This window comes from Schistocerca piceifrons, chromosome 9 (assembly GCF_021461385.2).
Source record: "Schistocerca piceifrons isolate TAMUIC-IGC-003096 chromosome 9, iqSchPice1.1, whole genome shotgun sequence".
Taxonomy (NCBI): Eukaryota; Metazoa; Arthropoda; class Insecta; order Orthoptera; family Acrididae; genus Schistocerca; species Schistocerca piceifrons.
Genome location: NC_060146.1, coordinates 65658034 through 65946391, shown reverse-complemented (window position 1 = coordinate 65946391; position 288358 = coordinate 65658034). Strand labels below are relative to the sequence as shown.

General features: G+C 41.8%; 2 protein-coding genes across 4 annotated transcripts; one reads left to right on the top strand and one right to left on the bottom strand.

The window, feature by feature from the left end:
- Nucleotides 1–48095: 48095 nt before the first annotated feature.
- On the bottom strand, nucleotides 48096–286117 carry LOC124716962. Of its 3 annotated transcripts, XM_047243560.1 has the most exons (7): nucleotides 285996–286117; nucleotides 223808–223952; nucleotides 204578–204826; nucleotides 143305–143472; nucleotides 137161–137409; nucleotides 53228–53524; nucleotides 48096–48686 (listed from the first exon to the last, which is right to left on the bottom strand). In XM_047243560.1, the coding sequence occupies exons 2-6, from the start codon at nucleotides 223899–223901 to the stop codon at nucleotides 53238–53240; spliced, it is 1047 nt and encodes a 348-aa protein (XP_047099516.1). In that variant the 5' UTR covers nucleotides 223902–223952; nucleotides 285996–286117; the 3' UTR covers nucleotides 48096–48686; nucleotides 53228–53237. The 3 variants fall into 3 exon arrangements, 2 of the variants coding, with proteins under 2 accessions (XP_047099516.1, XP_047099517.1); XR_007005686.1 differs by lacking the exons at nucleotides 48096–48686; nucleotides 53228–53524 and adding an exon at nucleotides 132984–133449 and having other exon boundaries at nucleotides 135429–137409; XM_047243561.1 differs by lacking the exons at nucleotides 48096–48686; nucleotides 53228–53524 and adding an exon at nucleotides 132984–133449.
- Nucleotides 83607–85531, top strand: LOC124716961. The gene is made up of 2 exons (XM_047243559.1): nucleotides 83607–84075; nucleotides 84347–85531. The coding sequence occupies exons 1-2, from the start codon at nucleotides 83789–83791 to the stop codon at nucleotides 85473–85475; spliced, it is 1416 nt and encodes a 471-aa protein (XP_047099515.1). The 5' UTR covers nucleotides 83607–83788; the 3' UTR covers nucleotides 85476–85531.
- Nucleotides 286118–288358: the final 2241 nt, after the last annotated feature.

Genomic DNA, 288358 nt, shown 5'->3' with positions numbered 1-288358 from the left:
TAGGTTTGCCTTTCCTTAATCTAGCTTCTAAGATAAGTCGTAGGGTCAGTATTGCCTCACGTGTTCCAACATTTCTACGGAATCCAAAGTGATCTTTCCCGGGGTCGGCTTCTACTAGTTTTTCCATTCGTCTGTAAAGAATTCGTGTTAGTATTTTGCAGCCGTGACTTATTAAACTGATAGTTCGGTAATTTTCACATCTGTCAACGCCTGCTTTCTTTGGGATTGGAATTATTATATTCTTCTTGAAATCTGAGGGTGTTTTGCCTGTCTCATACATCTTGCTCACCAGATGGTAGAGTTTTGTCAGGACTGGCTCTCCCAAGGCTGTCAGTAGTTCTGATGGAATGTTGTCTACTCCCGGGACCTTGTTTCGATTTAGGTCTTTTAGTGCTCTGTCAAACTCTTCAAGCAGTATTATATCTCCCATTTCATCTTCATCTACATCCTCTTCCATTTCCATAATATTGTCCTCAAGTACATTGCCCTTGTATAAACCCTCTATATACTCCTTCCACCTTTCGGCTTTCCCTTCTTTGCTTAGAACTGGGTTTCCATCTGAGTTCTTGATATTCATACATGTGGTTCTCTTTTCTCCAAAGGTCTCTTTAATTTTCCTGTAGGCTGTATCTATCTTACCCCTAGTGAGATAAGCCTCTACATCCTTACATTTGTCCTCTAGCCATCCCTGCTTAGCCATTTTGCACTTCCTGTCGATCTCATTTTTGAGACATTTGTATTCCTTTCTGCCTGCTTTATTTACTGCATTTTTATATTTCCTCCTTTCATCAATTAAATTCAACATATCTTCTGTTACCCAAGGATTTCTACTAGCCTTCGTCTTTTTACCTACTTGATCCTCTGCTGCCTTCACTACTTCATCCCTCAAAGCTACCCATTCTTCTTCTACTGTATTTCTTTCCCCCATTCCTGTCAATTGCTCCCTTATGCTCTCCCTGAAGCTCTGTACAACCTCTGGTTTAGTCAGTTTATCCAGGTCCCATATCCTTAAATTCCCACCTTTTTGCAGTTTCTTAAGTTTTAATCCACAGGTCAAAACCAATAGATTGTGGTCAGAGTCCACATCTGCCCCTGGAAATGTCTTAAAATTTAAAACCTGTAATTCTTCATGCTTTCCCGGTGATCTGTTGACATCTTGGATGTTCAGGAATCCAGCCGGATGTTCGCCTCATTCTCGCATGATATTTCAACAACGTGCCTCGCTGTCTTCTTCAGGTGCTACCTGAGACTGGTCCTTGGGTCGATCGAGTCCAGTATTTATGCCTGGGAGGAGCTGGGCGTTTCCTAATCAGTCCGCGCCGGGTTGAGTGTTCCATCTGTGGTCTGCACCCGCCAGACTCGGCTTCAATGGAACCCTCCAGTCGCGGATGTTCTGACTGCCGTCGGCGCCCATTCTGGCCATCCTCAACGGATGTGGTTGTCATCTGAGATGTGTCAGACCCGATCTGAGATGTTGGGTACTCTATCTCGTGACTGTACTATGATTTCCACTTCTGTTTCGTGCTGGGCGCTCCCTAATCGGTCCGCACTGCGTCGTGTGTTCTGTCTGAGGTCCGCGCCTGCCAGACGCGGCTACATTGTCCCTCTCTGGTCGCCAGTGTTCCTCCGCCGTCCGCACTCGGCCTGGCCGTCTTCTGAAGTCGAGTTCATGATCTGGGGTGTGTCAGATCTGGTCTCTAATGTCCGACACCTTGTCTCACGGCTGTTCTCTCGGTCTCCACTTCTATTTCTTGTAGAATCCCGGAGTGTCCTGCATTGAGTTTTCACAAGCTCAAGCGCTGGATTCCAGGCAGTGCTGATTTGGTATCCCGAGTCATGGTTGATGAGATTGTCTGTGACCTTAATCTCAATGGCTTCCTTAATGACACTGTCCCAAAATCTTGAGGTCTGTCTCACAATCTTGGTGTCATTGTAATCCATTGACTGACCAAGTTCCAGACAATGCTCTGCTATGGCTGATTTAGTTGCCTGCCTGAGTCTGGTATGTCTCTGGTATTCTTTACACCTGATGTCCACAGTTCTGGTGGTCTAGCCAATGTATGACATTCCAGACTGGCATGGTATGTTGTAAATACCTGGCTTGCATAGCCCCAGGTCATCTTTTACATTTCCCAGCATAGCCCCAATTTTGGTGGGTGGGCAAAATATGCTCTTGATGTCATATTTCTGGAGAATCCTGCTGATCTTGGCAGAGATAGGTCCAGCGTATGGCAGGTATGCCATCTTCTTTGCCTCTTCTGGATCCTTTGGCCGGTTGGCAGGTTGAAGTGCCTTCTGGATATCTCTAGAGGAGTACCCATTCCTGCTGAACACTGATCGTAAGTGTTCTATTTCTGTGGCCAAACTATCAGGATCTGACAGAGTTTGTGCTCTGTGGACCAGTGTTCTGAGCACTCCATTCTTCTGTGCCGGATGGTGGCAACTGCTGCCTTGTAGGTATAAGTCAGTGTGCGTAGGTTTGCGGTACACACTGTGTCCAAATGTGCCATCTGCCTTTCTCTTCACCAGAACATCCAAGAACGGAAGTAGTCCATCCTTCTCCATTTCCATTGTGAACTGAATGTTCTGATGGCAAGAGTTCAGATGTAGCAGGAACTCATCTAACTTCTCTCTACCATGGGGCCAGATGACAAAGGTATCATCCACATACCTAAAAAAGTACTTGGGTTGATATGTGGCTGAAGAGAGTGCCTCCTCTTCGAACCTTTCCATAAATAGGTTGGCCACCACTGGTGATAGAGGGCTGCCCATCGCCACCCCTTCTGTTTGTTCGCCCAGCTCCTCCCAGGCATAAATACTGGACTCTATCGACCCAAGGACCAGTCTCGGATAGCACCTGAAGAAGACAGCGAGGCACGCTGTTGAAATATCGTGCGAGAACGACGCGAACATCCGGCTGGATTCCCGAATATCCAAGATGTCAATTTAAAACCTGGTTCCTAAATCTCTGTCTTACCATTATATAATCTATCTGAAACCTGTTAGTATCTCCAGGCTTCTTCCATGTGTACAACCTTCTTTTATCATTATAAGTATGACAAATACAAAAGCAGGATGTGTACTAGATACACATGATTCAAAAGTAAACTGTGTATTGAGACAGCTGTTGTTTACCGTTTACTAATGAGGCACTTGAATTTCAGGCCCATTCAAGACTGAGCTCATGTTGCAGAAGGAATAAAGTGGACCATTTGACCCATAAATACAGGAATTTCCTTCCACAAAAAGCCACAGTAAACGCAGGAAACTGACCTCAGATGTATGAGCAACATGAAGCCAATCAAATGCTGTCCAAACCATAATGCCTCACTGTAAAAGAGCAACCCATTTGCAGCTTTTTGTGAGTACATAACTGACAAGTTGCTGTGGTACAGTGACAGTATTGTGACTGTACCAGATCACAGGTTGAGTTTAAAATCCGCAGTGTGCTGTGTGAAGAAGATTACAACATGTTTCAGAATAAAAGTGGTTCTTCCACTTAAGGATTCTGCATGCCTTCACCTAAAACAGTTTTTAGTGCATGTTCCAGTTCTAAATACAGGCATCATTGTAGAGGAATATCTACTGCAGTGAAGCACACTGATTTATTTGAAATTTGTTGTGAACTTTATCACATGTGTTTGTATGATGTCGAATGAAGATAAAATATAAATAAAAAGCTTATGTGATAGAAATCCTTGAGTCATTCTACCAAAGTATTCTGCATATTGCTTATTGATGAACAGTGCACTTTAAAGGCATACATTTAACTCAGCGAGTAAGTTTGCAAGTATCAAAATATGTGGCATAAATGGCCTTATCTTTTGACTGCACTGACTTGAAGTCATCATAAGCCATAGGCCTTAATATGTCACATAAATTTCAACGTAATATGCCTACCCATTCCTCAGAAAAGAGGTTTTAACAGACAGACAGGCAGCAAAGTGATTCTATAAGAGCTCTGTTTGTACCAAATGATGAGGTATGGAACCCTAAAAAGAAAGCACTCTCTTTCTAACTTTATCCTCTGTGTGACATAATGGAGGAGAGTCACAGTCACTTTCTTTAGCTTGCTTTTGCCCATTTTTTGCGATAGTGTGGTCCACTGTAAACAATTCTGGCTCCAAAATATCTAGCCATAAATGTTCAGAAGCAACAGTTTCAGGCAATACTGCCATACAATTAGTGTGCTGCAAAATTGCCAACATGTGTCTAGTATAGCCGGCATTATTGCTGGACAACATTTTTTGGCTATATTGTCAGTAATGTGCTATTTTTATGGCCCATATCAACATACATAAATAGGGCAGTTTCATTTAATGATCACAGGACATAAAACTGAAGCTCTGTTTGAGAAGTGAGTTGGATTGGCTTACAGCCTATCCCCAGCGTTATTCATTTTGTGCACTAAGCAAGCAGTAACAGAAACAAAGAAGAAATGTAGAAAGCAATGAAATTTCAGGGAGGAGAAATATGAACTTTGCAGTTTGCCAGTAACATTGTAATTCCCTCAGAGAAGTTAAAGAACTTGTAAGAGCAGTTGCTGAGAAAGGATAATGTCTTGAAAAGAGGATATGAGGTGTACATCAATGAAAAGTAAACAAGGATAAAGCTATGTAGTCAAATTAAATCAGGTGATTAGATTGGTAAATGAGACAATGAAAGTAGTATACGAGTTTTGCTATTTGGGCAGCAAAATAACTGATGATGGCTGAAACAGAGAGAGTGTAAAATGCAGACAAGCAATAACAAGAAAAGTCTTTATGTAAAAAGATAAATTTAAGTGTTAAGAAGTCTTTTCTGAGGGTATTTGTCCATAGTGTAACCTTGTACTCAAACCTAATGCCATAATCTTTCCAAACAACTCAGTTTAATGACTACAACATGTCAGTGCATATATTCCCTGATGTATTTTGTCGTAAGTAACACTGATCAGTATGATTCAGATTTCGACTACCATGACCACAACACTAGAACGAAAGGTGATTTTTACTCAGAGTTGAAGCCTGTGGTAAAATATGCTGGTGTTATACCTCCAGTGCACTGACAGATAATACCATAGGTACAAGAAGTAATATAGCTGTGTTTAAAGTAAATTTAAAGTTGTACCCACTTGATAAACCATTTTACTCTTTGAAATAATTCTTTTGCAGTAATAAATGAAACTTTTTGTATGGCTCGATCATGTTCCATGCAGTGTCAGCAAGTTTGCAAAGATTAATTTGTTTATTTTTGGTTGCAATGCCCAATTTTTTCTGTAGTTTTTGTGCTTAATTTCTCCAGAATAGTGTGTGCTGAGTCAGCCACCAGCTTTGGTAGTTTTGACAGAAGTGCAGGATCACCTCAGTATGCCTCTGTTTCTGAGGTACTAGTCATAGAATACTGCTCAAGTGTGTGAGACAAATATCAAATAGAACTAACAGGGGATATTGAATATACTGTATACTTAGATGGGCAGCACGAATGGTGACAGGTTTGTTTGACCCATGGGAGAGTGTTGGAGATGCTGAAGAAATTGGACTGGCGGTCCCTGGAAGAGAGAAGGGAACTGTCCAGAGAAAGCCTACTTACGAAGCTCAAAGAACCAGCTTTAAATGATTACTATAGGAATATACCACAACACCATACGTATCACTCCCGTAGGGATCATGAGGACAAAATTAGATAAATTAGAGCAGGCACAGAGGCATTTAAACAACCATTCTTCCTGCACTGCATACGGAATGGAACAGGAAGAAATCCTAAGAAGTGGTACAATGGGAGGTATCCTGTGCTATGAACTTCACAGTAATTTGTAGAGTATAGAAGCAGATGTAGGCAAATGAGTTTAAACAAAAATCTTGAAAGTTTTCATCATGGAATTTATATGTAGCTGCAGTCATGCCAATGTCAATAATTAAAATTTTCACTTTTTGAAAATTTTTCTTTTTTACAAAATTGGGGTATGTTTTTATTGCCTTATACTTGGATTGCTTTGTAAAGATAGTTATATTTACAGTGAAAACTGTCGAGTGAGTTTCCCAGAACAAAATGAGGAATTCTCTTCTGTATCCTGTTTTCTTAAGCTCGGCTCTCTTATGCAGCTGATTTTATCATTTATATCAAATCACAGTATTTTTTTCTAGTTATTGTGATTCATTATATGTAGGCTGCTGGAAAAAAATTAGTACAACACCCTTTGGAGGTTTTTAATTCACTCAAGATTTATCATTTCCACAATGCATATGGAGTACACATTTACAGATCAATAGCACAGGCGGTTCTCAGGTAGCCGGCCTCTATGGCTGAGTGGTTCTAGGTGCTTCAGTCTGGAACCACACTGCTGATATGGTCGTAGGTTCGAATCCTGCCTCGGGCATGGATGTGTGTGATATCCTTAGGTTAGTTAGATTTAAGTAGTTCTAAGTCTAGGGGATTGATGACCTCAGATGTTAAGTCCCATAGTGCTTAGAGCCATTTGAACCCTTTGGTTCTGAGGTACCAGATATCAAACCATGCTGGAACACCCATAGTAGTATGCAGTGTAGCCTACATTGGTGATAGTGGAGGCACTGACTCTTGCATCCAGTCAGTTGTGCTGAAATAGCCAAATAATACATGCAACTGATCATCTAAGTAACAACAAATTTGGCTTTATTCATAAACCTCAGAACAGTAGTAGAAATAGGCCTCTCATGACTCTACATGTAACAAAAGAAAAGATCATACAGATGGTGCGACATAAGCAATACACAGAACAAATGATGTGAACAGTACAAACTGAAAGAAAGTAGTGTGAGTGAGCCACAACTGCTCCATGCATATATAGGCACGAGTCACTGGTAGACGATGCGGTGGAGACTGTACTGTGTGCATGCTTCCTACAGGTGGCCTCTGATGGCTGGCACATGCTGTCACTGTTGGCAGTCGATTTAAATAAACATGCGTGGCAACACTACACTCAGTGCACTCACACTCGCAGGCACTAGTAGCATCGAATCTGGAGTGGCAGCAGCTGGTGCTGATGGCAGGGGTGAAACAATGTGAAAGGGGAGCACATGAACATACTGTATTTACTCGAATCTAAGCCGCACCTGAAAAATGAGACTCGAAATCAAGGAAAAAAAATTTTCCCGAATCTAAGCCGCACCTGAAATTTGAGACTCGAAATTCAAGGGGAGAGAAAAGTCTTAGGCCGCACCTCCAAATCGAAACAATGTTGGTCCATTGTAATATGAGACACAATTTAGGTCTAATGAATGACCATACAGCTACAGTAGTTCGGTTCGAGTCTTAAGCTTAGCAGTTAAGCTTTACCAGGTGCTCCATCTGTATTTACATGGGTACCCTTCCTTTTTCACGTGCTTCATCTGGTTTCAATAGATTGCTTATTTTTCTTTGATCTGATAAGTGCCGTTCTCTTTGTTATAGATGTTTATGTCACTCTAAGCTGAAAATGCGTTACTGTACTGTGTCATGCATTGTTTGTCGCATTCTGATAATGAGTGCTTATGGCCTGTTGCCGCTAGTGGCATGGCTTGCTTTTGTGTGCGCTGCCGCCGCTTACAATAAAAAAAAAAAAAAAAATATATATATATATATATATATATATATATATATATAATATAAAAAGAGAGGAATCGTCTCATTAGTGAAACAATGGCAAGAGACTGCTATTTGTTGTTACTTACACTGCTGCTTTCTTTGATGAACGAGAGTTAAGCGAAAATTTTCTCCGTTTGAAAATCTTTGCAGGTGCCTCTGTAGTACATTACATTCTGCACAGAAATTAGAGTCATCTTAGATTTAAAAATCTAGTCAGTTGCCGTGCTTCATTTCTGACTGTATCACTATTAGGCATAAGAATAATACGAATATAAACATGACATGATATGTATATCCTTCCGCGTTTGCTGTTGTCTCACTCTAGTTTCGTAGTTTATTAGGCAGACAGGATTTAAATGAGATAGCAGCAAACACGAAAGAATACATGGCAAAATGTTTATATTCGTGTTATTCTTATGGCGAAGAGAATACTGCATGTGATTCACAATTCATAAAAGTTCTTATCAGCAACCTTCTCTTCTCACAGGTAGGAAAAAATTCAGAATGTAAGAGTTGGCCATATTGGCAAACAACCCAAACAGTCTTTCCAGTCGGATTTTTGTAGTACATTGAAATGTTGCTACATTCGGAGATGAACAATACGGAATTTGTATTTACTTCGCTGGATAATGTACGAAAAAGTAGTGGTCGAAACTCGGGGCGGAGAAAAAAAGCTCGTATCCCACCTTTTTTTTAATTTATTTACTGACGCAGAGGTTTTGGCGCCAGAATTTATCTTCGTGCCTGCAAAGCATTCCTGTGTAGCGCTACCTATATTCGACGGCAGAAGTTAGTTGTGGCAGCACCTATCAATATTTTTCAGAACTTCCACTTACTTTGCACTCGATTCTAAGCCGCAGGCGGTTTTTTGGATTACAAAAACAGGAAAAAAAGTGCAGCTTAGATTCGAGTAAATACGGTAGGTCCAGAGTACACGGAGACACAGGGGTGCTGGAGGGCAGTGCATCCACGCGGTGTCCAACGGCAGAACCGGGCAAGGGGAGGGATGCCATCGCCATCTCTATAAATCATCAGCAAGCAGATCACAGTGCAGAGGAGACAGAGGTAGACCTAACAGGAGGATGGCTGAGCGGTGGGGGAGGCAGCTCCACTGGAACAGCAGGCTACGGCAACAGCCTGAAGTTAGAGATGGACTGGCTCCCAGTTCTGAGAAGCTGGAACCCCGGGGCACCACACAGAGAGGAGGGAGCCTGTAGGGCAAGGGTACCTCACAGCAGCAATGATGAGCCCAAGGATGAGGGTGGTTGGGGCGGGCTACAGTGACGGGGACCACACCCATGAGCCAGTAGCTTCTGGCCGTGGGCGGGAGTGCAAGTGATCAAAGTAATGCACCACCGGCCCATTGGCTACACAGACATCACAGTGATGGCATCCCTGGCAGGGGATGGCCAGTATCCACTTGGGCTGGCTACCAAACCCTCACGCTGCCACCAGTGATCCCAATGCAAAGTGGCTGGATGAAACTAACTGCAACAATTGTGTCGCAAGCTGCAGAAAGTGGGGGAGTGTGCATGGTTGCCAGCCATGTAGCAACTCAGCTGTGCTCTGCCCCTCCATAGGCATGAAGCAATAGGTGCTAAGAAAATGGAGAAGGACATCGACTGGGAAAAAATCCACAACACTTGTACATATGCACTAGCCATTCCACCTCGCCATTTCATTGAGGGTGGAATAGCAGAACGGTAACATAGCAAGTGCTGTGATGGGAACAAAACAGTTCAAAGGTGTGGGAAATGAACTTAGGCCCATTATTGGAAACTAAGGTACAAGCAACCTCTCAATAGAAAAAAAACCTCTCAAAAGCATACGAGTTGTGACCTCAGCGAACACTGACAAACACTGGAGATTGTAAGGAAACTGGAAAAATGCATCCACAACCAAGAGCCAGTAGGAATTCAAGAAGGAACCCACAAAGTCTATGTGACGGTGTTCCTATGGCTGGCATGGAGCGGGCCAGGGGGACAGAGACGCCCTGAGAACTGCCTGTTGTCGGTCACACTGCTCACGAGCTGTGACAAAATGGACAATTTTGACATCTGTCCCTGGCCAAAAACATGTCTGATAGCTAAGAGTTTAGTGTGTGGAACTCTCCAATGGCCCTGGTAGAGAAGGCAGAGAACCTTGCCCCATAATGCAGTGAGGATGACTACTATGGGAGAGAAGTCTTCTGTGGACAACAGCAAAACACTGTCAAAATCAGAGGAAATACCATAAGGAAAAATAGTTGTCAGGGGTCCGAGGTCTGACCTGGCAGTTTACCTGACCAGCCCTGCTGAACAGACCAAACCACCTGGCTGAGAACCAGATCAGGAGCAATGGCAGCTGCTATACACGAGCTCAAAATTGGGAAACCATTGCCTTGGCCTGCATTTCAGTATCCAGATGGAATCAAAGCAATTTCTCACTATCAAAGCGGGATCAGGGCCCACAGAAGGCAGGACAAGGCATCCGCATTGGCGTGTTTACACATAGGTTGAAAATGGATTTTGTAATTGTGGCAAGATAAAAACAGTGCCCAGCGTTGTAGGCAGTGTGCTGCCTTGTCAGGCAATGAAGTGTGGGGGTTAAACAAGGAAACCAAGGGTTTCTGGTCAGTAATAAGGCAAAATGTGGAGCCATAAGAAAAACACGAAATTTCTGGAGAACATAGACTACGGCAAGAGCCTCTTTTTCCACCTGAGAGTAACACTGCTGGACCAGAGTGAGAGATTTAGAGGAGAAACATCAGGTCATTCAGAACTGTTGGCATATTGGGTTGCTAGGATTGCACCAAGGCCGTACTGTGAGGTGTCAGTTGTCAAAACTGTATGCTAATCCAGAGAGAAAGTAGCTAAACAAGTGGCCTAGTTTGGATTTCAACATTTGAAAAGTGTGTTCGCAATCTGGGCTGCAGCAAGAAGAGAAATTCTTGTATAACAAGGCATGCAGTGGGTGGGCCAATGTGTTTGCCTGCCCCCCCCCCCCCCCCCCCCCCCCGGAAGGAATATGTGGTAGTAGGCTGGCTATCTTGACTAGGAAGGCCTGAAGCTCCTTCATAGATGGGGGGGGGGAGGCATAGACATAGCAGTGGAAATGTGGTCTGGCAGAGGTTGTAACCCATCCCAATAGAAGGTTGAAGAAACTGGTATATTGTGAGGTTACACCTTAAAGTTGTAGATTGTGAGGCAGAAAACAATTTGCGCATATTTTTCAAGTAATCAGCCATGGAGGAACGCATGACAACAATATCACCCAGATAATTAATGCAATCTGGGACAGGCCTAGTCAATTGCTCTAAAATTTGTTGAATACTAGCAGAGACACTAGCCACACCAAAAGGAAGGTGCAAATATTGATAGAGGCTAAAAGGAGTATTCAAAACCAGAACTCACCGAGACTCTTTATCCGCAGGAACCTGCAGGTATGCTTCAGACAAATCCATTTTAGAAAAATACTGACCATCAAATATTTTTGCCAACAGTATCTCCTGTTACGGGAGAGGATACATATCCACGATCGACTGTTCATTGACAATTCTACTGAAATCGCCATAGAAGTGAAGTTTCCCCAACAGCTTCTGAACTACAACAAGCAGAGATGACCATTCACTAGCCATAACAGTTTGCACCATCCCTAGAGATTGAAGTCTGTCCAATTCTCCTTTCACTTGATCTCTCATGGTGACAGAATAGGACACACATGACAGAAATTAGGCTGAGCCATGGATTTCAAAGAAATATGAGCAGAAAAATCTATAGAACAACATCTTCCAAAAACAAGTACAAAAACTTCTCACGCAGTCTTTGTAATTGAGAATGTGTTACCTAATCAGACAGAAGGTGAAATGCATCATTGACAGAAAATTTAAATGCCTGATGTATGTCCATCCCAAACATGTTCTCCACCTCATCATCAGGAACCACCACTGACTTGTAAGAGGCAGATGCCATAACCTGACCCAACAGCACAGTGTTCTGTTTGTTATAACTGACTGGATTCCATTAGACTGGTGTCAATGGCGGCAAGCCTAAGCTTGCATAGGTTTGAGAATACAATAATGTCACTGCGACACTTGTGTTGGCCTGTACCTGGAACACTTGACAAAAAACACTTAACTCAATAAACAACTCAGAAGAAGTCAAAAGCATGGGAGTCACACAGTTTACGTCCATGTCCATATGCTGAACAACCATTGGTGAACAACACATGGTAGCGATGTGGCTTTTCTTCTGGCAAGCATTACAAGTAGTCCAGCACTTAGGGCATGCTGAACATTTGTGGTGGAGAAAACAGAAATGACCATACAGAATCAGAGAACATTGTGGTGGTGGTTGTGGCGGGCTGGGCCAGTGTAGGTCTGCTCGCAATGGTCCCACACATTTACCACAACCACTGATGCTCCTTTGTGCAAGCTATCTTTTGTCATAGTGGGCACATCTTGTAACACTACTTCCACATTGCCCCACATTTCAATTTGGTCACCCACTGCCCAAGAAACTTTTAAAAGTTTGTGCTATTTGCAAAACTTCTGCCAACAGGGTTTTTTTACAGATTAAAGCCTTGTGGTGCACTTTCTTGTCCGGAGGTAAACAGATGATTGTATTGCACACCACAGAGTCTGCATAAGAGTCATTATGGGCATCAGTAATGAAATGACACTTAAATAGCTAAGACTGTGAAGTCAGGCTGCCCAGGCCCTGTATGACTGGCTTGGTTTCTTGCGGCATTGGTGGAATTCAATTTGCACCACTATGACGTCCACTCATTTGCAATGGTAGTTGGACAATAAACTGCACATGTCATCAAAAGTAAGAGCTGTCAGTTCTTGTGAAGGGACAAGCTTACACAGTAACTGATACACCTTAGGGGAAATCCATTAGAGAAATAAGGCTTTGCATAAATTAGAATTTGTCACACTGACAGCCAAAAAATGCTGTCTGAATTTCTTTTCGTAAGCTTCCTAATCCTCTACTGAATTATCATATGGAGGAAAATTGGGTGGATACATTGGTGGAATGGCACTCTGCCTGTTAATGGAAAATGACAAGGTGGTCACTGCCAAAGTAAGCTGTTCAATCAAGGCCAGAAGCATGGCACCTATAATGATTAAACCTGACATAACCGCACTTAAAGACTGGATACACGGAAACAATCCCATCATCATCACCAGTCATGTAGTAACCGAGTAAGACATGAAACCAATCCAAGTAACACAAATATGGCTTTATTCATAACCCTTTGAACAATAACAGAAATAAGTCTCATGACGTCACATGTAGTAAAACAGAAAAATCGTAGAGAAGGTGCAACATAATCAGTATACAGTACACATGATGTGAGTGGTAAAAACTAAAAGAACATAGTGAGGGCGAGTCAGCACTGTTCTGTGCATATACAGGTGTGAGTCACTGGGAGATGGTGCAGCAGGGACTGTGCGATTTGTACACTTCCTACAAGTTGCCTCTAGTGGGCGGCCCACACTGTACAGTTGGAGGTTGATTTAAGTACACACGTACAGCAACACAATGGGCAGCACATTCTCACTCACATGTGCTAGTAGCAAGATACAGCATGTACAGATGGTGAATACTGTCCTGGGGTATGTTATGCCACACCTGTTTGACCTGTTCACATAGCTCTATAAGAGTTTTTAGTTGCTTAGTAACATCTTGTCCCATCATATCCCACATGTACTCAATAGGAGACAAGTCTGGAGATTGTGCTGACTGGAGAAGTTGCTCCGTGCCTTGCAGAGAGGGCATGTTGAGTTTCAAGGGCAGTGTGTAGGTGAGCATTATCCTGTTGGAGCAACACATCACATTTCTGTTGCGGGAATGGCAAAAGGGCTAGTCTACCAACATTCAGTTCATACCAGGCACTAGATAGTATACCGTCCGCAGACACCGAAGGTGAATGAGAGTTGTAGTTTATCACACCCCAGGCCATAAGGTGTGTGGTGGGGCCAGTGTGTTGTGGACGAATGCACTCTGAGACAGTGCTTATCAGGTCTATGTCATATATGCAAAAGACCACCACTTACGTGCAGCCAGACTCTACTTTCATTTCTGAAGACTATGGTACACCACTCCATCTTCCAAGAAATCCTCTGATGGCATCAGTTGAGCCAGGCATGTCGATGCTGTGGTGTGTGTTTGGAAGACAGGTTAGAGGGTTGTGTGCCCATAATACCACTGCTAATAACTGATTCGCAACAGTTCATGTTGACATGTCTCGGCTCACAGGCCCTCTTACCTATGCCATGGTAGCTGTAGGTTCAGTCACTGCCGTCCTTACAACATGATGATCCTGATGGGTGTCTGTGCTGCATGGACGTTCAGAACCTAATCTACAGGTGTGAGAATGTTCACATGACCATTGTTACCAGCACCACTGCGCAACTGACGCAGCATGTCCAACTTGTCACAGTTCTTCAAAAGGACGATACCACCACTCGTTAGGCCACAATTTGATCCCTTTCAGAATCACTCAGTTGTCTGTAGGAACATGACTGCATGTCCATGGCATGGTTGCCTGCTTGTACCACACTGAGCATTCTATCAGTGAGCTTGTCCTGTTGGACACAGAAAGTGTTCTGACAGGTACACCACTATGCTATCTGCTGGGGGACGACATTGTAACTGTTATCAGTGTCATATGCCATCACTGGATCAAAATCGGCGGCGTGTTTTTTTTTTCATGGCAGTGTAGATTGAACATCATGATGCATTAATCACAAAAAACAGAAGATTCAGGTTTGAGCTATATTCCTTGCACAAGTTCTCAGTTGTCACTTTACATCTAAATAAACATCTTGCTTAGTATTAAAGACACCAATCTTTGCAAATGCAGGTCCTCATGTGCTAACCAATCTGTTGTTGGAGATGAAATAAATGGTTATAGCTCCATCATAAGTTGCACTGAGAAGTATCTTTTTTTATTTCTTGATGGTGTCTAGTTTTGGACACCTGTGTCCATTTTCAAACAATTTTGTCATATGCTATGTGATCAAAAGTACACGGACACCTGGCTGAAAATTACTTTCAAGTTTGTGGTGCCCTCCATCGGTAATTCTGGAATTCAATATGGTGTTGGCCCACCCTTAGCTTCCACTCTCACAGGCATATGTTCAGTCAGGTGCTGGAAGGTTTCATGATGAATGGCAACCCATTCTTCACGGAGTGCTGCAGTGTGGAGAAGTATCAGTGTTGGGTGTTGGTCGATGAGACCTGGCACGAATTCGACATTCCAAAACATCCCAAAGGTGTTCTATTCTATAGGATTCAGGTCAGGATTCTGTGCAGGCCAGTCCATTACAGGGATGTTATTGTCATGTAACCATTGTGCCACTGGCCATGGATTATGAACAGGTGCTTGATCATGTTGAAAGATGCAATTGCCATCCCCTAATTGGTCTTCAACAGTGGGAAACAAGAAGGTGCTTAAAATACCAGTGAAGGCCTTTGCTGTGATAGTGCTACACAAAACAACAAGGGGTGCAAGCCCCATCCATGAAAAACAGACCTCCGAATTTTACTGTTGGCACTACACATGCTGGCAGATGATGTTCACCAGGCATTCGCGATACTCACACCCTGTCATCGAATCGCCACATTGTGTACTGTGATTCGTCACTGCACACAATGTTTTTCCACTATTCAGTCGTCCAATGTTTACACTCCCTACACCAAGTGAGGTGTCGTTTGGCATTTACCAGCATGATATGTGGCTTATGAGCAGCTGCTCGACCATGAAATCCAAGTTTTCTCACCTTTCGCCTAACTGTCATAGTTCGTGCAGTGGATCCTGATGCAGTTTGGAATTCCTTTGTGATGGTCTGGATAGATGTCTGCCTATTACACATTATGACCATTTTCAACTGTTGGCGGTCTCTGTCAGTCAACAGATGAGATCGGCCCTTCATGTTTCCATTTCACTATCACATCGGAAACAGTGGACCCAGGGATGTTTAGGAGTGTGGAAATCTCGCATACAGATGTATGACACAAGTGACACCTAATCACTTGACCACTTTCGAAGTCTGTGAGTTCCGTGGCATGCCGCATTCTTCTCTCTCATGATGTCTAATGACTACTGAGGTTGCTGATATGGAGTACCTGGCAGTAGGTGGCAGGACAATGCATTTAATGTGAAAAACATATGTTTTTGGGGGTGTCTGGATACTTTTGATCACAGAGGGAGCGAGAGAGAGAGAGAGAGAGAGAGAGAGAGAGAGAGAGAGAGAGTGGAGAGTGTGTGTGTGTGTGTGTGTGTGTGTGTGTGTGTGTGTGTGTGTGTGACAAACAGAGGCGATAGCTATGTACAAAAACTGCCCCTGCACTGATCAAAGTGGCAGTATGGTTGACTCAACAACACTGAAATACACCACACGGGAGGGATGTTACAGATCTCACCTTCAGCATGCTGCAAGTTCGTAAATTATGAGGGGATATGAAAAAATTTTGGGACTAGCTTTTTTTTTTTTTTTTTTTTTTTTTTTTTTTTTTTTTTTTTTTTTTTTTTTTTTTTTTTTGCAAGACACTACATTACTTCTACATGTTTATGTATAGGCACTATCACCTTCATAATAGTCACCTTGTACAGCAATGCAGTGCTCACGACCTGGATATCTTCTTTTAGAAGTGTATCGAGCACTTTCTGCGATTTGTGCTGCGGTAATGGCAAAATGCCAACCTTTAAGCTCATTCTTCAATTTAGGGACTATGTCAAAGTCCACAGAAGCCAAAGCTGAGTGGTAGGGTAAGTGCAGCAGTGTGACAGCCTAGTTTCTGGTGAGAAACTCATATGTGAAGAGACCACAGTGATAGAGTGCTTTGTTGGTGTTATGCAACCAGTGTTTCATGTCCCACAGAACCCAGTCACTTAAGCTGCAAGTCCTCTCCTGGGTGCCTCAAACACAGGAACTAGAACTTGCTGTTGACAGTTTGGCCCTTGGGAATGGATTTATGATGCTTAGCTGTGTTAAAGTCAAAAAAGATCATGAGCTTGCACTCAGTCGTGCTATAACTTTGCCTCATCTTTTTTTGGTCATGGAGGTGATGGGTTTTTCCACTGTGAAGACTGTCTATAGTCATACCCATACACCTTATTTGTCACCCATAACGATATTTGACATGAAGGACAGATCATCCATCGTACATTGATGGGGTTCTCAGTAGACTTTGACACAGTTTTGCTTCTGTTCCTAGTCAGAAACCAGGGCATCAACTCAACAGTAACGCACCACATGTCAAAGTCACACATTAGGATTTCCTGTACTACCCCATTTGACATACCAATAACAGCAGCAAAGTTGTGGATTGTTCTCTTTAAATCCTCATGCACAAGTTATCGAATGGATTCAACATTTTTTTGTGTTTCACTCCTCGGAAGTGCATATGCCACTAGAAACACCTCATACGGTTCATTGCGGCACTGCCATGCATTTGCCAACTTGTATTGAGTGTGTCTGTGGTGGATTTTCCCCAGTTTCACACAGAATTTAACATTTGCTCATTGTTCTAACTTGTTGTCTATGCTGAAATAACAGGTGTTGTAATGATTGTGGTAAGAATAGTGCCAGCTGCACAGCTCCCAATGTAAGGATGCTGTCTCTTGACACACCGGCTTGTGAAGATTGGTGCTCACTGTGCTTACGCATACGTCCTTACACTGTCTTCTGTCAGTGTGTTAAAGGGATAGTTTTGAAACTTTTTGATATGGGAATTATTGAGATCTACAGTCATTATCCCTCTGAAATTACATTTCTTTTCATCCACTTATTTGTTACTCACAGCAGGGCCATGTTTAGGATGTATAGGCTCCTAAACTGAACCTGTGGTGCAGGCACTACCAGCAGCATTTTTTGATAAGTAACCTGCAAAAATATCATGCTGGAGCAACTTTTAGATTAAAAGCATTTGACATAGCATCTGAAGTTTAATTATGAGATTAAAAAGAAGAAAATGTGATAAAATATCAGTCTAATGTTTTGTGAAATGATTTGTCAAAATGAAGAAATAAAATAGATTAGAGAAACAGCTGATGCACCTCATTTCCTGTATTTGATTATCAGAGGAATATCAAAAGTTCCTCTGATCTATTATTCAAAATTCTTTTTTATTTCAAGTTTTCTTCAGAAGAGAATCTTGTTGACTCCTCATCCACATTTTGTAGTGTCTTTTGTTCTCAAAATGTCCTACATTTTGTACTTGATTCAAATGAACTCTTTTTGACTATGAAGTAACACACCAGTGTAATTTTTTGTATGGAAAATAGGTAGGCCAATAAGAGATGAACTTCTTGACACTTCATTTACATAGCTAGCAGCAGATATTCACCATTTACATAGCTAGCAGCAGCTATTCACAAAATATTTTAATTCTTCCTCAGATCACAGTTCTTCCTCATATCACAATTGTTCCTCAAATTCTAAGTTTTTTTTATAATTACCCTGATTAATTATAAGCAATTAAATATTTTTTGCAAACTTGACCTCACACTGGTCAATTTGATATTCCATTTATCCATTGGCCACTCTTTGTTTGGCTATGAAACCCATTGTGTAATACAGTAGACTTCAGACACTCTGGCATTTTTTTCCCCACCAAAATCCAATTTTATTATCATTTCTGACTTCTTACATAATACATGCTGGTTATAAGTGTATGTTGTGTAGAATGAGAGGCTAAAACAGAGCACTGCACATGCCCAAGTTCAGAAGTGCCAGTATTCACAACTCTAGCAGTCTGTGGAGCTTCAGCGTGGTGTTTACATTGTCAAATAGAAACACTATAAAAGTTAGGATAGAGTATATGTTGAGATTCATTGCTATTTAACTCATCATATCATTTCTTTAGAAATTCATTATTCGAACATGTAGAAATGACTGAAATATGAGAACTCCCTACTACAACAAGGAGTGTTTCACATCCATTTCAGTGAGTGAGTGGATAAGCTGATGGTTTACGAACATGAAGGATGAGCATTTGAATCTAACCAGGGCTAATTGACTTTTTTTAGACATTTTTAAGATATTTGTAGGTAATATTTTAAACCTCAATTCACTACAAACTGTGCAGTTGTAGGCTTTCTTAAATTCTACATTCTTTAAAAAAAATTCCATTGTATAATAGTCTAATCTTCAGACAAATGGTCATAGTAAAAATATTGAAAATAGATGTATTTATTTGTTTACTTTGTGTCTACAGCTTTCAGCTAAGAGAAATATATCAGCTGATTGGCATGCATTATAGGTGTGCTTCAAAATGGCTGACCTGAATGTTTGCAAGCAAATAATTGCTCTGTCTGAAAATTGTGTTAGAGCATCTGAGGCAGCTGGTGTTGATGCTTTCACTTCTAGGAGATGGATTAGATGATTTAGAGATAATGGTAATGGTGAGGTAGCAAGATGTACAATACCTGGAAGACTACAAGAAAGTATGGAGGCAAGACCAAGAATTGGCCAGGGCATCCTGAAATGCTCCTTTGTCACTCATATGGGAACTAAGGAGAGCTTCACATTTTCTGGGCTCATTGGGAACTGCTCTCAGAAGATTAAAAGACCGTGGAATCAGGTCCTGTCATGCAGTTATCAAAGAACCATTGTCTGATAAACAAGCCATGGATAGAATAACAATTGTGAGTTCCTGGGAAGATGTCGATTAGAGGAAAGTCATTTTCTGTGACGAGTTCACAACTGAGTCCATGAGAAGAGGTCCTTGCACTTGTTTACCACACAGATGGGCAACAATATGACTTGCGCTTCATTGCCACATGCACTAGAAGTGGCTGTATAAGTGTGAAGCTTTGGGGCTGGATGTTGTACATAGATGCAGGAAGTTTAGAATGTATTCAAAGAAAGTTCAATACAACATCCTTTGGACATTTCCCCAAAAATGGAATCCTCCCCAGGAGCTCGACATTGGTACCCAAAAGGACATCTCACTTACCAACATGATAATCATTCATCGCACACCAGAATTATGATTCAGGGCATGTTTCAAAGGATGGAGAATATTTTTCATTGCCTTCAGTGGGCTCCAAAGTCACCTGATCTCAATCTGATAGAGCACATATGGGTTCAACTTAAGAAGACTCTGCAAGACAATTGGCCAGACCCTCCTCCAAGAACTGTGAATGCCCTGTTCATTTTGGTTCATTCTTCATGGGAGAGTGTTCCATGAATAAGGACCTTTTCCATAGACTTGTCGGTTCTATGCCTCAAAGGATCCAGTGCTCTTCATTTTATTTCATTTCAGTTTTTTTTGCAAAAGGGCTACATAGTTATTAGGACAACAAAGTTTAATTTCAACAGATCTAACTGCTGCCATATTATTTGTATTTCTGTGGGAGGTCACATGAATATAGCCCTCAAAGGATGGTTATTTTTATTGTTTGGGAGGTCAGATGAATATTACCTTCCAAGGAAGATTATGTTTAGACATAAAATTCAGCTTGTGATTGTAAGAAATTTTTGAGGTGCTTGACAATGACAAGTAGTCGAAATTAGCTAATTGCACGATTAAATAAAAATCACTTTACAGCCTACTATGGACCATGTTTATGTATTTTAAACATCTGGAGGCTGTGGACCACCATAAATACAAAATTTTAAACCTACTAGAAATGCATGCTCACATCAACAGTGCTTTTTAACAGACTGATAAGGAAATGCTTTGCCAAACATGGGAAGAACATGATTATTGCCTTGATATCTGCAGAATCAGTATGGGGCACATATGGAGTACTAGTAATCTATAAGAAAAACTTTTTCAATTTTTTCTATGTGTGTGCAAAGCCTCATGACAAAATGTCAAATAATATAGGTACAGAAAATCCATGAAATCACTTCAGCCATTTATAATAACCTAGTATTTGAAAAAGCTGCTGCCGTCCGCATTCAAAATTGAGTGAAAAATATGAGCTTATTTTGATAAATCAGTTTGGTTTACGGTGTGGAAAAAGGACTATATGCAATTAACAAGTTTATTGACAAGATTAGCGTATCATGAAACAATAAAAACAAGATATTAGGAATCTTCTGTGACTTCACAAAAGCCTTCAACTCAGTTAACTGTGCACATCTTATCTATAAACATGAATGGTATGGAATGGGAGGTAGTCTTCTGAGTTGTGTTACTTCATACCCATTCAGTAAAAACCAATAATTGTCTCTGGAAATAGAGCAAACTATCCTTCCAAATAGAAAATAGTAATAAAAGATGTCCCTCTAAGTTCTAGTCTAGGACCTGTTTTGCTTTTTTTTTCCTGACATGAATTACCTGCCTATCAATATAAATGCCCCATCAGTTTTAAATGAAGATGATACATTTATTTTAATTGTCAACGATGAGTCAGAAAATCCCTGTCTGTATGCTCAATACAGTAAATCATCTAGAAACATGGTTTCAGACCAGCCGATTAACCCTCAACAGCCCGAAAACCCAAATGATCCAGTTCAGGATGAAACAGTCTAAATCCCAGGAAATTAAACTGCCATAAAAATCAAGAACTAGGAGAAATTGGTTCTGTGAAATTTTTAGGATTAAGCTTGGATAAGGATTTAAATTGGAATAAATATATTGAATATCAACTAAACAAATTACATAGCTTTACATTTGCAGTGCAAATATTGGCTAGTGCCACTGACATTGGTGGGAAGGAAATTGCATACAGTAGCTATTTTGAATACTGTGGGTATACTGACAGTTCTTTCCCTATCTGCAATGTATCTTTCAGTCTTAATAGTCTCAGTGATTTTTCTCAGTATTGTTGTTGGTTTATAAATAAACTATCAATGTTGGCAATGCTTCACAACTGCTAAGTATGTATGACAAGTCCTTCCCCGTCTCTCTGCCCATCTCCCATCCCCCCAACCCATTTCCATCCCCCCTTCCCCTTATTATTGTTGAAAATGAAACCTTCATTGGGAATTGAAGTCACTTGGAAAGAGTGGGTGCATCAGGTGGGATCATTGGTATATGAGGTATGAGATAGACCTAACCAGCTGGTGTATCTGTGAGGACAGTAGCTACAACGACAGTATTTTACATAGTTTTAATCTGCAGATTGGTAAAATTACAAAGTTTTGGGTGATTCAGATTCCATAGTGGTAGGACTGTTCTAATCATAAGCAACTAAGCTATAAATACGCCTTTCCTATTTTCTGTCAAATCAAGAGCAAGGAAGTAACCAAAACACAACATTGTTGTGTATACAATTACTGTTTCAAATTACATTTAAGGAGAAGGAATATACATATGTGAGAAATCTTATGTCTAATGGTTCACCTGCCTTGCTATCATACCTGAAACTGAAGGCAGGAAAGGTAATGAAACTGCACATTTTCACAGAACAGTGCATCATTTTCTTCTTCACAGTCAGTTTGAAAACCAAACCTGGACATTTATGAATAATATAGTCTATGTCAATCTAAATGTTTATTAGTATAGTGTGTAAAAATTTTAAGTAAATCAGTCAATAACTTTTCAAAATTTTTGCTAACAACATTTCCCATTTATATATTAGGTGTAAAAATTATATACATTAAATACATTAAAAAAAAGCCTATGTCTGTCCGAATGTTAATTAGAGTATCATGTAAAAATCAGAAGTAAGAAGTCAAGAACTTTCAAGACTTTTGACAGCAATTCTTCCCCTTTATATATTACATGCAGGGGGTGAATCACCAAACATTTGCAATAGAGATATTGCAGAAATGGGAAATGCCATTGATGTGTAGTTTTCACAGCATGGATTGGTAGTCATGGACTCGTATTGTTAGCCAACAAACAGATCGTAATAATACTTCAAAAGTGTATTTTGTGTGCAAACATACGCTTTTTGAAATGGAAAATGGCCTTTGACATTAACAAGCTAAATAAAAATAGAGTAAATTAGAATGTCAGTGGTGTTTGTTGCAGGATTATAGTGTGAGTCATTTACAAGATATATTTTGAAAAGTTTCCACTCCGGCACTTGTTTGTGCCTTTCAACCTGTGTAGTAGCTGGGTATGACATTGTTATGTTTGCTTGCTGTGTGCCAGTGTGGGTTCCTTGAGTGCACTGCAATCTGCTAGTCAGTTAGTGTGTAACAGTCCAAGACGTTCATCACGAGTGAATGATAGGATTTACCAATAAAGAAAAAGCTGACATGTTCATGGCTTATGGAGAGTACTGATACATGCAGTTCATTATTCTAGAGTGTTGGCTACAAGATAACTCCCTTCACATCAACTGTATTGCTAATTATTTATCAACCTCATAACCAGTTACATGAAAGTGGTTGTGTAATACTTACATAACACAACAGAAGGAAACACGTGATAACAGAAGAGGTCGAAATTAATGTTCTTGCTGCTGCTGCTGCTGCTGCTGCTGCTGCTGCTGTTGATACACACATGCAATCAGACAAGGAAGTAGCATGAGTCAGGCAAGTGTCCTGCGCATTCTCCATCGACACAGGTTCCATGCCTATCACATCTCTCTTCATCAAGAACTGCATGGAAACAATTGTAAGAATCTTGTTAACTCCTGTACATGGGCCTTAAGACAGGATACTTTAGATGTACTGTTTCATGTATCTTCTTCAGTGCTGAAGCCTCATTTACCAATCATGGCCAGCTAAAATGCTGACTATTGGTATGTTTACAATGCCCATCGGCTTCATCAGTTAGAACATCAGTTTCCATGCAGTGTAAATGTGTGGTGTTAGATAGTGAATCATCAGCTCATAGGCCTGTTTTTCATAGATGGAACACTGTACATGCACAAGTATCACAGCCTCCTAACAGACCGTCTTCCACAAATGTTAGAAGTCATTCCTCTGTAGATGAAGAGGAACCTATGATACCAAAATGATGGCTGTTCAGACCATAGTGCATGAAATGCTACAGCATGACTTCATGAATTGTATCCGAATCATTGGATTGAACACAGAGGACCAGTATCTTGGTTGGCCTGTTCCTCGGATTTGACACCTGAAGACTTTTTTCTGTAAGGAAAGTTGAAAGACACTATTTACAAGGACATGCCAACTACACTCAATGATATGTAATGATGTATTGCAGCAGCCAGCTAGGACATCCCCACTGAAATACTAACACATATGCAGCAGTCATTCCATATGCGACTAGAAGCGTGTATTGCCACTGCCGATAGTGGATTTCAATACAACCTTTGATGGTCAACTGTCTAGTTACTGGTCAGAATCCATATAACTAGTGTATGCACTTGTTTTGTTCTTTATTGTGTGCTACCACAGTTCTTGTACAAGTGTTGTTGTGGAAACTTTTCAAAATATAGTATCCTGTAAACAACTCGCACTAGAATCCTGCAGCCAACACCAGTGACTTTCTTATTTACCATACTTTCAGTTTGTTAATATCAATAGGTATTGTTCTAAATTACACTTCCCTACCCTCTGGCTTCTACCCTTGTAACCGCTGTCGGTGTAAAACCTGTCCCATGCACCCTCCCACCACCACCTACTCCAATCCTGTAACCCGGAAGGTGTACACGATCAAAGGCAGAGCCACATGTGAAAGCACCCACATGATTTACCAACTGACCTGCCTACACTGTGAAGCTTTCTATGTGGGAATGACCAGCAACAAACTGTCCATTTGCATGAATGGACACAGGCAAACAGTGTTTGTTGGTAATGAGGATCACCCTGTGGCTAAACATGCCTTGGTGCACGGCCAGCACATCTTGGCACAGTGTTATCAATAAATTTGTACCAAACTTTGGGTTGGCAGGCCTGGGTAATCAAGAAGGCTTCCTCTAAGCGACCCATGAATAGGTTGGTGTACGAGGGGGCCATCCTGGTACCCATGGCTGTTCCCTTTAATTGTTGGTGTGTCTGGCCTTCAAAAGTGAAGAAGTTGTGAGTCAGGATGAAGCTAGCTAAGGTAATGAGGAAAGAGGTTTTAGGTAGGGTGGCAGGTGATCGGCGTGAAAGGAAGTGCTCCATCGCAGCGAGGCCCTGGACGTGCGGAATATTTGTGTATAAGGAAGTGGCATCAATGGTTACAAGGATGGTTTCCGGGGGTAACAGATTGGGTAAGGATTCCAGGCATTCGAGAAAGTGATTGGTGTCTTTGATGAAGGATGGGAGACTGCATGTAATGGGTTGAAGGTGTTGATCTACGTACACAGAGGTACGTTCTGTGGGGGCTTGGTAACCAACTACAATGGGGCGGCCGCGATGATTGAGTTTGTGAATTTTAGGAAGAAGGTAGAAGGTAGGGGTGCGGGGTGTCGGTGGGGTCAGGAGGTTGATGGAGTCAGGTGAAAGGTTTTGCAGGGGGCCTAAGGTTCTGAGGATTCCTTGAAGCTCCGCCTGACATCAGGAATGGGATTACCTTGGCAAACTTTGTATGTGGTGTTGTCTGAAAGCTGAGGCAGTCCCTCAGCCACATACTCCCGATCAAGTATCACGGTCATGGAACCCTTGTCCGCCGGAAGAATGACGATGGATCGGTCAGCCTTCAGATCACGGATAGCCTGGACTTCAGCAGTGGTGATGTTGGGAGTAGGATTAAGGTTTTTTAAGAAGGATTGAGAGGCAAGGCTAGAAGTCAGAAATTCCTGGAAGGTTTGGAGAGGGTGATTTTGAGGAAGTGGAGGTGGGTCCCACTGTGACGGAGGACAGAACTGTTCCAGGCAGGGTTCAATTTGGATAGTGTCTTGGGGAGTTGGATCATTAGGAGTAAGATTAGGATCATTTTTCTTCGTGGAAAAGTGATATTTCCAGCAGAGAGTATGAGTGTAGGACAGTAAATCTTTGACGAGGGCTGTTTGGTTGAATCTGGGAGTGGGGCTGAAGGTGAGGCCTTTGGATAGGACAGAGGTTTCGGATTGGAAGAGAGGTTTGGAGGAAAGGTTAACTACTGAATTGGGGTGTTGTGGTTCCAGATTGTGTTGATTGGAATTTTGAGGTTTTGGAGGGAGTGGAGCTGGAAGTGGGAGATTGAGTAGATGGGAGAGACTGGGTTTGTGTGCAATGAGAGGAGGTTGAGGTTTGCTGGAAAGGTTGTGAAGGGTGAGTGAGTGGCCTTTCCGGAGGTGGGAAACCAGGTGTTGTGGACTGACAAGACAGCCAGTCCACAGTGACGGGTAACCGAAAGGCACGCGTTCAAACTCACGCAGGCTGTCGTGAGGTCTGAAACAGGATACGTAATGAATGCTATAAAGAAAAGTACGTAGCTTCTGGAATACTTAACTTTAATCCACATTTGTAGAACATCGCTCTTGATGATACATGTTATAACCACAATATATATAGCAAAGGATTATGGCGCCTTGCTAGATCGTAGCAATTGTAGCTGAAGGCTATGCTAACTATCGTCTCGGCAAATGAGAGCGTAATTCTCAGTGAACCTTTCCTAGCAAAGTCGGCTGTACAACTGGGGCGAGTGCTAGGGAGTCTCTCTAGACTAGACCTGCCGTGTGGCGGCGCTCGGTCTGCAATTACTGACAGTGGCGACACGCGGGTCCGTCGTATACTAGCGGACCGCGGCCGATTTAAAAGCTACCACCTAGCAAGTGTGGTGTCTGGCAGTGACACCACACCAGGAGATTGGATAGTTGTTTGAGGTGGAGGGTGGCGTGCTGTTCTAATTTGCGGTTGGCCTGTAGGAGGATGCTCTGAACAGCCGGTGTGGATGTGGGAGAGGAAAGATTGAGGACTTTTATTAAGGATAGGAGTTGACGGGTGTGTTCATTGGCTGAGTTGATGTGTAGGTGAAGGATTAGGTGTGTGGGGGCAATGGATTGTTCAGTTTGGAGCTGGTATAGGGACTGATGGAAAGAAGGGTTGCAGCCAGAGATGGGAACTTTAAGTGTGAGGCCTTTGGGGGTAATGCCAAATGTCAGACAAGCCTGAGAAAGTAAAATATGGGAGCGTAATCTGGCTAGGGCGAAGGCATGTTTGAGGAGGGAATGTAAATAAAACTTAATGGGGTCGTTGTGGGGGTGTTGTGAGGGTGACATGGTATTAGAAGGTGGAAAGTGTAACATGAGGCTGAAATGAAAATGAAAATAAAAGTAAATGGGGAGAGATAAAGGTGAACTGGAAAGTAACTGGAGATCTGGTGTGAAAAAAGGCGAAAAAGTGTTGGTTACAGCTGGGCTATGTTGGATTTGGGTTGGTAGACAACGATGTGCACAAAGGTTAGGTGGTTGTGTTGCCGCCAAAACACGTTAAAGGGTGGAGAAATTCGGGAAAATTTCGAAAAAACTGAGTGTAAATGTATTAAAAGGAGTGGTTTTGTGGTGGCAGATTATGAAAATGAGGCTAACAATTGTCTGACGAAGAAATAATGACGGTAAAACCTGTGGGAAGCAGCTAAAAATTATCAGTGATGTGGGAAAAACGGAAATGGAAATAAAGCAAAAATTATTACAGCTAGCCGAAATGATTGTTTAATTGGTGAAAGGAACTGTTTGTGAACTAGAAACAGTGGATTTTATAGCAGCGGTAGTGTTGAAAGCGGAAAAAAATTTTTTTGGTTATGGTTTGGAAGTGGGTTACGTATTATTGAGTATATATAGGCGGGATAAAATTGTATAGTAGATTACGGTAAAAAGGAGAAGGTGAATACAAAGTGAAACTACTGGCAAAAACAGAAAGAGAAAATAAGACTACAGAAAAGATTTCGAAATGCAACAGTGACAATAACAAACGTAATTGTTGGGTTCAAATTAATGATATGAATATAATAGAGGGAAACATTCCACATGGGAAAAATATATCTACAAACAAAGATGATGTGACTTAACAAACGAAAGCGCTGGCAGGTCGATAGACACACAAACAAACACAAACATACACACAAAATTCAAGCTTTCGCAACCAACGGTTGCTTCGTCAGGAAAGAGGGAAGGAGAGGGAAAGACAAAAGGATTTGGGTTTTAAGGGAGAGGGTAAGGAGTCATTCCAATCCCGGGAGTGGAAAGACTTACCTTAGGGGGAAAAAAGGACGGGTATACACTCACACACACACACACATATCCATCCACACATATACAGACACAAGCAGACATATTCAAAGGCAAAGAGTTTGGGCAGAGATTTCACTTGAGGTGGAAGTGCAGAGGCAAAGATGTTGTTGAATGACAGGTGAGGTATGAGTGGCGGCAACTTGAAATTAGCGGAGATTGAGGCCTGGTGGGTAACGGGAAGAGAGGATATATTGAAGAGCAAGTTCCCATCTCCGGAGTTCGGATAGGCTGGTGTTAGTGGGAAGTATCCATATAACCTGGACGGTGTAACAATGTGCCAAGATGTGCTGGCCGTGCACCAAGGCATGTTTAGCCACAGGGTGATCCTCATTACCAACAAACACTGTCTGCCTGTGACCATTCATGTGAATGGACAGTTTGTTGCTGGTCATTCCCACATAGAATGCGTCACAGTGTAGGCAGGTCAGTTGGTAAATCACGTGGGTGCTTTCACACGTGGCTCTGCCTTTGATCGTGTACACCTTCCGGGTTACAGGACTGGAGTAGGTGGTGGTGGGAGGGTGCATGGGACAGGTTTTACACCGGGGGCGGTTACAAGGGTAGGAGCCAGAGGGTAGGGAAGGTGCTTTGGGGATTTTATAGGGATGAACTAACAGGTTACGAAGGTTAGGTGGATGGCGGAAAGATACTCTTGGTGGAGTGGGGAGGATTTCATGAAGGATGGATCTCATTTCAGGGCAGGATTTGAGGAAGTCCTCAATCTTTCCTCTCCTACATCCACACCGGTTGTTCAGAGCATCCTCCTACAGGCCAAACGCAAATTAGAACAGCATACCACCCTCCACCTCAAAAAACTATCCAATCTCCTGGTTTCCCACCTCCGGAAAGGCAACTCGCTCACCCTTCACAACCTTTCGAGCAAATCTCAACCTCCTCTCATTGCACACAAACCCAGTCTCTCCCATCTACTCAATCTCCCACTTCCAGCTCCACTCCCTCCAAAACCTCAAAATTCCAATCAACACAATCTGGAACCACAACACCCCAATTCAGTAGTTAACCTTTCCTCCAAACCTCTCTTCCAATCCGAAACCTCTGTCCTATCCAAAGGCCTCACCTTCAGCCCCACTCCCAGATTCAACCAAACAGCCCTCGTCAAAGATTTACTGTCCTACACTCATACTCTCTGCTGGAAATATCACTTTTTCACGAAGAAAAATGATCCTAATTCTACTTCTAATGATCCAACTCCCCAAGACACTATCCAAATTGAACCCTGCCTGGAACAGTTCCGTCCTCCGTCACAGTGGGACCCACCTCCACTTCCTCAAAATCACCCTCTCCAAACCTTCCAGGAATTTCTGACTTCCAGCCTTGCCTCTCAATCCTTCTTAAAAAAACCTTAATCCTACTCCCAACATCCCCACTGCTGAAGTCCAGGCTATCCGTGATCTCAAGGCTGACAAGTTGAAAATATGGTCACTATTTTTTATAAACTTAAATTTGCCATATTTCGTGACAGTACCTTTTACATTAGACGTTTGCAAGCAAATATAAGTCTTGGCTTCAGTTGTCTAAGTATGATTGCACAATGCATCGTTGTCGGCTGCAGAAAATGACGTGGTTCAGCGTGTTTCTCACATTTTGGTGTTTCAAATACAGTTTCTTCCAATGTAGTTTCTTCTTTTTAGTTAATACAAAAGTAATAGTTAACATAATTCAAAATTATTTATGACGGCGACCTTCACATTGTTCTTCCGTCAACACACACCAAGAGTTAGCTTCCGACTCGGACTGACTATAGTCAAAGACTACTCCAATGTCAAAGATATTTTACACAATCAGTTTCTTTGCTATTCTTCGATACATTTTCTAATAGTAATCAATATGCTTTTACTCTAAAAAACAGAAGTAAATTAACATATAATAAGACAAATTATAATAAATTCTGACAAAAATATAAGAAATCATTTTCAATTCAGTATCGACAAATACGGTAAAAAAAAGTAACATCTCCCAGATCCATTACAAGGCGGAGCTTCAAGGAATCCTCAGAACCTTAGGCCCCCTACAAAACCTTTCACCTGGCTCCATCAACCTCCTGACCCCACCGACACCCCGCACCCCTACCTTCTACCTTCTTCCTAAAATTCACAAACCCAATCATCCTGGCTGCCTCATTGTAGCTGGTTACCAAGCCCCCACAGAACATATCTCTGCGTACGTAGATCAACACCTTTAACCCATTACATGCAGTCTCCCATCCTTCATCAAAGACACCAATCACTTTCTCGAACGCCTGGAATCCTTACCAAATCTGTTACCACCGGAAACCATCCTTGTAACCATTGATGCCACTTCCTTATACACAAATATTCCTCACGTCCAGGGCTTCACTGCGATGGAGCACTTCCTTTCACGCCGATCACTTGCCATCCTACCTAAAACCTCTTTTCTCATTACCTTAGCTAGCTTCATCCTGACCCACAACTTCTTCACTTTTGAATGCCAGACATACCAACAATTAAAGGGAACAGCCATGGGTACCAGGATGGCCCCCTCGTACGCCAACCTATTCATGGGTCGAAACTTCCTGGCAGATTAAAACTGTGTGCCCAACCGAGACTCGAACTCGGGACCTTTGCCTTTCGCGGGCATGTGCTGTACCAACTGAGCTACCGAAGCACGACTCACGCCCGGTACTCACAGCTTTGCTTCTGCCAGTACCTCGTCTCCTACCTTCCCAACTTTACAGAAGCTCTCCTGCGAACCTTGCAGAACTGGCACTCCCGATAGAAAGGATATCCTTTCTTTCGGGAGTGCTAGCTCTGCAGTGTTCGCAGGAGAGCTTCTGTAAAGTTGGGAATGTAGGAGACGAGGTACTGGCAGAAGTAAAGCTGTGAGTACCGGGCGTGAGTCGTGCTTCGGTAGGTCAGTTGGTAGAGCACATGCCCGCGAAAGGCAAAGGTTCCGAGTTCGAGTCTCGGTCGGGCACACAGTTTTAATCTGCCAGGAAGTTTCATATCAGCGCACACTCCGCTGCAGAGTGAAAATCTCATTCTGTATTCATGGGTCGCTTAGGGGAAGCCTTCTTGGTTACCCAGGCCTGCCAACCCAAAGTTTGGTACAGATTTATTGATGACATCTTCATGATCTGGACTCACAGTGAAGAAGAACTCCAGAATTTCCTCTCCAGCCTCAACTCCTTTGGTTCCATCAGATTCACCTGGTCCTACTCCAAATCCCACGCCACTTTCCTTGACGTTGACCTCCATCTGTCCAATGGCCAGCTTCACACGTCCGTCCACATCAAACCCACCAACAAGCAACAGTACCTCCATTATGACAGCTGCGACCCATTCCACATCAAACGGTCCCTTCCCTACAGCCTAGGTCTTCATGGCAAACGAATCTGCTCCAGTCCGGAATCCCTGAACCAGTACACTAACAACCTGACAACAGCTTTCGCATCCCGCAACTACCCTCCCGACCTGGTACAGAAGCAAATAACCAGAGCCACTTCCTCATACCCTCAAACCCAGAACCTCCCACAGAAGAACCACAAAAGTGCCCCACTTGTGACAGGATACTTTCCGGGACTGTATCAGACTCTGAATGTGGCTCTCCAGCAGGGATACGACTTCTTCAAATCCTGCCCTGAAATGAGATCCATCCTTCATGAAATCCTCCCCACTCCACCAAGAGTATCTTTCCGCCGTCCACCTAACCTTCGTAACCTGTTAGTTCATCCCTATAAAATCCCCAAAGCACCTTCCCTACCCTCTGGCTCCTACCCTTGTAACCGCCCCCGGTGTAAAACCTGTCCCATGCACCCTCCCACCACCACCTACTCCAGTCCTGTAACCCGGAAGGTGTACACAATCAAAGGCAGAGCCACGTGTGAAAGCACCCACGTGATTTACCAACTGACCTGCCTACACTGTGACGCATTCTATGTGGGAATGACCAGCAACAAACTGTCCATTCACATGAATGGTCACAGGCAGACAGTGTTTGTTGGTAATGAGGATCACCCTGTGGCTAAACATGCCTTGGTGCACGGCCAGCACATCTTGGCACAGTGTTACACCATCCGGGTTATATGGATACTTCCCACTAACACCAACCTATCCGAACTCCGGAGATGGGAACTTGCCCTTCAATATATCCTCTCTTCCCGTTATCCACCAGGCCTCAATCTCCGCTAATTTCAAGTTGCCGCCACTCATACCTCACCTGTCATTCAACAACATCTTTGCCTCTGCACTTCCGCCTCGACTGACATCTTTGCCCAAACTCTTTGCCTTTGAATATGTCTGCTTGTGTCTGTATATATGTGGATGGATATGTGTGTGTGTGCGAGTATATACCCATCCATTTTTAACCCCTAAGGTGAGTCTTTCCGCTCCTGGGATTGGAATGACTCCTTACCCTCTCCCTTAAAACCCACATCCTTTTGTCTTTCCCTCTTCTTCCCTCTTTCCTGACGAAGCAACCGTTGGTTGCGAAAGCTTGAATTTTGTGTGTATGTTTGTGTGTCTATCGACCTGCCAGCTTTTTCTTTTGGTAAGTCACATCATTATATACAGGGTGTTACAAAAAGGTACGGCCAAACTTTCACGAAACATTCCTCACACACAAAGAAAGAAAATATATTATGTGGACATGTGTCCGGAAACGCTTACTTTCCATGTCAGAGCTCATTTTATTACTTCTCTTCAAATCACATTAATCATGGAATGGAAACACACAGCAACAGAACGTACCAGCGTGACTTCAAACACTTTGTTACAGGAAACTTTCAAAATGTCCTCCGTTAGCGAGGATACATGCATCCACCCTCCATCGCATGGAATCCCTGATGCGCTGATGCAGCCCTGGAGAATGGCGTATTGTATCACAACCGTCCCCAATACGAGCATGAAGAGTCTCTACCTTTGGTACCGGGGTTGCGTAGACAAGAGCTTTCAAATGCCCCCATAAATGAAAGTCAAGAGGGTTGAGGTCAGGAGAGCATGGAGGCCATGGAATTGGTCCACCTCTACCAATCCATCGGTCACCGAATCTGTTGTTGAGAAGCGTACGAACACTTTGACTGAAATGTGCAGGAGCTCCATCGTGCATGAACCACATGTTGTGTCGTACTTGTAAAGGCACATGTTCTAGCAGCAGAGGTAGAGTATCCCGTATGAAATCATGGCGGTGAATTGAGGAAGTACAGTACATACTGACGAAACTAAAATGAGCTCTAACATGGAAATTAAGCATTTCCGGACACATGTCCACGTAACATATTTTCTTTATTTGTGTGTGAGGCATGTTTCCTGAATGTTTGGCCGTACCTTTTTGTAACACCCTATATATATAGGCGCTGGCAGGTCGATAGAAACACAGACACATACATACACACACAATTCAAGCTTTCGCAACAAACTGTTGCCTCATCAAGAAAGAGGGAAGGAGAGGGAAAGACGAAAGGAAGTGGGTTTTAAGTGAGAGGGTAAGGAGTCATTCCAATCCCGGGAGCGGAAAGACTTACCTTAGGGGGAAAAAAGGACGGGTATACACTCGCGCACACACACACATATCCATCCACACATGTACAGACACAAGCAGACATATTTAAAGACAAAGAGTTTGGCCCAAATATATATATATAATAGAGGGAAACATTCCACGTGGGAAAAATATATTTAAAAACAAAGATGATGTGACTTACCATACGAAAGTGCTTTCATATGGTAAGTCACATCATCTTTGGTTTTAAATATATATATATGGCATGTTCACACAAATATAATATTCAAGGATTGTCTAAAAATTTGAAGTAAATTGATCAAGTATTTTTAGATATTTTTGGTAACAATGTTAAACAACAACTTGTCTTTATATACTAGTATAGATTAAAAAAACACCTTAGTCTACTGTAGAGAATTTGGAGCCAGCACACAAAATTTGTATGAAATCCTGGATTCTAGTCTGTTATCTTGTGATCATTAATTTTTGTAAGGTTGCAGGTCTACAGTTACAGGTATTGTTTAAAGTTATAAACAACAAACAAAAATACTGCATAATATTAGTTTATTATTATTCAACACAAAACAAACACACATTGTTCTACTTCAGTATGGTGTTGTCAGTATTGACACCATGCTATTTGCTGGAGTCAAATCATCCAAAACTGTTGCTCCTGCCACTGGCCTAACTCACTGAAAACTCTCCAGAATTGCCCACAACTGCCTACCTTTGGCTAATATGGCTTTTTCTATTGTATGGGCTGAAGATGTCATTTTTATGTCATCAGCCAAACCCTACATTAGAAATATTAAGCGTCATGAGAATTGAATGATCATTTTTACAATTTCCAATGATTCTGAAGGCCAATTCTTAGTATGATTCAATGGACTAAAATAAAATTTGGACTTCGCTTTTGCCAAGGCAAAGTATCTTGTGAGTTATTGATGCTTTTGTATCTATGGTTTAGTTAATTCATATTATAAAAAATTGTCTTTTGGATAAAACAAATTACTCTTATCAGGTTTACTCTTATCAGGTTATTTCAGTCTTGCACATTCACTGTGATACTTCAGCTCACTTTTCAAAGAAGTGTCAAATAGTAAGCAAGTTAACTATCATCCACAGAACCCATTAATCCACTGCAAATAAGAGGCAGCTGTGCTTTCAAGCATTTTTATGTTGTGTGTCTGATACGTTACATCAGAGCCAAATTTTACTATGCAAAAATTTAGGTTATGATGAATGAAGAGCCTTCTACACCTACATCTGCAAAACTTACGTTCCACTACACTTAAAATGTGTTGTCAATCTTTGCACCACTTTGAAGCTATATCGAGATCGTACTGAATACTTGTGCAGCTTTTTTCAGACAGAATTTCAATATAGACAACCATATCATATGCAGAAAGTCTGAGTGTTCTATTAATATTGTCTGGCAGGTCATTAACAAACTCTAACACAAAGAAAACAATGCACTACAAAGGAATTATCCGAATAGGCAGAAATTAGTAGATGTGATGTCAATGTACAAACAAAAAAAAACTGTAACAATTTGAGGAAAATTGGATGATATTTTGAAGGTGTGGCGGTTATCGACTGTAAGAGTTGACCGCCTCATCGTTGATAACGAACTTCTTTGAAAACTGCTGATCTTTGCAAACTCCGAACTCTGTATTCGAGCGGATGTGTTTGTACCGACATGATCAAAATAATGTTAATTCATTATAAATGAGCAAATACTTAATGTTGGGCTCGATATTACCGTACGTAACATCTCGATCCCCATAAAGGAAAAGAGCTTCACAAATTGAGCAAGTCAGTAACATGTTGGTCTACATCTGGTCCTTATGCTAGCTGTTATCTGGCTCGGCATTGATTGATCGAATTGCCGGATGTCCTACTGAGTGATATCCTGCCAAATTGTGTCCAATTGGCATATTAGATTGTCAAAATTTAAGATGGTTGGAGGGCCAGGCATGTTCGTAATGCTCCAAATGTTCTCAACTGGAGAGAGATCTGGTGAATGTACTGGCCAAGGTATGGTTTGGCAAGCATGAAGACAAGCAGTGGAAGCTCTTACTGTGTGTGGGCAGGCATTATCTTGCTAAAATAAGCACAGGATGACTTACCGTGAAGAGAAACAAAATGTGGCATAGAATATCGTTGATGTACTGCTGTGTTGTAAGGGTGCTGCAGATGGTGACCAAAGGGCTCCTGCTATTAAATGAAATGGCATGAGGAACCATCACTCCTGGTTGTCAGGCTGTATGGTGGCTCACAGTCAGGTTGGTATCCCAACACCGTCCAAGTCATCTTCAGACATGCCTTTGCTGCTCATCGGTGTGGGACTCATAGTTGAAGACAATTATACTGCAGTCAGTGAGATTGCTGGCCAAAGACATGTCTGAAAGTGCCATAGACATTGGTGGGATACTAACCTGACTCTTACTCACCTTGCGGTTGGACGACCAGGAGTGCTGATCTGGGGTGAAATTTCTTTTTGTAGCATGACCCTTAGGTCGTCATCTGCTGCAGCCGTACAGCACAGAGGTACATTGACAATATTCTATGCCCAGTTTTGTTACTATAATTTGTAAACAGTGACCCCCTGTATTATTTTCAAATATAAGTGTGTTCTGTAAAGGGCAAAGAGACAGACAGAGAGAGAGAGAAATACATTTTGGACAAAATTAAAGTTATATGTGACCAAAGACACCCATATGATAGCATATGATAGTTTGTAACAGGAGGGAGTGTTAGCTTTGGGGGTATGGAGTATTTTTAATGTTTTGAAAGAGGGAAGGTTACTTGTAAGTAGCCATAAAAAAAAGTTCAAATTCTGACCCTGTTAAAAGCCCGCATAATACCTACTTTTAAATCGTGTACTTGAAAGAAAACCTCCTGACCACACTATCTTTTTTCTTTCTCTGATGGCTAGGGTTGGGGGCACGTGTAGCACTCGTTTGCCGCTAGGTATTGATGCTCTTGCATGTGACATAAATTGATCTCCAGAAGTTCAGCAGGAGAAGTAGAAGTTTATTGTCTCATAACATACAATTTCAAGCCATTGACTTAAAAGTACAGGAGACTCATCAAAACACAAAAACTGGTTTACAATTTTCCTTATAATACCACTAACATAATATACAGTACTGAATAATTAATTAAGCAGTTAATAATTTTTCTTCAAAAGTAACAAACTTTTAAGATTAACAGTCCTTAGTACTTGCTCTCTCCTGCTCAAATTTTCAGGTTGTCATTTATGAATTCTTCTACTGAATAGTAACATTTCTGTACTAGTTTCTCACATAAGGATGTTTTCAGTGTTTCTAAATTTATGCTTAGCAATTCTCTTCCTTTTACTTTGTTATAAATTTTCATACCCATATAATGCGGAGATTGAGCATAAAGCTTTAAACGATGGGTGGTGTTGTAATTGTGTTGAAAATGATTTGCTGCAAATAAATCAGGGTTATAATCAGCTCATATATGTATAATGAGGGAACACTTAGTATACTCAGATTTCTCAGGAGTGGGTGACATGATTTTCTTCGCCTTACATTGTGCACATTTCTAATGATGGTTTTCTGAAATTTTAGTATTCGACACATATGGCTTGAGGTACCCCAAAATTCAATTCCATACCTTATTACTGACTCAAAGAAGGAGTGATATACTATTTTTCTTATGCCCATACTGGTAGCATTGTACAATATTTTCATTGCATATGCTAGGCTATTTAATTTATTTGGCAAGTTACTGTATGTGTGACCCTCATTATAGATTTTTATATAGTTGCATTCCTAGGAATTTCCTGCAAATCCTGGTTTCTGTGACTGACATGAATATCATTTAATTTTGCTTGTTTTGTTTTAAATTGCAATAACTGAGTCTTTTCCATGTTTAATTTTAACCCATTTAAATCAAACAAGGTATCTAAGTTTTCTAAAGTACTTAATACAGTTTGTGGAATTTGGTTTGTAATGTTACTTTCAATGATTAAAGATGTGTTATCTGCAAATAAAACTGAATGACACTCAATATTAAGTGGCAGATCATTTGTGTAAAACAAAAACAGAATGGTACCTAAGACAGAGCCTTGGGGTACTCCTTGTGAAATGGTTTTTCATTTTGAAGTATAAGTCCCTCTCTCTGATGTATAAAAACAGTGCTGCAGCTATTTTACATAACACTCTTCCTGAAGGAGTTCACATTATTTTAGACTGAACAAGGAAACTTATTGCAGTGTGTGCTGGCTATGTGCCTCACTTTGCCAGGAGATTCTTACTTACACGTGAATCAGTCTCTAGATGTACATGCACTGGGCAGATAATAATTATACAGATGTCTGATGTCTGTTGTTTCAGACACATCTGAAAGAACAGACATCACATGACCATTATAATTATCCGGGCTGTTATGCCGTGGTCGGTTGATGAATTCTGAGGTGATTCCTAACGTTTCGTCTCCGACTGCGGGAGACATCTTCAAGGGAGTCCGTAGCTTGATGGAAGGTCCAACACACACACTGGCTCGCTACTGACTGCCGCTAAATTCTGTGTCCGCGCGCCCCCGCGACGCGGCGTGACGTCATGTATTTTGCAGGAGAGCTTCTGTAAAGTTTGGAAGGTAGGAGACGAGGTACTGGCAGAAGTAAAGCTGTGACTACCGGGCGTGAGTCGTGCTTCGGTAGGTCAGTTGGTAGAGCACTTGCCCGTGAAAGGCAAAGGTCCCGAGTTCGAGTCTCGGTCGGGTGCACAGTTTTAATCTGCCAGGAAGTTTCAACGTCAGTGCAATTGGCCGCTGTCCGTCGCCGTCGATCGCCTTTGCCATCACCCAGTAGTGGACGAGTGGTACACATCTTCTTTAACACCGGCATCCATATACCGTTTAATTTGACGCCCTCCTCCTTTCGGTTGAAATTATTTGGGTGTTTAGCGATTTCGATTGCCTCCCTGTAGAGCCTTTCGTAGTATCCGCTCGTGGCCGCTAGTACTTGCGTCTCCTCGAAACGAATATTGTGGTTCCCTGGCTGGAAAGCATGCTCCGCAACAGCTGATCTTTCCGTTTCCCCTCTTCTACAATTTCCCTTGTGCTCTTCCAAACGTTTAGAAACAGTTTTTTTGGTGGTACCCACATAAACATCACCACAGCTGCATGGGATCCTATAAACTCCAGATTTTTCCAATGGTTTGCGAGCGTCCTTGGCAGGCCTAAGGTATTCCTGTATCTTCCTGGTGGGCTTGTAAATTACGGTAATATTCCGCTTCGTCAAGATCCTCCCTATTCTTTCCGTTACATATTTAACAAACGGCAGGAAAACCTTAGATTTTGCAGTAGCCTGTACGTCAGTATGATTTCTGCGTGGCTGCCTCAACGCACATTTTATTTCGGCGGACGAATATCCGTTCTTCGTTAGTGCATTGTGGAGATGTTCCATCTCAGCGTCGAGCAACTCAGGTTCACAAATATTTCTAGCTCTGTCCGCTAACGTCTTGATAACACCCCGCTTCTGTTGTGGGTGGTGGTTCGAATCCCGGTGCAAATAACGGTCCGTGTGCGTGGGTTTGCGGTACACTGAGTGGCCCAAACTACCATTTTCGTTTCCAAACACAAGCACATCGAGGAAATGTTGTTTGCCGTCTACCTCCTCCTCCATAGTAAACTGAATTCTTGAGTTTATACTGTTCAGATGTTCGTGGAACCAGCTTAGTTCCTCCCTACCATGTCTCCACAACACAAACGTGTCATCCACGTATCGGAACCATACATTTGATTTCTTGCTGGCAGTACCTAAGGCCTGTTCTTCGAATTTCTCCATAAAGAAGTTTGCAATTATGGGACTTAGGGGGCTTCCCATAGCCACGCCATCCGTTTGCTCATAAAACTGTTCATTCCACTTGAAGTATGTGGTCGTCAAACAACACTTAAACAGCTCTAAAATATCGGCAGGAAAAATTCGATCCATCTGTTCCAATACATCATTAAGTGGAACCATGGTAAACAGCGATACCACATCGAAGCTGACCAATATGTCCTCCTGCTGGACCACTATGCCATTCAATCTGCTGATGAAATGTGTCGAATTCTTTATATATGAGTCCGAACGGCCCACATGTGGTTTTAACAGCGTAGTCAAAAACTTGGCTATCGAGTAGGTGGGCGAACCAATGGCACTTAGTATCGGTCGTTTTGTGCCCATGGAAGAAATTATAGCCAATATAGAAGCAGGAATTCGCAGTGTAGATTCTGTAACAGCTGAAGAAATCCGTATAGAAACAGTGAGAATATTAGCCAATGCAAAACCGCCGAAAAGTAATAGAACTGTGGGTGAGAGAAGAGCTCTAAAACTCCTGAATGACGACGATAGTATTTTGGTTCTCCCAGCTGACAAAGGAAGCGCAATGGTGGTTATGGATGTGGCCGACTATCAGAGAAAAATTTCGGATCTACTGGATCCGCAAGCATATAGGAAGCTGAATAAGGACCTCACTAACAACGTTCTCAGAACTGTGTCGCGGCTAATAAAAAAGTCCTCCATTGAAGAGAGTGTACAGAAAGGTCTCTGCAGTTCGGTTGCGCTACCACCGAGGCTGTATGGATTGCCCAAAATTCATAAACAAAATGTTCCGTTAAGACCGATATTAAGTGCCATTGGTTCGCCCACCTACTCGTTAGCCAAGGTTTTGACTACGCTGTTAAAACCACATGTGGGCCGTTCGGACTCATATATAAAGAATTCGACACATTTCATCAGCAGATTGAATGGCATAGTGGTCCAGCCGGAGGGCATATTGGTCAGCTTCGATGTGGTATCGCTGTTTACCATGGTTCCACTTAATGATGTATTGGAACAGATGGATCGAATTTTTCCTGCCGATATTTTAGAGCTGTTTAAGTGTTGTTTGACGACCACATACTTCAAGTGGAATGAACAGTTTTATGAGCAAACGGATGGCGTGGCTATGGGAAGCCCCCTAAGTCCCATAATTGCAAACTTCTTTATGGAGAAATTCGAAGAACAGGCCTTAGGTACTGCCAGCAAGAAATCAAATGTATGGTTCCGATACGTGGATGACACGTTTGTGTTGTGGAGACATGGTAGGGAGGAACTAAGCTGGTTCCACGAACATCTGAACAGTATAAACTCAAGAATTCAGTTTACTATGGAGGAGGAGGTAGACGGCAAACAACATTTCCTCGATGTGCTTGTGTTTAGAAACGAAAATGGTAGTTTGGGCCACTCAGTGTACCGCAAACCCACGCACACGGACCGTTATTTGCACCGGGATTCGAACCACCACCCACAACAGAAGCGGGGTGTTATCAAGACATTAGCGTACAGAGCTAGAAATATTTGTGACCTGAGTTGCTCGACGCTGAGATGGAACATCTCCACAATGCACTAACGAAGAACGGATATTCGTCCGCCGAAATAAAATGTGCGTTGAGGCAGCCACGCAGAAATCATACTGACGTACAGGCTACTGCAAAATCTAAGGTTTTTCTGCCGTTTGTTAAAAATGTAATGGAAAGAATAGGAAGGATCTTGACGAAGCGGAATATTACCGTAATTTACAAGCCCACCAGGAAGATACAGGAATACCTTAGGCCTGCCAAGGACGCTCGCAAACCATTGGAAAAAGCTGGAGTGTATAGGATCCCATGCAGCTGTGGTGATGTTTATGTGGGTACCACCAAAAAAACTGTTTCTAAACGTTTGGAAGAGGACAAGGGAAATTGTAGAAGAGGAGAAACGGAACGATCAGCTGTTGCGGAGCATGCTTTCCAGCCAGGGAACCACAATATTCGTTTCGAGGAGACACAAGTACTAGCGGCCACGAGTGGATACTACGAAAGGCTCTACAGGAAGGCAATCGAAATTGCTAAACACCCAAATAATTTCAACCGAAAGGAGGAGGGCGTCAAATTAAACGGTATATGGATGCCGGTGTTAAAGAAGATGTGTACCACTCGTCCACTACTGGGTGATGGCAACGGTGATCGACGGCGACGGACAGCGGCCAATTGCACTGACGTTTTCAAAACACGTGACATCACGCCGCGGCGCGGGGGCGCGCGGACACGGAATTTAGCGGCAGTTAGTAGCGAGCCAGTGTGTGTGTTGGACCTTCCATCAAGCTACGGACCGCCTTGAAGATGTCTCCCGCAGTCGGAGACGAAACGTTAGGAATCACCTCAGAATTCATCAACCGACCACGGCATAACAGCCCGGATAATTATAATGGACATGATATTTCCGGCCGTGAAAGTTTACATTTTAGCATCACATGGAATCCACAGCTGTGATACACAGTACATAAAATTGAGGTGGAGGGGGGTGAAAGGATAGAAAAAGGAAGGGACTATTGTTGTCAACTGCATTGGGACTTTATGTGGTATCAGCAGTGATAAGTAAAAATGTGCATAAAGTCTCGATGCAGCTGACATCAATAGTCTCTTCTCTTTCCTTTCCTTTTCTTTCTCCCCCTCCACCTTCAATTTACATTTACAGGTAATACTCCCATTTCTTTGAAGACTGACTTGGTAGGTTGTTTTTCTAGTGGCAATTGTATCATGGTCTTTACATTTCGTGTTTGCAAAACAAATATTTTTTGTGTATTGACTCCAGAAAAGACATCATCTACCTGGCTGGCTTGACCCACAGCTTTCATCCTGAAGCAAATGATTAGTACAGACTGCATGCTCATAACTGATCTTTGGGCTTAAGTACAGCTCTGTTGTATCCAGCTCTTCAGTTGCATGCTAAAGATGGTAAGTGCACGATAAACGATGGGTAGTGAATATGATGGATCGTGCGTTAGTTGTCAGTAGTTAATGAGAGTCACCAGATGTAATGTTTTGTTTTGGTGGAACATGGTCTGCATCTACGTCTACGTGGATACTCTGCAATAACACTTAAGTGCCTTTCAGAGGCTTCATCGAACCACCTTCATAAACAATTCTCTATTTTCCAATCTTGTACAGTAAGTGGAAAAAATGAACACCTATATCTTTCCGTGTGAGCTCCCATTTCCCTTATTTTATTATGATGGTTGTTTCTCCCTAAGTAGGTCGGCATCACCAAATATTTTCGCATTCGGTGGAGAAAGTTGGTAATTAATGACATTTGATTTTGATGTGGAAAGTGGGAAAAAACTAGATGTGCTGAAAGACTGACCTGTACAGCAGGTTGGAATGCACCAATTTTGTTGCGAGTTGGTGAAGCCAATGAATTAAAACACATAAACAGGATTGCCATAATAGCATAGATTGACATATATTTTTTTCATTGTAGTAACCTACTTGGATGTTTCATTTGTGATTTTGATGATAATTCTGATAATATGGTTGAATTTTTACCTAATAGAATGAAATAATAATTAACTTTATTTATGAACATTAGGAAATCATGAAGGAGCATTCTGACTGGCTGCTGACAATTGACTGATGATTTGTAGGTGTTCATTTCTCATAATTCTCTGAGCAGTTAACAGCTGTAACACATAACGGAAGAGCAGGTATACTTTAAATGCACTTTACTGATATTTCATTTAGAAAAACACAAGAATTCAATAGAACTGTACCACAGTGTGTCATTTATAATTTTGTAAATGTTCAGTGTTTGAAGCATGTGTAGATTGGATGAACTACAAGAAAAAGGCAAAGCATTTTCTCTACAATGGTTCTTTCCATGCTGCAGTCTTTTCTGGATAGAGCTTGAGTACTCTAACACATCCACCAGTCTTCATTAGCATTCAAGATAAAGTTTGCAGATATTCTCCCAGACGTGTTTCTCAGTTGTACAAAATTATTCGAAGACTGGCAACCATTTCCTTGCATTATACAGTTGCAGAAGTGCAGTTGGGGTATATGTGGCTCTTGCATTATGCTGCAGTTGCATAGAGAGTGAACACCATATGAATCTTAAGTTGGTTCTCAGTAGCCAATCAGAAAGCCTGTTTGTAATTTCCTATGGTTCATAAATAAAGTTAGCTATTATTTAACCTGATTAGAATTTAACCACATCATTGACAAAATTGGAAATAAGGCATACAGGTAGGTTATCAAACATATATCTCAGGCTATGCAACACATCAGCCTATTGCAATAATAATATTTTTGTGTTGAAAGTCGTTGCCTTTGCCAAGTGACAACAAATTTGTCACATTCCTACCTAATCTAGGCCTCAGGCTTCGCTACAAGTCAGCCTTTCAGCACATGTAGTTTTCTTCCCACTCTTCATATCAGAAGAGCCAAAAGAAATCATTACTTTCAGTGATTCTCACTGACTGCTGACAACTGGCTCATGAATCATCATGCACACTTACCAACTGCAGCACACACCAGAGGAAACCAAGCTGGGTACGCCATAATTGCAGTCTGTTAACATTACCTGTACCAGTGTAACACTTTACTTGAGTATGTCCTATCTCTGAATGATGTACCCAATATTTTGAGAGTTGCTGCTTTCTCTTCATCGTGAGACAATATGTGTCTTTAATCATTTGGCTGCTGCAGATGTGTTTGCCGCATGTTAATCTGAGTGTTGTGTCTTTATTGTCTAAGGCATCTACGTGCACTGAGGAGCACACAACTCGGCTTCTACCAATGCTGGGCCTGACTGGGTTGCCTGCTTCACCCAGTGCTGAATATTTCTGGAGTAGTTTCTGCAACGTCTCCTTCTGTCGCTCTTTAAGATTTGTCACCTTTGGAAGCAACAATGTTGTAGATGTAAAAATTTGTTTCTGACTTTGAGTGTTGGCTTCATATTAATGGTTGTTACAAATCTGCAGACATTTAAATTTAAAGATTGGCTTTTCCTTCAATAGCTTCTGATGCAATTTCAGTAACCCATTCTCATAGATAATATCACTTTCAAATCACATCAGTTGTTCAGTGCTTCTTCATAGCTATATCTTGATAATACAAAATTGTGTTCCATGTGTCTTTGTGCTATTAAGCAAAGAAATTAAGGAATTTGATTTTATTACAATGAAAAAACCAGTCCAAAGTTACAAATTTCACTTTTATTTTTTATTCACTTGATGACTAGTTTTAGGCTGGGACCCATTTTCAAATCATTGTAACATAGTCAAAAATAGTATTTCTGAAAATGCAAAGACCGTGTCAAAAATGTGCAAATGAACAGTTACAGTGCACGCAGATAAGTATAAGAGTTATGTGTATGCACTGTAACTGTTCATTTGCACATTTTTGATATGGTTTCCGCATTTTCAGTAATACCATTTTTGACTATGTTACTATGATCTGAAAATGGGTTCTGGTACAAAGCTAGTCATTGAGTGAATACAAAAAAAGTGAAATTTGCAACTTTGGAATGGTTTTTTCGTTGTACTGATTAACAGAAGTTGCTGACCCACAGCTATTTCAGTGTGCTGCGAGTTTGTAATTGGATTTTAGTTAAACAGATATTATTGGATCACACATTGTCAGCCACTTTTTGTACATGTACAGATTGTACTATTTTGTTGCACATCGGGGATGAAAGCTCTTAATAATAAAGTCCTCCTTTACAGTATTTTTGTAACCATAAGCGTCTGCTACTGTGGTGAAAAAAAGATACTGATTGTCCATAACATCATTCTCAGGTATTGGAATTCATTGCGAACCACATAAAAAAAATTGTAGTGACTTTTATTGTAGCATGAGACTTATTTAGCAGCTTCATGATCGATTTTTTGCTAGACTAAGAGGAGTGCTTAGTCACAGAGAATGACAGTTTCAGTATCTACAATATGCGTGAGTTTACTTTGTAAACATTACATCCATGAAACAGCTCTAATGCTGTTAAAAAATTTGGCAACGGTTTCTTAAATTTGTGTTAACATCTTGTCCCTTGGAGATGTACAATACAGGGCTCTCTCACACTGTTAGTAATATTTCATAACTTTGATATAATTTTTGAAATTGGGCATACATAATCCAATATGTTCATCCATTCTTGTTTATTTTCTGGCATAACAACTCAACCATAGGCAAAGACAAAAGTCAAGACTTGTATTGGCCTTAACAGTCTACTGAAATGCGCAGAAATGATACATTTTATGTGAAATTTTGCAATAAATCTTTTCAGGGCAATGGAAATCAAGCTGTACAAGTATTTTTTTGTTGGTATATCATAAACAGATGGAAACTTCAAACAATGGAAAATCGAGGATGGAATGTAACAATACCAGAGAAGGAAAGTTGCTACTCACCATATAGCAGAGATGCTGAGTCGTGATAGGCACAACACTGAGTCGTGATAGGCACAACAAAAAGATTCACACAATTATAGCTTTTGGCCATTAAGGCCTTTGTTGTCAGCAGTAGACACACATAATTCAGAATCTGTGGAGGAGTTATCACTTACGTTGATATTGAATAAGTCATTCTCTGTGAGACTCTTCATGTCACCATGATCTCTTCCTCAATAGAGGAGCTGATAAGAAAATCTGCCAGTCGTGATGAACAGTAAGAGCTAAAGTGAAGTCAAATACAGCAAAATGAGATCACAACAGAGAAAGTACTCAAACACAGTTTAGCAACCAGAACTGTGGAAAGCTACTGTGGTATGTGGCAGAAAATCCTCTGTATGCTTAAATTCGACAACAGCATATGTACGTAATGGGGTGGGTACATTTGTCATTAGCACTTGTGGAAAAGCAAGGAGGCTGAACTTAACTTGTCAGTAGCGGATAAGGAAAACCCAGAGGCAATGCTTAAACTTGTCAACAGTGTCCTGGGGAGAGGAGGAGCATGACAAGTTAACTCGTCAATATCTGTGAAAGAGTCAAGCATTCAATAACAATGTTGTTAGCTAAGGCAGTTATTCCCAGCCATCTTATCCAACAGTGAATTTTGTCCTGGATCTACAAGTATCTCCATGCACAATGTTCAAGAAAGCTGATATCAATCCCACCATTTTATTGCTAACATTAAGAAATCCCATAGATATATATGAGGCATGTTTTTAAGTAAGGTCTGTTTTGTTGTAGACACTAGTAGTTCGCTTGCATACCACAATAAGTGCATGCGTTGTGTACCGGCATGCCTCGAAAACAACTGTGCTCAGTTTCAGCTCTGTAGCTAACCTGTACGGTTCTGTTCTGTGCTTTCAAAATGTTTAAGACTATGAACTCGCCCACTGCATGTGAGGTTCACTCAGTGATACGGTTTTTGTCAGCAAGGAACCTGTCTGCTGCAGAAATTCATCCACAGATTTGCGAAGTGTACGGTGATACTGTTATGAGTGAAAGCAAAGTGCGTAAGTGGATATGAGAATTCAAAGGTGGCTGTGACAATGTTCATGATGAGGACCGCTCCGGTCGCCCTTCTTTGATTACAGATGATTTGGTGGCTTCATTTGAACTGAGGATTCGTGAGAACAGGCACTTCAAAATAACAGGTCTCTCAAATGAATTTCCTGATGTGTCGAGATCAGTGTTTTACAACATTGTTTCTGAAAATCTCAAGTTTAGGAAACTGTGCCTCCATTGGGTCCCGAAACTCATAGCAGAGGACCACAAAAACCAAAGATTTAGTGTGCGATGAAGTTCTTGACTCATTATTGTGAAGAAGGTGATGGCTTCCTGAGTCAGATCATAACTGGAGATGAAACATGGGTTTTGCATAATGTGGTGTCACCGCCAGACACCACACTTGCTAGGTGGAAGATTAAATCGGCCGCGGTCCATTTAGTACATGTTGGACCCGCGTGTCGCCACTGTGTAATCGCAGACCTAGCGCCACCACAAGGCAGGTCTCGTGATACGAACAAGCACTCGCCCCAGTTGTACGGACGACCTAGCTAGCGACTAGATGTACGAAGCCTTTCTCTCTCATTAGCCGAGAGACAGAATAGCCTTCAGCTAAGTTAATGGCTACCAACTAGCAAGGCGCCATTAGCCTTACAGTGATTGTAATTAAAGTCTCCTGTGTATAGTCAAGAGCGATGTACCACAATGATTGATTAAAGATAAGTATTAATCCCGCTACGTACTTTTCTTCATAGCATTAATTACGTAGCCTGTTCCAGTACTTCACGCCCGTCTGCGTTAGTCTAGCGTGCATTTTCAGCCATCTCTAGCTACAAGGTGTTGGCCCAGCTGCCGACACATCACATATCATGCCTAAATCGAAGCAACAGAGCATGGTATGGATACACGCACACACTTGCCTGTAAAGATGAAGGCCAAACAGACACTGTCCCAGCACAAAATCATGATGTCGGTGTTTTGGGATAGGCAAGTTGTTGGTCAAGTTCATGCAATTAGGAACCACTCACTATCAATGCAGAAGCATATTGCCCAACCCTGAGAAAGCTATGCAGAGTGATTCAAAACAAAGGACGCGGCATGCTGACAAAGGGAATTGTCCTTCTCCATGACATGTTTGGCTGGAAAGTTTTTGACCACCCACCTTACAGTCCTGATCTCGCACCGAGCGATTACCATTTGTTGCTGCACATCAAACAACACCTCAGAGGGTATTTTAAAATTGGTTGAGAGGTGTGATACATGTTTTAAAAAACTTGGCAACCAATGTTGTAAAATATAGTGAAGTATTTACTTTGTGAAAATAAATTTACTTTTTTGAAATAACTATCCATTGTGTACTTGTGTTCAAATGGACCTTACTTAAAAAACACCCCTCGTATTATCCAATTCTATCAGATCAGGGCTGATGCATTCCAGTAGCGAGATCTAAAAACTTGCTGATGTAAATTAGCATCAAAGACATTTTTTGAGCAGCTCCATTAACAAGGTCATAATGTTTGCCTGAGTCAAGAAAAATATATTTTGTAAATCTTCATAAAGACACCAAAGTTTATCTTTCAGTATGACAGTATTCCATAGTTTGTGGGATATCAAGCTAAGCAACAGTAAGATCTCACATCTACTCTATGACCTACTTTAATACAGTAATTGATGAGCTGTCCATTCTAATTCTCAACCCCCCCCCCCCTTTTTTTGTTATTACAGTTTTGCCTGAAAATGGTATGGACATAAAATGAAGAACAACAATTTTGAAAAATATTTTTATTTGCATTACATACAATAAATATGCAAGATATTTACAAAAATGCATGTTATACAGCTTATTGTATGCAGTTGTGAAGTTTCATAATGAAATAATACAATGAAAGCATGATATGTTAATGAATTAGAAAATGAAACCTGACAGAACTTATGGACATTTACTTACTGTCAATGTAAAATGTAAGTTTTGACTGTAATTTATGGTGCACATCATCCAGTCCCATTTCAGGACTGGTATGTACAGAATGATTTTTTGTGATGATTGTTTATTTGATCTTACCATGATTTTATGAAAAATATAAAATATAAGGATATTAGAAGAGGCAGTGCATTTTATATACATGGATGTTTCTGAATTTCTGACATGATGTTACTTTTCCATCAGTTCGCATAGATTATTGGGATAAAGCAACCGAAAAAAAAATAATAGGAGGCTGTATGTGACACAGAATTAAAAAATAATCACAGTTGGCGGTAAACACTGAGACTACCGATGTGATCAGGCGTGGAAGAGAGTTAACTGTAGTCATCGCTTTTTCTTCTTTCATCTCCTCCATGCAGAGTTTGTAGCTTCAGCTGTAATTAAAAAAAAAAAATAAATAAATAAAATATTCAGATACTTTTTATTGGTCAACAGTAAGACTCAATACTGATAATGATAATAATAATAATAATGTTTCTTGTCCTGTGAACCTTTTTATGTGCTAATATGACTTATCTCATTATAAAAGAGTACTCAAGTTCTTATCATTTGCCAGAAGTTAATATAAAAGGAGAAGAAACATAAAAACTATGATAGATGCAATAGAATCTGAAAAGAATTTTAATAATGGCAGCTGCATGTTCATAGTGTTGATAGGAATGCAAAAACCATGGCATTATCATATTCTTTTATGATGCATGGAATGACTTTCCATAAATGGTGTTAGCATTGGCGAATCTTCTGTTGTGAAGAATGGAAGATGAGACTGGTCTACAGATTTGTTTAGTCATCATGGATATTTACACTTACAGCTCAGTAAATATATTTGTTGATGGCATTTCTCACCAGTATCAGGGACAGTTTTCAGGTTACATTACATTAAGAGCCACCAGTTAAAATATAATCACAACTGTCGTAACAACTTTGCTTCGCTTCAAAAAATAAATGATGGATTCATGTGCTCTGAGATAAATGTTTCTAAGAAGATATCCTCCATTCTGAGGAGATTAATTACTGTATGCTTCCAAAAGAAGTGGGTGCCTTCATCATAGATATCTCTTTTTGTAGATTTGTTAAATTTTTGGCATTGTAAGCCATTATTACTCCATAACCATAAGAAGTTTTTGTGTTTGAATGAAAATTCAATAAATATTAAACTATTTACTACAAAGTGTATATGACATCTCAACTAACACATTTATGTACCAGTATTCATTCGTGCATTAATCATATCACACACTGTAAATGATTAATGGATTGTAGGAACACAAGCTTAGTGTGATCATGACACACAGGTATGCAAACAGTTTCCTTTTTAAGTAAAGTCTTTTCTCAGCTTATCAAAGTCAAAACTTGTATTGTAAGACCACACTTGTTTAAAGGTTGTATAGAGTAAGTGAAAATTTCGAGAAACTGGTGCAGCTGCAAGAAAGTAGACAAAGTTCTGCCTTGTAGAGATTATCTGGAAGCAAGCAGTTGAATAAGAACATCCAATCTTCAGGTCAATTACTACTTTTTTTTCATCAAGTAGAAACCTGAATAGTAATAACAGAGTAACTGAGTGAGAATGTAACACTATCAAAAGGAAAATTTACATGAGAAATCTAAAATTATGATACAGAATTTCTGGCTATTACTTACCTTCAGGTACATATAAAAATACTTAACTTTATTCTAATTTTCAGTAGTAATAGTTCCTTCCTCGGGAAGGAGAAATAGATTGGCAAAAATGAAAAAGGAAGAGCAAGTCAATTAGATCCCAGGATGAAAGGGACATTCCCTAGAAATTACACAATCGATTTTTGTCTGAAATTTCACAGCCAAATGAAGATTTGGAAGTGGGCAAATGGAGTATTACATTGACCAGAGTGTGGGCTAATTTTTCCAAAAAAGTTTTAATTGCTTGAAAGTCAGGGAAATAATGAAAAATTTAATTAGTGATCCGAGGGAAAATTTTTGTCTGGATTTTCATAACTAAATGAAGAAAGGTAAATGGACACATGGGGTATGAAACTGACCAGAGTGAGCTCTAGTTTTGCAAAACATATTTCATTGCTTGTAAGTAATAAAGGTAATTAAGAAAAATGTAATTATTGATATGGGAAAAAATTGAAATATTTCATGATCAGCTGCGACTAGCTATTGTAAATGAAGTGTCAAAAAGTTCACCTCTTCAAGACCTAGATATTTTGCACACAAAAAGTTACAGCAGTGTAGAAATTGTGCAATTCTTTCTTTCATATTGAAAAAATATAAAAAATATCAAATTATAGCATAAACCAAAACTTTCTTCTTTCTCTTGATCTGTATACTCTTAATAATTTAATATTTCAATATATTATATTTCGTGCTTTCTGAAAAAAGGATGGTGAACTGTTCTGTGAAATTGTTTGTCTAAAAGAGAGAAATGAAACATTTGACATGCCTCATTTGCCATACATGATTTTAAGCATTATTCAAAGGTGCATTAAATGTCACTATAATCTATTTTCTTAGGTTTGGACAAATCATTTCACACTACAGGTGACAATTTTTTCAGAATTTTTTTCCAACTTTTCAATGAGTCAGTCAACATTACGTGGAATTTTGCCTCATTCAATTTTGTTCACCTCACAGATCACGTCCATACAGTTTCTGTATGTTTGTTATGTGATATGTTAATATAATGAAGTAATGGTGGTCGAAAGAATGAGAGAACACTGCAGTTTTAGCAGCCATGAGATACAATTTTACAAAATTCATATATGAATGATGTTAATCTATGCTGAAACAAAATAACTATGATTTGATTTACAGGAATTCCAACAGATTTAGTTGAATGCATTCTTGTAAAGTACGGCAGCCAATTAATTATCTTTAAGATGAAAAATGTGTATATGTAAACATAAACTTGATATAACAAAGTATTTCAAATTATGAATGTATGGCACTACAGTGGCATATTCCATAAATATTTTGGCAACAAAGTATTAGAGAATACCAAAACCTGATATTTATATTCTGTGTATTGACTCATCGCACATCCAAGCTAATTACTTATACACGTGTATCCATGGAATACGTGTCCCACACAGAAATGTACTTTTTTTTACAAAGCCCATGCTAACTCCTCTGTTGTGTAACTTACCAACCTTAGGTCAATTAATAGCTGCAAAGTTTGTAAAAATATTGATAAATGACATGTCCCACGTTTTACAATCATTTTAGGCTGTATAGGGTTTAATTTTATTGGGTATCGGTCTCTTCATTGCATTGTGATATTAATTACTTCATTTCATAATTTTTGTGACTTTGGATTCAATTGGAGGGTTTTATCTCTCTTCTTGAAGTTGTTCTTATTTAAATAACACTTGTGTATGTATATCTGTCACATCCAAACCTAAAATACAATAATCATGATAATGTTGAGCACCACAGCTGATGCTAAATAATGATTAATGAACACCACATCACCTGTATTATTGCACCTTTATGATTTTATGACTGGCTTTGATTTTAGAACATCTTCAGGTTGCGGAGATGTGCTGAAGTCATGGCATAAATGGTCTGATCCTTGTATGTACTGTTAAAGACTAAATTGAGAAACAGTGATCACAAACACTATGTTGACTGGCTGGCACAAGTATGGTGGGCAGACATGGCATGTTCCATACTGTACACAGCATGCCACACCTGCTCGTCATACTTCTGCCAGGCGGCAGCAGAATGTTTGTGATCGTTGTTTCTGGATTTCATTTTTAACATTATATATGACAATCAGACCATTTATGTAATGACTTTAGCATAACTGAGCAATGTGAAGATTTTCTAAAAATGAAACCAGTGGTAACATCATAAATGTGTAATAATACAGCTGAGGCAGTGTTCATTAACCATTAAAATGTTGTACAATAAATTTTTTATCACCTTATAGAAGTGTATATATTTGAAAAAGTTTTATTTATATCTTATAATCATACAAAAATTTAAACTGTATGTAAATTACTTGAAAAAGACTAATTTTTTGAACCACTCAGTTCATATTTTTGAATTGTACTGAACTATTTTTGGCAAGCATATATATTCTGTTGAATCAATTTAAGTCTGGAGTTAGACTGAGTTGATTATGATGTTAAGTTACAAAGCTGAAACTAACATTTTATAATTAAAAAACATATCTGATAAAACTGAAGGAATTAATTCATAAAAAAAAAACAAAAAACAAATCATGTTTTCATTTGCAGCACAAAAATCTAGATGAATCTGGCACTATAATGGAAACTGCAAATCATCTATTTACTAAGAACTTTCACATAAATCAACAATATAAAAAATACCTTAGCCAAATAAATTACCCAAGCACAACTCAGGAATTGCCCTCACAACTTTACTTCAGCCATCACTTCTTCTCTTACTTTCTAAACTTGCCGTATGCTGTTGCTAAGCTGGTTTCCCTGCTACATCCTTTCTTCCTGACCTGCTAGTTATGCAAGACATGCAGGAGAACTTTTGAGAAGTTTGCAAGGTAAGAGAGGAAGTACCAGCAGAAAAGGTTGTGAGGGTAAGTTGTTAGTTGACCTCAGGTAGCTCAGTTGAAAGGCAACAGCCCTCATTTGATTCCTGCTCCTGCACACAGTTTAAACCTACTAGGAAGTTGCAGATCAGTGCACATGTTGCTGCAGAGTGAAAATTCATTCTGGATACAAAAGATAAGCAAATATATTTTGTGCTTACTGCTCTCAAATATTTCTAAAGTATTGCAACATACCTGTTATTTAGAGTCATATGCAATTAAATTTAACTTTAAATATTTAGTTGAAGGAAAATGTTAAACTTATAATATGGTACTCTCAGAAAAAATAAATATCATACACAAGAGTGATGGTATCTGGAGCAGATGGATATAATCAAGTCAAATGAATGCAATGGTACTTGCCTGCAGTGCTCTAGAAGTTATACCAGTCAGACAGCCAAGACCGGGACTTGGCCCACAGGTATCCGTATGACTGTCCATGGGGGCGCAGGGCCGGGTAGTCCCAGAGGAGGGGGGTGTGCAGCCGGTGCCTGGGGTATTCCCACGCCTCGGGCCTGCGGTACTTGGCACCAATCTGGGGGTATGGGTCCAGCAGGGGGTCACGGCGGTCCCACGACAGGGGCTCAATGGTGAAGGGGTCAATCATCACTGACAGGGGCCTCCTGTACAGCGCTCCACTTGGTGTGTAGAGGGGCCAGTCTGAAAAGTAAAAGCCAGGAGTCAATGAGGAATGCAATAATCAAAACTGCTGGCTGCAGCAGCTTGCCACAGCATCTCCATACATGCATTCTAGTTTATGTTTAGATTTATATTCTTCTTGGAATATATACTGAGGAGGCAAAATATTATGACCACAGGCTTAATAGGATTTATTAAAGGACATTTCTATATACCATGCGTTGCACTTGAAATATTTATTTGCCAAACTGGTATTAAGGTGTAAAACCCATAGTCAGTGGCATCTGATACAGAGAAACAAACAACTGTGTGTACATCAGTTTCTACTACATGACAACTGTGTATATAATAGTAGAAGTAGCAACTCTGTAGCAATGATATGCATGTCAGTTAATACAGTAGGATATGAAATCTGTCTTATCACATAGCATACAGCTTGTTATGTATGTTACTGCATTTAAATATTAGACAGAGGCAAAGTGTTGATCACATCTGACATAACTGTCACATGTCTAAACAAGTTTGCAGCTCGTGGTCTAGTGGCTAACATTGCTGCCTCTGGATCACGGGGTGCTGAGTTCGATTCCCGGCCAGGTTGGAGATTTTCTCTGCCCAGGGAATGGGTATTTGTGTTGTCCTCATCATTTCATCATCATCATCATTCATGAGAATGGCTAGATTGGACTGTGTAAAAACTGTACTGTGTAAAAATTGGGACTTTGTATGGGCGCTGATGACTGTGCAGTTGAGTGCCGCTCAAACCGATCATCATCATCATCATCACATAGTCTAAACAACGAACTGACAGGGCAATGTGTGTGATATGTATGTAAAACACAGTCTTTGGACAAATGGTATATGAAGGTAGAATACACAGAAGGTATAAAATTGCAAAATAATCCAACATATTATGTCAAATTAGACCATTTTACATTCAGGGTACGGAGGGACTCCAAACTAAACTTGTTAAGTTAAAACACTGTTGAACTTTTGTACATTTATCATATTCTGTAACTGTTCATTAAGTGTGTTGTCCGCTTGTTCCGTTGTATGTGTGTACATTTTAATTTCTTGTAGGATATTTAGTAATCTGCGTTTTTCTGCTTGATGAAGAATGGTATGTTTTCATTGATGTCACTGGCAGAATGCTTTCTGTAAGTGAGCACTGAATACTGAAGATTTGGTTTCACTAAGATTAATATATTGTCTAAATTGTGTTTTGATGTTTCTCCCTGTTTACCCAACATAAATTTTATCCCATTTATCATGTGTTATTTTATAGACACCTGACATGTTATATATTTGGCTCTTATATATATTCCGTATATTCTATAAATGTACATCACATATGTATACAGATATGATCTTAGAAATAACAAAAGACAGGTAATGTAGACCTTATGACCTGTAACTTCCATGTTTACACCTTGTGTCATGTCAGACATGATCAAGAAGTGTTACTACCTAAGATCTGAATGCAGTAACATACATGATAACCTGCGTACTAAGTGATAGGATGGATTTCATATCCTTTCGTATTAACTGACACATGTCATTGCTACAGAGTTACATAATACAAGTAGACTTATATTTTTGCTATTACATATACACAGTTGTAATGTTATAGAAACTGATTTACATAGAGCTATTTGTTCCTCTGTATCAGATGCTAATGAGAATGGGTTATATATATCTGAATACCGGTTTGGCAAATGAACATTTCAGGTGCAGGTAATGGTGCACAGAAAATGTCCTTCAATAAATATCTTACAGCTATAGATCACTAAACATTCAAAGTTTTGTAGTGTAATAGGGTTTCAGTTAACCTTTGAAACACAATGCAGTGATTTTGTATGGCAGATCTTTGTCAGCGGGGAGGGGAGGGGAGGGGGTGGGGTGTTGGTTTACTTCCAATAAATTATGGACTGGTGGTTTATGGACATGAAGCTGGTTTGAAACTTCCTGGCAGATTAAAACTGTGTGCTGGACCGAGACTCGAACTTGGGACCTTTACCTTTCGCGGGCAAGTGCTCTACCAACTGAGCTACCCAAGCACGACTCACGCCCTGTCCTCACCGGTTTACTTCTGCCAGAACCTCATCTCCTACCTTTCAAACTTTACAGAAGCTCCTGGTTCACAGGAGAGCTTCTGTTAAGTTTGGAAGGTAGGAGATGAGGTATGGCAGAAGTAAACCTGTGAGGACAGGGCGTGAGTCGTGCTTGGGTAGCTTAGTTGGTAGAGCACTTGCCCGTGAAAAGGCAAAGGTCCTGAGTTCGAGTCTAGGTCTGGCACACAGTTTTATTCTGCCAGGAAGTTTCATATCAGCACTCACTCTGCTGCAGAGGGAAAATCTCATTCATGAAGTTGGTTGATAGCATCCCAAATTTGTTCCATCGAGTTCAGAGCAGGTGCATTTGGTGGCCAACACATCACGAGTATACTCCTCAAACCAATGTAGCACAATTCTGGTCTTTTAACATGCACAGTTAACCTGTTAGAAGATGCCGTTGCCACTGTGGGGGACATTGAGCACAAAAGCATGCAGGTGATCCACAGTAATTTTTATGCAGTCGACAGCTTTAACGGTACCTTTGATTATTGCACAGGTCCCATTGAAGACCAGGTGAATGTCCCCAAAAGCATTATATTGCCTTGACCACCCTGCATCTGTCATGCAGGGCACGAATTAGGAGCCATTCTCATGGTTGATGACGTAATCAGACACAATCATGGGTCTGGTGTAACAACGAAAGTGATTCATCCAAGCAGGTGATACTTTCCAGTGACCCAATCTTGATGATCCCATGCCTGTCGTAATTAACGATTTTCTTGTGAATGTGTGAGAGCATATAGAGATTATCTGTTGTGGCACACCATGTTCAATACCATGTGCTCTGAAAAAATTATTCCTGGACCAGTATTGCACTCTATCATCATATCTGCCACAGATGACTGCCTATACTGTTTTCCAGAGCTTGACATCTACTTGTGGTTTCTCCATCCTTCATCCTCTTTCCAGAGATTGTCATGACAATAGCACATTAACAACTGGCTGGTACACCATTTATGAGCTGCTCATTTCCAGGCACCAGGTTGTGTCAGTGTGCTATTTGCCAAACTCACTTACATGAGTGGATTCCCCCATTAGCACCCGAATCATCACTGATAGAGAGAGTATACCATGCCTATATCCTTCTACTGCTCTTTTATCTACACACTCTAGTGCAGGGTGAAAGTTCATTGTGATGAAGCTATAGTTCTGCTCGATAACTGTGAAGCTTGGAAGCTAGAAGAAAATTACTAGCAGAAGTACAAAAACATGTTTTCCCTCACTCCATTTGCTTGTGGAACAGGAAAGGAAATAACTACTAGCAGCACAGGGTACCCTCTGCAATATACCATATGGTAGCTTGCAAAGTATGTTTGTAGATGTAGATGTAGAAGTAGAAGTGGAGTTGTGAGGGCAGGTCATGAGTTATGCATGGTCAGCTCAGTCAGTGAACATTACCTTCAAAAGTCAAAAGGTTATGGGTCTCAGTCCAGGTCCAGCAGAGGAAGTTTCAATAAATTTAATGAATACTTTATACAGGCCATTTGAAAGTAATATTAGCATGAAGCAGAAGAAAATGTATAGATCATTCAGCAGCTAATCAAAAGCTACAAGAATAAATGATCAGCAGGCTGGGATGAAGTTACTTCTTGTCTATTGATGAAATGCATGCAATAGCTAGCCAGATCATTAGAAAGAATCATGAGAATAAAATAAGATGCATTAGGACACGTACAGAGGTACACAAACAGTAATTTTTCCCCTCTCTCAATACACAAGTAAGGCCGACAATATGTAGTATTGGTATGATGGACCCTCCACCACACTCCATATTGCGGCTTGCGTAGTATATATGTAGATATACCTTAGTCTACATAATAAATTTGTGTTTGTAATGAGTATATTACCACTAACTCATAACTACAGACCAACTGCCTCAACCTAAATCTTAGCAAAGTAATCATGTTAAAAATCATAAGGAGCAGAGTAACACTATAGGTGATTTTCACCATGGTTCAGAAGTGGTCCCAAGAAAGGCTGTCTGCAACAGTGAAGTTCATCCACTGTGTGTTAGTGAAAATAAATGAGTGTTACCAAACAGCAGGAATATTTTTAGACCTCTCAAAAGCTTCTGACAGAGACTTACCAAACTTGTAAACAATGGTGCCTTTGGGAAGTTACCGCTTTTACTACAATCTTACTCAGAAGGTAGACAACAGTGTTTGGAAGATGTGGTGATAATGGAGAGGTTATTAAAAAATAGATTGAATACTAGAAATATAAATTTTGATTTGCCACAAAGCCCCATTTTGTGTCCTATCTAGTTTACATGCTATGTGAATGACTTCCCAAGTGTTGTTGACAGCAAGCACCACCTTATTACATTTACACTCGTGACATATCTGGAATATGCTAGGGACAGACTGCAGTTAGCCAAAATACTGCAGTACAGAATCTCACTGAAAAAGCAAGAACTCATCTTGAGTACCTTATTAAAATTTACGAGTTAAGTTTAGTGAAAACCAATCTCATTTATTTTAAACCAAGTATCATCATAAGTAAACTGCCTGATGAGAATGAGGATATTCGACACATGCCTGTTCTACATGGAAGTTTTTGAGAATATATATAATTGATACTTTCTAGTGGAATCAATAATTAGGTCATTTAAGTAGTAAATTAACATCTTGCTTGAATGTACTAAGAAGAATAGCTTCCTATCTTTTTATTGGATTTGTGTACCCCTTTCTGTTTTATGGAATTGTATTGTGGACTGGGAGCAGCCAAACTAGTTTGAGGAAGCTCATTTTATATCAAAAGAGAGAAACAAGAATTATGACAAAATTAAAGAACATCACACAGAAAACTGCTTGTTAGTTTTAATATTCTGACTACTATTGTCTCTGCATGTTACAAATCATTATGCTAATTGAGATGATACTAAAGTTACAATTGGGAATATGCAAATCCGTAGGTACAATATGTAACACACAACCCCCTCTCATATGATCAACACAAAGCTGAATTGCCAGCAAATAGCATATATTCCAAGAGATCAATTGGTTCATCATTCAGTGCCAAATGACTCGAAATCATTGTCTGGGATAAATTGAAAATGAAGATTAAACCATGGCATATAACATGGAAATGTCATGAATTTGTCTTAGAAATGAAATGATGTGTTGTTATTGTTGTTGTGGTCTTCAGTCTGAAAACTGATTTGATACAGCTCTCCATCTGTGCAAGCCTTTCCATCTCCAAATGGCTGTTGCAACCCATGTCTGTGTGAACCAACTGCACTTCTTGTCTCCGCAATTTTTAATTGTAACTGTAGTTAGAGTTAATATAGCAGAGCTTTTTCTTGGTTATATGAAGTTTGTCCTAGTTTTTTATATTCTTTTGTACCTGTTTAAATAGTGAACATGACATGAAAGTCTCAATGTCTGGATAGATGATGATTTGCACTCATTCATGAATGTCTGTGGGCTATGGAAAAAGGAAGAACTCTAAAATAGACTGTAACATAAAAGCTTAAGATGCAGTTGTATTAATCTTAATGTGGAGAATTTGAGAGATTATGGTCTTAGAATGAGCCTCAAGTTAGTTCATAATGGAAAATATATGATTTTTATAAAATAATAATTGTTTATTGTTTTGGAGACACTATGAGTGAGTCAACTTAAAGAGTAGGAAACAGAATTATGTAATAAAGTAACTGACTGGGATTAATTTTAAAAAGGATGGTACACTTGGTGATATACTAAACAAGAAACAAAACTATTTGTGTGTTTTTTTTTTTTTTTTTTTTTTTTTTTTTTTTTTTTTTTTTTTTTTTTTTTTTTTAAAAAAAGCCATACTTAGAATGTGTGGAAAGTACAGTGCTGTTATGTTTCCACTCTCATGTGTGAAAATTAGAGAAGTCTTTTTTTCTGGTATGAAAGAAGATGGTCGAGCTAAAGTATAACATCTATCATCCTAATCACAGCTTTTCATTTTAACACATTACATGAAAGTCTTCTTTGTACTACAGTTTTGAGGCACGACTACTGCTCTGTTCCTAACACAGAGTCCTCTATTTGAGAAAGTTGGCACTGGATTGGTAGCTATTTCTTTTTCTCACAAACAAGGAGAGCTATGAAAGTTTTGGTGTCAGTCAGAATATAGAGGCTGTTGTTTCACTCAGTGTTTTGGATAGCTGATAGTGATAAATCTCATACAAAAAGTAGTCTTCACCGTGTGACTTCATCAGTACATACAAATTACTCTCTCTCCCCCCCCCCCCCCCCCCACACTCTCTCTCTCTCTCTCTCTCTCTCTCTCTCTCTCTCTCTCTCTCTCTGTGTGTGTGTGTGTGTGTGTGTGTGTGTGTGTGTGTGTATATATATAAGGATTTATAACATCGAGGCTTAAAGTAATAAGATAGTGTTGTTAAAAGAAGAAAGTGAAAGGAAACCATAGCACAATGTGGTCCAAACATCAGATGAAGAAGAAAAGTTAGTAAAATAGATGTTTACAGGAAACAAATGAATTAGTTGTTACAGCCATGCCCATAGTTTGATCAGAATTATGATCAAGATTTGATAAAAAGGATCACAGGATATAAAAACCTATTAATTGTCTCAGTGGAAAATACGGTGAAAAAAACTGATAAATTATGGGATGGAATAGCAAACTGGTACTCACCTTCACACTTCTGTAAAATAAATACTTGTTCGACCTTAGTAGTATTGCCTCAGAAGTTTGAGTGTCAGCCATGCACTAAGTGAAAGTTATTATCATTCCCTTCTGCATGTCTACAGAATAAGAAATATTTGGAAGTGCGAAGCAGGAAGAATTTAGTTTTTTGGTTAACTTATACACATGGTGGGACAATTTTAGTTCATCATCCATCTGAGTGCTGAGGAACTTCACACACACACACAGACTCATCCAGTGTATGGTCACTGATGCCAATACTCAAGCATAAATATTATCCTCACAGATCCCAATGTAATGGGTGACACAGCTAATTAAAAAATATTTAACCACTTCCTTACATTTGGGATCATGCCACGAGTGACACTTCAGAGCTAATGGGCATTATTAGCATCAAGAAAAAAGGTAGCAGAAAAAAAGTGACAGATCTACAAAGCACAAAAGCATCAATAACAGAAATAACGAATGAAAGACTTCAAAAAGCCCATATGACATCTGCCTACTTTTCTAATATGGGATATATATATACATATATAGTGTTGGCCATTAGACATTATGTGAAGAAATGCAAGATTGGATACAGTATAATTTTTGTGATTGGAGCCACACTTGTACTTGGCTACTTATCACTGTCAGTGATGGTAATCCCATATACACAACAGATTATATTTCAGCACAGTTCATTTAAGAAAATGAAATGTTAAGATCACTCATTATATAGAGGGAGTATGCTATCCACGTAGCTGGCAGTGTAATGTAACACAGCTTAATTTTTTGAATCATGCCATTTATGACACTTTAGGACCAATAGGGATTACAGAAAAGAAAAGAACTAGAAACAAATATAATATAACATAATTTCAAAGCAAGAGCAGCTGCAGTAGAAGTAATAAATGAAGGACTTCTAAAAGCACAGATGACTTCTGCCATCTTTTCTACTACGGGATGCACCTGTGCGAGTAGTGGTGGGTACTCCATATTGTATGAAAGAATAAAAGATAGGATAGAGTATCATTTTCACAATGTGTAACGTATTTGCACTTGTCTATTCACCACTGTCACTGATTGTAATCCTGTATGTACATCAGATTATATTTCAGTAGAGAACATTTAAGAAACAGAAAAGTAGTATTCACCCATTACAAAGAGGGAGATCAGTAGGCAAGTATAAATGCTACCCACATAGTTGGCAATGTAATATGACACAGTTAATTTAAAGACACATTAGTACTGTCTGACATTTTGGATCATACTATCTATGACACTTCAGAACTGACAGACATTATTAGCGTCAAGTAAAAAGAAAAAAAAAAGTAGAAATAAATGCAATAAGATAGAACTTCAAAGCAAAAGCAACTGCAACAGAAATAAAAAATGAAGGACATAAAAAAACCACAGATGACTTCTGCCAACTTTTCTACTGTGGGACACACTTGTGTGAGTAGTTGTGGCCATTTCCATTACGTGTAGGAATGAAGGATTGGATACAGTATTATTTTCATGAAGTGTGACATATTTGTTCTTGTCTACTCACCACTGTATGAAAGAGGGTATCTCATGGTGACTGAACACTTGGGTGGCCAGTTGTATACTGCACACGTGTGAGCTGCTGGGGCTGTATTTATAGACTTGTTGTGGGAGGAGACCTCCCCCTCCTGATTGGCTGCCCTGACCCAATGCCACTAGTGGGAAGCCGAACTGTATCCCCTGAAGGTGCCAACAAAGGTTTCCACACAATGCCTGTGACGCAACTATTGTACCACTGGCCTCTGTCCGGCCATTTCACTAACTCTCCATGACTTTGGCACCAAAGGACTCCCACCGTGCCAGATTGTACGCCTGTCTAATTGGCTCTATATTGATCTCTTTACTTTAAAGATTTTTTTAACCATATTAATCCCTACTTCAGTTTCCCATTACGACAACCTATGAAATATACTCAGTAAACATAACATATAGCTTTTACATTTTGTGCTAAATGTTACAAGCTGTCAATATCTTTGTGTTGAAATTTCAAGCAGTATCAGCTTGTCATTTTATAGGACAAGAAACCAAGACAAATTTTTTATGTAAATAGTCACTTGTAATTTTTTCTCATGTAAAAATTAGAAATATGACACAATTCCTCCATATCTTGCCTGTATACCACTGCCATCCATCTATATAATAGAATGGACATATTTTACAATTAAACACTTAATTTCTACTCAGAAATCTAGATAATTACCACCATGACACTAAAATCAAAAAACAATTTTATTGTAACACATGCCACAAAACTAAAAATAAATTTGTTGAATGTGTGGAAAAAATAAAGTCACTTCCCAGCAAACATCAGGTCAGCCAATATTAAAGTAAAATATGATACAAAGTGAAACAACTTCTATTAAATAATTGTTTTTATTCTGTTGCTATATTTCTGACAAAAAAATTAATTTTCCTAAAATCACAGATTCTTCTTAATATATATTGTGTGTTCTGTTGCAATCACGCAGCTGTGATTATTTTTTTTTTTTTTTTTTTTTTTTTTTTTTTTTTTTTTTTTTTTTTTTGTGGTATGCTTACTTAATAAAGCAGACATATAAGAAATATCTGCCAGTATAGTTCCACGTATTATCGCCAGGAGAAATACTTTTGTTATGTGGTTGTGTTTCATGTGTGTGTGTTGTACTGAACTATCCCATAAAAACTGTACAAAAACTTGTACAGATTCGATCCACGTGGAAATAAAAAATGAAATGATGTCTTCTTGCTTAGGATAGCTGCAGTTTGTCTTTCAGAGCATCACCATTTAAGTCTGTAGTAATGTTATTTGCAGTCATCTGCACAAGTATCAGGGGTGTTGACACAACTAACTTAAAAATGGATATTTCATGAATTTATTTTTTCATCTGTGGATGCTTCACACATAAACAGCTATCATCATCATCCATTAAAGAATTTTACGCACGCAACACTTTCACTGTGAGAAGTAACTGTGATGTGAAACAATTACATTGTGAAAGAATGTTTAACATTTTAATTTGCAGGAGAGGAGAATTTGGAATGTTCCCAGAAATTCCTTATTTGCCTGTGAGAAACTTGAGAGGAATCTGGCTAGGCATTTGTAGTGAGTGTGCATTCTAACAATAGCTCTGAGAGTCATACATTGACCTTGAGGATTTTTCTGTAGACCAGTGTATTCCTGAAATCACAGGTGTTTACCTACATTTTCAGACACACCAAATAGCTCTGTGTCACTTCTCTAGCTAATTTAAGAAAAATAAAATACGGAAGCTGTAGTATGTGAGTGATGTTCCAACACTTTTATTCTCATTAGCTGCTTCTACAGAAAGTGAGCCCAACAGTTCCGGATGTGAGATGCTGAAATACTGATATATACTGACCTCAATATGCTGCCCCAGCAAGTCAATGGTATGCCGGAAATATTAAAACTATTATTGTCTGTCAGCTGTATAGTATTTTTAGTTTGTAAACAAACCTTGTTGTGTGGCAGAAGACCAGGTTTTGAAGTTCAGTATGCGATATGCCACATCTCACATTTTCTTTCATTATAATATCAATCTATTTAATTCTAATTTTGTATTGTTATTTACTTTACTATTCTAGTTAGTGAACAATGCATCTCTTAAGACATTTCTTATTCTAGGACAGCAAATGTGACAGAGCTATTTTAAATTCCAGAAACATATATTCCATTAACAGGCAACAGAATCATCCATTTTCTATGTGAATTGATTATAATAATCAATACTAACAGACATACAGCAACAGAAGAATCAAAAGTAATTTATTTCATGGAATTGCCTGGTTTTCTCTATATATGTCTATATATGGCCCCTCTTTTAATTATCAACACTCTCTCTCTCTCTCTCTCTCTCTCTCTCTCTCTCTCTCTCTCTCTCTCTCTGTGCACCACAGAGTAAAAATACAATAACATATTTAGTAGTATCCAAGTGTTAATAACTAAGGCAGAATTGACAAACTACTTGGACATACATGTTGATGAGGATCTGATCTGCAAAAATGAAATAAATTTGTTCTGGAGCTTGGAGCTCTTAAAACCCTTCATTTCACCCATTCTTGTTACCAGTCTCAGAGGGGTACAATCAACATAGAAACGTAATTTATTTTTATGTAGCAATGTGTCATGAAGTAACACTGTGAGGTGAATATATAAAATGATTGAGGTAACATTATAATTGTGATGTACAGCTGAAAAGAGTTGTTCTGTAACTCCCTCTGTTCTACAGAAAGATTTTTATTTTCAATTTTTTTATTTTATGTAGCACAGAAGAATCAAAGAGATACGTCTGTGAAAAACTTGTTGCTTGGTGCTCCACAGGTTGTATTTTCTAAATGACATATTGATCTACACCATGAGCTCCATGTAAAATATTTAATTATCAGACTACTACCCAGGCAGCTCAATGCACAAATACTGGACTGCAATTGAATATTTTTTTAATGCAGCTCTTGGTATAAGCTCTTTTAACAAAGAGCTACTTCTACTATTAAACTAAATATATGTCACTGTTTTATAAACTCATGTGTAAGAAGGCAGAACGTAACTGTGTCTGAATATCAGTTATGTTAAATAGTGTATAAATTGAGACCTACCATGTCACTCATAGATGTTAAACAAGTGATACAAGGAATATGTAAATAAGTGAATGTGTGTACCTGTACATTAAAAACAAGAAAAAAAAGACAAGTCTTTCCTTTGTGGTTAATACTGTGATTCTGTAGTTGTTCTATCAATACTTTGCTAACACAGTGGAAAACTTGTCCCACATTTTCCAGTTGTCTGTGGAAACAGTCCGTTAACAGTTCAATACTTCAGCTTGCTTGTTAATACTGATAATCAGGCAGACATTTTTTGCCAACCAAGCAGATCTTTTTTAAGTACCACACATATCTTAGTGTTCTCTAGTATTAATAGATGACCTTACCTGTCTGTCTGTCAGTGAAGTCTCATTTCTCATTGTTATTTTGGTGCTGTGAGATTTTGGATAAGCACAGTGGCTTGTGATATTTTAGTTAAGCACAGCAAGTTTCCTGGTGTTCATAATTTTGCTTATAAAAATATTTACATGACATTTACTATGAGGTTCCAAATAAACTAAGAAGGATATGAAATGTCTTTACTTTTAGCGTAATGTGTGCTATGTTCTTAATGCAATGAAAGGAATTGGCAAGGAGCGAAAGCTTTGAAGCAATCCATAATCTATGTCCAGCTGGGGCAATGGATAGAGAATTAACTGCCAATGTCTCCCTTTGAATACAGAATACAATTTCACAGTGTAACAAATATACAAATTTTCAAGAGTGAACCATCTGATATTATTTCCCTAAAATTCAAGCAGTCCTTGTGCCTTTTATTAACAGACAATAGTAAATGAATAAAAGAAAAGATAATCTACATCTTCATAGATACTTGTTCTTTTCTTCTCATCCTATTCGGTACGTCTTCCCAGACTTATGGTTCTGGGTGACTTTTCCGAAATTTACCCCTTTTCCAAGACATCTCCAGTCCTTTTCTTTCACCTCTCTTTCCTTCCCCTTTAACCCTTCTACTGGAAGAAGGAGCCACTGGCTCCAGAAGCTTGCACAAGTATAATCTTTTTTTTATGTGTGTGTTCTGCCCCCACTTGGTGAGTAGATTTTTTTTATCTATCCAATTACATTATACAGTGCAAAATGGAGGGTACCCCATCACTACTAGTCATTTCCTTTCCATTTGGCTTGCAAATATAGTGAGGGGAAAATGACTGTGTATGTATGGCTTGCAAATATAGTGAGGGGAAAATGACTGTATGTACCTCCATACGAGCCCTAATTTCTCATATCTTATCTTCATGATCCTTAAATGCAGTGTATGCTCGCAGCAGTAGAATTGTTTGGCAGTCAGCTTCAAATGCTGGTTCGCTAAATTGCCTCATTAGCGTATCTCAAAAAGAATGTCACCTTCCCTCCAGGGATTCCCATTTGAGTTCCTGAAGCACCTCCGTAACGTTTATATATTGTTTGAACCTACAGGTAAGAAATCTAACAGCTAGTGTCTGAATTGCTTCAATGTCTACCCTCAATCTGATCTGGTACAAATCTCAAACACTTGAGCAAAACTCAAGAATAGGTCACACTAGCATCCTATATGCAGTCTCCTTTACAGGTGAATCACACTTTCCTAAAATTCTCCCAATAAACCCAAGTCAACCATTCGCCTTCCCTACCATAGTTCTCAGATGCTTGTTCCATTTCATATCGCTTTGCGACTTTAGGCACAGGTATTTAAATGACTTGACTGTGTCAAGCATGAGACTACTAATACTGTATCTGAACATTACAGTTTTATTCTTCCTACTCATCCACATTAACTTACATTTTTCCACATTTAGAGCTAGCTGCCATTCATCACACCAACAAGAAACCATTCATCACACCAATGAGAAATTTTGTACAAGTCATCTTGTATCTTTCTACAGTCACTCAAGTTCGATGCCTTACTGTACACCACAGCATCATCAGCAAACAACTGCAGATTGCTGCTCACCCTGTCCACCAAATCATTTATGTACATAAAGAACAACAGTGGTCCTATCACACTTCCCTGGGGCACTCCTGATGATAACATAGTCTCTGGTGAACAATTGCCATCGAGGAAAACATAGCAGGTGACGGCTACATGATGACTTTTGCATGTATAATAAGCTTTATTAGGCAGCCTAGTATATTTTTAAAAGCTGTAGTGAACCTGAGAAATTTCTGTTAGTAATTAATATTTTTTCTGTTTATTAGCAAATATGATTACAAATAAAAACAAGTGTGATGACAAAAGTAAAGTTTTTATCCAACAAACATATAACATATAATGTGTTGAATAACTTAGCTTTTACTTTTAATTCACCAGCAGAGATCTTAAAATCAGTTTAAGGTTACATTCATTTATAATGTTCCCACATTTCTTTTTTATAGGTATTTTGATACTACAAACATTACTGCATACTTCACGAATAGATGAACATAATTTTTGCAGTATCTAATCTCACTATGCAACACCATGTTGAATCATTCCTTAATTCAAAATGTACTGTTACATCAATAACAAAAATGATGAAATCATAGACAAAATAAATTAATTATGGATTCATGTGCTAAATGAGGTCAATTTTACTTAGAATTTCAACAGTGTTATGAAATGGATAGATTGCTACTCACCATAAAGATGACACCTTGAGTTGCAGACAGGCACAATGAAAAAACTGTTATTTCTCTTTTCTGAAGGAGGATTTGGCTGAAAGCTTATATGTGACAGTCTTTTAACCATGCCTGTCTGCAGCTCAGCATGGCTTATTTATGGTGAGTAGCAATCTATCTTTTTTATAATATTGTTGATATTCCAATTTGCACTTTCCATTACCTAGATTTTCGCTTCAGTTAACCCGTTCCTCAGTTTTCTCATGCTGTTGATATGTTTTTAAACCAAACTACATCACTGCCAAAACACTGGCATCATTTAGAGGTAATTTCAGTGTTAGTAATGTAAGTAAATAGGAATGTGACACACACACACACACACACACACACACACACACACACACACACACACACACAGGGTGTTACAAAAAGGTACGGCCAAACTTTCAGGAAACATTCCTCACACACAAATAAAGAAAAGATGTTATATGGACATGTGTCCGGAAATGCTTAATGTCCATGTTAGAGCTCATTTTAGTTTCGTCAGTATGTACTGTACTTCCTCGATTCACCGCCAGTTGGCCCAATTGAAGGAAGGCAATGTTGACTTTGTTGCTTGTGTTGACATGCGACTCATTGCTCTACAGTACCTAGCATCAAGCACATCAGTACATAGCATCAACAGGTTAGTGTTCATCACTAACGTGGTTTTGCAGTCACTGCAATGTTTACAAATGCGGAGTTGGCAGATGCCCGTTTGATGTATGGATTAGCACGGGGCAATAGCCGTGGCGCCGTACGTTTGTATCGAGACAGATTTACAGAACGAAGGTGTCCCGACAGGAAGACGCTCGAAGCAATTGATCAGCGTCTTAGGGAGCACGGAACATTCCGGCCTATGACTCGCGACCTAGAACGACAAGGACACCTGCAATGGACTTTGTGCAATTGTCAATAACCCTAATGTCAGTGTCAGAGAAGCTGCTGCTGTACGGGAGAACCAGTTGTTTCCGTACCATGTACAGCGTGTGCAGGCACTATCAGCAGCTGATTGGCCTCTACGGGTACACGTCTGCGAATGGTTCATCCAACAATGTGCCAATCCTCATTTCAGTGCAGATGTTCTCTTTACGGATGAGGCTTCATTCCAACATGATCAAATTGTAAATTTTCACAATCAATATGTGTGGGCTGACGAGAATCTGCACGCAATTGTGCAATCACGTCATCAACACAGATTTTCTGTGAACGTTTGGGCAGGCATTGTTGGTGATGTCTTGATTGGGCGCCATGTTCTTCCACCTACGCTCAATGGAGCACGTTATCGTGATTTCATACGGGATACTCTACCTGTGCTGCTAGAACATGTGCCTTTACAAGTACGACACAACATGTGCTTCATGCACGATGGAGCTCCTGCACATTTCAGTCGAAGTGTTCGTACGCTTCTCGACAACAGATTCGGTGACCGATGGATTGGTAGAGGCGGACCAATTCCATGGCCTCCATGCTCTCCTAACCTCAACCCTCTTGACTTTCATTTCTGGGGGCATTTGAAAGCTCTTGTCTACGCAACCCCGGTACCAAATGTAGAGACTCTTTGTGCTCGTATTGTGGACGGCTGTGATACAATATGCCATTATCCAGGGCTGCATCAGCGTATCAGGGATTCCATGCGACGGAGGGTGGATGCATGTATCCTCGCTAACGGAGGACATTTTGAAGATTTCCTGTAACAAAGTGTTTGAAGTCACGCTGGTACGTTCTGTTGCTGTGTGTTTCTGTTCCATGATTAATGTGATTTGAAGAGAAGTAATAAAATGAGCTCTAACATGGAAAGTAAGCATTTCCGTACACATGTCCACATAACATATTTTCTTTCTTTGTGTGTGAGGAATGTTTCGTGAAAGTTTGGCCGTACCTTTTTTTAACACCCTGTATATATGGTGTGAGCATTTACAATTGTCTCATTCATTATAATCTGCATATAAAATATGCATGAAGAAGAAATTACATGGCTGTTGAATGAAGGTATTAGATAACACTTTCATATGATGTTCTAACAATTTAAGCCTTATTGCTAGTATGCTTTGTTTTTGCTTTAAGAGACTATAGTGAGTAGCTCATCCAGCAAGCAGAAATTAAACTGAGAGGACAGGTTGTGGAACATGCCTGGATAGTTGAGTTTGTAAGACCACTAAAAAAAAAAAAAAAAAAAAAAAAAAAAAAACCAAACACATTCTGCTGCAGAGTGAAAGATTCATTCTGGAATTTTTAACAAGTTTCGATTTCGTAACACTAAGACTAGTTTTCAACTTGCTGTTGATGATGACATTGGACACGAAGCACAAGACCAGATTTGGTATGGATGGACAGGGAAATCATCTCTGGGCTTTTCAAAGGAAAAACCCAACATTCAACTGAAGCAATTTAGAAAAATCACAGAAAGATCAGGAACAGAATGATCTGTCGAGGACATGAATCTTGCTCCTTGCTGACACAGTACCAGTGCTTTAGCAACAGAGCTACATCACTTTTTACCAGAGCTTTTGTTATGTCTTCGTGTCCACAAGACAGCACATAATGAGAACAGAAAATAAGAACAACACAAAATAAAAGTCTACAAGCATAACTTGTAGATGGATCAAACTGTTAATATTATCTTGCTTGAATTTATATATAGTGGAACTGAATTTTAATTCCATCAACAAAATTTATGAGTGTTTTGCTATATGAGATCTGCAGATTAATTTCATTTGTTTTTGCCTTCTTACCTCCATTTATTTTTGTATTGGACTGAAAATGTGCACAAGAGGCCAAATTTTGACAAGACGCGGTGTATGTCTTGTTTAGAAACAAACATTCCCTCATGATGCAAGCTGTTGACAACAGTAATGCCCATGTCATTATTTGCTATCAAGCTTGGATTCAGTATGTTCCATTCTGTCTCAGATTTGTTTTTCTGGTAGTGTTAGTTGTACATTAACAGTGGCACACAACAATATGGAACTGTTTACTAATGAAGAGTCTGCTAGCAAGTTCCTCAGCAAGAATTCAGTGAATGCAATAAAAGAGCAGCAAAATGGTACTATACTGAATCGTTTCCTCAGTGACGTCAATCACTTGTCAGTAATTTTGTACATGTCTGATGACTGTTGCATTACTGTGTGTTTTGCATTGTATGTTTAGGTGACTGCTTATTACATTCACTGTTGTGAAGGTGTTTTCAGAGGAACAAAGGTAAATGAGTTAACAAACAGAATAAATCATCTGATCTCTCCAAAAAGCAACTTAGGAGCACATTTCTTTTCACTCAGAGTATCCTGGGCTCAAATGTATTAATCAGTTACATCAAAAAGGCTATGACTTCCTAAAATCATGCCCTGAAATGAAGTCCATTCTGTCTGACATTTTTCCTATAATAGCTTTTGATCGCCCTCCCAACCTCTCCAATAGGCTTGTCAGATCCTATGCTCCTTCTGCACCCATTTCCCTACCCTATGGCTCCTACTCCTTTGACCATTCCCACTGTACAACTTGCCTTATGCACTCTCCTACCACCAGCTATACCAGCCCTGTAACTAGCAAAACATATACTATCAAATGACACACGTCATGTACCATAAGTTATAAGAGTTGAGAGTCATGAAAGGGAAGCAGTGGTTGGGAAGGGAGTGAGACAGGGTTGTTGCCTCTCCCCGATGTTATTCAATCTGTATATCGAGCAGGCAGTGAAGGAAACAAAAGAAAAGTTCGGAGTAGGTATTAAAATAAAAACTTTGAGGTTCGCCGATGACATTGTAATTCTGTCAGAGACAGCAAAGGACTTGGAAGAGCAGTTGAATGGAATGGACAGTGTCTTGAAGGGAGGATATAAGATGAACATCAACAAAAGCAAAACGAGGATAATGGAATGTAGTTGAATTACGTCGGATGATGTTGAGGGTATTAGATTAGGAAATGAGACACTTAAAGTAGTAAAGGAGTTTTGCTATTTGGGGAGCAAAATAACTGATGATGGTCGAAGTAGAGAGGATATAAAATGTAGACTGGCAATGGCAAGGAAAGCGTTTCTGAAGAAGAGAAATTTGTTAACATCGAGTATTGATTTAAGTGTTAGGAAGTCGTTTCTGAAAGTATTTGTATGGAGCGTAGCCATGTATGGAAGTGAAACATGGACGATAAATAGTTTAGACAAGAAGAGAATAGAAGCTTACGAAATGTGGTGCTACAGAAGAATGCTGAAGATTAGATGGGTAGATCACATAACTAATGAGGAGGTGTTGAATAGGATTGGGGAGAAGAGAAGTTTGTGGCACAACTTGACTAGAAGAAGGGATCGGTTGGTAGGACATGTTCTGAGGCATCAAGGGATCACCAATTTAGTATTGGAGGGCAGTATGGAGGGTAAAAATCGTAGAGGGAGACCATGAGATGAATACACCAAGCAGATTCAGAAGGATGTAGGTTGCAGTAGGTACTGGGAGATGAAGAAGCTTGCACAGGATAGAGTAGCATGGAGAGCAGCATCAAACCAGTCTCAGGACTGAAGACCACAACAACAACAACAACATGTACCATCTGTTATTAAACACTATTAGGCCTTTTATATTGGCATGACTACCACCAAGTTATCAGTGAGGATGAATGAGCATAGGCAGAGGGTGTATACAAGAAACACACAAAATCCTGTTTCAGAGCATGCTCTACAACATGACAGTAATGACCTCGGTGCCTACTTCACCACATATGCCATCTGGATTCTTCTCCCAGACACCTGTCTCTCAGAACTTCACCAGTGGGAACTGGTGTTACAACATGTCCTTGGTTTGTGTCACTCACCTGACCTTAATTTATGTTAATTTCTTCAGGGTCAGCATTTCTTATCAGTAACAATTCTGTTCGTCAATATTTCCCCACCCACAACTGCTACCATGTCTCCTCACCCCTATCGTAGCTTTCTGCTCTCATTAACTCATGCATGATGCTTTGTCAGTAATCTCTGTCTTTCATATTACCCTATCTTCCACCTTTAAGTTTCCAAATCCCATCTGGTGTGTCCACAACAATCAGTCTTTCCTTCTCATCCCATCCAGGAAGTCTCCCCTGACCCAGGATTCTGGGAGACTTTTCTGAGCTCTCCCTAATATCTAAACCTCACCAATCCTTTTCCTTGACCTCTCTTCTTTTCCCTTCAACCCTTCTGCCAGAAGGAGCAGCCACTGGCTCCAAAAGCTTGTGAATTTCAATGCCTCTGTGTTCTTCTGTCACTTGGTGGGTAGATTTTTTAATCTATCCAATTACCTCATATTTTCATAATAAATCATAATTACATTATTACTCGGTTATGAGCCACTGGAGACCACAAGTTTCTTATACAAAAATACTCTCAAAATATCCCTAAATGACATCCAAATTTTTGACAATGGAGTTCGGGTTCACTGATTATACCTACTTTACTACTTAATGCAAAGTGTATTGTTACATAACGCTTTTCACTATACATACGTTACTGTACACCCTTTATTTAGGTTTACAGATTGAATTAGGAAATCTCAGTTGTTATATTTCTCTGGTGTGATTCTTGAAATTTTCCCAGCAAAAGAGTATTCCATGAAGTTTCAGGATTGCAGCCAGATAATGTCAACATTAACATTGTGGATGGCCGTTTCACTTACAGCCATTTCTTTTACTGACATACAAAGCACTATCCATGCTGAAATATTATTACAGATTTTGTCTCAAAGGCAGAATTTACGTCGTGATGATAGAGTGGTCTGCAGTGTATCCTGAGATCTATGTTAGGTTGGATGGCGACTAGTTGTGTTATTGAAGGCAGTGAGCACGAATATAAAATTTAGGTTGTGGTGACAGACTGATTTGTTGTGGAGTGGGGTGTCCATGTTAACATAGAAGCTAATAGTTTCAGTTTTAATTATTTTCCATTTAGTCAAATCCGAAGTCCTATATATGCCAGTAACAGAAACACAAAGATTCAGCACAAGCAGATAACGAAAACTCGGTATTAGGTTATTTATTACATATTTGTGTGTCTTTGTCTCAGCAAACCAAATGATTTTCTCCCAAAAACTCAGTCTGATTGCACTTAGCACCCACTATGTTAAGGTTGTTCTTACACTAAGTACTTAATATTTCTCGTTCCAGCAAATTGAAAACATCATTACCTCATTGACTGTACAGAACATCTGTTTTGTCATCAGAACTTCCCATTACTGATTGCCATAGGTGTTATCAACACACACTTTGATGTTAGAGTGTGGGTGGTCCATTGTGAAGCTACACTGGCTGACCCGCTGTTTCAGTTTTCCTATTTGTTCTCCTACTTTTTTTGTTCAGGCAAGATATCTATCCCAGAGCTCCAAAGTTTCACCATTTCAAACTCTGCTGAGCCTGAAATACAGCTCTAATCTTCTTTGGGGCTACACTGTCAAGTAGTACATCTATGTCAATATTCCAGAACCCGACTGACCTACTGTTCCAAGCTCCCCAACTTTTTCAGTCAGTTAGAATAATAACAAAATATGGTCCTACTTGCCATTAATTATGAGACTGCTGTCTCTGAGCAAACAGAAATATGTTTCTGCATACTTTTGGCCAATTAGAGTTAAGAACTGATCTGAGAGACACCAGCAATTAGCTAAAACTTTTGTTCTAAAACAATATATTAGCACCACATTTACTTAAGCATATACTGCATTTCACGATGCAGGGACTTTATACAACTGTTACCGCCACTTATTATGCTTCATGCACGAATGAAGAATGGAGGAAACTACCGTGCCTATAACTCCATGTGTCTCATATTCTTTATCTGGGTTTCATACAAGATAAGCGACTGAGGTACTGGTAGTACAATTTTTGCCCAGTCTACCTTTAATACTAGTTCCCTGAATTCAGAAAGGATTTGCAAGAACCTTTCTTCTACTGAATCTAATTTCCTCCAGTGAGCACCTCTTTTTACTAACTTGTTACAATCCTAGCAGTGTGCTTCTAGATTCTTTCAACACCTATCAGAACCACAAACAGTCAAGAAGTACTCTAGAACAGATTCTACTAGTCTCATATGCCAATTCCTTAACACATGCATTAAACTTGTTCAGAGACCTCCTAGAAAATCTTTTTATTTGCATATCCTATTAGTGATCCATTTTACAGTGTTTCGTAGTGTTGTGATTACGTCTGTAAACAATGTGATATTAATAACTCTTCAGGCTTTCCCAGGGAGTATTTTCAGTATACAACACTACGGTCTGCCACCGGATCATGTTTTGTAAATCCTACAATATTTCTTCGAAGCAACTGCTCGGCATTTTGAAATGGGTGCCGCTAGTAAGTAGCAACTCCTGGTGTCCACAGTGTGAATATCATTTTAAGTATTTAATATTGTGAAAATGCAACCTGTTTGCTAGTTGATGGCAGGCCAAAACTAAATTGCAGCAGATAAAATAAATAAAAAAAGTCCCTTTTTATGAGATTATCTGACAAGTAAACACGTGTTGCTTCCCTTATCGCACAATCCCAGAAAGATAAAACTGAAGATATTAATGTTTCATTTTCTTGTACATCACATGATGCTACACTCTCCTATTTGCAGAGGACCTGGACTTGTATGACAACAGTGTTCATCATATCAGTCTTTTGCATTGGTCTTCCACTGCACCACCTGTCTAGCCAATATACACCATTCCACACCCACAAGAATCACATCTACACCCCATTTTCTAAGGCTGACATCTCTTTGATAGGACCCAACAAATTCTTTAGTTCTGCCAGGGGACAAATATACATCAAACATCTTTTTCTGTTGAGGACCCTTAAATATGTGAGGAAATAAAACCAAACTACAGGACAAAGGCTGTGACATAGGGTGCCTACATTTCTTCATTTTGTTCCCTCAGCTGGACAAGTTTTTGACAGGATGCCCAATGAACTTGTCATTCAGATTATCTGAATAAGATGGAAATCAGCAGATATGATGTACATTTATAGACAAACAAATGATTACAATTTCAGTTTCAGAAAAATTGGATGATTTCTTCAAGAGAATGAGCTCCACAAATTGAGCAAGTCCACATTGACATTGATTGAAACAGTTGTCTGATGTCCTCCTGAGGGATATGGTGCCAGATTCTGTCCAATTGGCAATTTACATCATCAGAATCCCAAGATGGCTGAAGGGTGCTGCCCATAATGCTCCACACATCCTCAATAGGTGAGGGATCTGGTGACCCTACTGACAAAGACAGGGTCTGGCGAACACAAATACAAGCAACAGAAACTCTTGCTGTGGGCAGGTGGGTATTACGGAACAACAAAACAGGCCCCAGAATATCATCGACATATTGCCGTGCTGTAAGAATGGCCTGAAGACAACCCTACTAGCTAGGCGACACTCAGGTTGGTATCCCACCGCTGTCCTGGGTATTTCCAGACACGTCTTTGGCCTGGAATCTCATCGAATGGAGTAAAATTGCTTTCAGTGATGGGGCCTGTTTCGAAGTGAGCCCTGATGACCAGTGAAGATGTGTCTGGAGATTCCTCAGACAGCGATGGGATATGCCTACCATACATCCCAACAACCAGGAAGGACTGTATGGGTGGTGCCATTTATTTTTAAGACTGACCCCTTTGGTTCTCATCTGCAGCATCCTTGCAGCACAGCGGTACATTGGTGATATTGTACACCCCGCTCTTTTTTGTTGCCCTTATTGGCAAGCTATCCTGATCTTTCAATTCAGCATGATAATGTCTGCCTGCACATTGTGAGAGCTTCTACCACTTGTCTTCGTGCTTACCAAACCCTACCTAGGCCAGCAAGGTCACCGGTTCTCTCCCCAGTTGAGAAGTTTGCAGTATTATAGGCAGGGCCCTAAAACCAGCACGGGATTTTGAAAATCCAGCCCTCAGGAGAGCATACAGCTACTCTGTCAACAATGCCAAACCTTCAGGGCCAGAGCTGAGCCAATGCATTACTGACTTGCAAGTTTGTAAATCTCTTTCTCCTGAATAAAACTTCCAATTTTTCTGAAATTGTAATCATTTGTTTGTCTATACGTGTACATCACATCTGCCAGTTTCCAACCCATGCAAGTAATTCCTTCATAGTTCATTTTTGGTTTTTGTCCTATTGTGTACCACTAAAGGCAAGAATGTTTTTAAGCTGCCAGCTGCAGTGCATTCTCTTCAGAATCCTCTACAAAATAATTACGCACCATGGAAATTCTGCCTGTTTGTTCAAAGTATGCATTATTGAAAAAAAAGGTATGTCAAAGCTGGCACACATTTAAAAAGTGACACTCAGTAGTAGCACCAGTGATCAGATGCACGAGTGGAAGGCCACAGCTCCACTCTCAGCAGCACGCTCCAAAACACGCTACTGTCACCCGCCTGCAATCGACTGAATTGTGCACAGGTGACTTCTGGATAAGATCTCCATAAGAAGACTGTCCATTTCTGTATGGACACTACCAGTTGCTGCTTGCCAGCAGTAACCATCAGCCGTCACCTGACAGTACTGAGAAATTATTTCAAAGAAGTATTATGAGATCTATAAAAAGTGTTACGGACGCACACACGAGAACTGAATACTGAAAGCGACACTGTTCTGTGTATTAAAGGAAGTAAAATGATCAGGCTGCATTTCGCTTCACAACACGTCTTCAGAAAATCGTACAGCTGATACGGGAGTTATCGTCATAAACCATTTGACATGCTTCACAATTGACAGTAATGCAAAGGAATGGTGCTCCTACGTGTCATTTAACTAATTTCAGTTGGAACATTGCCATGGACTTTTATCATCTCTCGGATTTCACCAAAACACTTCCTTGGCTTATCTGCCATTCATTTACCAGGCTAAATGACCTGGCCACCTTCATGTCACTTCCATTACAATCACATTTAAGTTTTCAATTTCAGTCCGTACTTTGATCCATTTTGTTTGTTTTCATGTTCCTCCCAGTAATTTCCAACACACACCTTTCTCTTGCTCATGCAGCCATCAAGTTTTTGATTTCCACATAAAAGTATAACTGCCACAAAACAAAACTAGTTCACTGATTCATTCATCATATTCCATGGATCCCATCAAGAGTGAACAAACAACAAGACAAGGAAACGAAAGAAAATTAAAACTGTATGCTGTATTAGGAATAGACTATCACCATACAACATAATGTTACTCGCATTTAAGAAATCTTGTTATAATCAAGTAAATTAGAAAGATTCCTGTTATTTTGAAATATCATGAATCTGTAATTTCAGTTCACCATGCGTGTCATTTAAAGTTTAATAGTGATCTCCCATGTGTCGAAAACATCTGTCAATGGTATAGTCAATCCAAAATGACTGTATGTGAGTGTAAAGGGAAAAGCAAAGGACGACCTGAATGTGTCAGAGCATCTTACCTTTGTAGTCCTAAGAAGTCTGCTCAGAATGCACGTCTTGAACTTCAATCACCAAAGACAACAGTGCAGAAGGTTTTAAGAAAACTTTGAAATGCATCCATACTGGTTAAAGTTGGTACATGCTTAAAGCAGATGACAATTGTCTACATTATAACTTCACCGATAAAGTGTTGCAGAGGGAAGATGACTTTCTTGATTACGTGGTATTCAGTGATGAGGTAGCCCTTCATCTAAATGAGAATATAAGAAGCTTGTCCTACACGTTGCCATAACTTGCCCTGTGTAAGAAGGAAACATACTACCTTCAACCAGCCATGCAGAATAAGGACAATTAACAAATATGCACTAATCATAACAGCAGAGCAGAGATTCTTTATAGATGTGGTAAAGCTCCAGCTCTAAAGCACAATTGTGGAGCAGCCAAACTAACTGCTCATCTCATTGTTCCAGAATGTCCCAGCAGGGCAAATCATGGAATTTTCAATGTATTACTGTGTATTAATACACAAAGGAGTTACAGACCTTGATTGAAATCAATGCGGAAAGTTGAAAATTTGTGCCCGACCAGGATTCAAACCCAGGTCTCCTACTTACTAGATGGATGCTCTTGCACTGAGCCATCTGGACACAGTGGTCATAGCAAATGCCTCCGCCCCCACAGAAGAGTGGAGACACTATATATGGGGGGGGGGGGGGGGGGTGTAAAGCTCCATCTCAAACACAATACCCCCCCCCCCCCACACACACACACACACACACACACACACACACACACATGTGCCAATGATCTATTCAGTACAGAAGCACACCAGACTCAAAATCTTATGAGAATCAGTGAAATGCCACAAGTAATGAGGATCATGGGCATGGGACACTACATTTGTAGTGTGTGGATAAGCTGAGAATTTGGGTCAGATGGGAGGCATGCTAGGGTAGTTTGTGCAATTGCAATGACCACTGTATCCGGATGGCTCTTCTGGTCAGAGCATCTGTCTAATAAACAGAAGACCCGGATTTGAATCTTGGTTTGGCACAAATTTTCAACGTTCCCCATTGACTCCTATCAATGCCCACTCACAACCAAGGTCTGTAATCCCTTTGTGTATTAGATTATATTAAAAATTTAAATGTCTGTCTGTAAATTCCATGTGCTACTGCTTTATTATTTAATATTGTGCTTTACAATAAGTACCCATGCTGTTGATATCTGGGAGATAGTGTGTCCTCATGAACTTGTAAAATATTAAAGTGCTTCCCCAATTAATCACTTTCTGCACTGTGCCCCGACACAAATGTAAGGACCACTTTTTTCACTGAAACTACTGTAACAGGGGTGGCTTACCTGAATATGTTGCAAGAATGGCCTTTCCCCAATTAGGTGAACCTGAAAACTTTATTTGGCAACAAGATAGTGCCCTTCCCCATTGGCATCTCTCTGTCTGAGAGTGACTGAATGTTGCAGACCCTGACCGTTAGATTGGTCATTAATAGTCAGTATGACAGAGCTCTTTCCCACTGGCCTTCACATTCACCTGACCTCACATCATATAATTTTTTCCTTTGAGGCTTCATAAATGATCAGGTCTACCTTCTGCCACTACCTAATAATTTGGCAGAGATGAGACACAGAGGTGAAGAGGCTGTTGCTTCTATTACCCCAGATTTGTTAACCAAAGTGTGGGAAGAACTTGATTTTAGGTTGGATGCCATATAAGTAACGGTTATATACTTAACATTTGCAAGAAAAACTAGGAAAAGTTTGTCCTCAATTCGATGTACAATTTATTGTAAATAGCGAAAATTAAAATGTTAAAATATACAGTGCAGAAGATTCTTTTACAGACACCCTGTACTATAGAACTTGTTTATCTGATATAAAAAGCTTAATATTTATTAGATTACAACTGTATTTTTCAAAGCAAACAAGTACCTACACATGTGAATACTGAGTTCTATTTGCAGCATGTTTGTTTTGCAGCTTTCCAGCAAACACTGCTACTTGCCATGTAGCTATAGGAATTTTTCATTATGTGAATCTAGATATTCATGTAATTTGCAGAAAGAGTGGCTAATGAGGTATGGTTTCAATTTTATTTTTAATTTGCCATGTTTTGCTATTTCTTGCTTTATATTGGACAACAGGAGTTTGTTGAATATCTTCATACTAGTAAATAACTCCACTCTGAACCACAGACCAGGAGACAAAGTCTACATGAAAATTCTTTTTTTGTTTTCCTCATATTGTGTTTGTGTAAACCATAACTCAGCTGAACTTGACTTTAATGAGAAACAAAAACCATTATGGAGTATAAGTATTGGGAGGTATATATAAAACTTCCAAGTATGCTTCTGCAACATGTAAGGTTATGAGCTTTACACAATATTCCTACTGCTCACTTTTGCTGAATAAATGCTTTATACATATGCTGAGAAAATGAGGTTGATAGAAAATGCCAAACAGTTCAGCAGGAATGGCCAGAGGACAGGCTATACAAGGAAAATGAACTTTAAGGCAATACTATATAAAAGGATGAGGATGTAGGTGAAGGTGAGACAGGAGAGATGATGCGAGAAGAATTTGTCAGAGCACTGGAAGACCTAAATTGAAACAAGGCCCCTGGAGTAGGCAACATACCCTCCCTCAGAACTACTGATATCCTTGGGAGAGCCATCTTTGATAAAACTACTACACCTGCTGTGCAAGACAAATGATACAGGCAATATACTTTCAGACTCCAAGAAGAATGTAATAATTCCAAATCCAAAGGAAGCAGGCGGTAACATGTGTGAATTTTAGCAAACTATCAGTTTAATAAGCTATGTTACAGGTAGAAGTCAACCTAACAGATGACGTTTGGGTTCTGGAGAAATGGAACAAATAAAGGTATACTCACACTATGACTTCTGTAAGAAGATGGGTTAAGGAAAGGCAAATCTAGATTTAGAGCATTTGTAGATTCTTTTGACAATGTTGACTAGAATAAACTTCGAAATTCTGAAGTTAGCAGCAGAAAAATACAGGAAGCAAAAGATGATTTACTACTTCAACGGAGACCAGATGGCAGTTATAAAGAGTCAAAGGGCATGCAAGGGAACCAGTGTTGGAGAAGGAAGTGATACAGGATTGTAGCCTATCCCGAAAGTTATTCAATCTGTAAAATTAGAGTACAAATTTTTAGGTTTACCGATGTTACAGTAGTCATGTTGGAGACAGGAAAGGACAAGGAGGAGCAGTTGCATGGAATGGACACTGTCTCAAAAGGATAGTATAAATGAGAGAGAGAGAGAGAGAGAGAGAGAGAGAGAGAGAGAGAGAGAGAGAGAGAGAGAGAGAGAGAGAGGGGGGGGGGGGGGGTGGAGGGGGGGCATTATATTTCAGCAGTTATTGAGAGATGAAGAGGCCTCCACAGAATACTGTAACATGAAGAGCTTCAACAAATCAGTCTTCAGACTGAAAACCACACGCTAATTCCATAAGACAACAGCACATGAAAAAATGCCAAACAAGCTAACACTTTTATCTTTAGATAAACACAATCAAAGATGCTTGTAGGTCACAACATGCTGAACTAAACTTTTTTAATCAGTCTATTTACACTAGAAATCAAAGAGTCTCCTCTTGCTTCTGTCTGATGGTCATGCAACCCACATGAATATAAAACTGACTGAGGTGCTTAGAGCAGAAAACACATCTCCATCACTAAATTGTCTCCACATTTTACATGTCTCTTGCAGTCATGAGATAAAACTTGCTTTGCACAAGCATTTGCCAGGCGCGGTGGCCGTGCGGTTCTGGCGCTGCAGTCCGGAACCGCGGGACTGCTACGGTCGCAGGTTCGAATCCTGCCTCGGGCATGGGTGTGTGTGATGTCCTTAGGTTAGTTAGGTTTAAGTAGTTCTAAGTTCTAGGGGACTTATGACCTAAGATGTTGAGTCCCATAGTGCTCAGAGCCATTTGCACAAGCATTTAATAGTATGACAGAGAAAGAATATTAAAAGTGTACCCAAAACTGACTTTAGTAATATTCTTAGAGTGGCAAGGAATAAAAGAATCTTCCAAACAACCCAAAATAAGCATCTGCAAATATGGATTGGGGTTAAGACTCAATTATTGTTCAAAATAGGGCATCATCCTCCCCTCACATTAGGTCCTACCGAAGACAACCATTCTGTAGTACAAGGACTTACTGTAGTAGGAGCTTGGTCTTCCACAGAACCTGTGCTTGCTGTTGTGCATTTATTGGAGTACCCAAATTTTTGAATAAACTGCTGACACTTCTGCAAAGAAGCCCAAAGAGCAGTCCTCAAGTTAAGATTCGAGGAACTTAAACTCCCTGAGGAAATATTGTCACTCTCAACATAAGGGGGGGGGGGGGGGGGGGGGGGGACGGACACCACGGGGATGAAACAGCAGTACCAATTAGCCTACAGATCTTTAGATGATTATGCTCAAAAAATGTGAGCTGGACATACAACCTGATATGACAAAATCTGAAATTAAAAAGTCCAAGACGGCTACCAAAACTGTTATGAAGAAGAAGAAGAAAAGCAAACATTACAAAATCAAGAAGTTATGCAGTGTTTCATGAAAAAAACATACTATTTGGGAAGGTGCAAAAGTCGTTCTACAATATGACGACGATAAAGATTTAATGGAAGTTGGGATGTGGTTTTTCAAGTGATTAGGAGCTGACAGATACTGGTGTCTATTGAAAGACATGAAGCTGTTGCAAAATCCTACTTGATTTTTGGACCAATCAATAGTGTGTTGATCGAAACCTTTAATGTTGAAGCCATTGATGATGTGTACCAACTCTACAGAAATGTGAGAAAGTATCACAATGAGCGCTTTAAAGAGATCACATAAAATTGTTTATAAAAAATATTTATCAGAATTATAGCGAAAGTCCCATTCTTGTCTGATGATCACACCATTTTTTAATGAAAGAAAACGTTCCCATGGTTTCTATGTACAATTTATCTCACCTTAACTACCTATTCGCAAAGATTTCACGATAGATGCAACGTTTACTGCCACGAAAACGGAGGCCGATTATATCAAAGCCATTATACAAATCGTAATAGCTTGGCAATTGAATATAATCCAACTCATAGTTCCGTATAAGTTACACAAAAGTTAGAATCGGTTATATCAAAGAGACTACACAAATCGTAATAACTTATCAGTTGAAAATAGTCTAATAGTTCCATATAAGTTACACAAAAGTAGTAACTGCACAAATCTGATGATTGTTTGCACCACAAACTCGGATATTAAAACTTTGGTTTTTTGAACAATGACGGTGCGTCGCATTTTGATACTACAACACATCATCTCCGTACAGAGAGCTGTAAATGCACGAGCTTGTGCAACCACGAAGTCGTAAACAGCTGCGTCTAACCTATAAATGTATCTGAGTGACAGTACAATGGTGAGACGTCCCATAATCGCAAAAATCGCCAAAGAACACACTCATTTGAAAAATTTTCTGTTACAGACATACTAGGATATTATTTTTGAAAACACTATTTGGTTTACGAAAACAATTATTCCTCAGTGTTTTTTTTTCTCCGTTCATATGCTCCATAAGGGTTTTTGTTGCTGATAAAAAAAAATCATTTTCAGCTGCACCGTGATCTACATAATCACGACAGAAGACACAAAAACAATTTTCAGTTACTGTTTGTTCACAACGTCTTGATCCAGACCTCCACACATCTTGATTGGCTCTCGGCGTACGGCACAGGTCAGTCGACTTCGGGGCGAAACTGTTTTGTTTTTGGCCACTGCCAACATTAACGGCCTAAAAACGCAGTACCTCACTCCTTAGTGTACTAAATAGCCATTAGCCACTACGAAGGAAGAAGGAATTGTTCTGCAACGTCGTGCTGAGTCGCAAGTTAATAATCTCTTAATGAGTAACGAAGTGCATCCTGGCCCGTCGCGAGCAGCACTTTCTATTCTTTCCATTCCTCGCATGAGCAGAAGATGTACTTTACGGGGTGAAGCCCGAAGAATAATTAATAACATAGTCGAATGTTGCGAACAGGAATGCGAAAGGAAATACCTATTCCAACCACTCACTCAATCGGCGAACCGAACAGCGACGTACACAGGAGCAAGCATCAGCACCGTAAGAAGAATTCGGAAATTTTGCATAGAAAATCCTGGGAAATTACCAGAGACTCCAGGCAAAAAGAGGTAAATCTCTTTCCAAATATTTCACTTCCAAAGATCACTTAAAGAGCCCGAGACATGTATGAATTTATTTAAAATGTGCCTTTTCCTTCTGTTGTTTGTGTGTGCAAAATCATCATGCTGACTGTAGGAACTCTTAGCATAATATCACCTAGTCCTGCTTTCTAACCATCCTTTTTGTTTTTTAAATTCTCTTTCACTACCTGTAGCTCTGCACAAAGCACAGTCTTGCTTTCTAACTTTTTTGTTTGTTTTTTAATTCTCTCTCACTTAGGCCGAAAGCTACTGGGAGAATCCAATGGAATGAATTTCATAGGAGTGTTGTGAAACAAACAATTGAAGACTTCTATTTGGTGCAGAAGATCGCTCCCAGTCTGCGGAAACTTCGGCCAATACTTAAGGAAAAGATTGGTTGGACGTGGTCTGTTACATCTTTGAGGAATACTTTGCTGTCCATGGGATTCATATGGAAAGATAGGCAGTATAAGAGAAGGTTATTGCTAGAACGTAGTGATATTGCTGGCTGGCGGTCGCATTTCATTGTACAAATGAGACATAGTAGAGCAGCAGCCAAAGAAATATTCTATGTTGATGAAACTTGGATAGACAGCAATTTAGTAGTTGGAAAATGCTGGCCAAAGAATGCTGCAGCAGGCGTTCCAGGATGGGGAACTTCCTCTAAAAGACTTATTGTAGGAAGTGTTGGATCGAGAAAGGGATTCATCAGGGAAGCCCAGCTAAATTTCTGGGCAAACTCTGCAAAAGGAGACTATCGTGGTCAAATGACTTCGGAAATCTTTGAGAAGTGGTTTGAGACCATGGTTCTCCCAAATCTTCCACCAAATGCAGTCATAGTGATTAACAATGCTCCATATCAGAACAGGCAGGTGGACAAAACACCCACATGTTATCATACAAAGATGAGGATGCTGCAGTGGCTCCAAAAGAGGCAGGTCCCTTGTAGTGAAAGCATGAGGAAACAGGTTCTGTTCTCATTAATTCAAGAACACTGCCCTAGTGAGAAGTCATTTGTGATTGACAAAATGGCTAAAGAGAAAGGCCACTTGGTTGTCCGCTTGCCACCACACAACTGTAATTTGAGTGCAATGGAATTGGCATGGGCGAAAGTGAAAAGATTGTTTAGGGAGCTCAGTGTTACAGGTGACTTGTTGAATGATGATCTGCTTCAGCTTGTCAGTGAAACCCTTCTGTTAGTTACTGCTGATGACTGGGAAGGGTACTGCACGAACAAACAACAACTGGAAGAAGATTACTGGAGGCGTGACGCTGTCGTCGAACATGCAATAGAAGACATCATGATTAACACTGCTGAATCGGACAGTAGTGACGATAATAAGGATTTATGCACAGATGATGAATACAATGAAAGTGATTCTGATTGAGTTATTTGTTTTTGCAATTCAGCATTAGAAATGTTAATAAATATTTAAATTTGTAATCATTTTCTTCGATGACACATCGTGAGTTTTACATCTGGCCCTTTTGAACATCAAATTTTCTATGACATTTGATATGGAATTGGTAGCAATAAGCACCACAATTCAACATGAACATGGCAGTTTTGATTTCACAAATCCTGCAGTCTTTTCAAGGACACATGATATAAAGCAGTACGCACATGTGTACGGTCAGGGCAATGCATGAGAAAGTGAGTTTTCGCCCCCCCCCCCCTCCCTCATCACCAACACACCACCGCTCACTCCTTGTTTATCTATTTGTCCAAAAGTGGGGGGGGGGGGGGCAGGGGGCCGACCTTGCTGACTCCACTCCCCGTATCCCTTAAGAATTCATTCAGGATTTGTGAAGAAACCATTGACTTTGCCTCCTTATCTAGAGTTCAGAGTAGAGATTTATACTTCGGTGCAAAGATATTCAACTAACTCTTATCTAATCTTAAGCTAGAAATTGACAGCCCTACAAAGGAAAAGTAAGGCTTGTTAGCCACTCTTCACAAATTACCCGAATATCTAGATCCAAAGATTCAAAAGTTTTGGTAACCACTAGGGCATAGCATTGTCCACTGTAAAAGTGCCTGATAAGTAATAATGTACTGTAAACAGGACTCATTATTTAAAGATGTGGGTAATGATTTGCTAAAAAACAAATTATGTATATCCAGCATCTTCTACATTGCTAGACTGGACTTAACCAAATTTGGTACACATACTGCTTCCTACACAAAAATCAGCATGGTCATTGTTAAAACTTCCTAGATCCCCTAGTAGCTGAGATATGTGTGCCTGCACGGCAGGCATGTTGTGTGGGTAGTATCAGCATGCCTTGTAGGGGCTACATGTTTGGAAGGACACAGCTGAGCGCAGATAGGAAGCTCGAAGTTGGATACTTAAGGGGGGGGGGGGGATGGTTACGAGATGGATAGAGAAAAGAGGGAGGAGAAGGCTAACAGACAGAGAGAGAGAGGGGGGAGATGATAGACAGACAGAGAGAGAGGGGGGGAGTATAAGATGGAGTGAGTGAGGAGGAGGAGGAGATAGATGGAGAGGGAGAGAGAGAGGAGGTGGTGAAGGACAGATAGACTGTGGAGGAGGATGAGACGGACAGAGAGAGAATGAGGAGTATATGCTGTAAAAGATGGGACAGACAAGATGGACATAAAGGTGGAGGAGGAGATGGACAGGTAGATGTGGGAGGAAGATGAGGCCATGGGGGGGGGGGGGGCGGGGGGAGGGAAGAGAGAGGAGACGTGCACAATATATGTGCCAACCATGGGGGAAAAAGGCTAATAATGATGTGAAGTAAATATTATACTGACAACAGGAGATGAACAATTGCTAATTAATGTAACTGAGAAGACGACATCTTCTTTCAATGTGGCAACATTTTTTTTGTAATTTACTTGGTTATATTTAGCTAGAATGAACACAAGTAATACTAAACAGTATAATGATAGTTTACTGTAAATACAATACAGGGATTAAGTTTCTATTCATTTATTCATTCATTGTGTTTTGTAAATCCCATCAAGGATGACAACTTTCATGGATGTAGACTGAGTCGAGGTATACTGTACCAAAATACAAGGAAATGATAGAAACTTAATCTGCATACAGCATTAACAATAAAATACCACTATAGTGCTTAATGTGTGTCATGCTTATACCATCTAAATTTAATAGATTCAATTATTGAGAAAGCTGCTACATTTATCTACTATAAGCAGCATAATATTTGCTCGATTACAAAGATATTTTCCAAAGAAAATATGTTTTACATCTGTAAATACTGAATCTTGTTTATAGTGCATCATTACTTGTCCTCCAGCTTGATAAACTGTGCTAGTGGCATGTATCTAACAGAACCTTAGAGTCCCTGAATCTGGATATTCAAGTAATTTGTAAAAGTAGTTTCCAATGAGGTACTGTTTTCTTTTTATTTTGAATTGATAGGGATTCACAGCTTCTTGCTTCATGTTACATACACACTTAATGAAACTCTTACCTGCAAAGTACATTAGTACACAGCTCCCTCCTGAATCCTAAGCAAGGAGGCAATGTCTACATGAAAAATTATGTTTGTGTCTTGTATTGTGATTCAGCTGAAACTGATTTTAATTGGGGGGAGGGGGGGACCATGATTAAGAGTATGATAAATATATTGGAAAGGGAGTGCAATAATTCCAATCCCTAAAAAGTGTTCTACAAGATGTACAGTTATCTGCTTTAAACAATATTCTTACTGTTCACTTCTGCTGAAGAAACACTTAATCTACTTTAGTTGCATTGCCACAGATGGTAATTCTATAAGACATCAAGATTAAAAAGATGCAAAATAATCCAATACTGTCGTATTTAGGCAAGCAGAATAAGAGAGGCTTCAAAGGACATAACATGCTGAACCTAGCTTCTTGATTGTTTTGTCTGTGTGTTCAGTCTACTTTAACTTTCCATCCTACTAAACCACAAGGAATTTCATGCAGTGCATTTCATGTAGTATGTGACAATTATTGTCTATTTTCGGCAATAACAGGTTGTTGCTATTGGCTTGGAATGGCATAATGTGCGCCTCTGTGAGACTAACACTAGAACTGGAGCTTTGAGAGTGGGAACCTTATCCTGTCCTGGGCGAGGTCTCAATGATGTGCTATTGTCTTCCTCTCACTTGGTATAATGTGTCCAGTGTGTATTTGTGTTGTATGGGTGTCTGTTATGGATGTCCATACAGGGGAAAGGGTGCTGACACGTAGCCTACTTATCTGCAAGGGGACTGCTGAACCTCACATCCCACATGACAGATGTATCACTATAGTGTGAACTACTAATGCACAAGATGAGATGTCTGAAGGCATTGAAAATATGGTGCTGGATAGAAAAGATCTTGTTGATAGCAAATCTCACAAATGAAGATATTCTGAGTAGAAAAAGTGAGTAATGATCTGTCTTACAAACTTTGCAGATAAGGAGAGATCAGTTAATTTACCACTTCCACTGAAGAAATAGTTTACTTGTTAATGTAATGGAGGAAATGGTTCAAGCAGAGAGTTAGGGAAAGACCTAGACTGCAATACTATAGGTAGATCAGAGATGATGTTGGAGCAGGCTCATATGAGGTATACCAACCAATCTTTGGATTGAGAATTAAGAATATGTCATATGTCTCCTTACCATGAGGTGACATGGAGAAGCTTGGAATTTAACCCTTGACATTGGCACAAAGTATGGTGATCAGGAACTGTATGCCATCTCTCTTTCCCCTTCCCAGACAAATACTGGCAATTCCTTCCACCACCAGGGTTAAAGACAGCTGTCTCTCGGGCAGGCACTGCTGCACGACTGAGCCTTAGGCACACCAGCTGCAGAGGTGGTTCTGTACTGCGGGAGAAGCAGTGAACAGTGATAGTAAGCTCACCAGATAAAATGTCTCTTCATTTTGGGGCACTGTAGGTGTCTTTGAACTGATACCAGACAGTCATATGACCATCCACCGCCGATGTAAGTATTAAACAACAAAGTTGACACTCAGCGTGGTGGCTGACTGGAGTGACTGCAAAGGCATTTCCCTTTTATAGCCGCTCCCATCAGCCAGCACACTGCATTTCAACTTTGTTTTTGCACATTTAATAATGACAGTCAAGTAGAGTGTATGTGGTGGTTGGTTGCATGGAATCAGCACAGTGAGATGGTCAGTGTGGGAGGTCATAGAATGCAAAAAGAAACTGTCATGTTTGTGCACCGTGCTGATGACCGCACCACGAATGAAATTGTCCAATTTGTTGGTGTATAGGTGCAAACTGTTAAGTTTGTTTACAAGGAATGGTGTACCACTCACAACCATATAATGCAGCATAAGAACAGTGATTTGGGGGAGGGGGGAAAAATCTATGTGACAGTGCCCAGAGATGAGTGTTGCACTTTGTCAGTGTCAGTCAATCTCAAATTGGAATTTCAGACATTAGCTGCCCGTGGGCATTGATTAATATCAATGGCATTCCATCTCATAGGGGAGTCATGCTGCGCATCCGGGATGACATTCATAGTCACATCCCCCTGACTACTCACCTACAAGGTGTTGCAATTAACCTTTATCTTCCTCCCTTTGTACCATTTACATCCCTCCATCATTTGGTGTCACCAGGGCAGACTGCCTCCAGCTTATTGGGTAACTCCCTCACCCCTTTCTGTCGCTTGGTGACTTTAATGCACACCATCCCCTTTGGGGAATCTGTTACAGAGGTGCCCTCTTGGCTGACCTACTCAATCAAATTAACCTCATTTGCCTTAACATGGGTGCACCCACATTCCTTTCAGACTCCATATACACCTATACCATTTGTACCTCTCCTTCTGCACTACCCAGCTTGCTCATCATCTCGAGTGGTCTGTTCTCCCTGACACGTAGTTCTCCCCGACACGTACTCGTGCGACCATTCCCCATGTGCCATCTGGTTGCTGACTCCTACCTCATCTATGTGCACACCTAAATGGGAGCTTTCTAAGGCCGACTGGAGGCTTTACTCCTCCCTGGCGAACTTTGACGAACAACATTCTCCACTTGCAATGACCAGGTGGAATATCTTACAAACGTTATCCTTACTGCCACAGAAAGTTCCATTTCTCGCACTTCTTCTTTACCATGCTGTGTCCCAGGCCCTTGGGGGACTGGGCACGCTGTGACGCCATTTGTGTGCAGAGATGTGCTCTCTGCATTTTTAACCATTATTCTATGATGGCAAACTGCATTCATTATAAACACTTGCATGCAAAGAGTTGTCGCGTTCTTCGGGATAACAAGAAAGCTAGCTGGATTTCATTCACTAGTTCTATTAACAGTTCTACTTCCTCTTCTGTCACGTGGGCCAATCTCAAACAGCTCTCTGGGAGCAAGGTCCATTCCCCAATTTCTGGCCTGACAGTAGCAGCTGATGCCATAGTGAATAGTATTGCTGTCTCCAACACCTTGGGCTGCCATTTCGCAGAGATTTCGAGCTCCTCCCACTATCATCCTGCCTTCCTCCATCGGAAACGAATAGAAGAGGCTTGAGTGATACCCTTCTCTTCTCCGAATCATGAGTGTTACAACGCAGCCTTTACTGTGAGGGAGCTAGAGTGTGCTCTCACTTCATCTCAATCCTTTGCTCCAGGGCCAGACGATGTCCATAGTCAGACGCTGTACCACCTTTCTCTTGTGGACAAGCACTTTCTCCTTCATGCGTACAACCACATCTGGGCAGAGGGCATGTTCCCCATTACCTTGCCTTCTTCTCCTTGCCTTCTTGTCCACCCTATGGTCTCCACCTCGGTGTTTGAGACAGTCTGTCCTTTCTCTCCCTCTCTCCCTTTTTTTCCTATTCTTCTTTCCTCCCTGTGTGTGCCTGAAGGCCAACCCACGTGTTCACATGCGTAGCCGGTGACGGGATAAAGCTTAATTCCCCCGCTCTGGGTAGAGAAGTAGGGCTCGTGCGTACCCCCTGGTAAAGCCCGGGCCCGGGGAGGGGTGATTGCCCGAGCTGACACCTTCCGACCATGCCGATTGGTCCCTCCGTCCATTTCTCCGGAGGTGTGACCTGAGCTGTTAACATTCACCTAAGGCGGGAGCGCCCTCTGAGAGGGTCCCCACAAGGAAGGAGCGCGCCATCGGAGACGCTGGCAATCATGGGGGATTCAACTGCAATGGATTTCTCTTCTTCTTCTCTCTTGACTTCTGCCCAAAAACGGAAACTTGACCAGCCACCAGTGACAAAAGTACTACCGCCTGCCCCAAAGTTCCTCATAGTTTCTAGATATGAGGACGGAAAGGATTTTTCATCTGTCAACCCTTTCGTTATTCAGAAGGGCGTAGATGCCATAGCCGGACCTGTCAAGTCTTGCACCAGGATGCATAACGGTACCTTGTTGTTGGAAACAGGCACAAAAACTCCTTCGGGCCACACTTCTGTACACGTTCCCTGCCCGGGTGGAGGCTCACCGCACTTTTAATTTGTCGTGTGGTGTGGTATCTACTAGATCACTTGACGGATTGACTGACGAGGAGATTCAGTCTTTCCTCGCTGAGCAGGGCGTGACGGCTGTCCATAGGGTCATGAAAAAGGTCGACCATGACCTTGTACCGACCCGGACACTTTTCTTGACCTTTGATAGTGTTCAGCTGTCGTCGCGCATCAAAGCGGGCTATGAGGTTATTTATGTTCGCCCTTATGTCCCGACACCTACGCGCTGCTACCAGTGTCAGCATTTTAGCCACACCTGCCCGTCTTGTTCTAATGCGCCTAAATGCGTCACTTGTGGCAGGGCCGCCCATGAGGGTGACTGTCCACCTCCGTCTCCTTGTTGTGTGAACTGTCAGGGTGACCATGCAGTGTCCTCTCATGACTGTCCCATCTACAAGGATGAACGCTGTATACAGGAAATTCAGGTCAAAGAGAAACTGTCCACCTCGGCTGCTCACAAGCTTTTTGCTAGTAGGAAGCCCACGCTGCTCCCAGTGGGGAAATACAGTACCGTCCTTGCCTCTCCTTGGTCTACCTGGGAGGTATCGATGCAGACATGCGATCTGACCTTTAGCACCATGGTCGTCCATTCGGCCAGTGCTAAGATCGCCCAGTCAACGTCTCCTCTTCCTCCCGTCACCCCTAAGACACAAGCACCCTCATCAGCTTCTGCCATGACTAAGACCCAGAAGTCAGATGCATGGGCCTTCAGGAAGGAACCATCCCATGAAGACTTCTTACGTACCCCGAACTCCCACCCATTGACCAGTACTTTGACTCAACGACCTTCCAAGAAGGCTCATAGGAAGAAAAGGTCTCCTTCTCCGACACGGTGCATTCCTTCTCCTGTGCCACCAAGCAGTTGCCGCCCCAGGCCGTCATCAGTTTCGCCTGGCTGCACCGCTGGTAGCCAAACATCTGGCCGTTCACCGGCGGAGGAAGCTCCCCCTCCCGACCATCTTAACATGGTGGCTGACGAACCTATTGATAAAATGGACGATGACTCTCCACCTATTGATAGCGGCAGCAGTGCTCGCTTGAAGCCGGGCCCTCAGCGGCCTTCGAGGTGACCCCTTCTTGCTTCTCCTTTTTCTTTTTCTTCTCACGATGGCACTTCTTCATTGGAATATTCACGGCCTTCGCTCCAACTGAGAGGACTTAAAGTTGCTGCTATGCTTGCACTCTCCGCTCATAGTAGCTGTCCAAGAAACGAAGCTACGCCCATGCGATCGTATTGACTTGGCACACTATACCTCTGTGCATTTTGACCTACCCCCTGTGGCAGGTATTCCAGCTCATGGAAGGGTTATGTTGCTGGTCCGGGATGATATCTACTACGATCCCATCACATTGCACACCGATCTGCAGGCAGTTGCCGTCCAAATTACTCTCTCCACTTTTACATTTTCCATTTGTACTGTTTACACTCCATCGTCTTTTGCCGTTACTAGGGCAGACATGATTCAAATTATTGTTCAACTACCTGCACCATTTTTGTTGACTGTAGACTTCAATGCCCACCATCCCCTTTGGGGCTCTCCAGCATCCTGCCCGAGAGGCTCCCTCTTGGCAGACCTTTTCAACCACCTCAATCTAGTCTGCTTAAAGACCGGTGCACCTACCTTCCTTTCGGATGCAACACCTACCTATTCCCACTTGGACCTCTCAATATCCTATCCAACTTGCATGTCAGTTTGAGTGGTATGCTCTGTCTGACACATACTCGAGCGACCATTTCCCCTGTGTAATCCATCTCCTGCATCACACACCTTCTCCACGTTCCACTAGCTGGAACATCTCCAAAGCTGACGGGGGGCTTTTCACTTCCCTGGCGACCCTCCATGATCAAAACTTCTCCAGCTGCGATAGTCAGGTCGCATACCTCATGGACGTTATTCTCACTGCTGCTGAATATTCCATCCCTTGTACTTTCTCTTCTCCACGTCGAGTCCCAGTCCTCTGGTGGACTACAGCATGCAGCAACGCTATTCGTGCTCATCGATGTGCTTTACGCACCTTTAAGCACTACCCTACGATGGCGAATTGTATTAATTATAAACAATTACATGCACAGTGTTGTCGTGTTGTTAAAGAAAGCAAGAAAGCCAGCTGGGCTGCTTTCACAAGCTCCTTCAACAGTTTTACTCCTTCTTCTGTTGTCTGGGGTAGCCTGCGCCGGCTATCTGGCACTAAGGTCCACTCACCAGTTTCTGGCTTGACGGTCGCAACTGACATCCTTGTGGCCCCTGAGAATGTCTCCAATGCCTTCGGCCGATTTTTCGCAGAGGTTTTGAGCTCCGCTCATTACCGTCCTGCCTTCCTCCCCCGACAACAGACAAAGGAGGCAAGGCCACCTAACTTCCGTTCCTCGAATCATGAAAGTTATAATGCCTCATTCACTATGCAGGAACTCGAAAGTGCACTTGCCCAGGCATGGTCCTCCACTCTGGGGCCTGATTCTATTCATATTCAGATGCTGAAGAACCTTTCTCCTGCGGGTAAAGGTTTTCTTCTTCGTACTTATAATCGCATCTGGGTTGAGGGGTCATGTTCCCACAAGCTGGCGCGAATCTATTGTTGTCCCGATTCCTAAGCCAGGGAAGGACAAGCACTTGCCTTCCAGTTATCGACCCATTACCCTTACCAGCTGTGTCTGTAAGCTGATGGAATGAATGGTTAACTCTCGTTTGGTTTAGCTGCTCGAATCTCAACACCTACTCACCAATGTACAATGTGGATTTCGTAGGCGCCGCTCTGCCTTTGACCATCTGGTTACCTTACCGACCTTCGTTATGAATAACTTCTTGCGGAAGTGCGAGACAGTGGCTGCGTTCTTTGATTTGGAGAAGGCTTACGACACCTGTTGGAGGGCGGGCATTCTCCGCACCATGCATTCATGGGGCCTTCGCGGTCGCCTCCCTCTTTTTATTTGCGCATTTTTGATGGATCGACAGGTCAGGGTACATGTGGGTTCTGTCCGGTCCGACGCCTTTCGCCAGGAGAATGGGGTGCCACAGGGCTCAGTTTTGAGTGTCGCTCTCTTCGCCATAGTGATCAATCCAATAATGGATTGCCTCCCAGCTGATGTATCAGGCTCCCTTTTCGTGGATGATTTTAACATCTACTGCAGCGCGCAGCATACGTGTTTCCTGGAGCATTGTTTTCAGCGTTGTCTTGACCGTCTTTACTCCTGGAGTGTCGCCAATGGCTTCTGTTTTTCTGCCGAGATGACGGTCTGCATTAACTTCTAGCGGTACAAAGAGTTTCTGCCACCGTCCTTACATCTCGGTCCCGTTGCTCACCCATTCGTGGAGACAACAAAATTTTTAGGTCTTACATTTGACTGGAAACTTAGGTGCTCTCCGCATGTGTCATATTTGGCTGCCCGTTGTACCTGTTCCCTAAATGTCCTCCGTGTTCTCAGCGGTACATCGTGGGGAGCGGATCGAACTGTCCTACTTCGCCTATATTGGTCGATCATCTGCTCAAAGCTGGATTATGGGAGCTTTGTATGCTCCTCTGCACGGCTGTCCGTCTTACGCCGCCTCAACTCTATACAACATCGGGGGTTATGTCTTGCGATCGGAGCATTCTATACTAGTCCCGTCGAGTCTTCATGCTGAAGCCGGTGAATTGCCTGTCGGCTATTATCAATGCCCGACCATCCGTCTTATCGTTCCTTTTTTGACGACTATCTCGACCCTCAGTTCGAGTTGTATGTATCTGCCCTGCTACACCATGGAGTCTGCTTTCGTCGCCTCCTTCAGCAACTTGATTTTCCACTCCCTGCAACCTTTAGAGTGGGCAAGAGCGAAACGCCACCTTGGCTCCAGGCTCAGGTTTGCATTCACCTTGCCCTCAGCTCGCTGACAAAGGAGGTTACCCCAGCTTCGGTATACCGTTCACGGTTTGTCGAACTTCATTTGAAGTTCATTAATACAATCTTCATTTATATGGATGGCTCTAAGACCAATGACGGTGTCGGGTGTTCTTTTATTGTCGGGGCACACAGTTTCAAATACTGGCTCCACGGCCATTGTTTGGTTTTCACAGCAGACTTATTTGCCCTCTATCAGGCTGTTCTTCACATCTGCCGCCACCGACATTCTGCTTATGTCATCTGCTCCATCCAGAGCCTCAGTGATCTGTATCCGGTTCACCCTTTCGTGCACTGGATCCAACGCTCTCTTCAGTAGCTGGCAGACGACAGTTCTCCGGTTACCTTTATGTGGTTCCTGGCCATGTCGGTATCCCTGGGAACGAAGCTGCAGATGCCGCGGCCAAGGCTGTGGTCCTCCAGCCTCGGACAGCTTCTTGTTGTGTGCCTTCATCTGATTTTAGCAGGGTCATTTGTCAACGCATTTTATCGCTGTGGCATGCCGATTGGTCTACACTTACTGAAAAGAAGCTTCGGGCCTCGAAACCTCTCGCCACGGCTTGGGTGACCTCTTCCCGCACTTCTCGGCGGGAGGAGGTCGTTTTGGCCCGGTTACGGATTGGACACTGCCGGTTCAGCCACCGCCATCTGCTGACGGCTTCGCCGGCGCCGTTCTGCCCATGTGGGCAATTGCTGACGGTATGCCACATTTTAACTTCCTGTCCGAATTTTAATACACTGCGCATTGATCTTGGCCTGCCGTGTACTCTGGATGACATTTTAGCGGATGACCCAGGAGCGGCTGCTCGCGTTCTTCCTTTTATCCACTTGACAAACCTGCCTAAGGACATTTGATTATGCTGTTTTCTTTTAATCCCTTGCCTGTTAATGTGCCTCTTATAGTGTTGTCCTTTTTAGTTGCTGTTTTAACATTGTGCCTCGCAGTTCATTCATAATTTAGTCTTGGCACTACTGACCACTGTAGTTGTGCGCCCTAAAACCACAAAAAAGAAACAAAAAAAATATCTGGCATGGTATGATTGATGACCTGGTGATAGGGCCTGTTTTCCTACCAAATTGCATGACAGCCGCAGTGTGTGGACATTTCCTGATAGAAAACCTACTTGCACTTTTGGAAGATGTAATGTTAGAGCAACAACAGTAAATGTACCTGCAACATGATTGATCACTGATTTGCTGTACCAGACAAGTATCGTAGTATCTTAATAACGTATTTCCTCAACAGTGGATTGGCCATGGTGGCCTGCCAGATCACCCAACCTACTCCCATTAGACTTCTGTTTATGGTGCTGCTTACAAGGGGATGTGTACACCAGGAAGGTGGATACACATGAAGAACTTGTTGCTCTCATCACTGCTGCTGTTGCCCGCACTAAAGCCAACCGAGATGATGTTCAGTGTGAAACACAACACACCCTCCAATGTGCTGGCAAGTGCATTGAGATGGATGAGGCACCTTCTGAACACATCAGTCATCTGTCCCACCATTATTCTGTCCACCATAGCATCCAAGCATTTTGATATTAATGTTCACACCTGTCTTCATAATCATTCATAGATGTCTGTAGTTTTCAACTTACTCCAGAGTTTTATTTTTTTATTCTCTCTCTCTCTCTCTCTCTCTCTCTCTCTCTCTCTCTCTCTCTCTCTCTCTCTCTCTCTCTCTCACCGAAACCGTAACTGACTGGCGGCATGTAGTGTGCTCTGCCAGGCCATGATTTTGCCTGTTTTCAAATGCATGGAGAGCCCAGTGAGGCATTTGACCTCAATGGAGGGTGAAATACTGGCTGAAAGAGGCTCTTTGATGTTTTTTTTTTTTTGCTTGGGCGCCCTCATATAGGTTACCATGATCATGACACATGATGTTTATTTCAGCATTCTTGGTGGTGAGGCATTGCCCTTTCTTGTTCATCTTCATGATGAGGATGCTGTGAACATTACCATTTTCCAAGATGACAACAACCATGTTCAGGGGTTGTTTGTGTTCATTCCTGGTTTCATGAACTCAGGCACTCCATGTCTATAATCTGCAAACCAGCTGTGAAGTGCATGACAGAGGGTATATGCCACTTTACTGGTTATTAGGGCTTTTCCCTGTTCCATTCACGTATGGAATGCAGGGAAAATGATTGTTTAAATGCCTCTGTGCGTGCTGCAAATAATGTAATTTTATCCGCAAAATCCCTATGGGAGCAGGGGGGGTTGTTGTATGTACCTAGAGACATAATTTAAAGTCGGTTCTTCAAACTTTGTTAGTAAACAATCCCAAGAAAGTCTGCTAACAAGCTGTCTTCAACGTCTCAGTGATGCTCTCCAATGTTTCAAACCAACCTCTGGCATGGAGATAAACCTCTGATACTTCATAATGTCCTGCTATGTATACATTCAGTATCCCTCACAATTCTTGTTTGGTGTGGATCCCACACACTAGAGCAATATTCTAGGATGGGTCACACAAGTTATTTGTAAGCAATCTCTTTTGTAGCATAATTGCATTTTCCTAGTGTTATACCAATAAACCAAAGTCTGCCATCTGCGTCACCCACACAGCCTATGTAGTTGTTCCACTTCATGTCCCTATGAAGTGCTCCGCCCAAGTATTTGTATGAGTTTACAAAAATGGTTCAAATGGCTCTGAGCACCATGCGACTTAACTTCTGAGGTCATCAGTTGCCTAGAACTTAGAACAAATTAAACCTAACTAACCTAAGGACATCACACACATCCATGCCCGAGGCAGGATTCGAACCTGGGACCATAGCGGTCGCTTGGCTCCAGACTGTAGCGCCCAGAACCGCACGGCCACTCCAGCCGGCATGAGTTTACAGATTCCATCTGTGAAACACTAGTATTATATTCATAGGATACTATATTTTTGTTTTGTTTTGTGAAATTTACAATTTTACATTTCTGTGCATTTAAGGCAAGCTGCCAATCAATGCACAAACTTTGAAATCTTATCAAGCTCTGATTAAATATTTGTAGAGCTTCATTCCATCTTTATTTCATTGTAGATAGCTGCATCATCTGCAAAAAGTGTGAGGTTACTATTAATGTTGTCCTCAAGATAATTAATATACACCCGAAGTTATTTTTACATCTGTCGATCACTCTCGATCCAAGATAACATGCTGCGTCTTCCCCACCAAGAAATCTTCAATCCAGTCACAAATTTCACTTGATACCTCATGTGATGGAACTTATGATAATAAGTGTAAGTGTGGTACTGATCCAAATGCTTTTTGTAAATAAAGAAATACTCCATCTGCCTGCCTGCCTTGATCCATGGCTTCCAGGAAGACAAGTGAGAAAAGTGTGAGTTGATTTTCACATGATCATGTTTGACATGAGGAGGTCATTCTGTTCAAGATATCTCATTCTGTTTGACTCAGAATGTGTTCCAAGATTCTACAACAAATTGATGTGAAGGATATCAGATGGTAGTTTCGTGGATTACTTCCGCCACCGTTCATGTAGACAGGTGTGACATGTGCTTCTTCCAACTACTGGACACAATTTTTTCTCAATGGATCTGTGATAGATTATAGTTAGAAGAGGGGCTAACTCAGCCACTAAGTGATTATAAAATCTGATAAGGATTCCATTGGGCCCTGGGGCTTTGTTCAATTTTAATGATTTCAGTTGTTTCTCAACTCCACTGACACTAATATCTATTTCACTCATGTTTTCAGTGGTATGAGAATTAATTTGGGGCAAGACTTCTGGGTTTTCCCTTGTAGAGGCACATTTGAAAACAGAGTTAAGCATTTCTGCTCTTGTTTTGCTACTCTCAACTTCAGTTCCTATCTCCTTCATGAGCGACTGGTGCCACTAACAACTTTTACATATGACCAGAATTTTTTTTTTTTTGGAAGATCATTTGACAATTTTCTTGTATGGTAGTCATTGAAGACTTCACACTTTGCTCTCATGACTGCCAAACATGTTTCATTCAGATAAACCAATTGATTGTAATGACTGGGATTATTTGGACCAGTGAATGAAACATATCAATCAATTTCCCTGCAGCTTAATTACAGGATCAAATCATCAATGAGGCACTTCAGCTGAATATCGAATTCCTGAAGAGACTTGCAGATTTTCTTCTTCGCCAAATTTAGGCTATTTTCATTGCTATGTGTGGTGTCTCCTTGGAATGACTAATTTTTTGTCTTTTGTGTGTGTGCAAATAAAAGTAACATGAGGTAGAACAAAGAGGAGAGGTAGATAATAGGCAACCACAATAAACAACATAAGATTGCCAACACGAGCAGAAACAAAATGTAAAACAAACTGCCACATTAACACAGTAAAGAGTTTCTAAATGATGTTGATATCTACTCAGTAATATCCTTGTGATTCCACTGTAATATTTTGTACTGGCTCTAGATTAACCACTTTCAACAAAATTTCCAGAGTACCCCAAGGAAGTGTGATAGGACTGTTATTGTTTACAGTGAATATAAATGATCTAGTAGAAAGCGTCGAATGCTCTTTAAGACTGTTTGCAGATGATGGGTTGTGTGCAACGAAGTAGCAATGCCAGAAGACAATACTGATTTGCAGAATGACTTGTAGAATAGTGATGAATGGTGCAGGCTGTGGCAGTTGACCCTGAACGTAAATAAATGTAACATATTTTGCATACACAGGAAAAGAAAACCAGTACTGTACAACTGTGCTATTGACAAGAAACTGCTGGAAACAGTATCCGCCATACGATATCTAGGAGTAACTATCCAGAGTGGCCTTAAGTATAATGACCACTTAAAACAAGTAGTAGGAAAAGCAGATGCCATACTGACAACAATGTTAGGAAAAGAATAGTTTGCTACTTAGCATAAAGATGACCCACTGAGTTGCAGATGGACACAAAAAAATGCTATTGCACATTCTAGTTTTTAGTAAAAGCCTTCTTCAGCAAAGGAAACACACACATTCACACAAGCAAGCAAGTCATGCACACATGACTGCTAACACCAGCAGCTCCGACCTGGGTCTTTTTGCCCTGATCGTGTCTTGAGTTGTGAGCAAATGCTCACACATGTCTTCAACCTATTTCATGGCCTTTGCTGACAGTGGTCTTTGACTACATGATTGTTTTATGACTGTACAAACCAATCCACACAATCCAAGGATGACTCCACAAAACCCACATCAATTTTCAACAGCTATGCTTTGCCAGCAACAACCAGTGTCTGCAAATACACGAGACATCCCTTACACTTCTGCCTGTGCATGATCAGCTCTGACAAATGTCACACACAACAGCAGCATTGGCACATCTAGCCACCCCTCCTCCCACCCCCAGTGCCGTCATCCCGAAAATGACACAACCCAGGGTCTACCTGTTTGCCATTAAGGCATGGCGCCTCGCAGCTACCTCCAGGTAGCTAAGACAGCCATTAAGAAAATATTGTGAGCAGGCATTGTCCATCCCTCAGACAATTAGTACTAAAAAAAAGAAGTTTTATAAGACTCTGTGGGACTACAGAACTTTTAATTCTTGCACACAAAATTTCACTCATTGATTCATGAGAGCTAAGGTTTTTAGTGTGATTGACTGCCAAAAAGCTTATTGCCAACTGCTGAAAAGCTTATTACCAGATTCCCATGCAGCTTGATGATCTAAGTAAGACAGCCGTCATTACACTCATTACACCCTTTGTCTTATACAAGTTCCTTGTAATGCCATATGGACTCAAAAACAATGTGCAGAGATTTATCGATGGAGTGCTTTTCAACATTGATAGCTGTTACGTGTACTGTGATGACTTCTTAATGACTTGATCTTCTCCACAGAGTCCCACAGCCACAAACAACAATTTGAACTCCTTCTCACTGTCTTGATGCAGGAGTGGTAATTAACAGAGACAGATCATAGCTATGGAAGCAGCAAGTTACATTCCTTGGACATACTCTCAATGTAGAGGGGTTAAAACCAGCACCAGACTGAGCCAGCTGCCAGCACCCTATCACAATCTTCACTGTTTCTTTGACATCCTGAATTTTTACCAGTGGCACTTGCTGCACACCACGGAAGTTCAGGCACCCCTAACCGAAGCCTTGGCAGGCCCACACACCCACGGTAAATGAAAACTGGTATGAATGACAGACATGCAAACAGCATTTGACTGCTGTGAAAGATGTCTTGCAACAGCAGGTTCATTAGCACACCCTATACCAGATGCTCAGACCACCATCACCATGGATGTTAGTGACTCAAGTATCAGGGCAGCTCTCCAGCAAGAAATGGCAAGTGATGATCAGGCTCTTAAATTCTTCTGCAGGAAGCTAACAGAATCCCAAACAAAATGGTCAGCTTTCAACCATGTGTTATTTGCTGTGTATGATCTTGTACACACTTCTGGGAAGACATAGCGGGATACCACTTCACCATTTACGCTGATCGCAAACCGCTCGTGGACACTGTACAACACCTTTCAAAGACAGACCATGACAATTCTGTCATCCTGACCTGATTGCCCAATGCTCCACTGACATTCAACAAGTGACAGTGCTATCACCTCGACCTGATTCCCCAGTACTCCACTGACATCCGACACCTGCACAGGGCAGGTAACATCATTGCCAACCACCTTTCTTCAGTGCAGATGATCTTCACACTTGGCTACAGCACACTTGCAGACAAACAAAAGTGGGACCCAACTAGCCAAGCCTTACTCAAAGACAGCTAAAAATTGAATGGCAATTGTTTCCGGTTTCAGAGGTCAGCATTCTTTGCGACATCTTACAGCACAGCATGACAAGTCTTCCCTGCACTGATGCCGTAGACAATCTTTGACTGACTACATAACTGTGACACTTTGAAGTGCGTTTCTCAGCTATAAATGGGTAACAACATTTGTGTCCAAAATTAAAGCAACAAACTGCTATTTCTCTGTCCTGTATCTAATTCACCATGTAATCATGCAGACAGTCAACAGATGTCCGTACGACCATGTTCTGCATGGAAGATGGCATCCCAGTCAATGGACAACCACTCCAATGATGACATCAGGGCACCTACCAAATGGGGTAGAGTTTGGTGGATGGTCCCATATCTACAATCGCTGTGTACACAGTCACATGTAGTGCAGTATGGCACAGAGAAGATGCCTACCAGACTTTCTGCGGTGGAAGGACATAGGAAGACTGGAAGCAGGACAGTCGCAAGCTAATTGTCCCGATGGCTTACTGCGAACAATTTTGTTCTTTTTCAGATGTGGCAACAGTTTATAGAGACTGGAACTGTATCCCGAAGACCAGGGCGGGGCCAACCATGTGTGACATCAGAGAGAGAGAGAGAGAGAGAGAGAGAGAGAGAGAGAGAGAGAGAGGGAGGGACCGTTATTTGGCTATAAGGGCACAATGGTACCACCTTAGTACTGCACGGCAACTGGCATCTGAGCTTGCAGCATCCACTGCCCTTATTGTATTGAGGATAATGGCAGAGTGGCTGTTATTGTCAGGTTGGATTAATAGAAGAGATAGACATGATCCAGCGAAAAGCAGCGCGATTCGTCATGGGGACATTTAGTCAGCGCGAGAGCGTTACGGAGATGCTGAACAAGCTCCAGTGGCGGACACTTCAAGAAAGGCGTTACGCAATACGGAGAGGTTTATTATCGAAATTACGAGAGAGCACATTCCGGGAAGAGATGGGCAACTTATTACTACCGCCCACATATATCTCGCGTAATGATCACAACGAAAAGATCCGAGAAATTAGAGCAAATACGGAGACTTACAAGCAGTCGTTCTTCCCACGCACAATTCGTGAATGGAACAGGGAAGGGGGGATCAGATAGTGGTACAATAAGTACCCTCCGCCACACACCGTAAGGTGGCTCGCGGAGTATAGATGTAGATGTAGATGTAGACCTGCTGTATCTGTGCCTCTGATGCGCCTTCACAGGGGGTAAACATCTAGAGAGAAGTCGTCAACATGGTTGAACAGTGGGTCAATGTTCTTTTCATAGATGGGTCCCAATTTGGTCTGGAGAGTGATTATCAATGGATTCGTGTCTAGAGGGAATGTGGAACATGATTTTGGGACACAAACATTGCGGGAAAAGACTGATATCGAGGAGGATCCCTAATGATGTGGGCGAGAATTATGTTGATCACTTGAACAGCCATTTGTGAAATTGTACAGGTGAATTAGCAAGATTTAACTGGTGTCAGATATTGTGACAAGATCCTGGAATCTCATGCGTTGTGAGATACTGTGAGCCCATGCTTTGTACTGATAGACGATAATGTTCAACTGCATAGAGCACAGGTTGTTGACTATTGCCTCAACATTAGACTGATAACATCATTGACAGCATGCCCCAATGGTGTCAGGCCTGCATTGTTGCCAGAGGTAGTAACATCCCATACTGAGGACATTACCCAGTTCTTGGAATGTGTGTGCAAATCTGTTAAGTTGGGAAAAAAAAGGTCCCAATGGATGTTTTTGTCTACCATTATACAAGTTGCAGTTGTTTATGTTCTATATTCTTTATATTGTTTCTACTATACTATCAACTGTTTATACTGTTTCGTGGCAAAATATTGCAACATTGCAAAATTTCATTTTGTTGCCATAATTTTGGACACCATTGTACTTGCCATAGAACAACAAACATTTGGATACAGCTGTTTAGCTGGACAAATTACCACACAATTCTGCATTGTAGAGACTAAATTAAACAGGGGATTGTACTCTGAGCTAGGTCATAGCCTTGTCACCGAACATGTGTAACTTGTTGGAAAGTGGTGTGCAAAACGTCACAGTTAATATCTTAAGTTTTAACCTTATAAAGACTCCTATTGTGTAGTTTCAAACAAGCAACAATGGTGTTAAGGGTCATACACTAAATTAGGCACAGTGTCCTCGGAGTCAGGCTGGTTAACCAGTTAAAAAGGAGTCAACACATGGATAAACTAATCAAGTGTGTTATGCCCCTAGAAACATCTCTCACTGTGAAATTTGCTGACTGATTAAAACTGTGTGGCAGACTGATATTCGAACTCTGGACCTTTGCCTTTTGTGGCCAAGTGCTCTACCAAGGTACTGGCAGAAGTAAAGCTGTGAGGATGGGTTGTGAGCTGTGACTGAGTAGCTCAGTTAGTAGAGCACTTGCTCGCAGAAGGCAAAGGTCCATAGTTTGAGCCACAGTCCAGCACACAGTTTTAATCTGCCTGGAATTTTCACATCGCCACACAATCTGCAGCAGAGTGAAAATTTCACTCTGGAAACATCCCCAAGGCTGTGGCTAAGCCATGCCTCCACAATATTTTTTTGTCCTGGAGTGGTAGTCCTGCAAGTTTTGCAGCAGAACTTCTGTGAAGTTTGGAAGACAGGAGATGAGGTACTGGCAGAAGTAAAGTTGTGAGGATGATTGTGAGTCATATTTTGGTAGCTCAGTTGGTAGGGCACTTGCCCATGAATGGCAGAGGTCCTGAGTTCAAGTCTTGCTCCAGCACACAGTTTTTTAATCTGCCAGGAAGTTTCATATTGGTGGACACACTGCTACAGAGTGAAAATTTCATTCTGGGGTCTCTCACTGTGTTGATATGAAGACAGGAATGTTGGCTTATTTTGCATATTTTCTCTAATAAAAATCTGTGTATTTTCCTATTATCTTTTATTTCTCCTTCTTAAATGCAAGATTCTTGTTATTTTAGAAATTTTTTCTGAATTTATAATATAAAGTGAAAGTAAGTCATAACCTCTTTTCATCTTCCTAAATTTCTATCTTCTTTTCATAAATTGTTAATTTTAAGATTTTTATTTCTTCATTACTTTAAAGTCTGTAAGTATTCAAAGTCATTATATTATTAATCCCTGTTACAAATAAGAAATATCAAATAAGTTCCTCATTCTGTACAAGTACAATTTCATATGGTGAAAATATGACCTGTCTTAGTAACTAGGTGGCAGGTCATTTGTAAATAGTAGAGCAAATAAATAAATAAATATTTTCTCTTCCTTTTGTCTTATGGAATTACTTTCTGGGGCAATAAATAAAGCATTTGCTTAGCAGAAGTAAGCAGCTTGGTTATTATATGTACAGACACAAGGAATGAGTAGAGGATGATAAAACAAACAATTAATGCTAATGGACTCAGGTCCAGAAACCAGCAGTTTTCCTAATGCAGTGTATGCAGTAATGCTAATTTTAAAATACTGTTAATGTCTAAGGCTATTTTTATTTTGAAACACCACTAGTGATGCACAAATTACAAAGTTCTCTTTTGATTTCATCATCATTCTGGATGCCTAAGTAGAGGTAAATATTGATGTGAAAACAAATGTGTCGCTCACAACTGGCCAGTACCGCAGCCTCTGAGGTCCCCTGACTTGAACCTGTTGGACTTTTTTTGTGTGGGGATATTTAAAAGCTTTGATTTATACAAGCACTGCTGCTGATGTCTGTCAGTGAACTTTGAATACATTGTCAGTGCTGTCAGTACATTCAAACAGGCCTGGAATTTTTGAATGTGTACAGCATTGATGGGGATATGTGCTGTAGCCTGCTTTCACCTTAATGGAGGTCCTGTTGAACACTTGTTGTAATGTATTCATGTTCCAGTGCATACGTGCAGTTTGGAACCTTAGGGACTCTGCTATAAGGTTTTCATGTACTTAGTCACAATGCATTGCTGGTTGGTTTCCCAATCTGTGTCTGTTAGGATTAATAGAGTGTTTTACTGTCCTCTAGTCACCTCTTTTATTTGCACATACAACAGTCAGACACCCTGTAAGCAGCTGATCTTTTGAAATTACCAGCTGCCTTACCAATTTACTAGTTTAAATTTAGATGCCACAAGTGTAACTAGCATTAACCATTAGAGAGACAGTTTAGTTTTAATATAATATGTAGATTAATAATAGTATTTAGAGCAAGTTTCCAAAACGTCTTCGTCTTATTGTAGAATATACTTAGATTTATTGCACAATTCTAAAGGTGGTTCTCCATCACATTTATTGCAGAAATCACATTTTTTTAGGTGAAAAATGATTATTTTATTGCCTGGGAGTTAGGCATGTCATGCTGTGAGTGTCATATGAACTGATATCTCAGTAAATGCCTCTGACCTAAAGCAAATAAATTAGTGCAGGCAAACCCACATTTCACTTTGAGATGTCAGGTGGATTTGATCCAGGGTCAGTGCACCTCCCTGTCCTGAAGTGTGCAATTTAACATGCTAAGCCATTTTGGCAGGTTTTCACGTGGTATATGCTACCTGCTTTTAATAAGAGATTCCAGTTCCATCCTGATCACAGGAGAACACTGGAGATTATTATTGCATACGAAGGTCAGCAGATACAGAGAGGACATTGCTAAGCAAGGGAAATTCTCTCAAGAAACCTACAAAATTATGAGACCGAACTGCTGCAAAATACTTCATTGCAAGGGTGTGGAACACCACTTCACAACACATCAATTATGACTTCTTAACTGACAGTCCTTTTCCCAACAAAATAAACATTTAACACTGCAAAGAAATGTGACATGAAGAAATTGTCCCTAGTTCCAAAAACTCCTGTCAATTGATATCATGCCTCTACAAGGTAATAACTCATTCAGAAATAAGTTAAAAGTATGTTTGTTTTCAACAAAAAAAACATTTTATTCCCTAGATTAATGTAATAGATGATGATACTTCCCATGTATTTCAGTTTGTATCTCATATGCTATTGTGTTTATTATATAATACACTTTGATTATGCTGTGTAACATATAACGCTACAAGGGTGGTTTGAAAAGTTCTCCGGACAGAATAGAGAAAAAGTACTTACATCACTGAAACTTTTTTTTAATTTTCAATGTAGTCTCCTTGTAGATTAATGCACTTGGTCCAACAATATTCCAGTGCCTTGAGTCCATCTCGAAAATGAGTTTCCTCCAGGCCTGTAAAATAGTTGTCAACTCTGGCTATCAATTTTTCGTTTGAAGTAAATCTTCATCCACCAAGAAAAAATTTCAATTTTTGGATGAGATGGAACTCTGATGGAGCCATATCAGGTGAATAAGGTGGGTGTGGCAACAATTCATACCTTAGTTCGTGTAATTTTACCATAGCGACAATAGCGGGCGCCATTGTCTTGATGAAAGATGACTTTGTTCCTTGCTAAACCTGGCCTTTTTTGTGTATCTATTCTTGCAATTTGTCCAGGAGGTTAGCATAGTATTCTCCAGTAATTGTTTGCCCAGTGGGGATATAATCTGCAAACAGAATCCCCTTTGCATCCCAGAACACTGATGCCATGACCTTTCCCGCTGCAGGAATTGTCTTTGCTTTCTTTGGTGGCAGAGTATCAGCATGCTTCCACTGCTTTGACTGCTGTTTTGTCTCTGGGATATAATAAGTATCATCTGTGGTCAGAAACTGGCACATAAAATCTTGTCTGTTTCTCCTAAAATAGGGCAAAAATTGTTCTGATATGTCCATTCTCACGTGTTTTTGATCCATTGTCAAGACTTGCGACACCGATCTTGCAGATAATTTTTTCATTTTTAATTATTCAGTTAAAATGTGATATAGTCTTTCAGATGACATCTGGCAAGTGTGAGAAATTTCATGCACTTTCAGTCGGTGATCCTCCATGACAATTTTGTGCACTTTTGCAATGATTTCTGGAGTAGTGACACATCTTGGCCTACCACTGTGCAGATTAACGTCTAAGCTCTCCTGACTGAATTTAAATTCATTTGTCCACTTGGCAACAATTGAATATGAAGGAGTGGAATCCCCCATTGTATTCTGGAAATCAGCATGAATGACCTTTGATTTCATACCCTCCTTTACGAAGTACTTAATCACTGCTCGAATCTTGATTTTTCCCATCTTTGAAAATCACTACACGGGAACAACAGAGCCACGTCACCGCCACAGCTCTCTTCCAAGAGCACTGATGTGGCACATATTCACAGGCAACAGTCCAATGAATATCATGTGAACAACTCGTTGCGTTATCGCTGACCTCTCATGGTGATTCAGAGAACTTTTCAAACCACCCTCATATAATACTATTCTTTCAGATGAGATAAACCAAATGGAATAGGAATGTGATCTCTTAATTATGTTCTACAACTTATAAGCAGGACACTCTTTATCTTTGTGTGTAATTACAGGCTGGCTTGTGGGAAACAAATGTTTTTAGAGTGGTTAGTACACCGCTGCCAGCAGTGAGAAAGAGATGGCACACATGTCATTCACTTCAGGACTGTTCACTGTTTCAGTAGTAATGGAACAGTGGACAAAAGGACATTCTGTGTCACATGCAGAACCTTTGTCCTAAGCGCTGGGTCTGTTATTGCAACACAGTAGATTTTAATCTAAGTCTACATCTATACTCTGCAAGCCATCCTACTGTGTGTGGCAGAGCGTACTTCTGGTACCACTATTTTGCCCCCCCCCCCCCCCCCCCCCCCGCCACCTCCCATTCCTTGTCCCACTCGTGGATAGCACCTGAAAAGAATGACTGTCAGGAAACATCCGTATGAGATCTGATTCATCTGCCTTTCTTCTTCTTGTCACTTCCATGAAATGTATGTGGGAGGAAGTAATAACATACCTAACTCTTTCCAGTATGTACTCTTTCAGAATGTCACTAGTAAAACTCTCTGTAATGCACAATGTGTCTTTTGTAGAATCTGCCACTGGAGCTTGGTAGATCTCTCCATAACTCTCTTTTGCACTGACTAAACAGTCTTGTGATGAAGTGCACCACTCTTCTTTAGATCTTCTCTGTGTCTTCTATTAATTCAACCTGGTAAGGGTTCCAGACTGAATAACAATACTAAAAAATCAGCTGACCAATTATTTTGTAAACCATTTCCTCTGTGGCTGATTTACATTTCCCAATGGATTAGCCTGCCATCCAATTTTCCTGCTGCTTGTTTTATGGGATTATTCCACTTAAGATCCCTCCAGATGGTTCCTCCTTATGGTAAGTACTGTTTCTGCCAATTTATCATCAATAGTGTAGTTGTACAATAGTGGATTTCTTCTTGTATGTAAGCGCAATATGTTAATTTATTTACATTCATAATTATAAATTTGAAAATGCCTGCCAAGAGTGTGATGTATAAGTCATATTATCTTCCAGTTTTGACCTGTGGATCAGAATGTTGAGCTTAAAAAAGGATCTGAGCTGAATACAAGCAACAGTGATGCTTTTTTTTATGAGAGATCCTTGGTAAGGTGAGAAAGGACAGGCTAAGGAATTAAGTAATATAAAACCCCATGCAGAGCAAGCCCGGAAAAGAGACTATGGAGAGTAATAGGCTTAAATGGTTTGGTCACATTAAAACAATGGGACCAGAAAGACTTCTGAGAAGAGCCTAGAATGGACAGAATCTGGGCGAAGACTAATTGGAAGACCACGAACAAGGTGGAGAAAACAAGTGAAGGATGATGTGAACCAACCTGCAATGATAGGAGTCGCTAAGTGATAGATTGTGGGTGAAAACAGAAGTTTGGAAGAGGCTCTGTAACAAACCGCATAAGCAGAAACATTCGAGGAAGAAGAAGAAGAAGAAGAATGAATTGTAAGTCCTCTGCAGCACTTCCTGTCTTTTACTATGTACTTATGACATTGAAACCTGTCAACATAAAACAATATTGTCTGAAAAAAGCCACATGGAGCTTCCAGTGTTAACCATCAATTCATTTATATACAGGATGTTTCATAATTCGTGTTACACATGGGGATTGTACAGGGTACTTAATAGATAAAGTTTTGATAATGAATCCTTGTTGAGAAATGTATTGTTTGGATATAAGGTAAGTTTGAAACGCAGATCATATTTAAATTTCCCACTTTACTCCATGCACACCAGCTGAGAAGAGGGTGTCATCATCAGTCCCTATCATAATTATGCCATCACATACCACTTTTATTCAACTATAACAGTGGCTCTTAGAAACATGTATGTTCATATCTAGGAGGGCTGACTGTGATGCTCCATAGGCATACTACACTCTTGACTTTGAACAAGATAACTTTCGTTATGTAGAACTGAAGCTAACAATGAGGACTTGAAATATTGCCCATGTACATCAACACGTACATACATACTCCACAGGCCACTATATGGTGGATAGCAGAGTGTAACTTGTTCCGCTACTAGTAATTTTTTTCTGTTCCATTCACAGATAGCGTGTGGGTAAGATGATTGTCTATTCACCTCTGTTTGAGCCTTAATTTCTCTTATCATGTCTTCATGGTCTTTATGTGAAATGTCTGTTGGCAATAATAGAACCATTCTGCAGTCAGCTTCAAATGCCAATACCCTAAATTTTCTGAGTAGTGTTTAATGAAAAGAACATTATCTTCCCTCCAGGAGGTCCCATTTGAATGCATGAAGCATGTCCATAATATTCACATGTTGATCTACCCTACAGGTAACAAATCTAGCAGCATGCCTTTGAATTGCTTTGATGTCTTCCTTTAATCTGACCTGGTGGGGATCCCCAACACTTGAGTGGTCACAGTCTCCTGCAGGCACATAGGTCAGAGCTCATTGTGTCTGCTGTATGTGTAGAGTAAAGCAAGAGATTTGAAAGTGGTCTGGTCTTCAATCTTATTTTTCAACGAATCAGTACATTTCCAAACATGGGGTCTTCATCAGAACTTTGTTTACTAAGTCCCCTCTAAAATCCCTAGAAATCTGTAATAGGATCTGTGAACCAACCTGTATTTTTTAACCAGTAATGACCCTACTACAGCTCCTTTGGGTACCCAAGAAGTTACCTTTACATTTGTCAGTTTCATCCCATTAAGAACAATATATTGAACAGTATCTCCTAGAGATTCCTGAATCCAGTTACAAATCTGGTCCAAAACTCAATTAAGCTTGTAGAACTATATCAGATGCTTTTCTGAACTCAAGAAACACAGTATCACCCTGGATGCCTTTGTCTATGGCACTTTAAATTTCATGGATGAACAGAGTGAGCTGAGTGTTGCAGGACCTATGTTTGGAGAATCATGTTGACTTTTATAGAGGAGACATTCATCCTCAGAAAATGTCATAATTTGTGAGCATAAAGCATAATTCTACAAAAGGTTGACTTTCAGTGATAATGCATGTTTGTGCAATCAACTGAACAAGTTTATGTTTGTTCTTTACCAGTTTTGATTGTTACAATCATCTTCAAGGAGAAAAACAATGTACATCAAGGGATCAACCATACATTTCTGTCATATATGAGCCATGCCAATGTAGAACATATGCAGGGTGATGGTTTCAGTTGAGATGTGTACATGTCCACAACTGCTGAGGGAGAGAGAAAAGTCTGAGTTGCTTGTCCTGATATGCCGTAGGTTAGACAGGATGATGTTACTACTTTTTGTGGGGAACAGAAACAGTACATTTCTGAACATAAGTTCCTATTCAAAATATTATGTACTCACTCCTTTCTATGAGTCCTAGAAGTTTTTAAGGGGAATTTTTGAACACCTTCATAATTGTCATAATAGTCTGTCTTAATACAGCCTTATATAAATGTGCCTAGTGCACCAAGTGTGCACTACTGCCATTGTGTTGAGGCACAAAAAACAAACACACACACACACACACACACACACACACACACACACACACACACATATATATATATATATATATATATATATAAAAACAAAGATGAGGTGACTTACCGAACAAAAGCGCTGGCAGGTCGATAGACACACAAACAAACACAAACATACACACAAAATTCAAGCTTTCGCAACAAACTGTTGCCTCATCAGGAAAGAGGGAAGGAGAGGGGAAGACGAAAGGAAGTGGGTTTTAAGGGAGAGGGTAAGGAGTCATTCCAATCCCGGGAGCGGAAAGACTTACCTTAGGGGGAAAAAAGGACGGATATGTGCGTGTGTGCGAGTGTATACCTGTCCTTTTTTCCCCCTAAGGTAAGTCTTTCCGCTCCCGGGATTGGAATGACTCCTTACCCTCTCCCTTAAAACCCACTTCCTTTCGTCTTCCCCTCTCCTTCCCTCTTTCCTGATGAGGCAACAGTTTGTTGCGAAAGCTTGAATTTTGTGTGTATGTTTGTGTTTGTTTGTGTGTCTATCGACCTGCCAGCGCTTTTGTTCGGTAAGTCACCTCATCTTTGTTTTTATATATAATTTTTCCCACGTGGAATGTTTCCTTCCATTATATTGATATATATATATATATATAGTTATAATAGAGGGAGACATTCCACGTAGGAAACGACCTGCCAGCACTTTCATTTGGTAAGTCACATCATCTTTGTTTTATATATATATATATATATATATATATATATATATATATATATATATATAAAACAAAGATGAGGTGACTTACCGAACAAAAGCGCTGGCAGGTTGATAGACACACAAACAAACACAAACACACACACAAAATTCAAGCTTTCGCAACAAACTGTTGCCTCATCAGGAAAGAGGGAAGGAGAGGGGAAGACGAAAGGAAGTGGGTTTTAAGGGAGAGGGTAAGGAGTCATTCCAATCCCGGGAGCGGAAAGACTTACCTTAGGGGGAAAAAAGGACAGGTATACACTCGCACACACGCACATATCCATCCACACATACAGACACAAGCAGACATAATATATTATTGGTCTTTAAATATGTCTGCTTGTGTCTGTATGTGTGGATGGATATGTGCGTGTGTGCGAGTGTATACCTGTCCTTTTTTCCCCCTAAGGTAAGTCTTTCCGCTCCCGGGATTGGAATGACTCCTTACCCTCTCCCTTAAAACCCACTTCCTTTCGTCTTCCCCTCTCCTTCCCTCTTTCCTGATGAGGCAACAGTTTGTTGCGAAAGCTTGAATTTTGCGTGTGTGTTTGTGTTTGTTTGTGTGTCTATCGACCTGCCAGCGCTTTTGTTCGGTAAGTCACCTCATCTTTGTTTTTATATATAATTTTTCCCACGTGGAATGTTTCCTTCTATTATATATATATATATATATATATATATATATATATATATATATATATATATATATATATATATATATATATATATATATATATAATGACAATTATGTACATTCTACATTTGTATGGCTCATATATGATGGAAATCCATGGTTAATCCATTGCTGTACACTGTTTTCCTCCTTGAAGATGATTGTAACAATTGAAGTTGGTAGAGAATAAGCAAAAAGTTGTAAAACTGATAGCACAAACATGCTTTTTCCAAATTATTTAAGACCTGCAGACAATCACCTGCTAAAAGTTCTCCCACCTATAATTATGCACATCTGTCCTGTGGTTCTTCCTGAACACAGGAATGACCTGTGCTTTTTTTCATTCACTACTCGAGTGACCTATGATAAACTACTGCTAGGAAATGAACAGGTTCTTTTACATATTTTATACAGAACATCACAGGCTTCTCATCAGGTCCAGATGACATTTCACTATTGAGGAATTTTAGTTGATTTGCTGTTTTCTCAGTCACTTATGGCAATATCAGCTGTTGTGTAATTACTGAAAGGAAGAGCTACATTATGATCTTCTGTGGCAAAAGATTTGTGGAATATTGAATTTAGTATTCCATACTTCTCTCTGTCATCTTCTGGTTTGAAGCCATTATGGCCACTGAGCAGCTGAATTGATTATTTTATTACTCTTACTGGCCTTATCTAAACCTCTTGGGCTTTATTGTCAGATTGTTTGGCGAACTATTTCTTTCAGATACATTCAAACATTGCATTCCTCTCCTTATTCAGTGCTTGTGGTTTCACACATGCTGAACAGCATTTTTTAATTTTGTCAGCTTATGCACCTTGTCTTCATCCTTAGAGTACAGATCCAAGTCACAGTACAATCCTGTGATGAGTTATAGCTTTCAGAACAACAGGAAGTATTCTTAAAAAAAGAAAAAAACTCTGCCAGGTCCTGATGAAATAGCAAGGACACCTGATTACACTGTTGATGATCATCAGGAGCTATGCATGAGCCACGCATCAGCATGTTCACCGTCTACAGATGATTTGTTTTGCAAATATCCATTTAAATGAAACAGAAAATGTTAACCTCTGATTTTTTCTAAATAAATGATTTTTCCTCTTTAAACTCAGTGTACAAGGATGATTTGATAGGTCTGGTAAATTTACGTGAAAGAATGTAACATTTTTGTTGTACATACAAGGTTGGTAAGCTTGATTACAGCAAGGACTATATAAAGAATTTCAATGGTGTACAGAATATATGTCATAGTTGACAGCCATCTGAATTTGTCAGTGCATTGACTGTGGTTGAAAATCAAGAAAACTGAGTTCTGTGCTGTTATTAAACACCTTTATTTGAAGGGTTGGATTGCACACAAATCAAAGCAGAACTGGATGAAGTTCATGCAGATTCTGCACTGCATTGAAGACCATTTATTTGTGGCAATGGTCGACCTCAAAGAGAACTCTGAAATAGATATCCTGGTATATCTCTGCTTTTTCCCCAGTCTTCTGCCATGTTTTCAACATATGTGTACAATAGGCATATCATATATGTGCATTGTACATTGTGTTCTTCTATTGGATATTTCAACTTTTATGTTTTCCCACAGTGTTACTGTGTTATAAACAATGACACTCTTCATACTGTTGTTGCCATGAGACCTGACATTACTGTGCGTTGTGATCTGAATATTTGTCTCCACCAGTGTTCATTGGCCTCAGTACTACAGTGGAGATGCCAAATATTGTTTGCTAGACAGTTTGACTTTACAAAGCTTATTTATTGCACAGTGTCGTTTACTGTGCACGATAGATTGTCTGCCATTTCTGATGTCATACGCAGTGCTTTCACAAAACATTCCGAATCTGGATTATAAGGCTCCAGTGCAACACTCAGCACAAATGACTGTAAAAATGGAATGTGAATGTGCACCACGTGGCTCACTACAGTTGCATGCCCTAAGCTCTACGACGGCATGGTCTCAGTGCCCCATATTCTGTGTTTACGTCTGGACTTGACATCTTTGTACCCCAGACTTGTGTGAATTTTGGACCTGATTGCACTACTCAGTTTGCACCTAACATGTGCCGTATATCAGAGCAGACATTCAGTGCTCAGGGCTGTGTAAACTGTTAATCTGCAACATTCCATGTGTGAGGCCATGTATTCTCAGTTTCCCTCACACTTGCCACTTGGAGACTTCAGGTGACCCACCGTACAACACGTTCTTATCACACCTGCACTCAGTGATACTAATCACTACTGCTGTGCCTGTCAACTGTGTCCCACATCCACTACATCCAGTCCCTTATGTGGTCTCTACACCGTGAAGACCTTGGGTGATGACTCCACTGGATACATAGCTCAACTTAATCAAGATTTTGCTGCTCACAACTGCCTGCCACTGTCAAAACATATTGGACTGCAACTTCCACCATCTTATCTGGATGACCCTCTGACGTCCTTACAATTGTGGACAAGCTTTTTGCCATGAACAGTGTGATACAAGATAGTGGCAAATAACTAAATCTGTTCCAACATTTAATGGCTATTGTGCAGTTATTAGTGACATTATTGTCACACCAATGACTCACAACAGTGCTGCAAAGTTGATGCTCATACGACGACTTTTGCCACCCTCCACTGTGTCAGCTCCACAAGTGCATTATAGCAAATGGTGCCGATATGTTCCCATTATGTATGACCCCTGCAGCTGTGCTACCAGATTATTGATTGGTTATATATAGCTCAACCACATTCAGAGGCACTGACTGCTAGGATAGATTATGACACAAGCATGGACTACCTAATTCCTTTTCATTTAAAACTGTGATTTCTGCAGTAATGTTTACTGTGAAAATGACTTTTTTCTTCTTTTTTGTGTGCAGCCTCTTAACTATAGTATAAATTTGTTTCACATTCAGTTCTGTAAAAGGCTAGACAATGTGGTATGTAAACTGCTGTTTCATGTTTCAAGAATTCTAGTCTGTATAATCTTTGTTGTATGTTAATGTGTCTTTTGAACATTTTCCTGTTTTCAAATTTTCATTTCTTTACTGTCAATGGTTTTCAATTTATTGCTGAGCAACACATTTACACTTAGCAGTTGAAGAGTGCACAGCTCCCTTAAAATTAACTTAATGCTCTATATATATATCTCTCCTCCCACCCCTCCCCATTTTTTAAAACCAAGGAACCTACTGATGCAAAAATAAAAAACCCTACATAGTTCTTGACTCATTTTTGGAATTTTTCTGCCTTCTCAGAGTTTTAACAATGAACATATCCATGATTGAGGATGTCCCTCTTGTAGCGTCTGCCACCAGATTTGAATGAACATCTCCAGAACACTCTTATGTGATTAATGTAAGCCAGAATGAAATATGCAGACCTTTGTCTTTGCTGTTTCCATTTATTTTTGCCAAGAGTGTCATCTGAGAGTAATGAGTCTATGTGCCTGTTTACATACAATATATTTAGTTGTGAGAGCTAATAATTAGTCAATGCACTAGATATTAATCCTCTGCATCTGTTTCCAAATCTGACAACAATTTTCTAGAATTGAGACTTTCCTATGTACGAGGGTCGGTCAAAAAGTAATGCCTCCCATTTTTTTTCTACTTAAAGAAATTAAGTTAAGTGAAAAATTTGAATTTGGCGCCATTCCTCAAACCTTCTTCTGCAATCCACTGCAGTAGTAACTTTCTGTGTCAACAGGTGGCAGCACAGCAGAAGTTTGTAAGATGGCCGACATCGATGTTCGTTTGAGACAGCGTTGTGTGATTGAATTCTTGAATGCAGAAGGTGAAACGCCCATACGCATTCATGAAAGACTGAAGAAGGTGTATGGTGTTGTGACAGTGGATGTCAGCACTGTTAGACGATGGGTTCGTCGTTGTAAGGAAGCTGAAGGGCAAACACCGTTGACTGACGAAAAGCGGAGCGGCAGGCCGGTGAGTGCAGTGACTCCACACAACATTCAGCAAGTTGATGACATCATTCGTGGTGACCGTCGGGTGACTGCAGATGAAGTGTGTCGCATTATTTCTCTTAGTAAAGGCAGTGTGATCACGATTATTAAACAATTGGGGTACTCAAAAGTTTGTGCACGGTGGGTTCCAAGAATGTTAACCGATCAGAATAAAGAGGCAAGGAAAACAATAGCCTCCCAACACTTGCAGCGCTTCCGTTTGGAGGGAGATGAGTTTCTGAAAAAAATTGTGACCGGGGACGAAACATGGGTGCATTTTTTTGAACCCGAATCAAAGAGGCAGTCAATGGAGTGGCGTCACACAAGCTCGCCGAGGAAGAAAAAATTCAAAACTGTGCGATCGGCAGGGAAAGTTATGGCAACAGTTTTCTGGGATGCAGAGGGTGTGATTCTGGTTGATTTTTTTGGAGCAGGGATGCACAATAAATTCTGTTCAATACGTCACAACCCTCAACAAACTTAAAGCACGTCTTCAGCGAGTTCGCCCAACAAAATCAATGGCAGATGTTCTTCTTTTGCATGACAATGCAAGACCACACACCAGTCGTCACACCTCTGACGAGATTGTCAAAATTGGATGGGAAGTTTTGCCTCATCCCCCATACAGCCCTGACCTGGCACCATCAGACTTCCATCTGTTCGGGCCACTAAAAGAAGCTCATCGTGGGATTCATTTTGAAGATGAGGAGGCCGTCAAAACATCCGTGCGTCAATGGCTTAGGAAGCAGAGCTGTGATTTTTACCGTGCTGGGATACATGCCCTTGTTCAAAGATGGACCAAAACTGTAGAGATGGGCGGAGATTACATTGAAAAATGACAAAATGATCCTCAATGTTGTGGTTTTCAACCTATGTAATTGCATTTAAATTTCCTGACAATTAAACGTAGAAAAAAAAATAGGAGGCATTACTTTTTGACTGACCCTCGTACAACAGCAGCATCCATGAGCAGCTTCATGAAGCTGTAGACACTATGCACCAGGTTATGATGGAGAGCCTTCATGATGGACATGCAGATTGACTAGTTTTGTCTGCTTTTGGCCTTTTTTTTGTTTTTTTTGGAACTTTTAAGGAAGAGAGAAACCAGAACATATGAATGGAAAATGGAAAGTTAAACCTATCCGAAGAAGTTTCAGACTTACTGTCAGTCATCACTAACTACAATACATGATATATCAACTGGGCTCTTGCAGTCATCTTCAGGTGAGCCATCAATGACAGAAGGAGACGTTGCCTGTATGGTAATCTATTGACACATTCACAAGCTCATTCAATTTTAACAATCCACCCATTAATTGAAATTATTCTGTCTTAAAAAGAAGTTGTACAAATTACATTGGCAGAGTGCAGCAGCAATAATTTTGTGTGAAGTTGTCAAATATAAAGGCTATAATGGAAGACTGATAAATACTTAAAGATGATAATGGCATAGAGAGAGAGAGAGAGAGAGAGAGAGAGAGAGAGAGCAGAATATCTGCCGAAACAGCTAGTATTAGAAACGTATGGAAAAGGAATACATGGAAAGTTTTAGAAAACCAGGCACAAACAGGAGAATGATATGAGAAATGTTGAACAAGGTTATAATGACTTTAAAAATAAGTTGCTGACAGGGTACCCCCAAGAAAACTGTGTTGTGGCCTCTTTAAGAAAGCTGACTTACGTATGACCACTTTCCATCTTAGTTAACAGTCCAGCACTGCACACCATGAAAGTAATGACATCTACTATAATCATAACACAAGAATGATGGGTGACCTTCATTGTGCTTTAAAGAATTTAATTCTGTTTCACAATGAATCATTATTAAAATCTTCAACTCCCTGCTAAAAAGCATTGAAAGCTTACAACCTAACCATATATTATTAAAATATATATATACACTCCTGGAAATTGAAATAAGAACACCGTGAATTCATTGTCCCAGGAAGGGGAAACTTTATTGACACATTCCTGGGGTCAGATACATCACATGATCACACTGACAGAACCACAGGCACATAGACACAGGCAACAGAGCATGCACAATGTCGGCACTAGTACAGTGTATATCAACCTTTCGCAGTAATGCAGGCTGCTATTCTCCCATGGAGACGATCGTAGAGATGCTGGATGTAGTCCTGTGGAACGGCTTGCCATGCCATTTCCACCTGGCGCCTCAGTTGGACCAGCGTTTGTGCTGGACGCGCAGACCACGTGAGACGACGCTTCATCCAGTCCCAAACATGCTCAATGGGGGACAGATCCGGAGATCTTGCTGGCCAGGGTAGTTGACTTACACTTTCTAGAGCACATTGGGTGGCACGGGATACATGCGGACGTGCATTGTCCTGTTGGAACAGCAAGTTCCCTTGCAGGTCTAGGAATGGTAGAACGATGGGTTCGATGACGGTTTGGATGTACCGTGCACTATTTAGTGTCCCCTCGACGATCACCAGTGGTGTACGGCCAGTGTAGGAGATCGCTCCCCACACCATGATGCCGGGTGTTGGCCCTGTGTGCCTCGGTCGTATGCAGTCCTGATTGTGGCGCTCACCTGCACGGCGCCAAACACGCATACGACCATCATTGGCACCAAGGCAGAAGCGACTCTCATCCCTGAAGACGACACGTCTCCATTCGTCCCTCCATTCACGCCTGTCGCGACACCAATGGAGGCGGGCTGCACGATGTTGGGGCGTGAGCGGAAGACGGCCTAACGGTGTGCGGGACCGTAGCCCAGCTTCATGGAGACGGTTGCGAATGGTCCTCGCCGATACCCCAGGAGCAACAGTGTCCCTAATTTGCTGGGAAGTGGCGGTGCGGTCCCCTGCGGCACTGCGTAGGATCCTACGGTCTTGGCGTGCATCCGTGCGTCGCTGCGGTCCGGTCCCAGGTCGACGGGCACGTGCACCTTCCGCCGACCACTGGCGGCAACATCGATGTACTGTGGAGACCTCATGCCCCACGTGTTGAGCAATTCGGCGGTACGTCCACCCGGCCTCCCGCATGCCCACTATACGCCCTCGCTCAAAGTCCATCAACTGCACATACGGTTCACGTCCACGCTGTCGCGGCATGCTACCAGTGTTAAAGACTGCGATGGAGCTCCGTATGCCACGGCAAACTGGTTGACACTGACGGCGGCGGTGCACAAATGCTGCGCAGCTAGCGCCATTCAACGGCCAACACCGCGGTTCCTGGTGTGTCCGCTGTGCCGTGCGTGTGATCATTGCTTGTACAGCCCTCTCGCAGTGTCCGGAGCAAGTATGGTGGGTCTGACACACCGGTGTCAATGTGTTCTTTTTTCCATTTCCAGGAGTGTATATATATATTATTTATTCTGTAGATGAATTTTTGAAGAGAGACAGTAGTTTCTTTTTTGTATCCCTTTACTTGTTTGATGTCGCTTTAGATTTTGAACTGTTACACAGCAGATGATAATCTTTGCACTGCTCCAAATTTTACGGTGCTTTATTTTATTTTTATTTTTTTTTTAAACTCGGACGTCTCGTCAATCCTCAAAATGTTCAATGGAAGTTCCCTTATTCTATTTTCTATGTAATTTTTATCTTGAACAATTCCACATAAAACACAAATGGATCAATGGAATATGTACAGCTGTTAGTTAGAACCTCTTCTTATGTTTAAAATAATGTGTTAACATTGTTTTTAGATCTAGGTTAAAAATTGAGTAGTTGTAATGATTGTGCAAAATGTACGCAGCAAATTGTGGTGATTATAATGTCTTGGAAGTAATTCAGCTATGTGTTCCATTCATAGTTTAACTGTTAGAGTATTCATCCCTTATCATGCACATTTTGTAGTCATCTTTCTCAACCCTCAAGTGGGTGCACTTATGTATAAAATGTGTCAACACAAAAAACTTTATCTTGTACCATTTCAATGTTGTTTAAAAATTGTATGTCCATACCTATTCCTTAATTTTTGCTTCAACTAACACAGTGATAAATTGTGTTGTTAAACAGAATGTGTAGAATGTTTGTGTAGAATGTAGTTTATTCATCTCATAACGTACAGTTACAAATCAAAGTTTTTATACTGGAGACACTTCAAATTACTTTAAAAAAAGGTTATAATAATTAACATATTTAAGCAGGCAGTTCTGAATTTTTAGATATGAACAATTTAATGAGAACATATATAACACTTATGGTCATTTTGCAGCTTTGCAGTACAATTTATAAACATACTAACAATTTATTATACAATACATAATCTTTATTGTTTCTTTTACTTTCAATTTGCTGAACTGTCCAGCATGAATTCTTCAATTGAATAATAACATTTTTCCACTAGTGTATTAAATAAGTCTTTTTAGTTGGTCAAACTCCATATTTAGCAATTTGTGTTATTTAATTTATTGTAACCTTTTAATCCCATATACAATAATGTTTCAATGTAAAGTTTTAAATCTTGAGAGAGAAGTTTGAAACTGTGTCTGTGATGAGTACTGTAATTGTGTTGAAATGAAAATTATCAAGTGAGTTTTGGTTTTTATATATGAAAATAAAAATTTGGTTGATGCACAAATGAATGGCAGTAATATAAAATAAACAATGACCAAGGGCAAAAAAATTTTACAATCTGTGCAAGAAAAGATTCAGATTTTGACTGAGCAGCACACTCCCACAATGAGGCAGCTATGAATGAGCCTATTAATAACTGAATAAGTGATTGGCTGGGATATGATGCAGCTGCACTGTTTAATGCCTCAAGTGGGTCATTATTGTGTGGTAACACTTACATGTGGCAAAAGAGTGTACAATGAAAGTTTATTTTATTGTTGTTTAATTAAATGTCAATTTAGTTCATTTAACATAAGTTTATTTTATTGTTGTTGAATTAAACTAAGATTAAACTGCAATTTTGCTTATACAGGTTTACCTTGCTAACATAAAGACAGCTATTGTTTACATGTATACAAAGTATGCCATGCACCTGCTTGATGGTTAAAAATCCTAAACATGAAAACTGTAGAAACTGTAAGTAACTGACTTTAAAAAATTATCTTCCTTTCATTGCATGCCCCTTTTTCTTTGTGTGTCCATATTAATTATTTTTAGAGAGAAACAACAGCCATTTTTGACTATGTTTTCTGATGTGTGAAAGGATCTTATGAGAAAAGTCAATAGTAGAATGAAACAATGGAAAATCCAGGATGCAAGTGTGTGTGTGTGAGTGAGCGAGCTAATTGTATGACAGTCTTTTTGTTGTGCCTTTCTATGACCCAGCATCTCCGCTATACGGGGAATAGCAACTCTCCTTTTCATTATATTATTACAATAGTAGAATGAAATTATCACTCTGCAGTGGACTGTATGCTCCAAACTTCACAGAAGTCCTCCCGTGGAACTTGCGGGTCTATCACTTCTGGAAGAAAGAGTACTGACCGAGTGGGGTGGCGCAGTGGTTAGACACTGGACTCGCATTCGGGAGGACGACGGTTCAATCCCGCGTCCGGCCATCCTGATTTAGGTTTTCCGTGATTTCCCTAAATCGCTCCAGGTAAATGCCGGGATGGTTCCTCTGAAAGGGCACGGCCGACTTCCTTCCCAATCCTTCCCTAATCCGATGAGACCGATGACCACGCTGTCTGGTCTCCTTCCTCAAACCAACCAACCAACCAAAGAGTACTGCAGAGACATGGCTTAGCCGCAGCCTGGGAGATGTTTCCAGAAACATCTCCCAGTATGTGACTAAGTCATGTCTCCACAATATCATTTCTGCCAAAAGTGCTAGTCGTGCAAGTTTCACAGGGGAACGTCTGTGAAGTTTGGAAGGCAGCAGATGAGGTACTGGTGGAAGTAAAGCTGTAAGGACGGTTGTGCTTGGATAGCTCTGTCAATACAGCACTTGCTCACAAAAGGAAAAAGTCCCGAGTTTGGGTCTCAGTCCAGCACAGTTTTAATCTACCAGGAAGTTTCGAAGTCAGTAGAAACTACTATGAAGACAGAGAGGAATGGAAGTAGAAAAATGAAAGGATAATGGATAACACAAGAAAATTATAGCTAAATGATGTATAACAGTATAAAATAGGCCAAAATACAAAGATGTTGATAAGATCTATCAGATAACATAGTTGGTTTGTAAAATTATTGTAAGTGGCAGTTTAGATGTTTGTGTTAGAATGGTTTTAGATGTAGATCTACTGTAGGTATGATGGAATCATTCTCCGAGATAGTATTTTAACTACAGTATAAATCCATATTTTTGTGCATAGTTACACAATTATTTTTATAGTAAATTGTGACACTTCTGCTACTTTTAGTAAAGACAAGAAAGTTGACAATGGCTGGGAGAGTGATTTGCTGAGCCCACACTTCTCCATACCCTATCCGTTGATGGCACTAGCAGAGATGGATGTGATGGTCAGTCAGCCGTGACTGGCCATCAGGGCCAGAATGCAGAGCTTTGCTTTGTTTTGCTTGGTAGTTTCTGGCTGGCTCTTTCCTTTTGTAAAATAATAATACTGTATTGTAGGAGCACATCCACACCTGTAGCTAGTGGTAAGCACATCTCGATGCAACACCGAGGACCTGGGTTCGATTCCTGGTATTGCTAGGAATTTTTCCCTGATGGAAGGACTGGACTGAGTGCACTCAGCCTCACGATGCCAACTGAGGGGCTGCTTGAGGTAGAAGTTGCAGCTCCATGGGCTGGCGAACTGATAAAGGCTGGGAGAGTGGTGTGCTGACCCTACTGTCACAGATTTAAAAATGCAATGCCTGAAAGGCAACAGAACAGCAGCCAGAATGAATAAGTTTTCTAGAAAGTACTCAGAGTACAAAGGGGATGCCACGGGAAGGGTGTCGGTTTGGGCATTGGCTGGAAGCATTACGTAGACTCATGAGGTATCACATGAGCTCACACGGAGAGCCGTGAGTCACGGTGACCATGTATAGTCACACACGAGACCCTGCAGGCTGGAGGCTGGAAGCGCCAGTGTGGAAGGAGCAGCGTGGTCTACTGCACAGTATGAAAGGCAAAGATGGTGGTGTCTGAAAAAGTGACTTTAGTTCAGATCGCCGTCCATGAGGGACATCTGTGCAGGTCAGGCCTGTGACTTGGACTTGTAGTATTCACTCTGGCTCTGCTCACATTCACACCTCCCTCCAGGGGATTTTTGGGCAATCAGGAATAATGTACTTTCCTTCAGTTTTTCTCAGATGAGCATTAAAGATTGTAATTATTCAACTCTTGCCTATTTGTTCCTATATTTCCCGTCTGAGTTCCATAACTCCTTCAAAATATTCAATTAATCTTCTCCACATTAGCTGACTCAGTCATGTCATTAAGTGTCGAGACCACTTGCCGCACAGGACACCATGTCCTCCCGTACTGCATTTGAATGAAGTCTTGTGGCAGAGAACAACAAGGCAGCTGATCTGTTCTGAATGGTGTGACAGGGCCAGTAGATGGAGTTTAAGTTTTTATTGTAGGAGCACAGAGAAAAACAAGGCATTTACTTGAATATATTTTGTATTAAATATTTTTATGAGAATAGTAAGTGGTGTGGAGTAAAATGAAAAATGAAACAGTTTCGCATTTTGAAAACAACAGTATTCATGTATGATAATTCTGTTCAGTTGCGAACATGATGTATGTCATGTGGTGTTTGACTAGAACTGAAACATGAGAAGAGATGTTATGTTCTCAGATTTAATTTTAGTCAAGATTTGAAGATCCTTTCTATGCAACAAGCTATATGTGCTCAAAAAAACAGGACAGAACAGAATGTCTCCCAAGAATATAGTTATCATTATGTCCCACTCCTTTTAATTCATATTTACTTACCTTACTATTTTACTGATGCTGTGTCCCTGGTAGATGATGTAATTATTAACTATTTGTGTATAGCATTATTGGCTAAAATCAACAGCAACTAGTAAATTTATGTTCTGAATTTCAACATTTTCTTAAAATGGTTAACCTTCAAATACACTTTTCATTAATGCTGTTTCGCAGTATGCTCTGTGCAGAGTATCCATATGACATTAAATATCATATATAATTTTTTTTGTTTCACTTTCTTTTTCCAGTGAAAGCTGTGCCCAAAATCGTACATGTAAGTGTTTTAATTGTGCCTATGTGCAACTTAACGTATCAATATCTTTTTCAATAGCACTAAAGACATAGTCAGAAACAAATACCACGGTGCTCTCACCCTTGTGAAAACCTTTCAGTTTGACCTCACTAACAGCAACTTGAGTGTCCGTTTCATTTCTTTGTTGCATTAGCCAGGAGTCAGATTCAGGGTTTAGTTCTGAGGGGGGGGGGGGGGAGACGGGAGGGGGTCAGTGGTAGGGATTGTTACTTTCTCTTCCCCCCCCCCCCCCCCCCCCCTGCCCCCTCCAAACTTGCTTTTAAAGTGTCATGTGTAGCTCTTACTTTATTAATAATAAAATGAAATACCTACATAAACTGTTTTAATATAATAATGATTGTGATGATGATTTACGTTAAAGATTACTACATTACTTTAGAATAACATCCAAGAAATTGCAATTCAGAGAAGTGCAGATTTGAAAGGCATTCTTCTGAAACTCTGAGTAGTACCAAGCCCCTCTGCAAGTATTTTGCAGGTTTTTAAGAGGGTCGGAACTGGAACTTCTTTATGGCTACTTACAAGTCACCATTCATCTTTCAAAATATTAAAAATACTGTGTACCCCATGTCTGTACCCTCCACTACACACTGTCACAGGGGAATGTTTGAGCAGTACATATGGTATGCAGTTTATTTAAGAACTGTAATAGCAACAAACACTATGTTTGTGAAAACCGGTGTGCAGACTGTGGCCATGTAAGCATAGTCATTTCCATCTACGTCTGCAAAGTGGAACGTCTTTCCCCTTCTGTCTTCCCACACACAACTTTCTGTGGTTTGGCAGTTGTAGCTGTGGACTCATGAACTGTGTCAGATTTATTGTCGGCAGGACATGCAGTCAGCCTGTGAATACGCACCTCTGCCCAGGTGGAATGTTCTCTGCAGCTGGTGAGGCCACAAGCCAATCCCCGTGGCAGGCTCTCATGCTAGCAAGTGAAATGTATCCTCTGTTAAATGTAGATTATAATTCATAGAATTTCTTGTCATTTTTGAGGCCTGCTTTTCATTCTCTTGGAGTTATGTGTGAATTTTGGAAGTTGATATGCATTGTCTGATCAAAACTACAGTATCTGGGTACCTATTGTGACATTATTATGCAGTGTGTCTACCATTCACATTTAGATGACTTGAACTCTGCTGTGTTACTTTCAATGTCTGTGGAGGAATGACAGAACCGTTAATCCTCAAGAGTCAAAAAGCAGAGAAAGTAGTGATGTCGGACACTGGGGTCTGGAATGAAACCGACATTATACTTCGTGCCAGAAGTGTTTCACTGGATATGGATTGGACCTCTGTGTAGGCTTGTCCATTTCAGGAGTGCTATTGCCCAGTGCACTGTCATACTGATAAAAGTAACAATTTTCTCTGAAGTGTTCCTCTACTGTACGCAGGACACAATGCTGTGAAATGTGTTCACATCCTTCTAAATTTAGCAATATCATAAGCATATTATAGGGACCGCGCCCCTACACTGTAACACCACCTCCTCCATACTTCACTGTTGGCATTACACATGATGACAGCTAATATTCTCCAGGCAATAGCCAAACCCCGGCTCTTGCATTGGGCTGCCAAAGGGTATAGCATGAGTCATAATTCCAAATGACTCATTTCCAGTCATTCACATTTGCTCTTTACACCACTTCAAGCATCACTTAGGCATTGACTTCACAATTTCTGCATATGAGGAGCTGTTCGACCAATGTACCCCATTATTTTTAACTCCTTACACACAGTAATTGTGCTGGATGGACTGCTGGTAGCACTTTGGAACTCAGGAGTGAGTTCTTATGCTAATATCATGACATTTTTTTTTTACAACCACCCTTCAGAATGCTCTACAGTCCCTGCCCGGCAGTAAAAGAGGTCTGCTGTTGTTCCTTTGCATTTCTACTTAGGAATCACATATCATATCACCAACAGTGTACATGAGCAGCCTTAGAAGGGTTGAAATGTCCCTTATTGATTTTTTACTCAGGTGACATCTACATCTACCTCTACATACACCACAAGCAACCGTATGGTGCATGGTAGAGCGTACCCTGTACCACATACAGGAACTAGTACATGTTCGAAGTCACTTATTTCTCCTAACCAACGCATTCTGGTGTTAATACTCACTTACTTACAACACACTGCTCCCTTCCTCCTTTTATAATGGCACGTCCACTTTACATGTCATGTAGTGGTCAATTCTGCATTATGTAGGGGTATCTGGATACTTTTGACCAGCCAGTGTCCATAAAAGTATAAATGCTTATAATAAAATATTTGTTGATGGCGTTCATGACTCCCAGGACGCTTTGTGCTCTGTCTATAAATTTGTGCTTGATTTAAGCAACAAAAAGCTGACAGGCCAATCCCTTTGCCAAATATTCTCTCATTCCGAGAGATCCTCCACCTCCGTCGATCGATGTGTTTACACCTTGACATCGACAAAAGTGAAATCAGAGCTGAATGCACCACTGGAAAGGCCCACTGGTGGAAGGACTGCAGTGTCACAATCGTGTAGACTGGTGAGTGCACCATTTCCAAAGATTTGGAGGTCAATACTCGCATGCAGCATTATGGCTCCCAACCCCCATAGCACCTGGACCACCAAAACAATCATGTTCGGCAATGTTCCCACCTCTCACCATGTGAGGGTGCATCCACAATCAGTACTCAGACTGAATCTGCTCTCATCTGAGGAGAGCACATGTCCCCACTCATTGTCGGTCCAGCCAGAGGGACACGACATAGTGGTTGTCGGGCAAAGAGACCACTCCCATGCAGTTGTCACACCACTGCTCTGCACAAGATTGTGCAGCTTGCGCTCGTGTAAAATGTGGTTGCAATTGCACTTGCTGTTTGACATGGGTTCCTTCTTGCCTGTTGCACAATATAGTGGTCACCTGCAGCTGTTGTTTATTATAGCTGACCATCTCTCCTCTTTCAGGCAGCAGTGCCTGTTATTCAGAATGCTCGCCATGCACGTGAAACAGTTCTATTAGCCATACCAAACTCCTGACCTGCAGTCGTCACACATTGTCCTCCATCAATTATTGTGGTGATTTTTGTCCCTATGAAGTTGTCTCTGTACCATGCTGTAATGGAGAACACTACCACAGTACCCTGTAACTGCTCACTGTCTTTGCCCATTCCTTTAATTTCCTTGTGTTGTGGGGCCAGCCCTGCCTGGTGCTATAGTCACACTGATCTTGTGCCATGTGACGTCCAACTTTCTGTGAATGACTGGGAGATCTTTGGCAACCAACGCCTGCACTTTCATTCATTTACACTCAGTAATTAATATGTTATGTTACTTCATCTAGCTTGCTTAAGTTTTGCAGAGCAGTGAAGTGATTCACAAAGAAGGTTTGTGTATATAATTTATAAATATTTCATACAAATTGGTTACAGTATGAAAAACTAAATCCACCACCACTCTAAAAACAATTCCATTGCCACCTAATGGTGGATGGCAGAAATCCTTTAAATCACCTATACATATTATAAATTAATGTTCCCCACCATATTTTTGTGCCAGTATGTGAAGGCTAATCTCTGGAACTATTGTAATGATTGATACATGGTGTTTACTAACATATGCACGGATTCATGTGGAAGATAGGAAAATCTACCTCAGCCACAACTGCTATGTATTTTTATTTTATTTCGCAATGACCAGTTTCGACAGAATCTTGCTGTCATCATCAGGTCCTTGGAAAATTCTTATTGAAACAAATATATGCCATCAATAAAATGAGAACAATTTCAGCTCATTGGAAATGACACCATGTTGGCTTGTTAATCACATAAAAAAGAACATATAAAATATCCATTGCACCAACTCTGTGGCCGGGATTGAAGGTGAAAATGTAGAAAGTGCAGTCATGGCCCAAGCACATCACAGGAAAAAGTGAGCCAGCAAGCAGCCTACAGCAGTGAGCCATGAAATGAATGGTCAGTAGGTGGCACATATGTGCACATATCGATACTTGACTTTCTTGCAGAAATACACTGGAGATTCAATAATTGACACTCTTACAAAATCTACATTTAAGAATTATAACACCACGGGATCCAAAATATACCACATGATGCACGGCGTATGTGACGTTCACGTAGGTAGTAACTTCAGACAAATACTGCCAGCTGTAGTGTGAACAGGTAGAACACACACTGTATGCTAATCTAGAATACTGTGATGCACACCATAGTGGTGCTCACATGAATGAAGTATTACCTCACAGACTTGAAATACATGTACAAGCAAGACCATTCCTACAAGTCAAACAACCAGATCACCAGAAAATAGTCTGAGTGACAACAATCAGCATGCTGCGTACATTGACCATTTGTGTGACAGCTAACTCTGCCATAGGCTACTTGCCCACTCAGGTTTTCCTATGATGTGCTTTTGCCATGAATGTACTCCTGAGCACACAGTTGGTGCAATGGGTATTTTACATGTCCTTTTTAATGTGGTTGACAAGCCAGTGTAGTACTGTTTCCTATGAGTCTAAACTGCTCTCATTGGTTTGGTAGCATGAATGCATATTAATAAGAATTATCTGAAGACCTGATGATGACAGCAAGATCCTGTTGAAACCGGCCATTGTGAGTAGAATAAAAATATGAAGCAATAGTGGCTGCAGAAGATTTTCCTATTCACCAGTGAGAAATTGCTTCCTAAGAATGTGTCCAATTGATCATATGGGAGATTTGTGGGCATAGTAGATAGACATAAGGCTATCAGCAGTAGTGGCAGACTGGCACAAGCTATTGCTGCCAGCAGGCTGGCACAAGCTACTGCCTACTAAGTGGCTTTATCTTGTACCAAGTGGCTTTATCTTGTACCAAGTTGGTGCTGCAGCCAGGCAGACAGAGTGTTGCGGTAGGTCACAGCTCCCATAACTGTGACGAGACGTCATTCCCGACACCAATTAAATATGAAACAGATAACATTCGTGCCTCCTGAGAACTTTCCTGCTGTGTGGTGCTTAAATCCAGTTTCCTAACACATCATTTGAATTTTAATCATAACTCTATGCAATGGCTTGTTACAAATCATTGCTATGCCAGACAAGTTGTCCAGTTCTACATACTTAGAACTACCCATGAGAAGTTGAAGTGGGTCACTAATTATAGGAATTTCCAGTGACCACTGTGTTTTAGTGGAAAATTCAAAAGGAAAACATACAAACACACTTTTTTAAACATAACTGTACTAGTAAACCAGGCAATGCCTTGCAATTGCTAAATACGTATCAGAATTGGATATAGATCCCGAAGGCCTTCTCCCCCCTTTCTCTTCCATCTCCTTCTGTCTGCTCTCTTTGTTTATCTCCTCCTCCTCATCGTCTTCGTCCTCCCCCTCCCCCTCTCTTTCTCTTTCTATCCATCACCTCCTCTCCCTATCTCTCTCCATCTCCTCCTCCCTTCTGTGTGCATCTCCTCCTTACCCCTCTGTGTGTCCACCCACACCCCTCTCTGTCCATTTCTTCTTCGTCTGCAGCTCATGGTCTAGTGACTAACATTGCTGCCCCTGGATCACGGGATCCTGGATTCGATTACCAGTTGGGTTGGGGATTTTCTCTGCCCTGGAACTGGGTATTTGTGTTGTCCTCATCATTTCGTCATCATCATTGGTGACAGTGGCTTTATTGAATTGTGAAAAAATTGGACTGTGTAAAATTTGGGACTTTATACATGCACTGATGACCATGCGGTTCAGCATCCCACAAACCAATCATCATCATCATTATCATCATCATCATTATCATCATCATCATTATCATCATCATCATTATCATCATCATCATTATCATCATCATCATTATCATCATCATCATTATCATCATCATCATCATCATCATCATTTCTTCTGCTACCCTCTCTCTGACCTGGAGGCTTGTTAATTATTATAGCCAATGAAACATTGATTGGGAATTGAAATGGCTTCAAATAAATGGGTAAATAAATTGACGTCATTGGTATAGGGCATCTGAGGGACCTTTCCAGTTGCCGGATCTGTGAACAGGTTGTATTACAAAGTTTCAGAGAATTCAGATTACTTGGTAATATTCTAATCATAAGCTGTTAACCCATAAATACAACTTTCCCGTTTTCTGCAAAACTGACTGCAAGGGAGAAAACAGAACAGCACATAGTTGTGTACCCAATATTCATTTAAAATTTTAAAACAATATGCAGCCTATATCTGTCCAAATGTTTATTAAAGTTTCACGTAAAATTAAGGGTAAATATGTCAAGAAATTTGCAAGAGTTTTGGTAACAATGTTAAACAGTGATTTGTCTTTCTATAGGAGTACAGATTATCATAAAAAGTATTTAGTAGTTGTAGTAATTATACTACTACTAACAGGAAACAACTTCAAAAATATATAAAATCTGCCACTATGAGGGCTTTATCTGAAATTATACTACAATACAGAGAACCACTGTGGCAGCTGTACCCATCATCTTAAGCGAATAACAACAATGTAACAGCAAAGTAAGGCTATCACTGTGTACCTATAATAGACAAACACCCTATATAAAAATTTTATACAATTTGATAAGAACCTTAAATGCTGCATTATAGGCTTTTAATTTGAAAATTGCTCTAAAAGCACCCACACTACAGATTCAGCTTAAGAAGTCTGTAGATTTTAAATATGCCTCTGCATTTATGCATCTTCTCCAGCATGATGCCCTGTGCATTCATACATCTTCTACAACATGGTCACTGATGCCCTGCACATACAGTATGGGGAATGGGGTGGGGGCTATGCACTGTTGTGCCATCCATGGTCTGTTTTGGCATTTTTGTCTTGCTATAAAATTATGTAGTGTTCTTTTATCCTAGCCGTTATCTCTTAAAGGGTGTCATAGTTTTTGCAGATCCACTTCAATTGGCCTGTGTCACTATTTCTAGAGGATAGGATGAAACAGCATATAAGTTTGGCACTGGCCTTATAGTAAATATGCCACCCTGGTGGAGGCCCATTTCTACAGAGGTGAAAACACTCATCCCTGTAACATCATCACAGTGCAGTCACATACACATAAAAGTTTTATGTCTTATGTCTTAAGAAGTGTGATCTTAAAAGCATTGCCCTGTTTATAGCCCAATTACTACGTCAGGTGCCAGCTACATACCTTCTGCATCTGTTTGTGGATAGGACTATCATGTTTCAAATATCTTCAAATCTTCCTTTACACTATTAGATACATACATGATCACTGTGCAGAGTGCAATTGCAGTACCAGCAAACTTTTGTTTGCTAACAAAATATCTATCAATACAAATACACATACACATGAACAATTCGATAAGTTTTTTCACTCAACAAAGATTTGATAAAAAATATTCACAAAATGCTTCATTATTGGGAAAAACCAAGTGCAATTAATAACTGGGAGCTTCCGTCTCAAAGGAAGATTTTTTTGCTTTCATTTTGCTTATTCAAACATGAGTGAGGCATTGTCAGGGCTACTCTAATTCAAACAAACACTTTTCATCCAGACAGGTTTTTATTGACTTCAAAATTTGACATTTACATTTGATAGGTAACAGAAAACATGCACACTGGCACGAATTATTAGATGCAAACTTAGCAATATTTTTCTCAAAAATATTAAAGCCATAATATTTTGCTTTTGTTTGTACTGAAAATTCTTTAAAATATAAAAAAATGCACAGAAGCAGTGATCGGATTGAAAGATCTATATGCCACATAATTTATGCGTACATGTTTTATATTTTGTGTTGGTCTTAGCTCCACATTTTTGCCCAATAAATTTGATTATTATTACTCTCAAAATTATGGTGGCTTCAAAAATGATATTAAATATGACGTAAAAAGTATATAGAAAGTCCAATCCGAACACGAAGAGTACTGTGGATTGTTTTCTGTATGTTTTTTAAAGATTTGATGCAGTTGATATCTTCCTTTTCTTATCTTTTTTAGCGGATGTGAGCTGAAACAACAGAAATGTTAGAATATTAACAGCACATCACACATAGGTAGGCAAGGTAAGAAAACGTGTACATGAATGCATTTCAAAAGTGAATGTTTGCTCTGTTTTTCAATATGTAGCCTACTGTTATCTTTTGAAAATTCCAAACAAAAAATTTAAAAATGTAAAAAAGAGAAATATTTTTAATATAATTTCTTGATAAAAAATTGGGAATAATTAAGAGCAGTAAAAATGCACTTAAAGTTTCAGCCATCTGTATTAGCTGCTGAAATTATGGCATTCATATGCATTATAACTAATTCATGCCTGTTTGTCTATCACACAGTATACGTGTTAAAAGAGTGAAACTCAAACAAACTCAAAACACAAAATCAGACACTGTGTGCTATTGCAGAGTAAACAAAAAGTGCGCATTAAATATAGGTCATTTAAATGAAACTGATAAACCAAGGCAAGACCAAAAATTAAAAAAGGTACAGAAACAATAAGTAGAACATGAAACAAATAAAAATCACAAAACAAAATAAAACACATAACAAAAACAAAACATACAAGAAATTTACAAAAACAAAACATACAAGTAGTATAATGTTTTACCTAAGATTTGAAACAGTCTATATGCTTTGGCTTCTCTAGACAACCATGTTCAATTCTGGAAAGACTATTGTAGCACAGACAGAAAGGCACTTGTGTTTCAGTAGATGTTTTGTATCACAAGAACCTCATTCCAACAGTGCAAAGAGAACACTTGTTTACACTCAGTTCCTAATGTTGCATGCAGTGTTTATCTTTGTGATGACGTAAGGAAATTTTTGCTTTCAACTATGAAAACTAAAACTGATATTGATGTAGTGAAGCAACATTCCTTTTTTCCAGTCACAGATGGAACTCAAATATTCTACAAGAGTTGTGAATTTGCAGGTTTTTGTTTTGGCAATGTCATTTAAAATGCTTGCCATTCTTCATGCTAATAGTAAAGTACTATGTACAAGAAGGAAGTGCATGTTCAGTGTATATAGCAAATTTTAACATGTAACTGAATTAATCTGAGGCCACAGTCGTGTTGTGGGACAATCCAAAGCCCCCAAAGATTGCCAGTGATATACATACTAAAAATAACGTAAAATGTTATTGATTGGCTTGAGAACATCTAGAAGGATTTCACAAACATTTATACATAGCATTGAAAGGAGTTTGCGATTCTACCTTAGCCGTCTCTTGTCTCACCTGAGATATTGTTTATTTAGTAGTATTTTTTTAACAACAGTTTAGCCATTGCTATCTGTGTATGCTTCTCTTTATGCACTGCATAACAATAAACATATTTACTTTTCTTTACAAATCATTCACATTGAGAAAACTGCTAAATGTTTCAACATTAACTCTTGGGGAATAATCTTTATTTTGCTATTTTTTCATTGAAATTGAAAATTTGTATCATGGTGTTTTCCCCAATTGTTTCGCATACAGAAATATCCCCAGTGATATTTAGTAACCATTAATTATTTTGTCTGTATTCAGACCTTTCATTACAGTTGCTTATCATTTGTTTAAGAAGCTGGTTCTTAAGGGTATGATGCACACCTATCGTTTAATCTTCTCCATGGAAGAATGCTCTGTTACTTGCATTATCTATTGAAATCTCTGTATGGCTTTTTTAAGGGATTCTAATGAGTATTGCATAGCATCTGATGAGTACAGTCTTTCCTTGGCACCTACCCTATTGTATTTTCTTCATCTAAACCTAACACTTCCCTAGAACACTAGATCATTTCTGAAAAGAAATGACTGATGTATGATTGAAAAATTTGAAGGTGGGATAGATTGAACAGCCAGGTTGCATCAAACAAAACTTCATGCATACACTCAACTGCTGTTTCCTGTCACATGCCGCACCACAGTCAACTCGTGACTGGGAGGCGAACAGGAGAAGCAAACATAAACAGAGAACATGGAAGCAGACTGTTCAACCTCCTCACCAGCTGGTGTGCGATGGCGTGTTTTCACTGGTGACCCCACGTGCTTCTGCTGGATGTGTACTATGAGAAAATGAGGTGGTGTCTGGGACCAATGCATCTATGGTGACGAGGAGGGGGTAGGGAGGATGGGAGAGGGATGTGAGAGAGGTGAGAGAAGTAACAGAGCATCAGATTAAAGTAACCTGTGATGTGGTGTGATCTACTGGAAGGCTGACATGCCATCACTTGCTCAGGTCTTCATAGCTGACATCTGTCTTGATTTGTACAAAATTTCTTCAGATTTGTTCATGATGACTTGAATTTGCTTAAAAAGTTTAGGAAGAATTCAGTTCAGCACAAATATATTTGTTACTACTAATATGTGGCATAGCAAGTATCACAGCTACATATCATCTAATGCCATTGGGCTATATGTATTATGTGGAAGTGCTGTATGTTTTCAGTTTTTTTTCTTGCTTTAGAGTGTCTGGATAAATATATCTTCATGTTAGTGTATATTTTGATGAGGACACTTCACTGTTGTCGTTATTTTGTTTATAAAGACATGTTGACTAGGAGAAAATAAAAATGTGGGAGAAGGCCTGCACAACGGAAAGTTAATTCACTTTGAGAGTCAAAAGTATAACACTGAGCCATTAGGAGACATTTTATAGTCTCCTGGACTTCTCACATGAGCTGACTTGCTAGGTTTAAAAGAGAAGTGCTTTACTTGACAGCAGATTATGCTCTGCAATCTTGTGTTAGTGCCGGATCAGAATTGTGTCGTAAGCTAAAAGCCAAACTTAGCTATGTCATCTCTCATGTAATAATTGCAAATATAGAGCTATCCAGGTTGTGTTATGTATTCTACAGTGCAGTTTCCAATCAGCATAGCTTTTGGTTAGTATCAAACTTGTTAATTAAGGGAGAATAGTGTACTTGGTACCATCTACTATGAAGGACAACAGTTGGATAATATATCGATTGAGCATAAAAAGAAGGAAGGAGACCAGCTATGGTTTAACACTCTTTCAGCAATGACGTTATCAGAGATGGAGCACAGGTGACTGAGGAATCATGGGGAAAGAAATCAGCTATGTGTTTTCCAAGTTTAGGTGGCCATATGAGGATCTGGACCACTGCCTTACCGAGTGCAAATCCAGTGTCTTAGCACTTAACTTGGTTTAAGCACATGAATCTGATGCAGTGGTTTATCACTGGCACTGTCACTTTATGATTAGGGAATCTGTTTGCTGAACATAATCACAGCCTGGGAACTGGAACAATTCACTCAGAACAAAAGGTGTGATACAGTCAGAGAAGCTATCCTGCTGTTCCACAACAACACTTGCTAACATGCCATTCAGCACACAACAGATGTCCTTCACACATTATGCTTTGAGGTGTTTGACTGATACCGCTTTAGTCTCGGACGAGAAAAAATCCCTGTCTGGCCACCAGTTGCACACTGAATGAACTGATTAGATAGATTCAGGGTCAGCATATTATGAAGGTGATTTACAAGTGCTTGATTTGGATCCAGTTTGAGAACAGTGAAGTGTGCTCATGTGTGTGTTTGTGTGTGTGTGTGTGTGTGTTTGTGTGTGTGTGTGTGTGTGTGTGTGTGTGTGTGTGTTGTGTGTGTGTGTTTTAGAGAGAATCTGTGCTTAGAGGACGGAATGCGCACGCCGCTCGATATGGCTCGAAACGGTGACCTCGACTATCTCAGGGCTGGCCAGGCGTAAGCGCTCACCGAAGGGCCGGATGGGGTGCTTGTACCACAGGTAGGTCCTCTTGACGGGGGACAGGTAGCTGTCACGCAGGTAGAAGGGCGTCTTGGGCCAGAGCCAGTTGTAGGGCGACTCGTAGGGCCGCAGGTGTGGGTAGTCCCACCACCAGGGGTCTCGCGTGATGCGGGACAGTGGCAGTGTCGTCAGCGGCTCGAACAGCTCAGACAGGGGTCGCCGCACCAGGCTGCCGCCCCGGCTGTAGATCGGCTGGCCTGCAACAAGACAAGTACTTAACGGTGAGGTGTGCACGAATGTCAGATAACGATAATAAACTGAGTACCCAAAAGTCACTGGAAGGGGTGTCCCATTTGAAGATGTGCTGTGTACATCATGTAAATATTGTGGGTATGGCCGGACATTTATGTATCTGAGCAGTCTGCTATAGACAGGTGTGTAGTAGTAAAAATACTGCACGGTGCAAGTCTTTCAGTTGGACACCAGGTCAGCGACCTGTGTGTCCCTGAGCAGATGCCATACGGCATCCATCAAAGCACTAACCGGGCCTGACGTTTAACTTCACTGATCAGATGGAAATTTGCGTTTCCAATGCAGCGAGGCTGTTGGCGTCACAGGTGTATAGTGACCATTGCAGCACAGCACGGTGTAACTGACTGTGAACAAGGGATGATAAGCAATGTAAGACACACAGCATATCACAGATTACACAAGAATTTTGGTTTTCATTGTGAGCAGTGTCTGGAGGGGATCTCCTACCTTTTCTTCTCCCTAACGTTTATCTCACCTAGTTTGGGTTCATTATGTCAGAATTTTGGGAATTTTATTTTATTATGAGTACTTAACTCTGTGGTGAGATGACCTACCTGGTGCCACTTTTGTTGAGGTAACCTAAGCTTTGTTCTATGAGTTATCTTATTTTAACTGTTTGTGTAACATGTTCCTGGACGCAGAAATTGGGGACCACACACAGGCTGGCCAGTGTACCAGTCCACGGTCGTTAATGCTCTGCAGACTCGATTTGTCTTGCAGGCTAGTGCGCTGCATGTTATGCTATACAAGCAGGCCAAGATGGATTTCCTTCATCTACGTCTATGAGGTGCACTACAAAAGTAATGATGCAGATTTTTTAATCTACTAGTTTTTATTTTTTTTCCAACATAAATATTGCCCCCTTGAAAGTAATTCCATTTGGCAGCTATACACTGGCGGAATCATTATCACCAGTCTTGAAGGCTTCGAGTAGTAGGTCACATTCTTTTAAATGTTGTGCAGAGTCTCAAAATGACGTCTTTTTAAGACTTTTTCCAATTCAGGGAAAAGAAAAAAATCGCAAGGACTCAGATCAGGTGAATAAGGGGCACGTGAAAGAACTGGAATGCCTTTTGAGGTAAAAAATTCCGAGAAGGAAGTGGTTGTGTGACATGGGGCGTTATCATGATGCAGCATCCGCATGTCTGCAATGTACGGGCTCCCTCGATTCGCCCTTTTCCTGAGCCTTTCGCAGACATATTTGTAAAACACTTCGTTGACAATTTGTCGTGGAAGAACAGTCTGATCACGCACTCGTTCGACGTTTTCGTCGGTTTTTGAAATTGAAGATGTCACTGAGCGAGGTTTGTTTACAATGTGTTCTCGGCCTTCCAAAAAATGATCTGTGCCAGCGAAATGATGTGACTTGGTAAGGAATGTTCCCCACACACGAGTGTTTCAACTTTTCAAAGGTCACCCTCGTGCATTCCACGAGTTTAAAACAAAACTGGATGGCATAACGTTGCTCTGAATTTCGCTCTTCCATTTTTGTAACATACAACAAAAACACAACTTCGCTGATGGTGCTCTGAAAAATCACGTGATGGGTGTACGGAACCGAAAATCGGGCTGAGCATCTGGAAGGGATGAACACAACAGTCTACACAAGTAGAACAACACAGTGTTGCCAGATCTCTTACAGTGTTGGTAGTATCATTACCTTTGTCATACGCCTTGTAAGCTCTCCAAACCAATCTAAGGTACACAGAAGAAGATACTTATCACTGTACCATGTATGGAGATAGTCATTAAGTTTTAATTGTCACTTCGGAAAAAAAATTGCATAAATTACTTTTTATTTGTAGTCACGTTTATACAGTCCTGATACACACTGAAATGAACGACGCCACAGTACAATAGAACGCTGGTGGAGGGTCCAAAACAAAATGGCGCGGCCTATTGGTGAATTGGCGTATAGTGCGTTAAGTGGTTTTCTACATTTGAAGGGGAACAACGCAGTAACAATAGATGCCGAGTTGGTGGAAGTGTAAGGCAATAAAGCACCACCCTATGACACAGTTGTTAGGTCACGCAGACATTTCCATTCTGAATGACGCAGAACGAAGTGGCGTGTCGTATCTCTGTGAAGAAATGTCAATCGTAACAGGGTAGACGCACTGAAGACGGGCGCATCACTATCTGGGTGGTAGTGTAAGAAGTTAAAATCAATCATCAATCAGTTTCCAACACCTTGCACGACATTCTGAACGCGATAAAAGGTCGCCACCCGCTGGGTTTCGCGACTGCCGACACATATTCAAAACGCCCACCGAACCGAGGCGATAGCGCAAATGTTGCAGCCGCGTCAGGAACAATCGAGATGACTTCCTTAGCCGCCTAATGACAATGGATGTGGCTGAATGTATCACAATAACCTCGATATAAAGAAGCAAAGCAAGCAGTGAAAATATCTGGATTTACCACTACTGATAAAAGTGCAGACCTCCTGTGCATGGCCGAGCGGTTCTAGGCGCTACAGTCTGGAACCACGCGGCCGCTGCGCTCGCAGGTTCGAATCCTGCCTCGGGGATGGATGTGTGTGATGTCCTTAGGTTAGTTAGGTTTAAGTAGTTCTACGTTCTAGGGGACTGATGACCTCAGAAGTTAAGTCCCATAGTGCTCAGAGCCATTTGAACCTCCTGTGCACTCCAGTGCCATCACTGGGGGATTTGTTGTAGTAGCCACTTTTCTAAGCAGCTGGTTGCTTCCTCGGGTGTAGTTGGAGGTGCTGATGAGTCATTTTTGGAACTACCACAATATGGTGCTAATACACTATGTGATCAAAAGTATCCGAACACCTGGCTGAAAATGATGTTACTGTCATGTAACCACTCCACCACAGGCTGCGCATTATGAAAAGGTGCTCAGTAGTGTTGAAAGATGTAGTCGCCATCCCCGAATTGCTCTTCAAGAGTGGGAAGCAAGAAGGTGCTTAAAACATAAATATAAATATAGACCTGTGCTGTGATAGTGCCACGGAAAACAACAATGAGTGTAAGCCCCCTCCATGAAAAACACGGCCACACCCTGACACCACCGCCCCCAAATTTTACTGTTGGCACTACACATGCTGGCAGATGACGTTCACAAGGCATTCGCCATACCCACACCCTGCCATCGGATCGCCACATTGTGCACCGTTATTCGTCACTGCACACAATGTTATTCCATTGCTGAATCGTCCAATGTTTACACTTCTTACACCAAGGGAGGTGTCGTTTGCCATTTATCGGTGTGATATGTGGCTTATCAGCAGCCGCTTGACCATGAAATCAAAGTTTTCTCACCTCCCGCCTAACTGTCATAGTACTTGCTGTGTATCCTGATGCTGTTTGTAATTCCTGTGTGATGGTCTGGATAGATGTCTCCCTATTACACATTTCGACCCTCTTCAACTGTCGACAGGCTTTTGTAATTCAACAAACGAGGTTGGCCTGTATACTTTTGTGCTGTACATGTCCACTTCAATATCACATGAAACAGTGGACCAAGGGATGTTTAGTAGTGTGGAAATCTAGCGTACAGATGTAGGACACAAGTGACACCCAATCACCTGACAACATTTGTAGTCCGTGAGTTCTGCAGTGCCCTACGTTGTCTAATGACTACTGAGGTCGCTGATATGGAGTTCCTGGCAGTAGGTGGCAGCACAATGCACCTAGCATGAAAAACGTATGTTTCGGGGGTATCCATATACTTTTGATCACATAGTGTATATTATGCTGTTAAAGACCAAATTGTCATAGGAGCATTATTACCAAAATCTCTTGATGGGGTTAGAGTGGCTGTCAATACGAAGCGTCATGGGAAGTTGTATGAGGCTGCGTATTTTTCGACGACAATGTCCCATGACACAGTCACACATGCTGCTTCTTTGGGTTATAAAATTTTGCCTCGAACTCATATTCTTCTAACATGGCAGCCAGTGACTTCTTCCGCTTTCCTAGGACGAAGGGGCCATTGCACTGCAGACATTTGCACAAATGCTCATTGTGTAAATGTAATTTTTGAAGAGGAAAGTTTCAAAATGGCTCTGAGCACTATGCAACTTAACTTCTGAGGTCATCAGTCGCCTACAACTTAGAACTACTTAAGCCTAACTAACCTAAGGACATCACACACATCCATGCCCGAGGCAGGATTCGAACCTGCGACCGTAGCGGTCTTTCGGTTCCAGACTGTAGCGCCTAGAACCGCACGGCCACTCCGGGCGGCAGGAAAGTTTCCCAAACAGCAAAACAGTAGCTGTCTACAACCGAGGTCTCCAACCAGTCACCCATCGTTGTGACACATTTATCGCATTGGAATCTGAACAAGAAGAGAAGAAATCACACTATCACCAAATTTCATGGACACACAGCTTGATTCTTTCCAAGAGATAATTGAAACTTTATGACTATCTCTCGTACGTATGTGTGCACACCTTTTCTGGACAGGCAAGACAGTTCCAGCCTGTTGGGAAATCCGTGTACGAGGACTGTCCAAAAAATTCCGCAACATTCGTAATTTTGCGCCAATGGTGTGTTGCAGAGAAATGCAGTTGGCATCCCTGCACATGCCTATGTTTAATGTGTATCTGTGGAAGTTTCATTGTTGTATGTGTATCAGTTATTGATCAGTGCTGTATTGAGTAGAACGTTTTGTCGTAGAGTCTGCGAATTTCGAGACGGCAGAGTTAGAGGAGCAACGCGTCTGCATTAAATTTTGTGTGGAACTCAAGGAAACCATTGCAGGGTCACACCAAATGATGCAAGTAACGAGTGCTTAACCCATACTCAGTGTTACGAATAATTCACACGAGTTTGGAAATTTGTGGTAAGGTCTTATGGGACCAAACTGCTGAGGTCATCAGTCCCTAAGCTTACGCACTACGTAATCTAACTTAAACTAACTTACGCTAAGGACAATACACACACCCATGCCCGAGGGAGGACTCGACTCGAACCCCCGACGGGGGGGAGCCGCGAGTTAAAAATGACCGGACGAAAGTTAAAGATGACACTTGTTCAGGACGCCCCTCGACGTCTACCGACGACGCACATGTCAGGAACGTCAGCGAAACTGTGCGTGCCAATCGAAGACAGATTGTCTGAGAGACTGCAGAAGAATGTAACATTTCAGTTGGATCATGTCCTGAAATCCTGACACTGCATCTTGGAATGCATCGTGTTGGCGCCAGGTTCGTCCCACGGCTCAAGAGTCAAGACCAGAAAGACCTTCGCCTCCCAATCTGTGAAGAGCTTTTGGATCACGCAGATGAGAACGAGATCCTCCTTAAGAGAATCATAACTGGCGATGAGTTGTGGTTCTACGGTTATGATGTTGAAACCAAGGTTCAGTTATCACAGTCGGTCGGGAAAGGTTCTCCACAACCAAAAAAAGATTGTCAGATCAAATGTCAAAGCCATGATGATAGCCTTCTTTGAAGGGTTAGTTCATCATGAATTCGTGCCACAGCTCAGTCAACGTTTTCTTGATGCATTGCAAAAAACTCCTCAACATACATTCGGAGGGTGTTTCCTTCAATGCTACGAGAAATAAAAGTGGGTGTTAGTACATATAGGGACCACTCTTCACTCTCATATTGATGACAGCATCATTTCAGACTGGAAGTAAAGATTAATTATTTAATACCCGTTATATGATGAACATCTCCACCAAATTTTGATGAATATCTGACTGGTGCTTTGTGGTGTAAAACCTTCCCTTTCTGTCAGTGTGCGTGGAAAGAGCAGGAGTGGCCCCAGAAATGAACCGTGTGGAACATCATGCAGTGATTTTTCCCTGTACATATGAAGATTCATCGTGAGAAGTGTGGTTTGGTGAGGTAGTATACGTACCTGCATAGTTGTAGCCGAGCGTCTTTCCGCCTTCTGGCGTGGGCGTGTACTCTCGAGCGGGGGTGGACCGCACGGTCGCAGGAGATGGCCCCCTGAGTGGGTACAGTTTGTCCAGTGCCCACATGCGGTCCAGGTAGTCACTCAGCGCCTTGGGGGACGACCACGGTCCTGCGGGAATGCGTCACACAGAAATGTCACTCTAGTGCTCTCCCACATCAAAAATGTGCCCAGCTCTGCCAACAGGTCCCCTCAGAGCCAGCATTGGTATTGATGGTTGTTCTTTTATAGAACATCTGGACAAGACGATTCATTACATTATGGCACAGAACGAAACTCACCTGGGATAGATGATCAAACCTGTACAAATCATGACACTCTTTGAGAACAACTGTTGGAATAAAATATAGGTTCCACAAAATCTGTTCTAAAATAAAATAAAATCACATTATATAGCATGGTTGGCTGAGAAGCCCTGAGGGGTAGGTTCGCTCACCTATTTGGAAATGATTTTCTTTCTCTGCATACAATGATGCCTTTCCTTTGCGATGTACGAGAATTCTGTCTAAAGTGTATCTGTGTTGTGTAGATTACTGCAAATGGTGTGTGTATAGTTTGGTTTGATGTTTGCGTTACTTTACAATGAATGAAGCGAGAGGGTGAAAGCCAGTACCTACTTCTGTCCAATAGCACTAAGGGGTCTACTGAACTAACATCCCTATCTGAGGGACAGTTCAACCCAACAGCATCACTCTGGGAAGTTTTGGATCTTATGCCACCACCTCCTTTTGCAGGCCAGTCATTATAGGTGAAAATTTCTTCCATCATTAAGAATCGAACCGTCTACCTTTGAGCTGAGCACCATGGCAGTAGCTTGCATAAGCTATGGAAGTGGGTAAAATTTTTTACTGACATCCTGCAACCTAGGTTAGTCCTTTAAAGATTATATCACGCACGTCAATACAGCTTCCATTAGACTTAACCATGAAAATGAGAATTCAGAGTTGAAAGAGAAGACAGGCAGCGCGACCTGATATCAGCAAAATTATTCTTAACAGTGCTATAGGTAGAAATCAGATATTTAAAAATAATCCGAGAAATTTTCTATATGATTATAATTGGGTAGTTTGTAGACAAATCGAGATGTTGTAAGGTGCCTGAGTGTACATCTAACCTGGAAGATATGCAAACAGCTCCGACCATGGCTGATGTCTTGAAAGATTGGTGTATCCACAGGACATTCATCATGAAGATGTAGAGGGAGGGACAACATGTGGTAATAGAGAATGTCGAAATAAACATCTTCGTTCATGTTGATGATCAATGAGTGGCCTAGACTGTGGTATGAAAAAAAATTCCCAAAATACCACAGAACACCTCCAGCCAGACTACATCCTCCAAAGACTGTAGGATGAACGCCTCATTCTGCCATAGGAGCACTGAGCGTGTTCCATCAGATGGAAAGAGGCAAAATTGTGAATCACAAGACGACAATCCACCCTCCCCCCTCTCCAGTCAACTACTGTCCAGATTCAAGATGTGTAGCTTTGGCGCCTCAGTGAGCAAAATTCTTTTGAGGGGCAACCATCTCCAAATAACAATTGCGTGGCTTTCCATTCCCAATGTTCATTTGGAAACAGATTGAGCTAGACCTGCATTCAGCAACATTATTATCGGGTTCGAAACTGATTGTCGCTGACAACGTGTAACACCCATTCTGGTACTTATCAGTCAGGGTCTATTCATGACCACTGTCATCTAAGCCATATTACATGACTGTGAATGGTATACCATCACTTGTAGACACTGTAGACATTCTGTGTTGATACATTGACAAATTGGGCAACTTCATTCACGGTGTTGGTCATGGTCACGTCCAAACACAATACCTCCATCTTGTCATCTGTAATGTTCCTAAGTCAACCCATCTTACTATGCTGAATACACACAACTTACTGGCACACACAAAGCAATTCGCTGCCGTGACTTAGGTCTGAGTTGGAGGGTCACGTGACCATCTTGCACCATTTCTGCATCACCTACAGTGCTTTAGTGCAACTTTTTGTTCCTTTAAAGTGGTGACTAATATTTTGTCTTGTGAACTTGTGTATTAACTCGTTAAGAACGAAATTAGATAGTGATGTATTGAGCAGAGAGTACTCATTTCGCGTCAGGGAGTGGAGCAGTTCAGTTGTCATGCGATTGGGATGACATCAGACCTGGTACTGCCTGTCAATGTGACAGTGGAATGCAGGTGGGGGAGACGTGTGGCATCACCATAGCTGATCAAGGAACAGATGGTGGGTTTCTGACACTTGTCACACACCATCCCTGAAGCTCTGAACACAATGGGTATTTCACATGCCGTAGTGTATACAGTCTACCATGAGATTCCGGGGTTCTTTCCAGAACCAACCCCTCGCTATGCGATTCAGAAGTTGTTCTCCAACATGCCTACATCTGCTCTCCAGAAGCCACAGGTTGCAGAGATTACCACAATTGGGGAACGCCACCACTGGTTACCTCAATTGGGGAACGCCACCACTGGATGGTCGGTGCAAAAAGTGGACCTTCATGCACCCTGATGGCAAACCAAATAAGGCAGAGCACCATACTTACCCTCAGTGTACGTTCAGGTAGGTTGAGGATGCATTCTCGTGTGGGGGATGGTTACACGGGATGAAACTGGTCTCCAGGTACTTCTACCACCATCCCTCACAGGGGAACGATACGGGAAACTACTGTCAGTCGTGAGTATCCGTTGTTTCGCTTAACACATCCTACGACAGATCCACTATTCACTTCCTCTCCAGGTGCAGATCCGAGGGCGTGTCTAGATATCACGTCCTCTTCCACCCCCAAAGCCATTTGGGTAACAGCGATTTCTGTCTATACCAATTTTATTTGCCAGTTGACTTTCAGAAAATGAAGTAGCACGAAAACTGACACGAAAATGGCAAACAATTTCAGAAATTACAAGCTACATTCAACGAGGATGCTATTCCATGTCTAGTCCTCGTGGAAAGGCTTGTTATCTGACTGCTTGCAGAAGCCAAGGAAAGACGCCTAGTCCCAGGCTGAACACATCCGCTGCTAAGAACAAATCCGACACGGTTCGTGAGCCCACAGGCAAGGCAGAAATGAAAACTCTCTCCGCTTAAAGAGTAACGATAAATAGAACATTATTTCATTCGTTTGAACACTCAAATAGCCACGCAGTTATTTTGTGAAATACGACTTTGTCAAAGGTGTGAGAGGTTGTTGCTGTTACAGTTCTTAAATCAACTGTGCAACTCTTGTACTTCCCAAATATTCCGAAATGCAGTTTCTTGTTTGTAATTTAAAGTGATGTACCAAATGCAGAATATATTAACAAATTATTATTGTTATTACTATTATATGAAAAGATTTTGCATATTTTATTGTACACTACTGCCCATTAAAATTGCTACATCAAGAAGAAATGTAGATGATAAACGGGTATTCATTGGACAAATACATTATACTAGAACTGACATGTAATTACATTTTCACGCAATTTGGGTGCAGGGATCCTGAGAAATCAGTACCCAGAACAACCACCTATGGCTGTAATAACGGCATTGATACTCCTGGGTATTGAGTCAAACAAAGCTTGGATGGCGTGTACAGGTACAGCTGCCCATGCAGCTTCAACACGATTCCACAGTTCATCAAGAGTAGTGACCGGCGTATTGTAACGAGCCAGTTGCTCGGCCACCATTGACCAGACGTTTTCAGTTGGTGAGAGATCTGGAGAATGTGCTGGCCAGAACAGCAGTCGAACATTTTCTGTATCCAGAAAGGCCCGTACAGGACCTGCAACATGCGGTCGTGCATTATCCTGTTGAAATGTAGGGTATCGCAGGGATCGAATGAAGGGTACAGCCACGGGTCGTAACACATCGGAAATGTGACGTCCACTGTTCAAAATGCCGTCAATGCGAACAAGAGGTGACCGAGACGTGAAACTAATGGCACCCCATACCATCACGCCGGGTGATACGCCAGCATGGCGATGACGAATACACGCTTCAAATGTGCGTTCACCGCGATGTCGCCAAACACGAATGCGACCATCATGATGCTGTTAACAGAACCTGGATTCATCCGAAAGCATGACGTATTGCCATTCGTGCACCCAGCTTCGTCGTTGAGCACACAATCGCAGACGCTCCTGTCTGTGATGCAGCGTCAAGTGTAACCGCAGCCATGGTCTCCGAGCTGATAGTCCATGCTGCTGCAAACGTCGTCGAACTGTTCATGCAGATGGTTGTTGTCTTGCAAACGTCCCCATTTGTTGACTCAGGGATCGAGACGTGGCTGCACGATCGGTTACAGCCATGCGGATAAGATGTCTGTCATCTTGACTGCTAGTCATACGAGGCTGTTGCGATCCGGCACGGCGTTCCGTATTACCCTCCTGAACCCACCGATTCATTATTCTGCTAACAGTCATTGGATCTCGACCAGCGCGGGCAGCAATGTGGCGATACGATAAACCGCAATAGCGATAGGCTACAATCCGACCTTTATCAAAGTATCAAAGTCGGAAATATGATGGTACGCATTTATCCTCCTTACACGAGGCATCACAACAACGTTTCACCAGGCAACGCCGGTCAACTGCTGTTTGTGTATGAGAAATCGGTTGGAAACATTCCTCATGTCAGCACGTTGTAGGTGTCGCCACCGGCGCCAACCTTGTGTGAATGCTCTGAAAAGCTAATCATTTGCATATCACAGCATCTTCTTCCTGTCGGTTAAATTTCGCGTCTGTAGCACGTCATCTTCGTGGTCTAGCAATTTTAATGGCCAGTAGTGTAATAAAACAGTTAATTATTATTATTAGTATTATTGGAGATGATCAAAAAATTTCGTTTCGAAAGCCGCATAGTCCAGAATCGGTATACCAATCTTGCAAAAGGGCCGTGAACACTGAGGAAATCATTCCACCGACGCACCAGGTGAAGATGTACGTCTGGTAAGACACCGTGTCCGGCTTCGTGTAGAAATCAGTAACTGTCTGCTGCACACACTCATCCGACAGCAAACGTCGACCTTTAAAGGCCCATTTTTAAGGGACCTCAGCGTAACAATAGCATGGGGGGAGATCTGGGCTGTAGAGCAGGTGCTCGAGACTCCCCCTTGAGCTGGCGTAACTTCTGCATCACAACATTTGCGAAATGAGGGACGTGCGTTATCATGAAGCAGCAACACCGTTCCACATTGGTGGTTTTCGACAGAGATGCTGTCCCTTGTACAGTCTTAATTCTCCGACGGATGTCTATCGATGTTTGCCGTGCGACAATCAAGAAACGTATAACAGCACGTGTGTCGTGTTTGGACGCATTTGGTAATAACGTCGCCATAGTTCACGTCTCCGCGTTTACCGCACGCATGTCTGAAAGACACGACTTCCACACTAATGCCTTGTCTCTATGTTGGTGTTTGTATACCCGCATCGGATTCGCGCTGCGTTGCCTATTTGCTGCAGCAAAGCCCTCAAATTGAAATTATCTGATCGACACTTATAAAATTCTCTTCATCTGTGATACGTTAAAAGTGGGGGTTATGGCAGTTAATATTGAGGAGTAGGGGGGGGGGGGGAGGGGGGAAGAGAGACATTAACAGTCTGTGCGCCCTGCCCCCCCCCTTCCCCCTCAACCAATGGCCTTCTTCCCTCTACCCAAGAACCGAATCCTGGATCCACGCCTGTCGACCCCAAATTGTGTAAGACTCAGTGGGCGAACAGGGTTTTGGGGCTTTCAGAATTTTAAATTTTAATGTGGTTCCGAAGGGACGAATTGAAAAAAAAAAAAAATGGTTCAAATTGCTCTGAGCACTATGGGACTTAACTTCTGGGATCATCAGTCCCCTAGAACTTAGAACTGCTTAAACCTAACTAACCAAAGGACATCACAAACATCTATGCCCGACGCAGGATTCGAACCTGCGACTGTAGCGGTCGCGCGGTTCCAGACTGTAGCGCCTAGAACCGCTCGGTCACACTGGCTGGCGGACGAATTAAACAGCGAAAGTTTTGCATAAATGAAGAAGTTCAAGAGTAAGTTGCAAATACAAATTATTTACAATATTTAGTGTTTTACTAGAAGTTATCTGCGGCATCTGCAACTGGCTGACAAATGAAGCGCAGGAGTTAGCCATTTTAGGTGGTAATTGTAAACAGCAAACCTTGCCAGCGGCAGTACTGCAAACTCATTTTTTACTACGCGTCCAACCAACACTCGAAATGCAGCTACATAAGCTTGAAAGCCCCTAGTGAAGCGAAAAGGTATCTAATAAAGAAATGAATATTTGTATGTGATGGCGTAACAGTTCCTGCACAGTAACCCTGAACATCTATAACCGTCTCTGAGAAAAACAGTTTCTAAAAGCTAAACAAAAAATACCTAAGTATTTATTTCACTGACTAGAGTCCAATATCCGGCTCTGAAGTTAAAGACATGGGGAGAAGTATGATACGTGAAAATAAGACGTCATGGATGAATGACGCTGTGAAAGAAGTTGACCACGGTATGTCTGAAGCTGTACTTTTCGCACGGGGCGGCAAAATCCCTGCAGATGCTTTGGTGCGCCCCGCAGAAATGACGTTGTATTTATACTATTGAGCTCATGTATTGGATACCAATGGAGAGAGGGTATGTGAGCAGTAGCACGTTTCTGTGTTTACGCGTATAAGTTGTTTGAAAGATTGTAAGTTACACTAAATGTAGAAAAAAGTGAGTTAGGGACGTAAGTGATGTCTATTGTCAGTATTTAAAGCTAAATGTGGACCATGAATGTCCTAGTCGCAGCGACACGGAGAAAGGTGGGCTATTGTCATCTTATTCCGAAGGAATAGAAAGAAAGAGAATAATATAAATAAAATTTTAATCTTCTGACGATCAAAAATTTGTAAGCTTTCTATAACAAACGAAAATATTGTGCAAAGTGAAGGAAACTGTGTAGAAGGTAAAACAAAAGGAATCTCTTTGTTTTTTTTTAAATTTTTCAAAGGAGTCAGTGTTTGTTGAATTTTACGTTGTTTGAAATCGTAATAACGAGGTTCGTCAGTATTACCTGTAAATTACGCCTGTCAGGAAACTAAATGCAATCTAAGAAATACAGTTTTTACATCGTGACAGAGTGTAATTATTTAGATGAATTTTTTGTGTTGGCATAATGTTCCTGGAAAAATAAAGAAAAAGTTAATGAAGTACCTTTTGCACAGTACACCTCTGTGGTAAGGCATCATGTTTAAGCCAGATTAATTCACTGACTGAAAACACACATTTGATACATAATGTTTGAAATAATATTTTTTTTTTAAGTTTCTGCACAACTTTCGAGAACACGAATCAACAAAGATATATTTTATGCTACTTGACCGCGTAGTTGGCTGTATTTTGCGATACTCTCTGGTGTTCTGAAGAAGCATATTTCATATTACAGCTGTTGGTTTGAAAGTACGAAATACTATCGTAACACAGATGCGGTTACAGTGGCAAATGAAATGATGAGCATTCGTCGAGTGATAGAAAGAGGTATATATACTAGCATTATATTTTCTTTTCCTATTGATCCCTGCGCACTTTTAGGTTCAGTACTAATCTGTTGCTTACTGCAGCAAGTTTCAGAATATTAAACCTGCACTGCAATTTTCAAGTTAGTGTAGTAAGTACTTCCTCGAAAGGAACGTGCGCGCATTGGATCTAGATAGATTGTAGATCGTGCAAGAGTGCTCATGTACCAGATTAGTTCGCCGACGTTTTGGTGCCTCGTGGATTCCATACCATGACGTGCCGCCGTGGGATGCTACGCGTTACAGGTACGTGTTTTTAAATAAACTGCTCACGAATGTATGTGAAACGGTCATCAATCATAGTCGACTGCAAGGGATGCAAGAGGAAGCAGCCTCTGGAATGTGCAGTACAAATATTTTATTCACTACAGAATCCTCATACAGTTCTAGAAGTGATTGGATAACCATTTCTTTGGGATATAACAAGCGTTCTGCGTTACCTAAGAATTTTAGTTCTTGTCGCACTACACGTCTCGAAACCAGAGCAATTTCTTTGCATAAAATTATGGCAATTTTAGTCTCTTGTCCCCCTCCAACCTTCTGGATAGATATCTTCAGACGCCCATGGTAACGGTATGCAGTAGTTTATCTTGCAGTGGAAATCAAATGACCGATGAATAATGTTTCTGAAGAAACTCTTCAATAGAGTGGAGTGAGTTGGTCTACAGAAAGTTTATCAGTTCACTCTTCGTTTACACTAGATTACCCACAAGTTTCAGTCCTCAGTCGTAGATTTTCTTGTCACGTGTCGGATCTTGCACCCCTGGCAATGAATTGTATCCTGAAAAATGCCACGCTGCATGTACTCATACAATGACTGGCAAGTCATTCCAAACGTGAAAGGAAGTCAAGAGCATAGCACATCCAACAGGACCATGCTTAGTAAAGCCCTGTGCCAAACTTGACAACAACGTTACTTCCCAAAACCTATTTAAATGCTCTTGTAGGCTGGTGAATAGATGTGTACCCATTCCTTTCTGTACTAATTTCAAACCTTTGAAGTTTTTGGAAAAATGGGTTTTAGTCCTCGTATTGTAATTACACTTCAAGAAGAATGTAATAATTCCAATCCCAAAGAAAGCAGGTGTTGACAGATGTGAAAATTACCGAACTATCAGTTTAATAAGTCACAGCTGCAAAATACTAACGCGAATTCTTTACAGACGAATGGAAAAACTGGTAGAAGCTGACCTCGGGGAGATCAGTTTGGATTCCGTAGAAATGTTGGAACACGTGAGGCACTACTGACCCTACGACTTATCTTAGAAGAAAGATTAAGGAAAGGCAAACCTACGTTTCTAGCATTTGTAGACTTAGAGAAAGCTTTTGACAATGTTGACTGGAATACTCTCTTTCAAATTCTAAAGGTGGCAGGGCTAAAATACAGGGAACGAAAGGCTATTTACAATTTGTACAGAAACCAGATGGCAGTTATAAGAGTCGAGGGGCATGAAAGGGAAGAAATGGTTGGGAAGGGAGTGAGACAGGGTTGTAGCCTCTCCCCGATGTTCTTCAATCTGTATATTGAGCAAGCAGTAAAGGAAACGAAAGAAAAGTTCGGAGTAGGTATTAAAATCCATGGAGAAAAAATAAAAACTTTGAGGTTCGCCGATGACATTGTAATTCCGTCAGAGGCAGCAAAGGACTTGGAAGGGCAGTTGAATGGAATGGACAGTGTCTTGAAAGGTGGGTATAAGATGAACATCAAAAAAAGCAAAACGAGAATAATGGAATGTAGTCGAATTAAGTCGGGTGATGCTGAGGGAATAAGATTAGGAAATGAGACGCTTAAAGTTGTAAAGGAGTTTTGCTATTTGGGGAGCAAAATAACTGATCATATAAAATGTAGTCTGTCAATGGGAAGGAAAACGTTACTGAAGAGGAGAAATTAACATCGAGTATTGATTTAAGTGTCAGGAAGTCGTTTCTGAAAGTATTTGTATGGAGTGTAGCCATGTATGGAAGTGAAACGTGGACGATAAATAATTTGGACAAGAAGAGAATAGAAGCTTTCGAAATGTGGTGCTACAGAAGAATGCTGAAGATTAGATGGGTAGATCACGTAACTAATGAGGTGGTATTGAATAGAATTGGGGAGGAGTTTGTGGCACAACTTGACAAGAAGAAGGGATCGGTTGGTAGGACGTATTCTGAGGCATCAACGGATCACCAATTTAGTACTGGAGGGCAGCGTGGAGGGTAAAAATCGTAGAGGGAGACCAAGAGATGAATACACTAATCAGATTCAGAAGGATGTAGGCTGCAGTAGGTACTGGGAGATGAAGAAGCTTGCACAGGATAGAGTAGCATGGAGAGCTGCGTCAAACCAGTCTCAGGACTGAAGACCACAACAACAACTGGAACTGCACATCCACTGAGTGGCGATGAGTGACCCTTTCCAGACGAAGCACGTTTTATGCTCCTATGCTCCATCGGACAGACAGCTAGGCCAGAGGAGGGAAAATTGTGGTCTTGTCGTTTTGGAAGGCACAGTGGATTAACACAAGTATGCATCTATCCTTGTGGACCGTGCCCACCTTACGTGCAATTTTTTTTTTCTCGTCGCTATTGCATCTGCCAGCAGGACAATGCAACGTTATCACAGCTCGCAGCGTACACGCGTGGTTCGAAGACCACCAGCGAGAGTTTGTTGTACTCCCTCGGCCACGAATACCACCAAATTCTCCAGATTTAAAGCCAACTGAGAATCTGTGAGACCACATCGATCGGCCTGTTTGCGCCTGGATCCTCAATCTTGAAACCTAGCGTAGCTGCCCGTGGCACTGCAGTTGACAGGTCTCCACATTCCTGTCAGTAGCTGCAGAACGTCACTGACTCTTTTCCTGCACATCTGACAGTGGTCCACATTGCAAAAATTGGTTATATGGGGTTTTGGGAGGTGGTCACTTCAATGTGAATGAACAGCGTACATGTGGTTTTAATTCTAGAACATCATGCAGTTGGTTCTAGTGTTATATTCACTCTTTTAACTATTTTTTGTGAACAGAGAAACGTTGGTAATTACGATAGCTATTAATGAATACCACTATAATAATTCATTTATGTCTATTGCCATTATTAGTATTTCTCTTTTCACAAAACCAGTTAAGAACATTAACCGTAGGACCAAAAAATAACCTTTAAATGGCCTTCAGTGGCTTAACATTAGTACAGAAAGTGTTTAGATTCATGGTCACAAATGTATTGGACAACCTACCAGAGCACATAGAATGTCATGTTTATAATTTGGTGGAGTGTAAGATGAAATTAAAGAAATTTCTGTTGGGCAACTACTCCTACTCCATTGAAGAGTATCTTTACAGAAAATCTTAATTGTAAAGTTTTAAGTTCATTTGTAATTAGAAGTAACTCAGTGATACGGTAATGTAAAGTCAGTCACTGTATTGCTCTTGAGTGAAGTAAAATGTACATCTTTGTCTCCTTTTCACCCTCCAGTGACCACTCTCCATGGGATCCTTGCAGTACAGATAGTGCAATAATGTGAAAAGATAGAATTTCAGGATTGTATGGCTAAAACAAGAAGATTGAGTATCTTAAAAACTATTCCTGCAGTTCTATACTTTCATACTCGTAAACTGGTGAATCATTGAGAATATACACATGTTGGTGACACGTACCTTAAGCACGCTCATTTTGTGCATGAGAGTGTACAGTTTGCCTCTAGTGCAGATACACTTCAACAATAAATGGAAGGCCGGCCGAAGTGGCCGTGCGGTTAAAGGCGCTGCAGTCTGGAACCGCAAGACCGCTACGGTCGCAGGTTCGAATCCTGCCACGGGCATGGATGTTTGTGATGTCCTTAGGTTAGTTAGGTTTAACTAGTTCTAAGTTCTTGGGGACTAATGACCTCAGCAGTTGAGTCCCATAGTGCTCAGAGCCATTTGAACCAATAAATGGAAGAGCAAGTTTGGATGTAGGCATGACTACCAGGTACAATAAGAGTAGACCTAGGAAAACACAATATTTTTTGGTCAGTATTTCAGTCTAGTTACTGAATTTAGTGCCATGAAGGCACGCGCACTAGAGACCGTTATAAACAGTTTACGCCGTTTTCTACAGTTTTCACTGTTGTTAGGCATGAGGCTGTGTTTTGTGGAGCATTTGTAAATATTTCGCGATCTTCGCATTTTAGTGCTATATAATATATTAAAGCTATTCGGAATGTATTGTTAGTTTTTCAGGTTCAGAATTTTATGGTGGGTCAAATGTTATATATTTTTAGAACTTTATAAAACACGTGGACAATTACGCTATACCTCATCGGTTGTGTAGCATCGTATACCTTGAAACAGGAGGTCTTTTACCACGGTTCTTGTGAAAGTCGCAAATTAACCGAGTTTGTTTAATGTATTAACAGTTTTGCCTATCCTGAGCATTGAAACCTGTGTTAGTTTCCAAAAGCTTTGTGGCGTCGTCGATCGTCGAGATTGACATCGACCATCAAATCGATAATATAAAGAATCAAAAACTGCTTATTTTTATAGAACTTGTTGTATTTCTCTTGTTGCTTCCGGCATTGTACGGCGTCGTATGATTTGGTATAATTGCGTGATTGATGCAATTGCAGGTATTATAATCACAATTCTATTCGTGGCAAAAGTATCTGAATATATATTCTACGTATTCGCGCTACCAAAATCCACAGCTTCTATTTCACCAAGTATTTAACCTCTAACTGTTTTTTGGTAGTACTCCTGCTTCATTTGACTTAACTTACTGGTCGATGGTATGTAGCAGAGTAATAATGTAACAGACAGCCTATTAAATGTAGTATTGATGAAATTCTCACAATTTCAATGCTTTTAAATTTCAGTCGCATATTTGTTCCTAGAAACATGACCATGATGTTCCGTGGAACATGTTTCCACATCTAGAAAAACCTTAATTTTCTGGAGTAATTTTTGTAACAGTCTGCAGCACTTAAAAAAAGTGAATGTCATCATTTAAAAATGGAGTAAGAAGCCAACGACTGGACGTACAGTAAAAGAAAGAAGCACACAAGAACAACGAATGAAAAATTCCTTCATGGTATTCTATTAAAGGGCTGGCCAAAGGCGAAATTGCGAAAAATGCATCGAGGTGTAATACCCTCCCCTTATTACCAACATCTCGTGAAGAAAATAGCTCAAATTAACAACGCAGTCATAGAAATAGAAGATGGATTTTTGTATTTAGGGTAATGAAAGCCAACGATTGGATTGACAGTAACAGAAAGAAACACACAAGTACAAGGGAGAATTAAAAATTCCTTGTCGGAATTTGTGGGCGTAGAGAATGACAATGTAAAAAAAAGTTAACACTTCTTGAACAGATTAAAACTATGTAAAAATGCCTTCTTTGCTTGGTTTCACACGCTTCATTCTTCAACATCTATTTTTTATTTTTTCACCTTCCCGTCTTTAATTACTAATTCACGAAATTAAATTTCTTTGTGTTTAAAATGAAAAAAAGAAATAAAAGTCGCTTCTTCGGGATTGTGATATTCTTTTTGGACCAGTAAAGACAATTACCACTTCCCTTCTTCGGGATTGAGATATTCTTTTTGGTCCAGTAAAGACAATTAGCACTTCACGAGCGTCGTCGGTCTTCGTTGGATTACAGGCTGTTTTCCTCGTCTACTAGTAAATAAATAACATAAAATAGACATACTATATGTATTCTTTGGGTTAAACACATGGAAGACAGAAGTTTTGAAAACCAGTAAAACGGAAAGAATGATGACATCGTACACGTCAAGATCGGGGGCGAGACTGTAGAAGCAAAACTCCAGAAAATCGTTGAAGCAGGGAAGCTGGGAAGACATCAGTAGTAAATCAATACTGGTGAAGATAGCTTTCTTGCATGCAGGAGATCTGGTAATATCAAATGTTACTGAATTAACGAAGAAGTTTGTGAAATTATGCCTATAGAACCTAGTTAGAAGAGGGTTGTGGGAGAGCAGTGGCAAGTTGGAGAATCGGCAAGAGAGATGCTATAAATTAAGTGGGCTGGCACGAAATCAAGAGACAAAAAAAAAAAAACTCGGCGAAATATGACAATGTAAAATACCTTGGAAGAGGGATAAAGGATCATGAGACACTACCTAACTTCTAAAAGAATTGTTATATTCCAGAGGAATGATCAACAGAGGGAGAAATCTTAGGAAAAACATATTTATCGTTGACAGTGGGATAATACGTATGAGAAAATGAGATGATTAAAAAATTTGAAAGACTTTAACAAATGTAAATATAAGGAGATTGTTTTATAGAGTGCTCACCTCTATCAAGTGTTTGACCCTCTCCCGACTAATCTTGATAATATCACTCCTCTGATGATGATTTCATTATGGATAAATGTAGAAATGTCCGTGCTCGGAAATTCATTTTTCCTACCTCAAACACGTAATTTCTTGTCTCTATGTTAAATGTCCACCTTCCCCAGGTAGTCTGAACATGTAACACTTAACTGTCCATTAAAAAAAGCCCAAATGCGTTTCAGTAGTTATTCTTAAGTATAGGCAGATTCTCCATCTCCCACGAGCATTCAATCGAAAGGCATTAATTTTGCTCTCCAATTTTTTAATGTTAAGACACTTATTGTGGCTATAGTTCATAACTGTAAAAGTTCATTCATGTTTTTCCTATTTTCGTAATTTTTGCCTTATCATCTACAAATATGTGAATCGGCACTTAATTTTTTGTGTGTTGATATCTATTATTTAAAAGAGTTTTAGTTTTTAATGATGTGGCGATAAAAATTACATGACAGGAAGTTTCTACTTTCATATTAAAGGTCTGTATTTGGCATTTTAACCTGATATTAACAATTTTTTATCAACTGCATTTTTCACTACTTTGTGTTACGATATAATGGGAGAGTAGTATTCCCGGTAGTGCTCTGCAGCTTATTTAAATCTGAAAACATTATTAGATTATTTTTGTGGATTTTTGGCAGCTCCATCACTGAAGGCTCTGAGTTCTGTTTTCATAGAACGTAATACAGCTCCTATGTAAATGGGTGGGGTATTATCAATAATTTTGACTAGGTATTTCAACAAACTCATTTTTCCCATGATCTCTAGCCCTATAGGTTTTTGTGAGCTGATAATAACGTTTACTCTCTTCAATTTCTGGTATCTGTTCACTTCTGAAGCTTATGGGAATTATGAACGTTGTGAGACCTATGCTACATATTTTATTACTCTGAATCTATTTGTAACACCAACAAAAGTAAAACAATAATAACTGAGCGTATTCGAATAAAGGCAGGCGATGGCGAGTTAATTAGATTAGGAAATGAGTTAGAGTAGTACATGAGCTTTGCTAATTGACTAGAAAAGTAACTGGTTATGGCCAAGGTAGATACGATATAAAATAAGATATAAAATGCAGGCTAGCAATAACAAGAAAAGCGTTTCTGGAAAGAAATATTTTAACATCGAATATAAAATTAAGTCTTAGGAAATCTTTTCTGAAGTTATTTGTCTAGAGGGTAGCTTTGTATGGAAGTGAAACATAGACAATAAATAGTTCAGACAAGAAGAGAATAGTTTTTGAAAAGTGGTGCTGATGATTAATGCTGGGGTACATCGGGTTATAATGGAGAAACACTAAAGTGGACTGGAGAATAAAGAAATTTTTTGACACAAATTGACTAAAAGAAATCATCAATTAGCAGTACACATCCTGAGACATCAGGAAGATGCCAGATTTTTGATTGAGGCAACTGTGGCGGGTAAAAATTGTACAGGGAGCCTGAGAGATGAATGCGGTAAGCAGATTCAAGTGGATTTAGGTAACAGAAGTTTTGCAGGGACATAGAGATAGAGTAGGGTAGAGAGCTGCATTAAACCAGGCTTCGGACTGAGGACCACAACAACATCAAGCTACTTGTAGTAAATAGCTGAGAAGCATTATTCCTAGATTTATGCAAGGGTATTAAAAATTCCATAAAGTTTATACCTGTATATTTTGTGTGCAGATTTCATCAGAATAGTGCTACTTTATATGTATGTTTGAGTACTTTTGTTGGTACTTTATAATGAAAGTATGTCCATATTCATCTATCCCATATTTATTTAGTAGTTTTACAATTATGTAAGCTTTGAATTAACCTATGGGAAGGTATGTCTTTTTATGGATTGTGACTATAAGAACTTTACGCTCAGTATTTTAATGATTTAAAGCACTACACACCTACATTTGCTTATTATTCGTCACTGGCCATTCTTTAATGAGTTCTTTTTTTTCTCTTGGCTGTGCACTTCAATTCTCGCCACTTCCTACAGGTATTCATTTAACGTTATGTCTATTAATGAATAACACCTCCAACTTCAGAAGATAGTTAATGAAGTATTTATGAAAGCAACAATAATGATTACCATTGCCCCAGCATACACTCATTACATCCATCTTCCCAACCAGATATTGCTCTGTTCCCAGTTTGCTTAGCTGATACTGTGTCCTTTCCATAGAACTCGCTAAATCAGAGATCATCTATCTTAACATCTATCTTCTACACCTATAAATTCTTTTTACATCTGCCACTATCATTATTGTTATAATAATAATAATAATAATAATACTAATAATTTTTATTATTATTACTATTAGTGACAGCAGCTACAATAGTAGAAGTACTGTCATCATTAACTTCATTAGTTTGGAGTTTTACTTACTCACATTGCACTTTATATGCTCATCTCATTTTAATATTACTTGTCATATCAAAATTGTAATTTCTTAGGAATCTATGATGTTAAGAATCTATTGCATGTGTTAAACACTGGTCTGATGTAAGAGAGGGCCAGATGGCCCTAATCAGACCAGGTTAAATAAATAAATAAATAAATAAATATTGGTGGCGTTTCAGACAAATAAGTATACCACTTTCTGACTTACCTTAAAAAGAAATTATGTTTTCATCGTTAATTAGAAGTTTGTGTGATGAAGGTAACAGTATGTAACTTTATTATTACTGCGTATCCATTTAGGCCATCCATTTAACATGGAACACTTCAACATTTTTCCTTCGTGGTATGATTGGATTTTAACCAGACAGAGGAACAAATTGGCTATAAAAGACGATACAGGAGAACGAAGCATTTCAAGATCATGAGGGATCTGTCTCTTTGAGTGGGATTCTTAGATATGTTTCACTTCCAACAAAATCAGAAGCGATGCCGCACAAGAAAACAGGCATTGGTTGAAATTGTTGTAATGTACAGCAAAATATACAGGCTGTTTCACAATTCCTATTATCAGCTTCTAGGATTTGCAGAGTGGACTTAGTAGAAAAAGTTTTGATAAGGAACCCAAGTCTGGGAAATTCATTGTGGACGTAAAATAAATGTAAAGGTCGGATCATTTTCAAATCTCAAGCTTCAGGATACCCTCACGAACTGTGCATAGGGCTTTTTGATAATGAACCCAAGTGCCAGTCTCGGTATTTAGTAGTTTTACTCCTGACGATGATGGCGGAGCTAGCCATCGATAGCTCGAGAATTTTATTGGAATTGATACGGCTTAAAAATCAAGAAGATTTTATTCAGTCATGCCACCCTGAAAGACTCCATTGGCGTCTGGTGTTTGCGACATGTGAAAGACTGATGAGTCTGAGAGCGACACAAATAATGTGTAAAGTGAGTGTGGTCGAGTTTATACTTGATCAGCAGAGATAATCTTTGTCAGAGATAAAACTTAACCATCGATTGTTGTCTGTCAATGATAAAAAATTTTCTTTCGATTTTACAGAGCCACTGTCCAGAACTCCTTGAGTTCCTCGACTTCTTCTTTTTTGATAAAATTATCACTACGTTTATATATTTGGATGGCGTCTCTATAAAGTTGTGAATAATAGTTCCTCATAGTTTTTTGAAATCAAAATTTTATCTACTATGTCAAATTGTTATCCATTACTATATAGAGAAGCCATCGAAATATATAAACATGATGAGAATTTTAACAGCATAGCAGAAACCATGAAACTCAATGATATATGGACAGTCGCTCTTCAGTATGCATAGATAAGTTTTATCCTTGACAGGCGGCAACTGCTTGTTCAGCTTTATCTCCGACAAAGATTATCTCTGGTGGTCACATGTAAATTTGACCATGCCCACTTGACAGAATGTTTATGTCACTCTCCGACGTTCGACTTGTCAGTCGGCAAAATTCAACATTGGCAGAAGATTTCCACCTCTGGAGGAGATGTCCAGCGCAGCTCTGGATGAAACTTCAGGAACAGAAAAATTTCTTCGACCATGGTCATACGTCCAATTGTGAAAGCCTTCATTGTACAATGTCTGCGTTTATAGTCTGAAGGACATTCTAATTTGGAGATACAGACTCTGTATAAATACAGACCTTGTAAACATAAAAAAACTGTATCTCCTAAGTGCCCTCTACTGCCCCTAGAAGCCTGTAACAGGAATAGTGAAACTTCATATTACGTAAATACTGGAGCTTCTATGAGACTGCATTAGGAAAGGTTACAAGCAGAGTGTCACCACAAAGTCTCGAGAACAGACTACTGGCAGGTCGGTTGAGATTTCGTGTTGCGGTATGTCATTTACCGCTGGCGCCATACTACAGGCGTGCCATAGAGCCAAAGACAAATGGGGCATTGAGTGACATACTGTAGTCGTTGTTTCTGTTTGTGGCGTCAGATCCACTTCAACGCATCCGTAGACGAAGGTGAAAAGTCAGAGGAAGCAGCTATTCTCGAGACACATCCCTCACGAATTTCTGTAATCATGGCGTGGGACGATATCGGGCATGACAGAATGACTGATTTGGTAATTAATGAAGGGACAATGAATGCTCGCCAGTATTCGGTAGAATGTAAATCTTGTTGCATACGCTTCATGACCAGTGTTCTAAACGGCGTATTTCAACAGGATAACGCAAGCTCCCGCACTGCATTTCACACCAGAAGCGCCTTGACAAATATACAGATCCATGAGTGATCTGCTAGATCCCCTTTTATCATTCATAAAGCGGGTCTGCGTTGCCATGGGAAGATGTATACTTTCAATCCAGCCTCCTGCCAGTAGTCTTCACGAAGTAATGCAGAATGTGTTTCAGCCTTGTCAAGAAATTCCTCAATATGAAATGCAGAGTCTCTCCGTGACATAACGGACAGAAGACTGTCTATGTGCCGACGGGAAATTTGGGAGGTGGGGGGGGGGGGGGGGGGGACATTCATACTGATGTTAACGTTGGACATCAGTTCTGAATGGAACGAAATATTACTCATTTAATATCCGTTATGAGATGGACATGTACACAGAGTTCGATAAATGTGGGCTGGTACTTCATGGTGCAATTCTAATTCTTTTCATTTCTGTGAGTGTATTTAGCGCAGTTCAGGCAGCGACTGGATGGATACAAAAAGAAAATAACAGAAATAGGCCTGGAGTACTGTCAGTAAACTAAACAAAATCTTGGTTTGAAATGGAGAGTTTACAATGAATATTACTAGTTTCGACTTACTCTTATAAAAATTCGACTTTTTTGTGAAAACATACAAATTAATGGTTGTTCACCGAGTACTGGAGAAATGTGTGACAGGAATTAGGAGAGAAAATTGATCAGGAAATAGACTGGGTAATTATGACTGTAGTAATAATGAAATGGACGTAGATGAATGAGCAATGAGTGTACCAAGGGAGTAGACTGTTGGATGCCAAGTCATCCGGAAAGACTGACGTGACCTGACAGAACATGGCTGGATGATATAAGAAACATGCAGGGGTACTGGGGGTTCTTATATCTGAATATTCTACGTGTATGGAAAAATCTAGAGAAGGTTTTTGTCCAGCAGTAACTCCAATTGTCTGATGATGATGATGGTGTGGAAAAGGGAAAACAAATGACTGATTTTCACCACGAAACTCGTTGAAACGTTTACATAATTGGTGGAAGCTACCAAGATTGATTAGCAAGAAAGTGTTTATGAAGCAGAACAATGCACCTTCCACCAATCGTTCCGATGATAAAACATGACGAAATGCACTACCTGACAAAAAAGTCAAGCACCCAGAAGATGTGTTTAGATGTCAATGTAATTTCGTATATGTATACACCACTGACGTCTGTGTATATGATTAGGGGTACAACCCACTGTGGTAGGTAGAGCTGCCATCAGAATATATTAGTGTTCTTCGTGTTTAGAGTTGATACCAAGCATGGGGCGTGAACACTGTGAAGGATGCGGAGATGCGACATAGTCTTATGTTACGGCGTTATCAGCACCTGATAGAATTTGAAGTGAAGTCTCATTGTGGCCTTTGTTTGACCAACTGGTCGAATCGTGCAATCTTCAGATACGTGGGGCATTTAGATGTTACAGTGGCATTGGATTGCAATAGGCACTTGATATTGGACTGCATGGGCACGTGATGGTAGGCACACTCATCGTCAAGGTTCTTGTCAACCTTGTCTGACCACCACAGTGGAGGATTGCCATACATCTCTGCCAGCCATGCTACAGCAAATAACGGAGATCCTGGAAAATACTGTATCATTGGTCAGAGACCAGCAGCAGCCGCTCCAGGGAACTACCATGCCATGCATATGGTGCCATTAATCCCTCAACACAAACGGCGGCATCTGGAGCTGAGTCATGACCAGGATGCTGCTGATGCTTGGGTAGCATTTACTCAGTGATGAATTATGATTCTGCACTACCCTGGATAAACATTGTCGGCGAGTATGACGGTGACTTCGGGAGAGGACCTATACTTCCAATGTTTTGAAGAAGCACAGAGGTGGTGTGAGGAGACCCTCAGGTGTGGCTTAACCCTCATGGCTGGTAGTGACTGACGGAACACTGGTGGCACAGCAGTATGTTATGGAGATCCTGCGTCCTCATATGGTACCTCTCATGTGACAGTATCGTGATTCAATTTTTCAACAGTGCAGTGATCATTTTGACATGTCACGTGTCTCTATGAACAGTTTGCATAATGTTGAGGTAGTGTCATGCACAAGAAGATCACCTGGTCTGTCCCCGATGGTAAATATGTGGGACCAACTCTGGTGTCAACTCTGGCCCCAGATATCAAGGACCAGTCACAACAGTTGTGGGCCAGATTGCTTCAGAAGAGGATACAATGGCATTATGGCTCATCATATACCCTCTCAGAGTGTGGAGTTCCATTTCGTTTCCTCTTCCCTTTGTGGGCGCTTCACTTTTTTGTAAGGAACTTTACTTCTCCACCCTTCTTCCTCGAGTCGAACTGCTTGTTTTCTAATCTAAAAGAAAAGAGGCTAGAGATACTCACCTAATGGAGAGGTTAACTACTGGATGAACCTGGTCTCCACCAACAAAATTTTTCAGGTAGTCCAGGTGTATTTTCTGAATATTATGTCACAAGGGAACTGTGATCTCTGATGGCTCATTACAGAGTAATAATTTAATTGTGATATATTCTGTTTGGTACACTCCTGCAATGTTGGAACATGCGGATACTCCCTTTTGAGGCCATCAATGAATCAAAATCAAATGCCCCACTGCTCAGTTGAACGCCTCTGTTGATAGTGCTGACACATTCATCTACCAGTTGGGGTACTCAAAGGGGTGTACCCGCTGGGTCCCTTGCCACATAAAAGAAGACATAAAGATCAACGGCGGACTATCTACGTGGAATTGCTTGTACGTTTCGAGGCTGGTCGTGACAATTTCTTGTGGAACATCGTCACAGACGTCGAAACATGGGTTCGTCACTTCGAACCAGAAACAAAATGGGAAGGGTAGAGTGGCACCGCACCACCTGTCCTGCAAAGAAAAAGTCCAAAGCCGCACCCTCAGTTGGTAAAGTCATGACGAGGGTCTTCTGAGATACTGAAAGGGTTATTCTGTTTGATGTCATCCAACATGATGTAACAATGAACTATGAAGTGTTTTGTGCTGCCTTCATCGCCACAAAAATGCAAACGAACTTCTCCATGGCAATGCAAGGCCTCGCCCATGTGTGCACCTGAGAGGAGCTCATAAAACTTAATCCGACTATTCTTCTTCATCCACCCTATAGCCCAATATGTAGATGATGGGGAGGTTATTAATGCAGCAAGACTTTGGCTCCAACGTCGACCATTAGAGTTGTAGCATGCGGGCATACAGTCCTCACACGCTATGGTGGTGTAAGGCCGTCACATTGAACAGAGATTTTGTTGGAAAATAGGGTTATGTAGCCAAAAGAGTGGGGAATTATATGGTTTATTGGAACCCTGAATGAAACCAACCTGCTTTCAAGAAAAGAATGTGTTGCTTAACTCCCTAGTAAATGTGGAACTGTACCCTTACAGGTATTATTCAAAAAGTCGACCACCATAATCATGGCAGAGTGTACAGCGATTTAACATCAACGGTCAAGAATCCTAATTGTCTGGCGTACTATAGTATAGGCAACATAAAACAGGACCGGAAAATATTTTATGTACCATATCTTAAGATAGCCAACTGGACTTGTATATGAGTTGTGGCTCCTGTGTTTAGGTGGATAAAATGTTTTTCGGGCCATTTTATTTTATGCACCCTGTACTTCCAAGGAGGCGATAATCTTAGCAACCAGGTTCATGTGAGTACAGACCTGAGTCTCGTAAAATATGCCCATGTAAGGAGATGTCCCCTATGTCCCCTCATAAGGGGACGTCCACTGCCCCGCATAAGAAGGCGTCCACAACTGTCGAGCCTGCTGACCAATGAACCAGAGCACGTCGACCAGTTAATTACTCTCCAAATGAAATGAAACTACTATATAAAGAGCCACCAGAGATCATGAGTCCCTTATACCATAATACTAGGAAAATATCGTTGAACAATGTCCAAAAATTTTCCGTTGGAATTCTCTTTTGACCTGTGTACTGCTCATTAGTGTTATGCAGAGTCATACATTAGAAAGATTGTTATCTAGCTTGAAAACATTAATCGAAGTAAGGGTAGATTATGTTGAGAAATAAGTGTGAAAACAGCCTAACTTACCCTGTCTTTTATAAAACTTATCCCGATAAATAGGGTGGTTAAGGGAGAAGTGTTGCCAGTTTTCCAAGAAGACATGGATGCTCAGAGAATCAGGTAGTTGATATGTTGCTGTTGAAGTATATTACTAAGAAGATACTAGGATGCTGAGTATAATAGAAAATGTTGTGGGGAAGGTGAACCGAAAACTGCGTTTTTTTGGCAGAATAGATAGAAGATGCTACAGGTCAACTAAAGAGACTGCCTACACCATGCTTGGCTGTACTCTTCTGAAATCCTCGCTAGATAGGATTGGTGGAGTACATGCCAAAGTCACTGACAGAACAGAAGTATTATGAAAAAAGAAGATGCTGGAGACGCTGGAACAAAAACAACCAGGAACTAACATAACAACAATAAATGTAATATAAACATGAACATGTTGGTTCGAAACAACTTCCTTATTGACACTGACGTCAGTGCCAGACAGATTCCTGGCAAGGTGCATGGAATGTGCTTAATGAAGTGTTTATTTTCTCTAAATCTGGTATAATAAAATTTTCCTCAAGACGTTTGAGTCTCATCTTTATCTACAACAGTGATGGAAGCTGAATAAATAAATTAAAATTCGTGCTATGACGAGGACTCGAACCTGGGGCTTTTTGTTAGTGTGAAGTTACGCTTGCCACTGCACCAACACAGTACTATAACGAGACCTGCACGGACTACTCTAATCCAATGCCTTCCCTATCACAAACTTCAGTTCACGTCTTCACTGTAGTGACTAAGAAGGGAAAAATAAGCTGTTCCTATAGTGACTAAGAAGGGGAAATTAAGCTGAAGATGTGAAGTGTGGGGTACGGAGGCCATTGGACTAGTTTAGTCCATGCAGCTGTTCAATCCGTACTGCTGTGGTGGTGTAATGATAACTGTCACTGCTTTGTAAGCAAGGCGATCTGGATTCAAGTCCCAGCTATGGCACATAAATTAATTAATTTTTTCAGCTTCCATTATTATCGTAGATAAAGATGAAATTTCTTGGGAAAAATTTAATTATGTCAGATCTTTAGATCATCTACACGTGAGGTACAGGCAGGATTTCCCCATTATTTCCAACGCCGGGGTGCTGTTCCAATACCGGAGAGCCACAGTAATAATGACGATCTGAGTAGGGGAATACTTCCTGAAGATGTGACTTGAAGTGTGTGTTAGGCAGGGGATTGGACGAGGGCAGTCTGTTCTGGTGACTGGCTAGTGTACCTGCCTAGTAAGCAAGTAGAGCTCAGTTCATGTCCAGGCCAGGGTTCAAATTTTAATGCATTTCTTCAGCTTTCATCAATATTGTTTATTTTCTAATTTGTCTTGTTATTTTTTGTGGTGTTGTGGTGAGTAGAATAATTCTGTGGTATCAGGTAGCGATGGGAACAACCAAATGAAAATATTCGAGTCAGTCGATCTTAGTTTCAGGTATCAGTTGGATTATCAATCATTCATTTCTTTCATAAGAACCAGTCTCTGGGAGCAACCTAATGAAATCAGTCGACAAAATGTGGTGGTGTTTTGAATAATAAGTTATTAATTATTTCTTTTCAACCAGTCTTCAGTCTTTCTGTTGGTTGTAGCATGTATTCATTCGTTCATCTGACTGAAAACAAAGTGTAATTGTTTAGTCAACTGAGTTAACCAGCTATTCTTCTTAGTCTGTAGTACTTTCATTAGGTGAATTAAGTAGTGGTACACAATACAAACCAGAGTGCAAAATACCCTCAGAGGGTAACTCCACCCCTGGTCTATGTGAAGACGTCTCAGTGGGTATACCAAAGTGAAATTAACTAACTAGTCTACATATTCATTTAATTACATGCTGAAAGACTAAGTATTCTTTTCAACATTTAAAACTGACTGTGCATTAAGTTGTTTCCAGGTGCAATCAACACATAACTAATGAAAGAAACTTCATTAGGTGTACAAAGTTGAGCATGCACAAAAGATCTCTTAGCGGTATGTGAAGAAGAAAGGAACATTGTCAAGTTTTTGCTACTGTTTACAGTCCATTTTACTGAAAAGGTGTGATTCTATCTTATTGTTCCCGAGTCCCGGACGTGCCATGTCGGCGTCATACTGCTGCTAGGGCCAGGGCAGCAGATGGCGGGAGGAGGTAGTCAGTCACCACGAGCACAGGCTCGTCAGCACTGCGCTCCTACCGGCCACGCCGCCACCTCCTCGCTCCGGCTGCAACCCTGGTCCAGGTCCCAGTAATACAGCACTTGTACCAGCCACCGCGCCACCTCCTCGCGCTGGCTGCAGCTCACCAATACTGCGCTCGCATTGCCCACAACGGCACTTCCTCGCGCCAGGTGTACCCTATGGCCCAAGTCGTGGCAATACTGCGCTTCTGTCGGACGCCACGCCACCTCCTCGCGCCGGCTGCGACCGACCCTAGCCCTGGCAGCAACAGGAGGAGGCTACGGCAGCGTGCCACTAGAGATGGGTAGTTCGCGAACGAACGGGTGCAAAGGAACGGTTCACCAAGATGAACGAAAGGACCGAGAAACGAGGAACTTCGGTCGCGGCGGTCACTTTGGCAGTTCTCGTTCCAGCCTCGGTCGCGTGCTCGTCTCAGTCTCGGTCTCCCTCGACCGCACTCGTCGTTTTTCGCATGACCACCTGTCTCAGTTCCACTGCCGACTGCTCCTAGTTAGTTCAGTATCCAGTTGTTCGTTTCGTTCACTGCGCTCGCCCATTTTACATGTATTTTATAGTTACGTAAATTACACAAAAATTACGTCGTATGTAATAGGTATGTCTTTTCAGGTAACAAAAGGGTTTATCAGCTCACTTGATTATATCGATAAACAGCAGATGACATACTTATAACAAGGCAATTTTTTTTTTTGTTATTCATATATTTTTGGTTTCATTGACTTGATTTAGCAACTAACTTTCAATAATTTGTTTAATTTTTAGTGCGAGACAATTCATATAAAATGATTTTCGTGTATCTTTCATATACAAAACATTACTTTTAGGAAGGCTCTAATTATTTTTAAGTTTGGTTGTTTCCAATTTGCATTACCTGCTAGTTTAGTTTCTTTGAGAAAAAAAAGAAAAAGAAAAGTGGGTTGTGGGTCATTTTGGATCAGTAGCAAAAGCAGTGCCTCTTCATTTGCAAAGACATAGATTGCCATAAAATCGTATTTACTTATTAACTCAAAAACATTTTTTCAGAAGGAGCTTTCAAACCAAAAACTTTTGTACTGTGAACTTAATTATTATTATTATTGCTGCATTAACTTTAATAATGCAACATAAAAACCTAATTTTTACTAAGCGTGTGACGCAAGTATGATGAGAGAACCACATTTCATTTTATGCTTCCATAAAGTCTCTACTTCGCCTACGAACTCAGAGACAACGTGAAGTATATATACGGTGTAAACGACTATTGTTTACAACGTAGCATAGCTATGTAGTGGAAGTCGAAACACAGAATTTTATACAAGACTGTTGTGGTCTATTAAGTTGGGAAACAGCCACCAACAGGTTTACAAGCCTACATGAGCTATAGCCCACGCGCGTCGCGTGAGATTCTCATGTTCTCTTCTCCAGCTCTCTACACATCGTCATCGAATGTTTCGCCATTACTGCTTGCATTAGCTTGTTATTTCTTCACTGTCTAATTATTACATGTTTGTCTGTTTGTTGTGTCTGTTTGTAACGGGCAACATATCGTCCGTAATTGTCGAGCAGTCTGTACTCGGGGCCGGCTTTCCGTGCGCCACCCTATATTATTTCCCTGCGATCAGCCACACAACGATACAGTTGGCTAAACGACAGGTTCTGCAGAATCACAGAAATTACTTCTAAAAGTGTGTAAGAATTCTGTAATGAATAAAAACTCTATACTCGAGGTGGGAGGCAAGCGCCCCCTCTTGGTGCCCTCCATCCTTCAGTCACCTACACTACTGGTTTTCAGTTTTCCGTAAGAACCATATACCAAGCACAAATGAACGGTGAACGAGTAAAAATGAACTGTTTCCAAAAAAGAACGATCAGCAGTGAACTAGTTCCCAAGGATGAACGAGTCGGCCCATCTCTAGTTCACATCAGCCACAACGCCACCTCCTCGCGCCGGCTGCATCCTAGTCCTGGCAGCGACAGGAGGAGGCTATGGCGGCGTGCCACACGAGTGCACCAACGACCGTCGCCGTCGCCTCCCCCCCCCCCCCCCCCCCGACCCCACGCGTGGAAATAGTTTGTAAATGAAATCACTCAAACACAGAGCCTGAGTGAAAACCGACAGATACTTGTGCCAGTTGGTTGTCTCGCATCACGTGAAACCATTCAAACCTGGAGCTGGACATGGCTGCAGATTAGTTTCATTCGCCTGTCGTATTCCTCTGAAAAACCGACTGAACGGAAAAAGAATAGGCTGTTCAATCGGTTGTTGAAACCAGTTGGTTTTCCCATCACTAGTGTCAGGATACCTTCTCAGCTTTTTGAATATAAATGTGTTATGTCCAGGGACATATTGTTCTTTCACTCTCATGGCAAATGTCAGATTTGGCGCTTGGGGCGTTTTACTCAGTGTTAAATTAACAGTGTGTGACTCTGCATTCTTACATAAAGTGAAATCTCGGTTTGTCGATAATTGTGATGCCTTCTATTTTGCATGAAAGTTACAGTTCCTTCTCTGCTTCAATTTTCGGTCTGAGGGACTCGTCAGTGCGTTTGTTGTTACCTCTGCGTTTCTTTTTTGGATCAACATGCTGGCGATAGATTCATACGGGTGAAACCCTCTTATAAAATGCGGAAGCTAGTGGCAGCAAACAGTGGATATGGGCCGGAAGAATGTGCAAGTAATATGCCACTGACATAAGAAGTAACTGTCGCAATTGGTGACGTGATGTAAGGGAAAGTTGTCTAGCAGATAATGTGTGTTTTTTTTTAAGTAGTTGTATTAGTTTCCAGGTGTAATTTTTCCTTGTTCACTGGTTACACGTATTACACAATTGAAGATGCTCTGATGAATTCAATATGTTTTACCGATTGATTTTGTGCAGAAACCACCGCCACAATAAAAACATCAACACTAACCACCACTAATACTACTACTATTACTACTAACAGCTGCGGTAGCGTTCTCGCTTCCCGCGCCCGGGTTTCCTGGTTCGATTCCCGGCGGGGTCACGGATTTTCTCTGCCTCGTGATGACTGGGTGTTGTGTGATGTCCTTAGGTTAGTTAGGTTTAAGTAGTTCTAAGTTCTAGGGGACTGATGACCATAGATGTTAAGTCCCATAGTGCTCAGAGCCATTTTCTAACTACTAACAGCAACAATAAACCTAAAATAATAATGCAACACAAAAATAGGTTATGGAAAGAAATATAAGATACAGCTGCCTTTTAAACTCTGGGAAAAATTGTCGTGGGATACAGAAAGCAATCATATGTCGCCGATAATCTTACCCACAAACTGTGGGTGATTACTAAATATTGAAATTTTTCGTAAACTGTATTTTCGTCGGCACACATCACACCGAAGGAAATAGTAATGAAACCAATAAATATATAAATTCCACAAAATATAACACCACAGTAAATCTACCTATCCATCTGCGTGATTACTCTGCTATTCACAATAAAGTACTTGGTAGAGGGTTCAAGCTGTCTCTCTACCGTTCCATTCTCCAACGGTGCACGGGAAAAACAAACACTTAAATTTTTCGGCGCGACCCCTGATTTCTCTTATTTTATCGTGATGATCATTTCTCCGTATGTAGGTGGGTGCCAACAGAATGTTTTCGCAATCGGAGGAGAAAACTGGTGGTTGAAATTTCATGAGAAGATCCCTTCGCAACGAAAAACGCCTCCGTTTTAATGATAGCCACTCCAATCCACGTATCATGTCTGTGGCACTGTCTCCCCTACTTCCTGATGTTACAAAACGAGCTGCGCTTCTTCGAACTTTTTCGATGTCATCCGTCAGTCCCACCTGATGCGGATCCCACACCTCACAGCAATACTTCAGAATTGGGTGGACAAGCGTAGTGTAAGCAGTCTCTTTAGTAGACCTATTACACCTTCGAAGTGTTCTGCCAGTGAATCGCAGTCTTTGGTTTGCCCTACCCACAACGTTATCTATGGGATCGTAACTGTTCGTAACTGTAATCCCTAAGTAGTTAGTTGAATTTACAGCCTTCACATTTGTGTGACTTATCGCGTAATCGAAATTTAGCGGATTTCTTTTAGTATTGATGTGAATAACTTCACACTTTTCTTTATTCAGAGTCAATTGTCACTTTTCGCACCATGCAGATATCGTATCAAAATCATTCTGCAATTCGGTTTGGTCATCTGATGACTTTACACGACGGTAAATGACAGCATCATCTGCAGAAAATCTGAGACGGCTACTCAGATTGTTTCCTACGTAGATCAGGGACAACAGAGGGCCTATAACACTCCCTTGGTGAACGCCGGATATTACTTCTGTTTTACTCGATTACTTTCCGTCTATTACTACGAACTGTGACCTTTCTGACAGGAAATCACGAATCCAGTTGCACAACTGAGGCGATATTCCATAGGCACGCAGTTTGGTTAGAAAACTCTTGTGAGGAACGGCATCGAAAGCATTCTGGAAATCCAAAAATATTGAATCAATTTGACATCCCCTGTCGATAGCACTCATTACTTCAAGAGTATGAAGAGCTAGTGTGGTTCGCAAGAACGCTATTTTCTGAAGTCGTGCTATGTGTCAATAAATCGTTTTCTTCTAGGTACTTCATAATGTTCGAATACAGTATATGTTCTAAAACCCTACTGCAAACCGACGTAGTGATAAGGGTCTGTAATTCAGCGGATTAATCCTACTTCCCTTTTTGGGTATTGGTGTGACTTGAGCAATTTTCCTGTCTTTAGGTACGGGTCTTTCTATGAGCGAGAGGTTGTATATAATTGTTAAATATGGAGCTATTATATCAGCATACTCTGAGAGGAACCTGACTGGTTTACAACCTGGACTGGAGGCCTTGTCTTTATTAAGTGATTTAAGCTGCTTTGTTAAACTGAGGATACCTACTTCTATGTTTCTCATCTTGGCAGTTGTTCTTGATTGGAATTCAGGAACATTTACTTCGTCTTCTTTGCTGAATGAGTTTCGGAGAATCGTGTTTAATAACTCTGATTTAGTGCCACTGTCATCAGTGACTTCAGCGTTGTCATCGCGTAGTGAAGGTGTTGATTGCGTCTTGCCACTGGTGTGCTTTATGTATGACAAGAATCTCTTTGGGTTTTATGCCAGATTTCGAGAGAGAGTTTCGATGTGATTATTAAAAGCATCTCGCATTGAAATACGCACTATATTTAGAACCTCTGCAAAACTTTACCAGTCTTAGGGCTTCTGCGTTCTTTTAAATTTGTCATGCTTTTTTCGCTGCTTCAGCAACAGCGATCTGACCGGGGATCAGTACTATCACTTATCAATTTATGTGGTATTAATCTCTCAAATGCTGTCCATACTATCTCTTTGAAATCATTCCACAACTTTTCTACGCTTACATGATCAGATCGGAAGGAGTGAAGACTGTCTCTTAAAAAGGCGTTAAGAGCACTTTTATCAGCTTTTTTAAATAGACATACTTTGCATTTCCTTTTGATGGTTGTAGGTGTTACGGTATTCAGCCTAGCAGCAACTAACTGCCTTGTGGTCGTTAATCCCTTTATTTGTCACGATACTGACTATTTATCCAGGATTATATGTTGCTGAGAAAATTTGACAGGTAAAGTACTTTTCTAAAAATTAGAAGGCATTCTTAATGGAAGTTGAAAAGAGGAAGTAGAAGACGGGTAGCACATGGAAAGGAAACATTCAGTAAAAAGTAGATTTACAAGGGTTACTGGCAACAGGAGTAACAGGAATTCATCAAAAGAAGAGATTCTCTAAATGCTTGTTTGGGGTGTAGTTTTTCTATTGATATGAATGTGACCGTCGCCATCCTCAGTGCGTGCATTACAACATGATTTATTGGGCCCACTGCCCATACGTCTAAATGGTGCAAGTCCTGGTTGCAGGTAGCCTGTCTATTGGCTCCCAAAGGCAACAAGAATTTGATATTCAGTATTTCATATCATTACTGACCGAAATAAAAATTTATAACGCTGTCATAATCAACTCACAACTCACTGAGAAGTTTGCATACAATAAGTCAAGTAGCTCATCTAATCGTCTAGACTGTATTAATTGAGAACAAGAGCACTTAGTAACTTACAAAAAACTTAATACATAATTTTAACCCATTTTGAAACTTTTTCTTTCTGGCCGCCCCCCCCCCTCCCACAAAATAATGAAAGGAGAAAAGTTTATGGCTTACTACATTTTGGCTGTTCGCGCTCTACAACTTCAGCATCAGGTATGACGGTTTCATTTCTTACTTTTTTTATTGCTACCACTATTCCTAAACAGCGATGGCTAGTGGACAAATGTAAGGACATCACACACATCCATGCCCGAAGCAGGATTCGAATCTGCGACCGTAGCTGTCTTTTTTGGTTTACTGGCCGTTAATCTATACAGGGTGTATTAAAAGTCGTATAAACATACTTATATGAGATGCTGACTTAGCCTTGGTGACATCTTGAAGGAAAATAAATCAAGCTTTGACTCCCTGGATCGTTAGTACGGAATCGTACTACCGCAAGATCTAAAGGCAGTTGCAGGAAAGATGGCTGTCTTTAATTGTGCAGAGTGTGCTGCGTTTGTGTTTTGATTTGAGGAATCGAAGTTTGAGACAACTGTGCAATGTGATTTTCTTATCGAGTACGGTAAAGATCCTCCCAAGAGGCCTACAGTTTATGAGTGGCGTAAGTGTTTTATTGAAACAGTATGTTCGGTAAGACATAACAAATCCTGAGATCGCCAAAAATACAAAGCTATGTGAACAGTACCAGAAGAGCGACCCGGAGTGCTTCTCGAAAGCTGGGCGTCTCACATGTTTCTCTAAAAAACGGTTGGATCTCAAACCATACAAGTTTACAATAGTACAAGAACTAAAAATTCACGATAGGATTGCTGTTCCAGGTAAGAGGGTGCTCCAATTGCCGTGGCCGCCACGGGAATACATTGAGCATACCGTGTTTGTTCTACCCTTACCGGCTTCTCTACCAGATCTCAGAGCTGGAATCCGCCTCACGGTTGAACAAGTCATATGTGACATATTGCAGTGAGCTTGCCAAAAAATCACTTCAGATGGGATGCTTGTTGTATAGCCAAAGGAGGCTACACGGAATCTGTTTCGGTATAAGATACAGAACTTGATATATTTTGCTATAACATAACGCCAAATTCATGTTAAATGGAGAAATGAGTTTTCAAAGATGTAAAGTCCTCTTTGGTACACCTGATATTTGTGTAAACTATGCCATGAAATTCTTTCAACAGGTTTTCTTAACTTTTCTTCTTGTGAACCTTAGAATTCTTGTCTGTTGCCCTTGCGCTCTTATTCTTCTTCCGATATTTTCTTTCACCTCTGCGACATGACTGCTGTGCAGTAACGGTGATTCGATGTAACCTTGCCTCAGATCCCTCTTAACACGAAACTGCACTGATCAGCCAAAACATTATGACCGCTGCCTCGGCAAGACTGATTGCCACATGGTGACATTGAGGGCATGAGACGCAGTAAGAAAGGCAGAGCAGAGCAGAGACTAGTGGCGAATAATTCTAGCAACTATAGGCGTCCCGAGCAAGTAAATACACGGACGTAAACAATTTTGACAAAGAGCAGATTACCGAGCTAGGTGGTGCAGTGGTTAGCACAGTGGACTCGCATTCGGGAGGACGACGGCTCAAACCAGCGTCCGGCCATCCCGATTTAGGTTTTCCGTGATTTCCCTAAATCGCTTCAGACAAACGCCGGGATGGTTCCTTTGGAAGGATTCAGCCGACTTCCTCCCCAATCTTTGCCTAATGTGATGGGACCGATGACCTCGCTGTTTGCTCCCCTTCCCCCAAATCAACCAACCAACCAAAGAGCAGATTGTTGTGGCCCAGGGAACAATCGCCTTGGCAACAGCAAAACTGGTCGCATGTTTGCGTGCTACTGTCGTGAACATACATGGAAAGTATCTGAGGGGCTACGAAACCACAAGTAGGCGTCAAGGTGTTGGATGTCGACCACTCATTACGAAAGGTGGAGGATGGAGGCTTGCCTGCTCTGTAAAGTAGCGGAAGGGGCTATCTGTGACGGATGTGACGACAGAGTACAATTCTGGTGCAGGCACCAGTGTTTCAGAGCACATGGTTCAGAGCATATTGTTGAACATGGGTCTCTGCACCAGACATCTGCTATATTTCTCCATATCGACCCAAAAATATCCTCAGTTACGATTCCAGTCATCATCATCATCAGTTATCTGCTATACGAGGTGCATTCAAGTTCTAAGGCCTCCGATTTTTTTTCTCCGGACTGGAAAGAGATAGAAACATGCGCATTGTTTTAAAATGAAGCCGCGTTCATTGACAATACGGCCCAGAGATGGCAGCACCGTACGACAGATGGAATTTTACCGCCAGCGGCGAGAATGAGAACTGTTTTAAATACTTAAAATGGCGACGTTTTCCTTACTTCAACAGCGTGCAATCATTCTTTTTCTGAATTTGCGTGGTGTGAAACCAATTGAAATTCATCGACAGTTGAAGGAGACATGTGGTGATGGAGTTATGGATGTGTCGAAAGTGCGTTCGTGGGTGCGACACTTTAATGAAGGCAGAACATCGTGTGACAACAAACCGAAACAACCTCGGGATCGCACAAGCCGGTCTGACGACATGATCGAGAAAGTGGAGAGAATTGTTTTGGGGGATCGCCGAATGACTGTTGAACAGATCGCCTCCAGAGTTGGCATTTCTGTGGGTTCTGTGCACACAATCCTGCATGACGACCTGAAAATGCGAAAAGTGTCATCCAGGTGGGTGCCACAAATGCTGACGGACGACCACATGGCTGCCCGTGTGGCATGTTGCCAAGCAATGTTGACGTGCAACAACAGCATGAATGGGACTTTCTTTTCGTCGGTTGTGACACTGGATGAGACGTGGAAGCCATTTTTCAATCCAGAAACAAAGCGCCAGTCAGCTCAATGGAAGCACACAGATTCACCGCCACCAAAAAAATTTCGGGTAAACACCAGTGCTGAAAAAATGATGGTGTCCATGTTCTGGGACAGCGAGGGCGTAATCCCTACCCATTGCGTTCCAAAGGGCACTACGGTAACAGGTGCATCCTACGAAAATGTTTTGAGGAACAAATTCCTTCCTGCACTGCAACAAAAACGTCCGGGAAGGGCTGCGCGTGTGCTGTTTCACCAAGACAACGCACCCACATATCGAGCTAACGTTACGCAACAGTTTCTTCGTCATAACAACTTTGAAGTGATTCCTCATGCTCCCTACTCACCTGACCTGGCTCCTAGTGACGTTTGGCTTTTTCCAACAATGAAAGACACTCTCCGTGGTCGCACATTCACCAGCTGTGCTGCTATTGCCTCAGCGATTTTCCAGTGGCCAAAACAGACTCCTAAAGAAGCCTTCGCCGCTGCCATGGAATCATGGCGTCAGCGTTGTGAAAAATGTGTACGTCTGCAGGGCGATTACGTCGAGAGTATCGCCAGTTTCATCGATTTCGGGTGAGTAGTTAATTAGAAAAAAAATCGGAGGCCTTAGAACTTGAATGCACCTCGTATTAGCAGGTCCTTTGCCTCTCCGTTTTCTGCGATCCATTGCTTCCTTCTTAAGGCTGCTGTATGTTGTACCGTCCATCATGTCATTCAGTATCTGGAATCTCTTCCTTCCTCGCTTCTTTTTCCCCTCTACATAACCTTCTAAAACTGTTTTTATCAGTCCGTCATTCTATCTTAATATATGCCCAGTACAATTTCTTTTTCTTCTCTTTATTACATCTAGTAACTGTCTTTTCTCTCCCACTCTTCTCAGTGCCTCTTCATTTTTTACTCTGTCCATCCAACTTATTCTTTCCATCTTCCGCCATGTCCAGATCTCAAAAGCCTCCAGCCTTTCTCTGTCTTTTTTTCCTCATAGTCCATGTTTCAGCGCCATATAGAAGAACACTCCATGCAAGACATTTTATGAGTCTCTTTCTGAGTTCTCTGTCCAGACCGCTGCAGAAAATTCTCCTTTTCTTATAAAACGCCTCTTTTGCCATTGCTATCCTTGTTTTAATTTCTGTGGTGCACTTCCAGTCGGTGTCTATCCTGCTTCCAAGATACTTAAAATTTTGCACCTGTTCTAGTATTTCTCCATTCAGCATAATTTTTATTTCCTTATTTCCTCCTAGTGCCAATACTTTTGTTTCATTTGTGTTAATTTTCATTCTATATATTTTTTTCTATTAGTTGCAATGGTGTCCACCAAATCCTGTAATCCTTTTTCCCCTGTGGCTAGAAGGACCATGTCATCAGCAAACCTCAAACATCCTACTCTTCTTCCTCCAATTTCTACTCCTTTGTCATCTAATGAGCATTGGTCAATCATATTTTCCCAGTAGAGGTTGAAAAGAGTAGGTGATAGGCAGCATCCTTGTGTTGCTACTTTTCATAGTTTCATCCAGTTTGTAGTTTCTCCTCTCACTTTAACTGAAACGTTTTGGTTAAAATATAATGAGTTTATAAGTCTTCTGGTTTTGCAGTCCACTCTCTTTTCCCTCATTATAGTCACCAGCTTGTCCCAAACCACATTGTCAAATGCCTTTTCTAGATCGTTGAAGCACGTATATAGGTCTTTTCCTTTTTCAATAAACCTTTCTCCCAAGATTCATAGGAGCCCTATCGCATCTCTGGTGCCCGTATTCCGTCTAAAGCCAAACTGTTCCTCGCCAAGATTCTCTTCCATTACTTTTTCAAGTCTTTCATTAATTATTCTTAACATCACTTGGGCTGCATGTGAAATGAGGCTGATTGTCCTGTGCTCACTGCATTTCTTTGTTCCTTGTTTTTTCTGTAATGGAATCATTACTGTTGTCAGAAAGTCCTCAGGGCATTCACCACTGTCATATATTTTATTACATAACGATTCCAGTAGGCGAGGAATAATCGAGATTAGACTGTGGATGATGGGAAACACGTCGCTTGGTTAGGTGTTGTTACACCACTTCGAAAGTCATGGCCCCATGCGCCCTCATCGAGGTGAATGGCTGCTCATAACATGCACTGTGGCATGGACACTGCTGGTGTAGGCAGTATAACGCTGTGGGGGAGATTCACTTGGGATTCCATAAGATCTGCGGAAGTCATCGAAAACAACAAGACAGCTGTGGACCATCTGAACATTATTATTGACTGCCTGCATTCTTTTGTGGTTGGCTGAGTGAGGTGGCGCAGTGGTCAGCACACTAGACTCGAATGTGGGAGGACGATGGTTCATACCTGATTTCAGACATCTTGATTTAGGTTTTCCGTGATTTCCCCAAATCGCTTTAGGCAAATGTCGGGATGGTTCCTGTGAAACGGCACGGCTGATTTCCTTCCCCGTCTCTCCCTAATCCAACGGGACTGATGACCTTACTGTTTGGTCCCCTCTTCCAGATCAACCAACCAACGAGCCTTTGTGCTTGAGGTCTTCCCCAAAAGCAATGGCAGGATAACTGTCTGTGCTACCTGTGCTACAGTAGCTTGAGGCACCTGATAATGAATTCATGTTGATGTCGTGGCCACCGAATTTGCCTATCTGAACGTGATGGAACACATCTGGAACGGTAATGGTCACTAGATCCGCGCCCAAAAACCATCGGCCTGTAATTTAGGGGAATTGTGTGCCCTGGGCATTTACGCCTGGTACCAGATAAGTCCGGAAACCTGCCAGTAACTTGTCGAATCCATGTCACCCAGAATCGCTGTTCAACTACATTCCAAAGATAGACCAACGCGCTGTTAAGCAGTCGGTCATAATGTTTTGGCTTACTGGTGCGTTCCTCTTGACTCCATCTACCTATTGCAGTGCTGGGCCTATCCATGTTATTTTTCGCGATATCGGAGCGGCTCCAAGCATGCTTTTCATAGATTTACCTTGGCTGTAAGATTGTGGCCAGAACTGTTCTCCATCCCCCCACCCTCCCCCACAGTTACGTATCCAGTTGGGTGAGTTAAAATAGAGATCCTCCTCCCTGTGGGACTTCTTTAGACAGTAATGAAATTCGGAACTGCTACAATAGGCATACCTGGAATAATGCAAATCAAGTGAAATGCTCGTATCAGATACTAGTAACTACACTGTTCAGTCGCGTTAATGTGACCGCTTGCCAAATGACCGAATAACAACCTTTAGCAGTGCTTTGATGAGGTTTGGAAGGTGTTGTTGTTGTTGTTGTGGTCTTCAGTCCTGAGACTGGTTTGATGCAGCTCTCCATGCTGCTCTATCCTGTGCAAGCTTCTCCATCTCCCAGTACCTACTCCAGCCTACATCCTTCCGAATCTGTTAAGTGTATTCATCTCTTGGTCTCCCTCTACGATTTTTACCCTCCACGCTGCCCTCCAGTACTAAATTAGTGATCCCTTGATGCCTCAGAACATGTCCTACCAACCGATCCCTTCTTCCACCCGTTGTGCCACAAACTCCTCTTCTCCCCAATCCTATTCGATACCTCCTCAATTAGTTATATGATCTACCCATCTAATCTTCAGCATTCTTCTGTAGCACCACGTTTCGAAAGCTTCTATTCGCTTCTTGTCCAAACTAGTTATCGTCCATGTTTCACTTCCATACATCGTTACGCTCCATACAAATACCTTCAGAAACGACTTCCTGACACTTACATCTATACTCGAAGTTTACAAATTTCTCTTCTTCAGAAACGCTTTCCTTGCCATTGCCAGTCTACATTTTATATCATCTCTACTTCGACCAGCGTCAGTTATTTTGCTCCCCAAATAGCAAAACTCCTTTATAACTTTGTCTCATTTCCTAACCTAATTCCCGCAGCATCACCTGATTTAATTCGACTACATTCCATTATACTCGTTTTCCTTTTGTTGGTGTTCATCTTCTACTCTCCTTTCGAGACACTCTGTCCATTCCGTTCAACTGCTCTTCCAAGTCCTTTTCTGTCTCTGACAGAATTACAATGTCATCGGCGAACCTCGGGGACAGGCTACAACCCTGTCTCACTCCCTTCCCAACCACTGCTTCCCTTTCATGTCCCTCGACTCTTATAACTGCTATCTGGTTTCTATACTAAATGTAAATAGCCTTTCGCTCCCTGTATTTTACTCCTGCCACCATCAGAATTTGAAAGAGAGTATTCCAGTCAACATTGTCAAAAGCTTTCTCTAAGTCTACAAACACTAGAAACGTAGGTTTGCCTTTCCTTAATCTTTCTTCTAAGATAAGTCGTAGGGTTAGTATTGCCTCACGTGTTCCAACATTTCTACGGAATCCAAACTGATCTTCCCCGAGGTCGGCTTCTTCCAGTTTTTCCATTCGTCTCTAAAGAATTCGTGTTAGTATTTTGCATCCGTGACTTATTAAACTGATTGTTCGGTAATTTTCACATCTGTCAGCACCTGCTTTCTTTGGGATTGGAATTATTATATTCTTCTTGACGTCTGAGGATATTTCGCCTGTCTCATACATCTTGCTCACCAGATGGTAGAGTTTTGTCAGGACTGGCTCTCCCAAGGCTGTCAGTAGTTCTAATGGAATGTTGTCTACTCCCAGGGCCTTGTTTCGACTCAGGTCTTTCAGTGCTCTGTCAAACTCTTCACGCAGTATTATATCTCCCATTTCATCTTCATCTACATTCTCTTCCATTTCCATAATATTGTCCTCAAGTACATCGCCCTTGTAAGGACCCTCTATATATTCCTTCCACCTTTCTGCTTTCCCTCCTTTGCTTAGAACTAAGTTTCCATCTGAGCTCTTAATATTCATACGAGTGGTTCTCTTTTCTCCAAAGATCTCTTTAATTTTCCTGTAGGCAGTATCTATCTTCCTGCTAGTGAGATAAGCCTCTACATCCTTACATTTGTCCTCTAGCCATCCCTGCTTAGCCATTTTGCACTTCCTGTCAATCTCATTTTTGAGACGTTTGTATTCCTTTTTGCCTGCTTCATTTACTGCATTTTTATATTTTCTCCTCTCATCAATTAAATTCCATATTTCTTCTGTTACCCAAGGATTTCTACTAGCCCTCGTCTTTTTACCTACTTGATCCTCTGCTGCCTTCACTACTTCATCTCTCAAAGTTACCCATTCTTCTTCTACTGTATTTCTTTCCCCCATTCCTGTCAATTGTTCCCTCATGGTCTCCCTGAAACTCTATACAACCTGTGGTTCTTTCAGTTTATCCGGGTCCCATCTCCTTAAATTCCCACCTTTTTTCAGTTTCTTCAATTTTAATCTACAGTTGATAACCAATAGATTGTGGTCAGAGTCCACATCTGCCCCTGGAAATGTCTTACAATTTAAAACCTGGTTCCTAAATCTCTGTCTTACCATTATATAATCTACCTGAAACCTGTCAGGTACCGACAAGGATGTGGAGCCACGCTGACTCTAGTGCCGTGGTCTGCGAGCAGTTCTAGGTTTCTTGGTTAATTATCAATAGCGGGAACAGCCCGATCCGGGTGGTTTAAATGTGGCGAGTTTTTTGGCCAGTGGAGCATGGTGAACTCATCATGATGCTCTTTGATCAGTTGTGTGATACGTTGCATTGTCCTGCCGGTAAGTGCCACTGGCCCGAGGGGAAAAAAATAACAGGATGTATGGGCTAGAACGGTACACATAATAGATGCACACTTCTATTGATCCATTGTGTCTTTCCATAATGACGAGATCACCAAGGGAACGTCACGAAAACATTCTCCAGATCATAACGCTTCCTCCTCCAGCCGTACATGCCATCTGCCGTCTGTCTGATGGACGCAAAACGTGATTCATCTGAAAAGGCCGCCTGTCGCCACCAGTGGATGTCCAACTGCAGTACTGGCAAGCATATTCCAGCCTTCGTCGCCGATGAAGGGCACATGAAACAGGCACCTGCTGGGTAGCCGACGTGCGGCAATGTTCCTTGAGCGGTCATTGATGAGACCCTTTTGGTAGCATCTTATTTCATGTGGATGCTCAGTTGGATAGCGCTATTTTGCCATGCACAGCGTACTTTAAACATAGTGTCATGTGCCAGTTTACAGGCTTATCCGTTTTGGAAATGCTTGCACCCATGGCCTGAAAGCCAATGGTCATGCCCCTTTGGATCTCAGATAAATATCTCAATATCTCCGTTTTCACATTATGACAACGACTGCGCCTTTATCCTCGTCCCACTGACATGCTTTATATTCCCTCCACTGCTAGTGCTGTCCTCTGCAGTATTGTTTACTGCACGTTGACGTCGAACATAGGTGCTAGTCTCATTAATGTGACTGGACCGTGTTCTACAGTCAACATGTGCACGACATCAACCAATAAGAGGATAGGAGATGAGGTACCGGCAGAAGTAGGGCTGTAAGGGCGGGTCTCGAGTCGTGTCAGCATAGCTCAGTTGATAGAGTACTTGTCTGCGAAAAGGAGATGTCTTAGGTTCAAGTCCCAGACCGACAAACAGTTTCAATCTGGCAGAAATTTTCAGTTCAGCAGACTGGAAATTCATGCTGGAAAGATGATCTTACCTTTGACTGCCACTCCACTTCCCCTGCTGTTCACGTGAGATATGCTGCCACTGTACCGCTTGTTGTCCCTGAGAGGATGTGGTTTCAACATGACAGTTCGACATCTGGCATCAACATTATTATGTGCGAGCACATGAACTACACATACCTCCATCGTTCGAATGAAGGCGGGGGTCTCACAACTTGACACCACCAATTTCGGTTCTCCCTGCTGTGGATTTTTTCCTGTGGTGTTAATGTGGAGTCGTCAGTGTATGAGTCCCCGGCGTAAACTGAAGAGAAACTGCTTGGGTGGGTCTCATTGCTTGTTTTTTTGTACAGCAGAAAATGAGGATATATGAGAGAATGCAGCCATTTTAATGATTGCACTGGGACTAGCGAACATCACTTTGATCAGTTACTACGAGGTGAAGTAGTCACTTTAAGGTCTAACCTCTGTGTATCAGACCTGAAATGGCGTACGGTTCCAGATGCCTAGCTAACGATTTCTAAGGGCGACAGAGATTTGATTTTCAATATTTCATATATTTATTCACCGAATTTAAAATGCATCTACATATTAAGAGGTATACTCTTACGTTAAATGTTTAACGTAGTAAGTATTAAAGTTAGAAAGCCATGTACAGGGTGGTCTGAAATAGTCTAAAAAGACTGTAAGGATGTGCTGACAAATAATGGTTAAGAAAAAGATTCAATCCGTTGCAACATTTCTCAGTTAATTAGCACTGAAGTTGGCCAATCAGGTTGCTGCGCGCTCAAATTCAAGGGGTCCACCGGGGATGGTGTCACCAAACGAGTTCGTCGTTTAATTTCCTACGACTGAACAACAAAGTGATACAAAAATTGGACACGATCGAACCCGAGCCAAAGGCTGAGTATCTCACGCGCTGAAGGTTACGCTGTGAGAACAACTGCCACAAATTACATCTGGTGGACAGCTTGAATTTACGCGCTGATGTGGTAAATTCAGTGCTAATTAATACGGGAACAGTGCAACGTATCGAATTTTTATCATAACAGTTCTTTCTCAGCACACCCCAGCCTCCAGCGTCCAGCTCTTCAGACTGTTTCCGACCAACCCGTACATGCAGTGATGAGTCAAAACATAATGACCTCCGCCCATTACGAGGTTGGATGCCGCTGATGGTGTTGGGGGCATGTGACGTCATAACAAAGGTATGTAAGCGGAGCAGACACGGACGGTGTCCTAGCGAAGATTGGGCTGCAAATGGGGAAACTCACTCACACAAGCGAATTTGACAAAGGCCAAATTATTGCACTACTGGCCATTAAAATTGCTACACCAAGAAGAAATGCAGATGATAAACGGGTATTCATTGGACAAATATATTATACTAGAACTGACATGTGATTTACATTTTCACGCAATTTGGGTGCATAGGTCCTGAGAAATCAGCACCCAGTACAACCCCCTCCGGCCGTAATAACGGCCTTGGTACTGACGGGTATTGAGTCAAACACAGCTTGGATGGCATGTACAGGTACAGCTGCCCATGCAGCTTCGACACGATACCACAGCTCATCAAGAGTAGTGACTGGCGTATTGTGACGAATCAGTTGTTCGGCCACCATCGAGCAGACGTTTTCAGTTGGTGAGAGATCTGGAGAATGTGCTGGCCAGGGCAGCAGTCGAACATTTTCTGTATCCAGAAAGGCCCGTACAGGACCTGCAACATGCGGTCGTGCATTATCCTGATGAAATGTAGGGTTTCGCAGGGATCGAATGAAGGGTAGTGCCACGGGTCGTAACACATCTGGAATGTAACGTCCACTGTTCAAAGTGTCGTCTATGCGAACAACAGGTGACCGAGACGTGTAACCAATGGCACACCATACCATCACGCTGGGTGATACGCTAGTATGGCGATGACGAATACACGCTTCCAATGTGCGTTCACCGCGATGTCGCCAAACACGGATGCGACCATCATGATGCTCTAGACAGAACCTGGATTCATCCGAAAAAATGACGTTTTGCTATTCGTGCACCCAAGTTTGTCGTTGAGTACACCATCACAGGCGCTCCTGTCTGTGATGCAGCGTCAAGGGTAACCGCAGCCATGGTCTCCGAATTGATAGTCCATGCTGCTGCAAACGTCGTCGAACTGTTCGTGCACATGGTTGTTGTCTTGGAAACGTACCCATCTGTTGACTCAGGCATCGATACGTGGCTGCACGATCCGTTACAGCCGTGCGGATAAGATGCCTGTCACCTCGACTGCTAGTGATACGAGGCCGTTGGGATCCGGCACGGCGTTCCGTATTACCCTCCTGAACCCACCGATTCCATACTCTGCTAACAGTCTTTGGATCTCGACCAACGCGAGCAGCGATGTCGCGATACGATAAACCGCAATCGCGATAGGCTACACAATCCGACCTTTATCAAAGTCGGAAACGCGATGGTACGCATTTCTCCTCCTTACACGAGGCATCACAACAACGTTTCACCAGGCAACGCCGGTCGACTGCTGTTTGTGTATGAGAAATCGGTTGGAAACTTTCCTCATGTCAGCACGTTTTAGGTGTTGCCACCGGCGCCAACGTTGTGTGAATGCTCTGAAAAGCTAATCCTTTGCATATCAGAGCATCTTCTTCCTGTCGCTTAAATTTCGCGTCTGTAGCACCTCATCATCGTGGTGTAGTACTTTTAATAGCCAGTAGCGTATGACGCAGAGGCTGTGAATGAGTGTCTCGAAAACGGCGAAGGTGGTCGAATGTTCACATGCTACTGTCGTGAGCATCTATGGAAAGAGGTAGGACAGTGAAGCTACTACTAAGGGGCTAAATGATTGGACGTCCACGACTCTTTACAGAAGGTGGTTTTCGGAGGCTTGTCTGCTCCGTATGGTAGCACAGACGGTGATCTGTAGTATCTCCGACGAAAGAGCACAAAGCTGGTGTACGCACAAGTGTTTCGGAGCACTCTGTTCATCGTACATCGTTGAACGTGGAGTTCCTCAGTAGGCAACCCCTACGTGTTCACATGTCGACCCAACGACATCGTCAGTTATGATTGCAGTGGGGACGGGAACGGGGTCGTCTCCACAAACGCCGCCGTTGAGGCGAACGGCGGCTCGAAACGTGCAGCGCGCTACTGACGCAGGCTGGTGGGACGCTATTGTGCAGTGAGAGACATTCTGCTGCGCTTGCGTGGGATCTGTGGTGGTAATAGATGACACCCTGATAGCTGCGAACCACCTATTTGTCCCCCAGAGCCGTGCTACAGTGGTTTGAGGAGTATTATGGTGAACTCACACTGACGTCTCTGCTGCCAGATTCGCCTGATGTAAATCCTATGGAACCCATCCGAGTCGCTATCGGGCACAATCACTGCGTACGCATATCAGCGGCCCATTATTCACGCAAATTACATGTCCTGTGCGTAGAGATGTAGTGCCATATATCTCCGCAAACCTACCAACAAACTGTCGGATACCTGATGCGCAAAATCAGTGATGTATTCCGTTCCACAGATGGACAAACAAGCTATTAAACAAGTGATCATCAGTGCATAATATTTTTATTAACTATCTCTGACAGATGTTGTTGCTGTTGTGGTCTTCAGTCCTGAGACTGGTTTGATGCAGCTCTCTATGCTACTCTATCCTGTGCAAGCTTCTTCATCTCCCAGTACTTACTGCAACCTACGTCCTTCTGAATCTGCTTAGTGTATTCATCTCTTGGTCTCCCTCTACGATTTTTACCTTCCACACTGCCCTCCAAGGCTAAATTTGTGATCCATTGATCCCTCAGAACATGTCCTACCAACCGGTCCCTTCTTCTTGTCAAGTTGTGCCACAAACTCCTCTACTCCCCAATTCTATTCAGTACCTCCTCATTAGTTATGTGATCTACCCAACTAATCTTCAGCATTCTTCTGTAGCACCACATTTCAAAAGCTTCTATTCTCTTCTTGTCCAAACTATTTATCGTCCATGTTTCACTTCCATACATGGCTACATTCCATGCAAATACTTTCAGAAACAACTTCCTGACACTTAAATCTATACTCGACGTTAACAAACATTTTATATCCTCTCTACTTTGACCATCATCAGTTATTTTGCTCCCCAAATAGCAAAACTCCGTTACTACTTTAAGTGTCTCATTTCCTAATCTAATTCCCTCAGCATCACCCGATTTAATTCGACTACATTCCATTATCCTCGTTTTGCTTTTGTTGATGTTCATCTTATACCCTCCTTTCAAGACACTGTCCATTCCGTTCAAGTACTCTTCCAAGTCCTTTGCTGTCTCTGACAGAATTACAATGTCATCGGCGAACCTCAAAGTTTTTGATTTCTTCTCCATGGATTTTAATACCTACTCCGAATTTTTCTTTTGTTTCCTTTACTGCTTGCTCAATATACAGAATGAATAACGTCAGGGAGAGGCTACAACCCTGTCTCACTCCCTTCCCAACCGCTGCTTCCCTTTCATGTCCCTCGTCTCTTATAACTGCCATCTGGTTTCTGTACAAATTCAAATGGCTCTGAGCACTATGGGACTTAACATCTATGGTCATCAGTCCCATAGAACTTAGAACTACTTAAACCTAACTAACCTAAGGACATCACACAACACCCAGTCATCACGAGGCAGAGAAAATCCCTGACACCGCCGGGAATCGAACCCGGGAACCCGGGCGCGAGAAGCGAGAACGCTTCCGCACGACCACGAGCTGCGGACCTCTGTACAAATTGTAAATAGCAGGGAGCGAAAAGCTCTGTACAAATTGTAAATAGCTTTTCGCTCCCTGTATTTTACCCCTGCCACCATTAGAATTTAAAAGAGAGTATTCCAGTCAACATTCTCAAAAGCTTTTTCTAAGTCTACAAATGCTAGAAATGTAGGTTTGCCTTTCCATAATCTTTCTTCTACGATAAGTCGTAACGTCAGTATTGCCTCACGTGTTCTAATGTTTCTACGGAATCCAAACTGATTTTCCCCAAGATTGGCTTCTACTAGTTTTTCCATTCGTCTGTAAAGAATTCGCGTTAGTATTTTGCAGCTGTGGCTTATTAAACTGATTGTTCCGTAATTTTCACATCTTTCAACGCCTGCTGTGTGTGGGATTGGAATTATTATATTCTTCTTGAAGTCTGAGGGTATTTCGCCTTTCTCATACATCTTGCTCACCAGATGGTAGAGTTTAGTCAGGACTGGCTCTCCCAAAGCTGTCAGTACTTCTAATGGAATGTTGTCTACTCCCGGGGCCTTGTTTCGACTTAGGTCTTTCAGTGATCTGTCAAACTCTTCACGCAGTATTGTATCTCCCATTTCGTCTTCATCTACATTCTCTTCCATTTCCAGAATATTGTCCTCAAGTACGTCGCCCCTGTATCGATCCTCTATATACTTCTTCCACCTTTCTGACTGATGATAACCATTAAATGTATTATCTCACCACAAAGCTTCTCTCCTCTCCTTTCACAATAAACGTTTTCTACACTTCAAATTTTCTTTCATGAGACAGAAATGACATGATTTTCCTGCGTGTCCAGAGATGAACAAACAAGCTATTAAGCTGACGGTCATAATCTTTTTGCCCTTCAGTGTATCTTGTGGCAGTGTAACTCATATTGCACCAATTACCGAGACTATTTTTATCGTGTATTTGGGAATGTAACCGCTTAGCAACTTGCAACAAACTTTACACATAATTTCAAGCCACCAGAAACTTTTTTTGGCCTTATTTGGCACAGAATAATGAAAGGAAAGAAGTTTATCGCTTACTAGGTTTTCAGTGTCCATGTAATAAAAGTTCAACATCATAACGTTTTAATTTTCTATTACTTCTTTCCTGCTATTTCTACTCCCGACACATTTTTCAGACAATACCCACATATACCACTGAATGTATCTGCAAAATTATATCATTGTACGAGACATAGATCAGGAGATACGATGCCATAAACATTGAGATGTGTGAAAAACTGTTTAATACATGGCAGTTCGGTTCCTTAAATACTAAGGTGCGGGTGTGTTACTGTCAAGAACCTAAATATTTACACTTTTGCAATAAATTCCATACCTTAAAGAACTTAGAAAAAATCCTCTATGAATTTGACCCTAAAGATTTAAATTTTGAACAGGTAATTTATCACAAAATGTTGCAAACCATTTCAAAACATAGGTAAACATAGGATTTTCTACATCTAACAAACGCCAACATCAGGTAATGTAGTTCAGCAGGTGACTTTGACCCATTTTCTGGTGCTATTATGTACAATATAACACGTCAGGACACTCCTGTTGTACTGGGAAGAAACTCGCAACTCCAGGTATTCGGAACACACAACACACACACAACAGTAGTAGCCACACTTACATACAACACATGACACTCATTTGGAAACAGAACAAAACGTTAAAGTATTCTACCAACTAAATAAAAGTCTGAAATGCAGGAAGAACTGGAAACATATAGACAATACACAAAAATATGAAGACTGAACGAAAAATTGTAAACTGATTCACCAAATATTGTAAGATGTGTCGATAGTGTTTTTAAGTAAATCGAAATTAAAACAATAGCGAGTAGTAAAAGTGATTATGCAGTTGTTATATAGGCAAATAAAGTTCTTTACATTGCTAAAACTTTAGTGAGAAAATAAGTTTTAAGCTTTACGATCTACAGCAGTGGTAGTCAACCTGATCGATGCCGCCCACGAGTGAGCGATCCAGCTTTCATGGTGGGCGGCAGGCAGTAGGGGTTTTAAAAACATTTTCATTAGATTTTCCTAAAATTTTGATATAGCATTTGATATGTAATTACTTTTATTATTATTATTATTATTAAAATTATTATGTGCTTTAACTTGCTCAAACTCTGCTAAACGAATTTTATATAGTAAAATTACTGACCTTCTTTATAAATAGCCAATATTGGCCTTTCAGAAAATTTAACTACTAACAGAGATACAGAAGTTGCTGGTAGGTAAAAAAGGATGACCACATCTGATCCAGAAAATGACGATATCTCTATCTCTGATCTGTTTACGTGTTTTTAATTTTTTTGTCTTGAACATCTGTTTCTCGCGTCTGGTTTGTTTACGTTTCTGTTAACCACGTACGAAAACAAAGTGTGTAAGTGATGATTAGCACGTGCGAATTCCTGTGTAACAGGATATTCAGAGCTACGTAAGTAAATTTACCCTCACATTTTTCTGTATCTGCATGACATAGAACGTCGGTAGCAATATTTTTTTCAATTTTGTATTACAACGAAATTTTGCGACGTTGCAGTAGAACACGTGAAGTAACAATCACATTTAAGTGACCGTAAAAGGTTCCTATGACACTGCATTCTCTGCCATTAGCACAGACGTTTTTTTTTTTTATAAAGAATGAAGGAACTTAGTATATCAAGTTTGAAATTGTCCCGGAAATATAATTTGATGTACATCTCGAAAGGGAAATAATTCAAATTAACGATGAAGTCATAGAGAAAGTTCAGTAAATTTTTGTATTTAGAGCACCTGAAGACGACCAGAAAGATAGAGAATGAAATAAACTAAAAGGAATAGTATGATTCGGAATGTTTTTGGTAAACTAAGTAAGGTTTCCTAAACCAAGATTTCGAGGTGTGTCAAAAGGGAAGGTGTGTATAAACAGTTTTGACTTACAGCAGTGAGACTTTGACTTTTTGCAGTGCGACAGCCGTTCAAAAACTGAGGTTTTTCAGCGAGCAATAGAGAGATGTGTGATGTAAATTACCCAGAGAGACAGAAAAACGAACAAATAAGTCAGCTGAACCGGTTAAAGGGGAAGACGTTATTATGAGCCTTTCGAAAATGAAATGGCGCTAGACGCTGAGATGATGATGTTTGGTTTGTGGGGCGCTCAGCTGTGCAGCTGTCAGCGCCCGTACAAATTCCAACCTTTGCTCAGTCCAATTTCGCCACTTTCATGAATGATGATGGAATAATGAGGACAACACAAATCATCTCGAGGCAAGTGAAAAATCCCTGACCCCGCCGGGAATCGAATCCGGGACCCTCACTCGGGAAGTGAGAACGCGACCGCAAGACCACGAGCCATGAGGAGATGAGTGGATTAGATGAGATTATGAACAGCTCAGAAGAGTTAGGAATAAGTTTATTTGAAGACTGGAATGCGGTGAAGAGTGTAGAGCAGGCTTGCATACAGCTTGATAGTAATGATACTAATGAATGCATCAGCAATGCACTTGGCTACGTAAATTCAGTCTGAAACATCTCAAGTGCAGGATAAATAAAAAAAAAAGGTCAAGTGCGAATACGTTCTTAATTATGTAGGCCGGCCGGAGTGGCCGAGCGGTTCTAGGCGCTTCAGTCTGGAACCGCACGACCGCTACGGTCGCAGGTTCGAATCCTGCCTCGGGCATGGATGTGTGTGATGTCCTTAGGTTATTTAGGTTTAAGTAGTTCTAAGTTCTAGGGGACTGATGACCTCAGATGTTAAGTCCAATAGTGCTCAGAGCCATTTGCACCATTTTGGTTATGTGCACTACTGGCCATTAAAATTGCTACACCACGATGATGATGTGCTACAGACGCGAAATTTAACCAACAGGTGGCGACACCTACAACGTGCTGACATGAGGAAAGTTTCCAACCGATTTCTCATACACATACAGCAGTTGACCGGCGTTGCCTGGTGAAACGTTCTTGTGATGCCTCGTGTAAGGAGGAGAAAAGGGTACCATCACGTTTCCGACTTTGATAAAGGTCGGATTGTAGCCTATCGCGATTGCGGTTTATCGTATCGCGACATTCCTGCTCGCGTTGGTCGAGATCCAATGACTTTAAGCAGAATATGGAATCGGTGGGTTCAGGAGGGTAATACGGAACGCCGTGCTGCATCCCAAGGGCCTCGTATCACTAGCAGTCGAGATGACAGGCGTCTTATCCGCATGACTGTAACGGATCGTGCAGCCACATCTCGATCCCTGAGTCAACAGCTGGGGACGTTTGCACGACAACAAGCATCTGAACTAACAGTTGGACGACGTTTGCAGCAACACGCACTATCAGCTCGGAGACCGTGGCTGCGGCTGCCCTTGACGCTGCATCACAGACAGGAGCGCCTGCGATGGCGTACTCAACGACGAACCTGGGTGCACGAATGGCAAAACGTCATGTTTTCGGACGAATTCAGGTTCTGTTTACAGCATAATGATGGTCGCATCCGTGTTTGGCGACATCGCGGTGGACGCACAATGGAAGCGTGCCATACTGGCGTATCACCTGGCGTGATGGTATGGGGTGCCATTGGCTACACGTTTCGGTCACCTCTTGTTCCCATTGACGGCAATTTGAACAGTGGACGTTATATTTCAGATGTGTTACGACCCGTGGCTCTACCATTCATTCGATCCCTGCGAAACCCTACATTTCAGCAGGATAATGCACGGCCGCATGTTGCAGGTCCTGTATGGGCCTTTCTGGATACAGAAAATGTCAGACTGCTGCCCTTGGCAGCACATTCTCCAGATCTCTCACCAATTGAAAACGTCTGGTCAATGGTGGCCGAGCAACTGGCTCGTCACAATACGCCAGTCACTACTCTTGATGAACTGTGTATCGTGTCGAAGCTGCATGGGCAGCTGTACCTGTACACGCCATCCAAGCTCTGTTTGACTCAGTGACCAGGCGTATCGAGGTCGTTATTACGGCCAGAGGTGGTTGTTCTGGGTACTGATTTCCCAGGATCTATTCACCCAAATTGCGTGAAACTGTAATCACATGCCAGTTATAGTACAGTATATTTGTCCAATGAATACCCGTTTATCACCTGCATTTCTTCTTGGTGTAGCAATTTTAATGGCCAGTAGTGTGTATAGATAATTCCTGTATAGATTTTGATGGGTGAGTCTGCAATTGTCAAAATACACTGACAGAAAATAACGCAACACCAAGGGGTTGTGCGACATACACGAAACTTGGTAGGCGTGTTTCTGTACCTGAAAGAGGGTGTCTATTAAAATTTCGGGGTCGCATAAGGGTGCCGCTGTGAGGATGCTAATCAGATTTGCTTCAAACACACGCTGTAACGCTCACGAACGTTAGTTACATTTGATTCTGAAGGTCGTGAGTTGATGTAAGTCAAGAATGCCTTTAAGGCGGCTAACGCTGTTGTCAACACATCACTGAGATTTAACGGGGGGCCGGCCGGTGTGGCCGTGCGGTTCTAGGCGCTTCAGTGTGGAACCGCGTGACCGCTACGGTCGCAGGTTCGAATCCTGCCTCGGGCATGGATGTGTGTGATGTCCTTAGGTTAGTTAGGTTTAAGTAGTTCTTAGTTCTAGGGGACTGATGACCTCAGAAGTTAAGTCGCATAGTGCTCAGAGCCATTTGAACCATTTAACGGGGAGGTGTATTAGGGCTACGAGAAGCTGCTATGTTCCTTCTGCGATACTGCAGAAAGACTTGGCACGGACGTAACCACTGTACGTGTTTGCTGGCAGCTGGTGGTCACGACAATGTACGGTCGCAGGTGGTGCAGGCTCCGGATGACCACGTATCACCACTGAGAGGGAAGGTCATCGTGCTCGGCTTGTTGCCTTGGCGCATAGCAGCAATTTGAGCACCAGTGATCACCACAGTGACACAACGAACTGTTACAAATTGTTTACTTCAAGGCATTCCCTGGGTGATCTCAACTCCGGAAGGCGCAAGGGATTAACACAAGTACGCATCTATTCTTGGGCAAAAAGGCCGGACAGTGTGCAAAACCAAGGTATTTCTGCGATTTCAACCTGTTGTGCTTCTGATCATTAGTATTAAAATACCTGTTTTGAGAATTTGGTAAATAAAGCAATGTATACTTTAAAGTAGTGAATTCTGATGGTGAGAGAAACAACTGTCAAAATCTACACCTCTGTTGTCTTTAAGGACTATAACGCTGCTGCAAGTTATAATATTTGGCATTAATTTACGTGCAGGTTCGCATGCTGCAGTTATGCAAGCCAGCCATAAAAGCGTTAGTTTTGGTTTTGCTTGAAGCTTACTATTCAGCATAGAACAATCAGTTGTTGAAGTTATTTCTGCTACAAATCGTCAAGTTATCTGATACTTCAATCGTACGTCCCAATCTGGGTGAATTTTAAATCTAGATTACTCGTTTCCTAGAGGTCTTTTTTTCGTTTCCATTCGCAAAAAAATCATAGCTTTGCTAGCTTTCTCTTGTCAGTCTTTATGAATGTTTTTTGCAGTGCGAAAAACAGTTGCTACAGCTTCATGCTGCATGCACAACCATGGAAACCATCTCTTCCAACACATTTCGCATAACACAAGAGAAATATCAAAACACAAAAAAGAGAAAAAACCATTCCAAACATTTCTTACCAAAAATTCTGAGTCATCATGCTGGTACTAGGTTTCTCCTTCTTCTTCTTGTGAAAAATGGGATCTTATCAAAATAAAAAAGTGAAAAAGCACATACACTTTCAAAGGCAACATTTCAATAAAAAACTATCCGTATTTTCTAAAAAAAAATTCGCTCTTGCAAGCGATAAACAGAACAAAAATACTATTTCGTGTGTAAAAACAAGGTTCGTTGGTATTTTGACGAATTCAGGTTTTGTGTTTTGTTTCTTCTCGAAAAAAATGTATTAATTTTCGTCTTTTTGTGCCATACTATCTTCTTTTGCTTTTGTTTACCATTACTGCGTAGCGTAGTCTTTTCAGTTGTTACTGTAGTGTTGTCGTCGGTCAGCGAGCAGCAGTTCTCTTGAAAATGGTCTCTGTATGGGGTACATTTGGTGGACCGTTCATTGTTATATTGCCATGAGTAAAACTGGATTATTGCAGATACACAGAAACTATCGCCCACGAAACAAGTTTCGCACTTTTTCATTGGGATGAAGTCTAGTTACACATGTTCAACATTTTCTTGCGTCTCAGTTTGCATAGGCGATAGTTCATGTGTATCTGGAAAGGTTCCGTTAGGGTTGGCATTTGCGTATCAGTTTTAGCGACAAGGAGGGGAAAGGATGAAGGGTACAACACATCCTGCCATTCCATAGCATTCATTAAATGCAATTAGAGAAAAGCTTGAACAAATGACGGGACAAAAAAAGTAACAGATGACAAAGCATTAAAGTTAAACACTTTTCGTATTAATGTTTGCTGTAAGTAGAACCTCAAGCCCGATTACAGTAATTTAAATGTGTGCTAAGGAAAGGCATTTTCTCATGGTCTCAGCTTTAATGAGTTTCCAGTCCGATTACCTATTTTGTAATTTCTTTAACAGTTACTCTTATGCTCTTCTAATCAGAGCTTTTTGAAAATTTCTAAGTGACTTGCACAAAAGCTAACGTAAAGCGCGATAAAACCAGAAATGATATGTAATATTCAGGAAAGGTGTCATGTGGTTTCAACAATCTTCTTACACGGTTGAAAGCGTTACAAAGCTTTTAGCTGAAGTGTATGTAGCCATTACTTTTAGCAGCTGTTTTTCGGTTTACTTTTTGGGCAACCAAATAAATATCTGCGATGGCTCAGTATCGTTGACTTGCCTGTCCTCCTACATGTGTAAGATAACTGCCTACTAGAGTGTGCAGTGTTCCTATGGCAATACCGAACTGCTAACAAAATTGTAGAAATGTTTTAAGTGCTACTACTCAATTTCTAGATTTTAGAACATCTTGTTTATTCAGAAAAAATGTTTTGTTAGACACTGGAGAAGCTTTCGACCATGAGCTTTTGGGTGTGTTTTGACGATTGGTAGGCTTATAAAACGGGTGTTTGGTAAAATTCTTAGAAAAGAGAAGATAAAAATGGAATCCTCGACAAAAGCTGGAAGGTTTCATCGGAATAGTAAAACATGGACATCCTTCGAACCCTTGTCAAGGAACTCTCTCAAGTCTCATTCATTTCTGGTTTTGGCCAAAACATTTTTATTGACCACAAAAATGCCATGTCCCAAGTACATGAAAATGCGTTTCTGTTTTTTTTCTCATGATCTTTTGTAGAAAAAATAAAATTTATCAGTGATAAATATTTATATACAAGCCAAAAACAATTTAACAAAGTTATTGTATTTCAAAAAGATTATTGCACTTCGCTAAAATGATCTTACATAATGTGTAAAGTATACGATTAAATGACCTGAACATTAGGAAATGTAATGAGGTCGAATTAAACAAAATTTGTCAGTGTTTTAATAAACATGTACATAGACATACTTTTTTTAGCACACAGCGTTACGTTTTTTGGTACTTGGAAATGCAATTCATTCTACTACTGTTATACATGTGTTCCAACAGTCATTTCACAGGACAGAGTTTTTGACAGTCATTCCAGATCTTCCATGTTATTCCTTCACTTTCCTTGGGCACGTCCAGAGATTGTACTGACTCGAATAATAGTTACACGTAGAAAAAAAGAATCTTTCGTGACACATCCTATCCGTAATAAAAAGTAATTTACGATTTATGCTGATGTGTTGTACAATGAAATACGTTCAGAACATTCTAATATCACTAATGTCGGAGGGGACATTTTGAAATAAAGAAGAATTCCTCACATTTAGGCACATTTATTGACGAAGTGGAGCGAGACTTATCTTCAAAACAGAAAGTATTAAATGTATGTATATTTCAGCCAAAATATTGTCTCTTCATCCGAGATTTCAAAAATTTAGCTCTCTGGCAATATTTTTTCCGACATCCGTCCAGCAACACACGTCGTTCCTTTTCATATTTCTGCAGGACCCGGAAATTCGAGAAAGAGAAGTCATTAGACAGTATATATATACGTATATAAAAAGAGAGAACATTCAAAATACACAGCCTAATCGTAAGAGTTGATTAGTTAAGCACTATTAACAGTTGACAACAAACATATACTGCTGCAGTCTTCTTCTAAGATAAAAAGAAATTCTGACTAAATATTTCATCTGCAGCGGTGTACTTATCGTTTAAGGTGACACATCCCGAACTATTCAGCTGCCTTTTTTTTTGCCTTCCCTCGTACACACAGGCACACGCGATTTTCAGCGTTTCGTTGCCCCAAAGATGTTTCATTTGCCATTAGCTGGCCACGTGAAGGCGGAGCAACAAATCTCATAGGTCTGTTTTTCCTTTTTTGAGTTTCATTTTTTTTTTGTTCAAAAAGATTGTCCAGAAGAAGTGGCAGAGTGGCCGCAAGGTGTGGGTCGTGCCATGCAAGTTTTCGAGGTCCCGCCTTCGGTTTCTATTGCGGCGGCACGCTTAGGGATGGAGAAGAGAAGGGGTTTAGTAGAATAGCGGGCCGTAGCGAGATGGTCGGCCTGAAATACAGAGGGCAGAAAAAAAAAAAAATAGATCACTCAGTTGGCTTCGATGACCGCGTGCGCACGCTCCTTCCTGAAAATTCCACAACACAGAAAGACAAAAAAATGATAAAAAGAGACAAGCGAAACACTACACCATCCTTCTACCAAAAAATGAAAAAAAGTGTCTGAATCTTTCATATGATGACATATCTTTTTAAAATTATGTATATTAACAGGGCTATTCAAACAGAAAGTGCAGTTTTCATAATTTTATTTCTCACAAACTACGGTAATGGTTGTGAAAATTGCGATAACTGGAAGCAGGGGAAACCGCAAAATTGTGAAGAACAGTTTGCCAGCTTGCAGTTTACACATGTTTTAACCCCCCCCCCCCCTCTACACCCTCGTTTTTGTTTATGTATGTACGTATGGCTCATCTCAAAAACTTCTTTAGGGTTTATGATACTATTATTACTAATAAATAGAACGAGCCACGAGGAAGGTTTGTGCATACAATGTACTAGCTTACTGCTCGCTGCTTCGCTCACGTTTGCATAGTAGTTACAACAAAAACAATTTTACAAACTTACACTGACGGAAAAAAATCTCAACAGAAGAAGGAGTTGTGAGACGTAAACGAAAAGTTGGTAGGTGTGTGTGTTTCTAGATCTGAAAGATGTATATTCAAATTTCGCGCCCGTCGCTTAAGAGTGGTGCGTGATAGGCACACTGAAACTACACCCGGAGTTATGATTTCCTATGACAACAGGAACATTCTAATGCTTATCCTACGTACACTGACTGCAAAATTATACTTCAATCTTGTGATTCGAACTGTCTTTCAATTTTTAATTTTTTTTAAATTTGACCGATGAAATACCAGTTTTCATTGATGTAGCTTTAAAAATGAGTGGTTACATAATTATGATTTATTTAAAAAAACTTTCAGTGTATTTCATCGTCTTAAGGCTTGAATTTCCAAACATTCTAAAACACACATTTTTAATTTCTGACAGAGAAACCGAATACCAATTTTCGTAGTTTTAGCCTAGTAGCAATATATTTTCAAGAAAACCTTTCATCCCATAGTTCACCACCTTAGGAGTGGCATTTAGAAAAATCCCTTCTTGAAGGATGTAAGCAGTGTAAGAGCAACAGCCTCTCCAAATTTGAATTTCCTATTCTTAGCGATTTTGGCTGTGCGATGATGAGTCTGTCAGAACATTTTCTTTTATATATATATATATATATATATATATATATATATATATATATATATAGAGAGAGAGAGAGAGAGAGAGAGAGAGACATCATTAATGGCAGTGATGGATGTGTATTGCTACCTACATTATAATAATTTTGGCCGCGCAGGGTAGCCGCGTGGCCTCAGGCTTCTTGTCACGGTCCGCGTCCCCCCCCCCTCCCCACCAATCTCATAAGAGACCTGTGAACATGAGTGTTGTCATCTTGGAAGGTGGCAATGCCGACAACATCATCAAGATTGGAAGAAAAGGCAAAACTTGTTTACTGAGAGTGATGAAACAAACATCCTGACTCATGTACATGGTAACCTACTTAAGTGGCCAAATGTCATGGTACGAAAAACACACCCAGGATATCACAGAACCGCGTCTGGTCTGAACTACACCACCCAAACCCTGCCCTGCAGGTTAAACGCCCCATTGGTCCATCGGTGCACTTGACCCGTGGCACTATTTGAAAAGAGACAAAATTGCGACCTGTCGGACCACACTACACACCTGCAGTCAGCTACTGTCCATTTCCCGTGCAGTCTGGTGCACTGAAAGCATGCAGCTTCACGTGCCACTGCGATCAAAGGCCCGCTAGCGAGTTATCAGACTCCAAATGTCCGTCGCCTACTGCTCCTTTCGTAATATCTGTTCAGAAACTAGTCGAGATGGACCTGTACTCACCGAAAACAAACAGTCCCATCGTTTTGAAACATCTTATCATTAACAAGGGGAGACACCCATACCTGGTCCGTGTCGGTTACGATGTTTTTGTGGCCGCTCTTGTTATCCCTTGTTACATGGCTGGGAGTTGTACACCATTCCTTGCAGACACGTAGGACAGACCGTGTCGGTTCACCAGTTGATTGGATACTTTCATTTAATACCATGGCACATAATGATGACTATATTTGATCAATAAAGTGAAGTTGTAGTACTCTCTGTGTCTTTGGTAGTTTCTGATGAAAAAAAATTTGAAATCTGTCCTCCTTATAGAATAGCCCTGTATCTTATGAGGCTACTACTACTTGTGGCTGCCTACGTGCATAGTGTCTCATTATGAAATTTTTTTACTATTTTTCTTTTCATAATTGAAATGGTTAAATAAGTTGTCACTTATTTATAATATTACTCACAAGAACCATCACATTATTCTCCGCTTTCAGAAACCACATTTCTGGAAACAAAAGGTGGATATTTTGTCATATTTGACCTCTCTATCCTCTTCATGTAGCACCTTTACCGATATTTACGAATCCTGTGTGTTAAAGTGCTAGTGGTAGAGCAGTCGATTTTCTTTCACATAGCTGAAAACTTTATGCAAGAGCTTTTAAAATTACGAGAAAAATTGCATGAATTCTATCATTAAGAAGAAGATCACTTTATTATTTGAAGCTCTAGTGAAGTTTAACCCAAACAGTTTTGTTTGTTCTTTTACTGTCTGATGTTTCAGTTTTGGGAAGATTATCCTATATACCCAACTCAGATATAATGTATTCTAATCAATAAAATATAGTTGGTGTGGGGGAGGAAGTATGAGTCAGACAATCTGTATATTATGCAAAATCTTTTGGTATTAGATAAGAAAGACTGCCAGTATAAACAGATTTGACTCTTTTGTTTACTCGTGAAATATCTTTGTCAGTAAATTATCATGATTGCTCAAGAATAACGAAGCGAAACATGAGTGCCGGAATGAGCAGAAAGATAGTGATTTTTTAAATAAAGGAACATTATTGCGCAGCAAATACATTTTTGGTCTATAGATAACTAGTTAATGGTCCTCAGAGCCGCAGCCTCTCTTCGTTTAAACTAGTTTGCTCACTGATGCTGACTCAAAATAATGCGGACCAAATGGATTTTTTTTATCATTAGCAAAAATGTTCCATACCTTTCTGATCATTTTCATGAAATTACAACACGCTACAGATAATTATTTTGGATTTTTACTTTTTCAGATACTTTTGAATCATTCAATATGTCAAACTGTTAGAACTGTCCTGTGTAAATGTTTTGCTTTTTTTGGATTCCCACTGAGCTTGAAAGGAAGAATACTAATAGACAAAAAAATGTAATGGGCAAAGAAAAATTCTGTGAAATTAATTTATGAGAGGGGAATCAAGCGGACGAAAAATGAAAATAGCTCAGATTGAGAGAGCGATAATTAGGCATGTAGAAGGTGTGAATACATTTTTGCTTAATATATTGGAAAAACACGTACATGGGCAAGTCCTGTCTTGTGTCGCCATTGGAGATCTTAAGAAGAGAAATATGAATTTGCAGTTCTGAATATTTCCGGGGCGCTGATGAATTCCCAGTTTCTATGCTATCTAATATGACATTCGAGTGGGTAAAGAAAGACTAGACTGTGTTAGAGGTAAATTTTTTTCGTATTCAGAAAGAGGAGTTATTCAGTGGGGGGATGTTTTCAGTTGATACGGATAGCCATCAAAGTTCATTATTAGAACAGCTGTATCATAACATCAGAGGCTTTGTTGCTACATGCAGTTCTTATTTGGAACGTTAGAGGATTAAAATGTCTCCATGTTGTGCAAGGTGTGGACACCAGTTCCACTGTGTGGAATATGAATACTGTGATGCTGAAAACATGCCTGTGCGAAGCTGGCTTATTTCATGTTTCAGTGCTGTCTAATGAATGGGCAAAAGAGTCGTGATTGTGTGAAAGGTGAAATTGGTTATTGTTCGGAATTGGATGATATAAAACGAAGAGGATTATCAGGAGGCACTTGTGATCTACAGAGTTCATTATTAGGGTCACTTCATCATAATGACAGAGTTTCGTTGCTGTATATAATATAAATTTGGCTGTATTAGGGAATGAAAATATCTCAGATTACTTTATGGGAGAGATGGGAATTACATGGATATTAAGACAAATCAATCGTTGTTTTATGGCTTTGGCTGCAGAGAAGAGGAATCTGAGTGCTGCGACGTTGGAAAACCGTGTATAGTAACCTGCTGTGTACAGGAAAGTGTAATGAAACGCAGAAAGATGTGGACAAAATTTTCCATTTGATGCATTGAAAGGCAGGCAGCTCCTCATAGAAATGGACAAATGCAACATAACGTCAATAAAAATAAACTAACTTGATAGTGTCCCTTTACGAGTCTACTGGAGAACATCTTGAGCAAATAACAACGTTTAAATATTTAGGGGTAATACAAGGAAGCCATGTGAAACAAGATAATCATATAAAACCAGTATTAGAGGAGGCGAATGGAAGATTTAGATTTATTGGAAGAGTGACAGGGGAGTATGATACACCTGTGAAGGAAATCACACACAAGAAGCTAAAACTAATTAGAGATTATTGATATACTGTGTGTTACAAAAAGGTACTGCCAAACTTTCAGGAAACTTTCCTCACACACAATAAAGAAAAGATGTTATGTGGACATGTCCGGAAACGCTTAATTTCCATTTTACAGCTCATTTTAGTTTCGTCAGTATGTACTGTACTTCCTCGATTCACCGCCAGTTGGCCCAATTGAAGGAAGGTAATGTTGACTTCGGTGCTTATGTTGACATGCGACTCATTGCTCTACAGTACTAGCATCAAGCACATCAGTACGTAGCAGCAACAGGTTAGTGTTCATCACGAACGTGGTTTTGCAGTCAGTGCAATGTTTACAAATGCGGAGTTGGCAGATGCCCATTTGATGTATGGATTAGCACGGGGCAATAGCTGTGGCGCAGTACGTTTGTATGGAGACAATTTTCCAGAACGTAGGTGTCCCGACAGGAAGACGTTCGAAGCAATTGATCGGCGTCTTAGGGAGCACGGAACATTCCAGCCTATGACTCGCAACTGGGGAAGACCTAGAACGACGAGGACACCTGCAATGGACGAGGCAATTCTTCGTGCAGTTGACGATAACCCTAATGTCGGCGTCAGAGAAGTTGCTCCTGTACAAGGTAACGTTGACCACGTCACTGTACGGAGAGTGCTACAGGAGAAACAATTGTTTCCGTACCATGTACAGCGCGTGCAGGCACTATCAGCAGCTGATTGACCTCCACGGGTACACTTCTGTGAATGGTTCATCCAACAATGTGTCAATCCTCATTTCAGTGCAAATGTTCTCTTTACGGATGAGGCTTCATTCCAACGTGATCAAATTGTAAATTTTCACAATCAACATGTGTGGGCTGACGAGAATCCGCACGCAATTGTGCAATCACGCCATCAACACAGATTTTCTGTGAACGTTTGAGCAGGCATTGTTGGTGATGTCTTGACTGGGCTCAATGGAGCACGTTATCATGATTTCATACGGGATACGCTACCTGTGCTGCTAGAACATGTGCCTTTACAAGTACGACACAACATCTGGTTCATGCACAATGGAGCTCCTGCACATTTCAGTCGAAGTGTTCGTACGCTTCTCAACAACAGATTCGGTGACCGATGGATTGGCAAAGGCGGACCAATTCCATGGCCTCCACGCTCTCCTGACCTCAACCCTCTTGACTTTCATTTATGGGGGCATTTGAAAGCTCTTGTTTACGCAACCCCGGTACCAAATGTAGAGACTCTTCGTGCTCGTATTGTGGACGGCTGTGATACAATACGCCCGTCTCCAGAGCTGCATCAGCGCATCAGGGTTTCCATGCGATGGAGGGTGGATGCATGTATCCTCGCTAACGGAGGACATTTTGAACATTTGCTGTAACAAAGTGTTAGAAGTCACGCTGGTATGTTCTGTTGCTGTGTCTTTCCATTCCATGGTTAATGTGATTTGAAGAGAAGTAATAAAATGAGCTCTAACATGGAAAGTAAGCGTTTCGGGACACATGTCCACATAACATATTTTCTTTCTTTGTGCGTGAGGAATGTTTCCTGAAAGTTTGGGCGTACCTTTTTGTAACACCCTGTAGTATTTCGACTTCTTATCAAATAGGCATGACAACGAACGAATTCATAGACACGTTGTTAGGATCGTATCAGGTGGGTTTGGCCTATAAGAAAGAGTACCGGAAATTTCCTGGAACTTAACAATGGGACTTCTCTGAAGAAAGACAACGCCGTTTCCGCGAAACCATGTTGAGGTAAAGTTAGAGAACGTATGTTCTAAGAACACTGCACTTCTATTGTGCTCCCACCATCGCGTGTCTTTGGTAAGTCTTGTGGCAATAAGATAAGAAGGAGTGAGGAACGTACAGAGGCATATAGACAGTCATTTTTCCTTCATGAATGGAATCGCATAGATAATGGATAGTAAGATGTATCCTCCACCACGCACTGTAGGGTGGCTAACAGAGTATATATGTAGATATAAATGTACTCCCTATTTGTGGGCTGTTTAATGTTACTGATGAGTGGAGCAGAAGGCCTGATTGTATAACAGCTAAAGATTGCGACCCACAGGATTCAGTATTAGGACCAGTATTAAGCTCGCTTTAACACAACACCCAAATTTTTGCTACTTTATCTGCTCTTTTTGTAGGACAACCGTAGCCCGCTAGGGCGCCAGCGCTCGGCTGGGACACGTACCGGGTCGGTACCTGTCGGAGGGCAACGGGTACAGGTTGCGTGGCGAGTAGCCGTAGATCTCCCTGGATACGGGCAGGTAGCGGTAGCCGGGCGTGGAGATGCGCTCTGCGGCGTGTGACGGCTCGTCGTAGATCGACTTGGGCGACAGCCAGGGCGCGCCCGGCAGGTCGGGGAAGTCGGAGAAGAGCGGCCGGAAGAGGCTGCGTGGGCGGTGCGACACGCGGTCCGGCGCGCGCATATCGTCCGTGCCTGCCGACAACAGCAAAACGACACACGTATACGGCACAGTGCACTCCTCGATACATAGCAAAATGACGCCCTACAAAACAATAAAATTTGCGAGAAGTACCTTTAACCGATACAGGTGTTCCTCAAGGTTGGGTTCTAGGACCACTGGTAAATAAACAGATTTCTGTACACTGTTTATTATTTAAATAATATCATCAGCTTACATGATATCAAGGTGTTACACTCGCAAAACTTATTGCATTGCAGTTAATTTAAATAATAATAATTATTGTAACACTAGAAGTAAGAGTAATAATAGTAGCAATTGAAGTATAAGAATGTATCGACTCTAGATATGCATATATCTAATGTTCTCTGAAACAGAAATGTTGGAGAGTACTCTAGCAGAGATAAATCCTCAAAAAATACAGATGTTCATCAAGATTCTAAATAAGGACCAATAGTAATTGTCAGACATTTTTATAAGCTTTCTGTTTTTTAACCAGATAAGTTTAGGATCATCAGACTAGGGTGCTATACCTTGAAAATTGATTGCAGTTCAGTTAAATAATGGTAACATTTATATTATAAACAACCAGGATCATCAGACTAGGGTGCTATACCTTGAAAATTGATTGCAGTTCAGTTACATAATGGTAATATTTATATTATAGGTATTCGTGTTACCATAGCACTACAGCAATATTGATAGTAATGAATTGAAAGAATAATTAGAAAACAGATTTGGATGTATGAAGGGTTATTTGGAATAACAGTACTGAGTGTGAGCAAAGAGGATTTCAAGCAGAGACACAGTCAGTTGACACAGTTATACCTCAAGGTTCAATGTTAGGACGGCTAACAATTGTCAGAGTTTTTTTTAAGTTATTTGTTTTTTCAATCACATAAGTTTAGGGTCATCAAGTCCCTTCTCACATCGAAGCATGATGCTACGCTTTCAACACTGTAATACAGTTGTATTAAATATTGCTAACATTTATTTTATAAATTACAGTAATATTGATAGTAATAAACTGAAAGTATAATCATGTCTGATACAATATTTTCTAGTTTGGACTCTGTACTGTAATTTCTAATATTACTTTTGGTGTGACATATGATGTATGAATTTCGATCCACTACTTTTAATAAAATAACACATATGAGAATAACGAACAGAATATGTCAATGAATATGGTACCAGTAGCTTAGTTAATGTTATCAACCACCCACAGATAAGATTCTAAACATCCTTGGTTACACCATAACAGCTGTGCTTGTTCTATGATACGGCAGATTTTTGTTTGTGTTGGCTAATGGACGTACTCATGTACATTATTGTATTGTTTTTGTGGCATATATGCAGAGAAATACCATGTACACCTGTCCACATGCACCAGCGATGTATTAGAAATGGCGATGGAAGCTTAAGATATGTATATACGAGAGCTTGTAGACAATTTGTGTACAGGGTGCAGCAGTTAAATCCGGACAAATGAAACTTTTCTAAAAAAGTCAAATTTATTAAAACAAAATACAAATGAAAATGAAAACCCCTTTACGTATAAGTAGTGGAATCTTTCAAGAGTTACATTACTCGATGTAACCCCCCTCAGCCAAAATGAACGCCTCCAGTCTTGTCTTAAAGCGATCATACGCACTGTTTAAAATAGTGCTGTCCATATTCGCGAATGCTGCTTCACTAGCCGTGCGTAGATATGCGACGTTAAGGTGCCTCGTCTTATTGGTAACCCTGTCGGATACGCTTCAAACAAAGTAGTTGAGAGGTTAATCAGGGCTATTCGGGGGCCAGAAGTCCTTTGATCAGAACATGTCAACATTAGCCGAGAGCCAGTTTTGAACTAAATGTGCACTGTCCTGATGAAGAATATATTGTCTCGCCGAGGCCACAATTACCATCCACGGTTTGCCAAATTCGTCAAAACTTGCAAATAAACTTCTTTTGTGACTGTTCCTTTCCAAAGAAATGTGGCGGCATGATATCAGCCTCAGTGGACGTAACACATAGGAGGTAAACCCCAGGCTTTTCCGAAGCACTATACTTGGGCACTATACGGTACACAGCTGATCTCGGTTACTCTAAGAACGGAACTATTTCAGTGGGCGAACACCCGGCGCGAAGATTTTCGATAATCGCGGCTCTTTGGCTATACTCCGCACTTCTTCGTAAAATCTCGGCCATTCTGAGTTTATGACTGGCCGGCCGGGGTGGCCGAGCGGTTATAGACGCTACAGTCTGGAACCGCGCGACCGCTACGGTCGCAGGTTCGAATCCTGCCTCGGGCGTGGGTGTGTGTGATGTCCTTAGGTCAGTTAGGTTTAAGTAGTTCTAAGTTCTAGGAGACTGATGACCTCAGAAGTTAAGTCCCATAGTGCTCAGAGCCATTTGAACCATTTTTGAGTTTCTGACTGTTTACTATATGCCTATGGTTTTCAAGAACGCCATTCGCAACCTCCGGCGGCAAATTAAAATTTAAATTTATCTGGATTTAAGCACCGCACCTTATATAAACCAATGTCACCATTTTTGAAAGTATTACAGGTGTTTGAAAATGACCCGCGGTTGAAACAGAGCTCTGTACAGTTCTATAGGACATGACATAAATTTGAAAATCGTAGGTGCTCAATCCACTCTTGGCTACCTGGGATTATATCCTTTATTGTGGCAGCAAACTTAAGTCTTTGTTTCTTTTTCTGATGAAAAACTTCCTTCTGTGACAGAGCAAAGAGTAAATCTGTATGCCAGAAAACGATGTACTAGAGTAATCTGCAAGAGAAAGTTTGTCCAGGAAATCAAAAAGATATTCCATCTGATCAAAAGCATCCAGAGACCTATTAGTTCACATCAGTATGGGGTGTGTCAACCATTCGCCATTATGACTGCTTGAAACATGCTGGGGACACTTTTCAGTGGGGTGTCTGAACGTCTGTGGAGGAGTAGCAACCCATTGTTCCTCAAGGTCCAAAACGGGAGAAAATAGTGGTGTTGGACGCTTGAGTCTGGACCGAAGTCGATGTTCTAACTTCATCCCATACGTGCTCAGTTGGTCTCAATTCGGGACTGTGGGCAGCTCAGACCATATCAGGAAAGTTATTGTCCATAAAGCATCATCTCACCTGCTGCTTTATGACAGAAAGCATTGTCATGGTGATGTAATCATTGTCTCCAAACTGTTACACTAACGTACGAAGCATATAGCGTTTTCTCCCTTTTCAATTAGGGGACCACAACCTAAGGACGAGAAACACGCCCGCACTGTAAAAACCACCTCCTCCGTACGTCACTGTTGCCGCTGCACATAATGACAGGTAACGTTCTCGAGCCATCTGACAAACCCAAACCCATCAGTCGGATTGACATAGCGTATAGCGTGATTCATCAGTCCGAATCACTCGTTTCCAATCATCCACTGTCCAGTGGCGTCGCTGCTTACGCCATTTCAAGCATCGTTTAGCACTGGCTACAGAAATTTGTGGCTTATGAGGAGCTGATCGACCCTCGCACCCCACTCTTTTCAGCTCCTGCACATAGTAATTGTGCTAGATGGGCTGCTGGCAGTACTTTGTAACTCAAGAGTGAATCCTTCCGCTGACGCAGTCTTTTATAATCACTTTCTTGAACGCTCGACAGCCCCTGTCCATCAGTACATGGGATCTGTCTGGTCTCGGTTTAACTGTGGTTGTTCCTTCGCTTTCCCGCTACCGATATCCACATGGCCAACAGTGAACTTGGACAGCTTCAGAAAGGTTGTAATATCCCTGGTGGATTTGTTGCTCAGGTGACATCAAATGACTAGTCCACCTTCGATGTCACTTAGCTCTCGTGACTGCCACATTCTGCTGTGACTGTTTCTCTAGAGACAAGTCAAATTCCCAGTACGTAGGAGCACCCGGATACGTTTGGTCACGTGCACAGACAGTGACCTGGTACATACGAGGGCTATCCACAAAGTACATGACGTTTTGGAATTAAAAATAAATAAAGTATTGGAAATTTTTTTAATTATATACAGATGAAAGCCACGCTTAAATACTACTTTTCTACATAGTTGCCATTTAAATTAGGGCACTTATCGTAGCGATGGACGAGCTTGGAAATTCCTTCGTCGTAAAATTCGGCCGCCTGCGCCTTCAACCACGTGGTTACCTCTTCTTGAAGCTGTGCGTCGTCATCAAAACGCTGCATAGCCAACCACTTCTTCATTGCTGGGAATAAGTGGAAGTCACTCGGTGCCAGGTCTGGACTGTACGGTGGATGAGGAAACAACTCCTACTTAAAAGATTCCAGAACTTCACGAGTGGCATTTGCCGTGTGGGCCCGGGCGTTGTCGTGAATCAGCAAGATCTTTGAGCCCAACTTTCCCTTGCGCTTGTTTTGTATTGCTCTTCTGAGGTTGTGCAGAGTTTGGCAATACCTTTTTTAGAGTTTATTGTAGTGCCTCTTTCCGAAAAATCCACAAAAATCACACCTTTTCTGTCCCAAAAGACAGTCGCCATCACCTTCCTTGCCGACATTGTCTGCATGCATTTCTTGGGTTTTCGGTGGGAATTTTTGTGCCCCCACTGCATTGACTGCAATTTTGTCTCGCAGTTCACATTCTTAACCCATGTTTCGTCACCAGTGACGATGCGATCGAGTAATGAGTCGCCATCTTTCTCGTAAGCGTCCAAAAACGTTAACGCTGCTGCCATTCGCTGATTTTTGTGAATCTCTGTCAAGATTTTTGGTACCCATCTTGCACAAAACTTGTGGTAACCAAGCTTTTCGGTAATGATTTCGTGCAACAAACTTCGTGAAATTTGTGGAAAACTCATAGAGAGTTCCGTTATTGTGAAATTACGGTTTTCACGGACCGCGGCATCGACTTTTTCCACAAGTTCGGCAGTCACTATGCTGGGTCTTCCACTTCGCTCTTCGTCGTGAACTTTAGTTCGGCCATTTTTATATTTTATGACCCATTGACGCACTCCACCTTCAGTGATTATGTTGTCCCCATACACTTCACAAAGCTGCCGATAGATTTCTATGGTGTACAGTTTTTTGCAGTCAGAAACCTTATTATAGCACGCACTTCACACTTCGCGGCATTTTCAATTAACGCTGACATTTCAAACTGTCACAGTAACTCAACGGAGTACAGCACGAACCTCTCACTAGCACGGCAGGATGCCGACTGAGCGGCGGAATGCCATGACACCAACATGGCCTAACGGACACAAACGAAAACGTAATGTACTTTGTGGATAGCCCTGGTATTATGTTTCCACATAGTCAGCATTTGTTCATTTGGCAAACCATTCTGTCAAAACCGGCAATAAAGAAATTTGGGACCAGATATAGGAGCCGCTTAACAACAGTCAGTCCCCTGATCAGAAACTGCAGGCCGGCTGGAGTGGCCGAGCGGTTCTAGGCGCTACAGTCTGGAGCCGCGCGACCGCTACGGTCGCAGGTTCGAATCCTGCCTCGGATGTGGATGTGTGTGATGTCCTTAGGTTAGGTGTAAGTAGTTCTAAGTTCTAGGGGACTGATGACCTCAGAAGTCCCATAGTTCCCAGAGCCATTTGAACCATTTTGAACAAACTTCATATTGGCTTCTGTCTCGGGTTCTCCGGCCCACGTTCATCTAGTGATTTTTCTGACGTTCTGCCAGCACGAGTGGCTGGCATTGTCAAAGCTTCACCATCCATTGCTAATGGTGAAAGCCCAACTCGCCTCCTCAGACCGTATGTCTCTCGCGCGCCAACGTCCGAGGGCTTCTCCGCGGCCATTCCGGTGCGGTTCTCCTCAGGCTACCTGCGACGGCCGTTCGCTGCAGCACCGGAAGCCAGGATCTGTTTACCTAGAGACTTCCTTCTTTCTTGTTGAAGCTGTTCCCGTGTTTTTGTATTTCTATAGCTTCTCTGAACAAGCAGGTGTTTGCCGGCCGCGGTGGTCTAGCGGTTCTAGGCGCGCAGTCCGGAACAGCTCGACTGCTACGGTCGCAGGTTCGAATCCTGCCTCGGGCATGGATGTGTGTGATGTCCTTAGGTTAGTTAGGTTTAAGTAGTTCTAAGTTCTAGGGGACTGATGACCACAGTAGTTAAGTCCCATAGTGCTCAGAGCCATTTTGAGCCAAGCAGGTGTTATTGTTCTTGTCTAGAGCCAGAACTTCCGCGTAGACGAATTTTACTACGTGGTCGGTCTCACACAGTGCGTGCTACGCCACGGCCGATTTCTGCACGTGCTCCAACCTAAAATGTGGCTTATGTTCTTTGATCCTGATGTTGATTGATCTTCCAGCCATTCCGACATAAACTTTTCGGCATATACAGGGTATGCGGTATATTCCCGACATTGCAAATGGGCCCTTTTTTCCTTTGACGATCCAAGACACTCTTGTATTTTCAAACCGATATTGTTTATCGAAATGTGGTGCTACAGAAGAATGCTGAAAATTAGGTGGGTGGATCACATAACTAATGAGGAGGTACTGAATAGGATTGGGGAGAAGAGAAGTTTGTGGCACAACTTGACTAGAAGAAGGGATCGGTTGGTAGGACATGTTATGAGGCATCAAGGGATCACAAATTTAGTATTGGAGGGCAGCGTGGAGGGTAAAAATCGTAGAGGGAGACCAAGAGATGAATACACTAAACAGATTCAGAAGGATGTAGGTTGCAGTAGGTACTGGGAGATGAATAAGCTTGCACAGGATAGAGTAGCATGGAGAGCTGCATCAAACCAATCTCAGGACTGAAGACTAACCTTAAGTTAGTTAGGTTTAAGTAGTTTTAAGTTCTAGGGGACTGATGACCTCAGATATTAAGTCCCTTAGTGCTCAGAGCCATTTGAACCATTTGACTGCCCTTACCTTTCCTAGTTTCGTACATCTGTTCTGCCCTTATGAAATTCGTAGCACCCTATTCACGCCTGTTTCCTGATATTTCACGTGCTCTATTAACTTACACTAGAAGGCGATGAGCTGTAGCTGTGGAAGTTATCTTTAAAGGCAACACACCTTATTGCACTTCGCACTTCAATAGCCGGGTATCCATCTCTCGACGCCTCCACCTTGAAACTGTATTACGAAGCGCAGCAGAATAACTACCTCCCTCTACTGACATTTCAAAGGTTTTATTATCTCTTCTACCTAGACATGTAAATCCCGTGGGGTGGGTTATACACCTGTGAAAACTCTTGTAACCTTACTCGTAACCATACTTTATGATTCGGAAGTTGGTCAATAGCCGCTGACAAACAACTGAGAAGCCTACAAAATCTTCAAAGTAAAATTTCCGGTTTATAATGGACCATTCCCGCTACCCTCTCAAGACTCACATTAGGCAATATTTAGGGCAACCATCCATCTACTAAATCATCTACAGCAGGTCCTTCAGGTTTCGCCGAAAAAGCTCGTGAATTATCTGGGCCCAGAACCCCTATATTCGCTTCAGGAAATACCAAAGATGGCCCTCATACGAAACTTTATGAACTTACACACGGTCACAGTCTGCATAAACAGTAACAGATGATATCCGATAATTTTTCTCATCATCTATAGCACAACCAGAAGTCAGCAGGCACAATGCCCTGTGGAGCTTCTGTTAAACCGAGCGAGGTGGCACATTGGTTAGCATACTGTACACGCACTGGGGAGGACGACAGCTTAAACCCACGTCCTGCCATCCAGCTGTAGGTGTTCCGTGATTTTCCTAAATCGCACAAGCCAAATTCTGGGATGGATCCTACGAGAGCGCACGGCCAATTTCCTTTCCCATCCTTGACACAGTCCCAGCTTGTGCTCCGTCTCTGATGGCGCCGATGTCGACGGGTCGTTAAGCCCAATTTTCCTGCCTTCCTTTTTAGCTTCTCTTGTTTAATAAGACCGATACGCTTATTAATTTAGTTACTGAACCATCCTCGTACCGAAGGCACATAGCACTGCTGGCTGGGTCATAATGTTTGTATTAAGAACACTAATATCTTGTGGTAACTCCCATAAATAGAACTCTTATCTCTTTTATCATGGCCAGCCGCGGAATTTCCAAATATGTATCCAGTTTCCACTTTTAAAGGGGTTGGACCTTTCAAGAAGAGGAACTTTATCTCTCAATCAGCTGTGAAAACTGCCATCCAATCTACATCTACATCTACATTCATACTCCGCATACCTGGACAGCAAGCTACACCGCGATGCAGAGCGCCTCACTTGCAGAGTCTGCCACTTGAGTTTGCTAAACATCTCCGTAACGCTATCACGCTTACCACATAACCCTGTGACGGAACGTGCCGCTCTTCTTTGGATCTTCTCTGTCTCCTCTGTCAATCCGACCTGGTACGGATCCCACACTGATGAGCAATACTCAAGTATAGATCGAACGGAGTGTTTTGTAAGCCACCTCCTTTGTTGATGGACTACATTTTCTAAGGACTCTCCCAATGAATCTCAACCTGGTACCCGCCTTACCAACAACTAATTTTATATGATCATTCCACTTCAAATCGTTCCGTACGCATACTCCCAGATATTTTACAGAAGTAACTGCTACCAGTGTTTGTTCCGCTATCATATAATCATACAATAAAGGATCCTTCTTTCTATGTATTCGCAATACATTACATTTGTCTATGTTAAGGGTCAGTTGCCACTCCCTGCACCAAGTGCCTATCAGCAGCAGATCTTTCTGCATTTCGCTACAATTTTCTAATGCTGTATACTACAGCATCATCCGCGAAAAGCCGTATGGAACTTCTGATACTATCTACTAGGTCATTTATATATATTGTGAAAAGCAATGGTCCCATAACACTCCGCTGTGGCACTCCAGAGGTTACTTTAACGTCTGTAGACGCCTCTCCATTGAGAACAACATGCTGTGTTCTGTTTGCTAAAAACTCTTCAATCCAGCGACACAGCTGGTCTGATATTCCGTAGGCTCTTACTTTGTTTATCAGGCGACAGTGCGGAACTGTATCGAACGCCTTGCGGAAGTCAAGGAAAGTGGCATCTACCTGGGAGCCTGTATCTAATATTTTCCGGGTCTCATGAACAAATAAATCGAGTTGGGTGTCACACGATCGCTGTTTCCGGAATCCATGTTGATCCCTACAGAGTAGATTCTGGGTTTCCAGAAACGACATGATACGTGAGCAAAAAACATGTTCTAAAATTCTACAACAAAAAATGGTTCAAATGGCTCTGAGCACTACGGGACTTAACATCTGAAGTCATCAGTCCCCTAGAACTACTTAAACCTAACTAACCTAAGGACATCACACACATCCATGCCCGAGAGAGGATTCGAACCTGCGACCGTAGCGGCCGCGCGGTTCCAGACTGAAGCGCCTAGAACCGCTCGGCCACACTGGCCGGCGGAGAGAATGCATTAGACGTCTACATGTGTGTCCAGTTGGGGTGCGCCTCTCCCCTTCTTCCAAGAGAGGGTGTGAGGGAGGAGAGGCTGTCGAAACAACTTACAGAAAATGAGGATGCGACCTGGTGCTGGCGCACAACCTAATCATCTTGAACAGCACCAACGGGCCTGGGAAAGGGAAGTCCCAAAGCGATGGACGGATCAGATGGCCCTAACTATGCGACACAGGGGTGAGTGCGGAGACGTGAGGTTTGAACCAACCATCTTCAGGTCAACATCACGCCACTAAGTGACCTTGGCTACAGAGAGAGTTTGTGCGTGTGGTCTAAGTATGGAGGAAAATTCTCCTGGTTTCATTACCTGCTGCTAAAAGACTCACAATGTTTGAGATATAGTGAGCTTTCACATTAACGTAGAAAATTAACCCTGTTATCTTTACTAATGGAGTCCAGCAGAGATTAACTTCTCTCGAACAGTGAATGATTTTATTATTTTGTGTATGGCTCTCCGCACAGCCCACATTCTTAAACAAGGAAATTTTTCAAAGCAGCATCTTTAAGGTGCGTGTATATTGTAGGACTGGTTGGGAAAGATAAATAAAATAGCTTCTGGCTGCAGGGTATATATGCACTCCGTCATCAGGTCACCAGTGGCCTAACGGGACCATCTGACCGCCGTGTCATCCTCAGCGGAGGATGCGGATAGGGTCGTGTGGTCAGTACCGGGGGTAGAATATTGTCGACGTGCTGCATCGGTGCCGCAAATGATAGCCAAAGGAGTCTTACTACAAAATGAGATGGCATCCTACACTATGACTCCTGGCTCTCATGTAAAGCGCCAGTTGGACAGAATTCGATCCTATGTCCCTCAGGAGAATAGTCAACAAGCGTGTCAATCAATGAAAGCCAAAAAACTGCTTGAATAAGTGCCAGAGGTGGACCAAAGCGTTGTAGACTTGCTAAGTTTGTCAAGCTCTATCTCTTGATTAGGTCATCCAATTTTCCTGGAACTGAAATCATTTGTTTGTCTGCATATGTACATTACATCTCCTGATTTCCGCACCATCCTGATAACTCGTTCATGGTGTTTGCTTCCAGCTCATCAGATCTTTTGCTGGCTAATCACGCAAATAGTGGACTAAGTATGAAGTGTTCTTCACACCCACCAATACTAACCATTGGCTACCAGTAACATTTAGTCTTACTCCAGTCACCTTGGTGTGAACAGCACTTATGCGCAATAAGTGCTCGCCTCCAGACACCGACGTGACCATCATTGGTGGTACAATTTTATTCATTCTTGCCCCCTATGCAGCCACTCATAAGCAGTCCTCATCGCCTCCATGCGTGTTCCCTCTGTGCAGAGGCACCATAGTTCGCACCACATAACAGCGCTACTTTTATCAAGGAGAAAACTGAAAAGTATAACCACGTAACCATATGATATTTCCTGGCAGATTAAAACTGTGTGCGATACCGAAACTTGAACATTTGCTTATCATGGACAGATGCTCTACTGAGTGAACTACCAGCCGGTCGGGGTGGCCGAGCGGTCCTAGGCGCTACAGTCTGGAACCGTGCGATCGCTACCGTCGCAGATTCGACTCCTGCCTCGGGCAAGGATGTGTGTGATGTCCTTAGTTTAGTTAGGTTTAAGTAGTTCTAAGTTCTAGGGGACTGATGACCTCAGAAGTTAAGTCCCATAGTGTTCAGAGCCATTTGAACCATTTTGAACTGAGCTACCCAAGCGCGACTCACGGTCCAATCACGCCTTGTTTCATAAACAGCACAATAATGATTCGCCTGTCTTTCCCCAGTAGGTGCATATGTTCATAGACTGCGTTACAAAAAGACTGAAGCATCCAGAAGACATGGTCGGATGTCAAAAGTAGAACGACCACCAGAACGCGTTAGTATTGTTAGTGATTACTGTTGTTACGTGACATAGAGGGTATGTAAGCAGCGTGTGCTGGGTCTGATGTTGAGTAGTGAGTGTGAAGGACAAGGAGATACTGCGTACTCGTGTGAGACAGCATTCTCAGCACCTTTTGAACACGGTCTTATCATGAGTCTCTTTTTCACCAGCTAGTCGAATCGTGTAGTGTTCACATTTGTAGGGCATCAGATGTAACAGTGGCCCGATGTTGGACTGCTTGGGATCACGAGGTTAGGCATACTTATCGTCAAGCTTACACTCGACCACGTCAGACCACTACAAAGGAGGACTGCCACGGCACATCGTAACTCCTTCACATCCGTGCCTGTCATCCGAGAACAAGTAATGTATTCTCTGCAACATTCTCTGTCATTTGTTGGAGACTAGCAGTACACGGACTGAGGAATTACCATCCTACGTATAGACTGCCGCTATCACCGCAACACAAACGGCTGCATTTGTAGGGATGACGTGAACAGAGAGCGTGGTCTGCTGACGAGTGGCGTCACATTATGTTCACTGATAAATCATGGTTCTGCAATAAATCGTGGTTGTGCGATAAACCGTGGTTCAGCGCTACGTCGGATGATCATTGTCAGTGTGAGTGGACAGGTACAGTTTTGGAGAGGCACGGTGATGTTACTCCTTGTGTCGTGATGTGAGTAGCTATTGGGCATGACTTCAGATCATGGCTGGTAGTGATAGAGGGAATTCTGACCACACAACGGTACCTCACGGGCATCCTTGCATCCTTGTGTGTTCTCTCATGGTACAGTAACGTGGTGCCATTTTTCAGCAGAACAATGCTGGTACACACACGGCATGTGTCTCCATGAACTCTCTGTAAGATGCTGAGCCAGCAAGATTTACAGATCTGTCCTCAATGGAACATGAGTAGGACCTGCTAGGACGTCAACTCCAACCCAGTGCCAGAATTAAAAATGTCAAGGATCATTTACAACCGGTGTGGGCCAGCTTGCCTCAGGGGAGGATACAGCTGCTTTATAACGCTCTTCCCAATCGAATCAGTGGATGTAGCCATGCCAGACCGGGTGCAGCGTCATACTGATAAATGGCTTCGTACTGCCAAGTTATTTGTAAATTTGACCCGATTTTCGATTTTGTAACATCACATACCTCTGAAGCCCTGGTCGTTTAATCCTTTTTGACAGCAACCTTTCTCTGGAGAATCTTCACTCTTCCATACTCTGTTAGTATTGTGGCCTAGTTCTGGAAGAAATTGCCAGACTGTCTAACTGGTCATATGAACAAGGAGAATGTGCAGAAGGAGGAATGGAAAGTTCTAGAACCACGGTCCTTCGGTCGTCATCTCAGTTTCCGCTTAATTCAGGGAATCCAGTAAAGACCTTTCTTGGTCCATCTACCAACCATTGTTCTTGTTCTACTCACTTTCATCTCATTCTCACTAGTAGCGATTATGTCTTCCAGTCAAGTCTACTTCCTAATCCATTTGTTTTTTTACTCTGTTTACCCTTCTAATTCTCAATAAGTTGGGTCTCTCCATTGCTCTCAGACCACCTTCAGTTTATTACAGTTTTCATATCATCTATCTTTATTCGCATCTAAACACTGTAAACGACCTTATATGCCACATGTGAGTGATGCATGGGAAGAACAGCTGTTGATAAACTTTCAAATAAGCCCTAGTTTTCCTGACCTTTTTTTTACGTTGTAGCGAGCTCTAAAACATCCTAACTTTACTCTACAAGCCTTAGTTGGTTCTGCAAACGTCAGAATTCCACTGACGGACTGCAGCAGACCTTGCAAGTTCTGACAGATGGTAATATAATAAGCAATGACTAACTGAAACCCTCAGCTGCCGACAGGTGTTCTTGATATACCTCGATGTGGACAGTTGAAAATGTGTGCCCCGACCGGGACTCGAATCCGGGAACTCCTGCTTACATGGCAGACGCTCTATCATTCTTTATACATTCCAGGGAAAAGCTGCACGGTCATCAACAGTATTCTGTTCTTTCGAGGTCGAATTTTGTGGTGGTTAACCAGTGAGATGTATTTCTCGCATGGCATGGGGAGGAACACAAATAATCTCTCCCACAGCATGACAGATTTTCAGTTACAGCTGAACAAAAGATGTGCATGTATGCACATGGCGGAACTCGCCTCGCTACTGAAATAATCATCTTACTAAAATTTGAACTAACATTCCAGCTACCTCTACTGTGCTTAATAGGCGTTTTCATGCATTGTAATCTCGTGTTCTCTCCTGCCTTTCAGATTCTTATCTTAGCTAGGAGGGATTCCTTGCACTTCTCATGCAATAAAGTTTTATGTCCTGCCGCCCTGCCTCAGTCAACACTCCTACAGGTCTTAATTGCAGACTGCCCTCCTCTGTTCTCTATCTACATGGAGGATGGATTTCAGCAGAGAACATCATTATGACTATTCCATTCTGCTAGCTGAATCTTCCCGTTTTTGAGACAGCTAAAAGCCCCAAGAGTGCTGGAATACGAAAACTTCCTCAGTGTTCCAAGATGAAAGACGGTGTAGAAATAATCAGAAATGCAACCATTGGAAGTAGTGAATATTGCTTATAGTTTTCATGGAGCATTAGTGATTTGACTTGACTATTGCGATCTGCATATTAAATTGTAAAACAGGTTACAGGGCAGTTTTGGAATGAACTGCCATGTAATAACACTGCCATTGATTAAATATTTGAAGGTGGCAGGGGTAAAATACAGGGAGCGAAAGGCTATTTACAATTTGTACAGAAAACAGATGGCAGTTATAAGAGTCGAGGAGCACGAAAGGGAAGCAGTGGTTGGGAAGGGAGTGAGACAGGGTTTTAGCCTATCCCCGATGCTATTCAATCTGTTTATTGAGCAAGCAGTAAAGGAAATAAAAGAAAAGTTCGGAGTAGGTATTAAAATCCATGGAGAGGAAATAAAAACTTTGAGGTTCGCCGATGACATTGTAATTCTGCCAGAGACAGCAAAGGACTTGGAAGAGTAGTTGAACGGAATGGACAGTGTCTTGTGAGGAGGGTATAAGATGAACATCAACAAAAGCAAAACGAGGATAATGGAATGTAGTCGAATTAAGTCGGGTGATGCTGAGGGAATTAGATTAGGAAATGAGACAAAGTAGTAAAGGAGTTTTGCTATTTGGGGAGCAAAATAACTGATGATGGTCGAAGTAGAGAGGATATAAAACGTAGACTGGCAATGGCAAGGAAAGCGTTTCTGAAGAAGAGAAATTTGTTAACTTCGAGTATAGATGTAAGTGCCAGGAAATCGTTTCTGAAAGTATTTGTATGGAGCATAGCCATGTATGGAAGTGAAACATGGACGATAACTAGTTTGGACAAGAAGAGAATAGAGGCTTTCGAAATGTGGTGCTACAGAAGAATGCTGAAGATTAGATGGGTAGATCACATAACTAATGAGGAGGTATTGAATAGAATTGGGGAGAAGAGGAGTTTGTGGCACAACTTGACTAGAAGAAGGGATCGGTTGGCAGGACTTGTTCTGAGGCATCAAGGGATCACCAATTTAGTACTGGATGGCAGGGTGGAGGGTAAATATCGTAGAGGGAGACCAAGAGATGAATACACTAAGCAGAGTCAGGAGGTTGTAAGCTGCAGTAGGTACTGGGAGATGAAGTAGCTTGCACAGGATAGAGTAGCATGGAGAGCTGCATCAAAGCAGTCTCAGGACTGAAGACCACAACAACAACAACAACATGGGATGTTTACATAAAGAAAGTACTAAGGAAGGCGAATGGTCGATTTTGGTTCATTGGGAGAGCGCGTCCAGAACACTCGGTCAGTTATTTTGCTCCCCAGATAAGAAGAGACATCTACTGCTTGAAGTGTCTCAGTTCCTAATCTAAATCCCTAAGCATCACCTAATTTAATTAGACTACATTACTTTATCGTCGTTTTGCTTTTGTTGCTGTTTGTCTTATACGTAGGTCGGAACTTAAATAGTGGCAACACTGCTGTGGAGACACTATACAACGGAATCTACTATTGTCGCCGACAGCGCACGCCGTTGACATAGCTACCTTACCTCCAAGCAAATGGACTCACCCGTCCCACGTCACCGGCGTGCGCACAGTCGAGGGAAACGCCGTCACTGTGTCATCAAGGTCTTCAAGAAGCGGCGACGCTTTCTGCGAAACCCACCCATCATTTTACAGCGCAAGTTGTGGCTGCTCTGTTCGGTCGATGGGATTGGGAAGTACTGTACCATCCACCATACTCCCCGGACGTAAGTCCTTGTGACTTTGATTTGATTCCGAAGATGAAGGAACCACTTCGTGGCATTCGCTTCAGAACTGTTCCAGAGATTCGACAGGCAGTAGACCGCTCCATTCGCACCATCAACAGAACAGGCTCTGCTAACGGTATACTACGCCTTCCACATCGCTGGCAACGGGCTCTACACAACGCTGGTGACTACTTTGAAGGACAGCAACAGGTGCAAACATGTAACTCTTTTGTATCGATTGTGAATAAATATTCGGAACTATGTAAGTTCCAACCCTCGTATCCTCATTTCAAGACACTGTTCATTTGTTCAGCTGCTCTTGCAAGTCCTTTGCTGTCTCTGACAGAATTACAATGTCATCGGCGAACCTCAAAGTTTTTATTTTTTCTCCATGGATTTTAATTCCTACTCCAAAAAGCTGCATCAAAAGCAATGCTAATACTGAGCATCTAAATTGTCTAGTCACATTAAACTGACCACTTATCAAAAGCATGAATAACAAACTTTTGCTCTGCAGACTGCTGCGAGACCTGGAGGAAGAGAGTCAGCGTGAGTTGGAAGCTACCGACTTCAGTGCCGTTGCCAGATGCTCCAGGTTTCTCGGTTGAGGGTACATGGCACGTACAGCCCGACTGAGGTGGTCCCACAGTTTCTCGAGTGGGTTTAAATTCGATGAGTTCGGTGACCAGGGGAGTACGGTGAAATCATACTGGTGCTCTTCCAGTCATGCATGTACTCTGCAAGCTGTGTGACACTTTGCATTGTCCTGCTGGTAGATGCCACTTTGTCGAGAAAAACTACGAGGGCTATTGGGAAAGTAAGGAACAATGGGTCGCGAAATGGAAACCACAGTAAAAATCAAAACTGTTTTATTTGCAGCGGTTAGCTACACCTTCCAGCTACTTCTATACACAGTCGCCGTTCAGACTTAGACATCTGTCGTAGCGTTGTTTTTCAATTCCCTCGTCATAGAAGACAGCCGCCAGTACTCTTCGACAATTTCCTACTCTGGACTGCAGTTCAGTGTCTGTGTCAAAATATTGTCTTCATAGCCAGCGGTTCATTTGAGCAGAGATGAACCTCAGGGGTAGCAAATTTCGGGCTGTATTGTGGGTGATCAAACACTTCCCATCGAAAACGCTGCAGGAGCATCTTCATTGCCCGTGCAGAGTGCAGCGGAGAATTGTCGTGTAGAACGAACCACATGACAGTTATGTTATGTGGATTGCATAGCTTCAGGCGAAATCTTTCACCAGGCCTTCATAGTTGGCAACAGACACTAATTTGTAGCCATCTTTACGTTCTCACTGTGAGCGCAGAACTGAAAAGAGCGACATGATACAATCGACGGGTGCACTATACAGTGCCCAACGCATCTGTGCAAGTACTTGCATGTAGGGATGAACATGGTACCCAGGAATGGTTGCATCCTTGTGTTGATCCATTGTACAGTAGAGAATGATGAGATGACCTAGGGAATGCAACAAAAAAATTTCCCAGACACTAACGCTCCCTTCTTGCTGGCTTTCTACTTTTGCTTTTGCTAGCGCCTTTGTCCCACATCTTTGCACAGGGTAGGCACAGTTAAATCGGATGTGGCATGGTTGATTTGAAGCAGTGGCTGGATGCCCTTCCTGCCGCCTCTCCCCCCCCCCCCCCCCCCACCCCCCCACCCCCCCCACAGTACAGAATTAGTGTACCCCAACTGTCCGCATCTAGTGTAAACTGTGAAATAGTGTGAACGAGTTTCAGATGTCTGCAAGGCGTGTAATAGAGGCGGAACGTGGGGGTCAGCCCAGTATTCACCTAGGGGGATGTGGAAAACCGCCTAAAAACCACATGCAGCCTGGCCGGCACACTGGCCCTCTTTGTTAATCCGCCGGGCGGATTCGATCTGGGGCCGGCCAGCCTACCCGAGTCCAGGAAGCAGTGCATTAGAGCTCTCGGCTAACCTGCTGGGTTTCTTGTTTGCTTTCAGACAGGGCACAAAACGTGATTCATCTGGAAAGGCCATCTGTCACAACTCAGTGGACGTCCATTTGCGGTAATTTCGTGCAAATTCCAGCCTTCAACGTCGATCGAGAGCAGTCAGCATATATGCTTGAACCAGGTGCTTGCTAAGGAGGGCTACGTTCGCCAAACAGTCTTTGAGGAGACACTGCTGGTGGCCCCTTGGTACATCTGGGCCGTCAGCTGCTCAACAGTGGCAGGTCTATCCACTGTCCACATCTCCACAGCCGTTGTTCTCCCCTGCCATCTCTGGCCCATGGTGCACCACAGATGACTCAGTCGCCTTTTTCAATAGCGTCATTGCGTCATGCACAATATAGTTTTACCATGGCAGCTTACAAACTCAGCTATTTGTGAAATTCTTCCATACTTGCCCCGAAAACCAATGATCATGCCCTTTTTGACCTCAGATATGTCGTTCCGTTTCCGTATTACGACAAGGACTGTAATGTGTTCCACCCCCCTCCAACATGCCTTATGTACCATTTACTGTCAGTAGTGCCACTTTCCGTCTGTGAGTGGTTATTGCACGTTGTCGTCGAAGATAGGCGGTGTTCAGATTGAAATGGAAATGAGTGTTTGGCGCCATTGGCCGGGAGGCCCCTTACGGGACAGGTCCGGACGCCTTGGTGCAGGTCTTATTACTTTCGACGCCACATTGTGAGACCTGCGTACCGGATGGGGATGAAATGATCATCACCACACAGTCCCTGAGAGGAGAAAATCCCCAACTCAGCCGGGAATCGAACCCGGGCCCATAGGACGGCTCTCTGACACCCTGTGTGCCCAGATTAATATGAGGTAAATAGACACATCAAGTGGACAGAGAACCTCTTAAGGATTTTAGTGTACCCCAACTGTCTGCATCTAGTGTAAACCATGAAATAGTGTGAACGAGTTTCAAATGTCTGCAAGGCGTGTAACAGAGGCGGGACGTGGGCGGGTGTGCCGGCCAGCCTGCATGTGGTTTTTAGGCGGTTTTCCACATCCCACTAGGTGAATACTGGGCTGGTCCCCACGTCCCACCTCTGTTACACGCCTTGCACACATTTTAAACTAGTTCACACTATTTCATGGTTTACACTAGATGCAGACAGTTGAGGTACACTAAAATCCTTAAGAGGTTCTCTGTCCACTTGATGTGTCTATTTACCTTAAGCCTTGTAGTTTTACTGCAACCGTCTTCTGAAACTACGAAGGTTCTTAAATAATCCTGTGTTTTCATTGCTTTGGCCTGTTAATAATGTGACCTGAGTGCTGAAAACTTGACTAGAGCTTTGACCCTGGAGACGTGTTGCTGTGTAAGATGAAGGATTTTTACCATGCGGTTCAGTGTTATATCATTCTTAGTGCTCTGACCACCTTTATTCGAGCATGAGGAATGTTCACAAGAACTTTACTTGTAATCCAGAGAGATGAAACTCACCCTTGAGGGCGCGGACGTAGGACTGCCAGAACTTGGCCTTCCTTGTGATGGGCTCGTTCCTGCCTATCATGTCGAGGTTGTTATGGAACAGCATGGCTGCGGCTGTGTCTCGCTCGTCTGCAGGTGTTCAATCCGGCACCAACAGCTGCAACACACCGACAAAGGCGCACACTTGAGAAACGTAGAAAAACACAAAGAGAACTGGTTGGATATCCATAGTATGAAGGGTGATACCTAACTCTATGTCATGGCAATCAACTGCCTGGACCAGACTGGATTATGTTAACGCTATTGTCACATACACTAAGTACTTTCAACATTGTTGCCCAGTCAGCAATCGTGATAATCTAATACCGGGTGATCAAAAAGTCAGTATAAATTTGAAAACTGAATAAATCACGGAATAATGTAGATAGAGAGGTACAAATTGACACACATGCTTGCAATGACATGGGGTTTTATTAGAACCAAAAAAATGCAAACGTTCAAAAAATGTTCGACAGATGGCGCTTCATCTAATCAGAATAGCAATAATTAGCATAACAAAGTAAGACAAAGCAAAGATGATGTTCTTTACAGGAAATGCTCAATATGTCCACCATCATTCCTCAACAATAGCTGTAGTCGAGGAATAATGTTGTGAACAGCACTGGAAAGTATGACCGGAGTTATGGTGAGGCATTGGCGTCGGATGTTGCCTTTCAGCATCCCTAGAGATGTCGGTTGATCACGATACACTTGCGACTTCAGGTAACCCCAAAGCCAATAATCGCACGGACTGAGGTCTGGGGACCTGGGAGGCCAAGCATGACGAAAGTGGCGGCTGAGCACACGATCATCACCAAACGACGCGCACAAGAGATCTTTGACGCGTCTAGCAATACCTTTTTCTCTGTTCCTATAAAACCCCATGTCATTCCAAGCATGTGTGTCAATTTTTACCTCTCTATCTACATTATTCCGTGGTTTATTAAGTTTTCAAATTTATACTGACTTTTTGATCACCCGGTATGTAAGAAGCTATCAGCCTCGATTACGGTAATGAAACCAACCTTTACCTAGGTTTCAGCCCAAGTAATTGAGCCTTCTTCTTCTGATTCTATAATATGTCTACTAGGGCATGGTCTAGAAATGTACCGCGCTTTTAAAATGTGACTACGCCTATTCAGGCTGTTTTAGTTTTATTTTTTATTAACTAGAAATTTTAGTTTTATTTCTAGACCATGCCCTCGTAGAAACCTAGGTAAAGGTTGGTTTCATTATCGCAATCGAGGCTGATAGTTTCATATATATTACATAAACTAAGGAAAAAACCGAAAGAGGCATTGACCGGTCGTAAATTCAAGAAGCGGTTCTAAATCCTCTATTAATGCACCCAGTGACCATACTGATAACAAAACGGAAGATCACGGAGAGAAGGCCGAAATACTGAATTCGGTGTTCTGAAATTGTTTCACAGCCGAAGCTCGAAACTCGGTCCCTCCTTTCAGTCATCGTATGAACATTGAAGTGGCACGTATTGATGAGATACCTGTAAGATTCTACAGAGATTATGCGAAACATCTCTCTCTTCCAAGCACCAGTTTATCGTAGTTCTCTGGAGCAACGAAGAGTACCTAGCGACCGGAAAAAAGCGCATCTCACTTCCGTTTCCAAGCAGGGTTGTGGGACAGATGCACACAATTATAGACCTATGTCGTTGACGTCAATCTGTTGTGGAATGATGGAATATATCTTGAGTTTACGTATTACCACGTTTGTGGAGAACAAAAATCTCTATAAAAAATCAGCACAGATTCCCCAAACTCAGGTTGATGCTGAGTTCTTTGATTCCAGGAAGGCGTTTGACACTATCCCGCACTGCCGTTAAGTGACAAAAATACCAGCTTACCAAATATCGCACCAAATCTGCGAGTGGATTCAAGACTTCCTTGCAGACAAAACTCAACACGTCGTTCTCAACGGAACAAATCCGACAGATGTAAAAATAATTTCTGGAACACCCCAAAGAAGTGTGACAGGAACGATACTGTTTATAATGTATGTAAATTAGTTCAAATGGCTCTGAGCACTATGGGACTTAACTTCTGAGGTCATCAATCCCCTAGAACTTAGAACTACTTAAACCTAACTGACCTAAGGACATCACACACATCCATGCCCGAGGCAGGATTCGAACCTGTGACCGTAGCGGTCGCACGGTTCCAGACTGTGGCGCCTAGGACCGCTCGGCCACCCCGGCCGGCAATGTATGTAAAAGATCTAGTAGAAAGCATAGAAGGCTCCTTAAGACTGAAGATGATGCAGTTGTCTGTAAGATGGCAGCAATGCCAGAAGACACTACAGATTTGCAGGTTAACCTCTGAGGGTTGATAAATCGTGCAGTCTCTGGCAGCCCGGCCACTGTGACCGAGCGGTTCTAGGCGCTTCAGTCCGGAACCACGCTGCTGCTACAATCGCAGGTTCGAATCCTGCTCGGGCATGGATGTGTGTGATGTCCTTAGGTTAGGTTTAACTAGTTGTAAGTCTAGGGGACTGATGACCTAAGATGTTAAGTCCCATAGTGCTTAGAGCCATTTCAACCATTTTAGTTGCTGGCAGTTGCCCCAGAACGTAAATAAACGTAACATATTGCGCAAACGTAGGTAAAGATACCAACTACTGTAAAACTATACTATTGATGACAAGTTGCTGGAATGACCATATAAAATACATAGCAGGAAAAGCAGATACCAAACTGAAATTCGCAGGAAAAATCTTAAGGAAATGTGACTCATTCAGGAAGGATGTGACTTCTTTACTTCGGTCACGTACATTTCTAGGTCTTATTGTGGTTGGTGGCACCAGCAGTATGTTGATTTCTTGTACTAGATAACCTGAAAGTCTTTTCTGTTACTATGTTCTGGTTAATTCTGTATAAACGGCGAAAAATATCAGTCTTCTTTTCCTTATTGCGTTTATTAGAATTTTAGTGTATTCTGATATATTTCATCACTGCTTCTTGATTACAGAGTTTTATTTTTGTCATTGGACTCAAAATGTTTCTGATAATTTTTCTGTCTAAGTTAGTCTTATATATATAAACGAAATTGCAAGTATCTGCCGAAATACCAGAAAAATGCGCCTGACAACTCTTAGTAGGGCATTTCGGCAGATGATTGCAATTTTGTTTTTGCAGTGTTTAGACGGAGTCGGGCAGAACAAAAAATGGCTCTGAGCACTATGGGACTTAACTTCTAAGGTCATCAGTCCCCTAGAACATAGAACTACTTAAACCTAACTAACGTAAGGACATCACACACTTCCATGCCCGAGGCAGGATTCGAACCTGCGAACCTAGTGGCCACGTGGTTCGAGACTGTAGCGCCTAGAACCGCTCGGCCACTGAGACCGGCTCGGGCAGAACAAATACATTATTCTTTGTATAATAGTTAAGAAAAATAATTCGATTCGTTACGTCATTTCCGAATTAATCAACCCTGAAGTTAGCGTATCAGGCCGTTACGGATGTCGGAGTCAGGGTACTTCACATGGTATCATTACCCGTTTCGACTTCTTACAAAGTCAAGCAGCCCGAGGGAGACGTGTTGCCATACGTGTTCTTCGTTTGGTTTCCTAAAGGCGAAGAAGAGAGCGATACAAAAATTGGACGTGGGACAGGGTAAGGATCGATCTCAAACCGAGCCTGCGTTATCATCTACTCTATAACAACAGACTATAATTGTATCTGGCGGACCGCTTGAATTTGCGCACCACTGCCCGATTGTCTAACTTCAAAGCTAACTAACTCGGAAACGGCCCAAACCCTCGAATTTTTTTTCTCAAGAATTATTTCTCAGCGCAACCTATCCTCCAACTTTGCAGACTGTTTCTTCCTGCGACACCCTTACAAGCTCTCCGGTTTATAACCATCGTGCATATTAAAAAGTTTTACTAGTCAGTCACAGTGTTTCCCTAAATAAAGTGGGTGTAGCTCGTATGAAAGTCAAATGCCTGCTTGAAATCCACAAATATTACAATTATGTTTTAGAAAGTAGGATTTTTTTGCATTGCCGGCCGCTGTGGCCGATCGGTTCTAGGCGTTTCAGTCCGGAACCGCGGTGCTGCTACGGTCGCAGGTTCGAATGCTGCCTCGGGCATGGATGTGAGTGATGACCTTGTGTTACTTAAATTTAAGTAGTTTTAAGTCTAGAGGACTGATGACCTCAGATGTTAAGTCCCATAGTGCTTAGAGCCATTTGAACCATATGATTTTTTTATTTCCATTACATTTCTAGCATGTTGGTTCGCAAATACTGCTACTTCGACTGATATGTCGGTTTCTGATAAACAGCATGTCCTAATGAGCTATCAGCCTTACAACGAACGAAAACATGCTAAAAAGAGGCATTATTTCTATTTTTTCCATTTCCACAGTAAATTTAATACTAGCGTATTCAGTTGGTCAAGAAGTACACATTATGTTTCTTTTGTTCTTTTTAACCGCATATTATGTAACATTTGTTATGCCGTTAGACTGCTCCTAGCCCTCACCGCTGGAAAAAAAAAAAAAGAAAAAAAAAAAAAAATCTTTGAGGTTCGCCGATGCCATTGTAATTCTGTCAGAGACAGCAAAGGACTTGGAAGAGCAGTTGAACGGAGTGGACAGTGTCTTGAAAGGAGGATATAAGATGAACATCAACAAAAGCAAAACGAGGATAATCGAATGTAGTCGAATTAAGTCGGGTGATGCAGAGGGAATTAGAATAGGAAATGAGACACTTAAAGTAGTAAACGAGTTTTGCTATTTGGGGAGCAAAATAACTGATGATGGTCGAAGTAGAGAGGATATAAAATGTAGACTGGCAATGGCAAGGAAAGCGTTTCTGAAGAAGAGAAATTTGTTAACGTCGAGGATAGATTTTAGTGTCAGGAATTCGTTTCTGGAAGTATTTGTCTGGAGTGTAGCCATGTATGGAAGTGAAACGTGGACGATAAATGGTTTGGATAAGAACAGAATAGAAGCTTTCGAAATCTGGCGCTACAGAAGAATGCTGAAGATTAGATGGGTAGATCACATAACTAATGAGGAGGTACTGAATAGAATTGGGGAGAAGACGAGTTTGTGGCAGAACTTGACTAGAAGGAGGGATCGGTTGGTAGGACATGTTCTGAAGGCATCAAGGGATCACAAATTTAGCGTAGCGTGGAGGGTAAAAATCGTAGAGGGAGACCAAGAGATGAATACACTAAGCAGATTCAGAAGGATGTAGGCTGCAGTACGTACTGGAGATGAAGAAGCTTGCACAGGATAGAGTAGCATGGAGAGCTGCATCAAACCAGTCTCAGGACTGAAGACTACAAGAACAGCCCTCACCACTGTCCCTCAGCCGTATGTATTGTGTGTGGGGGGAAGGGGGGAGGCTGAAGTGAACAACAGAGAGATCCGGAGCGCGCTATCGGCGTCCGGCCGCTACGGAGCGGGCTGGGGGTATTTCTGGAGCAGAGCAGAGCAGAGGAACGCCGCGTTCCACCCCAGCTGCCGGCGACCACTCCTAATGTGCGTTGCGCTCTGCCGAGTCCGACTATTCCTGGCCGGGAAGGCAGAAATAGCCCGCAGGGACGGCGGGCTCACGCGCTTACGCACTCACGCACTCTGCAGGCGGGCCTCCTATTCAAGAGCTGCCCCACTGGCGACCACCGTCAACGGAATTCATCGGGCTGCGTATAGAAGTCGCTCACAAGGAGACGCCACGACCGTGGGGTCGGGGATTTGTCCGCAATTTTGTGTGGTGGAAGAGGACCCCTAACACCTCACGTGGTTAAAATATTAGGACGCACTATCCGGAAAATCCCGGGAAAAATCGATCCAAAGTTTTTTAGGTGCCTTATGAGTATAAAATGTTAGTACACTGCCGAGCCGCCGTCTGGCCTAGGTGTTTAGGGCTCGGATTCTTACGCCAGAGGTCTCGTGTTGGTTTCCTCCTCTTGCACTTTTTTTTCTTCTGTTTCATTTTCTTTGGTTATTCCACCAATAATTCAGAAAGTTTCCCAAACCTACATTATCTTTAACAAATTAGTTTCGTTATTCAATAACAATTATTTTCTTTTTGTCCAACAACACAATTCATAGCGATGGGTTTTCCATTTTTCATTGTAAAGTATACAAGGAGAAACATTGCCTTTTTAATCAGAATAAGAAAGTCTATTGGAAAACATTCAATTTTTATACATATAAGAATTATAAACAAGAACCACAGTAGTAATTATCGTAAAAACAAACAAAGCAATTATTTATGCGACATCTTGCGCAACATACAAAAGCGGATTTTTTACAATCACAGGGCGTCTGCAATAAATCTGTACAAAAACATTCCTCATTAACATTTACAAAAATGTTTCGAGTTTCTGACAATTTTGAGGCAAACCAGGCATATTGAATCATGTCTCGGAATATTGGTGACGCCGGCCGGAGTGGCCGAGCGGTTAAAGGCGCTACAGTCTGGAACCGCACGACCGCTACGGTCGCAGGTTCGAATCCTGCCTCGGGCATGGGTGTGTGTGATGTCCTTAGGTTAGTTAGGTTTAAGTAGCTCTAAGTTCTAGGGGACTTATGACCACAGCAGTTGAGTCCCATAGTGCTCAGAGCCATTTGAACCAACCAATATTGGTGACGATAATTGATGGTGAATTATAGAATGAATTTTTATACAATCTTCCCGGGTATTAATTTCACGATTCTCCTGTAACAATGCGCTGCAATTTTGCAAGCAACAGAAGAAAAAATATAGTGCCGGAAGAGGAATCGAACCAGAGACCTTTTCCGTAAGTGTCCGAGCGCTAACCATGTAGCCCAGACGGCGGCTCGGTAGTGGATTAACATTTTATGCTCATAAGGCACCTAAGAAACTTGGGATCCATTTTTCTCGGGATTTTCCGAGCAGTGCGTCCTAATACTTTAACCACGTGAGGTGTTAGGGAGTCCTCTTTCACCACACGAAATTGTGGACAAATCCCCGACCCCACGGTCGTGCCGTCTCCTTGTCAGCCTTCCTCCTTTGGCCTGCGCTGTCCCGTCGTGTGGTCGTCCTACACGAGACTCCCCTCTGGATGTATTTTATCTCACACGGCCTGAATTTGTCGTCATCATTAACTGATCAACATCCACTGCTGGATTAGGGTCTTCTACAGGCCTCTCCGACGATTACTGCGTCCAGCAATACTGTTCTAAACTCATTGGCTAAAATACAGGGTGAAAAGTATTTAAACCGACAAACTTTGGTAGGTTGTAGTGGACATGAAAACAAATATTTTTCCCTAATGTCATTTTTTCCTATGAGGATTATTTAAACCGGTGGAGGCCGTACTACGCTCGTCAGTTTGAGGCCGTATTACGATCTTCAGTTGTTAGAGGGCGTATTACGCTCTTCCGTTGTAGGCAACTGCTGTCCACCAGTGTATTAGTGCATTAGTGCATTGTCTCTGTTTGCTAATGGAGCTATACACCTGGAGTGAGCACACTGATATGGTCGGTGTGTACTACGTAGCGCCCCACAACGGACGAGCTGCACAGCGGGTTTATCAACAACAATATCCTAATCGCCGTATCCCGCACCATACGACCTTTGCTGCTGTGTACCAACGTCTGCGTGAGACAGGGTCATTCTGCAGATTAACTGGACAGGGACGCCGTCGCACAGTAAGAACGCTGCAATTTGAGGAAGCTGTCTTGCGGCATGTGGAGCGGGATCCTTCAATCAGCACTCGTGCAATTGCGTGTAACATGAGGACGAATCAGACGTCTGTAAGAACAGTCCTGCGAGAGCAATTGTTACGTCCATTTCACTTACAGCGTGTCCACAACCTGGAACCAGTTGATTATCCACCCAGAGCACAGTTTTCGCAGTGGTACCTGGAACAGTGTGAAATGCATCCTACATTTCCATCCTCTGTGTTGCTTACCGATGAAGCAATATTCGGGCGTGATGGAGTCTTCAACATGCACAATTCGCATGTTTGGAGTGAGGATAACCCACATGCCACAGTTACTAGCGCCCATCAAGTGCGGCTCTTTGTTAATGTGTGGGTCGGTGTTGTTGGGGACTGTTTAATTGGGCCGTATCTGCTACCTAGGCCATTAAATGGCAGGCACTATTACAATTTTCTCGCCAGAGCATTGCCAGAATTGCTGGAAGACGTCCCGCTCCCTACAAGACAACGCATGTGGTTCCAACATGACGCGACTCCGGCACATTTCGGCCGTCGTGTGCATCGATTCCTGGACCGACGGTTCCCAGAATCGTGGATTGGTAGAGGTGGTCCTGTACCATGGCCTGCTCGATCCCCAGATGTCCCCTGTGGACTTTTGTGTGTGGGGAGAGATGCGCAATGTTGTTTATGCAACTCCTGTTGCATCAGAAGAGGATCTGGTTGCCCGGGTAGTAGCAGCAGCAGGAACAATTCAGGATACTCCTGGGGTTTTTGCCCGTGTCAGACAGAACATGATCCGACGGTGTAACCTTTGTTTACGTGTCAATGGAGCATTTTTGAATATCTGCTGTAATTGAAATTGGGTTGTGTTAATGTGTTGTCTCTTGGGCATAAAAAATGGAAAAGTATTTGATGGTTTAATTACTTCCTCTACCGCTTTAAATACTCCTCATAGGAAAAAATGACATTAGGGAAAAATATTTGTTTTGATGTCGCCTACAACCTCCCAGAATTTGTCGGTTTAATTGCTTTTCACCCTGTATAAGGGGAAGTCAAACGAAAACGAGAGAGTGGAGAAAAAGTAAGCGGCTAGACGCGCGATCTAAAGCGCTTCTTCCCGAGCGGGAAGGCGTGCCGGTCCCCGGCACGAATTCGCCCGGCGGATTAGTGTCGAGGTCCGGTGTGCCGGCCAGCCTGTGGATGGTTCTTAAGGCGGTTTACCATCTCCCTCGGCGAATGCGGGCTGGTTCCCCTTATTCCGCCTCAGTTACACCATGTCGGCGACTGCTGCACAAACAGTCTCTACGTAAACGTACACCATAATTACTCTACCACGCAAACATTTGTGGTTACATTCGTGTGGTGCGAGACGTTCCCAGGGGGTCCACTGGGGGCCAAACTGCACAATAACCCTGGGTTCGGTGTGGGGCGGCGGTGGGGTGGGTGGACTGCTGTGACCTGTTGTGGGGTTGTGAACCACTGAGGGCTACGGTGGGACGAAGCCTCTCTGTCGTTTGTGGGTCCCCGGTCTAAGACACACCTTCACAGAAAAATGTTTTCGGTTGACCACGGAAACATGATTGTACCAAAGAATATATCTCTTTGTCCGGAGGAAATCCATGGCCACGATGTTTTTTTCTCAGGACTGCAAATATATGGAAATCGTATGGCGAGAGATCGGAATTGTATGGGGGATGTGTAAGCGTTTCCCAGCGAAACTTCTGCAGCGTATTTGAAATGGCTGTTGCAGGATGACGTCCGCCCATATGTTGCCACGGTTGTTTCGACTGTGCTGCAGCAATTGCGCAGGGAAGCCTTACACATTCTCTATACAATCCCGATTTCCCCCCATGTGATTTCCATATTTGTGGAGCTTTGAAGAAAGATATTCTTGAGCGTCAATTTGCTTCAGATGGAGAGGTTCGCGCATGAGTGCACTCAAGGTTCCATAGGCAACCCAAGAAATTTTTGCTTGGTGGCACTGACCTTGTTTTCTCACAGTGGGATAAGTGTATTAACAGTTATTGCGGGTTACTTTTGAAGCAATGTACAATTTACTCGTACTTATATATTTCCATCTGTCTCTTTTTCATTTGACTGCTTCTAACGTTAGTTATCCTTTCCCTGAATGGCACCACTGTCAGAGGATGACACGGCCAAGAGTTAGCCCCTATTGGCCTGAAAGCGGAGCTTTGGTGCTCTTAATATAACGCAGTGGTCCTTTGGAGCACAGTAGACGGTGCGGTAAGGGCACTATGTGGTACTCTGACTCTCCACCGCGGTCAGAAGTCGTGGCAGTGAAGCGGTGTGTGTGTGTGTGTGTGTGTGTGTGTGTGTGCCAGTCGGTTGTATGGGATGAGCAGATTAAGATGGGTGGTGGGGGGGGGGACACCATGGTCGAAGCTGCCCAATTTGTAGGTGAATCAATGTGCACTCGCTGCCATGTAACACGGAGTGACAGAATTGGTAATAAAATGATCCTTACCATCAGTGAACCGAGACGAATGTCACTCGGTTTCAACCTGACAAGAATTCCTGATGTCAGTGAAAGGAGGTCTGTCTCAAACAGTTTACGAACTAACATTGCAAAGGAAACTGCATGAAATGGACATTTTGAGTCGAGTCTCAATCTGTTTTCAACCTGACAGGAAATACTGACGTGAGTGAGAGTACATCCATCTCAACCAGTTTCTGTGGGCACATTGAGAAGGCAACTGCATTCAATGGACATTTTGGTTGCAAAAGTCCACCTCTCACAGTAGCACGTCAAGCTTCACGTCTTCAATGCGTCAAACAACACAGAAGCTGGACTGAAGGTGTTTACTGTGGTCTGAAGAGTCGCCATTTTGCACCGTCATTCCAAGGTCACAGTGTGTGGAGGAAGTAGTTTAGTTCTGTTCTGTCAGTTCTGTCATGTCTTGGGAATGCTTCTGATGTCACGACTTTGGATCACTGGCTGAGGTTTCCGTGAATGTGAATCTGGATGTTTTCAACTTTCTCGGTGACCAAGTGTTTCCCTTTCATTTACACCGTCATAATGAGTTTGCAGTGGGCACTCCCGTCTTAAGAAGAAACGTAGCAACCAGCATCCCCAAAATTTGGTAGTTCATTTCCAAAGAGGCACCCCAGACGTCTCGAATCAGCTTCTGTCCTTTTTACGTGTTGTTGAGTCCATGGAAGATGTGGAGCTTTATGTGCCGCTTAGTGAAACGCCATTGGCCTTCAACCTTCTCTTCTGGAGACATACACCAGATAGCTTGCATTGCACTCATGGAAACGAAGCAGATGGTAATATTTAGATCAGAAAATGCATCATCTACTCCAGCACTCAAGATAAGTGTGTGTTACGAGATACTAAGGACACGACTGGGCTGTCTACTTGCTTAGACGCCTCAGTGAAAATCGATATGTAACTGAGGCGCTGGCACAGAGTTTAACTTTTAAATTAAGACTGATCTCTTGAATTCCAGAAACCAGAACATTAATCTGAGTATCTTGGACACCTAGGGTACCGTTCAAGTCCACCCCTAGACTTGAATCTTGGCCTCCCATGTGGATACGAAGTTTTGCTTTGTGCAGAGCCAAAATGGGTTTGTATGTGGGCTAAGGGGGGCCGCAGTTCACAAAAGGCGTTTACACGCTGCGGTGAGCAAACATGAGCAACATCAGTAACCGATGTTCACGTCAGGAGGAACTGCTGTCAGGTGGACAGTGACAGATCACCAGCATCAGCGCAGGGGCTAGCATTGCGGATGGTCCTGTAGGTTAAGAGGCCAGTATACCCTCCTCAAGGGTGTAGCGTTGCTAGATTTCGCCGATGGTACCGGTACACTAGGCATCGACAAATGCTTATTGAAGCAGGTGTGTTCTATCTCCTGCCAAGGACCTATGACTGAGCCACCCAAAGATCTTGAGGGAGGCGTGCTTCATTTTCTGCCAAAGACTAGAGCAGGGATTCCCGAAGTGGTCCGTATCGACCCCTTGGTGTCGATATCGGTTTCCTAGGGGTCGACATAAACGAAAACTGATTTTGGGGGTCGTCGAGGTCTAAAAATCGACCGCTATTAAATTAACACAAGTTCTTATTTAAAACTTTCAAGATAGGTAGGTGCTGTATTGTTTATGTTGTGTTACGTGTACTAAGAATAATTAATATTGAACTGGATGTAGCTAGATTGGTAGATAGTCACCAGGTTCATCCATCACACTGAATGTTTTATATTCTCTTTGCGAATTAATACTTTATTAAATATAATTTCCTACCTACTTAAGATTCTTTAAGTACTTAATTTGTAATAATCATTATAAATTAAACTTGATATTTTCTGAATTGTATGTCTTTTTATTTTGTTAAATTTTGATGAGAAAATGAAGTCAACTTTACTCACTTAACCAAGTGCGAAGTTTTTCAATTGGTACCTTAGTACCTAGGAATTTTGTATCAATAGGAAAAAACTAAAGATAGGCCCCCTTATTCATAATAGTCTGCTAACTTAAAGCATTGCTAATTCTCACTCTGTCTTCTTCTATTGACCTAAGTCAGAATGAAAAATAACACTCTTCAGCAGCTGTTTTAAGTTAGAGGACCATTATGAATAAGGGGGTTGATCTTAAAAGTAGGTAATTTGGCCATGGGGGTCTGAGGTAACAGTTCATTTTGGAAAAGGGGTCACTTGTCCAAAATAGTTTGGGGATCCTTGGATTAGAGTGTATCACTAACCTAAGGAATGGTATCATATACATATTAATGTCAACACTATTGTGCTACTGTTCTTCCTATTACAAGCAACAATCCTCTTTAATGCATTAATGTCATTGCTAATAAATTCGCCTTTTTCTTCTACTATCATGTTTGAAAAACTTAGGTATGTCATGAATGACATCAAACAAGATACATAAGCTCTAGATGTACTTATCCCCTAAGAGGTTTGCAGTTGAAAGGCATTCATGTAGCAGCTAAGTGGACACCAAGAACTTGCCCTCAGTGGAATTTTTTTCTGTTTGCGTTGGCTTCATCCCCGTCATGTTACATGAATGGAGTGATGGACACTCATCGAACAGTTACGGAGATTTAAAAATATATCAAAGTAGCTTAAAAATATATAAGAAGTGTTGAATTACATGCAGTTTATAAATTAAAATTTAGGTTTTTTTTTGAGTTTTTATAAGATAAAAATCCGGCTATATTGATGGTTAGACAGGTTAAGATATATTCCACTAATTGTTCGGCGTTGTTACTGCTGCTGTTCACACATGGTTTAATGACAACCAGGGGGTAAATAAGGAAGATGAGGAAGACTTGTTGATTTTGACAAGCAAGTGAGTGGTGGGTTTTGGGTTTGGTACGGAACGGTGGACGATATCGGTTTTATTATAGTGTTTCTGAATGGAAGTAGGGTGAAAACGAATTTACCTGCTGTAAGGGAAAAGCGAGGAGACAGACGGATTTCACAGCTGGGTTGTGACTGGTAATTAATGTTTCATTGGGATATGTTATGGAGTGGGTATAGATTGGCGCAGCAGAATACAAGAATTGGAAGTCAGTCGTGTTAGGTTATTCGTATCAAGTTTGTTGAAAGTAGATGAGGTTCTAAGGTGTTCAATGGGGGTGAGGCAAGAGAGAGTTGCTACAAGATTCGTATGGGGAAAGATAAGTGGCTGTGGAAAGTGAGCAGCGTGCATAGTATTCGAGGATTTGGAGGAAGTGGAACGGAAAACCAGATGACATTGGCATAGGATAGGTCGACACCTGAATTTGTAGGTGCGGAGAACGGAGGGATGCAATTTAGATGTTAAGCTCAGTTATTTTAGGAAGTATAATTGGGTAGGTCAGTTGTATATGGTGTTCTAGAAATTATGGGGTCGGAAACTGCAGCCGATTTGTCCAACAGTTTTTGACTGTATGTTTGGAAGGATCTATTTGGAAGAGAAATTGTTTACAAATAGGAGATAAACTGGCTGAGATGGAGCTGGATCTTTGGGATCTCTGGATGTGGGCCTAGGGACGTGACGTAATAGGCTTCCGTTTATTCTGTTGTTATTTCAGTTCCTCACGAGAGGGTGCGTTCTCAGTCGATCAAAATAACTTTTTAGCACAAGTTGTTTGTAGTTTCCAAAGGTTGCGTTACGCAAAGCAAATGTAGTGATAATTTTAGTTTAAAAGCTATACACAGATAAACGACCCGCTCCAGCTTCGCACGGGCACCGCTAGGTATCTACGGCTGGTCAATTTGTCTGGCCTAGTGGTAATATATGATATACACAAACGTTCCCAGTGAATCAGTCTTTTAGTGACAATTGTATCAAAAACCTTAGAGAACTTCCAGAGATTACGCTTCACATACAGGAAAGGGAATGCGGTGGGGACGTTACAATATGTGTAGAAGAAAAATCCAAGATGCCAAATGAGGAGCTGCGTGAACAAAGTAGCAGTGGCGTTATCAAGATTCATCTACTGACAACAACGGCTGTGGGGAGTGGCGGCTTTCTGATCACATGTACCACGATCATAGATCGTTCCTTTTACTGCCATGTAGGCAGCAGTTGGAACAGGTCTAAGGCCTAATCCATGAGCGGTGTTTATGAAATTTGACGAATTTTCGTTATTGACAGGCGATTTACATGGCAGATAAAAATACTTTTAGATGTTGATGCTACTGTAATACAGTGGTTGTGCTGATGTTGTATGAAAAACAGTTTCTCGAGTCCTGTGAAAATATCCTTAGATGGGACTATCAGCTCACAGGCATGCTATTGGATTTGTTACTGGTAGGTTCAATCAACGCCGAGTATCACGGAGATGCTTCGTGAACTCAACTGGAGATGCCTGGACGACGTCCAACATACGTCCAGCGTAAGAACGGCAAAGATAGGACAAATCAAGACTCGTACAGAAGCTTATTCATTTGCTCGCTCCAATTGTCAGTGGAACAGGAAAGGGAATGACTACCGTTTACACAGTGTACCCTACGCCATGCAGCAGATGGTGTTTTGTGGAATATGCATGTTGATGTAGACATGAATTGTAGAAGACGTATTTCGTCGGCGGAGGGAGGGGGGGGGGGGGTTAAGGCAGGTAGAATGAGGGAAAAAGGATAATATACGTTAGAATGAATTTGGAAATTAGAGTTGTAGACAGTGCTGATACAAAGAATATATGTTGGGGCGAATTTTGGAGTTGGGACAGGGAAATTCATTTCCAAACCTTTTCCATTTACCGTCATCCTCTACGACGGATGGGTAAGAGCACATGTATTATGCCCTCCAGCTTAACGATGTTAAGAAAGTGGACACATAGTTTTGTACAGTTAAGAGGAATAAAGGAGGCCGAAAGATATTCAGATACAATATATTATTATTCTGTTTGATAGAATTGCTTTAAAAATCATCATATCGTCGTTTGCATGTATGCCGACTTTGGGTGAGGTCCCATGTTTTGGAGAGGCACGTCTTAGTTACTGCTGGCATCGTGGTGTGGGAAGCCACGGGGTATGACTTCAGGCCACAGTTGGTGGTGAGTGAGGAAAATCCGACGGCAGAATGGCACGTCACGGATATGCAGCGCCCTCACGGGTCACCTCTCGTGCGACACTAGCAATGTGCCATTCTTCAATAGCACAACGCTCGTCCTTACGTGGCACGTGTCTCTACGAACTGTCTCCGTGATGCTGAGATACTCAGGGCTGACCAGCAAGATGTACAGATCTGTCCCCCACAGACCACTTGTGGGTTGGGTTGTTTTTGGAGAAGAGACCAGACTACGACGTCATCGGTCTCATCGGATTAGGCAAGGAGAGGGAAGGAAGATGGCCGTGCCCTTTCAAAGAAACCATCCCGTCATTTGCCTGGAGCGATTTAGAGAAATCACGGAAAGCCTAACCGGCCGTTGTGGCCGAGCGGCTCTAGGCGCTTCAGTCCGGAACCGCGCTGCTGTTACGATCGCAGGTTCGAATCCTGCCTCGCACATGCATGTGTGTGAGGTCCTTCGGTTAGTTAGGCTTAAGTAGTTCTAAGTTCTACGGGACTGATGACCTCAGATGTTAAGTCCCATAGTGCTCAGAGAACCATTTTTTAAAACTGTGTGCCATACCGAAACGTGAACATTTTGGACCAGCCCAGGTGTCAACTCTGTCCCAGGATATTAACGGACAGTTACGACAGTTGAGGATTAGCTTGCCTTGGGAGGAGGTACAAAGACTTTATGACGCCCCTCCCAATCAAATCAGAGCATGCATCCGAGCCACAGGGGGTATAACCTCATACTGATAAGTGGGCTGATAGTGCCGGTGAGTGACTGTAGGAGGATACAAGATGACTTGGACAGGATTTGTGATTGGTGTAAAGAATGGCAGCTAACTCTAAATAGAGATAAATGTAAATTAATGCAGATGAATAGGGAAAATAATCCTGTAATGTTTGAATACTCCATTAGTAGTGTAGCGCTTGACACAGTCACGTCGATTAAATATTCGGGCGTAAGATTGCAGAGCGATATGAAGTGGCACAAGCATGTAATGGCAGTTGTGGGGAAGGCGGATAGTCGTCTTCGGTTCATTGGTAGAATTTTGGGAAGATGTGGTTCATCTGTAAAGGAGACCGCTTATAAAACGCTAATACGACCTATTCTTGAGTACTGCTCGAGCGTTTGGGATCCCTATCAGGTCGGATTGAGGGAGGACATAGAAGCAATTCAGAGGCGGGCTGCTAGATTTGTTACTGGTAGGTTTGATCATCACGCGAGTGTTACGGAAATGCTTCAGGAACTCGGGTGGGAGTCTCTAGAGGAAAGGAGGCGTTCTTTTCGTGAATCGCTACTGGGGAAATTTAGAAAACCAGCATTTGAGGCTGACTGCAGTACAATTTTACTGCCGCCAACTTACATTTCGCGGAAAGACCACAAAGATAAGATGAGGGATCGTACAGAGGAATATAGGCAGTCATTTTTCCCTCGTTCTGTTTGGGTGTGGAACAGGGGAGAAGATGTTAGTTGTGGTACGAGGTACCATCCGCCACGCACCGTATGGTGGTTTGCGGAGTATGTAGATGTAGATGCCAAGTTCTTGGTAAATCTGACTCTATATTGTGATCACTGAAATACCCTCTCAACCCTTGACGTTTCCTTTTCTTTTCTGCTTCTGGGTGCTTTGGATTTTTTCCAGGCAGTGCACGTTTGCACCACGGAGCTGCCATATTAATTTCGTCAGTTCTCTCTGCATAGACACGGCTGCAGCCGGCACGCCCCAAGGTGTTCGTCGCCCGTTACCAAAACGCGCCGCGCCACGCAGCCCGCCCGCCGTGTTACGTCAGTGGATTCGCAGAGCGCGCGAAAGGTCCAAGAATACCGGGCCGTGGGTGCTCACTGACGTGGGACACGGGCCGTACTCACAGGAATAGCCGAGGCCTGCCGCAGGGCTTACGTTCTCGTACGTGGGCGGCCTCCACGTCCACCCTGATAAAGCAGCTAGACACACACGTTCTGTATTTTCCACCCTGACGACACTGCAGCACTCGCTGTTCACTCACTCTCCATTCATGTCAACTTCCAATTTCACCTGAGCAACGTCGTTTCATAATACCCTACTCGCCATTAAAACTGCCACACCACGAAGATGACGTGCTATATACGCGAAATTTAACCGACAGGAAGAAGATGCTGTAACATGCAAATGATTAGCTCTTCAGAGCATTCGCACAAGGTTGGCGCCGGTGGCGACACCTACAACGTGCTGACATTAGGAAAGTTTCCAACCGATTTCTCATACACAAACAGCAGTTGACCGGCGTTGACTGGTGAAACGTTGTTGTGATGGCTCGTGTAAGGAGGAGAAATGCATACCATCACGTTTCCGACATTGATAAAGGTCGGATTGTAGCCTATCGCGAATGCGGTTTATCGTATCGCGACATTGCTGCTCGCGTTGGTCGAGATCCAATGACTGTTAGCAGAATACGGAATCGGTGGGTTCAGGAGGGTAATACGGAACGCCGTGCTGGATACCAATGGCCTCATATCACTAGCAGTCGAGATGAGAGTCATCTTAACCGCATGGCTCTAACGGATAGCGCAGTCACGTCTCGATCCCTGAGTCAACAGATGGGGACGTTTGGCAAGACAACAACCATCTGCACGAACAGTTCGACGACGTTTGCAGCAGCACGGACTATCAGCTCGGAGACCGTGGCTGCGGTTACCCTTGACGCTGCATCACAGACAGGAGCGACTGCGATGGTGTACTCAACGACGAACCTGGGTGCACGAATCGCAAAACGTCATTTTTTCGGATGAATCCAAGTTCTGTTTACAGCATCATGATGGTCGCATCCGTTTTGTCGCATCCGTGTTTGTCGACATCGCGGTGAACGCACGTTGGAAACATGTATTCGTCATCGCCATTCTGGCGTATCACCCGGCGTGATGGTATGGGGTGCCATTGGTTACACGTGTCGGTCACCTCTTGTTCGCATTGACGGCACTTTGGACAGTGGACGTTACATTTCAGATGTGTTACGACCCGTGCCTCTACCCTTCATTCGATTCTTGCGAAACCCTACATTTCAGCACGATAATGCACGACCGCATGTTGCAGGTCCCGTACGGGCCTTTCTGGATACAGAAAATGTTCGACTGTTGCCTTGGCCAGCACATTCTCCAGATCTCTCACCAATTCATAACGTCTGGTCAATGGTGGCCGAGCAGCTGGCTCGTCACAATACGCCAGTCACTACTCTTGATGAACTGTGGTATCGTGTTGAAGCTGTATGGTCAGCTGTACCTGTACACGCCATCCAAGCTCTGTCTGACTCAACGCCCAGGCCAGTGGTGGTTGTTCTGGGTATTGATTTCTCAGGATCTATGCACCCAAGTTGCGTGAAAATATATTCACATGTCAGTTCTAGTATATATATGTTTTCAATGAATACCCGTTTTTCATCTGCATGTCTTCTTGGTGTAGCAATTTTAATGGCCAGTAGTGTATAACCAGTACTGCCTTTTCATCCATCCTGGAAAACCCCAGGCAATAATTACTGCAAAATGTATTCTATTTTCGCCCCTATCTGTTGTTGTTGTGGTGGTCTTCAGTCCAGAGACTCGTTTGATACAGCTCTCCATGCTACTCTATCCTCTGCAAGCTTCTTCATGTCCCAGTACCTATTGCAACCTACATCCTTCTGAATCTGTTTAGTGTATTCATCTCTTGGTCTCCCTCTATGATATTTACCCTCCACGCTGCCCTCCAGTACTAAATTGGTGATCCCTTGATGCCTCAGAATATGCCCTACCAACCGATCCCTTCTTCTAGTCAAGTTGTGCCACAAACTCCTCCCCAATTCTATTCAATACCTCCTCATTAGTTATGTGATCTACCCATCTAATCTTCAGCATTCTTCTGTAGCACCACATTTCGGTACCTTATATTCCCTTCTTGTCCAAACTATTTATCGTCCACGTTTCAATTCCATACATGGCTATACTCCATACAAATACTTTCAGGAACGACGTCCTGACACTTAAATTTATCCTCGATCTTTACAAATTTCTCTTCTTCAAAAATGCTTTCCTCTCCTAATTGCCCTCAATCACACCTGCCGATTAGAACACAAACACGTAATCGAAAAGTAAGTTTTCCTCTGTTGCCGATGTCGCTTTGGATAATTAGTAAGTGGAGATTTGCAGGAAACCCACCATTGACGAAAATTGCAAAAATGACTAACTTGTCCACGAGCGTCATCCCTACATTCTTCATGAATTCCAGCATCTCCTGAGCAAATGCAGCACAGTCCTGTGCTCCTCTTAAATTCTCCGATGCCTTTAAATGTTTCAACGACATACATTACGTCACTCTTTCGGTATCTGACTACATACTCACAGCCACACCCCATACCAGATAATACAGCTGCTACACCCCCTCAAACTCCACCTCCCGTCCAGCGTGTTCCATAAACTGGACCCCCAACACTTCGCTGCATCCACAGCCCTGAGGCCCTTGACCTGCTGCCACACAGATATCAGCACAAGGCACCATCCTTTTGCATTCAAACAAACCCCGCCCTTTCCCTGCAAAATTTTAACATGCGTGTTCCAGACCATTAGTTAACTCATGCTGTCAAATCTAACTTACCCCAACCTATTTCATTCCAACTGAAGATTCGAGCCCAGCCTCTTCCTATGCTAAGTGAAACCCTTCTCTGTCCTAATTCCTACATCCCAGTTACCAGTTTCAGCTATCATATACACCCCACAACCCTTTCCATGTAACATTATGTCCAATACCTTCCTCACCCAAATTCTTTATCGTACCAGGAGTCCCCACCATTACTGTCATGGTGATGAAGCGAAACAAACACACAATACCTTCACCATGTGATGTTGTTTTCACTTTTTTAATCACAATAAAATTTATTCTGTGTTCCTTTCATTTACAAACAAAATGTTGAAGAGAGTCCACCGCCAACAGGGGAAATGTAAGTTAGAAAGTTATAAATAAATAAAAATCTACTCACAGGGCGCTAGATGTTTACCAAGTCATCATTTTTACTGGATAGAATTTACACATTCGCACATTATGCCTTCATATTTTTGTCTGGGAAGCAATTCCTCAAACACAAAATTGAAAATAGATTCAATGACCATCCAAGAGACAAAATTTTTCAGCTACAGTCAATTGCAACTTCAGCCAGAAAATTATGGAAGAGTAGATGGGAACAATCTGAACACCCACGTTGCCGATGACAACTCTTCAGAAACCTCAATGACTGCCTGAACTTCTATCACGGCCATAAATACACAGTGACGAATTCTGTAATATCCGTGAAGTATAAGCTTAACGTGTCCAGACTGATTGAAGAAAAAATGTGAGCCTATAATGAAAAAGAGTGTACCAACCGTGTTTTCAACGGTTGCATTAATCGGATCCCACAAGTTCTCTGTGGTAATATCTACTGAATCTGAACTCCCGTGCCGACGTCACTAAAGTACACCATTGGCGAAGTACAAGGTGTTCTGGCAGTTGCACATGTTTCAGTTAATTTAGAATTCTGTCTTTAATAATGAAGTACAGTAGAGTAATAGTTACAGCATGTGCAACCGATAACGAGTTGTAAGTTATTTATTGATTACAACATATAATTATTGGTCGTAAGCGTGTTAGAACAGACAATAAAATTATTTTTCGGCTGTAGATTAAAAGAAAATATTGACATGGACCTATGTTGCATTTTAGTGATCTTGTATGGTACGTAATACCTCACACCACAGATTCCTTTGTCAATCTTCTCGACAAGAATGTGGAAATCTTACCCTCTTTTGCCACCAACGTCGAGGAAACAGCGGGAAATCCAGAACAGAAAGAAGTCTGGGACCAGGAGATTCCACACTACCGAAACTAATCTCAGCAGAGCTAGGGGAAGTTTTCAAAACTTTATATCGGAACAACAGAGAAGGCGTTTGTGTTAATGGGACTACTTTAGATTCGACGATTACCTTCTACTGTGTGCATCCAGTGCAGTGGTTCCTAACCACATTGAGACCATTACCTCTCAGTGCAGTCAGATGGTGGCTATGAGCCCTTCAAACCCCCCCCCCCCCCTTTACTCCCACCATCACTAACATTACCGCCTAACTCAACTTTAGAATGAAAAAAAATTCTCTGAACACTTTTAAGATGAAGAATGATTAATAATTTTTATTTTTTGTAAGTTTTTTTTATTAAAGAGCGAACTAAAGGGTAGTTGAGACAATTGGCACTGGTTATTTCTAACAAGCGTTTTATTATGGAATGATGAAGCAATTCTCAGTGTATCGCGAGTGCTACCTATAATTCCTCCTCTTAAAAGAAAGCTAATCATCCACATTGAGGATAGATGTCCTTTGTACCACCCAGAGACCTAGCGACACCCCCATATAAAATCAACCAAGTTATGTGCACTATATTTACTTTTTGCAAATCATTTAATTGCTGGACTCCTTTCTGAACTGGCAAAAATTGGAAGACTGCAGGCTGCCTATGCTTTGTATCTGACCACTCCCACCATTAAAATAAAGTCTTAAAGGACCTACAGCAGTGTAGTAGCATTACGTAGTTATTGTTGTATCGTGCTGTCATTAATCCTGATCCACTGCGGGAGCTACCTATGGACTGGAGAAGGCATTTTCAAGAGATATTTAAGCATATGTCAACTACCTGAATATATGCCCACACATTATTTTCACAAACTGTAACCCCAACCGCATTGTACCTCGCGTTATTGCTAGAATTTGAAATAAAAAAATGTAATTTCTGGTAATTGTAATCAGTATTACAGTCTTACGAAGTAGCGGTAATTGTAACGATCTTCTAAAAACAATTTAGTGTCGTGACTAAAACACAATTGAATCTTTTGTTTTTACCCCTCAGAAAATTTCATTTTACTCCTCAGGGAGTAATTATCCCAAAGACTGGGAAACACTGACCTCGTGCATGTAAACTTAAACAAGAGTGTAAGAGCTTAATCAGCAAGGTGAAAAATAGGCTTGAATATCAGTTGTAATAAGACTACAGAGAAAGATTTACGAAGACATCTACAAAAATTGTACGAAAGTTGAAGAGCTTTATTTTATTTAGAGAAGTTGAACATAATGAGTGTATGGATTGCAGTAGAAATTAACAAAATGTAAGTGATGTAAAATGCTTTTGGTAAATTAACTAATATTTTCAAAATATGTACAGGTTCAGAGTGGTGACTGGAATGATTACCAGAAGAGTGGGCATCCAGATGTACTTGTAAATAATACAGAAAGTCTAAAAATCAATGGTCAAAATCTGTTTAAGTGTATGGAGTACAGTTGGGTGCGCCCTGGGGTTGTAGGTCGGACCACCTGATAGTTAACATGATCATGGCAGATGTCGTTCGATGTCGGAATTCGGGAACCTTCAAGAGAGAGAGAGAGAGACTGGTAAGTGAAGACATCATGCTTCGCAGGGGGCTAGAAAAATGAGAGCGTTTGTCTTTTCGTCTGACGCTTTGGTCGCACCCTACAGCCGGCGCGTCATTCTCCTCCCCCCCCCCCCCCACCCCCCCACCACCTCTCTGCTTGGCACATAGGCCACAAGATCTGGTGGAAGAGCTTTGGAAATGAAAATTTTAAGCAGAAAAAAATTAAAATTAACAAGAAGAGAAGTCCCGGCATCCCCTAGAACGGCGGTGGCCGGCACGAAAGTACTGCAGTTTGTTTTGGAAAGGGAAGTTTACAACCAGTGTGTACTGACTGTGTTATCTTACCGGGAGTGCCTCAGCGAGTATTGGGGGGATGCATGTTTGTGATGGCCAGGAGAGACAGGAAAAATAAACAAGTGGAACAGCGAACAGACTGGATGTACTGAAAATGAAGGAAGAAAAGGAAATTAGGGTTTAACGTCCACGCAGGGAAGGATGTGGAAGGAATTCCACCTGCTGTTTCGTAGGAACCATCCCGGCAGCCCCCTTAAGCAATCATGGAAAACCTTGCTTTGGATGGGTGGTAGGAGAGTTGAACTATTGTTCTCCCGAGTACAAGTTCAATGTCTTACCACGGTGTCAAGTCGTTATGCCTTGAAAATAATATACAGGGCGCAACAGGAAGGTTAAGTTGTGGATAGTGGAGGTTCTTTTCGTTCCTGGCCTTTCATTTGTGAATGTTACTATTATTTCCAAATTGTGATTGAGTCTTGTCAACAGATCAGATAAAAGAGTAAAACTGTGAGGCTGTTGTCAGTTGCTGGTATGATTGCGTTTATTAAACAGGTTGTCTACGCGAGGTTCTAGGCTGGATGCCAGGTATTATCCTTACAGTGCTTTGTGTCTACGTGTAGAACTGCAACAGGAAACTGATTTGCACTCCATTAAAGCATGAAAGTATACAAAGTATGCCAACTCTCTGATGCTTTCATCACCAAAACCTGCAATCAAAAGCAGATTAAACGCTTCTGAACGTTTGAGACGATGTATAAAATGATTTCCACTTCAAGACCTAATCAATACAGGTATGAACACACAGAAAGTTTCAACATTTTCTTTTATACATTTTCCATTCCACTATTACTGATGATGGTACATTCTGCTTTGCGCAGAACTAGATGAATAATATTTTTCGTAAGTTAATTGACGATTTATTAATCGAGAACTAGTTAATAATGTCTAAATATTTCGTTTATAGTGTTTTTCATCGTTGCATCAGTATTCCGATTGATTATGATGCTTGCCCTGTCACCAAAGAGCAATGTTTCTGCATTGGGGAGGGTTATTTGTATACAGCAAGAACAAGAGCGGTCCCAATATTAAATCCTGTGGAACACCAGTAGTAATTTGTCCTCGTTCAGAAGAAGATTAATCGTGATAATTGCATGAGCTATTTAATATTACTCTTTGCTTGCTGTCATGTAAATATGATATGAACCACGTACTCAGTCTATCTAGAAAGCCACGAACTTCAGGTTTCTCGAAACGAATGTAGGGATTTGCACAATCGAATGCTTATGACATATCACAAAAAGTAACAGTTTTTGTTTCTTAGATATTTTAACAACCGTCCGATGAAGCAGACGGTGATGCTTCTAGCGGAGAGGCCCTTCTGAAATCCTGCGACTGACCCAATACCTGAGGATATCTTTTCTACAGCTTCCAGTGCTAGAAATAATACTCCTCCAGTGTGGCGTCCTAGTTACGTAATGCGAAGCTCTTTGGAAGAAGCAGACGTCTGTCGTCGGGAGCCAGGGACGCTGCAAAACTATCACCCGCCAAGGTAAGGGGGGGGGGGAGGGGAGGAAGGAATGGGGGAGTGGTAGAGGAGGGGGACCATTTTTGGCGCCGCCTGCTCATTGTCAAAATAGCTCTCCTGCTCCAGGGGCGGCCGCCTCACTCTCGCAATTCGCACTTTCGGCAACGCTGGCACCCCTTCTCATCTTCTCAGGTCCGCTTCTCATTCGACTGTGACCGCACTGGTTGATTTCGGTTGGGTCCGAGTATCCCATTTCTACTCGTCCCCGTAGTACCTTTCCTACCTCGCACGTTTTTCATCGTTGCATCAGTATGCCGATTGATTATGATGCTTGCCCAGTCACAATGTTTCTGCATTTTCAGTGCAAATGGGATGGTTATTTGTATACAGCAAGAACAAGAGCGGTCCCAGTATTAAACCCTGTGGAAGACCAGTAGTAATTTGTCCTCGTTCAGAAGAAGATTAATCATGATAATTGCATGAGCTATTTAATATTACTCTTTGCTTGCTGTCATGTAAATATGATATGAACCACGTACTCAGTCTATCTAGAAAGCCACGAACTTCAGTTTTCTCGAAATGAAGAAACATTCTAGATCCAGTAATGAAGAAAGATATATCTTAAGAATGCATTACATAGTATAGAACGAAAGTAATTAGCACATTGGACTAAGTTTTTGGGAAGACGTTGGTTCAGATCCGTATCCGAGCACCCTCAGTTTACTATGATTTTCCTAAACCCTTCCAGGGAAACTTTTCGAAAACCAGTGTCAGTTGCCTTTTGAAAACTTGACTCGAAAGTCAAATATTTGTTAATTTTGAAGTGACCCCCTACATGCGTAATTCATAACAACGATAATACCATATTTTTGTATAACTAGAACATTAGCACCTGTCATTTCGTACATTTGTTGTCAATAGAGCCACTGTTAGATTTCTCTCTTTTTCTCGTCGTTTAGTCGACTCCGACATTATGTGGCTAACTAAAGCACGCAAATTTACTCCATCTCGCACTATTCCCGAAAAGTTTCTAGATCGGAATCCGCTACCTTTGTGATGCCATCAATCTGTCTCATCCTTTACCTCCCTCTTCTCCTTGTGCCTTAGATCTTCATCAGCATTAAGGTCTTTTCCACCGAATCATGTCCTCTCATAGTAGGCCCAAAGTATGTAAGTTATTGTTTCAGTATCATAACTTCCAAGAAACAACCTTTTTTTTACCTTTAGTACCGAGATATTCATTCAATCTGCAGCCTTGGAACTCTAAGGACTTTCCTCCAGCACCACAATTGAAAGGAGTCTATTCTAGAACGTTCAGCCATTCTTACCTCACACCTGTCCATCACAACTGGAAAACCACAGCCCTCACTGTACGGATCTTTGTCGCTGAAGTTATGCCTTTACTCATTAAAACAATGTCAGGTTTGGACATCAACTTTATACCAAGTAACAAGCGTCTCTTGATTTCGTGACTGCAGTCATCATTAGCATAAATCTGCGAACCGAGATAGATGTCTACGTATGCCATCATTATTGTTTCATTGACCTTCAAAATTAGTCTAGTCTTTGCGCTTTCTTTCGACCTCAGTAACAGAATCTAATTTAGCTCTCAATTTCGTTCCTTTAAAATAAAGAGCACGGCTGAACTTACTGTTGGCACCCAGTCTTTTTTGAAAAGGAATATTCCAGCCCTGAAGAGGACTACTGCAAAGGCGGTCGAAACGTCGGCTTTACAGCTATTTTAGTTCCATAATAACTTAACAGCCAAAAATGTCTCATGCTACACTGGCGTGGAATGAAACGAACAGTAACAGATAAATTGGGGATAAGGTGGAGGTACTTTTCCTGATCACAAGGCTGAGCATTAAAGTCCAGGGCTAAATCCCACAATCTCTCTGCAGTGTCTAGTGAGGCGTTACTGGTGCTGGTAACTGTTAATCTCATGGAAATATTAAACCAGACGGTTTCTTCGGTACTATTTGAGAGGTGGACTCTGTGTGCTTGCACTGGGTTTCACACACGAGACATGTACAGACGCCGAGAAGTAATTTATTAGAGGTACAAGCAAAGAATTCATAAGCACCAAATAAAGTAATTACTAACACTAAATATACTAAATAAAACATTCACTATCAGAGTCAAACTTGGCGCAGAATTACCTGGCGAATAGACACATCCATGTAGTAGATGTAAAAGTCCTGCAATCTTGGTACAATGGACAGAAATTATTACAGATTGAAATACTGGAACCATCATTATCACCTATTGAATGACTGTGGACTCGCGTTCGGGAGGACGACGGTTCAATCCTGCCTCCGGCCATCCTGATTTAGGTTTTCCGTGATTTCCCTAAATCGCTCCAGGCAAATGCCGGGATGGTTCCTTTCAAAGGGCACGGCCGACTTCCTTCCCCGCCCTTCCCTAATCCGATGAGACCGATGACCTCGCTGTCTGGTCTCCTTCCCCAAAACAACCCAACCCCAACCTATTGAATGATCAGACTTCAGATACCAGACTGAATCTTTTAGTCTGTAGCGGAGTGTGCACTGTTTCGAAACTCCCTGGCATATTAAAACTTTCTGCTAGACCGGGACTCAAACCCGGGACCTCGCTTTTTACGGGCGGTACTCAGACGGAAAGAGCATTTTCTCGTTGCAGGCAAGGCTCGAATCCCGGTGCGGCAGGCAGTTCTGATCTGTCACAGAGTTTCAGGTTCCAGTCGCTCTCCACTTCTTGATACTACGAAAGCTGACTGATGATTCTTGTATGACCTGATGACCAATCTTCTTCAATTTGTGCCCCACTATAAATGGATTCATCAGTTATTTATTTTAGCGGTATGTATTATTTTGTAGATTTATTACTGGCAATTAATTTCTTTGATGATTATAAATTCTTTGCGATATATGTTTACGCCATTCTACACATGTTCGTCAGTTGTGCTAGGTGATGTGGTAATAATGCGAAACACACTGCCTGACAAAGCAACTGAAATAGGTTCAAAAATGGCTCTGAGCACTATGGGACTTAACTTCTGAGGTCATCAGTCCCCTAGAACTTAGAACTACTTAAACCTAACTAACCTAAGAACATCACAAACATCCATGCCAGAGGCAGGATTCGAACCTGCGACCGTAGCGGTCATGCGGTTCCAGACTGTAGCGCTTAGAACTGCATGGCCACCCCGGTCGGCAACTGAAATAGGGAAGGGAAGTAGGAAACGAAATGAAACTTCACGGATTGAGAGGGTATGTAGACGTTATCTCAGGGATAACAATATTGAGCCAAATTTACGGAGAACTTGGCAGTATTAGCCCACTTATCAGTATGATGTTGCAACCTCTGTGGCCTTTGTGCATGGGCGGATTCGGCTGGGAGGAGTGTCATAGAACCATCGTATCCTCTCCTGAGGGGAGTTGGCCCTTAACTGTTGTAACAGGTCCACGGCATCCTGAATACTGGTTCAGAGGCGGATTTGACATCTGAGATGGTCCCAAAAATGTTCTATCGGCAACAGAACTGGCGATGTTGCTGGCCACGGAAGTAGCTCAACACAGTTCATTGAGACACGTGCTGTGTGTAACTTGTGCTAGACATTGTCGCGTGAGAGGTAACACGTGACGCAAGATGTCCGTGATGTCCCGTTATGCTGTCAGGGACAGTCATTACCAGCCGTGACACGAAGTAACACCCAATGGCGCCCCACTTCATTACACCAGGTGTAATGAAGCGCCGTGCCTCTCCGAGAAGAATGGGACATCTCTCCCAGTCACCACCATACTCATTTAGATGGTCATACAAGGTAGTGCGGAAGACAATGTGACGCCCTTCATCAGCAGTCCATGGTTCCTGGTCACAGCACCTCTTCACACTCAGGCACTTGTGTTGTGATGTTAATGACAGCCTGCACAAGGAACAGTAATTCCTTACTGTAAGTGCTGCTAGTCTGCAACCAACAATGCGAGATCACACAGAATATAATGGCAGGCGGAGGTGTCCAGGGGTTAGGGTATGCTTGGCGCACAACATGGAGATCGCCCCTTGTGGGGGTCGTTCATGCTGAACCGGAATCTTGAAGACAGTTATGTCAACCCACATTCCAATGTAGCTCAACATCCGAATGCAGGGCCCCACTAACCTCGATATAGCTTGATTCAACCAGGCCGCTAAACGGAGAGCCACAATGAGGTCCCCTTCAAAATCTGGCTGGTGCTGGTAACACTGGCTCACACAAGTTTGCAGCGTTTGCGTATCCTTCAAAGGACGCTGTTCTCACCCCTTATAAACCCTACCAGACCAGGTAAAGACACTAAACACTAAGGACACTAATGTACTCTGGAAAGTATTCTATCAGTGACAGAGAATTGCAACTCTAGTCTGTTATATACCCACTGACGGTGCATCTACATCTACATCTACATCTACACTCCGCAAGCCACCCAACGGTGTGTGGCGGAGGGCACTTTACGTGCCACTGTCATTACCTCCCTTTCCTGTTTCAGTCGCATATAGTTCGCGGGGAGAACGACTGCCGGAAAGCCTCCGTGCGCGCTCGAATCTCTCTAATTTTACATTCGTGATCTCCTCGGGAGGTATAAGTAGGGGGAAGCAATATATTCGATATCTCATCCAGAAACGCACCCTCTCAGAACTTGGATAGCAAGCTACACCATGATGCAGAGCGCCTCTCTCGCAGAGTGTGCCACTTAAGTTTGCTAAACATCTCCGTAACGCTATCACGCTTACCAAATAACCCTGTGACGAAACGCGCCGCTCTTCTTTGGATCTTCTCTATCTCCTCTGTCAACCCGACCTGGTAGGGATCCCACACTGATGAGCAATACTCAAGTATATGTCGAACGAGTGTTTTGTAAGCCACCTCCTTTGTTGATGGACTACATTTTCTAAGGACTCTCCCAATGAGTCTCAACCTGGCACCCGCCTTACCAACAATTAATTTTATATGATCATTCCACTTCAAATCGTTCCGCAGGCATACTCCCAGATATTTTACAGAAGTAACTGCTACCAATGCTTGTTCCGCTATCATCTAATCATACAGTAAAGGATCCTTCTTTCTACGTATTCGCAATACATTACATTTGTCTATGTTAAGGGTCAGTTGCCACTCCCTGCACCAAGTGCCTATCCCCTGCAGATCTTCCTGCATTTCGTTGCATCTCAGTCTGATACTGAAACAAAGTCGTTTATTGTTTTACGATTACGTGACAGTGAACATGACATTATCAAAAGCTTATGTTTTTAATTTATCATAAATCTGGATTAAATAAATATTTCTAAGAGTCACGCAATATTAACAATGTCATGCAAAGAAACTGCGTATCATTGTGTCCGATAGCTACTCGTAAAAACTAACATCAGATATGCCGCAATGTAAGAATAAACCGCTGGTGTGCAAATTAATATGTTAATGTAGCACATTATCTTTTGGAAAAATGATGTCTTTTGCGTGAAAATAGTGACAGACTTTTTATTGTACACTTTATATTTTCTTTTACAGAATCAATGATGATGTTATATGTCAGGCACCACTGGCCATCATCAGAACTAGGAAAGGGAAGGACACGTTTATCTATTTTACTTTGATAACTTGACATACCTTGTCACAAATGTGTAGAGTTGACAAATAAAACAGATATGCACTTGTTTTCTTTTTTTAGTTCCGATGACGGCCGCTGATGGCCGACATAAAGCAAGTCACGAAATGAGGCATCTTTACGAAGGTTGCGTTAACATCCATCACACGAAAACACCCACACCACCAAGTCGAAACCAGGCGACCATGATAAGCATGCTAAATAGTTGATGCTGTCCAGTTCTTAACAGCTTTACCTCCATTCTATCTACTATTACAACGCACTATATTTGATGGCGGCCTCTGTGACTATCGCGTTGTTACCTGTGACAAGTTACTCTGGATGGCAGACTTGTCCTGACTGAGGTGCTCACTGCACACCTCAGACGAGGAAGCACGTTCAAAGCCCAGTGCGCTCACGACCAGCTACCTGACTAGAAACAAATGTGCGGCTAGACCATTGTGTACTCGACAGTCATGCGGACGGCCAGCGCTAACACCAAACTAGTCACGGGGTGACGGTGTGCTCGTCATTGCGACAGTTGCACAGGAATTCTATCTGTAATTCAGCATCTATCTCTAGTCATGGTGAAATACACATTTCTACTACCCCTTACAAAAAAGTGCCCGAAATACAATGTCGGATAACATTATTTGTTCATGAGACCCAGAAAATATTAGATACAGGCTCCCAGGTAGATGCCATTATCCTTGACTTTCGGAAGGTGTTCGATACAGTTCCGCACTGTCGCCTGATAAAGTAAGAGCCTACGGAATATCAGACCAGCTGTGTGGCTGGATTGAAGAGTTTTTAGCAAATAGAACACAGCATGTTGTTCTCAATGGAGAGACGTCTACAGACGTTAAAGTAACCTCTGGCGTGCCACAGGGCAGTGTTATGGGACCATCGCTTTTCACAATATATATAAATGACCTAGTAGATAGTGTCGGAAGTTCCATACGGCTTTTCGCGGATGATGCTGTAGTATACAGAGAAGTTGCAGCATTAGAAAATTGTAGCGAAATGCAGGAAGATCTGCAGCGGATAGGCACTCGGTGCAAGGAGTGGCAACTGACCCTTAACATAGACAAATGTAATGTATTGCGAATACGTAGAAAGAAGGATCCTTTACTGTATGATTAGATGATAGCGGAACAGACACTGGTAGCAGTTACTTCTGTAAAATATCTGGGAGTATGCCTGCGGAACGATTTCAAGTGGAATGATCATATAAAATTAATTGTTGGTAAGGCGGGTACCAGGTTGAGATTCATTGGGAGAGTCCTTAGAAAATGTAGTCCATCAACAAAGGAGGTGGCTTACAGAACACTCGTTCGACCTATACTTGAGTATTGCTCATCAGTGTGGGATCCATACCAGATCGGATTGACGGAGGAGACAGAGAAGATCCAAAGAAGAGCGGCGCGTTTCATCACAGGGTTATTTGGTAAGCGTGATAGCGTTACGGAGATGTTTAGCAAACTCAAGTGGCAGACTCTGCAAGAGAGGCGCTCTGCATCGCGGTGTCCAGGTTTCGAGAGGGTGCGTTTCTGGATGAGGTATCGAATATATTGCTTCCCCCTACTTATACCTCCCGAGGAGATCACGAATGTAAAATTAGAGAGATTCGAGCGCGCACGGAGGCTTTCCGGCAGTCGTTCTTCCCGCGAACCATATGCGAGTGGAACAGGAAAGGGAGGTAATGACGGTGGTGCGTAAAGTGCCCTCCGCCACACACCGTTGGGTGGCTTGGGGGGGGGGGGGGGGGGGTTGGTATAAACGTAGATGTAGATGTAGATCTCTTCATTTTTATATTTACTTCTTTTATGCTGTTCTCCTTCAACAGAATTATATGAATTAGCAGTCACATAATCGTATTTCATAATAATTACATGCTATGAACACTATAGTGTTAAAATAATTATAAAATTGTAATACGTATTTAAGACTCAAGAAGCTGAAACGTACAAAAGACGTCTTTGCGTACAAAAAGTACGAAACTTTTGAAAGAGGTGATTTTTTCTGTTTTTTTCTTTGTTTATTTAAAATTGAAAACCGCCTTAAATTTTTGTGCTCTGCTTTCTCGTCCTCTGCGGATTTGTGTGTCCGGCGTAAATCCAAGCTATCTGCGATTCCTGTAACTCTTCTTCGATCTTACCGATTTTCCAGACTCGCATCGCAGTTTGTCCACATAAATTTATTGCAATAATCTGTCTTACATTTTCGTACTTAATGCACGTTTGCAGAAATTGTTTCTGTGGAATCTTGTCTATCACATAATCTTTCCGCTACTTCTTTCGAGTCACGTTTTTTTTTTTTTGCTCTTTCATTCGATCTACGTCACTACCGTGAGTGCCCCAGCCAAATGAACACTGAACGTTACTTTTCCTGCACATGAATTTCACATCGCCTAGTAATAAGATTGGACTATCTGTTTCTTGTTTCTTTTCTGAATTGCTACAGTGCAGTACGGTGGCCAGGGATACTACATATGTTAATGTTGCAGAGAAGGTGGAATATCTGTGAACTGATCGAAATTGTTTGCTTCTTTACCTCAATTGTAAATTTGACAAGGAAAAAATTATCAAGTATACTAAATTAATTATCAAATATAATAATTATGTAAATGCGGCCTAATTTCTGTGGATGTTCCTGATTCTATTGGTATGTAACAAGTGGGGGAAGGGTTCGCCTGAATTTAATTGTTGTGATCTGTCACATGTGTGAGGGCTTAATAAATTTAGTAAATATCATAAAATATGTACTGTTATTTCTTTCAGGATCAAATTAACAATGCGATGATAAGTTTAGCTATGGAAATTTGCAAGAAAAGCGTTTCGAAACTCAAATTACTATAATAGTAACGTCGCCATTTCCGCATTAAAATTTCACGCGTGGAATTCGCCGCTTTTCGGCCACGATTTCATCTGCCACAATGTAGACGGATTACCTGAAGGGCTGACAATATATATATATTGTGTAAGAGAGAGAGAGAGAGAGAGAGAGAGAGAGAGAGAGAGAGAGAGAGAGAGAGAGAACGCTATACGAGTGCGAGAACAGACAGAAATACAAATACGATCATGTAAGGAAATTAAGTAGTGTCAGCTAGGAATGCATAAAGGAATAATTACATACTTAATTTGTAACCATTACCACCAAAAATACAGCGGCATTAAACATCTCATTAAATGTAACTTATGATTTTATTCTGTAGAAATTAATGTAATTTACGTAAGTGCAAACATTCTCCGCTCACGAGGTGAGCCGAAATTAGGACTGAATTGTAAGAAGTGATGTTAGATATGCATCTGGGCTCGTAAGCACATTGTACAAAAACTTGTAACCACCATGATAATGGGCCGAATTCGGCGTGAAAAAGGGTCAACAAGTTTCTTCAAGTATGCCATATTCAGCTTGTATCAGTCATAGACAATTAAATCGTGTGGAACCACCAAATCACGGGGATGTTGATTGCTGTGTTTCACCCGCTGTTCCATATAGTTCCAGAAATTTTCGAAAGGATTAAGTGCATTGATCTAGTGGTCTAGTCGAGATTCGATTGGGTTCATGAGTGACAGTCAAACCAGGAACATGGTTGTTGGTATATTGGACTAAGGGGACATACTCATTATGAAATGTAGGAAAAGGGGTAACACATGGTTCTCGATAATATTTACATAAGCACCCTCCCTCATATTCACAGTAACCTGAATGAATGGGCCCAAGTCATGGTATGAAAAGCTCCCCCAAAACATCACAGCACCACGTCGAGCTGAAGTACACCATTCAAATGCAGTTAAACGCTTCACTCACTGGATACCTTGAGTCATTCGAAAAGAGGACAAATCGCGACTCCGGTCGGCTACTGTCCAGGCTCCGTATTGTTTGCCTCGCTGGACACGTTCACCTTTATGTTTCACTGTGAGCAATGCCCTTTTGTGAGGTACCTGGCTCCAAATGTCCATTATATGCAGTTCCCTTCGCAATGTTCGCTTGGTAACTGGTTGAGATGGACCTGAATTCACTGTCAGCAACATTTCCTGAAGGGCTTAAAAACGATTGTGTGTGTGAATATAGTTCCTGGTCCTTGTAGGTTAGGATCTGCTTATGAGCACTGCTCTTATGCCATACGGTAGACCATTCCTTGGAGACACGTTGGACATTCCGCGTTGATGCACCACCAAATGGGACAATTTCGTTCACAGCGTGGTCCAAACACGACAGCTACTGTCGGCCATTCTGGCACGTATCTACGTCGACCCATAGACGCCTGCCATGTCTGACTTCAGTGAGCGCCTATTGCGATTTCTGTTCTGTCATAGAGCTCCTAAGCGACCACTGCGCTCTTTTGAGGGGGCTGAAAGGTTTATATACAGCTATTCAGATGCCCCTACCTGTGGGTTTTATGCAATCTGCAACACCTTCAGATACACTGAGCCAGATTTTTATGCACTCTCCCTAGGTAGACGCAAACTATTAGTCTTACATAAAAATTGAACAGGACCTTTTTGTAGGAAATTTAGTGTAGTTAAATTTGGTACTGGGATACGTCTTCGCTACAGGTCATTGTGTCCGAATTATTCAAGAAAAACTTAACAAAGTTACCTTCAAACACGTTTGTCTTGAATAATTCGAAAACCGTGGTCTCAGTAAAAACATATTCCAGTACAAAACTTAACTACATTAAATTTCCTTCAAAATGGTCCTATTCGTTTTTTATGCAGAACTAATAGTTTGCGTGTAGTGAGCAAGAGAATAGGAAAATATCGCTTGTGGTTTTTGAAGATGTTGCGGATTGCATAAAAGGCGTAAGTAAGCGCATCTGATTCACCGTTTACACTATGAGAGATGGCAGTTTTGTTTGGAATGTTTGCAATTATGAGTGCCTTCGTATGCCTGGATGTTAGTCTTTGGCTACCATAGGTTGTGACAATAGTACATGACAAGGAGAGGCAGTCTGCTGTGAGAGAGAGTGTTGTATGGTCAATGGATGAGGAGTTGTGATGGTGAACATGCTGAATAGAGAATTAATTGTATTTGAGATGCTCCCTGATGTAATTGAGGATAGAGGATGTTGTTGAGATGAGTGACAGCATATTTAAAGAAAAGTAACATGAATAGAGTTTTCGTCAAATATTGAAAATAAATCTGTTATATTTTCCGATTAGCTTTTTTATTTCAATTGCTCCCTTTTTAATAAGGTTAAGTTTAAAAGAGGAAAAGTTTATTTGGTGAAATAACATTAAAGTGGCTGAGAATATAATAAATAGGGAGCAGATTGTCCTAATTTTGCTCAAACAAATACTTTTATCAATGTTCTTTTTTTCCAGTAAGATGGCGGAAGTTATATTAGGTCCAAAATCATTTAACAGAATATTCGTCTTCACTTCAATCTTTATTATAATACTGTTCAACAATTTCATACCATTACTTCCACATATTTTCACTAGAACAAGGAATAGATTGGAGAATATTGTTGATACTGTCCAGATTATAATGTCTGATGTTTTATAATGACTACAATTGGTGAAATTAATGCAATTTCCTCATCAGAGATCAGAAAAATTACGGTAATCAAGAAAAATTAAAGAGAGAAATGTACTCTTGCTCATCTTTTTGGACCAAATCCACATTCGAATGGTAATCTTTTTTGCCAGCCAGTAATCAATTTTTTTAATATCAGTTAAGGTAACAAAATTAAATTGCTGTCAAATCCACATTCATTAACAGTTTTTCACCACAAACAAAAATCTATGATAACCCAAAATTGTAGTTGATTTTTGCTATTGATCATTTGTGTTGTCGTATTAGTAGTGGGTTTAGCGGCTAATTTTTAATTTGAATTAAAGAAAGAATATTGCTCTTTCTATTGTAAGTCAGTTTGGTTTAATAACAAGAATTTTGGAAATAGGATTAATTGAGCTTAGTATAATTAGTAATGATGTTACTATTACAAATGTTCTACAATCCTTGAATGTAAAATATGAGTGGAACAGAATTTTTTCAGTATCTCCATTTAGCCCCAGTCCCAGGATTCGTTTCCTTATTTACAATCGGAGGGTTAACAGGTTTATTACTAGCAAATTCGTCCCTTGATATTGTACTTCATGAAACCTATTATCTAGTAGTATACTTCCTTTATGTATTATTTTGGGGGAGCAGTATTTGCAATTACGGGAGGTGTTATCCAATGATATCCTTTATTTACAGGATTAACTATAAATAATGCAAGATTAAAAATCCAATTTACAATTATATTTATTGAGGTAAACCTAAGTTTCTTCGCTCACCACTTCCTAGGATTAGCATAAATACCACGATGATAGTCTGATTATCCAGATGCAAAGTGGCAAACTCAAATCATTTGGAACATTATGAATGATTTATGCTGTATTATCAACTGGGCTAACAGCATTTATTGTATGAGCACACCATATATTCACAGTAGGAACATACGTTGATACAGGAGCATATTTTACATCAGCAACAATAATTATTGCCATACCAACAGGAATTAAGATTTAGATTTTGCGAAGTATTGTACTGTAAAGTTTGCATTCTGGACAACAATTTATATGTTTGGTATCTAGGGTGAGTTATCGGTCATGTGTTCAGAATCTTAAGTATCATTAATCATCCTCCACTTTTAATTACAAGTATTTTCTGGGAAAAGCAAATAGTAAACTTCATAACTTAAGTAATGTTTGTCTGAATCAGTGTTCATTGTTTACGATAATGCAAAGGAAGATCATAGTTTCATGTTAGTGTGATTCACTCCTGCATCATTAAAAGGATCCTAACACCATTTCAACTTAACCCGAGGAAAGGGGAGGGGAGGTAATTTATGCCCACCTTTTGAGAATATTGTAATCTAGTCAATTCCTTTATATTTTAAAACTCCAAAGAAAATATGTATTGTTTTCAATGAATTCTCCTACCTGATTCCGTAAAGGTTTTAAAATTTTCACTTGAACTGAACCCAAAATCTTAAAGCAATAGTAGTGGTAAACATCACTTTCACCAATAAATATCATATTTAATATTTTAGTTTTCATTACCTTACTTACAAATCAGCATCTCTTTAAAAAGTATGTTCTGAGTAAAAGTCAACAAAAATTAATGAAATTTGCATTTTTTAAAATTTTGTTTTAGGTTGGGCATAAACACAAGTTACTGGAAGTGCGTTGATGTTGGTAAGAGAAGGATAAAAGATATTTTCATGATCTGGACTCTAGTAACAAATCAGTACCTCCTTTTTAAGTGTGTTGTTAATATAAGTAGACAATGGTTAACTAATTTGGTGGTTTTTAATTCTTTTTTTAGGATGGGAACAAATTACCCCCTCCCTCCCCCCTCCCTCCAGACACACACTTGTCAATGCGCATAACAAAAACTGCCTTGGTATTACTAAGGTTAAACCAATCTTTTCATTCATTTGCAAACATTATACTAAATTTATCCTCACAGTAATTGGAGCTAGCTGCACTTTTGAAGACACAGCAAAATTCTCACTTGCCGAGGCGGCTTAGAGTAAATGATGTGGTAATTAACCACGCAGAGATTCATTTAGGCAAGATGCACTTCAGCGATTCATAATGAACAGGTAAACAAAGTACAGCTGAGTTATCCGTTGCAGGCAAGAAACAACTGTAGAGCATAAACGAATCTTCTGAGAGAAGTTACGAACTGTATTCATAATTCAGTAGACGCAATTTCTTACAGCGCACAGTTTGAATACCTTTCAATTCGCCAGTGTGTTGTCATTGTTTGTGAGGAAGCCATTGTGTGTACGATAGTCATAGTCAGGTTCAGTTTAGAGTAATTGACACCACGCACGTCGAAGTAATTTACACAGTTACTGTCCGTATTTGAAAGTAGTGTAGTAAAGGCTATTCTGAATCAGGATATATGGGCGAAATTGTAACCGGAATTTAGAACACTTGCTTTGAGACTGCTAGTGATACATCGAGTCTCTGCATTGTTGTAGAAACATAACAGTAAAAGTTCATCGAACTGCTAAAGTATACAAAATATACAGCATTCTTAAGTAAGAGGTTCTTTTACACATATTTACCAAGTTTCAGCCTAAAACTTTCAGGATGACTAATATTGCGCCCAGTGTCTTTTTTACACGTGATGTACAAGATTGTGAAAGAACCTCGGCTCAGGCAGCCTGGTGTCAGGAAACGCTTGTGGGTGCCAGAGCAGAGAGGTCAGGAGTGGTAGGGTCCCAGATGTAGACACAAACCGCCCGTGCCTGTTTACGCAGCCGACTGGGTCTATTTCGAGGCTACACCGCCCAGATTCCACATTGCCGTCTGAGAGCACCTAATAGCTTCCCCATCTTTATCACAGAGTATTTTTAGAGTTCTTCTGGCAGTGACGTGTGCTCTGTTCAGTATGTCTATAAAGTCAAGAGTGGGGAAGATGTCTAGCTTGTAGGCTGCTCTTGTTTACAAAAGCAACTTCTGCTGTCGGAGGTGAGATTCTAGCACTCTGATGTGTATCGCTACGTGACGTGATTCGCTGAGTTAACCCATAGAGACATAATCATCTATTCAGAACCTCAGTGGTTGTTTCAAAATTGCAGGCAGCGTCCAATTTTTGCAGTAAAATATTCGGGTTAATTGCTACATGTGAGCGCCTAAGTTACAATTTTCCCCGTTGCTGAAGTGTTCGGATTCACAATTACGAGATTATTGTGGAAAGTTTCTCTATAATCCTCGGCACGGTTTATACACTCTTGAATGCTGGTGCTGTCACCTACCGTCTGCAAATGGTTACTGCCCATTGACGTCGAACATAGGCGGTGGTGACGTTAATGTGACTGGACCGTCTTCACGCTTGTTATTTTGGCGAAGAAGTGTCCGAGGTATGCGCTAAAGTTGAAGGGCAGGGTGTCAGAATCGGGTACTGTGGTGTAAACGCGGCTAAATGGAGTTCTCATGACAGACTTAATCAATATATCAAGTCTTTCTATTGTTTACTTATTTCCACTAAAGCTGTTGACTTAAAGGTGAGTATGTAAATACATCTGAAATAGTTTTCCTAATCCCTGCTGTCGAACTAGAAGTTAGCATAGATAGACATACCTGACAGAAAATAATGAAACACTCGCACGGGAGGAAGGACACGAAATGAAAGTCCACAAGTTGGGAAGGTATGTGGCGTTCTTTCAGTCACTCGAAATGGAGTCAAATTTACAAAGAACTTGATAGTATCAGTCCTCTTATCAGTGTGACGTTAAACCCCATTTGGCAACGATGCACGCACTAATTCAGTTGGGAAGCGAGCCATCAAGCCATTGTATCCTCTCCGTAGGCAAACTGGCTCACAACTATATGCGATTTCAGTCTTTCTCGGCGTATTCCACTGACGAATTCTTCTCGGGTTATCAGCTGAGTGGTGGCGTTGTCTTGTCGCAACGTCTCAATGAGTTTCGTACCCATCATCTTCGCCAGAAGATGATGGACTTCGCCAGAAGATGATGGGTACGAAAGTCATTGAGACGTTGCGACGACGCCACCACTCGGCTGATAACCCGAGAAGAATTCATCAGCGGCTCACAACTGTTGTAAATATTCCGTAGCCTGGGCACTGACAATTGGACGGAGTTTATCCCACACTAGGCAGACAGATATGGGGAGTTTGATGGAGACGAGAGTCCCTCAACATTACGCTGACAGTCCACGGACAAACGTGCCGCGTGTGGACAGGGTATTATCCTGTTAAAATGGCATAATGGCACCACGAAACATTGGCGCGAGAGTTAAAACATCAGGATGCGAGAAGTCCGTGACATGTTGTTGTTGTTGTTGTTGTCTTTAGTCCTGAGACTGGTTTCATGTAGCTCTCCATGCTACTCTATCCTGTGCAAGCTTCTTCATCTCCCAGTACTTACTGCAACCTACACCCTTCTGAATCTGCTTAGTGTATTCATCTCTTGGTCTCCCTCTACGATTTTTACCCTCCACGCTGCCCTCCAATGCTATTTTGTGATCCCTTGATGCCTCAGAACATGTCTTGCCAACCGATCCCTTCTTCTAGCCAAGTTGTGCCACAAACTCCTCTTCTCCCCTATTTTATACAATATCTCCTCATTAGTTACGTGATCTATCCATCTAATCTTCAGCATTCTTCTGTAGCACCACATTTCGAAAGCTTCTATTCTCTTCTTGTCCAAACTATTTATTGTCCATGTTTCACTTCCATATATGGCTACACTCCATACAAATACTTTCAGAAACGACTCCCTGACACTTAAATCTAAACTCGATGTTAACAAATTTCTCTTCTTCAGAAACGCTTTCCTTGCCATTGCCAGTCTACATTTTATATCCTCTCTACTTCGACCATCATCAGTTATTTTGCTCCCCAAATAGCAAAACTCCTTTACTACTTTAAGTGTCTCATTTGCTAATCTAATTTCCTGAGCATCACCCGACTTAATTCGACTACATTCCATTATCCTCGTTTTGCTTTTGTTGATGTTCATCTTCGATACTCCTTTCAAGACACTGTCCATTGCGTTCAACTGCTCTTCCAAGTCCTTTGCTGTCTCTGACAGAATTACAACGTCATCGGCGAACCTCAACGTTTTTGTTTCTTCTCCATGGACTTTAATACCTACTCCGAATTTTTCTTTTGCTCCTTTACTGCTTGCTCAATATACAGATTGAATAACATCGGGGACAGGCTACAACCCTGTCTCACTCCCTTCCCAACCGCTGCTTCCCTTTCACGCCCCTCGACTCTTATAACTGCCATCTGGTTTCTGTACAACTTGTAAATAGCCTTTCGCTCCCTGTATTTTACCCCTGACACCTTTAGAATTTGAAAGAGAGTATTCCACTCAACATTGTCAAAAGCTTTCTCTAAGTCTACAAATGCTAGAAACGTAGGTTTGCCTTTCTTTAACCTTTCTTCTAAGATAAGGCGTAAGGTCAGTATTGCCTCACGTGTTCCAACATTTCTGGGGAACCCAAACTGATCTTCGCCGAGGTCGGCTACTACCAGTTTTTCCGTTCTTCTGTAAAGAATTCGCGTTAGTATTTTGCAGCTGTGACTTATTAAACTGATAGTTCGGTAATTTTCGGATCCGTGACATACTGTTGTGCTATCAGAGTTCTCTCAGTTGCTTCCAGCAGTGACCTGAAGTCACCAGAAGTTACATCGCTGTGCCTCTCAAAAACAGTGGAAGGATTGGACCTCTTTACAGGTTAATGCCACATGGTCATCCCGGGAAGTGCAGAACCTCAATTCATCGGTGAACACTGTGCGACGCCATTCATCAGGTCCTTGCTTACCGGTACGCTACCATTCCAAACTCAGCGATTTATTATTGTGGTGTTAACGGCAGTCTAGGCATGGGTCTGTAATTCTCTGGCCTGACTCCCAGTGGTGTGGGACGACACAGAATGTCGGAGGGAGTCCAATACTTGTTCTCGGATGGTAGACACAGATCTAAAGGAGATACTGTGTGCCTGTTGCACAACACGGCGATCCTCTCCAGTGGCGGTCAAACATGGTCGACCAGAATCTTGAGGACGGGTACGCCTGGCCTCACGTTCTCATGCACTCCAACAACGGGGCATTGTCTGGTCGGAATGCCCCATTAATCTGGATACTGGACGGTTCATCTATCCAGCCAACTGGAGATCCATAATGAGACCACTTTCAAACTCTGTCAGGTGCTGATACCCGACTGTGCAGCATCTTTATGTCCCTCAGGGTGATCACTCAAACATCTCACGCTGTTGACACCCGTTATGTACGGTAACAGGCATGGTAACTAAATAGCAACAACACTAATGCTGTCTAGTGGCCGTTCTACCTGTCACAGCTTGGTTGGTTGGTCGATTTAGGGGAGAGGACCAAACAGCGAGGTCATCCATCCCATTGGATTAGGGATGGATGGGGGAGGAAGTCCGCGGTGCCCTTTCAAAGGAACCATTCCGGCTTTTGCCTGAAGTGATTTAGGGAAATCACGGAAAACTTAAAGCATGATGGCCGGACGTGGGTTTGAACCGTCGTCCTCCCGAATGTGGTCGGGTGTGGTAACCACTGCTTCACCTCACTCGGTTAACTGCGGCTCTAATGAATTACACACCTGCCGGTGGTATGTAAGTGTTCGAAGTTAACTGACACCCGACCCTGTCTCTTGAGTGCTTCACGTTTTTGTCAGTGATTTTAGCTCTATTTTTAATCATGGATGACCCTGTATGTATGTCATCGGCCTATAAACGAACGACAGGAGGAAATACGTTTTAATAGCGTAGGCCAACGTCATTCCTGTTATAAAACCCTTGTCCGCCACGAGAGGCGCAGATGGCGATGTTTTCAGCGCAGTACCTGGTTCCTGCCGTCTTGCTTTCCAACTTTAGCACCTTCTACATCTACATCTACATACATACTCCACAGTCCACCATACTGTGCGTGGCGGAGCGTACCTCGTACCACAACTAGCATCTTCTCTTCCACTCCCAAACAGAACGAGGGAAAAATGACTGCCTATATGCCTCTGTACGAGCCCTAATCTCTCTTATCTTATCTTTGTGGCCTTTCCACGAAATGTAACTTGGCGGCAGTAAAATTGTACTGTAGGCAGCCTCAAATGCTGGTTCTCTAAATTTCCTCAGTAGCGATTCACGAAATGTACGCGTTCTTTCCTCTAGAGACTCCCACCCGAGTTCCTGAAGCATTTCCGTAACACACGCGTGATGATCAAACCTACCAGTAACAAATCTAGCAGCCGGCCTCTGAATTACTTCTATGTCCACCCTCAATCCGACCTGATAGGGATCCCAAACGCTCGAGCAGTACTCAAGAATAGGTCGTATTATTATTTTATAAGTGGTCTCCTTTACAGATGAATCACATCTTCCCAAAACTCTACCAATGAACCGAAGACGACTATCCGCCTTCCCTACAACTGACATTAGATGCTTGTCCCACTTCATATCGCTCTGCAATGTTGCGGCCAAATATTTAATCGACGTGACTGTGACAAGCGCTACACTACTAATGGAGTATTCATACATTACAGGATTCTTTTTCCTATTCATCTGCATTAATTTACATTTATCTCTATTTAGAGTTAGCTGCCATTCTTTACACCAATCACAAATCCCGTCCAAGTCATTCTGTATCCTCCTACAGTTCCATTGCTTAAGAAGTCTTCGAGCCACTTACATACTTGGGAACCAATCCCATATGCTCGTACCTTAGGAGTCTGCAGTGGGGCACCGAGTCAAACGCTTTCCGAAAGTCAAGGAATATGGCATCTGTCTGATACCCTTCATCCATGGTTCGCAAGATATCATGTGAAAAAAGGGCGAGTTGCGTTTCGCAGGAGCGATGCTTTCTAAAGCCGTGCTGATGCATGGACAGCAACTTCTTTGTCTCAAGGAAATTCATTATATTCGAACTGAGAATATGTTCGAGAATCCTGCAACAAACCGATGTTAAGGATATTGGTCTGTAATTTTGAGGATCCGTCCTTCTACCCTTCTTACATACAGGCGTCACCTGCGCTTTTTTCAAGTCGCTCGGGACTTTACGTTGGGCAAGAGATTCGCGATAAATGCAAGCTAAGTAAGGAGCCAATGCAGTAGAGTACTCTCTGTAAAACCGAACTGGAATCCCATCAGGACCTGGAGATTTATTTATTTTCAACCCATTCAGCTGCTTCGGACAATTACTAAATCCTTGTACTTGTCTTTTCAAGGGCTTTCGATTGCCGTTGAAAAATATGCCGCGCCATTTGGAAAGCCATGATTGCTCCAGTACTTCGGTTGACACTGAAGTTAAGTGGATTATACATGGAATAGATTTACATGCCCGTCTGGACACTATCATGTGGTGACAACCCCATTCGGTATCTTGAGCCTCTCACGAGAAAAAAGGGTGCAAGTTCGAGGCGAACAACATGTATAACATGAACAACATCTATCGTACTACTGCACTGCCCTGCTTACCGCAGACATGCATGTCTGAAGGACATTGCAAAGTACATTAGAAGGACACAGGCACTGTAATACAGTATTTCACGCCTAATAACTGGACTTGGACTTTAATCATACGTCTCTTCCTGCACGGGCCTCACAGGATCTGAGCGAGTATAGGGTGTAGACGAAAGCAGCGACATGGGGAAGCCTGGGTCGGTCTGGGGAGCTTGCTATGGTGGCCGAGGCAGTGACGGTGATCGCTTGTGTCAAGTGGAAGATCCGCGCTAGACTCAAATTTTCAGTGGCACCAATGCATAGCGCAGCCATAGTTGAGTAATATTCGCAAACGCGAATGTGATTCTCGTATAGTTAGATTACTCACCACCATGTTACACGCTACAATTCGGAGCCCTTTATCGGCAGATGGGTGCAAATTGTTAGACATGAAGACAAAAGATTTAAAACGTTGATAATGATTTTAAAAACTTATAAGAGTTTCCACATAAAAAATTCGAACAGACGGCGCGCAAGTTACTCAGACTATATTCATCCACCATTTGAGAATTAGATAGCTTACCGACATGCAAGGAACCTTATAGATAATTTCAAATCTTTTACAAACTTTTTCTCGGCGACACCCTGCGCAGAATAATGAAAGAAAGTAAGTTTGTCACCTGCTACATTTTCGTTGTTGATGCAGCAGAACTTCAGCATCAGGTAAGACGGTTTAATTTGTAACTCCCTTACTAACAGCTCCAGTCGTGACACATTTGGCAGACAGTATCCACATATACCACCGAATGTATCTGCAAAATTGTATCATTATACCAGACATAATTCACGAAATATGACGACATATACATTGTGATGCCAGAAAAATTATATTCCTAAAAAAAATTGATCGCAGGATTTTTCGTCTTTAACTGCAAACGTTTTACATGTTCTGTGCTATATATGTAATACCGGGTGATCAAAAGTCAGTATAAATTTGAAAACTTAATAAACCACGGAATAATGTAGATAGAGAGGTAAAAATTGACACACATGCTTGGAATGACATGAGGTCTTATTAGGAAAAAAAAAGGCCCGTGAAAGATCTCTTGCGCGCGTCGTTTGGTGATGATCGTGTGCTCAGACGCCACTTTCGTCATGCTTGGCCTCCCAGGTCCCCAGACCTCAGTCCGTGCCATTATTAGCTTTGCGGTTACCTGAAGTCACAAGTGTATCGTGATCGACCGACATCTCTAGCGATGCTGAAAGACAACATCCGACGCCAATGCCTCACCATAACTCCGGACATGCTTTACAGTGCTGTTCACAACATTATTCCTCGACTACAGCTATTGTTGAGGAATAATGGTTGACATATTGAGCATTTCCTGTAAAGAACATCATCTTTGCTTTGTCTTACTTTGTTATGCTAATTATTGCTATTCTGATCAGATGAAGCGCCACCTGTCGGACATTTTGTGAACTTTTTTTGGTTCTAATAAAACCCCATGTCATTCCAAGCATGTGTTTCAATTTGTACCTCTCTATCTACATTATTCGTGATTTATTCAGATTTCATATCATACTGACTTTTTGATCACCCGGTACATTAAGTGAAGTAAAGCTGTCCTGTATATGGGAATTTGAATCTCTTATGAATCGAATAGGAGGTGTCATTGGTTTTGTTACAATGAAGATTCAAGCGGCGATGTTTGTGCTGTCACCGCCAGACACCACACTTGCTAGGGGGTAGCCTTTAAATCGGCAGCGGTCCGTTAGTATACGTCGGACACGCGTATCGCCACTATCAGTGATTGCAGACCGAGCGCCGCCACACGGCAGGTCTAGTCTAGAGAGACTCCCTAGCACTCGCCCCAGTTGTACACCCGACTTTGCTACCGATGGTTCACTGCCTGCATACGCTCTCATTTGCAGAGACGATAGTTTAGCATAGCCTTCAGCTACGCCATTTGCTACGACCTAGGAAGGCGCCATATTCAGTTACTACGAATGTATTCTGAAAAGATAAAATTGTGAATCATGTACCGTCACGAGCGACGTTCATCGTTAATGGATTAAAGTTAAGTATCAAACTAATAACGTCCGCTTTCTGGATTCTAATTCCTCATTCCATATTCCAAGACATCACGTCAGTGTAGTCCTTCCCTCCTCACACCAGCCTGCGTGAGCTAAAACGCGTGCATTTCGGCCTTCAGTAGTAACACGGTGTTGACTCTTCTGCCAACACAACAATATTCTTTGATCAAAATTCTCTGTTTTCGCGTCTCATCAAATCTGCACAGAACCTCAAGCCTTCGGCAATCAGCACTATCGTCAGGTGCAACTGAAGAAGCTGGTGATCGTCGAAAATTTGAGATTTTTCCTACATTTTACGCCGCGAGAAAATCGAGGATTTTTTACACGGGTAATTTTCTTCCCGGTGGATGGTACCGGATAGACATCCAGCGGATCCACGCCTCACGCCCACGCGCACTTTAGTCAGAGGCAGATTTTGGGCCGCGGTGATTCAGGTCGAAGCGAAGGATTTAGCCCCGTGCCGCCCTCGTGCTGTTTGCTCCTCGGTAATCGCGTGTCGTAATGGTGACGGAGAGCGCTATTCCTGGACCGGAGTCCTGGCAGCGCGTCCGAGCGCGGCGCCGGGGCTATAAGTGACGTCCGCGCGGTGGCCCGGCATTTCGCAAGGCGCCATTCCGCCCCCGCTGCCAACCAGCGGAACTTTTCTGTGCCTCTGCGAGGCCTGCTCCCGAGGCGGTTACGAGCTGGACCGCTACCGACGGGAGGCGGGTAAACGCTAGTGTGCTCCAAGGGAGTCCACAACATTTCTCCCCTCCACTCTCTTTTCACCACTTTCACCACCTCACAAATCTTCACAATGAGCATGCGCCAATACTCGATGCGTTCCCTCAGCGCCGAAAGCCTGTGGAAAAGACTATAGGATTCCGTTCATAGCCTCTGATTGGCCCGTCGATGCCGTTCGACCGCCGTGTCATCCTCTGCCAAAGGCTGTATGCGGTTTGGAGGGGAGTGAGTCAGCACACCGCTCTACATCTACATCTATATCCGTGCTCTGCCAACCACCGTGAAGTGCACGGCAGAGCGTACGTCCCATTGTACCAGTTATTAGGGTTTCTTCCTGTTCCGTTCAAGTACGGAGCGCGGGAAGAATGACTGTTTGAATGCCTCTCTGCATGCTGTATTTATTCTAATCTTATCGCCACCATTCCTATGTGAGCGACACATAGGGGGCTATCGTATATTCCAAGAATTATCATTTGAAGCCGGTTCTTGGAACTTTATTTGTAGACTTTCTCGGGATAGTTTACGGCTACCTTCAAGAGTCTCCCAGTTTAGTTTCTTCATCATCACTGTAACATTCTCGCACGGTTAAAACAAACATGTGACCTTGTGGATGACATCGGAAGTTCACTGAGGCTTTTTGCAGATGATGCTGTGGTGTATCGAGAGGTTGTAAAAATGGAAAATTGTACTGAAATGAAGGAGGATCTGCAGCGAATTGACGCATGGTGCAGGGAATGGCAATTGAATCTCAATGTAGACAAGTGTAATGTGCTGCGAATACATAGCAAGAAAGATCCCTTATCATTTAGCTACAAAATAGCAGGTCAGCAACTGGAAGCAGTTAATTCCATAAATTATCTGGGAGTACGCATTAGGAGTGATTTAAAATGGAATGATCATATAAAGTTGATCGTCGGTGAAGCAGATGCCAGACAGATTCATTGGAAGAATCCTAAGGAAGTGCAATCCGAAAACAAAGGAAGTAGGTTACAGTACGCTTGTTCGCCCACTGCTAGAATACTGCTCAGCAGTGTGGGATCCGTAACGGATAGGGTTGACAGAAGAGATAGAGAAGATCCAACGCAGAGCAGCGCGCTTCGTTACAGGATCATTTAGTAATCGTGAAAGCGTTACGGAGATGATAGATAAACTCCACTGGAAGACTCTGCAGGAGAGACGCTCAGTAGCTCGGTACGGGCTTTTGTTGAAGTTTCGACAACATACCTTCACCGAAGAGTCAAGCGGTATATTGCTCCCTCCTACGTATATCTCGCGAAGAGACCATGAGGATAAAATCAGAGAGATTAGAGCCCACACAGAGGCATACCGACAATCCTTCTTTCCACGAACAATACGAGACTGGAATAGAAGGGAGAACCGATAGACGTACTCAGGGTACCCTCCGCCACACACCGTCAGGTGGCTTGCGGAGTATGGATGTAGATGTAGATGTAGATGACCATTGGTGCTGCCGTCCTCCGTATATGTTCAATGTCCCTTGTTAGTCCTATCTAGAATGGCTCCCACACACTTGAGCAATATTATGGAACCGTTCGCACGCGTGATTGGCAAGCAACCATCTTTGTAGACTGATTGCACTTTGGGATAGTCTACCAATAAACCGAAGTCTATCATCTGCATCATGTACAACTGAGCCTAAGGTATCAATCCATTTCATATCCCTACAAAGTGTTGCTCCCATGGAATGTACGAGTTGACCGAGTCCAAGTGTGACTCATTGATATTATAGTCATACGACACTACGTTTTTCATTTCTGAACATTTAGAGCAAGTTGCCAATCTCTGCACCATGTTGAAATATCATCAAGATCTGATTGAATATTTTCGCAGTTTCCTTCAGAAAGTACTTCATTAGAGATTATGCACCATGTTGAAATATCATCAAGATCTGATTGAAGATTTTCGCAGTTTCCTTCAGAAAGTACTTCATTAGAGATTACTCCATCATCTGCAAAAAGCGTGATCTTACTATTAATGTTGTTTGCGAGGTCATTAATATACAATTGAATAGTAAGGGTCCCAACACACTTGCCTGGGACACACCTGAAGTTACTTCTACATCTGACGATGACTCTCCATCCCAGATAAGATGCTGCGTCCTCCCTACCGAAAAATACTCAGTCCAGTCAGAAATTTCACTTGGTATCCCATGTGACCGCACTCATGAAAATAAGCGTAGATGCGGTATCGAGTCAAATGCTTTTCGGAAATTAAGAAATACTGCATGTACCTGATTGGCCTGATCCAAAGCTTTCAGTATGTCATGTGAGAAAAGTGCGAGTTGGGTTTCACATGAACTATGTTTTCGGAGTCCATGCTGCTTGGCATGGACGAGGTCATTCTGTACAAACTACCTCTCTATGTCTGAGCTCAGAATACGTTCTAAGTGTGGTGTCACCGCCAGACACCACACTTGCAAGGTGGTAGCCTTTAAATTGGCCGCGGTCCGTTAGTATACGTCGGACCCGCGTGTCGCTACTGTCAGTGATTGCAGACCGAGCGCCACCACACGGCAGGTCTAGAGAGACTTCCTAGCACTCGCCCCAGTTGTACAGCCGACTTTGCTAGGAAAGGTTCACTGACAAATACGCTCTCATTTGCCGAGACGATAGTTAGCATAGCCTTCAGCTACGTCATTTGCTACGACCTAGCAAGGCGCCATTATCAATAGATATTTAACTTGTGATGCCTGTACCGTCAGACCAATGTTCACCAATTGTGGATTAAAGTTAAGTATTACATCAACTACGTACTTTATTTGCTACTATTAATTCCCCTAACTGTTCCAGACCTCACGCCAATCTGCGTGAGCTTAAAAGCGTACATTTCGGCCTCCTCTAGCAACACGGTGTTGGCTCTTCTGCCAACACTTCACTAAGATTCTACAACAAATCGATGTCAAGTACATTGAACGGTCGTTTTGTGGATCACGTGTACTATCCTTCTTGTACAGGGGTGTGACCTGTGATTTCTTCCAAGAAATGGGCACACCTTTTTGTTCGAGGGATATACGATACATTATAGTTAAAAGAGGGGCTAACTCAGCCGCAAGTTCAACATAGAACCTAATAGAATCTCGCGGCCGTTGTTTTCTTGACCTTGGAGCCGCTACTGATCGTTCGGGTAGCTCCTCAAACGACCTTACAACGTTGAGTGCACCCCATACCAGTCCTCTCACCATGGAAAATTCCCTGACAGTACCGGGAATCGAACCCGGGTCCTTCACACTGCAGTCAGTTGCACTGAACTCTCAGCTACGCAGGCTGGAAAGGACACTGCTGGCCATTAAAGCTGCAACGTCAACACTTTGCAAAATAATTTTGTTCATCGAGCGAATGCGGCACAGTAGGAATAACAAAGAAGTAAATCTATAGGTGACTGGACGATAGATGTGGTCCAATATTTAGTACATAGGGCTTCCCGCACTGGTAGGAATACTGGCACTAACCCGACTGGTCATCGAGTCGAAATGAGCTTTGATGACAGATACGGGTACATAATGCCGTCTTGGTTCATCTGCACACCAGAGTTCATAAACTGTAGTGGCTGGAGAGATGTGACATACCACGCTTTCGTAAGTCCATGCCCAGAATTTTTCAGAGGTTGGGAGATGTGGAGAACTTGCTGCCCAGGGCAACAGTCGAACACCTTCAGCGTTGCGGTAGATCCAGGGCAGCATGGTCAACACGCTGTCTGACGTTATCTCGTCACAGAACGTCATGGAAACTTCCAACTTGGGATACAGTCCCGCTTTTAACACGACATAAATGAAACGACTGCTGTCCGAGATATCAGATATGCGAACCAGGGGTGACTGCGTTGTGTATCCAATGGCACCCCTAGGATCAGACTAAATGATGACCCGTATGACCATGAGCAATGCCGTCTCGCAATATTCGTTCGTTCTCCGTGTCTCCACAGCGGATACATCCATCGTGGTGTTGTATCTAGAACTGGAAGAAGTCGACGTGGTGCCATTACTGCGCCCAATGTTGTTGTTGGACGCATCACTGTCGGCGCATCACACTTGAGTGTCGTTTCAAGGAAAGCCGCAACAATTATCATCATACTGACTGGCCGTGGTGGTACAGATGTCGTCACACTAACCATGCAGGTACTTGTCATGCCACAAACAAGCCCATTTCATGACTGAAGGTACGATACGTGACTTTACGATCCTGCGCCTCATAGTATCTGACCTCTTCGGGACTAGTCGCGTGGGAGCTTGGAAATTCTACAGTGTGTTGATTTTGGCCCCCTCACCCTCCCTTAACTCATCGATTCCATATCTGCAAGATAGTCGCAAGATTTCGACCAAATCGAGCACCAACGTCGTTTTGTCACTTGGGTACAGTAATTTATTTGAAGAGAGAGTTGTTCGAACAGTCATTGGCGTTGTCCTCCTTAAACGAACAATCCAAGAGGGAAATGGTCCAACAATAAGATAACACAATACCTTTAGTATTTTACTAATGTATTGTGTTCCTTGTGTCCTCTCAGTAGTTTACAGAGATCTCTATCGAGTGATTCATCTCGATTTATAGAACTATAACAATGCATGTCTATATTCGGGCAGAGTTATGCTGCAAAATCTCTCACCTACACAGAAAGAAATAGCTATAAATAAAAAAGTTATAACCATTTAAAACCCTTTTTTATTTTAGACTTAATGACAGAACACAGTCATTACTGCTTTCGCCCATAAATTGGCACTCTCCCGAATATACGAGTACTATAAACAATGATTTAAATAAAAAGTCAGTTTTTTATATACCACGTTTTTAAATGACAGTAAAAAGGGTAAAATAATTGCTCGTACTCCTATACAGATTCCTAACACCATACAAACAATACTGAAATTTTTTATCATGAATTTTTAATAGCTGTAAAAATACTTCTAATATATAAAACGAAAATCATGGGACTTCTGCAAGAGATGACTGATGCATGAATAGGTCACCTCGTTACTATCATCTGTTGGATGGGTCCAACATTTTTCGTTCTAAATCTTACAGGCATTTTCATAGCTATTAAGAATTTAGTCACAAAGTTTCACGACAATCTGTATTCGTCTAGGAATCTGTATGAGGATAGGAGAAATTATTTAATACTTCTTAATCCGATCTGTATACCCGGTATATTATAAACTTGTTTTTATTTAGGTAATTACTTTCAGGTTATTAATCTAGTGTTTGTCAAATTTTTAATCTATTTCAAACATTTTCATGAGATTAAAACAGGGACGAGTGTTAAATTTGAGGCTTATTTCAGTTTCTGTTCACCTGAGTCAAGCAATATATTGCTTCCCCCTACGTACACTATGTGATCAAAAGTATCCGGACACATGGCTGAAAATGATTTACAAGTTCGCGGCGCCCTCCATCGGTAATGTTGGAATTCAATATGGTGTCCGCCCACCCTTAGCCTTAGCTTCCACTCTCGCAGGCAAACGTTCAATCAGATGCTGGAAGGTTTCTCGGGGAATGGCAGCCCATTCTTCACGGAGTGCTGCACTGAGGAGAGGTATCGATGTCGGTCGGTGAGGCCATGCACAGAGTCGACGTTCCAAAACATTGTCTATAGGATTCAGGTCAAGACTCTGTGCACGCCAGTTCATTACAGGGATGTTATTCTAGTGTAACCACTGCGCCACAGGCCGTGCATTATGAACAGGTGCTCGATCGTGTTGAAAGATGCAAGCGCCATCCCCGAATTGGTCTTCAACTGTGGCAAGCAAGAAGGTGCTGTGATAGTGCCACACAAAACAACAAGGAGTACAAGCCCCCTCCATGAAAAACACGACCATACCATAACACCACCGCCTCCGAATTTTACTGTTGGCACTACCCACATGGCAGATGACGTTACCAGGCATGCGCCATACCCACACCTTGCCATCGGATCGCCACTTTGTGTACCGTGTTTCGTCACTCGACACTACGTTTTTCCCTTGTGCAATCGTCCAATGTTTACGCTCCTTACACCAAGCGCAGCGTCGTTTGGCATTTACCGGCGTGATGTGTGCCTTATGAGCAGCCGCTCGACCATGACATCCCCAAGTTTTCTCACTGCCCGCCTAACTGTCATAGTACTTGAAGTGGCTCCTGATGCAGTTTGGAATTGCTGAGTGATGGTCTGGATAGATGTCTGCGTATTACACATTACGACCCTCTTCAGTTGTCGGCGGTCTCTGTCAGTCAACAGCCGAGGTCGGCCTGTACGCTTTTGTGCTGTACGTGTCCCTTCACGTTTCCGCTTCACTATCACATCGGAAACAGTGGACCTAGGGATGTTCAGCAGCGTGAAAATCTCGCATACAGACGAATTACACAAGTGAGACGTAATCACCTGGCCACTTTCGAAGTCCGTGAGTTCCGCGGAGCGCTCCGTTCTGTTCTCTTACGATGTCTAATGATACTGAGGTCGCTGATATGGAGTACCTGGCAGTAGGTGGCAGCACAATGCACCTCATATGAAAAACGTATGTTTTTGGCGATGTCCGGATACTTTTGATCACCTAGTGTATATCTCGCAAAAGGACCGTGAAGGTAAAAGTTAGAGATATTCGAGCTCATACGGAGGCTATTGGTCTTCCTACGAATGATTCACGAGTGAAAAAAAAAGAGTGAGAGAGAGAGAGAGAGTGTGTGTGTGTGTGTGAGAGAGAGAGAGAGAGAGAGAGAGAGAGAGAGAGAGAGAGAGAGAGAGAGAGAGAGAGGCGGAGGAGATGAAAGTGGTACGCAAAGTATTCTCCGCCACACAGCAGACAGGATAGCGAGTTAATATTGCATTTTTATTCAGTTCTCACGTATGTTTAAATTTTCAAGCTTCTAGCGCTTCATGAAGTTAGTTTAAAGTCAACTGCAAAATTTTACCGGACCTACAGAGTGACAAAACAAAAAGAGAACTAATGATGGAAAAAAACTGCGTTACATAACTTTTTGACAAAAATCATGATTTATGACGACAGCTGCAGTGTGCCTCTTCATGATTTTTCAAAAATATTTAAAAGCTATAAATTATACATTCCTTAAAATAATGTAAATTTTTATCAGTTCCACTTGTGAGTGGACGGAATTTGATGATAAAACTTTCAGAACATAGTCATACAAAATCTGAGAATAGATAGATGCCAGAGGATACTAAGTTTGAGAATAATTGCAGAAGCAAAACCAATCTTCAGTTTAATAGTGGTAATGTAAAAAAAATTTTAATTTACGTCTGGATATAACTGATTTTTTCCCTTGCGTTCAGCCGTAAACTCAACATCATTTTTGTAACAAAACTGTATTATAATGACAGGATCATCGCTCTATTTAATATGCTGCGCTGCGTCTCGAGAATTCAGGGCGCGAACATACAAACTCATCCACATATGTATACTCCGAAGGCCACTTTAGTGAATGGCGAAGGTTTCTTCACACATCATATTACACCCTGTCATATTCCGTTCGTAAGGGAAAGGAGAAAATCCATAGAAATTATTCCTTCGTAAGTGGCCTAATCTCTGTTATAGATTTTCATGGCATGTGAGGGATGTAATTGTATTTATTTATTGCTTCCTTTAGACTCTCTCTTCTTCTTTATATAACAGTACGTGTTTTTAACTTTTTTGAAAGTTGTTACTTGTTCTTATTGATTACAAAGTTGTATCTCAGCATGGTAATCGTAACAGTGATAATAATAGAACACTAATAATAATAGTAATAGTGATTAAGCAGCGTGAAAAATTATCTATTATTAACAGTATTAGTTGAGAGAATATAAGCATAAGTATTGGCTAAAAATGGAGGAAATAGGAGAGGTAGCCGCTCACGATACCTCGAATAACCATTATCCAACAGGGTTGAGGGAGAACATTTTGTATTGCCACTGGAAGGCGCCACAGAAAATTAGTTCCACTGCGTCCTACATTGAAAAGTAACCGACAGAAACGACTGTGCAGCGAATGAGAGAGGGTACAACGTCCTTCTCAGACATATTGCATTAGCAATGGAAGTAAAGCACAAGTAACCAGCTGAATACCTAGGTACTGGCCTCAGTTTCTCTTATCACGTACAGAAGATAAACGCAGTGTTTGAGATGTGGTGCTATGGATAGACGTTGAAAATTAAATGGACTGTTATGATAAGAAATGATGTCTTCAGAATCGACGAGGAAAGAAACATGCGGACAACACTGACAAGGTGAAGGGACTGGATGATAGCACATGTGTTAAGACACTGAGGAGTGACATACAGTGCCGCGCGGGGCAGCCGCGCTGTCTTGGGCGCCTTGTCGCAGTTCGCGCGGCTCCCCCCTGTCCGAAGTGGGAGACGCTACAAGAGGGGCATGGTGGATCACTGTGCGGTTTACTTTTAAAATTCTGAGAGCATGTTTTCCAAGAAGAGTGTGGCAGGTAAGCCTCGCGAGAAAGTGAGAAAAATTATTTGTCATACGGAGGCTAACCGACCCCCGTTCTTCCCACGCCTCATTTGAGAAAGGAACATCGAAGATTCAGGTTCATAGTGGTGCATACCCGTTCGCCAAATACCGTAGTGTAGTCTGCGTAGATACAAAACAGGAGTTGACATGAGCTGTGCTTGGTATAGGGGTGCAATGGAGCAGGATGTAAGGGCGGAGGGGGAGAGTGGAGGGCGCGAAGGAGGGTAGAACTGTGTGTGTCATATCGCCAGAAGAGGTCGTTGTCGTCGTTATTCTTGAATTACTCAGTCCAAAGACTGGTTTGTTGCAGCTTCTCAGGTTAGTTACCATGCGGCAAGCCCCTCATCTCCGTATAACTGCTGGAACCTACATCCATTTGAATATGCTTACTGTATTCATGAGTAGGTAACCCTCTACGGTGTTTAACCCCTTTCCCCCTCCTCCCCCCCCCCCCCTCACACACACTTCCCTCTGCTACCAAAGACTCGATTCCTTGATGCCTGAGGAAATTAGGCCTGTCAACCAATACCTTCTTTTATTCACCTTCAGGCAGCAATTTCTTTTCTAATTCATTTCAGTACTTCTTCATCAGTTAGTCAGTCTACCCACCTAACCTTCAGCACTCTTCAGAAAACCGTATTTCAAAAACCTCTGTTCTTATCTTGTCTGATCTGTTTTCGTCCATATTTCACTCCTCTACAATGTAACATTCAATACAAATACCCCACAAACAGCAGCTTCGGTATATTTTTCTTTGCGCTTTTTTATTTTACTGTTTTGCTGGCGAAACTGCGTTTTCTAGCGCTATTTGAAAATCTGTATTGTTTCATCTATTTTTACTACATCTCTCTGTTTCACTTACAAATCACCAGTTTCGAATAAAACTTGTGTTAAACAGTGATAGTTTTGCTATAAATACTGTATACTTTTAAGTAATGGACAGGAGCATAATTATGTGGAACAAAAGTGTTCCCTATGTTACCCAGCCCTTTGTATCATCACTAAGTTTCTTTCCGCTTCCGGTTTTTAGGGTAATCCCCAGCGTGAAACTGATAACATACGTAAAAAGGCACTTGAAATGAGTTAACGCCTGACAGGTACGCAACACACTCAACTTACAGGTAATGCAGGTATGACGTGACCTGACCAAAGCTGCTAGAAAAACTACCATTGTCTACAGCTACCTAAAATAGTCTACAGTAGCTTACAGTAGTTTTATGACTAGTCCCCCCCCCCTCCCCACCCTGAATAGCCTGTCATACGTCTCCATAGAGTGATCAAACGTTGTTTCCCAAAAGACTGATATTCCTGTGGTCATCTTAAAGTTACTCTCATATCTATCTCTTCATGTAAAATTCTCAGGGAAAAACGAGTAAGTGAATCTTGAGGTTCAGCAAACAGCCTAACTTTTCCAGTGTAAGGCTTCAAGGAAAATATAACGTGGATCATTTTTGGTACCTAAGTACCCAGTAACGACCACTTTGAAGGATAACCAAGCCCACTAATTTTTGATTCGAAACTGGAACATCATTTTTCGCTTTTCAAGTTTCAGGGTTCACTTCGCTTTTACTTTTCCCTTCTGCTAGAGGAAGGAGATACTTGAACCGTTCTCCATTCTTTTCAGTTCATCTTTCAGAAACGGTTTCATTAGGTCCCACATAATGCCAAAAGGTGATTACGGTTTCTTTTTACATGTACATAGTTACACAGAGTTTGTCCATAATTACAAGGTGTACTACACAGTGCAGTCAAAGCCACAGAAATTTCAATTAATTAAAGTGATATGAGAAACAAATTTAATTAAAACCAGTAAATTGCTATACGTTTTAAATATTGAGTTAATTTACTAAAATGGTGTTTGATACGGCATTTCCATCATTTTCGTCATTGGCATTTGTTACTACACGAAACATCCACAGGGAATGCTAGCACCAACCTTCAGGTCGCAGAACGCTTGCCCAAGAGGTAACTTGACACACGTCTGGCCTAATTCGAAAGGGATCCACTTGACTCGGAGGTGGCTAAATATATTCTACCCTTCCCTGCCGACTTATAAATGGGCGGACTGTATATTTCTTCAGCCTACTTTTAAACCGAACCACTCTGCCCTTGCTTGAGAAAATTAGTGTCAACGAAGAAAGGCATTGCGAAACGAGATAGTTTTGTTGAGCCTGACAGAGAAAGAAGCACTTACTTCGATTTTCACCTGATATAACGAATTATAGATATTGGCTACGTTCTCCGGTAGTGCGAGTAGTGTTGGACTTCAGTGATGGCACTTCAATGGCGACGGGCTGCCCTGTTGTGAATTTAATTTTCGCATGTAGAAGGTCAGTTTGGATTCAGGAGAAACGTCGGAACACGCGACGCAGTACTAGATTTCCGACTTAGAAATTAGGTTGAAAAAACACAGAAATAAATTGAAAGCATTTGAATGTTTAGAGAAAGCTTTTGCCAGTACCTTCTGGAACACATTATTTGAAATTCGTAAGGTAGCAGGGATTAAAGACATTGACGGAAATGTTATTTTCAGCTTATACAAGATCCGGACTGCGGTTGTAAGAGTCGATGTGAATGAAAGGGAGGTGGTAGCACTCTAGCCTATTCCCCATATAATTTACTTTGTACACTGACAAGCAGTAAAAGGAACCAAGATGAAATTTGGAAGCGAAACTAAAGTTCAGAGAGAAGAAATAAAAGGTCTGCCGACGGCATTGCAAGGGATACTACAGAACTTGAAACTTCTACTGAGTGGAATGAGTAATACTACCAAACAGGTTTTAAGATGAATATCAACCAATGTAAAAGGAGTGCTATGTAGTGTAGTCGAATTAAAACAGCTGGCGCTAAAGGAATTAGGTCAGGACGCAAGAAAATGAAAGTGATAGACGAAATTTTCTTTTTTTGGTGCAAAGTAATTGACGAGGGCGTAAGTTAAGAGAATATATACAGTAACGTTGTAACAGCAAGGAAACCGTTTTAGAAAAAAAATGTTTTTACTATCTATACATATTACAAAGTCCCCTGCTGCGATTTCTGCCTGTGTGTGAAGAAAGCAGAATTAAAGTCCAGAGAGAAGATATAAAAGGTTTGCCGATGGCGGTGTAAGAGACGCTAAGGGACTTACCTGTTCCATATTCAATTAGCCTTTGGAGTGGGGATGAGGGGTGCTACTTGCTGGTCAGCTACAGAGGTGGCAGTGGCGGGAAAAGCAGTAAACAGACGCCGCAACTGCAGAGACAGAAAAGCTTAACCAGAATCTACGTGGGTCCTGTGGTTTAGCGTTAAAGCGCGTGCCTGAAATCGGGGAATCGAATTCCGGTCGGGCCACGGATTTTTCAGTTTGTGTTTCAATCTAGCGTTCTCCTCTCAATGATTTGGAGACTCGATACGCGGCTCAGACTGCACGTTAAACTGTAGGTCCCCTTTCCCCAGCAGGATAATTGAGGTAGGTTAGGGACACGCAAGTGGCGGAAGCGGCGTCCAATAGAAAGAGTAGTAGCAGCCAAGTAAGCCACATGAAATTAGTATTACCAGAACCTGTACATATATACATACGTTTTTCTTCTATATACATTATAAATTAAAGTACTCCACTGCGTTTTTCTCTCTATACGTAAAGGCTAATCTCAGAAACTTCCGTTGGGATTTTGATACGGTTTTCACTGAGAGAGAAATTGAATCACGAGAAAGGTTTGCATGTATAATTTACTATCGCTACGGCAGACGAGTCGTCCGTTTGTAGAACTTAGTTCTGTACAAGCATAGCCAGGGGGGTAGCTGGTCGAATATTAATTTATGCGGTAAGGACGCTTTTCTGAAGTTATTCTGCTGGAACGTAGCCTTGTTTGGAAGTGAAACGGAGACGATAGACAGAGACGAGAAGAGAATAAAAAATTTTGAAATGCGGTGCTGCAGAAGAGTGCTGAAGATTAGATGGGCAGATCGGTTCAATTGATTCTGGGAGCAAAGAAATTTGTAGCTCAAATTGACTGAAAGAATGGTTCGTTACAAGACGTCCCGTGAACCTGCCTCTTCTCCTGGCAATGGTCCTCCATAAATGTCTTCTCTCATGAATCTCCACTTTACACTTCGTCTGTTCGCTTAATTTTTAACTACCTTCGATAAAAAAAATTTCAAACGCTTCCCTTTTCTTCTTTTCCGGATTTCCGGCCGCTCACATTTCAGTTCCATACAATACTGTGCTCCAGACACATACTTGCAGGTACTCTTCCTCATTTTCATATCAGCATCGGATACGAGTGGAGCTCTTGTATTGAAGTAAGCTTTATGTGTACTAATCTACTTGTAATATGTATTTTGCTTCAGCCATCACGTGTAACACCGCTTCATAGATTGAATAATTATTTCACTTCTTCCATTAATTTTTCGTTGCCAATTTCGGTAGAGTTATCCTACGTATAAAAATAATGGGCCAAGCTGTAGATGTTTACCACTAAATATCTCATCGGATTTCGGAAGGTTGTTTCCCTTTACTAAGGTAACTGATTAGGATTCAGTCACTTTTAAAGAGAGCTGCTATTAAGAACGCCAAATGGGAATTTTTATGTCGTGACGCATTTTCGTACGACTGTCAGTCCTGAACACGATAGCATTGACAGCAAATATTCCGTAAGCGCTGCCGTGCCCATCTGGTATATTGCTGATGTATACAGAATACATTAATGGTCGTAATACTATTTCTTCAGGAGTACCCGACAATACTTTCAATACTGAACATTCCATGTCCTGTGTCCACAAAAATGTCCTGGGCTGTAGACGGCGTCATAAGCAAAATATTCACCCAATTACACGACTGATAAAATGCTCATTCATCATTTTAACTAATGATCTTGATACTATTCATTGGGGAACATCCGGCCTTACTTACGATTCTCAGCGTTTATTGTCGTCTGTTCATAAAACTTTCCTAGACTGTGGACCGTATTATAATGTGATGTACTGAGATTGTTACATACTCTGAAGATACTATTACTCATTTTATTGCGGTACGGTCTACAATTTTATGGACACCTTTTGTCGTGAAAGCTTACGGACGTCCATCAGTTGCACAGTGTAACGTGGAGAGGTGAGTGAAGAATTTGGAAGAGCCTTACCAGAGACAGCTGACCTGGCACTAGGGAAGAACAGTAAGAGGGGAGACAGACTAGACTGTGTAGAACATATTATATTGTATGTATGGTACAGTAAGAGGGCTGTTTTTCTTTTAAGCTCTAGTCGGTCCCAATTTTAAAACTGCGGTTAAAATGTTACGAAGCTCTGAGCAGATGTATAGTGCAGTGTCTCTAGCATGCTCGCCGATCGTGTCACGTCGCACCTTCCAATTCGGAGGAGAAGGTGAGCGCACAAGGATGCCTAGAAAAATCCCGGCAAACGTGAAGAGCGTGTTGAGAGATTGCATCTGGGTTCTTGCAGCCGACGTAACTGTCATGCGTTTGCTTCTTCGTGACAATGTTCGGCCGCCCATTCCAAGTGCAATACCGACGCTCTTGCAGCGTTTCCGATAGGCAGTGCTGATCACCCACCTTACAGCCCAGCCTTGGCTCCCTCTGACTGCCATCTCTTCACTCACACGAACCGCTGGCTACTAGGGCAGCAATTTGGCACTGACAGCGAGCTGATCAGCGTATGAAATTGGCAGATATCAGAGGCAACGTTCGTCTATGACGAGGATATTGGTAAGCTGGTGAAATGAAGTGTCGTGTGGCTATGGCCTCCCGCGGGGTGGACCAGTCGCTTGGTACTGGTCTTTTGACGCCACTTCGGCGACTTGCGCGTCGTTGGGGATGAGATGGTGATGGTGATGGCAACATGTACCTAAGTCAGAATGGTAACGTTTTAGAGTAGTAACTGCAAGGCGTTGTTGAATATTGCAAATAAAACATTTCTTATTCTCGTGACCTATCGGACGTTGAAAAAAAAGGACGAAAGAAAAAAAGAAAAAGCTCTCGTAGATACATACAAAGACAGTAGCAGATAGGAGTAGAGGAAGCACATCGTCAAATCAGTCGACACACAAATACTCTGGCCGACAACATAACGTACACAAGACCGGGCAGTACTTAATTGGAGTCTAAGGGCGAACGCTGAGAGGTCATTTAAGGGTATTGTCAACAGTAAGCACCCTGATTGAATCAATCTCATATTTTTTATAAACAAGATATATATTCAGTATTACACTCATTTTCGTTGTGTGTCTATTACGAATTCAACACAAAGGCAATTGGAGTGACAAAAGAGAACGAAAATTAGCGAGGCCAACGGGAAATCGTATCGAAACGCTCGAGGAACAAAAGATCAAGCCAAAATGTGTCGACACAGTTCGCATTCACTAGTATTTTTTGCAATGAATGGAAAGGTATCTTCGTGTCACTACAGCACTTTTGTCTTGACAACTTGAGTAGCCACAGAGGAAATATAATTATTTGCACTTCAGCACATCCAGGACTAAAAGCAGCCTCTCAGATACCCGGGAACGCTAAAGATTCCACATCTGGGGCACAAGCGGCGAGATACCCCGGGTTGAATCTGCCTCGCTGATTAATGACGAGGACTGTTGAGTTGGTCAGCCTCGATTTAGTTTTTGAGCGGTTTCCCACTTCTTACTAGGTAAATACCGGGCTAGTACCTATACACACACACTACACAAACACTTAGAAGGCGTTATCACACTTTAACATCATATCTACACTAGATTCAGATAGACTGGGTACGCAGATTCGTTCCCTCGAGGGAGTAGTGGCGTCGGGAATGGAATCCGGCTATCAAAAGTCACGAACACTGCCAAAATCACTGTATAACAATTATGACCCAGTAGACAAAGGGGAAAGGCAAAAGGAAAAGATAGGTGTAGTATGAAACGTCCACCTGTAACGTGGCCAGAACTGACAGCTACGCCTGCGATGCAGGCTACCCTGTGAAACGGCGACGTGAGGTGGGTTGCCTACCTGTTGTGGAGCGGTGTCGCGAGGTGGTGTGCTGTGCTGGCGGTGTGCTGCCGAGCGACTACCGGCGGGGCCCTCTCGGCGGCCGCTGTGTCCGGCAGGGTCCCCGGGGTGGGGGTGGGAGGGGGAGGCGGCGTCGCGACGGTGGGGGCCGGCGGACGGCGTCCTTGATGCAACCGGCGCCGCCGGAGCTCCGCTTATTACGCCGCCCGTCGACCATGACCCGCGTCACAGCGCTCGCTTGTCGTCGCTCCACATGTGCGACGCCATGCTTGTATCTGCTCGACCAAACGCGGGATTTCACTCATGCTCGCAGGGTTTTGTTATTGATATTGCAGTGCCATTCTTCGAGCAATATAGGGCACTGTGTTCGTACCAATATCTTTACCTTGAGCCGTCCCTGTTTGACTGTGGTATGGAAACTACGACTATTTATGTGGTACGGAAACTAGGACTGTTTATGTCGCAAAGTGTAGAATAAAACAATCATTTGTTTCAGTCACTTTTACTTCCTCCCACAACGCGTTTCGAGAGTTCACACCCTCTTCCTCAAGTGGTTAGCGGATTGCGTTACATATTTGTTTCCAGGATGTAGACGGTTATCTGTTTTGACTTTTATTTCGCTATAAACTAGATATAATTTACACTTGTTAACGTCATACGGCACAAAAATTTTAAATTTTACGTGATAGTAACGATACTTACAGTGTATTCCAACAGAAAGAATCCAGAGGGTGGTTATAAAAATATATTTTCCTCGTTAGATGTCACACAAACACGAAATGGGAACATGAAAGGCCAGAGATTGTGCGGATAAAGAAATACTGCGCTTTCCAAGTCAAAGAGCACTACCAAGTTACAATTCTAACCACAAATACAGAATGACTTCTTGTGTAATAGAACCCAGTACGTTGTCCTCGATGGTGAGTGTTCATCGGAGGTGAGGGTATCATCTGGAGTGCCCCAGGGAAGTGTGGTAGGTCCGCTGTTGTTTTCTATCTACATAAATGATCTTTTGGATAGGGTGGATAGCAATGTGCGGCTGTTTGCTGATGATGCTGTGGTGTACGGGAAGGTGTCGTCGTTGAGTGACTGTAGGAGGATACAAGTTGACTTGGACAGTATTTGTGGTTGGTGTAAAGAATGGCAGCTAACTCTAAATATAGATAAATGTAAATTAATGCAGATGAATAGGAAAAAGAATCCTGTAATGTTTGAATACTCCATTAGTAGTGTAGCGCTTGACACAGTCACGTCGATTAGATATTTGGGCGTAACATTGCAGAGGGATATGAGGTGGGACAAGCGTGTAATGGCAGTTGTGGTAGAATTTTGGGAAGATGTGGTTCATCTGTAAAGGAGACCGCTTATAGAACGCTGGTGCGACCTATTCTTGAGTACCGCTCGAGCGTTTGGAATCCCTATCAGGTCGGATTGAGGGAGGACATAGAAGCAATTCAGAGGCGGGCTGCTAGATTTGTTACTGGTAGGTTTGATCATCGCGCGAGTGTTACGCAAATGCTTCAGGAACTCGGGTGGGAGTCTCTAGAGGAAAGGAGGCGTTCTTTTCATGAATCGCTGCTGAGGAAATTTAGAGTACCAGTATTTGAGGCTGACTGCAGTAAAATTTTACTGCCGCCAACTTAGATTTCGCGGAAAGACAACAAAGATAAGAGAGATTAGGGCTCGTACAGAGGCGTATTGGCAGTCATTTTTCCCTCGTTCTGTTTGGGAGTGGAACAGGGAGAGAAGATGCTAGTTGCGATACGAGGTACCCTCCGCCACGCACCGTATGGTGGATTGAGGAGTATGGATGTAGATGTAGATGTAACATATACAGGGCGATTTTTTGCACAGTGTACAAACTCTAGGGACTGATCGATGAAGGGATACGAAGCAAAGAAAGTCTAATGCACTTATGCCAAGCAATGCTTGGTTTCCATGCTAGAGACCATTTATTCAATCATACTTTGCTACGGAGACTGCTGTGTAATACGCGCTGTACCGCGGAGCCACACTTACAGTATGTGCTGAAAATGGTTTCCAAGTGCCTCAACGCATGGGTGTACGCGCCGTAGTATTTCTGTCTCACACGTTCACATCGGCCAGGCTGCACCCGAACAGTGCCAAAGGCAGCAGAAATACGCTGCTCCAGTGTCTCTACATCTGGAATGGTCTCTACATAAACGATACTTCTGACATGGCCCCGTAACCAGGAATCGCACGGGTTAAGATCCAGTGAACGACTGGCCCAAGCACCTGGACTCCCTCGTCTGAACCATCGAGCAGGGAAGACACGACTGAGTTGTTTCCGGACGTTAACGGCGAAGTGGGCTGGGCCACCATCATGTAGCAGCTACATAACT

Excerpts from the sequence above, each read along its gene's own strand:
- LOC124716961 (XM_047243559.1), top strand. The coding sequence starts at position 83,789 with ATGAGTAACGAAGTGCATCCTGGCCCGTCGCGAGCAGCACTTTCTATT. Across the intron at positions 84,076-84,346 it reads GAGACTCCAGGCAAAAAGAG|GCCGAAAGCTACTGGGAGAA; the intron begins GTAAATCTCTTT and ends TCTCTCACTTAG.
- LOC124716962 (XM_047243560.1), bottom strand. The coding sequence starts at position 223,901 with ATGCTGTTCCATAACAACCTCGACATGATAGGCAGGAACGAGCCCATC. Across the intron at positions 137,410-143,304 it reads GCTCGGCTACAACTATGCAG|GCCAGCCGATCTACAGCCGG; the intron begins GTACGTATACTA and ends GTCTTGTTGCAG. Across the intron at positions 53,525-137,160 it reads GCACCCCATCCGGCCCTTCG|ACTGGCCCCTCTACACACCA; the intron begins GTGAGCGCTTAC and ends TTTACTTTTCAG.